General features: G+C 39.7%; 5 protein-coding genes, 3 long non-coding RNA genes and 1 other non-coding gene across 15 annotated transcripts; 8 read left to right on the forward strand and 1 right to left on the reverse strand.

The window, feature by feature from the left end:
• Window positions 1-851: 851 nt before the first annotated feature.
• GPATCH1 (G-patch domain containing 1) lies at window positions 852-29896 on the forward strand. Of its 4 annotated transcripts, none has more exons than XM_067540043.1 (20): window positions 852-1112; window positions 3840-3974; window positions 4332-4417; window positions 6131-6291; window positions 6635-6732; window positions 6899-6957; window positions 7326-7568; window positions 9097-9244; window positions 10504-10583; window positions 13183-13387; window positions 16955-17233; window positions 19264-19445; window positions 19727-19854; window positions 20269-20405; window positions 20778-20947; window positions 23237-23450; window positions 25000-25104; window positions 26414-26538; window positions 27310-27461; window positions 29398-29896. In XM_067540043.1, exons 1-20 carry the CDS (start codon window positions 1034-1036, stop codon window positions 29420-29422), a joined length of 2811 nt encoding a protein of 936 aa, XP_067396144.1. In that variant the 5' UTR covers window positions 852-1033; the 3' UTR covers window positions 29423-29896. The 4 variants fall into 4 exon arrangements, with proteins under 4 accessions (XP_067396144.1, XP_067396147.1, XP_067396146.1 ...); XM_067540044.1 differs by having other exon boundaries at window positions 854-1112; window positions 27313-27461; XM_067540046.1 differs by lacking the exon at window positions 6131-6291.
• Window positions 29897-32018: 2122 nt separating this feature from the next.
• On the forward strand, window positions 32019-64332 carry WDR88 (WD repeat domain 88). The gene is made up of 11 exons (XM_067540047.1): window positions 32019-32438; window positions 33829-33939; window positions 40435-40523; window positions 43855-43918; window positions 44453-44591; window positions 49358-49487; window positions 51725-51909; window positions 53516-53598; window positions 56075-56143; window positions 56585-56677; window positions 63112-64332. Exons 1-11 carry the CDS (start codon window positions 32331-32333, stop codon window positions 63247-63249), a joined length of 1209 nt encoding a protein of 402 aa, XP_067396148.1. The 5' UTR covers window positions 32019-32330; the 3' UTR covers window positions 63250-64332.
• Window positions 64333-65994: 1662 nt separating this feature from the next.
• TRNAT-AGU (transfer RNA threonine (anticodon AGU)) lies at window positions 65995-66068 on the forward strand. Its single transcript has one exon. It is a non-coding gene; the product is annotated as a tRNA-Thr (tRNA).
• A 412-nt stretch (window positions 66069-66480) lies between these two features.
• On the forward strand, window positions 66481-93821 carry LOC137147679 (uncharacterized). The gene is made up of 3 exons (XM_067539979.1): window positions 66481-66982; window positions 72930-73018; window positions 93597-93821. Exons 1-3 carry the CDS (start codon window positions 66481-66483, stop codon window positions 93621-93623), a joined length of 618 nt encoding a protein of 205 aa, XP_067396080.1. The 3' UTR covers window positions 93624-93821.
• Window positions 93822-102117: 8296 nt separating this feature from the next.
• LRP3 (LDL receptor related protein 3) lies at window positions 102118-132162 on the forward strand. Its single transcript, XM_067540048.1, has 7 exons — window positions 102118-102355; window positions 107447-107494; window positions 116085-116223; window positions 124787-124995; window positions 125288-126374; window positions 126840-126972; window positions 127848-132162. The coding sequence occupies exons 1-7, from the start codon at window positions 102118-102120 to the stop codon at window positions 128661-128663; spliced, it is 2670 nt and encodes an 889-aa protein (XP_067396149.1). The 3' UTR covers window positions 128664-132162.
• Window positions 132163-139492: 7330 nt separating this feature from the next.
• On the reverse strand, window positions 139493-167914 carry LOC137147718 (asc-type amino acid transporter 1-like). The gene is made up of 10 exons (XM_067540049.1): window positions 167780-167914; window positions 157805-157956; window positions 156540-156665; window positions 154939-155092; window positions 152653-152776; window positions 152454-152557; window positions 151184-151280; window positions 145476-145625; window positions 144862-145039; window positions 139493-143312 (listed from the first exon to the last, which is right to left on the reverse strand). The coding sequence occupies exons 2-10, from the start codon at window positions 157923-157925 to the stop codon at window positions 143185-143187; spliced, it is 1182 nt and encodes a 393-aa protein (XP_067396150.1). The 5' UTR covers window positions 157926-157956; window positions 167780-167914; the 3' UTR covers window positions 139493-143184.
• LOC137147720 (uncharacterized) lies at window positions 144899-152045 on the forward strand. 2 transcript variants are annotated; one of them, XR_010918306.1, is made up of 3 exons: window positions 144899-145012; window positions 150558-150656; window positions 151949-152045. It is a non-coding gene; the product is annotated as an uncharacterized lncRNA (long non-coding RNA). The 2 variants fall into 2 exon arrangements; XR_010918307.1 differs by lacking the exon at window positions 144899-145012 and adding an exon at window positions 148441-148569.
• LOC137147719 (uncharacterized) lies at window positions 159117-188360 on the forward strand. Of its 3 annotated transcripts, XR_010918303.1 has the most exons (5): window positions 159117-159262; window positions 172522-172637; window positions 182504-182675; window positions 185713-185860; window positions 187419-188360. It is a non-coding gene; the product is annotated as an uncharacterized lncRNA (long non-coding RNA). The 3 variants fall into 3 exon arrangements; XR_010918304.1 differs by lacking the exon at window positions 182504-182675; XR_010918305.1 differs by lacking the exons at window positions 182504-182675; window positions 185713-185860.
• Window positions 188361-257171: 68811 nt separating this feature from the next.
• On the forward strand, window positions 257172-276159 carry LOC137147723 (uncharacterized). The gene is made up of 3 exons (XR_010918312.1): window positions 257172-257186; window positions 264343-264429; window positions 276112-276159. It is a non-coding gene; the product is annotated as an uncharacterized lncRNA (long non-coding RNA).
• Window positions 276160-288358: the final 12199 nt, after the last annotated feature.

Here is a 288358-nt window from a genome sequence, read left to right on the forward strand (position 1 = left end):
GTGGGGTTTTGTTCTTTTTAAATACGGGTACATCTTATGCTTCCCGGGTAAAAAGGTCTGTAAAGCCAGAGCAACTAGCTCCTAGGATAGCTCACGTTGCTCTTGAGTGACCTCTTCTGGCCAGTAAGTGTGGCTCTAATTGTTACCCTGCCTAATCATCGTTAAACGGGGAAAGTACTGTGTGAGGATGAAGCTGAGTGTTGATTTAAACTGGAAACTAAATATGAAATCCTAAAGGAACCTCTCCCCGCTCCCTCACCACTCCAGTACAGGAATATGAAAGGGATCACGCACACCTGTCGTGTTATTTCCAAGTTTATTGTGATTTTGCAGTCCTTCATCCTGCAAACAGAGCTTGGGAGATAGTAATGGATCCCAAAATCGTATATGGGGACAATGAAACACTATCACAAGTTGCAACATATTGAGACATAACTGGCGAAATTCTACCTTGTTTCACCTGTCCATGGGCATGGAAACCAGTGGTTGCATGGTTGTAACTGAAAGCAGAACTTGGCCCCGTGCTATCTTGAGGCATGCGGTGGAAGCCCCCTTACCTGGGACTTTTAAAAGTAGATGGAGCCATACAACAGACAACATACTGCAGAGAGAAACCTGCCCTGGCAGATGGCATTGCCTACCAGGCCTTTTCCATGTCTAACTTCTAGGACCTTATGAACGATAGGCTTAAAATGATGAGGGTGCCCACCCGCCCCTTATTTTAGGCTGCATTGGAATGTATTAAACCTGATCCTACGTAACGTTTTAAACACTGCATTGAACGTTTCTGACGGGGAGCAGAAAGGTGAGCGTGAGAGAAAAACACACGGTACCGCCCACCGTCCCTCAGCACTCCAAGGGCTTATGGGGGAAAGAGGCAGAGCTGCAGCAGCCACCCGCAGAGCCGGGGCTGGCCGGGCCGCACGCTGACTTGCTCCACCCCACCCCCGCCGCGATGGGGGCGCCCGCCCAGCGCCCCGCCGCTCTCACGTGACACGGCCGTGCCCGGCCCAAGCACCGCCGCGGTCGGAAGATGGCGGACGTGGGGGCCAGCGACAGTGAAGAGGAGGAGCTGGCGGGCTATGGCACCGCGCTGGAGCCGCTGCTGGAGGGTAAGGGAGCTCGCCACGGGGGGCGGGGGCGCAGGTGCACCGACCGATCCCCCCCGGCTTGCGCGGAGGCGTCTGGCCCCGGTAACCTGCGGCGGGCGGGGCCGTGTCTCCCCGGAACGCTCTGCCCACATGGCGGAGGAGGGGAGCCGCCTTGAAGCCAGCCCCGGGGGGGGAGGGCAGCTAACAACCCCCCGGGTACCTGCACAGCCAGGCTGCGTTAGGGAGCGAGACGGGCCGGCTCCTCTCCCTGCTCGGCCCGCCGCCTGGTCTGCGGCTTCCTTCGCTCCCGCCCAGCTCTCCCCGGCCAGGAGCCAGCTTGCCCGGCGGTCGACGCCTTGCACAGTCCAGTAAACCCGGCCACGTCCATCCGCCTGGCCCGCGGGGCTCCCTGGTCGGGGAGAGACGGGGCCGGGTGGGCGAATGCTAATCAACCGACGCTGTTGTCCGCAGGGTTGAAGAAAGGTGGAGGCTAAGGAAGCTTGATGCAGCAGCTCCCAGTGCCCAGCTAACACAGGCCTTAGCTGACTATAGAGGGGAGGCGGTGGTACAGATGATAGGCTAAGAGCTGGCAAATTACAAAGGCAAGAAACTGGAGGAGACAGAGGGGATTCCCCTGTAATCTCTCGGTTACTGACATCTCAGGTGGTACTTGTTGCAATAGGAGGTCATCATTGTCAGACACGAGTGTGATTAAGGCCTGGTCTGTGCATGGCTTTCGTACCAGTTCAGTTATGGTTGTGATTTTGTTTACTGAAATAGTTATACTTGTACAATTCATAGTGTGAATACAGTTGTGCTGGTATTAAGATGCTCTATGCCAATATAACTTATTTATCTTCCTATACAGGAATAAGCTAGACCACTTGTACTGCTTTAATTATACCAGGGTAGTTAAAGCTGTACAAGTTGTGTGTGTAAACAAGGCCTAAGTTGACAGTATCTCTTTTAACAACACGTAACTGCTGGGCCAAGGTCTCAAATGACTGTGCTTAGATGGAACATCAAAAATCCTGGCACCATTTTTACATACTATAGAATGGAGGCTTCAGTTCTCAGTACATTCAGAATGTTTCAACAACCTGGATGTTCCAGCATTTCTGTAAGGCCTTGTTGGTGGTGGTCATTGGTGTTCAGAATTTTAAAAATAAAACTATATTATATTTATGAAAGTTGACCTTTTTCACTTCTATACTCAGATGACCAACAGCACTATGCATGGCTGATACAAGGCTTTTGCTATAAGAGAATTATATTTCTCATAAATGTTGGAATAGAACTGATTGTGGTAAATAACAAAAGCCTTCATTGTTTTCTATTTAGAAAGATAAAAGTAGGAAGCAATTAATCTTTGTAGAAGTTAATGTACAATAAAAACCCCTGTGGTTTGTAGTGCTTCTTACCCAAGGACAAAAGACAACATTGTTCATTTTAATCCTGTTTCCTATTGCCTTATAAGGTGTCAGGGTTGATAATTTTCCTGTTCTATCCAGTTTCATAAAGCTACCTTTAAGCTAGATGTCAATAGGCCTCCTACCATCAAAAGCACAGAGATTGCATATAACTAGGTGGGGGGGAGAAGGGGTTAATGCATGCATGTGTGCATGTACATGCATTGGCCACACATGAACGTTTAACCTGGCTTCATCCTTTGTATTATATATATAGAGTGTTATATTTCAGTAGTAAGTATTTGCCTAATTTAGGACTCGCACTCTTTCAAGGCCAGGGCAAGAGTTTTGGGGGCCTTAAAGGCAAGATCCTGCAAACACTTAACCGTGGGGCTTAGTACCCACTTTTGTGGGTAGTCAGCGGGCAGTAAGTGCTACTTACAACAATGTTTCAATTATCTGTCCCTGAAATGATAAATCTCTTGGAGAAATGACAGTATCTTAACATGTTTTTGCCAAGCCAATTATACTGTTGGTTTTCAGTAAATAATAATGGGTTTACACAAAAGGGAGATTACACTTCAAAAGTGCTTATTATACTTAACCCCTCTGTTCCTAAAGGTCGTCTTGTTTAAAATGTGATTTCACCACAGGCAGTTGTACAACATATTTCAAGGTCCATGATTCTGCAATAGATTGCACGTGGACAGACAACTGTACATGCACAGACTTCTCTTAGGGGTATGGTGTTATTGCAAGTGTTATCTTTTAGCAGTGTCATGTATTTGAGGTCCTGAGCACTTAAAGATGGTCCTGTCTTTTAAATATCCTGTTGACTGTTTGCAATGATAGTGTTGTTAGTTAACCTCTGTCTCGATTAAATTCAAAATTTGATAGTTGTATTCTGCCTCCCAAATTCCTAGAACTTCAGTTGGATATGAGATTAATAACACTTAGCACTTTCCATTTTCATAGTGTTTCACAAACAGTGTTTAGAGCACCTCCCTAAAGTATGTTAATAAGTATTATTCTTTCCATTTTACAAATTGGGACATTAAGGAGACAGATATGTTGCGATTTGCCCACAGCCATGGAAGGCAGTCAGTGTCGGAACTTAGGAATTCTTTATCAGCATTTTTATTCTCTTCCTCTTTATTAAGTTCATGTTTTAAATAGCAGCATAGAGTGTTTAAGTGCCCAGTTGAACTGCTGTCACTTTCCACTTCAGAGGTGTCTGCTATTCCCATGTGGAACAAATAGGGGCTGAGAGGAGTGGGGATTTGATTTTCTGTTCAGGTTAACTCACTTACCTGGTTTTTTTATATTTTTATAATTGTAGGTGAACGAATTAAGAAGCCAGTTCCTCTTCAAGAGCAGACTGTTAAAGATGAAAAGGGACGATATAAACGTTTTCATGGAGCATTTAGTGGTGGTTTCTCGGCTGGCTACTTCAACACTGTTGGTTCAAAGGAAGGTCAGAGATTGTTTGCGTCAGACTAGTTCACCTCATGGAGAAGAACTTCAGTAATACTTTATCAAAGTATAACACTACTAAAATTGTTTGTGGGAAAACAAATGTAAATTGGCATTATGTGATTTTTTCTGCTGATGTTTACTGTAAATAGTTATATTTCTCTGTTAAAATGAACATCTTTGCAGATGCTACCCTTTAAATGCTCTGCTTATGGATGCATTGCATTATGTTGGCATGCCCTTAATGTGTTTCTGATTAATATGTCAAAATGGTTAGGTATAACCTTTCTTTGCTGCATTCAAACATTATACTAAAGTTTCTTTATATACATTTCTTAAATATTTGCTTTCTTTAAAGGATGGGCACCTTCAACTTTTGTATCATCACGCCAGAAGAGAGCAGACAAAACAGTCCTTGGACCAGAAGACTTTATGGATGAGGAGGTAAGTTTACAGAAATAATACAAAAAGTTGTGGCATGACTATGGTCCTATGAAATTTATGGTCCATTTTGGTCAATTTCATGGTCATAGGATTTTTAAAATAGTCAATTTCACGGTTTCAGGTGTTTATATCTGAAATTTCATGGTGTTGTAACTGTAGGGGTCCCAGTCCAAAAAGGGGTCATGGGCAGGGGGAGTGTCACGGGATTGCCACCCTTACTTCTGTGCTACTGCTGGCAGGGCTACTACTGGGCGGCCAGAGACCAAGAGCTACTGGCCAGGCGCTCAGCTCTGAAGCCAGCACTGCCGCCAGCAGCAGAGAAGTGAGGATCACAGGGTTTTGGGGGGGATGTAATTGCTTTTGTGGGGGGCAGGGCCAGCCGTATGAGTGGGTGACTGCCCAGGTCTCATGGCCAGAGAGGCACCATGGTCCCTTCCCCCACGCCAGCCAGCTCAAGGCCCCTTTAATCCCAGAGCTCCAGGGCCCAGGACTGGGGCACCCCAGCCTGGGTCTCTTACTGTGCGCCAGGTTCCAGATGCTAGTCCCAGCCAGGCTGGGCAGGGATGATACATCCTCTTCCCCTGCAGGGGCGATTCCCATGACCAGGTCAGACCTGCCTCTGGGAACCTCCCCCAGCTTCAGGAAGCTCTGTGGCTGGGCTGCCTTCTCTGAGGCACAGTCATACTTCTGCACTTCCTTCAGAGCTAGGCTTCCAGCCAGCAGCTGCTGATCTTCCAGCAGTTGGGGGAGGTTCTCAGAGATGTGTCTGACCTGGTCCCGGGAGCAGCCCCTGCAGGTGAAGAGGAAGTCTTGTCCCTTCCTAGCCTGGGGGAGCAGCAGGAAGAGCCTGGCACACAGTAGGAACTTCCTTCTCCTACAATAGCAGCTTTCACGGGGAGATCAGATTGCACGGTTCATGATGATTTTTCACAGTCTTGAATTTGGTAGGGCCTTAGGCATGATAATACTTCAGATGTTTGGGCATCTTATCACTGTGTATATTGTTTCATGAATTTACATAGATATGGATAATGAAATCACTTTTACTGTAGATACTACTAAATAGAAATTTGAAAGAATTTTATTTTAAATTTTCATCAAAACTGATTTAATCTTGTCAGGGACAAATGTGTATTTGGTTGTGGTGGGTTCTTAACACGGAAATATCAGGATGTAAAACATGATCATCCCTAATTTTGAGGGCTGAAGGGTGTAGTTGGGAGCTCTTTCAGTACTTAAATGTCTGTAGGGAATTTAGTTAAATAAAATTGGGTTTTAAATAGTCTGAATAAAATGGTTTCATGTTCTATTTACTTTGTATGTATGATATAATTCTAACCCATTTTCTAATGGACCTTAGAATCCTCTAGATAGGACCTGGGGGGGAAATGGGAGGAGGGGAGGGGACAGGCGGAAAAAGCCTTACATAACAGAAAGCAAACAAAAGTTTCCAGCCTCCATCATAAAGAGGCACACACAAATAAAAATAAAGATTGTGATTTTGAAGGTGCTTAACGAGAGGTAGATGCCCAATTCCCACTGAATTTCAGTTAGAGTTGGACACCTAACACCCTTCAGCACCTTGTACACCCAGCCAAAATAAAAGGCATAAACCCCATGTTTTCCTTGGAAGATCATCTTCAGTGTTAGTCTATATCTGAAGAAAAGTTATTTCCATTTAGAATTTTTCCTCTTTGTGTGCGTGTTTTTTAGGATCTTAGTGAATATGGGATAGCGCCTAAAGAAATTACAACTACAGATGACTTTGCTTCCAGAACCAAAGATAAAATAAAAGAAAAAGCTAGGCAGATTGCAGGGGTAACTGCATCCATTCCAGGAGCCACTGCACTGGATGATTTAATAGCACCAGCAAAGTGAGTAGACATCATAACGCTCCTCCCAAATCTGTATTGGCAAGTAAAGGAATATCTGACTACTACGTTCAGTTCAACTTACTGCAAAATATATACAATTGCATTTTCAAAGGGGCATCTATCTGCCTTGTTTTACACATGCAAATTTGCACACAGTCATTTGCAGTTCCGCATGCAAGATACATATACAAATGATAATACATGAAGAATTGTGTATACAGAAAACTGCGCTATGAAAATTTGAGCCATACAATTATGAATTTTTTTATATCTTTCAGGAGTTTCACCATAAATACTTTAAAAGTAGGCTGTCAGCATAAATGTTTTCTTAATTTTCTCTTAGAATAACTATCGGTGTTGAATTGTTGCGAAAAATGGGCTGGAAAGAAGGACAAGGGGTTGGACCTCGAGTCAAGAGAAAGCCACGCAAACAAAAACCTGGTATATTCAATTAAGTTTTGAGTAGGAAATTATTTTCCATTAATCTTCCCTGTACTATTGAGAAGATCTTTTAAAAACCTTCTTTTATTTGATCTGGGGTTTTTTCATTAAGAGAAACTCATTGAAGAATTGTAACTTTTTAATATGGTGCTGTTATGCTTTACAGATCCTGAAGTAAAAATATATGGCTGTGCACTACCACCTGAAGGGTCTGAAGGATCTGAGGTATTGTGCAAATCTGACAGTTATATAACTAGAATATTAATATTTGCATTGGTGTTGTAGCCATGTTGGTCCCAGAACATTAGAGAGACAAAGTGGGTGGTGTAATATCTTTTATTGAACCAACTTGTTGGTGAAAGTGACAAGCTTTTGAGCTACACAGAGTTCTTCAGAATACTAATGTTTTTTTTAATGTAAACCTAGAACAGCTCCTTTCCTAGTCAGTCATATGCAGTGATATCAGTATGTATTTAGAGACCTCTTAAACTTTTTCAGAATTGGACTTCATCTTAACTAAATATTGTTGTGGGACTTACATTTTTATACTGCTGTACAGAGTTTAATGCTTATTTTTATGTACTTTGTATAAGGATGAAGAGGATGAATATCAACCAGAGAATGTGACATTTGCACCCAAAGATGTAATGCCTGTAGACTTGACTCCTAAAGAGAATGTCCATGGACTTGGTTACAAGGGTCTAGATCCCACCAAAGCATTGTTTGGGGTTTCAGGAGAACACCTCAGTCTTTTTAGTGATGGTTCTGAAAAGACAAGTAATCTCCTTGGTGATCTGAGGCATAGTAAAGGAAGAAAACTGGGTATCTCAGGCCAGGTAAAACTTTACTGTATGTACTATGTTGCAGTGTCAGTTACAGGAAATAAATGTTTGTCTTAACATTTCTCCCAAACAAAATTAAAACAAAAAGTTCTAAAGCAAGTTGAAAATACCATTTCTGTTGTTAAAAATAATACTTTGTGCTGCTCTGTTCCCTTCTCTCTGAGAGTGAACATGAATTAAATCTTACAATACCCGTGTGGTGTAGGATAGTAGTAGTATACTGTATTTGAGATGAGAAAACAAGCACAGAGAGGTAAAATGACTTGACCCAGCACAAATAAACAGGGTCAGCCTGAATCTTGAATTTAATATATATATTTATTGGTTGAAAGAGGTAAGAATTATTGGTTCCTATTATATATGACATTCCAATATTAATTTTGTGATTGAAATAAATTGTGGGGGAGAGGAATGAAACAAACTTATACTCTTTCCTTTTCTTTACATTGAAAGTACTCGTAAAACTGACATAATCTCTAAGGGCCAAATGCTGTGCTTCCTAGTCCATAGTCAGGCAACACTTCTGTTTGAAGTCAATGAGAATTTTTGCTGTAAATGTAGACTGTAAACTATTATTACAGTTTTATTCTATGTTTATCTCATTTAACACAAGCATTGCTTCACATTGATAAGATAGTGTCTTTTTTTTCCTGCTGTTCTGGCTGTCTGAGAAATAAAACGTAGATCAGTGATTTTTATTTTCTCCATGAGGCCTGATAAAGATGGACAATACTCAGAAATTGTAGAGTGATCACAAGACACTGTGTATAGTTTGAGACTGGGACTGGGAGGCAGGCTATCTTGTTTCTGTTCCCATTTCTACCACTGACTTGCTATGAAGCCATGGGCAAGTCCTTAAAGCTTCTATATGCCTTAATGAGTTTAATGTAATAATATGATGAGTGTGGTTTAAGTAAAAATGAAAGTGAACATTAAATTTCTCCAGTTGGAGTAAAATGAGCTTTTTGTGAAACAAAGGTATTTTATTTTTGGCCATTTCCTTCTAACACTAGGTTCTGTCAGCCACATCCAGTTACCCTTTAGCACTGAGCCCTGTGATTCATGTTTTCATACAGAAGAAACATTATCAAGTTATTCATTTTTTGGGAAAAAAGAAAAAAGGTCAGATATGGTTGTATTTAATCTTAAGGGCCTCCTGCCAGCATAATTATTTTCTTTCCTTAGAGCTCAGCTAGTACTATTTTTATTCAGATATCACGTTATATTGTTCAGTGTTATACAGGTACCTTGCCGGTTATAGGGCAAACATGCCTCTAATATAGTAGTTCCAGTCCCTCCCTTGCTGGAGGACATATTTGCTTTTTTGATCATTGATCTCCTATTTGAGAGGGTATAGTACTTGCTACATGAAAGCTATCAAACTGGTCCCAAACTTGTAATTTTAATTTCAGAGACAAAATATGGATGCTCAGGTGTATTCTAACACGTTACTTTTTCAAGACAAACTGCTATATTTTGACACTAGAATTCTAACCATTTTTATTTAAAATATTTTTTCTAGGCTTTTGGTGTAGGAGCTTTGGAAGAAGAAGACGAAGATATTTATGCTACTGAAACATTATCGAAATATGATACAGTTCTGAAAGATGAAGAACCTGGAGATGGGCTGTATGGGTGGACTGCACCTAAGCAGTATAAAAACAAGAAAGGTAAGAATTATAGATACAATTATACTGAAACTTCAGATCTATGTGAGAATACTAACCTCTATTTCCCAGTTATGTTCATTGATGCTTTCTAGCTCAGAGATTTGAACATTTCACTTAGTCTCCTCCATTACGTTACTAGTAGTTCAAAACCCGATTCAATGAACATTTCTGGTTTTTTCAGTTTAGTGTATTTATCTGAAAACATTTTTTTTTCTGTTGTAGGAAAAAGTAGTGAGTGAAAAGCAACTGTCACTATAAAAATACAGATGATATCAAAAGAACTTATTCCAAAGTTGTCAGTGGCCTAGGTATAAAATATTGCATGCAAAAAATGTTAAAAAAATAAAATTAAATTAAATTAAAGTTGCACAGACAAGCACTCAAAAGTTAGGAAATGCCAGGATGAAGATTGCCCACACAATAGATATGAAGCTACATTAGCATTAGACAGCTCTAAATTACCACCAAAGAGGACAGCTTTCTTTGTAGGAGAAAAATAATTACCACTAATAGTGGTAATAGATCACTGCTAATATTAGTGGTCACTGCTGAAAATCTCAGAAATATTGTGTGCTCTAAGTTGGTAGTTAGAACTAATAGTAGGCATTGGTAATGTACACAATAGTTTTAATGTCAGAAAAGATGCATGAATATTTAAGAATCCTTCAGTAATCTACTTGCGAATATATTTGTAAGTATATAAAATACTTACGAATGATTTTGCAGCCTGTACTAATATGGACTAATTTTGGGGACTCCAGTGGGGCTGCTCACATGAGTAAATGCTGTTGAATCAGGTTTATAGCCGTTTGCCTTTTATGCAAAGCAGCACTTGCTTAAGTACCGTCTTCAGATTTAATTTAAGATGCATGCATAAACTTCTGAATTTCTTTCAAAATGAGTGCTTGAATTTGGTTCCATCAATATACATAGTGTATAGCCAGTCACAGCTGTGGAGGCTTCCATAGATTCTGAATGAGATCATGCCTCAGCGCTAACTTTTTGACATTCTATTTGTATTACACAGTGCATAGTATTAGTTATTGCTGATAATTCATGAGTTGAGGAAAACTGTAAGGGTTTTTAATAAGGAATTTTAAAGAATCAGGACATACTAGTTTAAGAATGCTGTATTAGAAATTAGAATATTTTGAAGTTACTTAGTTAAAAAAATGTAAAGTTGAATATTCCTGTCTACTAAGTTAATTCTGTAGATGTTGGCTTTGAAAGTGCAGATTAATACTGTAATCATTTTATAGGAATGGAGAAAGAACTTAGATATATTGGCAAAATTCTGGATGGCTTTTCCTTGGCTTTTAAATCATCAGCTCCAAAAAAGGTAAGTAAAACATAATCAGCTTCTATACCAGATGCCTGGAGGATAGCTAATGTGACACCAAATTTTTAAAAAGGCTCCAGAGGTAATATTGGCAATTACAGGCTGGTAAGCCTAACTTGAGTAACAGGTAAATTGGTTGATGTTATAGTTAAAAATCAGAATTATCAGACATGTAGACCAACATGATTTGTTGGGGAAGAGTCAAATGGTTTTTGTAAAGTGAAATCATGCCTCTCCAATCTTCTAGAATTCTTTGAGAGGGGTGGTTAAGCATGTGGACAAGGGTGATCCAGTGGATAAAGTATACTTAAATTTTCAGAAAGCCTTTGACAAGATCTATCACCAAAGGCTCTTAAGCAAAGTAAGCTGTCATGTGATAAGAGAGACGGTCCTTTCCTGGAACAGTAACTGGTTTAAAAGATAGGAAACAATGGGTGGGAATAAAGGTCAATTTTCAGAATAGAGAGAAGTAATTAGTTAAGTCCAAAGCAGACTGCGAAGAGTTACAAAGGAATCTCACAAAGATGGGTGACTGGGCAACAAAATGGCAGCTGAAATACAATGTTGATAAATGCAAAGTAATGCACATTGGAAAACAATCCCAACTATACATATATAATGATGGGGTCTAAATTAACTGTTATTATTCAAGAAAGAGATCTTGGAGTCATTGTGGATAGTTTTCTGAAAACATCCACTCAGTGTGCAGTGGCAGTCAAAAAAACCCTAACATAATGTTAGGAGTCGTTAGGAAAGGGATAGCTAATAAGACAGAAAATACCATATTGCCTCTTTATAAATCCATGATTCAGCCTGAATACTGTGTACACATCTGGTCACCCCATCTCAAAAAAGATATATCAGAATTAGAAAAGGTACAGAAAAGGGCAACAAAAATGAGTAGGGATATGGAAATGGACATGAAGGGCGATTAAAAAGACTGGGACTTTCAGCTTGGAAAAGAGACGACTAAGAGGAGGGATATGATAAAGGTCTATAAAATCATGACTGGTGTAGAGAAAGTAAACAAGGAAGTGTTGTTTACTCATAACACAAGAACTAGGGGTGACCAAATGAAATGAATAGGCAGCAGGTGTAAAACGAACAAAAGGAAGTATTTCTTCACACAGTGCACAGTCAACCTGTGGAACTCCTTGCCAGAGGATGTTGTGAAGGCTAAGACTATAACAGGGTTCAAAAAAGAAACCCGTTCATGGAGAATGGGTCCATCAATGGCTATTAGCCCGATGGGCAGGGATTCCTGTTTGCCAGAAACTAGGAATGGGTGGCAGGATGGATCGTTGATGATTACCTGTTCTGTCATTCCCTCTGAACACCTACCATTGGCCACTGTTGGAAGACAGGATACTGGGGTAAATGGACCATTGGTCTGACTCAGTATGGCCTTTCTTATGTTCTTATGTTTTCTCTTAGTTAAAATAACTATTTTAATTTCACCGTCTTTACATGTTTAAACATAGACAATAAATAATCACTCCTGTCAATAATAATCAAATAATTTGCGAAGGAAAGAAGTAAGCATGCCTTATATAGATCCAAAGAGTTGTATGCAATTTGACAGAACTCCTTGGTTATTACTATATTCTAGTCATTCAGATTGTGTGTTGTAATAGGACTAAAAGTGTTGGTAAGCAACAAAGGCATCCTAAATATTTAAATGATAGGTTTTCAGGCTGATAATACAAACCTGAAGTTTGTCCATTCACTAGACGAAGTGAATGCGTCCAGAGCTGCTCACTGCTGTTTGGCAGCAGTTTGGAGAATTGGTTTGATTTGATTTGAGCATGAATAACATACATATTCTGCTTGTCTGTTGTTCAGACGTAATAATGTATTTTCTTAGTGACCAAGACCTCTCAAATTCACTCGTAGTGACAAATTTGTTTTAATCCTATTTTTAGGACTTCATTTTAAGTACAAGATGTATTGGTGTAAGTGTAGAGTGAGCTAAAATTCAGCCGTAATAGAGAATTTTGTGAGAGTATGAGGAAATAGGAAGAAAAATCCATTTAGTATACTGTTATTATAAGGAGGCATTGGGATATTCAGGATTATTCCTTTAAGAGATAGGGAGACTAAGGTATTTTAGAAGCTTAGGGGAAACTATTTTGGAAGTGCATGTAATTCCCATTTAAGGAAGGTGAATTCTTAAGCAATATCCAAAGTATTTTCTGGGGTGGGGGGGAAATCAGTACACACTACTTTTGCTAACTCATAGTAGAGTTCTTGATTTACAGTATAATTTTTATAAATTAACTATTCAGTAATTTTTTTCACGTTTCAAGTGTTTTATTACAATGCCATTTTATTTATTGATTCGGACTAATTTGATTCTGTCAACTTTGTTTGTTATATAGCTTGCTTTTCTGTTATTAAAGTACACAAGTTAAAATGACAGTGGTCAAAGGAGTGTATTGGTTGCGATGTCTTTTTCCGTAAGCCTGAGCAGTATACACTAGTAGTCTATATTAATATTAACTTTTGTATGCTGCCCGGTGGTTACAGTGAAGGGCATCTCATCTGTAAATAACAAATATGAAGCTGCATCTTTCACTGTTTTTTCTGTTTGTTTTGGAAGACTTATCTACCGCCTGACCTGCCAAGGGATTACAGACCTGTCCATTATTTTCGACCAGTGATAACAGCTAGAAACCAAAACCCCCTTTTACTGCAGGCATTAGTTGAATCAGCTGGGAAGCTCAAGAGTGATACTACACAGCAAAGCAGACACACATTGAATGCATCTCAGAGGAGGGAATTGTTAGGAGAGAGTGCTCTGAAAGGTATATGACAGTTTGTGACCATACTTTTTCTTGTTTCATCATAATTTAGGTTCACTTAACTGTGATTAGACTATTAAGTTAGCACAGATAATACTTATTTGTTTACAAACTTGAATGTTCACAATCTTGAATATCTATTTTATTAATAAATAAACGAACCCCTTATGTTAGCCAAAATATCTTTCATGTGATGGCCAATTTGAACCCTAAATGTCAATTACTAGGAATACCGTGTGTGTGTGTGTGTGTGTGTGTGTGTGTGTGTGTGTGTAAGATATTCCATTTTTTGCTTCCTTGTAAAGAAAGCCTTAATTTATTTATTTTATTTTAATTTTCTGCTTGTTTTTTTTTTTTTACTTTAGAAATTCAGATCTTATGTAGCCTAGAAGATTTTATAGCTCTCTAGTTACTAGTGATATTGTGACATCATAAGAGTGTAGAGAAAACAGCAAATAAGAGGGGAAGTAGATGTTAGTCATACGTTTTCAAACTTTGTGTTTTTGTTAACACCTGTTTAATGTCAATGAGTAAAGGATACTGGAGAAAGAACATCTTCACTGCCATTCCCTTCAATTAAGTTGTGAGGTCACAAATCTCATGCTCTGAGATACGATGTATTGATTTAAATTACTGATTTTATTCATGATTTAAATCAGCAAGTGGGTAACCTTTCTTTCCCAGGTATCTGCCTGGTGGATCTTGCTCACGTGCGCAGGGTCTAACTGATCGTCGTATTTGGTTGGGGTCAGGAAGGAATTTCCTCCCCGGGTCAAATTGGCAGAGACGTTGGGGGTGTTTTCCCTTTCCCTACAGCATGGGTCATGGGTCACTGGCAGGTTTAAACTAGTGTAAGTGGTGAATTTTTTGTAACTTGAAGTCTTTAAACCATGATTTGAGGACTTCAATAACTCAGTCAAAGGTTTAGGGGTCTATTTCAGGTGTGAGGTTCTGTGGCCTACAATGCACAGAAGGTCAGACTGGATGATCATGATGGTGACTTCGGGCCTTAAAGTCTGAGTTAAATAATCTATTTTAATCTTGTTTTGCATTTTTTTTTTGTTTGAGTTGTTACCCTAAAGAGAGGTTGATTCTCATTGGTTGGTAACCATTAAAACATGTTGATTTGCAACAAAATATAAGCTTTTTTGGTCCTTTTTGCTAACCAGGAGATGTGTGTGTATTTATTTAAGCAGGTATATAGTCTAACTTACATTTATCCAGATTTCTAATTTTTACATTTACCTTTTTTAGAAAATGGTGAATAATGCATTTCTTATTTATTAGATTGATTTTTTTACTTGTGATTTGTGTCAAGCTCTGTTTGAATAGAAATTCAATTTAAAAAGCATAAAACTAGTAGGCCTTATCACACCTAGTTTTATTCATAGAAAAAACAAGCTTTTCTGCTTTTTTCAACTCCAATGGTTTTTTTTTTTTTTTTTGGTTTTTTTTTTTTTAACTGAGTGAACTGGTCATTGAACTGAATTACAGTAGCTGAATAAACTGAGATGAAGATAGTATTATCTTTTTGCACACAGAGCAGGCTACTCTTGCCAGAAGCTGATTTAGCACTTGAACAATCTCTGGTTCCAGATGCTTAGCCAGTGACTTTACACCCGGGCAGTGGTTTGACTTTCTTTAAAACTTGGCAGCAAACATATACTGCTTAATATTTTTTATTTAATTTAAATTATTTTAATAGATTATAAATTTAGGCCTTAAAATAGGTTATTTCAAATTTAACTTTAAATAGGTTTATTTTTAAAAAATAAACTTGCATTGTATTTAAATAAAAAAAAATTCTAATTTGAATAAAAAACATATGATCTGATTTTTTTCTTTACATAATAGATTTTTATCTGTCCTGCTCTGAGACCCCCTCCTCTCCCTCCCGTAGATGAAGGGGCCCGAGAAAAACTTGGAAGGGTCAGACTTCACGTTTTGGAGTAAAAACCAAACAGAATGCCCCTTTTTTGTCTTTATCCTTTCAATCCTTTTTCCATACATCATAAATAAGCAAAATATGGCACAAGCCTAATTTAAAAAAATATTCATTGCAGGTCACTCAAAAGCTGAGGAGAAAATTAAGATGGTATGATGATAGCTATAATAATAATAGCTATTTTGTCGGCTCTTAAAGCATTCCACCTGTCAAAGCTCCATGGCATGCCTTAGCTTTCTGGCCCGTGAGAACCGGACATACCCTCAGAGCTAATAGTATTATTCTTTAACCAACAGGAATAATTGCTGTTGGGTAATATGACTGATTCCCTCCCTCTTTGCCCTTTCCCCCCAGACTGAGGATGACACTTCTATAGTGTCCCCAGCTGTTCTTCACTTGGGAAGCAAGTGACTGGGACCAGGAGTTGAACTTTACATGGCAGAGTTTGGCACTGAGGCCACTGAGCTAACCAAGCACAAATTTTATTTATAGCTGAAAACAATGTAATAGATTAAAATCATATGGGATTGTCCAAAATTTTCAAACTACTAATAAAACTATTAGATTGTGGTTCTTTTTTAAAAATATGGAACATATACATATGCCGTAAAAAATTTTACATGCCAGATTTCTACGAAGTCTGTATCTTTACACTATCAAATGTAGACATCCCTGGTTTTTTCAGTGACTTGTTTTTCATCATATGTATCCCTATATATCTATTAGTACAGAGATCTAGTGGAGCACAGTACATATGAATAAGAGTGAGACACTATCCTGCTCCTTTCATAAAAGATGCATCCACTCAAACAGGAATAGGTCCACCGAAGATGTAACTTGTAAAAGTGATGTTTGTGTGTCCTATACATTTTTTATACTATAACATAAATACCAAACACTGTAAAAATTGCAGTGAGGACCACTTCTGGTAAAAGAAATCTCTCTTTAAATGACCATTTAAAAACATTTCCTCAGGTTTTCCAGCAAAATTGTGACCTTTAAAATTAACAATTAACTAGACAATTGATTTTTGATGATTGCTTGAGAGGTATATGAATGCAGGAGTGTGCACAAGGGGCAGCAAACAGGGGCACTGCCTTGCCCAATAATCAGCAGAGTTCCTCCAAAGCCCTGAGGGCGAGATCACTGAACTCCTCTGGGGTCCCGGCATGGGGGCGCACAGAGCTCCTTTGGCCCCTAGGGCCCTGGCAGGGAGGGTGTGTGCTCCTCTGACCCCCAGGACCCCTTGGGGGGTTGGGGAGAGAGGCACAGAGCTTCGCAGGGCCCTAGTGGAGAGTGTGCATGCTCCTCTGCTCCACAGGGCCCTGATTGGAGATGGGTGGAGAACACAGCTTCTTCAGCCCCTGGGGCCCCGGTGGGAGGGTGCATGCTCTTCTGGTCCCAGAGCTCTGTTGGGGGCAGAGAATGTAACCCTCCAAAAGCATGGGAATTTAAATTCCTGCATACTCCCCTGTCTAAATATACATCCTGTAATTGACACATTTTTGTTTAGATAGGGAAATAATATATATGTAGTGTATTTTTTTATTCATGACAGTAGAGATAGTTACAAAGAGTTTTTTTCTTTTCTGTTTATCTCCTTGTTGCTTTTTTCCCATCCTCAGGTCCATCTCCTTCTGTTTTGGAGTATCTCTCAGGGAAAGACAGAGAGAGAATCAAAGAAGTAAAACAGGCAGCTGAACAACAAATGAAAACACAAACTTTGCCCCAGCAATCTCTGAATAGCTCCTCCTCCTCAGATGGTGCTCATTGCAAGTGGCAAGTGGTATTGGGAGGGCAGTTAGCCACCCCTGGTTCTAGTGACTTCAGACCATTTGCAAAAAATCCAGAAAAACAAAAAAGATATGAAGATTATGTAGAGAGTCTTAAACAAGAACAAAAAGGTAACTAGCAAATAGTCATGAACTTCTGCATTTTTTTCATTTGGAAAAAGTATTTCTACAGTTTTGATTAAGTGCTGCATTTTATGTTTGTTATAGGCTTGATTCCAGAATTCCACACATAGCGCTCTTCCTTCTATTTCCTTAGGCCATAATCTTGCAAAGTTTAGCCACATAAGTAATCCCATTGACTTCAGTGTTTAATTTAAGTGTTTGCGAGATTGGGTTTTTTTATAATACTCATTTTAATTTCTCTCATCTCCTCCTCATGTAGCTCATAACCTCACAAACCATGCTGTGGTCTTGCAGTCTTTTTTCTTATTGTTTCTCTCTTGTTTACCTTCTGGCTCTGTAACTTCAACCTGCTTTTAATACTCATCTCTCGTTTGTCAACAAGACACTATGTACTGTGGGTACAGTGAGACCATAGTAATTTTAATTTAGTCTATCACCAGAAAGTATCCTTCATTTCCTGCCCGCATGCAACAATTTCATGGTCCAGAATACCCATTGACATAAAATATGATGATTTTCAACAGATTATTTTTTGGGATGGGTACTTCCGCTGTGCTCTCCGTTTATCGTTGGCTTTAGCAGTTTATATCCAAGGCTCTCTGTTCCTCAGCGGCTGTGCAGTTCTTCAAGAAACTCAGCTAACCCACCTGTGCTTCTGGATTCTCCCCACTTCCCATCTGCAGACTGGACTTCAGCTCTGCTGGGCTTCATGGATCATGCAGGGAGCAGGCACTTTAATCCAATTGATTTGCATTTGGTGGGGAAAAATGGATGATGAGAGAGAGATCCCAACAAGGCAGGGAAACAGAAGACAAATGTCAGACACCTGGTTGCAGCCAAAGGGCAAATTCTGTGGCAAAAATGCTGATTTTTATGGCATCTTGGGAAAAAAAGCCATATCCCACATCTACAGAAACCACAGGGTCTCTGACTAAAATGAAGGAAAACTCAGAACCAGAAGTTGGTGCAATAAAAGAGATTATGTCACGCACCTGGTGTCTCTGAGATGAAGGAGGCAGTTCACACCTCTGAGTTATTATTTCAGGCTCTCTGAAGACTCAGGCAGCCACAGTATGTCAGGTACATTTTGGATTATATTTTCAAATTTTTCTCTGCAACCATCAGGACTAGAAACATTTTTTTAAATGGTAGCTGAGTTTCTGGAGTCTAATTCTGCAAAAAGGGAAGAAATGTATGGAAAATTCAGTGACCACCAAATTGCAGAAAAATTGCAGAAAACCTTGGGCCCCGTTTTTAATGAATTAAAAACAACTTTCCTCCACTCTCTCGGTCTCTTTTTTTTGTTTAGATTTTAACTGTAAATCAAAACATGTAATTACTTTGTTTTTTATCATGTTATTTCTGTTGCCTTTGACTGTTCTTTGACATTGAGTTCAGCTCTCAACTGCTGCACTCATTTGCTGAAACCTAAACTCTGCTACAGAGGGGCTGGGAGTAGCAGGAAGTCTAGAACTGATTCAGAAAAAATCAGAGTGGGAAATATTAGTTCAATTTTAAAATACAATAGGATAACCAATGGGAATTATATTTTATGAATTTTCATCCAGATTTGTGCTAGGAAGGAGTGTTGGAGTTGTGATATTTTGTTTAAAATATTTCTTTTCTGTGAAGCATTTCATATTTTGTATATTCCAGTGTGCTTTACAGAGCAGTGAGATAGGAGTCAGTGCAGTAATGGGCTAGGTAAATGAAGTAGCCATCATTCATTTGGCAAAGATTGTGATTGTCATTCTGGCACCATCTTGGGCAAACCTCCCTGGCTATTGAAGAATAATGGATTCAGCAAGATATATGGAGTTATCCATAATCTTTATGTCTGAAGTTTTTGGCACCTTTATATTCAACCACATATTCATCAAACCCTTGTGAGATGAGCTTGAGTTTTGGAATTCTTTGAAAGAATCATAAAATGAGTTAAACCCACATACAAGTAGTGTATTTTATATTTTAAAGTAACTTTTAAGGGCTGCTGAGCATTTCTGTCCTTTAACTTACAGTAGGTACACCAGAGAGCTGTTTAGATCCAGGTATGACAGAATGGGAGCAAAGAAGGGAACGAGAGGAATTTTACCATGCAGCAATGCTCTACAAATCTTCCAACTCAGTCCTGTCATCCAGGTTTATTCGGGCCAAGCAAGAAGATGATACTGACAAAGTGGAAGTTCCTCGAGACCAAGAGGTTTGTGCTGTTAATAATCTTGCATTTGTAATTACCTTTAAAACTAAAAATCCAATTTATTTAAAATGTCTTTGTAGAAAATAAATGTAGTAATGTTCTGTTGCCTTACATTTCTTTTGGTAAAGTTTAAGAAACCAAAAAGAAATATACAGTACTGCTCACATAGCAGTAAAGTATTTATCCTTTAAGTTCACTGAATGTTGACACTATTACCATTATAGCAGACATTTCAAGAAGTTGATTATCATCTAGGGTATATAATCAACATTTGAATTTTACAGAATGATATTGATGACAAAGAATCTGCAGTGAAGATGAAGATGTTTGGCAAGCTCACAAGAGATAAGTTTGAGTGGCACCCTGAAAAACTACTGTGTAAAAGATTTAATATTCCTGATCCCTACTCTGAGTAAGATGATTAATCAAATATCTTAACACTTTCAAAGCAATTTTTAAAATTGTTGCAAAATTTGTGTCATGTTTATGGAAAATGCTAGTTTGACATCTCTGGAGGCTGAAACCCTCTCTTTATCTTCAGAATAGATGCAACACAGGTAGAACAGCAGGCTAGCTTCCTTATGATATCTTGCCAATTTGCTTTTTACCTAAACAGGAAGGATCACCTTTATGGACTATCGCGTTAAAGATACTTTGAATGGAAATAGGTGGTGCATAGTGGATTCACCTTTGTTAGGGTTTGTATGTGTTAATAGCTGCTTCATGGGCTCTGCTTGTTTTGTGGATAATCTAAGACTTCATTTTCCAGTGTTGTCCATCCATCCCATCTTTAAAAATAATGATTGACAATTTCATTTTCCTCTAGTTCATCGATTGTTGGGTTACCCAAAGTGAAACGTGATAAGTATTCTGTATTCAATTTCTTAACTCTACCGGAGTCTACCACAACAACTGTAACTCAAACAACAAATGAAAAAATGCATCTGAATAACAATCCTAACAGTAAGTGGGTCAGCATTTTATTAGTGTAATCCCAGTAGTTAATGATTTTTAAAAAGGTTGATGTACTTGTCATGGAATGTGAAAATACCAAGATGCAGTTTCCTTATAAATAAAAGAAAATTGTTGAAAACTCAGTTAAAGCTACATCTATAGGGCCAGATCAGTTGAAATCAGTGGAGTTGTACTGATTTACACCAGCTGAGGATCTGGCCCATAGAGATCTTCTAGTTGTAAGATTTTTTTTTTTTTTAATATAGGCAATAACAATAAAGTAAGTACTAGTAGATGATTGACCTGACCATGAAATGCAGCAGTATTTAAACATTAAAGCTAATTAACCATGATGCTTGGGATCTTGTAACATTTTTTTAGAGCCAAAGAAACCATCAAGATGGGATGTATCTGACAAAGAGAAGAAGAAAAAGGATTCTATTAGTGAGTTCATAAGCCTTGCTAGATCAAAAGTTGATATTGAGCAGCAACCACCAGAACCAGTGACAGAAGAAGACAGAAGTAGAACAAATGAACCCCTTCCCAATAAGGTATAAGATCTCCAAAGGTTTGACATTTTCAGTAACATTCATGCTATTTCATATCGTTCTTCTCCTTGATGGTTTTTCTATAACGTTTTGAAATGCCTTTCTTTGTGCATGGAGAGAGTCAGTAGTAGCAACTCATGCCAAGTTAGAAAAGACATACCTGCACTTGGGGCCAAATTGTCCCCTCCACCTGTGGGAAAGAGATTCTTCTCCACAACATGTCCCCATGGAAGCTCATCTACCAGGCCTCTGTATATGCACTGGGTTGCAGGTCTGTGGCAGATCTAGCAATTCTGCAGCATCATACATTCACAAATGTATACTAGGGGAACTTCCGGACGTTGGCACTAACTTATTCAGGTTCCCATTCTAAGAGGTTAAGCTTCCATCCCTGTGAAAGATGGGCAGTGGCAGGGGGGCCCTGGTCACCACAGTTCCTGCAGCAGCATGTTGTCAAGGAGATGAGGAAACCAGGAGACAGTGTGAATGCGCTAGTTGACTATAAGTGGCCCTGTGTGGCTCTTGGAGCTCCCTGGGTTCTTTGGCCTGAATCTCCCTATTGTGGATGGTGGGAGGACAAACACCAATTTCGCCCCAGCCCAAACAGAACAATGGGAAAGAAACTTTGCAACAGTAAACTATTACATTTCTAATCCCCTACGTGGGGGACAATATTGTACAGTGATAAGAAATCTGGGATATTGCCATGACAGTATTATCACTGAAATGTTTTGCATTTTTACTCACATAATATTGCCCTAGAATTTCATATATAAAGCAAATAATTTTAAAATCAGTGGTGCTCAGCTTGTGGTCCATGTGCTGCTGGTGGTATGTAAAGAGTTGGCTGATCTCATAGTGTTGGCAGTCTTCTTGCTTTCAAGAAGAAAGCTAAATCGCATAAGCAAGTTGGTGTAGTTGCCAGAGGGATATGTGATGTTGAGTGGGAGGAAAGGTGATGACCACTTCTAGAAATTGGAGGGGAAGTGGTCCAAATGATGGGGGAAAAAAACAACCTTGCTTTCTATGCAGAAATGTATAGTTCAGATGAAGGAAAGCACTTGTTTGTCTAGTTCTTGCTGTTTTTACTGAAGAACCAAAAGAGTAATCTGATCTACATGAAATTCTGCATGCATGTAGATCTTGATATGAAGTAGGAAATGAATTTTTTTTGCTCTCTATAGCCAATAGTACTCAGTGTGATTCTATTACATGTGGGAACCAATTGTGGAGACCTTCTGTAGCTCCAACCATGAGAAATTATAGGGGTTAACAAAAACTGAGTAGTTGCCCTAAATAATGATTGCTCCTTCTGCTTGTGCCTTTTTAGCAGATATGTTGGTGGAAGCCATTTGAAAATTTGGCCTGAAGAGTGAAATTTGCTTGGGAGTTAAGAGCTATTGATTTTTTTAGTTTTGTAGGATAGTTTTTTATTTTGTTTGCATTAGCTACTATAGGTTGACTCTCACATTTGGCATTGTTTTTATTGTGGATGGACTTGGGGGGGGGGGGGTTAACGAAGCACATTTAGTAAGAGGGATTTACTCTTTTGAAAGTGTTTTGCAAGCCTCTTTTTGGTCTGTGTAAGGACTCTGGGGGAGCTAGGTTGCAGGCAGAGTGACAGTCTTTGTAATCCCTAAGTAGTGTACAGTAGTCTCTGTACTGTCTCTAGATTCTAGAACAAGTTGGTGCACTGGGGACAGAGACAACTCAGGGTGAGCAAAGGGAAACATGGGATTTGTGCTTAAAAGGATGTACGTCTTATAGCTCATAAACAGGGGGCACAAGGATAGTAAGTATTGTGCACAAGGGGGCACAAGGATAGTCTGTGATTGGCTGTAGAGGACTGTGATGCCTTCCACTACACCCATTGATTTCCCTGGACAAAGTCCACTTTTCTTTCCTTGTACAGGGATAGATGTATATTATTCTGAGGAAGATGATAGATTTGTTTATGGTGAACTTAAGCTAAAGAAAAAGCTGTCTATTGACTTAAAACCAAAAAGTGTTAGTATTTTATATTCTTTCAAGAGAGCTGTTGTGAACTGCATGAAAAAACGCAGGTTGCCGTGTTCTTTACTGGAAAGTGACTTGCAGTATCTGAGCTCTACTACTGTGTGTCAACAGTTGTCAAATTTATAGACTCCAGAGTTACTGTGAAATTTGTTAGTTTTAAAATCCTCAATGAAAATACCATCAGAAGTGTTGAAATATTTTGTTTAACTTAATGGAGAGACACTTTTTTCCTCTGTCAGTGTTTAAATCTTTTTCCTTTTGGGCACTGTTATGCAGGCAGTTAATGAAAGCACAGATCAGGGAGAAGAAGAAGAAAGCAGACCATCTATGGACTTATTTAAAGCCATCTTTGCCAGTTCCTCAGATGAAAAATCATCCTCATCTGAGGAAGATAGTGATGAAGAGGTGCATCAGCCAACCTCTGCCGTGCCAAACCCAGAAAGTACAGAGCATGCTAATCCAACAGATACCTCCTCGTGTGATATACAAGGTAATAGTTGATTGATCAGTTTCATGAAATTCTAGGAGTTTTATAAGAAATTAAAACATTGTGGGCCTGGTGGAATAGAGCTTTACTCCATTCTCACACTGGTGTAACTCCATTGTCTCAGTGGAGTAACACCTGTGTAAAACTGGAATAATGGAATGCTGAATCAAGCTCTCTCTATTTAAATATTATCTGCATAGCCATATGCCAAGGATAGTTTTCACAGATACACTGTCAAAGGCATTTGTTTACTAAACAGAGTGAGGGATAAGGACAAATCCCATATTTCTCTGTAAAGAAAGTCCCAAAGTTGGTGACTTCATACACCTTATTACATGTGTATGATATATAATAATGTATACCTATTTAATGATGAAATTTTGATAAGATTGGAAATAAGAATTTGCATTTTTTTAAATAGGAATTCCTTTTTGATATTTTGAAATTCTCACTTAATATAATATTGAAATAGATTTTTAAATAGTACAGTTGAATCTCAACAGTTTTCACTACTGGTCTACAGAGCAAATTAACTGGAGTGGGGGGGGGAAAGTAGTCTTATTCTATTATAGCAAGGTTTAATAGCAGAGTGTTATAGAAAGTTCTCATACTAAAACTGAAATTTACATACATAATAAAGTAACAATGTAACTGAGTAATGTAATAGTTTACTAGGAAATATAAAGATAACACTGTGTTTGTGTATTTTGACATTTTGGGATGTTGTATTTTTAATGTTGTAATTGGCATTTGTTTGCTTATTTGCCAACCAAAAAAAAAAGGCAATGTGCAGTGGATCTCCCAGTAATTAGTGCCAATTAGTCTAATTAGTGCAAATGGCACGTGGAGTAATAAGTTACTAAATAAAAACAAGCTAATGCCCCCATCCAAATGTAAAGTAGCCTTAATTTCATATAAAAGACCAATTTATACTTTTTTTTTTTAAATGTGGAAATGTTCCGAACTGCTAGGTCTAAAATCACCTTTTAAAATATTACCGTATCTTTGACAATGGAATTTTGCCTAATTCTTAAAAAGTTTGCAGGAGTAAGTGTGTTTTTTTGCCCTTAAATTATAGATTTTGTTAATATTTATGCTTGTGTTGCCTGCAATTTTTATTTTTAATTTTGATTTAAAAATCAATAGCACTGTGATTAAAATATATGGTGATCCCAGACAATACAACCAATCCTTGAAATGCACAGGAAGGTGCAAAAGGAAAAGGTGATCAACTTCTCTTTCTTGATAAAGATTTTTAAGAAGTTAAGAAGCTTTGTACAAAAAAAGCTTAAGAAATTACATATGTAATAAACTGAAGTCTTTTAAAAAGAATTTGTGTAAATATTGGAGGCTTCTGAGATCCCTTTAATAAGAAAAATGGGTTAGAATCACCTTCTTTGAAAAACTATGAAGTGCAAAACCTAAACAAGTGTGCAAAATTCATTAACTTGTCTTTATTTGATATTTTATTTTTAATGAAATATTTTCTCAGCTCTCTTGGGTATGGGAAGTACTTTTTCCTTTTAAGTTAAAACCGATGTTATTTTTCTAGAAAGTATGGCTGTTACAAATGAGCCTGACCTTTTGCCACCTCTTTTGGAGGAGTTGGATAAGGGAGAAGAATTTGGACCGAGGTTGCCTCCAGTTTTCTCTTCTAGTAAGTACTGAAGACTTTAAATTTAATACACTGAAAATGTATATAAGATGCAATTGGTTATGGGGAGCGTAAACAAAATATCTTCAGTTAGCTCATTTTCCACCTTCAAATCCCCTTCTCAAAACTCTCCTTTGTTGTGATTCCTACACAAATATGGTGTGCTGAGTCCACTGTCTATCATGCTGACCAATATTGTCTCATTTTTTCCTCGTAGTTCTGTGTCTCTGCCTTCATCTGTTGTCTCTTGTCTTATAATTAGATTGTAAGCACCTCAGGGCAGGGATCTTTTTGTTCTGTGTTTATACAGTGCTTAGCACAATGAGGTCCTGGCCTGTGAATAGGGTCCCTAGGTGCTACAGTAATGTAGATTATGATAATTTCATTTTTTAAAACTTTGTATTTCAGAGGGCAATTTATTGACTGGGATTTGATCTGCAATTAGGTAATATACAGAGATAGATATTCAAGTGAATATTACACTGGCTTAAAGCCTATAGTTGTTAAGCAACTGTCCCCATGCAAGTAGAAGGTATATCTGGTACAGAGAAATTATGGGTCAATAAGTATACATATCTATTAGAATGTATACATCCATATATTTAATCTGGGCTATGAATCACTAAAATTCAGAACTAGTGTGTAGTTATCTTTTCTCTACCCAGAATCAGACCTTATAGATCTTTGAGTAGGAGAATGTATGCAGTTGCTATGACCTATTAAATATTGAATAGATGGGTTTTTTGGTTTTTTTTAATCCTGTTTAATTAACCATGTTCAACAGATTTAGAGTTAATATCATGTCATTGTTACTTCATTTGTGGAAACTTTACACACAGGTTGAAGCTATTCTAAGTATTTTAATGGCAAATAATTTCAATTCACATCCAGGGTCCTTTCTTGGAAAGAAACTATGAGAGCACTGGGGTCCTTCATTTTTCCTTCCAGCTCCATATGTATATGTTAGTGACATTGTCAAATGTTTTGATCCTCTGTGTCTGTGCAGATACCCACTGATTTAATTGGGGCACTGCACAAACTCAAGAGTCAATGCTAGCAGATCCTGATGGAAAATTGGGGCCAAAAACTGGCATGTTTTGGGGTTTGGTTTTTTTTTATATCTGATTGCAAAAATATGTCTAAGGACTAGAGAAGTTAAAATTAATTCATCGAATTGAGTGTCCCAAATTGGTTATGCAGCTGTGGAAATCTCAGCCCAGTATTAGGGAATTTAAATTTTTGTGTAGTTTAGTATTGTGTTTTGCCTTTTATTTGGTAATGTTTATTTATCTATATTTGATTTGTGCTTTAGATACTACTCAGAAGCATGAGCCAGTACCACTAGCAAGTTCTCTTGAAGTCAATCAGAAAGAGAAACATAAAAAGAACAAAGAAAAACACAAGACTAAGAGAGAGCACAAACACAAAAAGGAAAAGGTGATCAACTTAGAATCAATTTATTCTTTCTTTGGACTGATTTCCTCAGTCAAGTGAAAACTGCCATGATATATACTGGATTATGCTGGATATATGCTGGAAAACAAATAGAATTGAGCTGCTTGGACATCTTCCCTTAGACTCCCTTAACACTTCTAGCTTAGAACAGAAGATACATTGGCTGAAGAGGATGATGCTTAAGGGACCAGAAGCATAGTGTGCTTAGAAACTGCATAATGCTGTAGAAAACCTTGATGCATTATAATTAAGTTTCTAAGGGTATGTTTATACTGACGGTGGCAAAGTCGCCACCACCAGATTGATCTTTCTGGATTGATTGAGTGGTCAGTGTAGACCCGCTCAATCGATCAGGAAGTTGACTGAGTAAATCACTGCGCAGTGCAGTGAAGATAGCGCGCAGAAGGGAAACACAGCTGTCGACAGGAGTTACGCAAGCTACTCTGCGTAGTTTGCATAACTCCCGTCAACTGCCACTGAATCCCCAGGTAAGTGTAGACCAGGGCTAAATATATGTTAATTTAATTTATTTGTTACTGGCCTCCCAGAGACCTTGTCTTGTATTACTTAAAGTTCACACAACTGAAAATGTGCAAGAACCGTTGTTACGGCTCTGCTCCAGTTAAATTTGGAATTTATACTGAAATATGTTTCCTGCTCTTTTTTTGGTGACCTTCTGTTGAAATTTGACCAACTCTCTTTGTAAAAATTAAGAAATACATGAATAGCAGACTCAGCTATTTCTTTTTTTAGCAGAAAAAGAAGCATAAGAAGCACAGGCACAAAGGCAAACACAAGAATAAAAAATCAGAGAAAAACAGTAGCTCAGACACTACTGATAGCAGTGACAGCCTTAGTGACATAGAGGAGATCACAGATTTATCACCCCAGGAACTTCTAAGAAGGTAAATACATAATTTACTGAAATCTTTGTAAATCTGGCAGCAATAATGGGTTTGATCCTCAGCTAGTGTAAGTTGCTGTAGTTCTCTGAAGTTAGTGGAACTGCACCAATTTAAAGCAGCTGTGGATCTGGTACAATAGCTCATTTTAGCTAATCAGGTCAGAAAAGATAATTTATCTGAGGCTTTTGGATCTAGATGTGCCAGATAAGAGCCAATTTTAAGATAAAGTGCTCCAGGGAAAAGAGCACTGAGCAGATAACTCTGCAAGCACTAGATAATGACAGTTAATTTGGACAAAACCTTGTCATTGTAAATTACTATAAATGGGAATAAATATTGAAAAGGTAAGAGGAACGCAAATGATGAGAAGTGTTGCTACTACATTTTTTCAGAGAACATAGTCAAGGTTAACAGTCTCAACATTTACCCATCCCCTGGTAACTGGAATATTTCATGATATGATTTTTAGTATCCAAAATAAATGCTTGTAAATCATTCACAACTGAATGACCCAGCTACAACAGACCCAGGGTGTTGGTTTTATTTTGGATCAGAGTCAGGGGTTGTCAATATCACACCCGTCTTTGCTTGCTGGTTCTGTTCTTGTGAGCTGGCAAGTTACTGAAGCTTAAGAGAATTCTCTGCTTGAATACAAGATTCCTGTGTAAGTCAATACCTCGCTGTCTCACAAATATGGAGCAGGCAGGCAGAACAGAGTAGACAATGAGAAACTGCTTCAATCAAGTGCGTGTTTGTTCAGCAAGCCAAAGTGAAGTTGGTAGGTCTAATTTTAGACTCTGTGCTCTTACATGTTTTATAAACCATAGACTTGAACAAACCAGTACTAATTCTATGGACAGTAGAAGTGGACACTGTGACTTCATTCTGCTTACAGAGTATGTTCCATACACATCTAAAAAACCACCAAATTAAACATAAGTAACTTCAGCTCCAAGCATACTCTGGGTTGAGGGATCGCTGCATCACATTCCAGTGAATCCCTCTGGCTGATTGAAGGAATGGCCTCGACATGCTCTGCAGAGTAACCATTTTCAGTCTTCCTTGGTGTAGGAAATTCATTAAGGCCCTACTTAACTTGAGATATTGCGGAAATTGCAGATTCCACAATATTAGGCTTCCACCACAGTTTTGACAGTTGGAGCCCAACCGTGCGTGGGACTGACGGTGGGAACCCTGGCCGCCTCAGGGCTGAGCGCAGGAGCTCCTGCTCTGAGCCCCCTGTTCCCACTCTCAGCCCCGGGCTCCTGTCCTCAGTCCCAGCTGGCTGACAGCGAGAACCCCCGTTCTCAGCCCCAGGTGGCTGACCGTGGAAAATCGTGGAAAGGTAGTAATGGACTGTATTCTTTGCAGTAATAAATAATGGACTTTACTGCAAATAATAAGGTCCATTATTACTTTTCTACAATTTTCCATGGCTTGTCTGCAGCTCAGCTTCAATTTTTTGACAGTTATCCCACAATTTCAAGGTCCTCATTATAGGACCTTAGTGGGACAAGGGAATACAAATAGGAGAACTTGGCATTCCAAATGACTCCTCTCATCCCTCCTTTGTTCATTTTAAAAAAAAAAAAAAGCAAACAAAAACATGAGCAATTTAAAAATTATTTCTAAAAATTATACTTTGTTTCTGTATAATATTTTCTCTTTCTTAAAAAAAAGTACTTTTTAAAGGGCTTCCAAACAAGTAGTTCAAAATTCAAAATTGGTTTTGCACACACAAACCAGTTTTTTTTGTGCAAACTGACATATTGGAGGCATTTAGAAGATTTATCCATCTTGCTTTATTAAAAGGGCAAAAACACATTATGGTTTAAATCAGATTGAAGTTTGAGAAACCTTTTAATTCTTGTTCAAGTGATTAAATGTTCCTGGTGTTGTGTATAACTATTCAATATGGCCTTTTTCCCCCCCCCAGGCTGAAACATCTTCCTGCAATTTGAAGCAGTAACTTGTTTTCTTCAATACTATATGACTTTTGGTCTGTAACTTTGATCTCCTCCATGATGGTAGATCAGTAGTGTATAGTTTAATGCACTGTAAATATTGTATTTATGTTAAATACATATATATAAATTTATTATTTCAAATGTTTGTTTTGTGATATTTTACTATTTTAAACCGTATGAAATGTGGAATGTTGGAAAGATCCTTACATTTTTTTTCAACTGCTGGCATGCATTATCAAAAGTAATAATTCAGACTCTACATTTAATTAATGTGAGAGCTATAGGCAGCAAGTGCACGTGTGTATGAGAGTAGGACTTCTCCCTCCCACCCTAATGTTTAACTTAAAAGCTAGATTTGAAATGGTGAGTTCTTGACTGTTTTGAGGAACCCATTGTAGTTTGGTTTGGGCTATATTTAATTAAAATCGGACTGTAGATATTTTAATAAATTGTATATTACAAATGGTATTTCTGGTGTGTTAAATCATTGTGTGAATGTTCTTTCTAATATTATAAACAAGAATGTAGATCAATTCTGAAAGCAATGAAGCCAGGAAGTTAAAAAGGCATAATTAGTATGAAAACGAGTCTCTCTCTCTCTCTCTCTCTCTCTCTCTCTCTCATATATATATATATATATAGATAGATAGATAGATAGATAGATATTCAGAACACAGAATTTTCCTGTATTTCTAAATGTGTTAATCTCCTTTCTGTCTTAAAATTGTATATTACCCTCACCATAGTATGGCTTCTTCAATAAATTAACTGTATGATGCACATTAAAAATAGCTTTAAAATACAGAATTATCTTGAACACTACCTAAAACATTTCATCCTCAGTACTGGCATTATTCTACATTCATGTTTATGTTTAACACAAACATTATGTTGATTGTGCTTGCTGGTTCAAAATGTTCTTGCTTGCTCTGAGACAGACCTATTCTGTATAGTACACTTAAAAGGAGGTTCAACTTTCATTAAAAAGGTGCAAAAATAAGTCTGTAAAATTGTATTTATGATGTGAACTATGAAATAATACTGAACTACATGACTGTCTGAACACCTTGAATGGAACAAGTTGTTAAAACAGATCACAAAAAGCTCACATTCCTTCATGGTTTATTATGAGATTAAAAGAATGTTCTTCATTTGCAATTGCTAACAAAAAAAACTAACAAAACCAAAATTGTAGGTGATAGCTTTTTATTGGGCTAGTTAAAAATAAAGTGAATTTTCAGCATTCATAGTCTCTTTAATAGGCCTTGGTATTTAGAGCAAGGTGGTATAGTGGTCTGGTGTTGATTTAGGTTTTGTAATTTAAATTTAGTGATTAAAAGGTAACTTTATAGAAACGAGGGAAAGTTAGTAACAAACATGGATTTGGAATTCTGTCAGGATTACAAGAACGAGAAAATGAAGCAGCAGAATAAAAAAAACCAACACTATAATGCAACAGGAAACTCTTAATTATAGTAAACAGATATTTTTGGTAAATTACTAGTTCAATAGTGTTATAAAAAATCAGTGCCTCAAGAACTGCATCTTTCAGAGGGGGAAAATGGTTCCTATAAAATCAGACACCAATTCTCAATTCTTTCCATTTAAAACAAAGATTTTACCTCACTGATTATTTAAAAAAATTAAAAATGCCATCAAGATAGTTGTTGCTTCTGTCTCTTTTGATTGACTAGTGTGACACACAACTGCTTGGATTAGTGTAATTTAACAGGATTAGATAAATATATATTTTTTTGCGGTTTCTTTACCTGTGCATTTGATAGTACTTCATATAGTCATTTTCTCTGAATAGTCTATTCCCCCCTTTATTCATGGGAGTCCCTTCATAGAGCAATAGAGAAGAAAAATATTTGTTAGGAAAATCTGATTGCCGTACTACAAAATTGGTAGGAAGATTTAGAAGCAAGTGTGGTATTTGAAACTTTTTAATGTCTTTAAATTTAACAAGATTTCAAATTAACAGTACCCCTTTAATTTACAAACATGTACTTCTAAAACAATTAGAAGAGTTGGGTATATAATGATTAAAGAAATTAAACAAGTTATTTTCACCACTGCAGTGGAGGTAGGGCAGAACACTAGTAAGAATGGAGTGACTTTTATCTAGAGCTAGAGGTTGCATTGAGGGTGTGACCCTGCTATTGAGAAATGAGACCAGGTGATGGTGTGATAAAAGGACATTGGCCTGAGTTTGGGATGTTATATGGCCTGTCTGAGGGGTGAAGCCTACTGAATTATACAGCTGTCCTAAGGGTATCCCACCAAAGCCTTTAGGAACCACACTCCATGTACATCAGCTATTGTGTCCATCTTCATCTAAAAATTCCCCACTTCCCATATTTATTTAGAAGTTATGTACAAGGATAGCACTTGTTAGCGCTTGCAGCTGTGAAGCCAGGGCCTGTAGTTACCAAGTGTCTTAAAGGTATGCAGCTAGCAAGCCCCCAGCTGTTTACGTGGGAGCCCTTCCCCCTGTAAGGTTTGACTTAAAAGCGAGACGCGAGGAGGGGGCTCCTGGCCGCTGTGGGGGTCCTTTTAGGGTTTGGTTTGGGTCTCTCCCCCCCCCACACACACAAAATGAGTTCTTGTGGCAGCAGCCTCCGGAGGCCGCGAGCCGGGGCAGATCCTGGCTGCACAGCGCTGCTTGCAGCGGGCGGTCGGGCAGCCTGCGACGCTGCTCTGCGGCCCGGGCTCTGGGCCCGCAGCCGCTGCTTGGGTTGGGATTCGGCATCTTGGGTAGGGACGCGGCCCGTGGTGTCCGGACGGCGGGTTGATTGCGTGGAGGGGAGGGCGCTGCGGTACCCGCTGCCGGCTTTGGCAGGGGCAGCGCGACCGTTAGGGGCTCCCGTGAGCGGCGGTTACCGGTTACCCTGGCAGGGAGATGGCCGGGGCCAGCGGCCGAGGGGACCCGCTCACCTTGGAGGAGCCTCCGCAGCCCAGGCCCTCCCAGCTGGAGAGCCGTTTGGGCGACCAGGACAGGCTAGCGCAGGTGGGGGCGGGGCTTACTGCCCGGGGGAAACGCGCTGCCCAGGCTGAGGGACGGGGGCCCGCCGCCCGGGGGTCTCAGTGGCCGGGAGGGTGTGAAGAGGTGGGAGCTGAAGGGGGCTCAGGGCCCAGGCTGGGGGCGAGTGAGGGTGAGAGCCAGGGGTGTCACAGCCTCAGTGCCTAGGGTGGGGTTGGTGAGAGCCGGGGGAGGCGGCTCTCAGTGTGTGGGAGTGAGAGCATCAGTGCCTGGGGCATTGTGGAGGGGGGTGAAATTTGGGGGGAGTCAATAGGAACACTCACTGGGATGAGCTGCAGGCTCTGGTTCCTATGAGCCAGTTGCCAGAGGCCACTAGTTATGGACAGCTGGGACTAGATGTTTTTTTCTTCCATTGCCTTCCCCTTCCCCTTCCCTCATGGAAAGTATTGCCATGCCAACCTAACCCCTCTTTGCTACTACCAGGCTGGCCTCTTCCCAGTGCCCATGTGCTCCTTTAATTCCCCTGAGCCACAGTGATGTATTTTTTATATTGCAAAACTTTGTTCATCCTCCTACCCAAAACACTAGATTGTGGTAATAGTTTTACTGCATATTTCATGATCGTTTCATTATAATTAATCTTATGTGTTGAGTGTTGTTAGTAACATACATATGCCATCTGTGAAGACTGGAGGGGAACATGTATCAATCTATACAGGAAAAGAAAGTAAAGCAGGAACAAGGAAGATGCAATGGACTAAAGCTTTTTAAAACACACAATTTATATATTTTTAATGGTTTAATGTATTCATTGCTCCTGAAAGCAGAGGACTGGAAGCTTCCACTGAGTTACTTTACATATATAATGAACCACAAATGTAATATTCATGACAAATCAAACAAACTCATTTAACCTTTTTGATTGTCAGTTCTGAAGAACAGATACTGAACAGTAATCAATACATTACCATATGTCTATGATAAAGCCACACAAAAATAAACACCTGTTCAATGAGGTTTGCAGTGACTCTGGATGAAAGGCATAGTCTAGGTCCTTAAAGTGGCTTTCTATAATAAGCTAAGGAGTAAACAGATACAATGGAGTCTTTCAAGCAACATAATGAAGAATCAAAGTAGATTTTTTGAAATTTAAAGATATAAATTTTGATTTGGATGAGAAGAGCATGGACAAACAGGAGGTGCTTTAAAATAAAAAAAGCCATGCTGTGATCTGCCAAATCAACTGCAATCTAATAACAGAGAAAGATGAGTTTGATTGCTCTCAAACAAATAGCAGGAACTAAAAATTCTAATCAGGTTATTACTTTCGTGCTCCCTCTTAAGGACTAACTTGTCAACAAGAAGGATTTATTATACAAGATAAAATGTATTTAATCTTTGTTCTGTTCATTTACAGATCCACTTTAAAATTTTGAGAGGACACTGTGATACTGTGAGCGCCTGTTGTTTCTGCTTTGAAGATACAAAAATTCTTTCATGCTCTTATGATAGAACAATGAAGCTCTGGGTATGTCATGAATCTAAAACAATGAATCCAACAACCACACCATAATAATGTCTAAACCAAGCAAGCAATGTCAAATAAGCATGAAGGTTGAGTGAGTCATCAATTGGCTGCCTAAACAGCTTTTTATTCAGTTTGTAAAATAAGGCACAGTTAAAATGGTATTGCTCCTATTCAGTACTTTTAACATATTCTTTGACATTCAGCAGCATGCCATGTGAATGTTCTTACACACTAGTGAGAGAGCTCTATTAAAATATTATATAAAATGTCAACTCTTTCTGGAAAAAAAAATTAATTTTGACTTTTTTCAATGGGCATGTCATCTTGTTCAGCTTTTATAGTGTTAATGAGATTATTTTTTTTCTAACTTTCATGTTTTTACCCATTACTTGAGTGAGTCTAGTCTCTGATTCAGTAAAGCACTTAAGTATATATGTAGATCCTATTTACTTAAATAGGACTTATATATGTATTTAAAATGCTTTGCTGAATAGCTGTGGACTTAAGCACATGCTTAAGAGTTTTGCTGGATCAGTGCCCTAGTTCTTTGAATAAAGTAATTCACAGCAATGGCTTGGTACACAATTATCAGTTTCTTTCGATCTGGAGGTCCATTTTGCTTACCATCACATTGCTTAATGTATATAGTCTTAGAGAGTAGTGGAAATCAAAGGTTGTGCACTGTAGGCAATAAATTTAATTATTAGCAAGGCCATAATGTTTTTTACACTTTTCATATGCTGCCTTTTGTTTGCAATAAAATTAAAAGCTGTCCTTTACTTTCTTTCTGCTCTGATGCGCTTGTCAAGTTTTATGAAGTTACCTAGAGTTTCCACAAAATTCCAATCATGTTGGTTACCGCAATGATGTGATGTGAAGCTTTTTAAATTCAGTCAGTGCTAAAAGATGCCCCAGATCCTTATTCTTATCCTATGTTCACATGGACATCCATCCAGCCAACCGCAAGTTTCTCTGCTTCAAAATAGGACACTCCCATTATCAGTTCCACGTCCTCCCCTTTAGGAAAGCTACTGCACCATGGGTATTCAAGAAAGTCTTTACAGTTGTGGCAGTGCACGTGCAATGCCTGGGTCACTCCCTGATCCCTTACCTAGATGACTGGCTATTGATGGCATCGTTGCATGAATGCCTGCTTGTGACTATCCAGACTTTACAAGACCTTTTTTCTGACTTTGGCATATGCATCAACAAAGACAAATCCCACCAAAAAGCTCACGTTTATTGGAGCCATGCTGGACTCTCGAGTGGCACAAGTGTTTCTCCCAGAGACCGTTATACTGCCACATAACCATCATTACATGGTTGCAACACCATCCATGCACACACATCCATCTGTGTCTCCCACTCCTTGGACACATGGCTGCTTCCACATTGGTCACCCCATATGCCCAACTCCATATGTGTTGCCTGCAACATTGGCTATGGACAGTGCACAACCTGCAGTAGGACCACCTGAACAAACAGGTTTCCCGCCCTCCATGAGTGCTATCCTCCCTGGCATGGTGTCATGACCCATCCAAAGTTCTGGTGGACATACTGTTCCACCAACCCAAATCAGACACGATCCTAGTAATGGACACGTCACTGGTGGGCTGGGACTCCCATGTACAGGGCCACACAGCACAAAGGCTGTGGTCCCCCAGAAAGGCGTAGATGCATATCAATATCCTAGAATTGAGAGTGGTCCTACGCGCCTGCCACGACCTTCTCTCTCTAATCCAGGGTAAGCATGTTCAACTCCTTACGGACAACATGTCAACAGTATTCTATGTGAACAAACAAATGTCTGCACAGTAGTAACATGGACCTCCATACATACATTCACAGCTCATTACGCTCTGGCTAACACTGCCTCCATCAATGCACCAGTAGGCAACACAGTCCTACAAATTTTGGCATCCACGGAGCCCTAGCCTCACCTCCATACTGATTACTGCTCTCTACACTTCCCATGATGGAATCCACATAAGAACCATCTCTCTCGAAAAAGGGGAGGTTACTTAATATAACTGATTGTTCTTCAAGATGTGTGGTCCTTATCTGGATTTCCAATCCTGCCCACCCATCCCCTCTGCTTAGGGCTTGATTCCTGTTAGTAAGAGGAAACTGAGGGGGCATTGACCTGTGATGTACCATGTGAACAACACGAGGCATGCATGTGGGTTGATGGACACTGCTTTCAACAGTTCTGGCGCATGGCGCGCACGCGCATCCACGATGGAATTCAGATAGGGACCCCACATCTCAAAGAACCATCAGGTACAGTAAGTAACCTCCCCTTCCTTATTTACTTTCTCCACACTGGTCATGATTTTATAGATCTTTATCATATCTCTCCTTAGTAGTCTATTTTCCAATGTGGAAAGTCCCAGTCTTTTCAATCTCTCCTCATATAGAAGCTGTTCCATACGCCTAATTATTTTTGTTGCCTTTTTCTGTACCAATTCCAATATATCTTTTTTGAGATGGGGTGACCAGATCTGTACGCAGTATTCAAAATGTGGGCATACCATGGATTTATAAAGAGGCTTTATGAAATTTTTTGTGTTATTATCTATCCCTTACCTAATGATTCCCAACATTCTGTTAGCTTTTTTGACTGCCACTGCACATTGAGTGGATGTTTTCTAAGAACTATCCACACTGACTCCATGATCTCTTTCTTGAGTGGTAATGGCTAATTTAGACCCCATCATTTTATATGTATAGTTGGGATTATGTTTTCCATTGTGCATTACTTTGCATTTATCAACATTGAATTTCATTTGCTATTTTGTTGTCCAATCACCCAGTTTTGTGAGATCCCTTTGTAACTCTTCACAGTCTGCTTTGGACTTAACTATCTTGAGTAATTTTATATCATCTGCAAATTTTGCCACCTTACTGTTTACCCCTTTTTCCAGATCATTTATGAATATGTTGAACCCCAGTTACATACCCCTGAGGGACACCACTATTTACTTCTCCATTCTGAAAATTGACCATTTATTCCTACCATTTGTTTCTTATCTTTTAACCAGTTACTGATTCAGGAGAGGACCTTCTAAATTATCCCATGACAGCTTACTTTGCTTAAGAGCCTTTGGTGAGGGATCTTGTCAAAGATTTTCTGAGAAATTTTCTAGTGAAAGATTGAGAATAGATGAAGAACAAAGCTTTGCTTGGGGTCAGCTCAAGCATCGCCATTGTTCAACATCTCCAGGGTATCCAAGAGACAGGGTTCATTCCTCTCATGAAACAACTGAAGAGCCCCTCCCTATTTTAAATTTTCAAGGCAGATAATAATGGACATGTTTAAGGAAATATTTGTCGGAGGCAAGACAGTAAATAAATATATACAGTCAAATATTCACAATTCAGTGTTGATAATGCCATCAAATTGTCAAAACCACATTATCACTCCTCATCCCATCACAGAACTGGAATTTGTAAAGTATACTTTTTTCTTTTTTAGTGAAAACTTATGGTATCAAACTTGCATGTCAAGAGATTTAAATCCAAACAGGAAAATAATACAGTAATTGTGGAATCTTTCTTAAGTAAACTAGATAGAGGGTGATACATGAACCTCTTCATTAAAAAGAGAATATAGCGTATTGATTATTTTTTTCCTGAGGTGTGGAATTAGTACTGTCTGATGTGATTTGCTTATCTGGGGCATATTTGTGTAAGAACTTTTTTATCCAGCACTTCCTGAGAGATTCTTTTTTGTCAGGAGCTATCTAAGAGAATCTGCCTGAATTTTGAGGGCTTCCTAATAGGCAACACATAGGAGAGACAATGGTTCATTTATCCGGATAACTTCCACTTTGTCAGGACAAATAACAGGATAACTTCTACTTTGTCCTGACAAATCTGATTCTCTCTTCTGTAGGAGTAGCTGGGTCAGTTAGGATTCATAAAAGACCATGTTTGGTCACAAAGAGCTACAGAAACTCAATTCTGCTTTGGAGTCTCTTTGTTTCTTTTGAAAGAGTAGGTATCAAATGTGTATCTGAGAAAGTGTTTGAAATTCTTTTTGTGAATGGAAAGTATCTCACTGGCAATGCACACATCTTTTGGAAAAAGACAAATTAATAAGGCACACAGTACAATTGGTATAGATAAGACTAGAAGGACAGTTTTGACTGCAAGGCTTTTCTTGATTCATAGAAAAACAGAACAAGATTGTAAGTTTAGATTTTTTGTTTGTTTGTTTGGTGAGCCTTAGAAAAAGACCTGATGGCTCTAATGTCTGCTATCGGAGCACTGAAAAATAAGAGAAAGAAAAAAATCAGAGTAAAATAAATTTACTTTCATTCAAATTCTGTGTATCATTCACAGCTGTTAATTTAGCAGAATAACTTCCAGCTGAACAACCCTGACAGGCAGCTGCTGCAGAGCCCCAGACTGTCCAGTGCACGTTGCAAAAGGAGTGAGTGATAGGGGGTTCACATGTAGCAAAGCTTCACTAAACAGCGCAGTAGCCTTTAAAGTGGCACATGTGCAAGTAAGGCAACTTACAGTGCCACACGCATGGCCTGATCCTAAAAACTCTTATTCAGGTACAATTATCCCATTGAAATGAGTGGAACTACTTATATAAAATAAAAGTTTACTCACATGAGTAAAAGAATGAAAATAAGTTGAGCTAGAGTTATCACTGCATTTCAGACTTTCTTTATTGTATTTGAAATGTGTTCAGATAGCATTGACTAAAACTCAATTACTATTATTCATATTACCCTATTGCCTAGGAGTGCTAGTCATGGACCAGGACCATTATGCTGGCTGAACCAAAGACAATCCCTGCCCCCAATGAGCTTATATCTAAATATAAGACAAGACACAACAGTGGTACAGGAGGGAAGTAAAAGGAAACATGAAGACCATTTTGGTCAGCATGATAGGTAGTGGTCTCAGCACACTAGTGGCCTAACTCTTGTTACGTTGAAGGGTTTTGACAGAGGATAATGAGATAAGCTTTACAGATGTTTATAGGGAACGCCTTCAAGCATGAAGGGCAGAATGGGAGAAATAACAAAGGTATTTATCTGAAAATATATCCAATGGGCAATGGAGGCTGATGTCATGGAGGGACTCAAGGCAGGTGTTGACATCTTGCTTGTGAGTAAGAGATGGTATGTAGGTTGGGGATAGGACATGAAGGACATTGAAAGTAGCTATATTTGATGCAATAAAGATATGGTTAAAGCAACAGGCTAAGAAAATGATCTTTGCAGCAGAATTCTGAATGGGTATGAGCAGGGCCAGACTGCATTTTTCAAGGACAGAGGGAAAAAAATGTTGCAGTAAGACAAATGCAAGAGGGTGAGAGCCTGAATAAATGTGTTAGCTGTTTGGATGAATAAGAAAGGCCATATCTTAAAGAAATTATGCAGAAAGAATCTGTATAGCTGGGATATGAGAACCTGATGAAATTGGAGGAGAAGAGCTCCAGACAGTGACTGTAACAGTGTGTTCAGTGAGTTTAGAGATGAAATGGAGATGGATGGCAGTTGGAGAGGCACGTGGGATCAAGGATGGGGTTTTTTTTCAGATAGAAGAGGCTAAAACATGGTTGCATTGTAAGGGGAAAGAGGCAGAGGGAAAGGGAGAGGTTAGGAGAAGAGAAGGCAGGGGATGGGAGTGTGTGTGCCCATGGAAGAGCCGGGGATGGGATGGCCTCACAAGAGGGATTAGAGGAGGAGAGCGATGAAAAACTTCTTTCTGTGACAGAGGCTATGTCTAGACTGATGATGGCAAATTTACCACCATCAGATCGATTTATCCGGATCAATTGAGTGGAAGTGTAGATCCGCTCCATCGACTCAGAAATTGACGCTATTGATCCACCTCCACCAGGTGGAGTAACACTGCGTTGACAGGAGGGCATTTTCCATTGGCGCAGTGAACTGAAGACACTGCGGTAAGTAGAAGTTAGGAAGTCATACATAGAGTAGCTTGTGTATCTCCCGTAGACTGCCACTGAATTTGACAGCAACTGTAGACATAGTCAGAGAGAAGGAGGAGAAAATTGCAGAAGGGGAAGAGAAAGTGAGCCAAGCAGAGGGGGGAAGTCAAGTTGTGTTTTGTCAATTTCCTCTGTGAAAAAAATTGTGAGTCACGGCTCCCATTGTGTTAGGCCCTGTACAAAAAGGCCCTGTTCTCTGCCTCAAAAAGCTTACATTCGAAATATAAGACAAAAGACAATAAGTGGATACAAACAGACAGTTGAGTAAAAGGACATAATGAGACAATATTGGTCAGCATAATAGGCGGCGGTCTCAGCACACCAGTATTGATGATTGATTTGTGGAACAGATGAAAGAGCTGTTTTTTTCAGGGATAAGGGTAGTAATCATTCTAATTCTCAGATCAGATGTTACAACTGAAACCAAGTTCACTGGTTTCACATCTTTTATATATTTCATTTTATCTTTTCAAAATCTTAGCAAACCACTTATTAATGAAGGTCCTTTGGATTTATTTAAGGATGTTGAAAAATGTGTTCCTATTCAAGTCTTTGAAGAAGAACATTCGGCTCCCATTTCTGAGTGCAGCTTGACTCCTGATAACAAAAGGTGATCTTTCATTTGTAGTTTATATATCAGTATAAATAGAGAGGAGAAAGTGGTATTGTTTAACTTCTGGTGTTATTTTTTTACAGCAAATGAAAAAACCCAGAACAAAACTCAGAACAAATAAACTGAATATTGTTCTGATTCTTCCATATAGATAGATTTGTTAGAGAGGAAATTAAATTAATTTTTTCTAAAGACTCCAAGATAGGTATGTTGAAGGTGATTTAACAAGCACAGATAAAAAAAATTGTTATGCTAATTAACTTATCTTTGACCATTTAATATTACTTTTATAATGCAGTAAAATGGATGATTGTTTTGGTGTAAACAGATGTGTTTTAAATTAGACTGAATTCTTGGAACATTATATTTAGTTCAGTAACATTTATAGAAATGACTATGATCATTACACTACATAGTTAAAGTTGCAATCCATTTATTTTAAGCTCGTAATAGGTCTCCTTTCTAAAACCCACAAAAAAGGCATCACCTCAAAACTGGTAGGTTAGATCTCGGAACAAGGTAGAATTTTTCTTCCAAATCTGCAGTGAATTGGACAAAAGGCTCCTAAATTATGAGAAGTAAAGATACAGACATTTACCAGAGGCCAAAAAGTCTTCTAATTGTTTTTGCCACATTGCAGCAAATTCCCCTGACAGAATGAAGGAGAGAAACTTAGGTATTTTCACTTAAGCGCTACAGTGGTGCAGCTGTATCTGTGCAGCTGTGCTGATGCAGCGTTTTAAGTGTAGACCTGCCCATAGTTTAGTTTACTGGTCTGACTAACACCTCGTGCCAGATTACTAGTTCCAGAATGATTTCAAAAGTTGTTAACTTGACTATGAACGTTGCTAGAGATCATTGGCTCTGGCATCTTACTGTAGCATGGCAGATAACTGCTAGAGACCTACTCTTTCATTTAAAAAAAAAGTTTCTCTTTCTTGCAGACACAGCCTCATAGTGTAATTTCTTTGTTAATATATAAATGTGGTTTTACACACATTATCTTCAACAGTATTTACCATTAGATTTTTTATTGGGGGACATCCCCCATGCTCTTTACTTTCCCAAAATAAGAATCCTGAGATGATATCTTCAGAGAATGGAACAGTACTTACTTTGTGATTCTGCTTCTCTGAAGAAGGAGTCTGTTTTATCTCTCAGGAGTTGACTTCACCCATACACACAGAGGCAGGGGAGGTTATTGTATTACTATGTAGTGTGAGATTTTATGGATCTCTTGCTTCCCGCTCTTGAAAGCCAACTGTCTGGAATGTTCTGGGGCCTATGAAATGGGAGCAAGCTCAATATGGGGGAAACCTAGAGCCAGCCTACAATCATAAATGTTAAGACCATGGAGAATTTCCTGAATGACTTCTGCTGGTGACACAAGGCCCAAGAGTGAGGACCCTGCAAGGTGTTATCTTCAGAGAAGCAGAATCATAAAGCAAATTTTCATTTGCAGTAATATTAACAAAGTGCAGCTTTCCTCACTATTCCCACTGCTAAACCCTTTCTCCATGTCTTGTCTCAATTGCCTTAAACTTCTCTTCTCAGGATTTTTTTGCTTTGCCCTATTCCAGTCTACATAAAGTGGATGAACACTCATTTTGCTTTCCTACTGTTTCAGTTATCTTCTACTCTTGAGTCCTTTCATTGACTTCCTGTCTTTTACTATAGTGAATTCAAGCATCTTTTCCTTACTTTAAAGATCCAACATAAACTCGCCCCTGCTGTCATGTCTTCTCTTTCCGCCTTGTTCTCTACGTTTTTTATCCTCTGCATTTCTTCCTTTTCCTCCCTCTTCTTTGCACCTTCATTCATGCTACCCCTACATTTGGAATAGTCTCATGTCTGCAAAGCTCCTGAAAATATAGATGCCTCCTTAAAACTCACTTGTTCCAGGAATTCTTCTGAACTTATTCTCACCAGCAACTTGTCCAGATGCACCTTGACACTTTCTATTTTAGGGCCCAATGCAATACACATTTAAGGAATGGGAATGGGAATCTTTCAGCTCTTCTTATTGACTCCTTAGGACACAGAACTTGTCTTGCTTAAATTGTAAGCTCTAGGTACTTGAAGAGACATGTAAATATATACTGCTCTATAAATTAATAATAATTTGTGAACTAGCCTAGGCTCATGGGTTTATTCTGACATTGGAATTTATATCTTCATAAAAGTACTCTCTTGTCTGTGTTGTTTATCACCATTCTATATCTTTGCAGTCAAACTGTTGTCCTTTTGTCTGGAGTTGCATCTTATCTAAAGTCCTTCCATGGACATTAATCACCACTGCAATTGTGGCATACACAAACATTGAATGTGTAGGTCAAGTAATGCTTCTAAGGGTACGATTCCTGGCATTGCTATCAGTCAAGCATAGTCTAGATAAATTCCAATCAAATTGGAAGTTTGACCAAAAAACTTTAAATAGTGAAAAAACTTTGGTCACCATACTTTAGATATGCTAAAGTGCCTTTTCCTGTTGTCTGAGTTGTTGAAGATTGCTTAACAAACAAGTAGAGTTTCATAGTAGAGTTTTCATAGAGTTTCTTAATGTAGAGAATCAATTTTCATGTTGAACTTGTATAAAATGATATTCAGTGACATTGCAATAAATTGGTCAAAAACTGAACAAATAGAAAGCCTTATGGTAGTAAAGAATAATTATCATGTTCTTTAACATTCAAAATAAATATATTTCAAATACGTGGGAATGTTTTAAGAGAAGTGTAGGAGAAAAAAATAATGTGAGCTCCCATTTAACAGAAACCTGCCATTTTCTAGTAAACTTTATTAACTTTATTATTGGCTTTGTTGTGTAATGTGGTTTTGTGTTTGTGCATAGTGGGGTCAATGGTGTTACACAGCAACATCAATTGGTGAAAATGTAAAAAACTGGCAAGTAGAACATTTCACATTCATAACAGCAAATGCACCATAATTGCTTTAAATCTATTCTAAAGTGATAATTAAATAACTTGTAATAGGATGAAATAAAAATGAGTAGGCTGTCTGCATTCCAAATTATATATAAAGCATTTTTACTGTTAATTTCTAGTAAGAAAAATTCCACCTTCTGTTTAAAATTTAACTAACTCATTTTTTGGCAATAGTTTTTGCAAAATTAGAAAAACAAAATCTATTTGTCTTAAATTATTAGGAATTTGGGAGAACAAATAATTTAAAAGAAAACTAAAGGTGTTGTTTGGGTTTTTCCCACAAAGACAACTTTTTATTGTTTCTACACTGAAAGCATTTTAAATCTGAGTTCTTTTTAATGGAAGTTTTGATTGTTGTTTTTGTTAATATGCTTTGTTTTTAGAGTGATAACATCATCATATGATAAAACTGTAAAGGCTTGGGATATGGAAACAGGAAAAATGCTTGTATGTATTGATTTTTAATGTGTTTAGCAGAAATTGATAATATTATCAAATTTTTAAAGATTTGAAGTAGTAGGTACAGTAAAAGTGGAATCCTCACATTAGGCAGCAATGTGGTCTAGTTGGAGTTGGTAGACTTGATTTCTAGGCCCAGCCTAGAAATGATTAACTGTGTGACCTAGGGAAGTCACTGTGTTGATGTATCTCAGTTGCCTCAGCTGTAAAATAGTATAAGAATGATTACCTACCTCTGAGGGCTATCTTGAGGTTTAATTCATTTCATATTTGTGGCCAATTTTAGGATCTCAGCTGGGAAGTACTATCTAATTTTAAATTTCCTGCTATGCAAAAATTTATGTGAATTTTTTAAAAATTGAAATACTGTAAACAGAGATCTATCAAACTTCATTAAAATACCAAAGAATGGCAAAAACTATTTCTCCTGAGCCTATTTACTGATTGTAGAAAAACTGAAAAGATAAAATCTCATACTATTCCCAAAGCATGACTTTTAAAACCATTTATTTTCTTCTTCAGTGGACTGTAGATCAAGAAGGCCTTGTAACTTCATGTAATATTTCTTGTGATGGTAAATACGTGGTATCTGGCCTGGACATGGAAAATGCTATATGTGTTACTGATGCAGTAAATGCCACAACGGTGGCATATGTCCAAAGTAAGACTTACAAACTTTACATTGTTTTGTTCAGTTCTTGAGTGTTACATCTGATGAGATAATTTTTGTATTACTTAAAGTCATACAAACCAAATTAATATTAAACTCAAGATCAGTTGGATTCAAATAATCTTTTGTGAGGTTGGGAAACAAACCAAGGTGTAAGGAAAGGGAAGCAGAATTTAAGACGACATATCACAAACATGCCCTCCACATGGCAGTAAAAATGGAACATCAGGATTCTTTTTCTTTTTATCCAATTACACTTTCTACAGCTTTGTCAATATGGATTCAAATTATTGTGTGCAAGAATCTTAACCATATGTGTTGGTTAGCATTCTGTCACTGATTCACTCTTCTTTTTCTCCTGTCTCTTTCCTTTCCTTCCCAAGTGTTTGTTTTCTGTAATAGACTCCTCAGTGGATTTTTAATTCTAGATTTTTCAGGATTAGTAGATTGGTGTTTGGTGTGAGTGCTGCATTTGAGATGCACTGATGATGGAATTTATCCCAGTTCAGTAGATCTGGTTAGGACTTTCTTCATTAATTAAGGCCCATGTATTCCCATGGGTCTGCACAAGCCCTATGCATTCTTTAAGTGGTGTAGAAGGGTTTGGATGGGCTCTGTACACTCTGAGTAAGTTGCATCCCAGTCTGGTGACATGAGTTAATATTTTCTTCCATTTTCTTCCCAAAACATCTATCATAATAGCAACAGGAACTGGAGGAAAATGGGATAAGAGGTAGATCAATGATAACATGGTGCATGAGTTCACTTGCGGACTCATGGATAAACATGTAAGACTGCAAAGCAATCATTGGAATTCAGTAACCAAGAAGTCTCATATGTTTTCTCTCCATATGTACATAAGCATTGTCTTTTCAAGTTAAATTAACTCCAATTGTTTGTTACAAATATCACCTTAGATTGTTAGTTTTTAACAATCTAATTTACTTTTCACAATTTATTCAGTTTTTCTTTTCAAAAATTTTTCTCTTTGGTCTGTAAAAAAATTGACTATTTAATTTCACTCTGGTTTATAGTCAGCTTCTGGTTTTCATCCATTGGCACAATAACGAATGTTTGGGTTGTGAATACTGTTAGGGCACGTTTATATGATTTAAAAGACTTTCAATGACTTTGTTTTTGTTTTAAAAGTCCATGGAAAAACTTCTATTTGTTTTAGACATTGTAAGAACTTTTTATAAAAATTATGTTGTGGACCAAAATTGGCCTGACAGTGGTTTTGATTTTTCAGCACAATTCCCCTTTTAAAGCAGTTTCAGCACTGAGACTGCAGTTCAGCAAAGCACATAAGCACATCTTTAACTTTAAGGACTTGATTCTGGGATGTGCTGAGCACCTTCAACTCCCAAAGAAGCCTGTGGGAATTGAGGATGCTCAGCATGTTGCAGAATCAAGCCCTAAATACCCAAGTAGTCTCATAAATTAAGTGTTAAGCATATATTTAAGTGCTTTGCTGAAATTGCTTGTTCTTAAAAATCAGAAGTACACTATAGCTGAATGTAATTTCAAGATGGACAACAGTTCCATTAGTAGCCAATTTTTTTCTGTCAGGCCAGAGTTGGTTTACATTGACTTTAATGGAACTACTTACATGCTTAAAGTTTAATCATGTACTTTGCTAGACCAGGGCCTGAAAGCTTAAAAATCAATGGAATGGTGAGTTAGTGACTTATTTTTAGAGTCATTAGTGAAAAACAAAAAATCTACAAAGCTACTGCTTCTTTGAATTTTAGATTTTATTTTAAGGCACAGTTTAAGGATATGTTTTAATAGTTATTGATCAAAAGACAACATAGCTGAGATAAAACTGAGAAAACTGAGGAAAACTTAATATATCCCATAACTTTTCCAATGCAGTGTATTGCTTTTGCTGGAATTATTGTTATTGTGTTCTTTCAACTGGGGACTTTCTTTGCTGTTGTAAGAAAGACCCTTCCATGAGCTTCTTTGTATAGAAACGGATGATACCATGGATAAAAAAAATCCCACACTGGATTTTGAGTTGTACCATGTACTTCAAATGTCCTTTAACTTTTTCTAGTTTATTATTTCTCATGCAAATTCTCATCCCATTGTTGAGACTATTGTAAATTAATTTTTAGATTAATATGACTTTGATCTATAAATTGAATATGATTTCAATATCTATAGATGTTAATTTGTTGATACAGGAAATATTTACAAGATGACCATTTCACTGTGTATCAGGAAGGTATCTCTCATGGCAGAATAGCTGACAACTAACACAACAAAAGCCAATGAGTCAGTATTTTCATAATAGAATTTCACTTTGATAATGTTGGTAGTATATATACATTTTATATTTGCTACCAATATAGAGTTTCAGAGGACTGCTTAATGAATCTTTCTATTATATGATATTTCAGTTTAATGTAATTACTTCTCCAGATCATTAAGGAGTGCATGTTGTCAAATCAAATCAGATAATGTCGGCAAGATTATGCTCACCATTTTACTTAAAATTGTCTTTTGTTTTAGATACAGGCTCTTAATCCTCCTCTCATGGAGTGATAGCACCACAACACCCTTTTTCCTGCTTGAAGAATAGGATAAGTGATTTATCCTATAGCTGCTGTCTGCTCTATTCCTCAGATTAGCTAGAAATCAGTGCCTAAGGAGCAAAGTGTTATGCCTTTGTGATGTTGGCCTGCAGGGGAGCCACTCTGAGATAGATTAAACGGGCAAAACTGCAAAGAATGGGGCAGCAGACCTCTCTAAATACTGGTGGTTTTTCTTCCATAAAATATACTAAGCAAGCAACAAACAGCTTCTGATCACTTCACTGGTCATTCAGAAGACTAAAACATAGTTTCCTTAAAACTATCCAGCTTTTGGCTAGCACCCAGACAGCCAAGTCAAATATGATGGGGATTACTGAAAATCTTTATCCATCATATTTAAAAAAAAACACATTACCAAACAGGTCAATGAATATTTCAGATCTTACCCAAATACATGCTTAAAGCCAATGTTTATTAAGTAAACTAATATTTATTTTAAAAAGGAGAGAGTATGGTTAAAAGATCATTATACCTACACAGATGAAAATAAAGTTGATAAATTAGTTTCAAAGTAGAGATGATAACTGAGTTGCAAATTTCTTAATTTGCAAAGTCTCTGGAAATTACCCAAACAGTTTGGGGGTCATCAGTTCTTGTTTAATGCTTCCCTGTTAGAAATGCAGTCCAGAGAAGTGAAGACTAAATAGTCCATGTACAGAGTGTATAATTTCTTCCACGATAAATAGCAGGGTGCACCAGAACAATCTCAGATCCCAATCTTGTGATCCAATCTTCCCCACTTGTGGCTATGAATTAACATCTCCTAATTTTATGCACAGTGGTAACTAGCTGCATTAGCATAAGGCAATCAGCGATTTACAACCATTCACAGATATTTACTACTTAAACGTCAAAGAGAAATAAAAACAATAGTATTGTTACATTCAAATTCCATCTAAATGTTAATATCTTTCTTTGATTTTCAACTAACAGAATATACTGACAGACAGGAACTATTTGGTTGCATTGATAATCACTAGCAAGATTATAGTTAATTACAGACATATATCTACTTCCAAACTCTTAACAATGCAAGATTTAACTTCAAAGTCTTAGCTATTTACAATGAATGGCCCTAATTTCCATTTGTATACCTTTAAACATGTCCTCAAAAGTTGATTTTGGGTTATTTCAAACTGCTAGGCGCAACCCTTCTTGGCCCAGTGTCACAGCTCTCCTCTAAAGAACTAGCATATCAATGTCATGACCTGCCAGGAGTTGCAAATTTGGATTGCCTGCATATAATCCAGTTTACTTCTTTCACATGCAATTAGCAAGAATGGCTCATCAGAGAGAGTAATCTCAAGTCATCAGTGACTATTTTGATGGGACATTCTTTTTATGATATTTTTAAAAATTGTTATAAATTACAATTAAAATCAGTTTGGAGTATGTGTCATGAAATAATATATTTTTTAAAGATGATGTTTGTGCAAGATTTTCACTCCTGAACACCAGCTCTCTAGTGTTAAATAGGAGGAACTATCTCCCCAAGTTCTTAAGATTTTTAAGACCAAAGGTTAGTGGTAACAGGTAGGGAATCCAAGCCACCACCTTCACAGGTATTTCATGCCCAAGGCTTGTTCACATTATTGTTATTGAACTTGTTCTTGCTGTCTGTGGAAGTTGTTCTTTTGGGATATTCCTAGAGCTGCTTATTTTCCAGGAATTAGAATCTTGGCTAGTAGATATCATTAGAGAAGAGGGAAATATTCTCTGAAGGTATCATTTCACATGATATTCTTATTCACTCTACCCACCCACCTCCTCTCAGAGCATGGAAGAGAATTTCTGGGGTAACACTTTTTCTTACACTTTGATATTTTATTGTTCTGCCTTTTGACAGATTATGTTTTCAAACATTTTGTTTTGTTATTGACTAATTTTTGTAGGAAAACCTTCATTTCCTCCTTAATCAGGAGTGGATGGTTTGAAGGGCAGTAAATTAGTTCAGGTATTGTGTACGACACCAATTTGGCAGGAAAGGGGGACTTGCACTCCTACCCACTGCCCTCAGGGACCAAAAAAACCCTCAAGAGTTTAGGGAGTTCTGCCTTTCTTGAAGTAGAGAGCTGAGACCCAGATGTGAGAATTCTGAGAAATAGCATCTTCAGGGAAACATGATAGATAATATTCTCATTTTGGTTTTTATTATAGATCATCACAGAAGCACAGTCACAAGATGTTGTTTTGATCCTGACAACGAGAGAGTGTCTTCGGTGTCATCTGATAAAACCATAAAGCTTTGGGATACTATATCACAATCCACAACTGTCACAATTGATGAGTAAGAAACAATAACATATCTACATTAGGCAAGGTTTATATATATATTTTTAAAAGTATTAATTAAATTTTTGTTACAACTTGTACTGGGAAAATGAACAATAATTATTTAACCAAACAGCATAATACATAGAAAGGTTGAATAATATACCATCTAAATACATAGAAAGATTAAATAACATGCTACATACAAGCTTCTTGCTATGAATGATAAATGAGGTGCATCTATTCATTGGTAAGCATTAACTAAAGCTAATCATCATAGTTTCTAGCTACTGAGATATAGAAGTTGGTAGTGGGGAAAGTAAACAGCATGTGGAATGTCTATAGAATTGGAAGCTAGTTGCTTGTGTTTCTCAGGACTATCAATACTGGATAACAACATTAACAAATGGGAAGATGAAAAATCACTTAGCATGATACAGGTCTCTAAAGGGACTGCAAACCAAAACACATACATATGTACAGGATATATCTACAGTTTTGGAGAAGGATAGGTCTTGATCTAAGTGTATAATAAGAGTGAAATTATCTGGAGAGAAAAGCCACAGCTGGTCAGTCACTAGCTAGAGTTGATGGCTTCAGAATCTAAAACTCAGGTATGAAATTTGTATATTCCTTGGAACCAAAAGGTCAAATCTTGAGAGGTTCAAACTGTCCGTTCATCATTCTAAGGTAAATAGATTGACTTTTGTGCACTGACTGGAGCCATTTCAGATGAGAACATAACACCTGAAATCCATTCTGATCATTGTGACTATAAAGTTCCTATAGCACTATTCTTAATATTAGGGTTTGCTCTGATACCCAGGTCACCTTGCTGTTGTTGAGTGTGTTGCTGCATTTCATTGATGTATATACACAGTGGTTCCCAACATTTTTGGCTCTAGGGCTACAGATATAATTTTTATTACTCTGAAGGGCCAACAGTCTCTGCCAGCAGTCTCATTCATCCCCCCTGCAGCCAGATGGAAGGAATTCAGCGAGGAGGCTTTCCCGTCCCCCTGGCTGCAGCAGGGAAACTACATGCATCCTGTAACCCCATGCATTCCACCTGGGTTCCTAGGCAGTGGCTCCCTTCTGCAGCCAGGGGGATGGGAGATCAGCCAGAGGGAGGGGAGCGCTGATCTCCTGTCCTCTTGTCTGCTGCAAGGAGACTGCACCGGTCTTTTAGCATTGCGGCAATGCACTCTGCCTGGGTCTTTAGGCAGTAGCTCCCTTCTACAGCCAGTGGATGGGGAGCAGCGGGCCACTTTGAAAGCCTCCCCGGGCCAATCTGGCCCCCGGGCCACAGGTTGGGAACCACTGATATAGCCTGATCCTGAGAGAAGCCTCCACAACTCCCGGTAAAGTCAATATTACATGAAAATCCTTATTTAAAGATAAAATAGTATCTGTGTAAGAAGGGAGTATGCAACAAATGGTGATATCAGATCAACTACTGAAAAACATTAACAATGGCTTAAACAAATTCAACAGTTCTGGTTTTAAATCATAAAAGCATTAATCTTAAATTGTCTGGATACAAAAAGTACCATTAAAGTTGCCCTTAAAAGGCTTAGGAAGTTGCTTAGAATGAGAGACTCAAATCTGGACCATTTTAATAATCCTTCTTTTAAATTACAATGAATACAGCATTGTTTCCTGCAGAGATGCTTGTAATCCCTTCCCCATTGCAGATAGCAGGAATTGCTAAAATCCTGCCAGGTTCTGGAACTTTGAGATTTCTTTCCTGAAGTGGCACCCCCTGTTCTCAAAACTGGAGTTTGTTGTAGAATTGATTTCTCTTTTTCTTTGAAACTAACTAAACATAATGAAATCATTATATAGTTTCATGACATGTAGAGAGAGAGATGGTACTGTTTACTTGAAGGCATCCATTGTTCACCCTTCAATATTTGGCTTTTAATTAAACTGGTGTGTAGTGTAATCATTGGAGGATTTTTTGTTACACTGTGTGATACTCTACTTAAAAATCAGTTAGTACTCGATCCTGTGAGATGTTGAACACTCTGACCTCACCAGAAAAGCACTTAAGCACATATTTGACCTTTGGCAAAGGAGCAGTTCCAGTAACTTTCACAGAACTGCTCGCATGCTTAAAGCTAAGAATGTGCTTAAGTGCTTCACTAGATGGGGCCAGAGTGCTCAGACCTTGCAAGATCAAGCCCTTACAGTATTCTAATAACTTTAAAAAATCACAGTATCCTGTTGCAGTTATTTTCATGTATGTTTCAGGGCACACACCAGTGTCATCTCAGACTGCTGCTTTACCATAGATGGTAATTACTTGTGCACAGCATCTTGGGACAAAACCTTAAAAATATGGGATATAAAAACAGGGGAGTTTCGTTGTCATGGACCTATTTTCTTGAACCAAGGTCATGCAGGTTCTGTTAGTTCCTGCGTTTTTAGCAAAGATGGTGAGTTATGTTAAATACCATTATACACATCTTTAAGTATAAACATGTAGAACATTTCAGATGAGTCACAGGGCTCACATGCCAACCATATAACTAATTCATTTCTCAGTTTCAAAATTAAACGTTTTTCATTCTGATTAAATGGCTACCCACATAATGTAGGTAAATTGGAATTGATGGTCTGTTCTGCTTTACTCAGACATCTGAAATGTACTGTACTGTAAAAAGATCATGACTGAGAGTATAGTAAACAAAATACTGAGACACCTCATGGACTGAATGCTTGCTATTATCCACCTAGTAATAGTTGTAAGGTACTCTGAACATGTAAAGCACTATATATAGTAAATGCTAAATATTATTGTTAAGCATATTGAATGAGAATGAGGATTTCACTGTGTATCTTTAGACAGTACCTACAGGAGTAAAGTTTCTGCATGGTTCAATCAACATTTTCCAGTAATGTGATATTTCAGAAACACCTCTTTATGGTATTTCGTAAGATGCAGTAATACAGCACTTTGACTACTCTGTATAAAATGGTTGATATTTAGATACTTTTGTCTCCCAGGTAATAACTATGTCCTGGACTAAATAATCTCTGAAGCTGAAGACTAAAGTGTTCATCTTCCCGTGGTATTGCTATTGCAGAGTTAAAGAAAACACCAACTTGTTATGTTGAAATTTCCTCTGACGTCTTTGCTGTGCTTGGCTACTACAAATCTTTATGCTCTGATTGGCTATTTCCTTCAGAATTTCCCATCTGTATACCCATAACAAACATGACCTTCTAAAATACTGACCCCTCTTCACATCGTGATCCCATCTAAACCCACTCAGTTCAGTGATTTGAATCCTAAACTACACACTTTGGAGAAAAAATTGTTCTGGAAATGAAGACATCCAAGGTGGTAGCACCAACTAGATTGACAGTAGCATACATAGGGATAATAGCTGACTTTCAGATAGGCCTCTGAACTTTAGTGTTTGGAAGTATCACCTTTGGTTCAAAATCTTTATTGTGGTTTATTCTGTTCAAAGCTAAGCTGATAGGGAGATAATTACAAGAAAGTTTATTGACATTTTCCCAACTATCTCTGCCCCATGATAGAAGAATACAGTGTATTATTTTGGAGTCAAAGAAATAGATTTACCTCAAGAAAGCTTTTGGAGAAACAAAACTCTGAGTGAATGAAGCCTATTTTAACCACTGGTTCTCAACTGCTGCAAGTACTAAACTTACCAGTAAAAGAAAAGCTACAGTAATTAATACATGTGGTTGTTTTGCTAGCAAAAGCTTAATTATTCTAAAGATAACTTTTGCTATTTTAATTTTCTAAAATAAAATGTCTCATCAAATTTCAAACTCATCAGCATTTTCTTTTACTTTTTTTTATAAGCTTGGTTGTATTTTTGATAACTGAATTTTATGCCCATGTTTGTACTCATTAAAAAACTCCAGGGACTTCCACTATCTTGCTAGAGCATGACTAATACCAGTGCATTATTTAAATTCAATTACCAGTCTGACTCAATTCTGGATAGAGTTTGTTAGTCTATATCAAAAAAGCAGAGAAATAATATCACATCTAATTTTGTATTTTAGCATCTCTTGTAGTGTCTGGAGCATATGACAAAACAATAGCTCTGTGGGATGCAGGAGCAGGATATAAAAAGCTTGCGTTAAAGGTACTAAATTTCTGTTTGCCCACCAGTTTAATGAGAAGGTATGAAAATGTACCGCTTGTATGAGTATTGTGTATCTCTTTACATTAACTGATGTATATATCTTTTTCTTTCTCTTCCGTTCCCCCCCCATTCTAACCCTTATAGACGTTGATAAGAACATGCAATGTATTATATGTGACTTTAATTTCCTGGGGACTACATAATCTTTTATAATGACTGGCCAGGCTATTTTCTTTGTGAATTCTGTTATTAACATACTACTAGATTTGGTGACATTAAGACTGGTCTGCTACCATGTGCTGTACATTGACTGCCAAAGAAACACACTAATTACCTATAGCAAGTGCAGAATACAGTAGCTGCACTTTTACTGTGGAAGGACAGAGAGATTCAGGGTATCTGTGCTCTGGTCACTGTAGTTGGTTGGCTGGCTGGTACAAGAACTGAGTTTAAGGTTTTATTTAAAATGGTTAGCTGTATCATTTTATCATATATATCATATTTATCATATAGCCTCAGCTATAGTGATTGTAACTTACAGGTGCCCTCCTTGTACTCAAGTTCCCATTTTGGAATTGTAAATGAGAAAAGATCAGTATTATAAATCTGAATAAAATTCTGGAGTCAAAAACTTCAGTGAAATACCTTCATTGCTGAAAAAGACATTTAGCTAAAATATTTATCTACAGAATTTTGTTTCTTCAGCACTACTTTATGTTAATCTCACTGGGAACTGACTCTTTGCTTTTAAAGAACTCACTCTGAACCTAGAATGTAAAATAAGAATTATCCTTGTTGCAAGTGACTGAGTGTGGAAGAGAGCTTGAGAGCACCAATCATCATCGTCACAAGGGTTCTTCTGATGTGGAAGTTACTGTCATGCTCTGGAGTATAATTCAATAAATCAGTCACTTCCAGTGTTATTTAGGTATCTGATATCCGTGTCCAATGCATGTAGGTTTTAAAACCTTTCAGTAGAACTATCAGTCTGTGAATTTAGAATATTAGTGGTATTGGTAGTAAGGTTATTCTTTTGTACCTTTGACTTATTTATAATCCCATATTTTCAAATTTGTGTGTGTCAGATGTGCTTATATTATTTACGTATGCAGGTACTACGACTGTATGCACAACAGCAGTAATTTTACATTTTTACATTTTGCATTACAAGTTTTGAAAAATTGGGCCATAATATGCATAATTTGGGCCATAATATTGTTTTGATGGAAGTTGGGTAAAACTTCTTTGAAGCTGGTGGGTGTGATAGCTGCCCTTCATTCAGAATAAATGTAAGGAGCAGTTAAGCTCCTTTTTGGAGTAAGAGAGCTGAAACAATAGGCGCACTACCCAAAAAAGGCTAGTCAGTAACTAAGCTATGTGGGCAGTGGGGTTTCTCTGGGTTTTGTTTGATGGAGATGTGTGCATTTGAGGGCAGAAGCAGACAGAGAGGAAGAAGCCAAAAAGCCAAGCGAACAGCAAGAGAAGCACTGGAAAGATGGCAGGGAGAGAAATAAAGAGGGGAAGCTTATTGGGTAGAGTGCAAGCTCATTGACAGGATTGTATCAAAGGAACAGCTGACTCTAAAATGGCAAATATGCCATATATCCTATTAAATACATCTTTGCCTTTCTCCCTGTATGTTAGAAAATGCTAATGGATTTGTTTTTGATAAACATGTATTAATGCACAATTCTCATATGTGAAGTTTGTCTATCAAAATGAAAAACATCCATTTTGAACTCTGTTTTCTCATTAAGTCCATTCATTTTTGAATAAACTCACTATGCCGGTTGTTTCTTCATTTTGGTTTTAGCTTATTTCTCTTCTTGTGGAAGCAGATCTAATGGTGCTGCCACAAATCTCCATGCATGTTCAGTAATCATCTGTGTAGCAACAAACAGGACTAGCTAAGCTCACCCAATGCAACTGCCTGCCTTCTGAATCATCTCCCTTCCCTTGAAGTGGGGAAAGGCTGGTGGCTGCCTCAAAGCTCTCCCCCTCGTTGTTATCTCACCCACATCTTCAAACTGCTCTACCGGTGTGAGTACTAGAAAACAACTCTTTCCCTGCCTTCTTTCCTCCCTCTCTCTCTCCCTCTCTCTCTATATATATTTATATTTGGCTAAATTATTTAAAAAATTAGAAAAAAAACCACACACACTCAAGGAGGACTTGAACCAAAATAACTATCACAGTAGCTACCAGCACTGCATCCAGCAGAACTACTAGTTGAGATGCTGCAGTTTCACTAACCATTGGAAAGGATAGAGGATCTAGCAGTGTCAGATGTATGCAGGAAATGATGAGCTTGATAGCAGATGCTGTTCTGCCCAGGGATGAATGAGCATACACAGAGATTGTGCTTATTGTAGAAAGGGCTGCCAGAATAGATTTATGGTGAAGACAGCTATTTTCTTTATTATAGGGTAATAAAGTTCTTACTTTTGGGTTACAATTACAATTTGCTTTGCTGCAGGGCCATGGAGACTGGGTGACGGATGTTGCAATTAGCAGCAACAAGAAATGGATCCTTTCTTCTTCAAAGGTAACAATTAACTTATAGATGTGGTGTAGGAAGCTAATTTAAAAACAGATTTCACTATGTGCTTCAATATTTATGTTAGAAAAATTGTACCTTAATGCAACAGTTGACCCAGACAATCTTTCAGTTGTAGTTTTATGATTACTTGAAAAGCAATTTCAGAAAATATTAAAAGGAATTTTATATGTAGGTGCACATTTTTGGTGTGACCCATAAATCCAATTTCTAAGATTACTAAAGAATATTTGTAGTGAGTAAAACATTTTTTTGTTTTCAAAGTAATGATAGTTTACAAAATATTGTCCTGGCTTACAAATAGAGTTATTTGTGCTTTCTGCAACTGATGAGGCTTTTATCCATTGGAAAAATACTGTATCTTGCTGTGGTGCTTGACCAGCGATAACATGTAAATACATGTCCTAACTGTTTCTTTCTTTCTTTTAGGATGCTACTTTGAGATTATGGAACATTGAAAAGGCTGATCATATTCCTGCAGCAATAGAAAGCAGAAAAACAAGAGGCTCAAAAATAGCTCAGGTAAGCGTTATGTGGAGTTATGGCTGATGGTTCTGCCTTTTTAGTCTCCAAGTTAAACCTCTGTTCAAAACCAAAATATGAACAGTTGAAGGGACATTGTCAAGATTCCTGGGTTCAAAAATTGATTTACCTTATTTTTCTCTTTTGTTTGCAAAATTCTTGTAATTATTTATTTTGTGAGTGGGGGAAGGAGAAGAGGAGGAATTTCAAAACAAATGCATCACTGCTTTTCTTTGTTTAAAAAAAGAATTTGGTAAGGAGGCAGAAATCCATGTGCAGATGACATTGTATTTTTAGAAACAATAGCAAACCAACTTAAATTCTTTTTAAATAAAAAAATCCTTTGGCTTCCCACACCTGATGCTTAGTAGAATAATTGGCTACATATTTAGCAGTACTGCTGGCCTCAGGCAATGGTATTCATGCACTCATGGACAGACATAAGTCAATATATACCAACTCTGAGGCTTTTATTTTCAAAACTCAGATTATATGCGTGACACTTCCTGGGGGCATCCAGGGTTGTGAGGTACTTTACTACCACCAACCCTTAGTGTGAGGAAGTCTTGTGTCTGTGTCTGCTATGGGTCAGTTTCCAATTCCACCAGCTGCTGACAACATAAGCACTTCTTTCCAAGCCTCTCTCTTTACAGGTTAATGATAGGTACACTCCAATCTCTGAGCACTCTGAGCATCCCCCTGGAGTGCCCAGTCCCTGATTCACAGTACAGTCATAGAATTCCTAAATCCTCTGCTCCCAAAGGAATAGTACACCCCAGCTTACCAGTTATCCCTTACATTACAGCTTCACTTAACACACAGCATTTAGATACGTTTATAGTAAAAAACAAGAAGTTTCTTTAACAAAAAACAGAGATTCAAGAAGAAGCAAACAGAATTAATGGAGACAAATGGGTCTTCTTCAAGTGCTGGTCCCTGTGTGTATTTCACATATGGGTATGCATGCACACTGTGTGTCTGAGATCAGAGATTTCTTGCAAGTAGTGTCTGTTGGTCTGCACCTGCGCAGTTCTCCTCGTGCTCCAAAGCAAGGGTATAAGTGGCGATGTGGACTGACACCTTTCCAGTTCCTTCTTACTGTCATATGGCCTGAGTTGGAATCCTCTGTGTCCACAGATTTCTCCATGCTTGGTGTTTCTTCAAACCTGTAAATATATTGTAAACCACTAGAGCACAGACAACCCAAATGGCATCTCTTTGAGAGGTGCCTATGCTGGACATCTATGGAGTGGCTACCTGGAGCTCCATCCATACATTCACAAAACATTATGCATTAGTTCAAGCCTCCTTTGCAGATGCAGCTGTTGGGACTGCAGTATTACAAGTATCTATACCAACTGCATCCTTGTACCCTCCCAATCCCCCTCCCCCCCGATTAAAAAGAAAATCAATCATCCACGTGTGTAATACACATAGGGAGTCAACGAAGAAATGGAAGTTCCAATGGACACTACTTCCTAGGAATCTCTGATATGAGGCGCATGGTACACATACATAAATCATAATATGCTTTCTACAGGTAAACCTAACTAACAAGCTATTTTCAGGTCTTGCAGAGTTTAACTTACTCCCAAAATCTTTCTCCCCATGCTTTACAGCCTCACTGGCTGTGACCCTTTATTCATAAGACATGCACACTGGCAGTTTGTCTCCTAGGTTAACGATGCTGAATACATTCCTATATGTCTAGATAAAGTCCAGCAATCATAGAATCTTAGAATCTTAGAATTGGAAGGGACCTTAGGAGGTCATCTAGTCCAACCCCCTTGCTCAAAGCAGGACTAACCTCAGCTAAATCATCCCAGCCAGGGCTTTGTCAAGCCTCAGCTTAAAAACCTCTAAAGATGGAGATTCCACCACCTCTCTAGGTAACCCTCCTAGTGAAAAACGTTTTCCTAATATCTAACCTAGACCTCCCACACTGCAACTTGAGACCATTGCTCCTTGTTCTGCCATCTACTGCCATAAGAACAGCCTAGCTCCATTCTCCTTGGAACCCCCTTTCAGGTAGTTAAATGCTGCTATCAAATCCCCCTCATTCTTCTCTTTTGCAGACTAGACAAACCTAGTTCCCTCAGCCTTTCCTCATAAGTCCTGTGCTCCAGCCTCCTAATCATTTTTGTTGCCCTCCGCTGGACTCTCTCCAACTTGTCCACATCCCTTTTGTAATGGGGAGCCCAAAACTGGACACAATACTCCAAATGCAGCCTCACCAATGCCGAACAGAGGGAAATAATCACTTCCCTTGATCTGCTAGCAATGCTCCTACTAATGCAGCCCAATATGCTATTAGCCTTCTTGGCAACCAGGGCACACTGTTGACTCATATCCAGCTTCTTATCCACTGTAACCCCCAAGTCCTATTCTGCAGAACTGCTGCCTAGCTCGTCGGTTCCCAGTCTGTAGTTGTGCATGGGATTCTTCTGTCCTAAGTGGAGGACTCTGCACTTGTCCTTGTTGAACCTCATCAGATTTCTTTTGGCCCAATCCTCCAATTTGTCTAGGTCCCTCTGTATCCTATTCCTACCTTACAGGGTATCTACCACTCCCCCTAGCTTAGTGTAATCTGCAAACTTGCTGAGGGTGCAATCTACCCCATCCTCCAGATCATTAATGAAGATGTTGAACAAAACTGGCCCCAGGACCGACCGCTGGGGGGCACTCTGCTTGTGACCGGCTGCCAGCTAGACATGGAGCCATTGATCACTGCCCATTGAGCCCTATGCTCTAGCCAGTTCTCTATCCATTTATAGACCATTCATCCAACCCATACTTCTTTAACTTGCTGATAAGAATACTGTGGGAGACCGTATCAAAAGCTTTGCTAAAGTCAAGATATATCGTGTCCACCGCTTTCCCCACATCCACAAATCCAGTCACCTCTTCATAGAAGGCAATCAGGTTGGTCAGGCATGACTTGCCCTTGGTGAATCCATGTTGACTGTTCCTGATCACCCTCCTCTCTTCCAAGTGTCTTAAAATGGATTCCTTGAGGACCTGTTCCATGATTTTTCCAGGGATTGAGGTGAGGCTGAGTGGTCTGTAGTTCCCTGGATCCTCTTTCTTCCCTTTCTTGAAGATGGGCACTATATTTGCCTTTTTCCAATCATCGGGGATCTCCCCCAATTGCCATAAGCTTTCAAAGATAATAGCCAATGGCTCTGAAATCACATCAGCTAACTCCCTCAGCACCCTAGGATGCATTGCATCTGGCCCCATGGACTTGTGTATGTTCAATCTTTCTAAATAGTCCTGGACTTGTTCCTTCAGCACTGAGGGATGTTCACCTCCTCCCTATTCTGTGCTGCCCAGTGCAGTAGTCCGGAGCTGACCTTGTCTGTGAAGACAGGCAAAAAAGGCATTGAGTACCTCAGCTTTCTCCACATCCTTTGTCACTAGGTTGCCTCTCCCATTCTGTAAGGGGCCCACACTTTCCCTAATCTTCCTCTTCTTGGTTACATACCTGCAGAAACCCTTCTTGTTCCCTTTCACGTCTCTTGCTAGCTGCAATTCCAATTGTGTTTTGGCTTTCCTGATTTCATTCCTGCATGTTCATGCAGTATTTTTAGAATCCTCCTTAGTCATCTGACCAAGCTTCCACTTCTTGTAAGCTTCTTTTTTGTGTTTAAGCTCATCAAAGACTTCTTTGTTAAGCCAAGCTGGGCGCCTACCATATTTGCTATTTTTTTCTGCACATCAGAATGGTTTGTTCCTGTGCCCTCAATAATGTTTCTTTAAAATACAGCCAACTCTCTTGGATTCCTTTCCCCCTCACATTAGCCTCCCAGGGGATCCTGCCTATCAGCTCCCTGAGGGAGTCAAAGTCTGTTTTTCTGAAGTCCATGGTCTGCATCCTGCTGTTCTCCTTTCTTCCTTTTGTCAGGATCCTGAACTCGACCATCTCATGGTCACTGCTGCCTAGGTTGCCACCCACTTCTACTCCCCCTACCAAATCTTCCCTGTTTGTGAGCAGCAAGTCAAGAGGAGCATGGCCCCTAGTTGGTTGCTCCGGGACTTGCACCAGGAAGTTGTCCACAACACTCTCCAAAAACTTCCTGGATTGTTTGTGCTCTGTTGTATTGCTCTTCCAGCAGATGTCAGGGTGATTGAAGTCCCCCATGAGAACCAGGTCCTGTGAACTGGAAACTTTCTCTAGTTGACTGAAGAAAGCCTCATCTACCTCATCCTCCTGGTCTGGTGATCTATAACAAACACCCACCATGACATGACCCGTACTGTTCTTGCTTCTAAGCTTAACCCAGAGACTATCAACTGGCTTATCTCCAATTTCATACTGGAGCTCAGAGCAATCATAGTGCTCTCTTACATACAGTGGAACTCCTCCACCCTTTTGCCCCTGCCTGTCCTTCCTGAACAGTTTATACCCATCCATGACAGTGCTCCAGTCGTGTGAGTTACCCCACCAAGTCTCGGTTATTCCAATCATATCATAGTTTCTTGACTGTGCCAGGACTTCCAATTCCTTCTGCTTGTTTCCCAGGCTTCTTGCGTTTGTGTATAGGCACTTGAGATAACTGGCCAATTGCCCTACTTTCTCAGTGCAATTCAGGAGGCCTCCCCTGTTGCACCCTCCTCCTTCTGCTTCCTCTTGGTGTCCCACTTCCCCACTTATAGCATTGTCTTTACTTATAAATCCCTCCTCCACCATTGCCAGCTGGTTGTTTTCTCCTGTAGGCTTCTTTCCTGTAGATTTTTAAAACTTTGAATAGGGCCTGGCTCAGTGTATAAATAGGCATCCATTTGTGAAGCATACAATACTCAATTTACATATAGCCAGGCTGAGAGGTAAATGTCTGTTATCTGATGTCTGAAAGGAACATGTTTGTCACCTGCTGGTGACCTGCTTTGACTCACAGATCTTAAGAACATAATTTCCAGTATAGATGCATAACTCCTTAAATATTATCCTTACATACATTTTACAGTGGTTATGATGCCAACTGGTGTGTTACTGGCTCTCAGTAGAGACCTCACATGCCCCCTTTTGTGAACTATTGCATAGCTATCAGACCCTGTAAATGCCTATACACCTTTTATGCACTTGCCAGTTGGCACCAAGGGGTTTCTGGGTCACACTGTTGTGTTATGTATTTTTGAAAAGTGGATTATGAAGTTGGAGTTAGCAAAGATTAACATTAATAAGCTCAGTTCCATAGAAAAGAGCTAGTTCCCATGCCCCCTACCAAATGTTTCTGAACATAGATTTGCCATTACTGGGGTCTTAAAAGTTATACTCTTCTGCTTGATTGCAGCAAATTATCAAAGTAAAAGAGGTATCAGAAAATAACATTTTTCAAATTTAATTTTTCATCTATTATTGTTTATATTGACATTTCTTGTTGAATTTCATGTTCTCAAAACCAGCAGGTACAGTTTTTCTAAAGTTTGAAATACATTTGTGACTGAAGTGAAAAATATTCCCTACATTCATTAAAATCACCAGTTGATGGAACGTTGTAAAGGTCTGTCCAAAAGAAAGAAGACAAGGAAGTTGTAGAAATGTTGGAAAGATATTGAAAAAGATATTAATCACTTAAAAAAAGAGAACACTTGCCTCATTCTGTTTTTTGTGAATAGTTTTATGCATAATGAATGGGGAAACAATGTTGTGTTGTCTTAGTTAGAAGCAGATTCAGCATTCATGAATACACCAGGATTGGATCCTGCTTCAATTGAAGTTAATGGCAAAATTCCCATTGACTTCAATGGGGCCAGGATTTCACACCAAGTGTTTGTAATTTGATTCTATTACATTAGAGGTGTTTTGGTTTAGTTGGTTGGTTATTATTATTTTTATATAGCTTCTTTAATCCAAAGCATAGGGTCAGGATAGCAAATGGATACTGTGATAAAACAAACAATAAAGAACAGCAAAACAAAACAAATTGAGAATTTGTGGCTCTTCCGTAAAAATAAAAAATAATGAGTTTACAAAAGAAGGAAGAGCTGTGAAATCACTACAAGAGGTTAAGAGGAGGGGGGAAAAGAGAAATTTTGATGACAATTCAGATTTAATTCCAATTAAGCAATTTGTTCTAAACCAAATGATACTAGGAGACGGAGCCCATCTTTATTTGTTTTGTAAAACCCATCACCTCCAGTGCTGTATAAACTAATAATAATAAATAATAAATTTGCTAAGGCAATATCACAAACCACAAAAAGATATTAGTAAATTTAGGAAAGCTTTCTACACAGTAACTGAATGGGCCTGATTTTCAAAAGTGTTGAGCACTCACTGCTCCATTTGAAGCTAATGAGAAATGCAAGTACTTAGCGCCTCTGAAAATCAGGCCTGTATATTTATAGTTGAACTTCAGTGGTGAAATGATTCATATATGATTAGCTAACGTATTCTTTTTGTTGTTGTCTTTTATGTTACTTTATATCAGTGTGAAGATTGTGAAAAACCTTTCTCACTCCTACAGTTCGATGACTCTGAAACCGTAACCAAGTGTGTATTCTGTCGACTGGCTTCTCCTTCGAGAAATATTTTGCCATTACCACCCACAGTATCTCCTGATCTCTAAATTCTTCCCAACAGTCTATATGTGCAAATACATTTGAGTTTTAAGCATATGCCTATATATATCTGTGATTATCAGTATATATTGTATGTATATATTGCATGTATAAACATTTAGAGCCAAGGACTTCTCCCAAACTTTTGTGCCATCTGTTAAAAAAAAATTTGCTGATTCATTGTACACTTGTGCAATAGACATACTGATTCTCACAGTGTAACGGATGACAGGATCAAGTCCTAAGATTTGAAATCTACTCATATTGTGTAAAAAGAAAATTACATCCATACCCTTTAAGTGAGCACACTTAATAAAGGTTATTATAACAAAGAAAATATATGACTATGTAAATTGCTGACAGTTGTTCTTAAATTGTGTAGAATAAAACCATCGTTTTTTTACTATGGAGTATACAGGAAATATGAAAAACATTTGCATCAATTGAAAATGCTAATGGGTTTTGAAATTTGAATGTGGAGTGCGGGTTTGGACCCTGAGCTTTTTATTACCTTGCTTCCAAAATCCCCTAAAAATATTTCTAGGAACTTTCAGTCCCAAGAATATATTATTATTTGTGTTTGACATGACATAAGGCAAACTAGTCCCGTATATTCAGGACCAAATCATGTGAGGTGCTGAGCACCCTCAACTCCAGCACCTCTCAGAATTGGCCCCTAAAAGACTATACCTCTTAACTAGCTATGTGATGATGTCAATTAATATGAGATCAGTGTTTCAAGATGTGGGAGCCTCATTCATCAATAACATGTTTCAGACAGATTATATTCTTTTAAGAGGGATTTATAAGGAGACAAAATATTTTGTACTTGGGTACGTAGCAGTGTGGAATGTAGTTAAGCTATGGAATAAATGGAAATCCATTATGGATATTTCTTTCTTTTTTAAACCATGTGAATCGTGTAACCTTGGTAGCTACAGTTGCACTTGAATCCAAGATTAAAAAAAAAAAGACTTTTTAAGAAATAGTATGTTTTATCCAGAATTACTGCTTTGAATAAAACATTAGGTGACAAGATGTAACATATCATAAGAGATTATTTTCTTTTTCCTCTTAATTAAATATCATTGGTTTGCAGTAAAAAGTTGGGGGGGGGGGGGAATGCAGTTTGGGTGGAGCTGGAATTATTTTTGCAGAATACATAAAATGTGCCTGTCTTATTGTTGGAGTAATTACCCTTAAATATGAATAATAATGCTGAACTAATTTCTGCATGTTTAAAAATAATGTTAGTTTAATTAAATAATATTCTTATAATATTTGAATTGGGAATGTCCTTTATTTGCTCTTCCTGTCTCTTTTAGCTGAAAAAATCCAAGCTCTAAAATTTTCCATTGAGGGAGTAAAACCAATTATTCTATAGAGGTTTTTTGTGTGTGCATTATGATAGTGTGTGTACACAAAAATCACTTTATGCATATGCACACAAATATATAATCTATGTGTGTATATTATGACTTACTATAATTGTCTAAAACAAAATTAAGTGAAAATGTTAGGGTCCTGATCCTCTATGGAGATCTGTTAGCATGGACTCTGTGCCATTGGGACTCTGCAAGAATGTGTGTTTAGGCAGTTTTGGAACATAAGCCTGCATAATTTTACATGCTTAAATATGTTTGCCCTGGCTGTCTTAACATTTAGTGTGCCAATGCCAAAGTGTATGCAGCTGTGCGCACACACACACTCTCTTGTGCATCTCAGTGAGGTTTATAGAGATATGTCTGTTACCTTCCTACACGTTTACAGCTGCTCTTCTGACTCTCTGGTGCCCTACCTATGCTGTCATAACCGTTGTGTAGTTGTAGCCTGCAGGGACAGAAGGGCTTTTTCTGTCTGTCAGAACACCAACTCCCCAAAGGACGGTAGCTAGGTCAATGGAAGCATTTTTCTGTCACCTGGCTGCATCTATGCTGGGCGTTAGGGTGGCATCGCTACATCATACCTCGGAACATTTCAAGTGGCCAGGGTGGGATGCAGTGCCAGTCAGGTTGCACCAGTCTGCCCCTTCCTTCAGCGATAGAGATGGAGTGCTAGCCAGTCCAAATTTGACTGGCGTTGACATGAAGCACATGGTGTCACAACACAGCTCAAAAGTGGCCCAGCTGGCCCGGCGATGAAGGGACAGGCAGCCCACGCTTGACTGGCACTGACACTGTGTGCCAGGTAGCAACGCTACTTGGTTTTGTGCGGTGTTGCAGGAGGCCGGGGGTGCAGGGTGAACTGCCCTCTGTCTCCTCTCTGTCTCTCCCACTGCCTGGTCCTGAAGGTGCGGAATGTTTCGCTTCAGCCAGGACAGTGGCTTGAGGGTGTGGGTCAAAGTGGGGCTGTCCAGCGATGACAGCGGTCTGGGTACAGTGCTCAGGCCGTGGATTTTTCACACTTAGCCCTGAATGCTCCAGCTAGGGTGACCTAAATTGTAAGTGCTCAACTGCCCTGGGCAGCCAGGGCAACGTGGCCCCCTCCCCCAGCTCTTCTGAGGGCTGGAGGGATGCCTCTGGCTGCGTGGCAGGGTAAGAGGGTCAGACTGAGAGTGCGCGGCGGGTAGCGCCCCCCCACTCTCTGAGTCGTGGGAGATGGGAGCGAAGCCCGGCTCCGCTAGGAATCGGGGCGTCTGTCACCTCACCTGCGGCCTAGCCCCAGCCGTGCGCCCACCTCCCTTTGTCCACTCAGAGCAGCAGTCCGGCTGTTGGAACGTGGATGGGACCGTCCCGCCGCCACCAAACATAGCCGGCGTCGTGGCTTAGTTGGTTAAAGCGCCTGTCTAGTAAACAGGAGATCCTGGGTTCGAATCCCAGCGATGCCTACCCGGGCTGAGCCCGCCTTTTACCCCCGCCCCGGTTATTTTTATCTCCACTGACTCCCGGCTGGTCCCCCAGGGCGGGGGCTCATAGCGGAACCGCGCTGCTGCCTGTGGCTCGGCTCAGCTGCCAGCAGGAGACGCCGCTAATGGCGCCGGGTCTCTTTGATCCCCTTCCGGAGCCAGGGAGCGCCCTGCCCTGCCCTGCCCGCAGCCATGATCGCAGGCTCCCGGCTCTGCCCTATCCCTGCGCCGCTTCCCAGCGCCCCGACAGTGCCTGGCCCCCGCCTGCTGTGCTGCAGTGTCCGTAGTGCCTGCCCCCTTCCTGCCCTGCCTCTCCTCTCCCCCAGGGCCTGCCCCCTTCCTGCCCCGCCTCCCCCCCCCCAGTGCCTGCCCCCAGTGCTGTGCTGCGGCAACCATGGTGTCTGGCACCCTGCCCTGCCCAGTGCCTGCTGTACCCATAGTGTCTGGCACCCTGCCCCTGTGTTGCCATGCCCCCGTTCCTGGGGTCCTGTCCTGCAACCTCCCCCCCATCCTTCCCTGCCTCCTCCTTGCCCTGCCCTCCAGGGCTCTCTGCACCGTTCTGCACCCACAGTGCTGGGCACCCTGCCCCGTCTGCTGCCTGCTTGACAGCCGTAATGCTGGGCAGGGGGCACCCGGCCCCTCAGGCTGCGCGCTCTGGTCTCACGGTGCTGCCCGGAGCCTGACCGCAAGGCGCAGGCGGGCAGCCCCAATACACGCAGTGAAGTCTTTCCCCAAGCTGCTGGGGCTGCTGCTTTTCCGGCTTCTCTCCTTGGGGTGGGCTCCAGGGAGTCCTCGTAAGGCTGATCACAGAAGGGAAGAGATCCAGTTGCTGGACACACACACGCAGCTGCTACCGGCAGAAGGGGAATCCTCCAGCTGCCAGCAGGCTCAAACTGGTAAGTAGCTTCTCTCTGGGAAGCTCTTGCCCCACCGCTAGCTCCATTCTTTTCACTGGAGAAGACGCATCCCCCAGCTCTGACTATCTAAAGTGGAGGTTGTTCAGGATGTACTTGTTTGTCCCAGGGACTTATTTTAACCACCCTGAGTACCAATAACCAAACTGTATCTCAAGAAGCTGCTAAATTTAGAGAGTGCGATGTGATACTTTCCCCCGTGTTTTTTATTTTAGCATATTAAATGTCGTGGATGTGTTTTATATGTCCTGAAGACAATACTTCGCTAATTGTTTGAACAAAGAGATACGAAGCTGCCCTTTTGATTGAAAGAGCAAGGTTCGTCTTCAGGACAGAAAGAAAAGTTACCTGTATACACTGCTTCCCAGATTGCCATTAACCAGGCAGGAAGTTGTCTACATGAGTTAACAGGCTCTTCTTTGTTTATTGCCATTTCCATAATTTCAAAGCCGCATGTGTTATTAAATACATCAACTTTGCATTATAGATAGTGATTGCTTTCTATTTATGGTGTATGTTATAGGTTATTTAGGGTCATTGCCAACCGGAGGATGATTAATAGCGGGGATTTAATAATATTTCAATATGGTGTTTTCTACTACGCAGTTTATTTAACAACAGATTTATAATGCCTATCACCTTTGTTCTTGGCCTGTGGAGCATTGAGTTGTCCCATGTCACTGGAATTGAAGTTATGCCAAGTAACTGGTTATTTTTATAATTTGAATAGTATCTTCTCATAGAAGACAATCAATGTTTGAGAATGTTTAAACAAGTGCTGTAGAGGTAACCAAAGTGTGCGTTAGTTTGAATCAAATTGAATGAACATCATATTTACTCTGAAGGCTCCCACTACCTACTCCACGTTTAATGTAAAATGAGTTGTGGTGGTGTATGTTTGGGCTGCTTACCTTCGGCTGGAGTTTTGTTGGCAATTTCAATTTTCTGTAACTGAATTTCAGGGTGCCTATTTCTTGCTGAGGTGAAAATGCTATCAAAGGCCTTTCAACAATTTTTTGAGATTTTCATTCACAGAAAGCCAGGGAAATTTACACCGTCAAACTCTCTGTTTTGGCTCTAAGCCTTCAATAGCTTCTTAGTTAGGGAGCAAACTTTTTCTTTCCTTCTCTCTTTTTTCTATAGTTGGTATTAATATTTGCTAAATGTATTATGGAAATATATTGACATCACTGAACAGTTTTGGAACTTTTTATTTAGCTTCCCCTACTGAAGGATTTCACAAATAAATCACTGTTTGTTCCCAATGTAAAGTGGTAACAAGTTGTCTGTACAGTTAATAATGCTGGATGCACTGGGGGGGAGGAAGTAACGTTTTAAATCTGAACTTTAAAAAATATATATAAAATTTAAGAGTCATATTCTGCACTCAGGTATACTATTTTATTGACTTCTGTAGTGGTATTCCAGACTTACACTAGAGTAAATGAGAGCAAAATTTGTCCCCAAATCTAAAGGCATAAGGCCTATTGAAGGCTGGTTTTGTCTCGCTCTGTTTTGAATAAAGTGTTTTATCAGTCTCTACCTTGTTGCTTGTATGGGGACATGTTTATTCAGGGTTCTTTTTTGCTAAATATGGTGCAGTCAATACACATATCCTGCAGCATGAAGAAATGTTGCACACAGGAAGAAATTTATGAACACTTGCGACATGAGCGTGAATCTGTTAGATAAGGTGCCAGTAATGTACACTTACAACATGTATTTAAATTGTCATATCAAAACCAATAATGAATATTCTTTTACAATTCTATTAGCCATCTTGGCAACAAGGGTACACTGTTGACTCATATTCTTGTCCACTGTAACTCCCAGGTGCTGCTTAGACAGTCGGTCCCCACTTGTAGCAGTGCATGGGATTCTTCCGTCCTAAGTGCAGGATTCTGCACTTAACCTGTTGAACTTCATCAGATTTCTTTTGGCCCAATCCTTCAATTTGTCTAGGACTAGGTCGCTCTGAATCTTGCCCCTATCTTCCAGAGTATCTACCACTTCCCCCAGCTTAGTGTCATCCACAAACTTGCTGAGTGTGTAATCCATCCCATCATCCAGATAATTTATGAAGATGTTGAACAAAACTGGTCCCAGGACTGATCCCTGGGGCATGCTGCTTGATACCAGCTGCCAACTAGACATTGATCCGTTGATCACCACTGTTGAGCCCAATGATCTAGCCAGCTGTCTATCCACCTTATAGTCCATTCATCCAACGCATACTTCTTTAACTTGCTGCCAAGAATACTGTGGAAAACTGCATAAATTTTTTTGCTAAAGTCAAGGAATATCATGTCCACTGCTTTCCCCACATCCACAGAACCAGTCATCTCATCATAGAAAGGAATCAGGTTGGTCAGGCATGACTTGCTCTTGGTGAATCCATGCTGACTGTTCCTGATCACCTTCCTCTCCTCCAAATGCTTCAAAATGGATTCCTTAATGACCTGCTCCATGATTTTTCTAGGAAATTCCTTGGTCTGTAGTTCCCCGGATCCTCCTTCCCTTTTTAAAAGATGGATACTATATTTGCCTTTTTCCAGTCATCCAGGGCCTCCCCTGATTTGCCATGAATTTTCAAAGATAATGGCCAATGGCTCTGCAATCACATCAGCCAACTCCTTCAGCATCTTCGGATGCATTGCATCTGGCCCCATGGACTTGCGCATGTCCAGCTTTTCTAAATAGTCCTTAACCTCTTCTTTTACCACTGAGGGCTGCTCATCTCCTCCCCATACTGTGCTGCCCAGTGCAGCAGTCTGGGAGCTGACCTTGTTTGTGAAGACCAAAGCAAAAAAAGCATTGGGTACTTCAGCTTTTTCCACATCAGGCTCTAGGTTGCTTCCTCCTTACAAAATGAAGGGGACCCACACTTTCCCTGACCACCTTCTTGTTGCTAACATACCTAGAGAAACCCTTCTTGTTATCAGCAGAGACCTAATTCATCTTGATTCCATAAGAATAGTTCTATTTTTTTAAATTTGGTTATCTAGAGTAATGAAGTTCAGCCTGCTGTAACAGATGTATAGAAAGTTCTGTTTAGTTATGTGAGAAAAAACTAAAATTTAAAACTGTATAAAGTGCTGATTCTCCTGGACTGAACCATGACACCGATTTCTTTCTATAGAAAGACTAACTTTAAATAAATACATAAGTGTTTTTCCATGTTTTAAATCTAGCCAATCAAGCAAACTGCTCTCTGTACATAAACTCCCATTGACTTCAAGTGAGAGAGGAGTCTTGTATGGGTGGGTGGGTCTATTTGTTAAATGTTATAAAGAAATTCCTGAAATAATCTGAAAGCTGCTTAGATATATTCAGTCTCTATCCTGCTGACAACATCAGTCTTTCTATATCCAATATATTTTCCAAGGTTTGCAACCACTCTGCTTTGAAAGGAGGAGTTAAGCATTTCCAGTTTGTAATATTTGAAGAAGAAGAAGAAGAAGTCAATCACTATTTCTTATTCACTTGTTTCAAACTTTTGTGCAACTTTTTGAGCATTTGAAACAAGTGCTCTCACATTTAATCTTAATGGTTTTTGTGTGCGCATGTGCATGAGCATGTTCTCTTTATATTTTTATATGGTTATTTGACTCCCAAGTCTCTGGGGCTTTTATTTATTTGGTTTTGGACCCTTCATCTTCCTCTCTCCTTCCCCAAACTCCTTTCTCTTTGGTTCCTCCTCCCTGCTGCACAGTCTAAAGAGTCTGGAGCAAGAAAAGGGACAGGGAACAATGAACAGAAAAGGATGAGAAAAGCAATGTTAATTTAAAAAATATCTGAATTCTGTGGTAGTACTAATTAACAACACTTTGGGGACTGCGGTAGCCTATTGAAGGCCATTTATATTTAACATAAGAGTGTAGTTACTGTTATGTATTCTGTGTCTTGCCTTATTGCTTAGGTTGCCGTAGCAACAGAGCTTAGCTTGTTGCCATAGTAATAGAGTTAGACTATTAGGGGATAGCTCAGCCAGTCCTGGCTGTTTTTTAGTGTAGTTCAAAAAATACTTTTCATGGGTGTGTTCCATCTGATTTTTCTGTGAATACAAGTACTCTGAATACAAGTACTGTTAAGGATTTAACATAACAGTTACAGATTTTAAACAGCATTAAAGTTTATATATTGTCTGCCAAGTAGCAGGTTGGAACAGCAGTCTCTCTATAAATATTTCCATTTTTGTTTTACAGGGACTGTAGTCAGGATGTAGAGAGCTTTCCCACCGCCAGCTATTGCAAAATCATGTCACTTAGAAAGGAATTGTACAGTTTATAAAATTATATTGCTCTAGGTTGCAGTATTGCACGTGGTGCTCATAGGGCAGTATACCCAGGCATTTAACTTATACTGCCAAGTACTATTATTTAAAAAGGATATAGGCAAGCAAGACCAGCTTAATTTTTCAACATACTGCTAGACAGGTGGTCTTGTCTAGTCACACAGTAGCCCTGGAAGTCAGGAGAGCTGTGTTCTAGTCCCAGGCTTGGTACTCGCATGCTATTTGACCCTGGGCATGTCACTTAATTCTCTGTAGTCCATTTTCTCCCTTGGTAAAACGACAATGATAATACTTATCTACTCACAGGGATGCTATGAGAGAGAGTTACTATTTTGTGAAGCACTTTGAGCTGCTGGATAAAAGCTGCTTTTGTAGTGCAAAGTATTATTCTTATTGATAGTACTAGTACTTGTAACAAAGGCCACATTTATAGCAGGTCTCTTCAATGGCATCAGCAAAATTCACAAATGCATTTGGCCTCTGCTTGGGTTAGGGGTCTGCCAACCTGGATCTGATTGCAGTATTGGAGTCTTTGTTTCCAAATGCAGCTTTTTGGAGGTTTAATTTAAAAGGTCCCTTGAAAATTTTCCTCGAAAGGTTTTTATTTTATGTAGTTTTCCATACATCACTGGAAGATGCTCTTTAAGCTTTGGAATCAACTTATATTTATATATCACAATGCACATACTACATATGTTACATTTAAATGTTTTGCAGGCTGGAATTTTTTCATTTTTGTGTCTCAAAATATTTCAAAGTTTTAAATGAAAGTGCTAGTGAAATATATTTGATATTGACAGGGGAGAAAAATATATAATATGTGTAGCATGTGACGGCATAACTAGAAGCTGCTTTTAAAATGTCTCAAGTCTTTTGAAAGCCCGTACACTGAAAGATGATTGTGGACACAATGGAAGAAAGACAAATGCCCAATTTCTTATGACAGTTTCCTAGAATGGTTGCAATTTTATTTAAATTGAACAAATGAATGCTTGGTTGAGAGCAGGTCATTCTTAAAAGTTAACTATTAGGGATGGTGAACCATCTAACCTTTCTCAACAACCATCTATGAGAGCGTCACACCGACTACTTGATCCATGTGTTTATGCATACCAAGGTGTAACTGGGCCCCACATTTGTACTGAGAGCTTTGACCCTCCTGCAGCCTCTACATGACACTCTATAAACAGGATGGTAAGAACAGGTAAATTCTGCAGTGAGACTTTTAACTGCACAGCATGGTAAATAAAGGCCAATTGCGTAACAGTAAGAAATATTATTTCTGGCCAAGATGGATACCTCAGAATATACAACATTCATATAAATATTTCTGGAATGATGATGAAGCATTAAGGTTATGTGCAGATAGAATATCCAAGAAATGTGAGTGCACAGAGATGAATAAATACACTCTTTTATTTTTTAAGCTGGAGGCTCGGATCTGTTTACCTTCAAAGACTTGATAGGATGAAGCAAGCTGGTATAATTGTGAAAGCAGTGACTGCTCAGGTCCTCTCTGTGGTCATTACACACAGGTAATGTGACCAGGTCTTCCTTTAACATTTGATAATTGTATTCTCCTGATCCTTATCTCTGGATTTTTACTTATTTTTTAAAAATTTGTATCTTGTCCAGGCAAGGACAGAGTATATCGGATGTGGATATGTGAACGGTATGCAATGCCCTGGATTGTTCACCTCCGTCGTTTGCAACTAAATTCCTCTGTAAGTAGTACCTAGCATATTGTAAAAATTAGCAAAGACACTTTCAGATTAGAAAACTTCCATTTTACATTGTAAGATGTATCATCTACGAGATAATGATTATTATCCTGTCACCTGCATGTAATTTGTTTTTATTTGTTTAGTAGTGAAAGCATTCCTTAAAGTTACAGCAACTTGGTCAAGCATACCTCTGGCATTAACCTATTTAATCTTTATTCATAAACTCATAGAACCAAAGTTTAAAAGAAAATGTTATAATGAACAACATATACATAATGCTTGCCATCTGGAACAGATAGGAGCATAATTTATTGGTTTTATAACGATTTTCAAAATTCATATGGGATGAATAAGTAAAATATCTTTTTTTTTAAAAAATAATCAGGAATAAAATTTGTGCCTGGGCTCATTAAATATCCATGACAATTTTGCAAGACTGAAATTAGTTTTTGCTCCAGCAATGGCTAGCTTCTGTAGATGGGAAAAGGAGAAGTAAACTGTTTTCATATATTATTTGTAATATAGACTGTAGATCAAATTCACCTTTGGTGTAATGGCATTGATTTTAGTGGCATTACACCAGGGATGGTTTTGTCCTAGTGATTATATATAATCCCTTCTGAGGTCTGAGGGGAAGCCAATGAAACTACACTAATTTATACCACCTGAGGATCTGGCCCTGTCATAGGTCAGCTGTGCCCAGTGCACCTTCCTGCAGCAGGCCTGCCTCAGTTTCCCTCCGAGTCCCCAGAAATAGCCCACAGAGTGTTCCCAAGTATAAATATAACCATTTATTACAGAAGTCCCATGCAGATACATCATAAGAATCCCACAACCATGATCCAAAATTCCCCAGTATCATTGCAAAAGTACATGCAACATACAACCCTGACATCTTCACCACATCCCAACTCTCCAGCGCAGCCCTCTCATTTCCTTGTACTAGGACAGACACCCCACTCCTTCCAACTCCACTCTTCGCAGTGGGAGCTCCCACAGCCTCCCTGCTAGGAGCATCCTTCATTCTCCCTGGTCATCTCACAGTTCCCCCGGGGCCAAATCTCCAGCCCTAGAGATGAGTAAGCTTCTCTGGCGCTCCCCTGCCTTCAGCCCTCTCCAGTCCTGGCTCGGGGAGAGCAGCAAGAAAACCCCTCTTGCTGCACTCATGCCCTCAGCCTTCTCCCAGGTCCCAAATATACAGTCTTGCAGCCAATTCCTACCTCTTCCCAAGGACAGCCAGCAGAGAGCTTTCTGCTCTCAGCAGCTTTCTCCAAAAATGACGACAGTGATGACTGTTACTGCTGCATTTGCTATGGCAGAGGGGAGCTGGACCGGCTTCATTTACAGGGACCAGCCCATCCTGTTACTGGCCTGGTATCTTAATAAAATGTAAGGGCTGAATTTTCAGAGGCCTCAACCTGGATTCTAATTTTGCTCCAACAATTAATTGCTGGCACAATCATTTGTCTAAATTCTATCTTTTATGCCCATATTTAGCATGCTGATTTGTGCCAGCAAAGGATATAGTGATCACTATTTAAAAAAGAATCATTTACTGTGGCATGATATTTGACTTTATTACAGCATTTACTACAATTACAAGAAGAAATAATGTAGTACATTTAACTTAGCTATTTTGAAATATGTTTATAGTGTATCTCTTTACTTAGATGGTGAAATTCAATCATTTTCATCCACCACTGATTTCTGTCAAGATTGTGGGTACAAAATTAATATTTGAGAATCTGGCCCCATGGGTTTCATAAAAGATGCTTCTGAAAAACCAGCAGTGAGGTGAGAGCTCATGTTGTGTAGCCTTTGCACAAAAAAATGTGGCCAGAGTTTTTGAAAACGTTCATCTACTGGGATTGCTCCAAAAGAGCTTCAGCTCCCAGATTGTAATATCTAATACATTTCCTCAGAAGATTTTTCAGTACTGAATACCATCTTGTCCTTTCAAACTTTATCCAAAGCTTACCCCAGTTGCATGGTGACTTCATGCATCTTGCTCAGTGAAGATGCCTGCAAGTGCATCCTCACTTGAACTTCCAATCATGGACCAGATCAAACTTGATTTTTCAGCTTTCTGCTTCTAGGAGTAGCAAAAAAGTGACACAGTTCCTGCAGACAGATCTGCACATTGGGGTCATCTTTGTCATACAGATGGCTGCCCAAGGAAGAAAAATCTTAGGGGAAGTCTAATGTTTAATGGTTATTTATTGTAGGAGTGATTGTAGACTGTAGGGGTGGATATTTTCTTGATTGCGTAGGAGAGCAAAGACCCTAGAGCTGACATTGCTGCACACTTATTGTTCACAAAGGTTTGGGTAAGAACATTTGATGCAGATATTGAGTGAAGTCTCTTTCCTTATAAACCCCAGTTTGTAAGACTGCTCTTTCGTATTCCCTGGCATGCCATTTTGTGAAGTATCACGCTGTGACAGGCATGTCCAGTTACACAGTGTCATATTTATATAATTTGATGTGATGTACATGTCATGAAAATATTTTCTGGAATGTAGTATGTCAACTCTGAACTTCAGAAGGGAAAAAATAATTTTTTGTAGACTGTAGTCTGCAGTTTAGTAAACAAGGCCTTTTTGCAATAACTGCTTCGGTGCCAACCTACAAAATAAGCTTCTGCTGCTTGTGAAAAGAATTGAAATGGTCGTTTGCTATTTGAATGTTAATGGGAATTATAAAAGTGACTTGTGGATGTGTTATAAGGTTTTCTGTGTATTGTCTTACAAAGTAAAGTAATAATATTAAAGTGTAGTTATGGATAGCAAAGTGACTGTAAAAATAGATATTTATTTTTCAGAATATCTGCTTCCTGTGTGCATTTAGTCATTATTAACATTCCAGAGACAAGTGGGTGCGGTATTTATTATCTTTTATTGGGCCAACTCCTGTTGCTGATTGAGGCAAGCTTTTGAGATACACTAAGCTCTTGTTCAGGTCTGGGAAAGATACTTAGGGCAGGGCTACATTTAAAATGCTGCATCAGCACAGCTGCACCAATGCACGGGCACCACTGCAGTGCTTACATGAAGATGCTCCTATCCCAACTGGAGAGCTTATCCCATTGGCATAATTAGTCCATCTCCCCAAGAGGCAGTAGCTCTGTCGATAGGAGAAGCTCCATTGTCAACATAGTGCTATCTGCACGGGAGGTTCAGTTGGTATAACTAGGTCACTCAGGGTGTGAAAAATCCACACCCCTGAGCGATAGAGTTATACTGATATAGGTCTGTACTGTAGCCCTGGCCTTAGAGTGTCAGACATAAATGCAAGGTGAAACAGATTGTTTAGCATAAGCAGTTAACACATATTCTAAGATGCCATTCAAGGTGAACACCTCTGGAGTCATAGGACAAAAAACATGGTTTAGAGGGTTACAGACTGTTATAATAACCCATAAATCCAGTGTCTTTATTAAGACCAAGATTTTTATTGTCTAGCAAAGTTATGAATTTAAGCTCCCTGGAATATCAGGATTCATAGAAACCATCCTCAAACTACTCACCACACAAAGGGCCAGTTTCCTTCAGAACACAACCGACTTTCTCCAGAAACTCCAGAACATTAACAGCCTCCTTCGGAACACCATCCTTGCCACTATGGATGTCACCTCCATATATACCAACTTCCCTCACAATGATGGCATTGCTGCCTGCCTCAGATATCTGCAAGAGTAAGACGATGCTCAACATTTAGATATCAATCCCAAATACATCGCCAAACTCATCCATTTCATCCTTACTCATAACAATTCTACATTCAACAACAAATACTTTGTCCAAACTATGGGATCCACCATGGGTATTTGGATGGTTCTCCGATATACCAGCCTCTTCATGGGCCACCTTGAGGAAGAATTTCTGGACAAATGGACCATGAAACCAGCTATATGCCTGAGATACAGTGATGATATTTTCATCCTCTGGATAGGCAACCTAAACTCCCTCATGGATTTTCACCTCAACTTCAACAACCACCACTCAGCCATGAGACTCCACTAGAACACTACTGCACCAGCATCAACTTCCTGGACATCATGATCAGCTTCAACAAGGAACCTTACATACAACTATATACAAGAAACCCCTGGATCACCACATTTACCTTCACAGATCCAATAACTACCCCAAATACACTAAGAAATCTGTTATCTACAGCCAGACACTCAACTATCATAGAATATAATTCGAGGAGAAAGTCCGAGATACACACCTTAACACATTTAAAACCAGCTTTACCAAACAAGGACGCTCCACCAGAGAAGTAGATTGCATCATGGAACAAGCTACCCAAATACCCTGAGAAAACTTGCTTCAATACAGGAAAAAATACCCTTTCACTGCACAGCTGTTGTGGTCATCTCCCATCCCATACTGAAACCCATATGCGGGGGGAGGGAGGGAGGGGGAAGGTATCATTAAACAGTTATAACCCATACTTGTTGGAGATCTCATCCTAAAAGAAATATTTCCTAAATCCCTTCTTCTGACCTTCAAACAATCCTCCAACTTCGCTAAGCTTATCAGAAGCAAGCTCCCCGCAGACCAGGACTCACCAACTCAAAGCGGCACCAGACCCTAACATAACAACAGATGCAAAACCTGCAGACATATCTACACTGCTATGATGATCAACGCTCCATCCCATAATGCACCTTTCAAGATTTCTGGGTCCTACACATACCTATCACAGTATGTAGTGTACCTCATCCAGTGCACTAAATGCCCCAATAATTATGTGGATAAAACCAGACAATCACTACATTCTCGAATGAACTTGCACAGAAAAGTGATAGAAGACAAAACTACCATATCACCTGTAGGAGAACACTTTTCACAAAACAGTCACTCCATATCTGACCTTTCTATCCTCATCCTCAAAGGAAACTTGCACAACACTTTCAAAAGAGCTTACGTTTATACCTTTGCTAGACACTAAAAATCTTGTTTTTAATAAAGGCTGGATTTGTGACTTATTACAGCAGTCTGTAACAACTTCCCCCATGCCCTTTTTTGTTCTGTGACTCCAGAGGTGTTAATGGGCCACTTCATGTTGAATGGTTTCTTAGACTATGTGTTAACTACTTATGCTAGGTGATCTATTCCTTCCACCTTGTATTTAGCTCTGACGCTTCACCTGAAGAAATGCTGGGTGTAGCTTGAAAGCTTGTCTCTCTCACCAAGAGAAGTTGGTCCAATAAAGCTATTACCTTATCCACTTTGTCTATCTAATATCCTGGGACCAGCATGAGTACAACACTGCAATTAACATTCTGGTAATTTACTATACCAAAAGTGTGCTGTATGTATAGGTTCCAAGGCCAGAAAGGACCATTATGATCATCTTGTCTGACTTCCTGTATCACACTGGCCATAGAACATCCCCAAAATCATTTTAGAGCAGATATTTTAGAAAAACATCCAATCTTGATTTAAAAATTGTCCAGTGATGGAGAATCCACTACAGCCCTCGGAAAATTGTTCCAAAGGTTAATTACTCTTCTACATCTTATTTCCAGTCTGAATTTGTCTTGCTTCAGCTTTCAGCCACTTGGTCTTGTTATACTTTTCTCTGCTAGATTGTAGAGCTCATTTTTAAATATTTGTTCCCCATATAAATACTTATAGAGTGTAATCAAGTCACCCCTTAACCTTCTCTTTTTAAAGCTAAAGAGATCGAGCTCTTTGAGTCTGTTATGATAAGGCCTGTTCTCTAATCCTTTAATAATTCTTTTGGCTGTTCTCTGAGCCCTGTCCAATTGATCAATGCTCTTCTTGAATTGTTGGCACCAGAACTGGACACAGTATCCCAGCAGTGGTTGCACCAGTGCCAAATGTAAAAATAAAATAACCTCTATACTCCTGCTTGAGATTTCTCTGTTTACGCATCCCAGGATCGCATTCATTCTTTTGGTTGAAGCATCACACTTGGAGCTCATGTTCAGCTGATTATCCACCACAACCCCCAATCTTTTTCAGATTTACTGCTTCCCAGGATAGAGTCTCTCATCCTATAAGTATAGAGCAAGATGTAGGGATGCAGAGTCCATGTTCCAAAGAGATTGCAATTTAAAAGACAAAAAACAGACTGGGGGACAGTGTGGGGATGGAGCTGGGGGGAGGAGGAGGCTTGAGCAGCTCACGTTCCTGGAGCCCTGGGCCTCTGCTGTTGCCCTGTTCCGCAGTAGAGCTGAGTGGAGGAAGTTATTTCCTTTTGTCGAGTATTTCAAAATTTGGTTTTGTTCCAGTTTGGAACGAAAACCAAGAATCTGAAAATTCTCGGGGATGGTGCTGTGGTCCCTGAGCTGCACAGCCTGGAATCTCCTGGACCCTCTGCCCCAGAGCAGTCCACCTGGTGGGCTACTCCAGAGCTGTGGACCTTGGAGGATCGGGCTGCCAAAGAGCCAGGTGGGCAAACGCATTTCAAACTCTGTTTATCTTGAATCATTTCTGAGAAGTGTTTGATTTTGACAAATCTACAAATTCCAATTAAAAAATGTCTTGTCACAATTTTTCTGACTAGCTCTGCCTGCCTGCAGTTCTGACTCCTCATACCTCCTTCGCTGTGAGCTGGACTCAAGTTCTTGCTCTGCATCGCCCCCTGCTGCCTGCCTGCATGGACCAGTGCTGTAATCCAGTTAATTACACATTACATATATGTAATTACACATACTGTAATCCAGTTAACACCCCTTGTGGAGAAAGCTGGAGAACAGTGGAGTTGCAGACAGGTCTTGGCAGGGCATGGAGACAGAAAAGAAAATGTTGGGTGCCTGGCTGCGGCAAAAGCCAGAAGGAAGGCTGAATTGAATTGTGGAGCCCTCAAGGCAATGACTGAAAGATGAAGGGGGAAGTTCACCTCTTAGAGCAATTTTTTGTAGTGTGAGACAGATGTCACTGCATCAGTTACACTCAGTTCATGTTTGCAAGGTTCTCTCCTTAAGGGCCAAAAATGTGTTTTTGTTTTGTCTTTTTCATGAAAGCTGAGCAACTGGAGCTCAGATCGCCCAACACTGATGCAATCCTCTCCTGATTTTACCATTCAGTAAAATGAGTAGTGAAGATATCCTGGTTTTACAGACCTTATACAGGTTAACTTCATCCTGTGAATATAGCACATTCCACAGAATTTGTTCCTTTCAATGGATACATTGGATACTTCGGGGATTTTGTTTTGTTGGATTATGAAATAGTTGCAGTTCCAGTTAATGTTATCTTAAATACATTTATATCTGTGTACAGTTATATACAAATAAATGGATTAATGCAGAGATATAATTTATATTCTTAGGCATATATACATATAGCATAATTGCCAATTTTTTGTTTTTGTGTAGCAGTAACAACAGGTTTGAACCCTGTGCAATCTTACATTACAGATAATTTGAGTTCTAAATGTGATTCAGTGTGAAGATGGACTTTGCAGTATGAAAAACATGTATATAATTATTTTATAAATTTGTTCAAGTATTTCTGTAAAAATATTACCTGATAAAGTTCTGTGTATGTAAGATCCTGTTTTTCATATTTAGGAGTGGTTTTAGAAAATTAGCTAGAGGAGTGGGTTTTATTAATATGTATGAGCTAAACTCTACAGTTTCGAAGGCCTTTTATTCCTACATGCTCCTTTCCTTTATAGTTAAAGGGACATCTGTTTGGGTCCTAATCTTTCTGTATGATTTGTTTTTTCCATTGGAAATTGAATATGTTTTTTGGATTACCTGTTAATGGGTTCCTCCTAGATCTGTGCATACAGCTTCCACCACTGTTAAAATGAGTTACAGAGATTGTGTTATATAGACCTATTGATCCTGCTGTGAGGTCCTCTTGGGTGGATGCCCAGACTTGGGCTCCATGTGGATGCAGGGGTTCATCTGCATAGATCTTATTGTATAATTGTGGCCTAAATATGGATATAATCTGTAGAGATATAGTACTGTAATGGATATGAATATATGCATATTCTGCAAATATGCTCATGGGGATTCCTATGTCACATGGCTACATAAAGTATGTGTGTGAACCTTACAAGGGGCAATGTGCAGACTACAATTTATTCAGCAACAAAAGAAAAACAAACAGTCCATCTCTGTTTTTACAGAGCTCAGAAGATAATGACTGAAGTATTAGGAAAAAGGAATCCACTTCCATTTCTTTTTGCAGTGGATGCTTTCTCTCCTTCAAACTGTATAATGGTATTTAGGTTGTGGTCAGGGTATACATGTATGGGGATGTCTGCAACACCAGTTGGGAAGATAATAGCGAATTGACCCAATTGAAATCAATGGCAAAACTCCCATTGACTATACTAGGACCAGGATTTTACTCAATAAAAATAAGATGGTAAAGAATTTGTATCATCATGGAGTAAGGGAAAGCTGAGTCAACAGAAACTGTGTGCATATATCACAGAATAGACTTTTGTCCATGTTATGAACTGTGCAGTGGCCCCAGGACAGCAAAATACATCCTATCTACTGTAGTATTCATAATTATCTTTTAGTTATACGGGACCAAGAACAATTAGACACTGCACAGTGCATAATAAAATATTAAGGGACAAATTTTCACTGTTTTGTGTGGAAGCTGTTGAATGCTGAGCTTTTTTGAAAATCTGGCCTAACATTTTTAATAGAACGAATAGTTCAAACTCCTATCCAAATTATAGCTCTTTCTGACATAAGGTTGGAGTACATACTGTTTCTGGATGCTTTTTGCATTTCTTAAACAGAATGTAGTTTTTCATATTAACTTTTCCCCTCTTTTTTCCCCTCATGAAAGTAATGTATAATGATAAAAATTGTGGTAAAAGCAAATAATTTATGAGAATTTACATTTTTAAATTCATTGTAATATTTCTCTCTGCATTTATGTATAGGAAATTCCTAGCACTAAAAATATATTATAAATGAGTGGTGTTAACTAACTGTTATTGATTTGGTTGAATTTCAGAAAAAATACTCATTATATAAATTATTCAATTAACTCTGCTTGTTTATTTGTCACATAAATTATTTGACAAAGGTTATTTGAGCAGATATGGAGCTGTTCAAATCCTGCAAAAATTTACTTTTCAAATATTCGATTTGACTAATTACAACAGCAAAGTTTGTCAAATAATGTATTGGACAAATAATATTGTGCCAGCTCTAGTTATAGCGGAGGGTCTCTTGCTATTTCCAGTACTACACTGTTTTCATCTGTCTGCTTTAACTTGTACGTCAACCTCAGCCAAAAACTAATTATTCAGTACAAATGCAAGTTTTTTCTTTTGCTCGCATGAGTTGTGCTGTTGTACTAAATCTTTTATGGCTGTTTGGATTGCTAAATTTCATGTAACAAAAGATGTACATTAATGTACTGCTGTAACTAGGCAAATATTCCCTACACAACGCACTGGAGTTCCATTATTTCCATAACTTTAAAGCAACAAAATCTCAGTTTAAGCAGCAACTTTCATTGCACTAGCTGAGTTCTAACATTTTGTTTTCTCCCTTCTTTTTAATAGTATGTCCTTTAAAATGTAAGACTAATAGGATCCTCAATCCTGATAATTGCACATGTGCCTGTGATGAAGGATCAGAACAGACTGTTCAGGTACAGCTTTATGGTTTATGTAAAATAGGATATATTCACAACCAGTCTTCATTACATAAGAGGCTATTCTCATTCTGTTGGCTGAGAAATAAAGGTTATCTAAGATGTTTCTTACAAACTCTTGCATTAAAGCTACAGTAAGGCTTGTAGCTCTTGGAAGAAAAAGATGTTCCTTTTCAAAAAGTGAGAATGAAGCTGTACTAGCTGATGCAGAATCTCAAGATGCTAAGACCTCTAGTCAGCCAAAATGGTACGTGGGTTTTTGGGGCTGTGAAGTGCCATGTATATTGACTACACAAAAGAATAATCTGTTCAGGGCAATAGTTAGCTCAGTGCAGTAGGTTAAAATGGCTGCCATGGAAGAAATCTCCCTCCTGTTTTAGTACATTGAGGATACAGTGAACTCAGCGTGCTTCACAGTATTATTCCCAGAAGGTCAATTGCCATATATACTGGTACTCAGGTTAGTTAGAGCCTGTGAAAGCGTAGTCTGGGAGGATGGTGGAACCTCTGTAGACCAGCATTTGAAGACTTACATTTCAACTGAATAGAACCCTAAGATGTTACGTTTTAGCATGTCTCTTAGTAAGATGCCAGTAAGACTCCTTATGTTTTAGTTAGATGTTGTGGGCCAAATTCTTATTTCCAGTTTTACACCAGTGGAAATGAGAGTAGAATTTAGCCATCTCTCTTAATACCATCTTGTAGACCTTCTGATTTGATAATTTCATTGTGATTTCTACATCAGAGACTCAGACTGATGATATGGTTGTGCCAGCTTCCATATCTCAGCATTCTGAGGGTCCTCAGAGCACCAAGTCTGTTTTTCTGCTCTATCTTGGCATTGCTGGCCTCATGCCCAATATTGATTGTGGCTAATTTGGCTGGAGAGCTGTTGGTAGGTACTGTGAAGCTGAAGTTGATCTAAACTCTGTATATATCTTCTCCACTGCTAGATACTTCAGGAAAAATATTGGCGAGAGACTAATATGATGAAAATTTTCTGCAAAGGATAGAGAAAATTATTCTTTGGCTTTATTATGAAAACACTAATAAATAGTTAATGTAGAGTTATATTGTTTTGTATATTGAAATGCTGTTAGCTTTTTTGCACCAAGATTTATGTATCACAAATTTTTTTTGCATACCTATTTTGTTTCCTGTGTACTATGGACATATTATAGAGGCTTGTGGGAACTCTAATGAGACCTTCAGTACAGGAATGCATCAAGTAAATTGTCCGTAAATACAGCCAGAATGATGCAGAGCTAAATGTGAGCACAGCAGTAAGTAACTGTGATTGTTTCCAATTGGGATTACCGTACTTTCAGCAAATCTATATATGTGAGATAAAATATTTAAAATTGTGTGGCAGTTAAATATTTGCCAGATTCTCATCTTTAAGGAGTAGGAAATCTCTGTGATTTATGTCCCTGAGCTTCCACTATTAAAGTCAGCAGGAGCTTGGCCGCTGGCTTCAATGAATGTAGGATCAAGCCCCAAATGAACTTACTCATGAAGTTCAAAAGTTGATTCTGATAAAGGAAATGAGAAGAATTAGTTGTAATTGCAACATCTTGAGCTACAGAAAGGGATCAATGTCATGTTGCTTATTGAAACAATAGCACTAAATGAAATCGCTTTAGACTTCTTTTTTCAAGTTAATATAATGCCCCTATTAGGGAGCTGAAAAGTCATCCTGGACTTCTGCATTTTTTTAAGAGGGTGGAAGGCAGTTATTTGATTTAGCTAATAAAGAGATCTGTAATTATCATAATATTCTCTCTACTTTCCAAAATTAACAAATACATCTTAATAGAAGAATACATTAGAATGTGCATACTGTCCTAAAACCATGTAAATTATACGCAGGCATACATTTGGTTCTTCTTTTTTGGCTACTCTTTTAAGGTGGTCTTTGAGTAATGGCAGAAGTTAGGAAAGCTAATTATAATAAATTTCCCAAAGCTGATTCTTGGTTGAGTTATCAACTGAAACAGCAAATTATGGTGAGTCTGTAAGTACTTCTGATGAAGTCAATACAAACATAAACATAAACTTTTTACTTGACCTATACATTTAACCACACTAAATCTTCACAGCACCTATTAAAAATGTGATAAGTGCCAGAACGTGTTGTCATGGGAAAATACGTTACAACAAAGGCTATTTGAGTACTGATCACTGTGAATGCATTTGCCAAGATGGGTAACCTGGGAATATCTGTGGTATGTACATGGCACAATAAAGAATTACATTACTCTAAAACTGTGCCACTCTCAAATCTCCATAAAGAGCAGAGTTCTTTTCAACTGGTTACTTTTCACATGGAATTTGGTCTCTGACTGCTGTTTCCTTCTACAGTCTTAATTTTGCCTTTATGAGAGAATTCTTAAAAATATATAAGTCTCCCTATACTCATTGGTGTTTGCTTTTGTTATTATTGCAGCTTGTTGCAGCTTTCCTCTTGTTTTTCTTTTGGAACATCTGTTGAGTTTTTTAATTCTTCTTCCAGTGCTTGCTCATGTCCATTCCACTATAGGTGAGTGTATGCCTCTGTGCACGGTTCCTGGAACTTTATTCCCCTTAGAAGATCCCGTAGGGCCAACTCCGGTGCCCCCTGGAGCCCCGCACACGTGCCGTGGTATATGAGGCACTGCCGACCCTACGCCCTCTCAGTTCCTTCTTTCCACTCGTGACGGTTGCTGGAACTAGCCTTGCTCTCAGCAAGTACTATTCCCCTTGTTTGAACTTGTTTGGTATTCTAAGTAGTTTAGTTAGTTAAGTAGTTGTTAAGAGTTGTTAAAAAGAGTAGTTACAGATAAGGCAAGTCCCTGCGAGGACTTAGAGCGGCTGGGCTATGCCCCGGTCACCAGGATTCAAGCCGTGTGCCTCCTGTGGGAAGGCTTTCCTGCAACCCCCATGACTGCTGCCTTAAGTGCTTGGGGGAGGCACATAAAAAGAAAAGAGCAAGACCTGCAGGGCTTTTAAACCAAGGACTCAGAAGGACTGAGAAATCCAGTTAAAAGCCTTGCTGATGGAGGCAGTGCTCCACCTGGCGTCCAAGCCGGCCCGCTTCTCCTTGGCACCAAGCATTGACTCGGCACCATGCAGCATCACCGCACAACATCGCCGGCACCGAAGAGGAAGAAGGCGCGCGCAGAGCACGGACACTCCCCTGCGCCGTCGGTACGGGCAGGATCGAGCACGGAGATGCACCAGACCCGGCCCGTTGAGTCTTCTCCGGAGCCTGCATCTCGGGTCAAGGAGCCACCCCCGACTCCTGGGAGTGGGAGAGTGCCCCTGCCAATGCCGTTGACACAGAAGGCTTTCCAGGCAGCAAGAGCCTTGTTGGCCTTGCCTACGCCACCTCCGCCTCCCCCCTCCGCTGAGGGAGACGGGGCCGGTATCACAGGGGAAACCTGCGTTGGGTCCCCCTGAAGGGTGGTGGAGATCCTCGGTATGGGGAGGAAGATCTCCCGCTGGAGGGCCACCAGGGGTAGAGCAGAGCTGCTCCCCCAATAGTGGCTCCAGGTCAGCGTTGTTGAGCCACCCTGTGTCGACTCAGGATGCGGAGTCTCCCTCTTGGCACTGACGTCAATCCCCAGGCAGCGCAGGCCAGGCAGCAGCACCGGTCGAGGTCTGCCAGGTGGCGCTCGGACAGCTCCCGTCCCAGTTCCCCGGCACCAAGGAGTTCGCCCGCACCGAGGCGGTGCAGAACCCGGTCGCCGTTGGAGGACCCAGCACCGAGGAGTTCGCCCGCACTAAGGCAGCACAGAACCCGGTCACCATCGGAGGACCCGGCACCGCGCAGTTCACAACATGGAACCCAGTTGCTGGAGTCTGGCTCGGCACCGAGGAGCTCAGAGCAGTGCCAACTTCGGTCACCGAAAGGGTCTGTACGGCCTCACGGCAAGTCATCAGTATTGAGATAATGCTCTGATATCTCTAGCTCTTTGGAGCGCACCTCCATTCATCAGCACCGTTCGCAGCAACGGAGGCAGTCCTAGTCATCCTCCAGGTCGGAGACGTCGAGAGGGCGGTACCCGGCATGGAAGGACGCCCGGGACTGAGGACGTGCATGGCACCGCCGGTCCAATGACTCAGGGTCTTTCAGGGGGGATAGCCATCGGGACAGCCGACATCCCCACAAAGCGTTACAGCTTGTGGCGCAGTCAGCCCTGGGTTGGCCCCTGGGTCAATGGCTGCAGCAATGGCCTTATTGGGCCCCATGGGGTATCCAGATGGGGCCGGGGCCCTTAATCCATCCTGTCATCGGGGGGGGGGGGGTGTCCGTGCCTCTGGCACAGGAGAGAGCCCATAGACACCACTCCTCAGACATGGTGGCTATGATCTTCCAGAAGTGGGGTGTTCCCCAACTGGACCTATTCGCATCGGCCAGGGTTGCAAGACTGGGTCGATTTCCGACGCGTTCCTTATTGTCTGGACGGGGACCCTCATATATGCGTTCCCACCCATTCTGCTTCTGCCCAAGGTCCTGCTGAAAATAAAGAGGGACAGTGCGAATGTTATACTCATCGCTCCAGCCTGGCCGAGACAGCACTGGTTCAGCATGCTGCTGGACCTTTTGACCTCCACCCCTGGAGCTCCCGAGGCGACATGACCTTCTCTCCCAGGATCATGGTCGCCTGTTGCACCCGGACCTGGACTCCCTACACCTCACAGCCTGGAGGCTTTGTGGCTGATGGAGGGAGAGAGAGCCTGCTCGGTGCAGGTCCAACAAGTACTGCTTGGCAGCAGGAAATCTTCCACACAGGTCATGTACCAGGCTAAGTAGAAACGGTTTACCTCTTGGGTGGAGTCCCAGGCATCCCGCCCAGCCTTTCGCCTGTACAGGTGATCCTGGAGTACCGGCTTCAGCTAAAGCTTCAGGGTCTGGCACCAGCCTCGCTGAAGGTTCACCTGGCGGCCATTTTGGCCTTCCATCAGCCGCTAGAGAGGAGATCCCTGTTCTCCCATCCCATGTCCGTCAGATTCCTCAAGGGGCTGGAGAGGCTTTATCCTTGACCTGGTGCCTCCCTGGGATCTCAACCTGGTCCTCTCGAGACTTATAGGGCCCCCCTTTGAGTCCATGGCTTCATGCCTTCTGCTCATGCTTTCATGGAAGGTAGCCTTCCTGGTGGCCATTACCTTAGCTAGGAGGGTCGTTCAGCAGGCAAGAGAGGATGCGGGATCCGGCAGAGCAGTGCTGAGGGAAGCTCACCAGTAACTCCTACCCACCTCCAAGGTATTGCTTGTTAGTCACTTATAGTGGAATAGACATGAGCAAGCACTCGAAGAAGAAAACAAGGTTACTTACCAGTAACTGATGTTCTTTGAGATGTGTTGCTCATGTCCATTCCACAACCCACCCCCGGTCCCTGCTGCTGGAGTTGGCAGAAAGAAGGGACTGAGGGGGCGTAGGGCCGGCAGTGCCTCATATACCGCACGAGCTCCAGGGGGCGCCTGAGCTAGCCCTATGGGATCTGCTAAGGGGAAAAAAGTTCCGGGAACCGTGCATGGAGGCATGCACTCACCTATAGTGGAATGGACATGAGCAACACATCTCGAAGAACATCAGTTACTGGTAAGTAATCCATGAGGTGAGAATCCTGCATGGATGATGTCTTTCGAGAAAGGAAAATTACCTATCTGTAATTCTGCTTCTCTGATGGTTATTATTTTGTAGGACTCTCTCTCTCTCCCCTGAACCTCTCCCCACACATTTTGTGAGGTGCTTGTTTTCCCCCACCTTATTTTTGATCATATTAGATTGTCTTTTCTTTCTGGGAGCTTTGCCTCCCACTTAATCTGGGGAAATCTCTGGAACGTTCTTATACATGGGGAAAGGGTGGCTTATAATGGCCAATAATGCATTCTACCACACTACAGTTGTACAGAAAGGTAAATAAATAAATGTAAACATTAGGGATACTGCTAGTCCTGTGCTAAGGAGCTAATGGACAGGAATGGGGATCTTGCAAGATGATACCTTCAGAAAAGCAAATGTACAAGGTCAGTAATTTTCCTTATCATCAACAACAACAGCATGCATGGGCGAAGACCCATCATTCAATGGCAAAGGCATCTTCCTCCTTGGCTTCACCCCCTTCCGTGTTAGGCAAATGTTTATTTTATCACCCCTGCCGAGGTTGCCATTCCTTCCACCTGATATGATGTTTATCTGATGATAACGTTGCTTTGCAGCATTGTAGTATATTGTACAGGCCTCAGAAAGTGATGAATAGCACCCGTGGCTTTCTGCAAACACATACGGTTGCTCTATTAATATGAAGTTGATCCTGCAGATCTCTGGACATGTGACAACCTGATACCCTCTGTTTCTAGAGGGGGAATATGTTCATTCACCTGACGTGAGCTATGCGTGTATTGTACCTGCTGGATAAATATTTTGCTCATTCAGAAGCTCTCTCGCTTGCCTTTTTCTGTGATTTTTTTTCCTCACATTTCTTACCTCATTCTTTGTTATTTGGATATTTTGCTCCATATATACAGCTAGCATCCGTAGCTCTGTTCAAAGTTAGAAAAGTATATTGGATTGATATGGTTCTCTTTAAGCAAAAAAAAAAAAAAAAAAAAAGTCATCTTTTCATGTTTTTAAGCTTCATTGAAATATTTCAACCAGCTTTGATTGTTCTGTAAATCTCTTACATTAGTTTTGTTCCACGGTTCATGCTTATCCAATGTTCCTATTTTCTCCAGTTCTTTTCAGTGATTTATTTTGATTTGGCATACAGGTTTGTCATAACTTTAGCCTACTGTATATTAATCATTAAGCTACTCATTCATCTTTTTCTTTATTATAGTCAGTCTCTGTCTCTCTCTCCTCCCTTATTCTGACATTAAGACAGTGTCATCTACGAATCTCAAATGATCCACTATTAGTCTGTTAGGGTCTTTCTCCCTTGTGCAACATGCAAAAATAGCCTCAGCAATGAAGAACTGAAGCATAATGATAAAGCCTGTTAGGGCAGATATCTCTTCTCTGTGTTTACACAGCACCTAGAATGATGTGGTCCCAATTCTTGACAGGGGCCTGTTATTGCTTACATAATATAAACATTTACTATTACTACTGATAATAAACGGTACAACCACCAAGAATGTCTGTTAGTGTGCATAGAAGAGGTGGTATTTTGTGATTCTTTCATCTATTCAAATGGGAAAGTGCAGAGGTGGTTGGGTTTATGTATCACTGCACTCCACCTCATCCTGGACATTTTAATGGTGATGCCTACAGCATGATGTGGCATTTGGCTATGAACCTCTGAAAATATGTTCTGATACTATAAGAACCCCAAACTCCCTACCATCATATGCCTTTTTATGGATTATTTTTGTTCAATTTATAAATTAATTGATTGATTATCAGGCTGATGGGACACTACATTAAGTCCTGCTTATATCCTGGGTGTTATATTGTCTTTACTGTGATCTTTCCTATATTATATATGTGTGAAAAAATTTCCCAGTATTTTGTGAAGAATTTTGTAAAGACTTGGCAAAAGGCCAGTGGGTCTGTGTATTCCTTGACATCCTCTCTTTTTTCCTCTGTGGAGCAGTGTCATAGAAGCATTGTTCCAGACTTCTGGACTTTTCTCTCTGCATATTAATAGTTTTGCACGTGTTTAGGAAATGAGCTATAATTTTCTCTGTTAAGAATCCAACTATCAATTTGCTATGAATATGGACTGAGAACAATCCAAAAACACAGAAAAACTGCAAAGGGACATGTTAATAGCATATACTTCATGGACATTTCTAGCCAAAAAGGGTACTCCTAAGAATAAAGCACAAGATTCTTTATAAAAAAAGAAAAATGGTCCAAAGGAGCTTTGCAGCTCAGAACACATCAATGGAATTTCTAAAAATATAGTATTTTAGTGGAATGTGAAAAAACAAAGAAAATTAAACCACAAAATCTGTGTTATACTATATCCATTCCAGTGGGCTTAGGCTAAATTGTATCTTGTTATTAGGACCAAATGCAACTGCAGTGTAAGTGTCTGGGCCAAATTCAATGAAGAAGTAAATGGTTGTGTAAGTGGTAATGTTAGTTATACTGATGTGGCATTGAAGGAGTATGCAAAATAACTTTATGTACATACCAGTGAGGGCCTGGAGTGGGTGTGGGTGGGAAGAACATAGTATATATTTATCCAGTATCCTCATTTTCTTGCAGAATTAATGATAGGATGCCAGGTAAAGCAGACTCTTCTTCAACTTACATTTGGGAACATAACACCGGAAGGTCTTGGGTCACGGAGTCCAGTCCCCTGCTATTACAGACAACCTCATAGAATCATAGAATATTAGAGTTGGAAGGGACCTCAGGAGGTCATCTAGTCCAACCCCCTGCTCAAAGCAGGACTAACCTCAGCTATATCATCCCAGCGAGGGCTTTGTCAAGCCTCAGCTTAAAAACCTCTAAAGATGGAGATTCCACCACCTCCCTAGGTAACCCATTCCAGTGCTTCACCACCCTCCTAGTGAAAAACTTTTTCCTAATGTCCAACCTAGACCTCCCCCACTGCAACTTGAGACCATTGCTCCTTGTTCTGTCATCTGCCACCACCAAGAACCGCCTAGCTCCATCCTCCCTGGAACCCCCTTTCAGGTAGTTAAAGGCTGCTATCAAATCTCCCCTCATTCTTCTCTTTTGCAAACTAAACAAGCCCAGTTTCCTTAGCCTCTCCTCATAAGTCCTGTGCTCCAGCCCCCTAATCATTTTTGTTGCCCTCCGCTGGACTCTCTCCAACATGTCTACATCCTTTTTGTAGTGGGGAGCCCAAAACTGGACACAATACTCTAAATGCGGCCTCACCAATGCCGAATAGAGGGGAATAATCATTTCCCGTGACCTGCTGGCAATGCTCCTACTAATGTAGCCCAATATGCTATTAGCCTTCTTGACAACCAGGACACACTGCTGACTCATATCCAGCTTTTTATCCACTGTTACCCCCAGGTCCTTTTCTGCAGAACTGCTGCCCAGCTCGTCGGTCCCCAGTCTATAGCTGTGCATGGGATTCTTCTGTCCTAAGTGGAGGACTCTGCACTTTTCTTTGTTGAACCTCATTAGATTTCTTTTGGCCCAATCCTCCAGTTTGTTTAGGTCCTTCTGTATCCTATCCCTACCTTCCAGGGTATCTACCACTCCCCCCAGCTTAGTGTCATCCGCAAACTTGCTGAGGTTGCAATCTACCCCATCTTCCAGATCATTAATGAAGATGTTGAACAAAACCAGCCCCAAGACCGACCGCTGGGGGGCACTCTGCTTGTGACCGGCTGCCAGCTAGACGTGGAGCCATTGATCACTGCCCGTTGAGCCCTATGCTCTAGCCAGTTCTCTATCCATTTATAGACCATTCATCCAACCTATACTTCTTTAACTTGCTGATAAGAATACTGTGAGAGACAGTATCAAAAGCTTTGCTAAAGTCAAGGTATATCACATCTACCGTCTTCCCTACATCCACAGAGCCAGTCACCTCATCATAGAAAGCAATCAGGTTGGTCAGGCATGACTTGCCCTTGGTGAATCCGTGTTGACTGTTCCTGATCACCTTCCTCTCTTCCAAGTGCCTTAAAATGGATTCCTTAAGGACCTGCTCCATGATTTTTCCAGGGATTGAAGTGAGGCTGAGTGGTCTGTAGTTCCCTGGATCCTCTTTCCTCCCTTTTTTGAAGATGGGCACCATATTTGCCTTTTTCCAGTCATCAGGGACCTCCCCCAATTGCCACGAGCTTTCAAAGATAATAGCCAATGGCTCTGAAATCACCTCAGCCAACTCCCTCAGCACCCTAGGATGCATTGCATCTGGCCCCATGGACTTGTGTATGTCCAATCCTTCTAAATAGTCCTGGACCTGTTCCTTCAGCACTGCGGGATGTTCGCCTCATTCCCATTCTGTGCCACCCAGTGAAGCAGTCTGGGAGCTGATCTTGTCTGTGAAGACAGAGGCAAAAAAGGCATTGAGTACCTCATCTTTCTCCACATCCTCTGTCACCAGGTTGCCTCCCTCATTCTCTAAGGGGCCCACACTTCCCCTAATCTTCCTCTTGTTGGCAACATACCTGTAGAAACCTTTCTTGTTCCCCTTCACGTCCCTTGCTAGCTGCAACTCCAATTGTGCTTTGGCCTTCCTGATTTCATTCCTGCATGTTTGAGCAGTATTTTTAGAATCCTCCCTAGTCATCTGACCAAGCTTCCACTTCTTGTAAGCTTCTTTTTTGTGTTTAAGTTCGCCAGATAATCTAATTTGTAAATGTACCAAGCTCTATCTTAAAACTAGTTAGGATGTTTGCCCGCACTACTTCTAGAGCAAGGCTGTTCCAGAACCTCACTCCTCTGACGGTTAGAAACCTCTTTCCAATTTCCAGCCTAAACTTATTTTTGGTCAGTTTATACTTGAACCATCTACAGCACCATTGTCAGAGGCAGGTTCAGCACTGACTTCAGTGGAAGTTGTGCCTACTTATACCAGATTAAGTTTGGCCCCCACATAGCACCAAATCAGTTTTAATTACTGAATTCTGGGTTGGTAAGACTTACACTGTTGTGCCCTCATTTACTGATCACTTATATATCACAGACTTCAATCTTTTCATAGAACTACCGGTGATATATAATGAGACAGGGTGGGTGAGGTAATATCATTTATTGAAGCTTTTGAGCTTACAAAGAGCTCTCAGTAAACTCTGAGCTTGTCTCTCTCACCAACAGAAGTTGGTCCAATAAAAAGATAATTACCTCCACCTGCTTCATCTCTCTAATATTGTTGACCAACACAGCTACAACACTGCATAAAGTTTAATCCCTTGACTCTGTAGGGTTGTTAAAAATCTTAATTATATATTTCTTTGCATTTTGGGGTATATTAAGTTTTATTTATTCCTGTTTGCAAGTAACATTTTTGATTCTCCCTTTTTTCTTATAGAATTGGAAGCTGGAAAGTTACGGCTGAACAACCTGATGATGAGACTTTCACGTGCTTTGATAGTGATTGAGCAAATAAAATATATTCCCCTTTCTTAAGGAACCATTTTAATGGGCATTTGCTGTGTTCATCCTGTGATCTGAAGATGAAAAGTTTGGTCCTGTTTCCAAACCTTGAGTTGCTTAGCCTGCCACTTACATTTTAAAATAAATCTATAGTAAGTCATATAGCTAGTGATTATTTGGCTATGCTTGTTGATGTGGGTAGTAGTGTCTATGACATCCTCTTGTTAACTTCTTTTCTGAATTAAAAGCAGGAAAACAGTAATGGATTCAGTGAGACCTAAGATCTGTGACATAAGTTATCCTTTTCTACTTGAATTTTTATTAAATATAGGGTAATTCTCCGATTAACCATGTTTTGGTTTTTTTTATTTTCTGATTTACAAGCAGATCAGAACTGCTACTTAGTCATTTCTAACTCTCATTAATTACAGATTTTATATGTCAAGGACCATAGAAAATCCTTCAGTGACTCCAGATAATAGAAAGAATAAACATTTACGTAGTTGAGGAATAAAAGGATGTATCATAAACTAAATTAAATTGTCCAAAGTCTGTTCACCATTAGATGTGGGGGAGGAGAGAGAATTAAAAATCAATATAGCATCTTAATAGATGAGGGTCACTTAATACTGTCATATTATGCTTTTCCAATATGTTGATAATAAAAACTAACACTTAACCATGCAATAAATCAATCCAAATATGTGGTTATTAAATGTTAAAGGTTGACAAGGGATCTAAGAGGTTCAGTGGGTTGAACTAGCTTTTCACCTCTAAGTCCAAGTAAAATTTATGATGGGGAGTTCATCCTATCTCTAAGTCACAGGACTACTCCATAACTTGGCATGATTGGCACAATGACACAAATAACTGGAATTGCAGCATGTAATGCAGGACAGGATTTATATCTATTGGCAGGGGGTGTTTATTGAAGCTTGCAAAACAATATGCATTATTCCTGGCATAAACCAGTGCTATTAGTCCCTACCTTTTCAAATGAATTTAGTGCTTGTAAAATATAAAAATGGGGAAAAAAGAGAAGAAATGAAGTACATTGTTTCTCTTTGCCTGCTATGAGGTGGATTTTTAATTTTTTTTTTACCCAGAATAGCTCCAGTACAGCAACTGTTCTTCAGTTAATTTTGGTCACTGTGTAATCTTGTGTAAATCTCTTCATCTGTTTTTGTCAGGATTAGAATCCGAGATTGTTTTGGTTCCTCACCAAACCATACTGCTGTACACACTTCAAAATGAGACAGTGAGGAAATGGAAAGGATTCTGATCTTCATTCACTGATATCAATCTGAAGTAACTCTACTGACTTCAGTTCAGTTACTCTTTACTAAAATCAGAATCTAGCACGGTGTACATAGGTAGTGGAGCAGGCTAGACAGGCCTTCAAGTGTATAAAGATTAGGTAAATCAGAAGCACTAAAAATTATATTGATTTATGCTGCCTGGGTAATAATTAATGAAGACAATTAACTTTTTCAAGCAATTGCCCTAAAGTAATTGCTAATTTAAATCTGGCCTGCTTAATATAAATTCTGGACTAGATTGAACATTCAGGATAACACAATGAAAAGATTTAGGAATAGCTTTTTAGTTTAGTTTCTTCATAAACATACAGATAAATTGCTGACCTTTCTGGTAATATTTCTCCATTAACTATATCATCTTGACGGAGTTGTTTGGCATACCTACCTGATCACATTTACTCTTTCCAACTGTTTCACTTGGTGAGTATGGATTACTACTGAGTTTCAACTCATTCTATCATTCATGGATAATTCAGTTCTTAAGCTAGGACGAGAATAATAACCTATAGTTTAGTAATGACCTTTGGATGATAGGTGGTGATAGGAATGGTGTGAAACTATTGGCTGCAGAGGGTTGTATAGAATTTGCTTTTTTTTTTTTTTTTTTAGGGACGGGGACTGGCTGTTACTAAACGTAAAACATTGTAGATTACAAGCAGATATTGTAGTAAGTGGGTGGTACATAAATGCCTGTAATAATGAGACGGACAACATACTGTGTGAGGTTGAGACAAATAGTGTTTACTTTATAAACTGTATTCTAACAAACTTGTCTTTAATACTTCTGAAGCGTTTAAAAGAGAGCAATCATGACTAAAACATAGGTTTTGTGCAGAACCCAACATTGTTAACTTTCCCTCAGACTGATTTAGCAAGACAGAGAGAGCAGTGCGTTGAAGAAGTTTGTGACAGCCAAAACTATGTACTTAGATTAGAAAAACCTTACCTGAATGAATCCCAAGAAAAAGAATTAAACAGCAGATGTTTAAGTACAATGAACAATAAAAACTAAATATAGATGGAACTGAAGTGGAGAATTTAATAAAACTATAAAGTAGTCAGACTATGAATGTGATTACTCACATGAACAGGATCAGTCCTGAAGTTATTGCTATAACTTTCATAATATATTGCTGGTAACCCTTAATCTGTTGCTTCAGCTCTGCTGTATTATTTTCTCTGACACCCTCACTTAAACTACTTTTGGAAGAAAATAACTTGCACTGTCAACTGTTCACACTCAAAAAAAAAAAAAGACGTAGTACCCACAAATTATTTTTGCATTATTATATATACATAAGTTATTTTTGTGATCAGAATCAGCGAGGGACCCATAAGCATGAAAATAAGTGAATGTCTGTGTTCAAAGCGGCAGAATTTTCAGTAGATTTATCTTTTCTCAGTAATGGTCTCTAACAACCTTGTCCACACTACGTGTTTTTAACTGTACAAGGAGAATATGATGGTTTAAAAGAAGTTAACATTTTGCAGCCACAATTCGACTTTAGACAACTGTTTTAGTGTCATGTTAAAGAATGGTATTCAAATCATTCTGGGGAGAAGACTGAACACGGTTCTGCTGAGCACAGTCCATGCAGTGCAGAGGCAATCTGAATTTGTCTCCAGAGAGTTTAAGTGGATGCTGTAACATGATAACGAAAATGGTTTGAATTCCAATTTTGCCCGTCCCCTTCCCCATGGAAGGTGGTGTTCTTCGAGTAGATGCAGATGTGTATTCCAAGTAGGTGTGTGTGTGCCCCATGTGCCAGAGATTTTTGCCTAGCAGTACCCATAAAGGGGTGGCATTCGTGCCTCAGGCCTGTAGCCCCTCCCCTGGTTATATGAGGCAGTGCCACCCTGACCGCCCTCAGTTCCTTCTCACTGCCCATCGGATGGAGTCAGAGCTCTGTGCAGTTGTTCCTTCACAACTTGCAGTTTATCTCTTAGCCTATTTTTTGTTGTACATATAGTTAATAGTTAAAAGTTGTAGTATCTAGTATAGTGGAAGTGGGAGTGCTCCCTGCTGATGCCCTTACTAGGGGCATTGCTCTTGGTGTGAAAGGACAATTCCCAACAGTGACACCCCCTACATAGTGCTTGCTCTGCCTTGACAAAGTCCACCTTGAGTGCAAAATACAGGCAAAGTAACTAATAAAGTAAAAGAGCTGCAGTAACAAGACGAAGAAAAACTGTCTTAAGAGAAACAAGTCCAAAGCTTCTCGCTGTTCTGCTGGTAAGCAAGGAGGGCAGCGGTGGAGGGAGAAGAAGATAAAAAAAGGCCTTGGAAAGAAAGGAGGCTGTGAATTAAGCCTGGAAATCAGTGTGAATTGTCTCAAATTATTTTTTATCTGAAGACAGTAATTGGCAATGACAACATTTGTTTGTTAAAGGCTATAAAAAGTAAACTCTTAAAGGGGTTCATTGCTAATACCTGCCTGACCATCTTGGAGCTGATCAATATGGGTCTAAGCACCCCAGATGTTTAGTCTATTTATAGGATACCCATCACATGCTTATAAATATTGTTACTATATTGGATGTAGTAGCTGTTTAGTGTTAGGCTGTTAGATATGTTTAGAGCAACTGCATAAAATGCCATTTGGCTTTTGGATTTAATGAAGGAAATTATGGTTACATTAATGTTGGGTGGTTTCCTATATTAATATTAATAATTTCAAATAGTATTAATAATTCCAACATGATTTATCATTATTATTTAAAAATGCACACAAATATGTACTTTAAAATATATTATAAATCATTCTAAATTGGCAGAGCATCCCAGTGTCCTCTGTGCTATGTAGTGAGGCCTTCTCACTTCTTTGATAGGCTTTTTTAGAATTTTGTTTGAGCAAAAAGTATTATGTTTTGCATCCTATGGATAATAGAAGTTTTACCTTAACTTTAATTTCTCTTGTCCCAAATAGGCAAGATATGATATTATAGATAAGACAAGAGAATCTAAATACATCCATTAAGATGTAGAATGATAGTATTTGTGAAATGTGAATTACAGTAACTGTAATGTCATCAAGGGGTTGCTAGCATAAAATGCAAGTGTGAAGCTCACGTAAGATATGGAGTCACCTAAAACCCAAAGATATTGTTATAAACTCATTTTATAATATTGATTTAAAAAAAAAAAAAGCAGGCATCTCACTCCAGCATATTTTTAATCTCTCTTACTATCCTTTTATTCAATCTCTTTGCTATTCCCTGTTGTTATCTGATCCCTTCCTCTCCATTAATTCATTTTACCCTTCCCTGCTGATCCCAGGCCACATCTCTTCTCAAAACTTTGTGCCAAGTGGCCTCATTTAAAACAAACTACAGTAGTAGGTTTTAGCTCAGTGCCACATAGTTTTAAGTCAAAAATGCCCATGGAGCGTTTTCAGTGTAGGTATATGTGAATGTTGTTTTTTTAAAATGGAGTGATGTGTTTAAATTACACTCATGAATTATGGGTAGGTGAAGATCATACTTTTGAATAATTAATATTTTTGTACAATATTTATGTATTATACATGAAGCATGTCAGCACAAAAAAATTAAATATTCTTCTCTCATAAATTCCTCTGACTCCGTTTTGACAGTATGGGCCAGACTTTCAGAATTGTGTGTGCATTTTTGCATAACATGCACACATAACATGCACAATTACCACGTAAGTGAAAATCAGGTATCAACATGTGGCCAGTTACACATCAAACAGACCATTTATGTGAGTAAATAGATAATTTGTGCATGCAGTCATGGTAATTGTGCATGCAATTCTGAAAAGTTGGCTGGTTCTCCACAGGTCCAATCAGATCCCTCCTTTTCAACGTTTCTAAATCCTCCAGTTATAGAAGTTTTAGCCTCATCTCTGAACAATTATTTACCTTTGAACTTGCCCTTGAACAGTGTTTGGCCTGCAATGAAATGGCAATTAAAAGTTTGCAGCAGCACAAAACTTTCAAATCATTATAAGACAAGAAGGTTGTTGTTTCAATTTTCTTTTACCATTCATAAGAATCATATTGCAGTCATATTGTCTGCATATACTACTAATAGATAGCATTTACAGTTAGCCAACGTCTCAGCATGACTTCAATATCTCATTCCCTGCTTAAGCAGTTTATTATCTTGTATATTCATCCTCATGAACATTATCCCTTACCCCTTAGATATATTCACTCTGCCAAATCTAATAGGTCAGCGAGAAAAGCTAACCCTAGATCCAAAGATAATGATAGAATAATGGAGTCTGAGGCTTTTATAACTGAATTGCACCTAATACAACTTAGATTGTAAACTCTTTGGGGGCAGGGATGGAGATCATGTGTGTTTGTATAGCATTGGTACAGTTGGTCCTTGATGATTGAGTAACAAATCTTAAATAGCAATAACTGTTCACTGAGAAATTATATTTTTAGTGGAAAATCTAGTACAATTGTGGGCGCTTTTCAGTATTTATGTTTGTTCTATAAGGTTAATAGTATAAGTAAACAAGCAGAAAAACAATGTTATATGGATCAATATCTAACATAGGGTAGAGCCAGTTTCAGCTGTGTTTTAAATAGGAATCTCACATGCTTTACAAGTCTGATAACACTCTAATGTAAAATAACTGGAGAATACAGAAATGCAACCATTTTTAGCCATTTTAGAGAAATTTACTTTTATAGATTGGGGCTTTCAATGCATACCTGTGATTTATGAGGGATGTTTTCTGCCCTGACTTGCATCCTAGCAACTGCAGTGTACATCAGAATTTGCATCAGTATTTTGAGTATTCTGCTGGTGACTAATAGCATACCTCCCAAAACCTACTGGCTCCAAATCCTAAATTTGTTTAGTTTCCAAATCATAATTAACTTAATCCTAATGGTCATTATTTCAAATCTTAACTGCTTAAGCAGATCTCAAGAGCAGGCCCAAAATATCTGCAAAGCAAGCAATTCTTGAAACAAAGTGGTAAATTGGGTCAGCTGGACTGGAAGAGTTTATCTTAGGTTCTCCTCCATGAAATCAGCTAGTTGTTAGGAGGTGCCATTGCTCGCAGTCTTTGCCAGCCTATAAAGTAGTTCTTCTCCAGGCACGAATCTGCCCTATGTCACATCTGCCTCCATGATGCATGTATATGCAAAAGCCACCAGCATGCCGTAATTAAAGTAGGGGGGAACACCCAGGGGATGTGACAAATATGGCAATTTCCTGCCATAATCTTAGGAGACCATACTGAATTAAATTTAAGTATCTTTGGGGCCCATTGTATTAAATGGATAGTTTATGTATGAGCTGGGATTATATGAAACCTCTAAATGGGGAAGATGTGAGATCGAGGGATTCAAAAGACTGTACTGAAATGTGCCAGACAAGTATGGACTTCTTAAGACAATTGAGTGTGAAGTGGATTTCCTAGGGATCCCATAGGGAGAGATTAATGCAAATTACTCAACATGGTTATGCAAAAGCACAGCCTTTTGAAACTATAGGTGAGGAGTCTTTGCTGATTACCTGTTCCTGAAGGCCAAGATCAAAGGCATGAGGTGTATAAAGAAATGGCTGCTCTGACCAGCCTGGGTTCTGGTTCTGACACTTATGAACATGCAACCACAGGAAAACCCAGATGTGGATTTTGAAGGACTGACACCTACCAGAGTCTGCAGTTGGAGCTGAGGTGCCTCTGCTAAGCTTTTTAGCATGAGTACAATCTCTTCTATTGTCTTTAATGTGTTTACTCTATAATGTTTTCACTTTAAGAGTAAAGCTGCTTATTTACAAAGTGCTGTTCGCTAATTTACAGCAGGCAAATGAACTGGACATAGTCTCTGGAAAGAAATCAAAGTGCAGATGCCAGCCTTTTAGCCAGTCTGGCTTGCTGGGAATATCATAATGCAAGCAGGGAACTATGCAGCCTTTAAAGATTTCCTGCTCAGGAGGGGGAGAAATGTGGGGCTCTGCCCAAGAAAGATGGCAACCTAGAGTGAGGGCTCTTGAAGGACCGTGAAGGGGGAATATACATGCAGTTGCTCTTTAGTGTGACAAGAAGTTTCCCCTCCTCTCCCTGGCCTGGAAGAGAAATCTTCGCCCCGCAGCTCCCCCTTTTCCTTGGCCTCTCCTATTTCCATCTACTTTAATTGCAACCCACAGGGATGACATGAGGCAGTGGGCTCTCAGGGGTAGGGACCATCTCTTACTCTGCATTTATACAGGGCCAAGTGCACTGGTGGCTTGTCTGAGTAAAGCCCCTGGCTGCTACAGTACACACGCTAAGGTCCTATTGAGAGGCAGGTTGCCTGAGAGCATCCTGTCTGCCAGCTGACTCCAGTGATCACTGAAGGGTGCACTGGAACAGCAAGAGTCCTCCTGCTTGGGAGTTAAATCAGTTCAGGAGCCCAGTCCCTGAGGGCTCAGTCCCCTATGTTTATGGGGATCCCCCAATCTCTGCACGCTCAGCTCCCTGTGTCTATGGGGGTCTCCCACTCTCTGCACGCTCAGCTCCCTCTGTCTATGGGGGTCTCCCACTCTCTGCACGCTCAGCTCCCTGTGTCTATGGGGGTCTCCCACTCTCTGCACGCTCAGCTCCCTGTGTCTATGGGGGTCTCCCACTTTCTGCACGCTCAGCCCCCTGTGTCTATGGGGTTCCCCCACTCTCTGTAGGCTCAACCCCTTGTGTCTATGGGGGTCTCCCACTCGCTGCAGGCTCAGCCCCCTGTGTCTATGGGGGTCTCCCACTCTCTGCACGCTCAGCCCCCTGTGTCTATGGGGGGTCCCCCACTCTCTGTAGGCTCAGCCCCCTGTGTCTATGGGGGGTCCCCCAATCTCTGCACTCAGTCCCCCGTGTCTATGGGAGGAGGCGGGTTTGCCCTCGGCCAGGGGGAGGGCTCGCTTGTCGCCCCAGCCGGACTCTGCTCCGGCTGCAGCTCCGGCTGCCCCTGAGGTGACTGCGTGGCCGCTGCCCGGGCCGGGAGCCGCCGCCACGGGGAGCTGAGGGGGCGGCCGCACGACTCCTCTCAGCCTCCGGCCCGGCAGCCGCAACGGCACAGCGAGCGCGTCACGTGGGCAGCGGCGGCGCTGCGCCGTGTCCCTTCCACCTGCCCGGAGCTGCGCGCGGCCCGGCCATGGGGCTGCGCCACGGGCCGGCAGGGCGGGATGCTCCAGCGCCTGCATCGCGCCCCCGGGCTGCAGGGGCGCCCCGGGGCTGCCGCGCTGCCGGCGCCCCGAGCTCGGCGTAGAGGGGAGGTGGACGCGGACGCGGAGAGCCCGGCCGGGGCCGCAGCGAATCCCCCCCAGGTGAAGGGCAGGCGGCGGCGGGGACCCGTCATGGAGAAGGTGGCGGCCGCGGAGCTCCGGCAGGGCGCGTTGGTGCCGCTCACCGCCATCTGCCTGGGTGAGTGCAGCACCCGCGAGCCGCCGCCGGCAGCGGGGGCGCCGGTACGGACTCGGGGCGGCTGCGGGACAGACAGACGCTGGAGGAATGCGGAGCGGGAGTGTGACTGACACAGGGACCCGCTGGGCACAACCGAATGGGCGCCCTGGGCACGGCCAAGCAGCCCTGTGGGCACCCTGGGTAGGGGCGGGCAGCCCTGTGGGCACCCTGGGCAAAGACGGATACGTGGGCATCTTGGCCATAGATGGGCACCTGGGGCACAGGCAGATAGCCGAATGGAAACCCTGGCACCCTGGACCCAGGCAGGCAGCCGGACGGGCACTCTGGGCTTGGACGGGCACCCTGCGCACTGGCAGGCAGCCTAGGGGTGTTCTGGGCACTGGCGGATACAGAGGCAGCTTGGGCCTGGGAGCACACCGGGCAGGGCTGGGCTCACAGGGCACAGGTAGACACATGGCCATGCATGCCTACTGGGCCTGGGTAGACATGGATGAATACCCTGGGCAGGGACAGACAGACAAGCTGGTCACAAATACACAGACTGGGCACAGCAGAAGCATATGTACAGTACTCTGCTTGTGCAAGGAGACTGCAGACTGAAATGGGATCAGCTCTGCCTGGTGTGGGGAATGACAATGTCTCCTAGTAATGTGCTTGGTTGGGCTAGGTAGGTCTAGGAGAGTGACTTTTGTGGCTGTACTTGTTCTCGATTGTGTTCTCTGTTTCTGCATAGATTGCTGTGAACTGGTTTCAGTTTTGCAGTAGCTGGAGGTTGTTTCTTGGAAGTTAGCAGTATAGTTACTGTGTAAGCAAGGTGGACAGTGGGGGCTCGTTTATGATTTACAAACAAGTCAGCATGGTTTCCCTTCACAGCGTTTTCTATTGTGTCTTCTATTCTTCACAGAAATGCCATCCCCAAGAAAAATGGAATATTCTTCCAAATATTACCAATGCTACTACCACCACATAAACACACACCACTTTTTATAAACCGCGTTAGGTGTTATTTATTTCAACATGCCTGTACATGTGCAAGCTTCTGAACAAAATACATATTATTTGATGGCTTAAAGGAAAAAGCTAATAATAAATCATAGTTCATGATACACTGTTGTAGTCAAACACACAGTGCAAAAATCTATGGATCTATCACAGTTTCTGTTTTAACCCTTTCTTCACAGTGGTTTATAGTGTCTCTGTAAAATAACTTACTATGAACTGAAACTTGGAGTATAAGGGGCACAGATGTTGAAGCGTGTCAAGAGAGATAAATATATAATCTATATAAAAATAAAATGTGTAGGGTTTTAACTGTGCAATTCTCCTTGACTTTGAAACCATGACTATAACCTTACATAATGCTTAGAAAGTTTATCCATATTTGGATAATTGCCTTCTTTTTCATAGTCCACACCTTGGTCTAACTCTCATGAGGCACCTTGGGCACCGTCAGAGGTTCCTACCTGACCACCACTTGGCTGGAGTTCTCAGCTGGTTGACATTTAATAGTGGTAGGATGAAAAATTAAATTTAACTTATTCTGCTATCATCTTCTGCGACCCTCTTTTCCAGAGCAACTGCTCTTACCTCTACTTCACAGCAAGTTTTAATTTATGGGCATACAGATGCAAAATACATATTGTTATCTGTTTCAGATGCTTTTGTGTATAGCTGCCTGCCAGTGCCCAAGGTATCTCTGTGTCCCTCAATGCCAGGGCACCCACAGGGCTGCCTGCTTGTGCCCAGGTAACTGACTGCACAGTCTGAACTGTTATGATACCTAGGTATCTTGGCAGATATTTTAACTATTATGGCCTATCAAAATAAAAAACACTCTGAAGAGTATCTTATTTGCTAATACAATAAACTAACATTGACTTCCAAGAATCCTTAATGGTAAATAATACTAATTGTAAAAATGCGTTGCAGAACCCCACCCAGGGTATGTACTCAGGCAGCTAGCTTGACCTGCCATCCATGCTCCCCTGGCCACACTACTATTTTTAATGCAGTAGCTGAAGTGGAGCTGGCAAGTGGATGTCTACTCCAGCTGGGTATCTCATGTCCCAGCTGCTGTGTAGACATACCCATGGTTACCACTTATAATGGATAACTTTAAATTAAATGATAATAGACTTCAGTAGAGAGTATTTTTGGTTTTGTACCAAAGGTGCAAAGATTATTGGTGTCAAAGCAGAAGTGGATGAGAGCTATTTTCCAACCCAAAGGCTTCATCCTGAAAGGCAGAGCTCAGTGTAATTTGCAGATGCACAGCACCTCACAAGACTAGCTCTAAATCACCAAAATGGACTGTACAATAAACTTACTGCATGCAGTCCAAGCCACTTACGGTGGACTAGCAAAACTGAGACTCCTTGTTTTTCCCAGCTCTCCTGTTTCATCTCATGATACCACCTACCTTTATATGTGCTATATTCCTTGCAGTTTATCTTCTGTACTCATAACTTTAAGGATTCCAGTATTGTGAAGAGACCAAAGGGCCAGTAGATAATTTGTTTCATAACTGTTATCATTGTGGGGCAGAATTTCTGTACACTAACTTACTGTTCTGTCACTAAGGGTCTGAGCTAAGTCTCTGAGGTCTGTCAGCTTTTTCCTGAAATTGGCATTGAGTCACTGCCCACCCAGTTGCAGGATATCTTCAACTTGTCATTAAATCTCCGCTTCTTTCCCAAACCAGCCTATGAGATTCTCTGTGCTTTGTAGACTAGTGTCCTTATGGAAACTTTTCTAGGAGAGAGAGTACATTTCATGAAAGACAGGGATGTGCTCTGACTGTGGAGACCAGGAAAATGTGAGCAAAGGGCTGTGTGATGTGGAGAGAAGAACTGATCAGTGGATGGCATTGGCGGTTTTGATTAGATAGGCATATGACTGAGTGAGGGCTAGATGGGCAGCGCCAGACTGAGTGGCGTATTGGAGCTGAGCATCAGTGAGCTTTATTAAAGTACTATAGTATTGCCCTAAGATATACTTATCAACATATCAGAGTAAGCTAATGCTGTGAAACTAATGAAATAATTACACAGCATTACATATGTTACTGTATGCTAATAACATAATAAAATTAATGCTATTAAAGTACTTTGAAGATAGTGTTAATAATGCTTATTAATTTGTGACAGAATAAAAAAACATCGTTACTCAGTTGCCCTGCTGCCTGCATGTTTTACTAAAGTATGCAATCCTTTATCCATTTAAAAATTACAGAAGATCATTTTATTGGTTCATTTTTTCACCCCCTCTGCCACCAACCTTCTCCTGACTGTGTTCATCGTAATATCACCAACTCAACAATTGCAGTTTAGTGTGATTAGTAATCTGGTAGGGCCACTTGCTATCTTCAGTTTTTAGGGATCTCTCCCTTGAGGTGGTGAGTGGTCAGCTGAGCTTAATGAGGTTCTATTTAGCTTTTGGACTTTTGATTACAAGGAAAAAAAGGGTTCCCATTACTACCGACAGTGGTGCTCTAATACTAGTGTGGATTCCTGTCCACAGATATCACCACTGTTTGCCACAGGGCACTGAACTGCTGTCATATTGGAGTAAGTTTCAGTCAGTGGTGACTAGAACTGTATTTGAACTGGCAACAAAGGGTATGTCTACATTGTATTTAGACACCTGCAGCTGGTCCAAGCCAGCTGATTTGGGCTCATGGGGCTCAGGCTGCAGGGCTGTTTCATTGCAGTGTAGACTTCTGGGCTTGGGTCCCACAACTTGGGCTGCAGCCTGAGCCCCAGAAGTCTACACTGCAACGAAACAGCCCCGTAGCCCAAACCCTGGTAGCCCAAGTCAACTGGCGTGGGCCAACTGCAGGTTTTTATTTGCAGTGTAGACATACCCCTCTAGAGGCCTATCTCATTCTCTGGACTATCCAGTCCCCTATGTTAAGTACTTAATATTTCTGTCATGCTAGTTTTAATTGTATTGTAAGCTCTTCTGAGAAAGGACCATCTTTTTATTCTGTGTTTGTACAGCGCCTAGCACAGTGTGGCCCTGATCCATGACTAGAGACCCCCCTATGTGCTGCTGCAGTACAAATAATAATTGGGGGCAGCATCCCAAGTGACTGTTGGAGCAGAAGGAAATCAGTTCTGATCTTCCTATTGTTGTTTTTATTACACTTTTGTCAACAAGACCTTCATTAAAAAAGCTTTATGATTTAAGTACATGGAAAATAAAACCAAAGTGGATGTTTATCAGGATATTGTTGAGGAAATTTTGAGAACTTTCTGATCATATCTAAGTTATTTTTAAGTATTTCTAATGCACCTGTCACCACAGCATCTAGGCACTGTACATGGATTATAGAAAACTGTCCAAAATGGTAGTCACGACTAGTGAAACGCCCTTATTCATGAGGCAGGTGTTGCATTAACTTCCTTGTCAGTCTGCTGCTGTATCCTTTGCTACATTGTTGGAGACAAAGTTCTTCACTCTTTCTGGTGCTGTATTCTGAAACATTTCCTCAATGAAGTGAGGACTTTGGAAAATGAAGATTTCTTGGAGAGTAATTTGCAGCCAGATGTTGGTGGAAGGTATCTCCATATCCTTCATAATTAGCACTTGTCTCTTTTTAAAAAAAAACTCTGTTTATTTACTTTGACTAAGTCAAGCTGGGAGTGTTGGCTTTTGCAGCTTCTTCTGGAGGGTGACATTTGTTGATAAGGAATAAACTTTGCTTTGCTCCGTAGGGCCAAACTTAAAAGAAATAATCATAATAATTAATTTCCAACATTGAAACAGGTAAAATGACCAATTGTTATGCATGTTTTAGTGTAATTGCTCTTCCTCCTCCCCCCAAAAACAACCTTCAGAAGATAACTTGAAGTAGACTGGCAATTGATTCTTTTTATAGCATAGTTGACAGACATTCAACTAACATTCTGTTTTCTGATAGCAGGAGAATAGCAAATTATGTGAACTGTCACCCTAGATAAGCAAAGTTCTTGTTGGAAGAATACAGCACATAATCAGTATCACTGCAAACGCTTAGAAAGAGTTAATTACTAACTGCCACGTCAAGCCAATGGAATCTGTAACGAATACTATCTTTTGTATCTTATACAGTCAATCTCTTCCTAACTGGGAAAATAGAAAGTGCTGTTACCTCATTAGGTAAGACACATTTCTCTTATTTCTTCTAAGCATTTGAGTTTCTTTCTCTTTTGATGATGATGTTGCCACTTTCCTCCCTGCAGATAAAGCTGTTGCTGAAACCGGATGGATTTTTAAAAAGTTTTAGAAGTTCCTCTGTTTAAAATTTTAAATGTCTACATGATTGTAACATTTGACCAAAATCAGTATCGCTGTCCTAGACAAAACTTTTAGCCTGAGGTTAAGTTTGCAAATACACATCAATATTTTCAGGGGAAAAAATTCTTAAACAGAGTCTGAGAAAGACAAAAAATGTATTTTATTGGACCAACTTCTAGTGGTGAAAGGCACAAGCTTTGGAGTTTCACAGAGCATTTCTTCAGGTCCGGGGAAGGTAATCAGAGCATTCAAGCTAAATATAAGATAGAACACCTTGTATTTAGCTTGAACGCTCCAGTGTCTCATCTTGTATGTAGCCTGAACACTCTGATCCACCAACAGAAGTTGGTCCCGTAAAAGATATTACTAACCCACCTTGTGTCTCATATTCTGGGACCAACGCAGCTACAACAACACTGCATTGAACAATGTTATGTTTTTGTAGAAAACAAAAATGTGGGAAGCCATGAAATTCAGGGGTGGGTGGGTGTACGTGAACGTGTACGTGTACATCCTCCCTCCTTACTCCAATACAGGAAGACATAGAAATGCTGAGTGGAGGACCCCTCAGCAACCTTAATTCTGCCCCTGTATCCCTGCCCCTGTATCCTGCAAGGTGGATATGTGTCTGACCAGAATCACAGCTAGTTGATAGGTTAAATCAGAGGTTCTCAAACGGGGGGTCAAGATCACTCAAAGGGTCACAAGATTATTATGAGGGGTTTGCAAGCTGTTAGCCCCGACACATGCTGCGGCTGGCAGCCCCATGCATGGCTGACAGCCAGAACCCTTCAGATATGGGTGGCGGGAGAGCAGCAGCTGCTGGCTGGGTGCTCTGTAGGCAGTGCCGCTCCCAGCAGCAGTACAGAGGTAAGGGTACTATGGCATAGGGCTGTAAGCGGCATGGCATGGGGATGTCGTCACTTTTTTGGGTTAAATCCTGTATACTTTGCCTGTTTGGTCAGGAATCTGGGTAGCTGTATACTTAGGTGTTTCACTTGTGGCTTCAGACCTACTGACCAGATCCACGTATTCACACAGCGTACTTTGTTTAACACTGATCCGGTGAGTCTCTTAATTTCCATGGAAGACTCCAGATTTCTGATACTTTCTCCTGGCCTCCTGAGCAGCTGTCTGAACCTCTTAGGGAACAGGGAGGCTTAATGGGAAATGAATATGACTGGAGAAACCTAATTGAGACCAAAGAGAATAGGAGTGTATGTGGGTGAAGCATTTTGCCTGAATTCTGATCATGAAGTGCACTGAGGGTAGAGAGCCTCCTGGTCATTGTCTGGAACCAAAATGGAAACAGCGACTATGGAGCTGCAGCTCCTGTGATCCCATCTGTTAAGCAGCTGGGCAGGTCTTAACAGCCGCCCCATAGGGAGACAGTCTCACCCTGCAGGAACCAACAGCCTCGGAGATCCTGCTGCCCAGGCATCTATATGAATATATAGATCTAGATGGGGTTGTTTTCCTGTGGGATAGGGACTACTAGTCACAGTTATAAACCCTCTCTCCCTCTTGACTCTCAGCCCAATGGAGGTTTAACAGGTGATGTAAGTGCTAAGTATTTATTTATTACTGGGAATGAGAAAAATTAGAGGACACTTGTGTTCAAAAGTTTAGTCATGAGCCCAGAGAGGTTCAGTTAGGTATTTTCAGCTTTGTTGCTTTATGCTTGAGATGCAAATAATAGTAATAATAATAATAATAATCTGATTATTAGTATCATTTTCTAGTCAATAGCAATATTACTACTTATATGTATTATTATGAGTAACACTCTGAGTCCTAATCAGGATCAGGGCCCCATTATGGGAGACATATTCAAACACATATATTGAAACACACACATATGTATATTTGTGTGTGTTTGAATATATGTGCATATATATATATATTCAAACACATATTCACTATTCAAACACTATTCAAATACATATAATCCCAGCTCAAAGACCTTATAATCAAATTTTAAATAAGACACAATAAACGAGTATGACAAACGCTAGGAAGAAAAGAGAAGGAAGGAGAATGAAGGTAACTGTAAGATAACATGGTAAGCTAGTTATTGCACACTTTGATGATTTCAAAACAGAACTGGGGCTTGGGAGTGCAGTTGCAACAGGAGAGTAATTGGTCTTGTGGATTAGTTTACATACCAGTCCAGTGGAAATGTGGGTGGTTTGCAAAATGATTTTTAAATGCTTTTGGAACAAATTTAGCTCTAGTCAATGTTCTGCCTGAATGATTCTTCAGCTTTTTTACTCTGTGTCCATACTCTGTTTGTGAGGTCACAAATTACTCCATTCAGAATTGCAGTGGCTGGCTCAGCTTTTCTTGTTGATTTCATTTAATTGAAAAGATCTTGGTCTGGCTGGCATTACCATTTAAAAAATGCTGTTTCTGGTTAGAAGCTGGAAGAGGTAGATGGGTTTCATTTCATGAAGAATGTTGAGATACTGAAACCCTTAAAGTTTCTGAGCTTGATTCAGTCTTGGGCTACTCTGTCTTCTGGCAGTGCAACAGGAATGGTGGAAAGTGAACCTAAAGGGGCACTGCAATGGAGTAAGTCACCTGCAACTTCTGCTGTGCTGGGGTTTGTTGGGATGGAAGAGTAGGCCAGTGCTGCTCTAAAGCTTATGACCCTGTTCTGTGTGTGTGTGTGGGGGGGAAGGGGGGAGTGAGTGTCATGGCCAGGTCCCTGGAGTATTTGAGGATTCATTCTCTTATCTGTTTTATGTTAAAACTGCCCTTCCATGGCTGAACCCCCAATGTAAGCCAGTTTTGCAGACACTCCTGCCTTCCCATGGGGTTGAATCTCTCTTCTGGTTCAGTTGCTTTTGCTGACCCAGGGGTTGCAGTTTGTGTCTTACCTCTGCGAATGTGGGTGGATTGATTCCTCCATCTGTCATGGCTATCACAAACACAAGGGGGAAATTGATAGGTACAGGGCCCCATGTATCGGAATCTTCCCCATGAATATTTGGTAGCAAGGAAAGCACTCTGACACAGTTTATCTGGCCAGCAGACCTTGTTTCTGTTTATATTACATTTGATCAGTAGTAAGAAACCACTAGGGATTTGATTTAATATTGCATACAGAGGGCATTATTAAGATGCATTTCTATTTGAGAAAAACTCTCTGAGCCTAGATCTCTCATGGCATGACTTGTGTAATGTATTTGTATACATTTTTAAAAAAGATATAAGAATATAAAAGATTAAGTATTGTTGTCCTAAATATTGATTTTGTTTTTAAATACAGCATTTCTGAAAATAATGTGCTGTTATCTAGGGCTTACCATTCTCTTTGATGTACTGTTCTGCTTGGCTAATCTTAAAGGCAGGAAATGTAGGCTGTTCTTGGCTTTTAACAAACTCTGTTCTCACCCTTGTTCAGAATTTATTTAAAAGATTGAGGAAAAACAGTTAATGAACAGTCAGTTTGAAACAGTCACCAGTAATGTTACTGAGAAGGCGTGCAGATTTGTCTAGAATTTTTTCTTTCTCCTTAGAGCTTTCCCTCTTCACTTACATGTTTTCGTAATTTGAAAATGCTTTTACATATTTTCCCTTAAGAAATAGTAATACTATTACACTAAAGTAAACTTTGAAAACCACAATAATGTATCCAGACTTCAGATGGTATGTTTTGACTTCAGCGAGCTTTGTAACAAGCCCTATAAAAATAATCATCAATAACCACCAAGTCTCCATCAATCTGTTCCTGAATCAGGGCCCGTTCCTGCAATACTTAAGCAAACACCTGTTATCATCAATGAACGTTTTGTCTTTGAATGGACTGTATAATTGGGTCTAAATTTACTGAGCTCACAATCCCTTCTAATTCATGATGTTTTAATTACGTAACTGAACAAGCGCCATATGAGGTGGCTCATTCTACCACTATGCTGTGGCACTCCTTTTCTCTTTACATGAGTATCACTCTTCCTCTCACTCTGTCTGCTTCCACTGCCTGCCCTTAACTCCCCAGTGGCTCCCTTTTAGGTTATCACTCTATCAGAGAAAGCACTGTGAGCTTAGTTTTGAACTGAACGCTATCTTAAAAACATTTGATGTGACTGAGATGACTTTTTTTCTTTGTTACCAACCTTTAAGGCTTTGCAAATGTAAAAAGGTACTGTGATTTAAGAAATATATATTTATTCATTTCTTTTAGCTAAAACGCTTTTTATAAAAGGTAAAAGCACAGTGGTTCAGATAGCAGACCTTTAACATCTCACCATGTATAAATAGCTCCCTACTATTGCACAATGCATAGTGGATAGGGAAGAAAGAGGAGGAGGCAACTGACTGGGAAGAAGATTTTTCTGTTGACACACAAATACCATGGTAATGAGCACTGATGGGAAAGGAGATAAAACATCAAAAGCACGTGCCAGTTAAATGAGATTTGAGTAAACACAATAGTCCTTCTTTCAGTTTGCCTTAATATGTTGGGGGTTCTCTAACTCTTGTCATTAATGAAAAAGATTTTTGTGGCAATAGGAAACAACAAAAGGATAACTTTGAACTTAAACAGTTGCCCGTTCAGATTAGGAATCTCAATAAGAGCAGCAAAGCCCAGAGTGTTCTTGCTCTTCCAGAGGAGGGAACCATTATAAGGTAATTAGCAGGAGTGAACGTTACTAGATGAATTGCCTAAATTGGCAAAGCTTCGTTTCTTTTATATCCATTTCTGCCCACATACATTTGCAAATTAATTCTTTAGTTAGCATTGTATATAACGGGTGGCCAAAGCGTGGCTTGCAGAGCCCCCTATACTTCCCCATTCTCCATCACATCCAGACTGGAGTGGGGAGTCAGGGCTTCTGTCCTGTGGCAGGGTGTTGGGGCTAGAGACTTCTGGCCAGCGGGGAAGAGGTCTCAGAGCTTCAGCAGGAGCATGGCTGAAGCCCCAGCAAGCACACTCTGCAGGGCAGCAGAGCGCCAGCAGGCGCACCTCAGCTATCGAACTTCTGAAGATTGCTGTATGCGGCTTGGCGGCTCAGTAAGTTAGGTCACCGCCGGTACATAGTTCTTTTAGGGTGTTACTGATAGCAGTGATGCAGAAAAAGTATTTCACACCTGAAAAACCTAAATCTCATGTTACATCAAATCTACTGCACGTATTTTTGAATATTGAAAAAGCTGAACTGTTTGAAGCAGCTTGTTACTCGGGGTCACTATAATAGGATCACTCTAAATACTGCTCCATCTTAAAATTATGAAAACTAACTATGCATGAAAATACAGTTTTTACTTGACCTTAAAAGCTCTGATTAATGGGTGAGAATTGTGACATCAGTTACTCAGAGTCACCAGTGTGTCTTTGTGACTCTTTCAAAATCAGGATTCAAATAAGTTTGCATGGCCAAGATTTCTATATCATATTGTTCTGTAGTCTTATGCACACAGTATCAGCAACAGTGTTAATACAAAACACAATAATTAGCATAAGGATGATTTGTATTGCTGTTGGTGGGAGCCTTAGGACAACAATGTATAACAGGTGGTTTTGGTTCTCTGCCACCTTCACTGTTCTTTTCTCATTGTGTTGAAGAGCCTTTTTCAGAAGGACATAATATTTATAAAGTTTTAGTTGCCGCAGTTAGAAGATTTAATCTTTGCAGGCTCATGTCTTGTGGTTTTAGATCTGCCCATGATGCATTTATTCAGTGATGACTGTGGAGGAGGAATACATTTAAAAGTCTAAGTACAGTCTGGAGCAGTATGTGTAGGGAGAGAACTTGAGAGCTGTGGTGGGAAAATCGTGTGGGTCTTATTTTCATTACAGTTGTTTCCACTTGTCAATATTCTGCCTATGAGCAGTCTGACTAGGAGGACACTTTGGGACCTCTTTATTTTTAGAAATGTGAGCAGCCAAGATTTTCTTGTTATAAAATTTATTTTGGAATTTTTATGTTGCAAAAATTGTAATTAAAAAACTATTAATGTAAGCTAGATGTTTTGGTGTGTTTGCTGTTTACAGGTTGGCAGTAAAGTTTTTATATCTTATGCTTCAGGTAAGCTATCTACATAATGGTTTTTATATTCATGTGACCTAAACATAAAGTACAATATGTAGTGCTTACTGCATATTAAACTGTATAGTATGAATTTAAAAGTAACATTTTTGTGCTGGTGGATTTCCAGCAATAATCTATAAGCCTATGATTTACAGCATGCTGATGGTATGTTTTGAATGTACGTGTGCACAAGGAAATCCGAGATTTGGGGCATCAATTTTCTCCTTGTAAACTTTTAGGCTATGAGAAATTAGGCTTCCATCAAAATGTAAAATATTCTGCTGTGAAGAGCAAATAATAAAATGTGTATTATTCTTGATTTAAAAATAGTTTTTGAAATATTTTCAGAACTAACAGAGAATGTTCAGAGTAACTATTAGATTTCACATAGTTTCCTCTCTTGTACTACACTGAGTATATTTTCCCATCAGAATAACTTTGGCCATTTGTTCTTGGAACATTTCACTTTCTTCTGCCATTGAATATTTGCAAATTAGACATATTTGCAGTTCCTGATTTAATTATTAACACTCCCATAGTGTTCTCCATATGAGGATCTGAAAGCGCTTTGAAAAATTGGGCTGTGTTTAGCATTCCTACTCCTGCACCTCTCAAAGAAACATCTGTCATTGACATTCGTAGTCCTTGCTCAGGATTCCACAGGAGTTTTGTGGGATAAGGATTGCTGAATAGGGCCCAGCAGCCCTTTACCTTTCATAGCATCCTATTGCATCCTGTTGGGGTAGATAAGTGTTATCACAGATTTTTACAGAAGAAAAAATTGAAGTGGGGTGATTGAGAACCTGATTTTCTAAAAGTTGAGGACACAAATCTTCTTGTAACTGTATGCCTGCACTAACTATGACAGCACGCAAATAGGTATTTGTGTGTGAAAATGGCCATTTAAATGTATGGTTGGCCATATTGCAAATGCAGTTGTGTATTCAACATAGCACATCTTTTTTTGTGTCTGTCTATTTGAAGGTCAAATACAAAAAGGTGTTCTTTGAGCTGTCAGTCACTCTTAACTCCTCTTGAAGTTATGAGAATTAAGGGTGCTACACACCTGACAGGATTGAATCTGGAGTGACTTGCCTGAAGTCACACAGGAAGTCTGGGGCAGACTCAGGAATAGAGCCCAGATCTCTTGATTTGGTGGGTTGACTACCAAATTAGCCTTTCCTCTTCCCTAGTTTCAAACAAACAAAACAAATCCAACCCTGAGTTAGATATCCTCATCCATTTTATCATTTATATATGTCTTTCCTTCTGCTGTTTCTTTTTTAAATATAGGGATAAAATATTCAAGAGATTTACAAAAACATCTGTCTTTTAAATTAACAATCCATGTCAGAGTTCTGAACCCAAACGTGCTAGTGAGTGAATGAAAATTAGAACATGCAATGGACCAGTCTAACTCAGTTGTGCAAACGGAGTGAAATAAAAATACGTTAAGCATGACTATAAAACATTTTCAGAAGAGCTTGGTTCCCTTATGGGCACCTAAATAAAATTGTTACTTTTGCAAAGGTGTCCAGAACCCGCCAGTTTCCGTCACTCAGGATAAATTAGGAGAAACTTCAGTGGAATCACACTTGTGTAAAATGATTTATATGGTAAGTGACATTAAAATCAGGCCTGAACTGTACAAAAATGTAGGTTTGCATTACAGACCTGCACTATTGATATCTGTCCTGAGTAAGTTTGAAAGAAAGAAAGAGACTAGTCAGCTGTAGTACATTATCCTGCATAAATATTCAAGGGACAGAAAAAATTCCACTGTGGGTATTCCTGGAAAGTGACTGGTCTGTTTGAACAGATGGTTTAAAGCAGAGATGTGCTTGAAGCAGTGTCCTGGATCTTAACACTCCCAGACTTTCGGAGTGTTTGAAATCAGGTTCTACTTTTGTGTCTTTCACGTCTTTCCTGTATCTGAGAGCTCTCTTTCTAAAAATTAAAACTCTTGAGGCTTGTGATTTGGTCAGGAGAACAAACAATTTTCCAGGAACTTACTTTTGAAAAGCAAGGTTCTAGATACTTCATATTGAGTATGGATCTCCTCCAATTGCTGAGTGGCATACCCAGTCTCTGGGAAAGCTGATAAGTATTTAAGAAAGCTTTCTGCATCATTATAGTCTCTTGGCAGATCTGTGCGGGATTATTGATTGTATCTTTTTGGCAGATTCATGCAGGGCTATTGATCCTATTTTGTGAGGTGTCTGCTCACCTGCATTTAAAGCAGAAAACCAGGTGTCTTATTAAAGATCAAGGTAGGAGAGAGACAACAATAAAAGGAAACAATCGTTGACTCTTAAGTTGTCTGTAATCATTAGAAATTGATGAAAGCTATTGTAGCTAATGTTTATTTTTGATTAGCTTAAACATTTAACAAAAAGGATTTTTTTCTTGGTTGACAGCTGCTTGCAGTGGAAAACTGGAACAGCACACAGAAAGACGTGGAGTCATTTATAGTCCTTCCTGGCCACTAAACTATCCTCCAGCCATAAACTGCAGCTGGTATATCCAAGGAGATCATGGAGATATGATAACAATTAGGTATGATTTATGATGTTCTGTTGAGATAACATATTGCTTTGCTGAAATGAAGCATAAGGGCTTATGCAATATTCTAATATGAAGTTGTGTCTAAAATAACTGTAAAAATCATAGAACTTTTGTGCTAAGAAAGTTGTGGTTGATGCTTGGTGAAATATACTTGCAGGTCGGGAGGACCGTCTCATTTAAAAGGTGTCACACAATCTGTTTAGGTATCTTAAGTAGTTATATGGCCCCATTAATGTAGTATCTGAGTGCTTCACAATCTTTTAGCCTATGGCTACTCTGCAGTTTAGGTTGATAGAATTTATGTCGCTCGGGTGTGATAATCCACCCCCCCTGAACAACGTAAATTACACTGACCTAAGCACTGGTGTGGGCAGCGCTATGTCACTGGAAGAAGCTCTGCTACATAGCTACAGCTGCTCATTGGGGGTGGATTAATTAGGTCAATGGGAGAGCTCTCTGCTCTGTAAACTCTGGCATAGCCATAGCCTTAATGTATTTATCCTTGCAGTACTGCTGTGAGGTAGGAAGGTACTATGATTTCCATTTGGTAGGTGGGCAACTGAGGCATAGAGAGACTAGTTTGATCACATCAGTTGAACAATCATTTTGTCCCTTTCACTACATTTTAATGGGAATGGGTGGAGGAGATGAGACTTGGATTTGGCTAGGGTTTGAGTGTAAGGTTGAATGAATGTTAGGACTCAAGTCTGAAGACAGCAAAATCTTGAGTTTTTCCTTAGAGACATCTGCTTGATGTCATTGAGATTGATCCATGGACAGCTCCTGGTTTTGGATTACTGTAGGGGGTATTTTAGATCCAGGTATGAGGCTACAAAACTACGTCTCATCTGACATTCATTGCTGGGAGAGTTTGGATTTCAGGTTGTTAATCAGGCTCATGTCTGATCTAAATACGTTGTCAGTAGTCACATAAGGCACGTAACGCAGAATTCAACATGGTATCCATGATTTTCCTGTTTACTCAGAGGGATGGTTAATAACATCTTGGAGATGACCAGTTAGAGTTCACATTGTTGGCAATAATGTAAACTATGTTGGTATATGGCAGTGGGAAACTGACTCCTTTACTAAGAAGTAACTAAGGCATAAACAACGCTTTAGTGGTCTGAAAGACATTGGAGGGGTGTATTATAACCTGGGAGCAGCAGCTTTGGTAAATCAGTGCTTAAAAGTGAGTAGCTCAGCTAAATTTTATTTTTATTTATGTATTTATATTTTGCCTCGTCTGCAATCTCTTGCAAGCACTCTGTCCCCGCACTTTATAAATACAGACACACACTTTAAGCACTGGGTATAAATACGGAAGGCCAGTTTTTCAAACAAGTCTTTTAAAGTAGTCCCACAGAATTTGCCAGCAACCTATTTATATGCTCTCTCTCTTACCATTTGCATATAAAAATACACATTAATGCAAAAACTGACTATTCTGCAATAAGTGACAGGGATGCAGGCATGATCATCAATGTTGTCGGTCCATTTTGTAAAGTCCCATTTGAAAATTAGGCTCATAGAGGAGTTTAAGATCCTTACAACAAAACAAAGAAAAAGAGCCTTTTCTGTATTAATGTCATACTGTATATAACTGATGGTTCAACAAGTCATCACTGCTCCATTATTGCCTGTTTAAATTAACATTTAGTAAAGCAAATATTTCCTATTATTTAACACTTTGGAAAATAAGCAATTACCATTAAAGAGTTAACACTGATGACATAATTTCAGCCCTTTCTGGGAAAGCACTCTTAAGAAAACAAATATATACACATATATATATATAAAATATGAAAAGGATACTTTGAACTCTAATATTGACTTACTGTTAGAGTGCTTAGTTTTCTGTGCTTATCACAGTATCCTTCTCAGACCAAGAACAGTTTATTTTTTGAAAAAAATCCATTTTTATTTTTTTTTGGTTTTTAATACTGCTGTCTTTGACACCATCTGCTGAGTCTTAGCTCAGCTGCTTAAAAGGACTGCAAACCTCTTCAACTGCAGATGCTTTACATTTAAGCAAATCTGCCGCAGATGGAATAATAGGAGGGTTCCTTCTTTCATTGTTTGAAATAGGAACTAATTATACAGTAATAAGCAAGCGAATGCATACCTGCCAAAATTTGAGATCCACAAATAGGTACGTACTTTCAAACTCCATTAAAATACGTTGGACTAGGAGAGTGTGCTTCTAAACAGAGACTGTTGGAAAGTATGAGGAAATGCACTAATGAAATTTTGGTGTACAGATGGCAGAAGAGTCTAAGGTAGGTTTATATGGAAGTGTTCATTAAAAAAATACTTGGCCAGATTCAGCCCTGATGTTACCATGAACAGCTCTGTTGCAGTCCACCTAGGCGTTATTTAATGAAAATCCTATTTTTTGTATTTTGTTAGGCCCCTAGAAGCTTTCAGTCTGACTTGGGGTCCCGATAATCAGTAACAAAGAATTTGAAGTAACGGGGAATGGAAGACTATGGAAATGATAGTAATATGTTTCCATAAACCACATATGTGCACAGCTACATGGTTTTGAGTTGTTGTTTTTATGTAAATAGCTAAGTGTTTGATTTTTTTGTCACTAGAGTAATCAGATGGGACTTAAACACACAGGGCCAATGTCTGTCCTAAGATTCACATACTCAATTTTCATTGAGGACAATGGAAGCCTTATGTGTATGTTCAAGGATCAGTTTGGTTCACTGATGACAGATGTGTTAGGATGTTTTGTTTAAATAGCTACTTTTCTGACTTAGAGTGACTGCAGTAATACTTTGCATCCTATACACATTTCATTTGAAGATCTCTAAGCACTTTACAACATTAATGCATACGACACCACTAGAAGGCTTACAATATTATCTTCATTATACATATGAGGAGACTGAGAAATAGGGAGGGTAAGTGGTTTGCTCAGAGTCACATAGCATTGTCATAGCAAAGTGGAGAAGAGAATCCAGGTGTTCAGATTTTGTTGCTCTAACCACTAGACATGTGCCCTCCCTAACATTGTCATAGAAAGATACTGAAGGAGTATACTGACGTCGCTTTTCTTGATTCAATAAGGTTTGGATTTTAGAAAGAAAAAATCCTGTGTGCTATATTATACCAGCTGTGTTTCCTTTGATCATCAGTTCTCACTGCCAGCAAGACAGCAGTATTACAAAATAGCATACTTGGGATACACCAAGAATCACTAAGGGATAAAATAGTTATGGTAAACAAAAGATTACTAAGAGATAAGTAGTTATAGTGAACAAAATTATTGCAATCTGTGCTAGTTTCTTCTAAACCTGTTATTCAGCAGCTTCCGATAAAACAATGTGCTGTTCTACATGTGGATGAAAGATATTGCCTTCCAAGGGCATTCCCTTTGAGCACTTTGTTTTCATAGTTTCCTTTCATATGTTTATATTGATTTTCCTCAACTGCTTTCTTTTTCATGCTTTCTCTTTTTCCTTCTCATAAGTTTCTTTTTCAGACTCAGGAGGGACAGGTTCAACAGTCAGAAAATATATTTGCTTTTTGCATATTCCTCTGTTTATTCTTTTTACTGATCACTTCCTAAGGAAGGTTCCTGAACAGGAACATGTTGTCAAAATCTAGGGATATGAGTGGATAGCTACTGGACATGGGTTTTCCAGCATTGCATTGCATCATTGCAGATTCAGGTAGCCAGTGCATTAGCAATTGTAATACATAAACAGCTTATTTTCCCATCATGTTTCTTCTCTGACCAGCTCCCTGCAGTTAAAAGATTTCTTTCTTAAAACAAAAGATCTACAAATTTTTGTTAGGAAAAAAAATAATTTGGTAACTACAAATATGATGACTGTCTAAGCCCACCTCAAGCAAAATATTTTCCTATGTCCTCTTTCATGATAGTGTATTGGCAAATATCTTGTAAGATCAGCTATTGAACTTTCTTATACAGTACATGCTCAGTAACAGATTTTATAAGTTTACAGCAGTGTGCTCTCTGGTATCTAAGATCAGGATCAAAGCCCTTTTGTTCAGCAGTTATTGTTATCTGATTGTTTTAATTAACAATGACATGGTAAGAGTATAAATGAAGTGCATTTAATTATACTGAAGTTACAGGAGTGAGAGGGAAGTCTCTTGCACATTCAGAATGGAATGATGACAGCTGATCTCCTGCTTTCTTAACTATCCTCCTTAACTACCTTGGACTATCTAACTTAATCTGGAGTGCATATCTTTTATCTGGTTTTGTTTCAGTGATCCAAGTCATCTGCTTTGTGAAAATTCAGCAAAGATTTTTTGAACTTCCTATTCATGCCATCTCAGTACAGGGAGCAGTTTGTAGAACTATGGCCTGCTCTTGCAAACATTTACTAATGTGAGTATTCCTCGAATAGCAGAGGGAGTGCTTCCTATCATCTATGTGAGGCAGGTAAACGTTACCCCCATTTTGCAAGGGGGACAGATTCTAGGAGAGTTTTAAGGCCTGATATTTCAGCAGGGCGGGACACCCACCATTCCCATTGACTTCAGTTGGAATTGCAGGTGCTAGCCTCAGCCTTGAAAAGCAGGCCCTTTGTGTCTTGCTTGAGGTTACAAAGCAAGTCAGTTGTTGAACTGGGAATAGACCTGAGTCTTCCTAAGTCCCAGGTCCTTGCCCTAAATGGTTAAACAGAATTTTTGTTAATAAGTCAATTAAGCCATCAGCTGTGTTCACAATCTGCCCTGGCTGAGAGAGTTTGGCAAACATGAGTGACTTCTCTCGCTTAAATGGTTGTTCTATTTTACATTGAGCCATTGTTTTGCTAATCTATCCATAATATTGATTCTGGATTTTTAATGGATTTTCAGGGCCAAGTTAGGTACTTAACTTTTTATTTCTTCTGTACCTCTTTTATCACAACTGTTGGACCTTTTGTGTGTTATTGGCCTCTTTTCATTTTTGTGATGGACTCCGTCTTTTATTTTCTTTCCTAGTTTTAAGAGTTTGGGTTTTTAATATTTTTATTGTGTAGTGTTCACACCTAAATCACTTCCAAAGGGATGTAGAGGATTCTTTATACATAATATTGTATAACTAAATTTTGGCTTTACACTGCCTCTTTAAGTCCAAGCAGTAAAAGATCCTTGGCTTCATAGATGGCATCTCTTTTTTAACTTACAGCAGTGAAAATGAATATTGATGTTAAGCTGGTTTAATGCAGTTCTTAGCAGTGACATGTGGATATTAGAAAGTTATTAGGAAAATATCATTATTGGCCATTACTGTTTTTTTGGAGCAATCTTACAGGCAGTATATGTTATACATTCAATTCTATAATTTTACAGTAAGCTGCCTGGACCCCTTCTGTGTATCAGAAGTAGTCTTTAGTGATATCGTATTGATGAAAAGAAACATCATATGCTTTACCTATTTCCTGCAGAATTCTAGGAAAACAAAAGTTATTGCTGTCTTTCTAGCAAGTCACATTAGAATTATTTTGGCCCTCGAAAATGGAATGTCCCCAGTATCTAGTGGGATAGTTTTTAATAGGCAGAACCTTGTAGTTTATGTAGAATTGATTTTAAAAGTTCAGCAGCAAAAACAGACATTTCAGAGAGAAAATTAACTGAAGTTGATATTTCTCGTTAAAGTATTTTTATTTCTCCCAGAAGATTCGTAGGTGTGACCCTTTCCTCCTGTCTTCCATTTGTTACCATCACCCATTCAACTGTTGGGCTGACCCTGGTGATAAAAGAATTTGCACTGTAATTTGAGAGAGTTCAGTTGAATAAAATATCTAGAATAGTAATGTCCATATCTTGTATTTCATAGGTGGCAGGATTAAAAAAATAAATGGACAATGGCAGCAGCAGAACATCAAATTACCAGTGGTGAAAGATGGGAAATAGTGGAGGTCTGGCAAATTATGTTCATTACTTAGGTAAAATAATTGGGTTATTTAATGCCAAATTAATGTGGCAGAAACTTCACATGCAAAAATACTTGCCTTTCTGATCGGTTTTCTAAGTAGTAAACCAGTTATGATCTGTACACAATATTTAATATCTAGTTGCAGATTACAACTTGAGACCTTATTCACACATGCCAGTTTTGTTGGTCTGAAATAAATCCACAATTAAATTAGGTGGAATCAAATTTACTTCTGTCCCAGCATGCAGACAGTTTAATTTGTCAGGAAGATTAAGGAAAATTAAGAAAAAATTATTTTTGGAGTGTAAATTCCCCAATCTCAGAAATATGCCTTTAAGGAATGACACATTTTACAGTTTGCAGGAGACTGTTCAAGGCACAAAATTACTTTCTTTTTACCTCTTTTTATTGCCAGCACAGGTAGGAGTTACATTCTTCTTATTTTATCTACTGTTTATATGATTTAATAATAAACTAAAACAAAATTTACATGTCCTATGGCAATTTGGTAACCTATGTTTATTCCACATTATTTTTTCCCAAACTGTAATTTGCTAGATGCTGATATTTGGGCTTTGAAGGTTTAGGTACATATTGCTGAAGGGGAAACTTAATACATTCTGCATCTGACCTTTTTATGTGCTGAGATTGCTGTTTCCAAGAGACATGCATCTTCATGGGCCCTTTGAAAGGATAGATACTCACAAATACGGTTTTGCCTCTGCTCCAGTATACTTATCCAATGATTTAAGAGGAGGAATGGTCTTGTGGCTAAGGATGGGGTGTGCAGTTGAAAAGCCTAGGTTCTATCCCTGCATCTGCATATGACTCACTGTGTGGCATTGGGGAAGATCATTTAACCTCGTTGCGTCTCAGCTTCTCTATCGGAAAAAAGAGGATAAAGATACTTTCCTAGTTTTCAGGATTGTGATAATTAACGGAAAGACTCGTTATTAGTAATGCACCTTGAGATGCTCACATGGAAACCACATTACAAGTATATGATGCTGTTAATTACAGGCCCTTGATATAACATAGCACTCTATCATCTGCAAAACCTAGACTTAGGGCAAGAGTAGGGTAAGTTGACAGTGAAGTGTAATTCTAGTTCTGACTCTTCTGATATTTTTCTTTGTGGATACCTTAAACATAGGGTGTCTGAAATGTCTTTATTTTAAATGACTAGAATTAGAAGTGTAAGGCAGGACTCAAGAAGGGCAAATTTTTGGGATCATCAAGATTTATTAAGGCCATTACTGGAGAATTATAATTAATCATAGAAATTAGAGATGGAAAAGACCTAATAAGTGATCTAGCTCATCTTTCTCAGCCACTGTAGGACGGTTCCCTTTTCAATATATCTTTCTAGTTGAGTATTTTATCCAGTTCTGACTAAGCATCCACTGCTTCGTTTGATGGACTGCTTCACAGTCTAATAAATTTCACTGGCCAGGAGATTTCTTGTTGTTCATCCTTAATGTTCTCTTTGCTAGTTTCATCCCAATACTTCTACATATATACAGTTTGTATCATTTTAAACAATTTCTTTCTTGCTTTTTCATATTTGCATGTCTATCTTTCATCATCGCTAGGAAGGCTCTGAAAGGGCATACAGGACAGAGATACATTTTAATTTACCTTTTACAAATATTCTGCATTCCCATCCTGGCAATAAAAATCTTTGGCACTACGTGGTTTGCTAAATCTGTTGGTTACAAGGATTTAATAGTATCACTGATATTGGAGAATGATGTATTTTTGGAATGTATCTTGCAAACTAGAGAGTGCCGGAGAACATCACAGAAGAAAAGGATCTGAAAAAGGTGAATTAAGCTATTTCTGTGCTGATTTGTTCTCTGTTGCCTAGATGGTTCTGGGGGCACGGCACACATATTACTAGACTTCTTTTAGCTTTGTGCTTTTAACCCCTTCTCCTTCCATTCTCTTCATGCCACGTCCTCTCTCTTGCTAATCATACATCCTTGTCATAGACCTTTTTTGGATATTGTATATGCATAAAAAAGGAATGATAATTGCAGTTTGAGACTCCTGGCTAGAGTGAATTCTTTAGTCTAGATTGCAGCTGCACTCTTCCCTGGTCCCAAAGAAAATGATTTTGCCTGTACACAGCTGAGGAGTTGATTGTTTTCCCCCTCCCCAATACCTTTGGGGTCCTTTGCAGAGCTTCCTATTGTTCTTTGTCCAAGAAGGGATTTATTTATTCATACTTTTTAAGGCCAGAAGGGATCATTGTGATCACCTAGTCTGACCTGCATAGCACAGGCTGTTACTTGTGGTTGAACAAAGCATTTCTTTTAGAAAGGCATTTAGTCTTGATTTAAAAACTTCAAGTGACAGAAAATCCATCCTTTTGCCCTGTTGGGGGGTTCTTTTGGCACAGTGTTCATTTCAGTTGAATTGTCAATAAACCTTCTATATTATTGGGTTTTTTTGTATATGGACCTTGAGCGTCTGATGTGGGTGTGTTTTCTAAACGGGAAAATAATGATAGCCTTGGTTGCCTGCATAGTCACTGCACTGTAAGTGTCTAACTTATTCCTTTCAGATATTTGGGATGAGAAAGGCTGTGTCCATAAATCCAGATTTTACTCTGTTTTTCATTTGTGTTTTCTTTGCTTCTTGCAGTTTTAAGAACTTTGACTTGGAGGACTCTCAGAAATGTGCAGTAGACTGGCTGATGATTGGCCCCTCTTCCAAGAGGGAGGATTACAGAGTGTGTGGATCCTCCATACCGCCCTCCTTCATCTCTGCACGAGATCATGTCTGGATATTTTTCCACTCAGATGCATTGAGTTCGGGACAGGCTCAGGGATTTCGCCTTTCCTACATCAGAGGTAAAATCTCAGTACAGTTTTAGTGAATTTTATTTGACTGCTCAGATATATTTTACCATCCCTATTATAAATCCTGAGACAAAAGTAGTTTCTCTTGACCAAAGCCTTCTGTAAATGCTGATGAGTCATTAGAAGTTTGTATACTTTCACCGTGTGGCTTTATTAGAGAATTCTTCTGGAGGAGAGCTGGATCAACAGATTCAACAGCTGCATGCTGGGATAAAATATTAGAACTAACACATGGTAACAGATGTTTCTAAAAGTTTTAATATTCATTTATTTTCTTTCACAGGAAAAATAGGCCAGACTATTTGCCAGTCTGATGAATTCCATTGTGTAAATGGCAAGTGCATTCCCAACACTTGGAAGTGTAATTCCATGGATGAGTGTGGGGATAACTCGGATGAGAGAAACTGTACCATCCCTCCAACAGAGCCTCAGTCTAGCATCTGTCCCTCAGGAACATTCCAATGTAGCATAGCCCATTCCACCAAGTGCTTGATAAATGAGTTGAGATGTAATTCAGTTAAAGACTGCATTGATGGTTCAGACGAAAATAACTGCCCTGATCTTTCATGTGGCAAAAGACTGGGTAATTTTTATGGGTCTTTCGCTTCCCCAGACTTATTCCGTGCAGATCACAGCCGAGCAGATCTTCGCTGCACGTGGTATGTGGACACACAAGATAATCGGCATGTCCTCTTGCAGCTTGATTTACAATTAGGGTACAATGACTATGTAAAGGTCTATGATGGAATTGGAGAGAGAGGTGATAAATTAATGCAAACTCTTTCATATCACAACAACAGGCACTCGGTGAGCATGGAGTCCTCAAAGGGTCAGCTCACCATTTCATATCATGCCAGATCAAAGAGTACTGGGCATGGATTCAATGCAACCTATCAGGTGAAAGGCTACTGCCTTCCATGGGAACACCCTTGTGGAAGCGATGAGGAGTGCTTCACAGATAAGCAGCATTGTGATGGTTGGTGGCACTGCCCAAATGGCAAAGATGAAGAGAACTGTCCAGCTTGCCAGAAAAATGAATACCCATGTGAAGGAAACAGTGGACTGTGTTATTCAGTACTTGACCGATGTAATAATCAGAAGAACTGCCCAGATGGCTCAGATGAAAAGAACTGCTTTACATGCCAGCCAGGAAACTTTCACTGTGGCACAAATCTGTGTATCTTTGAGACTTGGCGCTGTGACGGCCAAGAAGATTGCCAGGATGGAAGTGATGAACATAATTGTCTGGTTATAGTGCCCAGAAAAGTCATCACAGCGGCTCTGATTGGGAGTCTTGTGTGTGGCTTGCTGCTGGTGATAGCACTGGGTTGTGCATTTAAACTCTACTCACTAAGGACCAGAGAATACAGGTGAAAATCTTGTCTGTTCATAATGTCCTAACTTTACTAGGTGAGCCTTTTGTTTCAGTCACTTTAGGGGAAAGAATAAAATGTGCGTTCAAGTGAATTTTGAAACACACTGTAAAACTAAGCCAGGGTCCAGTGAAACTGATGGAATTTAAAAAAATGGCTACTGTGCTGTTTGTTTAGCAGTAAAAGCTCTGACCTAAATTTTGACAAGTGGCTTTTATACAGTCTCTTCCTCTATGTTTATAGAGGAATATGCCGTTATCCTATACTGTTAGTTCTTTTGCATATCTTAGTGGAGAGAAGGGTTTCAGTGAGTTACAGCAGGGTTACCTTTACTTCTGTTGCTCTGAAAACATCGATTTTAATGTGCTACTGCACAGCTGCCTGATGACACTAAACCTGTGGGAACTGGGACAGAAGACTGTTTTTTGTCTGTGTAATTTGCTCTGGTTCTGTTGGTTTCAGAGCATTTGAAACCCAGATGACTCGTCTTGAGGCAGAGTTTGTACGACGTGAGGCTCCACCTTCCTATGGGCAGCTTATTGCACAAGGACTTATCCCGCCAGTTGAAGATTTCCCTGTTTACAATGCATCACAAGTAAATGAAACTATCAAAAATTGGATAGACTGAATGAATCTGAAGCAACAGTAACAGTAACTTATGCTTTTGTCATGTATTTGACATTCCTGTGTACTGAAGAATTGCAGTTATATATTTTAATGCTTTGGTTAAGCTTTCTAGTTAAATGGGGACTCATGAATATGTTGAAAACTAAATGGATGAAAACCACCAAAAAAAAAGTTTTACACCAAAATAGCAATAAATAGATAAGTATCAAACTAAAGCAGAAAAGAGACCAGTATTTCAAGCTTGAAAGTGCAAAGGAATTTTCTTTGTATAGAAAATACAAAAAGGAGTGTGGGCATTTGTCTTCTGAAAAATTTTGGAGTTATTTTTATTAATAAATGCAAAGTCTATTTAAAAAAAACAGTCCTATTGTATTTTTGTACTTTCCCATATCTGCCTTCCTCTCAGTGTCAAATGCATTTCACTCCCCATTGTGATAACTTCATGACCTGACACAGCACTGGTAATTATGTGAGCAGAGGGGAGGTTTGAGACATCAACTGTCATCAACTCCTCCTGGCATTGCCTGTGAAACAGGATTCAGAGGACCAATAGTGTGGTCCAGTATGGGAAATTGTGCATCTAACTGTACTGAGTTGATTGCTGGGGAGGTTAAATGCAAGTGGTGAGAAAAAGTTCTGGAGGAAAGAAGTTTGATGCCGACTGAGCAATCTTTGGCTTGATATTTTTAAGCAGGAGTTTAAACTTAAACTGCAACCTTTCCATCCGAGTAGTATTCTTAGGAGTCAGATGGAGAATTTAGTGGGCAGGACAGTCTTAGATATTTGATAGTTGTTCTCCAGTGAAAGCGTCAAGAAATTACAGTTTCTTGATTCTATTTTTAGGCATCTGTGCTGCAGAACATCCGAACAGCAATGAGGAGACAGATGAGACGCCACTCATCGAGACGGAATTCATCTCGGAGGCGCTTGGGCAGACTCTGGAACAGACTGTTCCACAGGCCACGAGTGAGAGGGCAGATCCCACTCTTAACACCTGTGCACACTTCCCAAACAATGCTGGGTGATGGAATTATCCATCACACTGAAGGGAATATCCAGAATCCCCTACCTTCCCCTGAGGGACCTAATTCAGAGGCAGAGACCCATGGCCAGGCAAGCGGGCTACAAGAAGCTGGAAGTAACAGTTTGCAGCCAGAGACTGAAGCCACAGAGCCATCACCTGCTAATGTTTTATCTAATACTTGCATGGCTGCACATGCAGAGCCTGAGACTGCACACAGTGACAAATCTTCAGGTGCTGAGGAGACCTCCAGCACCGAGCTTAAACAAGCCAAGAAAGTGGATTCAGGAAAAGCTTTCAGAGATCCTTTGTCTGAAAGTGTTACAGAAACACTCCGTGGAGGGTCGGTATCCAGAAGGATTGTCGCAGAGAACAGTAATTTAAACAGGAGTCATCCGCTGAGTGAAGAGCCATGTAGATTACCCTTAAAAAAGTGGGAGTCCACTTACTCAGACAGCCCTATGAATGTTTGTATTCAGGTGGATGGACAACAGCGATGTTGCCCTCATTCCTATCGGGAAGAACCTTTGGGTATTCACGCGGCTTGTTGCCATTCTGTGGAAGTGCCAACACTAGAGTCCTCTACTCCCCTCTCAGAAATCAATACCAGTGACGATGAGTCATTACTAGTTTGCTAATGACACTTTGTTTTGGCCCTGTAGATTTTATAACTTTAAAATGTACATTACAGTGCACACTGATTAGAACTGACACATCCATGCTCTCTGCGTTGTCTGTTAGTACCAATGGGCATTTTTCCTACAGGGAGTAGAATACCTATGACAAGACTATGGGACAAATTTTGTCTTGGTTGATATCCCTGAAACTCCAGTGGGCCAATGTATGTGTTCAGAGGTTAAGATTGAGTGAGAATCTATTGTCGTAGTTGGAGAGTATTTCCATCCTCCTTTGTTCCTTCTGTGCATTTATTCACTTTCACTTTGCAATCAGGGAATTTGAGTTTGTTTTAAAGTCATTTACTATTGACATTAATGTGCTAGAGAGAAATCAGTTGGCAGTCTGTGTAGGCATCAGTCGCAGGGAATTATAAGTGTAAGTGTTCAGCTAGAAATATCAAACTGTTGTTTTTTTAGATTATTGGTTTTAATTAAAAAATGTTTACGGAGCCCCAAAATACATTTAGTAGAAAATAAAATCCCTATGGAGCCTCTTTCTCTTTTCTGAAAATTACTATCTTTTTCTCCACTCCCTTCAGAAGTGTATTGTTGGCCATAGATATCCAGAAGTGTCCATTACAGCCAAAGTTTCTGTATTCTGCATACAGAGAAGAATCAGGTTTATTATCCGCTATAACTTTATAATAACAAATTAGCCATGTTAACTATAACTGGAGTGCATTGAACCCCATTTGCAGCATCATATTTATCTTATCATATATTGTATCATATTCACAATGGTTTTGTTAAGTTTGGATTGGGTCCCCCCCCCTTCCCTTTTTTCAGTGTCTGAGAATCCTGCCATTTTAAGGCATTTTCTAGAGAGATACTGAGCACTTCCACCTCCCATTGGCTACAGTGGGAGTTGCTGAGCACTCGGTACCTTTCAGGATCAGGCTTTAAATTTGCATTTGGTGTAAATGCAGATGTCTTCAATCAGTTAGTGGATTTTTTTAATGGTATGCTTAATCTTTTATTGCTGGTGTTTTAGATCACCATTTTCAAAGCGGATAATGTGCAGGCTTTTAAGTACTTTGGGTAGACCCGGGTGCCTTTTGCTTTTTAAAATTTTATTAAAAAAGCAGATAAGCTTTTTAACTGTGAGACATGGCGATGTTGCCTAGACAGGAATTACTCACTACAGAACAATAAAAATTATCTGGTGAAATCCTGGCCCTGTTGAAGTGAAGAGGAGCTCTGCTGTTGACTCCAGTAGGGCCAGGATTCCACCTGCGGTTTAATGTACAATTTGTACTTTAATTTTCCTCTGATAAAGAAGCACATAATCTTAAAAAATACTGTCAGCATTCTTTTTTTTAAGAATGGAGAAAGTAAAATTAATGCTGCCACTCCTTTGTAGGGAAGCAGGTGCAGGATGGTGTGTATCTCAGTACTCTGAGACCTGTCTAATACTGTAGGACAGTTTCGGGTTAGGAAGTGAATATGAGCATAACTCTAGATTGTTCTGACAGAGTTGTTAATTGATTTTCTATTAAAACTACCTAGGAGTTAGTCCTTAGTATAACCTGGGCTGCACAATCCAAGTAGTCTCTAACTCCTGCAGATCCCTTGAATGTGATGGGAGTTGAGCCTGTCCAGTGAAGGGTGAATTGACACCTGAGCGTCAAGATGTTTAAACATTTTAATGGGCTCTATTCTGCCCTTGATCTTTCTGCAGAACTCCCAGTGGGAGTCCCCGTGAAGAAATGAGGTTAGGGCTAGGCCCATTGTGCTTTGGTTGGCTTTACCAAATCATAATGTGAAAGAACAGCTGTGACGTGCTTTATTTTTAATATGACACAAATTACTTTTATATTGTGTCTTCCAGAACCAGGAAGAAGCAGAAGATTTAAACTCATAATGAGAAGTAGACAAGGGTTTTGGTCAAAGTGCATACAAGTAAAGAATCAGACTTACATGAAATAAAAAATAAAATACTGTTTTGTCAGTTATTTCCTTCCATGTGTTTTTATGGTCAGAGGTCATTTAGCCAAACAAAAAGGTAGTTTTGAGAATATTTTACTTTCATAGCATTTGTAAGCATTTTAGATACATTCCACCTTTAAAAGGTCATGTACTGTAGTCATTAACCTGCCAGGGTTGTGTCCAAGGCTACAGTTTTTAGTGTCTCTTTTTGTCTAAAAGTAATTTTAAGTACATAGAATTGTATTTATAAGGTAGTAAACTTAGTTATAATTGGGTGGAAGATTACATTTCAGGGTTAATACTGTACAAACACAAAGAACCTTATAAATAAATGTATATTTAATTCTGTTACAGAACCATATTTCTTTCTATAATAAAATCATCTTGATCTACTATGCCTTAAATTATATTATCACTATTGTAATGTTCTTACAATTTAAGTTGAAATATGTACTTCAGAACATAACGATCTTTTGGTACAACAGTGCACAATTAGTAACACCATCCTTTAGCTTCAAAAGGATGTAACTTCAAATAATTTCTTAGTATCTCTTTCATACATATTTGTGTACTGTTGAAGATGCATTTTGATAACTAAATAATAATTTAGACAAATCAGTTTTTATTTCTTCCTGGTATATTTAAGCATCATAACTCCATTTACAAATATCTAGGAAACTGAAAAATTGAAGCTGTAATGAAGTTTACAAATATCATCCAGGAAATGTTCAGTTGACTCTTTATGGAAACTTATAGCCCTGCATAACTAAAATATATGGCCCTGTTGCTTTTTGAAAAGCACATATTTTTTTCGTAGTCTGCAATAAAGTGTGATTTTTTGTTTGTTTGTTATATTGCTTAAAGTGAAGAATCCCTAACTCTTGTTAACACTTTGCAGAAGAAATCCGTTGTGTTCTGTGAGTATTAAATGAGTTGTGCATTACAGTGTCATGGACTGGAGAGGCTTGATAAAAGATATGAGGTTTGCCTTTCTCTAGATCTAGTATTTTCCCAGCTTTTAAAGATATATTTTATTTTATTTAATCTTCTATGAAGATATCTTTTTTATTTGTTTTAATACAAATTGCATGTTCATAAAGGTTTTAAAATAGTTGGAAAAATTATGAGACAAAAATGTAAAGGAAAAATTAACAACTTTTTCTTTTGGTCCTTTTTGAGGGAAAATATCATCATGCTTCAATAAATATATAAACTGGAGTAAATAAGCCAATAAAATTGTTCAAATTCTTATTTTTATGTTAATCTCATTTTGTACTGCTTGGGATCTTTGAAGTTTTTGAATGAAAGGGGAAATATTTTAATGATTATTTTAACAATAATTTCTTTGATGTATTTAACTCTCTTTAACGAGTTCTTTAGCAGGAATGGTGCAAATATTAGAGAGAGAACTGAACCCCAAATGCTATTCATCTCTTTGTTGCTGTAAAACACTGAGAGTCAGAGTCTGAACTTTCTCACATCTGTCAGTTTGTACCACAGTCCTCTAAATGTAATTTTGTTGGGTGATTTTTGTTTAAATCTTGCCCTGCTGCAACATTTCATTTGCATTTGTCTTTATTCCGTGAAATATTTTAAAACATTACCATACTTTATCATACATATGCCTTAGTTTGAACATCTAGTGCCACATTGTCAATGGTACTTAAAAACGTACACCCACAATTCTGTGTGCTACCCAACATTTGCATTTGCAAATCCATTATTTGCACATACAAAATACTTACATTTGCAGTTACCCTTTTTGCTCATCTGTGTGCTTGCTTTAGTGTACAAATGCATTTAGTGTACACATGCATTTGTGTGTGTGCGTGTGTGTGTGTGTGGAGGCCCTCAAAAAGTTTTATATTCATTTCTTTGGAGGCACATCTGAAAATTTGTCTCTAATTGTTTACAGCAAAGTGTCAGCCACTCCTCTCAAGTGGGTGAAAATGCATCAGTATTGCTGTGTACAAATGATTTTAAAAGGCATACATTTACCCAGAATAACCCAGCATTAAGTCTGGTATAACTTGATCTAGGTCTTGTTCCATCTGAAAACAGCTTCTTTGGGCTCTGGGGTCTCTAAGCCTCTTTGTTCTTCACAACTGCAGGGGATACCCATAATTGTTTTGAGGAAAGTTCCCTCTCTCTGATCTTTGCTCATTTTTTCATAGTGGAGTCCTTGGCTCTACCCTACCTGATTTTCAATAGATAATAGTGGAGGACTCCCTTAAGAATCCTCAGTGCTGGAGGGGACCAACTGCCCAGATTCAAATGCTGTCACTGTTGTAAGGGGAATTGGATGGATTCTGTTGTCGTCAAAACTTTTCTATGGTCAAAAAGAGTGGGGTGAGCATGACTTGCCCCCTAGTAAATCCTTATGATTTTACAAATCCTAAAAGTAGTGGTTTACAATAAAATGCTGACACAGCTATAAGTACAGTGGCACAGACAGTGAGATTGTAACTAATATTGATGTGAGGTTAAAATTAATATAGCCCTACAGTGGAAATGGAAAAATTAAAAACCCCCTAAACACCACTCACTCATAGCAAAACTTACTGACAGCCTGTGCAGCAGAATATATGTGAAAGATGTGAGATCAAGGAGCCAGCTTAGAATGCCTGGCAAGGAAATTACTTTTTTTTTTTTGAAGAAGAGAGAAAATTCTGCCATTGCTGATCCAAGAGTTTTTTGGTCTCCATGTGAAACGAGATTTTAATTTCCCAAACAGCAATTGTTATTTTTAACCTGTTCAAATGGATAGGTGCCTGAAATAAAATATTGACTTTGTCCTCATGGCCTCAGTTTCACAGGTAGCAAAAGTAACCATAATATTTGTTTTATTAATCTACTGTTAACCTACCAAATTCTATTAAACCATCCTTCCCCCTCCACCAGGTTCTGGCTTTGGTGTTCTTGGCTGCAAGGATTAAATGGCCCCTAAGAAATTTGCAGTCTGATGTGAGTAAGTGAGAGGCTTATTTTTAACTACCATGTATTATGTCTTTCATACCTTATTAGCCCTTCTCTTCCAAGTTTATTTTCCTATTAAAGCTGTCTCCTTTCTTATGACATTAAAATAAATGGAACTGTGGTAATTTAACCTTTATTCCCTGGTCCTTCCATTGCCCCTTGAAATGAGACACCTTCATCTTCCCTTGTCCAAGTCAGTGGCCAAAGTGCAGAAGGAACAATTCATGAAGATTTGCTCAGTTAGCACCAGCAGCTGGTGGAGCTGTAAGATTGGTCACACTGCTGCAGTGGTTCCCTCCTGATGGAGTGTTGGCCTTTTATAAGCCATTCTCAAGAGTTCGGTGGTTCAGCAGCTCTCTCTGTTGCTAGTGAGAGGAGTCAGCCAGAGCTGGCAGTTCATTGCTGCTCCACTGTTGACCCTTGGTGCCTGTGCATGTACTGGGAACATGGAGTGTAGGATTGATAGACCTGCCCTTTCCACTGCTCCATCTCTGCCTCCTTGGGTGCACTGGTGTGTGTGGTCCAGCGTTTGATTTCAGTGACACACCCATATCCCCTACTTCAATAGCTACAAGGTATTTGGAGATTTGTCCTGCCTTATGTACACAGCATATTGATAATTGTCAAAGTAAATGACACAAGTGAGACACTTACATCAGGAATTCTTCCTGCAGCTGAAGTACAGGGTGGTATGTGGGATTGTTAAGGAACGAGGAGAGAAAGCAAATAAGGGAGAACTTTGCCTAATTAGGCCACTGGTATTTATGAGTCCATCAGATTAGTATGATGTATATTTCTAATATAACAAATTGAAAATCTTTGAACACACTAGTCAAAATCCTAAATTTCTGTAAAGGGACAGTCAAAACTGGCAAGCCCAAAACTAGACATGCTGTTTTCTTGTATATCTGCTGAGAAAAGATTACCTAATTACTTTGTTTTTCCTTTAATTGCTTCAATATTTCAAGTTTAAAAAGAATCCTAACAGCTCAACAAATAGCCCTACAGTAACACAGAGATATGTGTAGCTAGCGGCTGGCACAGCAGAGCTGGAAAGCAAACACATTTCATTTTCAAGGTCACAAAGAGCTATAAACAACACGGAGTGAAAAATTATTTGAAAAATACTTGACTGGGTACTCTGAAAAAATATTTCCGTTTTTGCTGAGCATAATTTATGGATCATGCTGCTTTGGGAGGCAGAATCAAAAGAAAGCCCCCAAAAAAAGAGAAAAGGTGTCGGCGGACGGTAGTGCTGTGGAGCTGGTAAACTCTCCCAACATTAACCTCAAGACAATGGAAAACCTGCTCCCTTTTTAAAATATAATTTTTTGGAAATACCAGAGTGGTAAATATTTACAAAGAAAATACAATGTCTGTGTTCACCACCATCTCAGAGCTGACTTCTTTCCTGCAAGCTAGTAGCATTTTAAAGCGAGAAGTATTCTGGAGAGCAGCTAGATGGCATGTTATATAGTGTGGGTTGTTTGTGTTAAATGATTTTCTCTGGTTAAATCCGCCGCACAGAATATACTATGGGCCAGTGTTGATCGTTAGGGGCCAAGTTGTGTCCCAAGGACATAGCTTTTACAATGGGATGGCAAGAGCATCCCAGCAAATGAATTGTGGCTCAAGTAGCCGCAATTCTCACCATATCTCTCCCCACCCCTAACACCAGGGACGTAGTAATTTGCTGCTGGCCTGTACTTAAACCCTGCCCCTCCTCCCTACACACCTGCTCACAATAGCTGGATAAGGGGAGGAAGGAGCCAGGGCTCTGTCCATTGCCCATCTTGCCAACCCATTTCCTGCCCATAACCTAGGAGAGGGGGGAGAAACAAAAAGCATCTCCTAGAACTGTGCAGCTGAACCCAAGATTTAGCTAGCCTGGGCATTTCCATGGGGAATGGGGAGGGCAGAGGCGAGGGGTGGTGGTGAAGTGTCTCATTTTTCTTTAAGCTGTGTAGCCCTGAATCTCTCCCTACGCTGTTTGCCAGCTGAAATGTCTGTCTGTCCTGGGTGTAAATGAGAATTTTTATTGGCACATCAGGTGTGAAAGAAAAACGCAGGGGACAAGTGCTAGAGAGGCTTCGCAGTATGTGGCACACGTTGCCAGGTGACGCTTAGCAACCTAGCATGGATAGCACTTTGCAATGCTGAGCATGCAGCATGGATGACGTTTGCATGTATTACCAGGAAGAGATTAGATAACAAGAAGGTAGTCCCTAAGCCAAATGCAACCCTGAAGTAACTGGGCGTGATTCCATTGCCTTCAGCAAAGCTACGCTCACAACAGGGCTGGATTTGACCTTGTAGTCTTAGCATTGTAAAATGTGTCAAATATTCAATGTGGAAGACAAAGTGGGGCACATGAAGTTTGGTCACCCTCAGCATTGTGATCAGAAGTTGAGGTAACAGGCACGGTTCAGTGATATAACCATACTTTAGAACCCATGTTTCTATTGGAAACAAATTAAAGCCATGTTTACAGAGTGTTCTCAACGGGGAGTTGTAATTTTGTTGTCAGATTTTTACATTCATAGCAAAATGAGTTGCTAACAAAAATGCTAGAATGTATATCCCCATGATTTATGGGAACAAATGCTGATTTTTACCTGCAAATTCAGCACTGAGGTGTCTATTCAGGAGGCGAGATTGCACTATGTGTAGGCACACTCATTAGTTCAGCTAGCTCACTAAAACTTGCGCTGTGGCTGCAGTGACACACGGCTAACCACCCAACTACAATCCTGCCCAGGCCTGTGTATGTGCTTGGATGGCTATTCCAGTTGGGATCATACCTACTGGGATGGTTCCCGGGTGGGTAAAAATTGATTAAAAAATCAATATTTTTAAAAAAATTTAAATTGGGTTCTTTTATTTAACTAAAACTATTTAAAATTAAATTTGAAATTGATAATCTATGTTAAGACCAAAATTTGTTTATTAAAATAATTTACACCAAATACAAAAAAATAGTATTAAGCTGTACATGTTGGCTGCCAATTTTCAAAAAAAATCAGACCACTGTATTGGTGGAAGTTACTGGCTATGCATCTGGAACCAGAGTTTGTTAAAGGGCTAAACAAGCTTTTGATAGCAGTAGCCTCTGCAGCAGGGTCTTCATTTCAGTTTAGTCAACTAATTCATTTACAGTTTAGAAACCAATTGCGAGCTGAAACGGTAGGAAAGCTTGCTTTCTCTTCCGGGCTATGAATAATAAAAATGTGGTATGAGAGGATGAGAGCTACTGGTTCTAAAATTTGGAAGGATATGATGATTGGAAGGAAACAAGCAATTCAATTAATTAACTACAGATACTTTCTTTGTTTAATAAGTCAGTTTTAAATGCAAAACATGTTTTGATACATGTTTTTTCTTATGTATACATCACTTTTAAGGTAGTTTTATTTAATGAAAATAAATGCTGTTTTTGCACATTTTAATTGAATTTGAATTTCCATCCAAATAGTGCTTGACACAAATAACAAATAAAAAAATGAATAAAAATTTTAAAAAATAAAAAAATAAGGCTCTGAATAAATGTAAGTTAAACTATATAATTGCTTAAAGATATGTGTATAGATATAGTGTATCCTCCTAGTGAACAATAAGAAGCACCACATTTAGTGTAAAGGCTATATTTAGTTGCAAGTATTATAATAGTTACCAAATAATTAAAATCAACTTTTCTTTAGGAAAGTAACTAAAAAGTACAAATGCAAAATATGATTAAAATCTGTGTTTTAAATCAAGATTTCCTGTGTGCTGATTTATAGCCTGGTTAAAATTGGTGTTTTAAATGCTTTGATTTAAATCAGTCCATCCTTAGATGGTGCACTGATCATCACTGATGAACTGACTTCCAGCCTTGACATGTTTAGTGCAGCTCGATCTGGCATGGTTCAGCAGAGACTCTCTGTGGGTTTACCAGGTAAAACTGCTGTTTCTAGATACCACAAAGGTCTTGCTTTGAGTCTCAGGTTTAGTAAAATGCAGGATGCATACACGGCAAGCCCAAGGCACCAGATGAGGACCTACTAAGTGATAAATGTCTGCTTTGAGCTGGCCACCAACTGAGAGACAAAACATCAGAGATTTTATAGATAGATCCTAAACCAAATGCAAGAAAATAAATTAGAAGTACGCTATCTTTGCTGTGTTCTGACAGCAGTTCAAAAACCTGCAGGCTTTTGATTCACCAAAGTTCATCAGCTCTGCTTAGCTTTAGTTTCTTGGTACAGGAAATCAGATTTATTTTTATACCGTGAAATACATTTACAGCAAAGGAAATGGCAATGAATAAGGACTAATTCTTATGCTCTAGAATTGCCAGGTCCCTTTGATGTCTCAGGTGAAGGACCCAGATGTCATTATGGAGGCCCCAACTGCAGCTCCAGTGTAAGTTTGTGTTGAGTTTTGCACTTAAATGTACATTTTAGCTTTGTTGATGAATTGTTGTTCATGTTCATTTGGTTAAGATATTTTGTAAATCCTTGAACTATCACCAGTTTGACTGGACTAATTTCAGCTTCACAGCAACTTGTTAATGCTTTTGTCAATCTGAGAACAGAGTGGTGTAAGCACAGTATCCTTCTGTGGCTCTCTTCACTTTACTCTGCTGAAGTAGTTGAGGATGCAAACGCTCATGATTTGTGTTTTAATTAGAACAAAATACAGCAAATTCCTTTGTCACATCCATCTTTTCGCTGGCTTCAAGGTTTCTCTTCTAGTTCATAAAACATTAAATACCCTTGTAACTTTGTACTTAATTTCCCTTCTCCTCCAATTGGATTTTCTGGATGCTGGATTGTTGGAAGTGCTAAAAACAGTGGCAGAAGCATTTTTTACAGGCATTATGGCCCTATAACTATCTGTCTTAAAGTGTAAGAGACTGTAAATCCATTTTAAAACTTCATTTGAAGCCCCATTTTTGACCCAACGTTTTCCACCAGAAATATTCTTAGTTGTATTTACTGGAGTTTAAGGCATCTGGGTTTTTTGTATGCAGGTGACTATAATAAAGGGTGACCAGATACCAAGTGTGAAAAATCGGACTGGGGTGGAGGCCTAATAGGCGCCTTTATAAGACAAAGCACCGAATATCGAGATTGTCCCTATAAAATTGGGACATCTAGTCACCCTACTGTAATACCTATCACATGAGCTTTTTTATTAAATAAATAGAAATGGGTCTATTTCTCAGCTCTGAACAACCCCATAACTTTGAGGTAGTTTGTCCAGCCCTAAAAAAACATTGCTATTGAGGTATAAAGGGTACATAATTTTCTCTCTGAATTCATGGCATTTCTTTTTGGGAACAGAAAAATTAATGCCCACCTTATCTGGATTTCTATGTCAAGTAAGGGAAAATTAATATATTGCCAACAAAGAGAATAATAATAATAATATGGTAGAGGAGGAATCTAGTAATGTTTCAAATAGGACAGCAAATATCTTGGGATTACAGGGGTCCTGAACACCACCACCTTCATATTTCAACCTCTCTTTTGGACACTATTCACTCTGTTCTATCAAATCTCAAGAGATTCCTGACGTGACTTTTTGTATCAAATTGGCTCCATTTCCCCTCCTTCCCCCTTCTATTTAAAATCACATGGTGGTAAAAGCTGGCTGCCTAGGCTGATAGTCTGCTTTACAATGATAACAAGAATGTTAAATTTGGACTAATAGGCCATTTTCTACCATTTTTAGGAATGCCACTACAGTGTTGAATATTCTAAGACAGAAAGAGAGAGACAGAAGTCTGAGTAATAGAAGTTTTGATGTAATTGCCTTCATTTATTTAAAAAGATATGAAGTCTAGCTTAAATCATTAGATCTTTATACTTTGGTGGAGCATGAAATTATCTTGTTGGTTGGGCATGTTGATTTTGACAGTTATATATTGTATAAATTAGAAACTAATTTTAATGAAAGTTTTAAAAAAATACATTTTTGTTGAGATTATTAATAGAGAAGCTATTTGTGATCACTAAGTACAGCATGCTGAAACAGCTTTAAAATGATGTGATTTATAGATTAAAGATGGACCAGACTAAAATCCTGAATCCAAAACATCTCTAAATTCAGCCTCCTGATTTTAAGTCCAGATGGTTCTCATTTTTAAAGTATGAAAATGTAGCACAATCAGGAACGATTTCAGGCAAAAAAAAATTAACAACTGTGAGGCAATTGGTCCTTTAATTCTGATTTTCATTTCCTTAAACAAACAATCAATCAATCTAAATGAAACCATGGCAGCCATTGCAATATATTCTTATTATTTTTGCCTTTCACATAACAGCATAGGCTTGTTGCTGAAGAATTCTCCAAAGCCTCAACTCCAGCCAACTTTCATATCTTCACTGTTGGGGGAAATAAACTATTCTTGATGCTAAATTCTATATACATTTGCTGACTTGCTAGTAACATTGGCAGGGGAAGGAATCTTTTCTGAAACTATGTCACAGAGCATGAATTATAATCTAAAGAACATCAGAATCTTGGTCATAAAAGCCTTGACAGACAAAGGTAAATCATGCATAAGCATGGTAAACCTGTATAAATTTGTTTTCTTCAACACAGCGATGTTGTATCTATCCTATGTCAAAAATGTGGCTTCATGTATGCAACTTTCATTTGCAAACCTACATATTCATAAGATTATTGAAATGTGGAATCTCTCTAGTATTTATATATGTATATACCCAACACACACTTTCTCTCTAGCTACATATATATTTTAATAATCTCATGATTAACCACTTCATACAAAGAGAGAAGTATATTGTGCTTCCTTTTTTAATATCTACTGACTGAAAAATCTGGATATATACCGTCTGGATGAATATATTTAAAAAAAAAATACATTCTGAATGCTAAATTCTATTGGAAGATGCTTTCCTTGAACTGGCCTCATAGTCTGAGTCTCAGGTTCAGTGTATTTATAGAGAGTAGTCCTATGGTACTTGACAAACTAAGAGACCAATTGAATCCTTAATTTTTGTACCAAGGCTTTTAACATACAGTAAATCATGATACATGCAAATTAAAATTAATATGGCTATCGTAAAAGTAGTATATGTGATCATCTATCTTTCTAAAAGTTGCAATAAAGTAGTAGCTATTGGAATACTGCTTAGAGTTATTCTGTGATTTTGCATTTTCAAAAGATTCTTTGGTATGAAATTGGTCACATTTTTACATTTGCAACCACCATAAATTTACCAAATAAGCCAACTGCTAGGACTCTAAAGATAACCATTTGTTACAGCTACAACATGCCAAGGCACCTTTTAATGGACATCTGGTGGTAGAATAATTAAGGACAGTTTCTTCATTGAACATGGATGAAATGTGGAGTTTGTCTTCAAAGGCAAGGTGAATTTTTGTGTGAGCACATTAGAAAAAAGAGAAATATAGAATTTGTTCCTCTCCCTCCCCCCCCCCATTTTCCATTGCAATGTATTTTAGAAACACAGTAGAGTTCTTTTGCTTCCCATTTAACAGTAGAACTGTATTAAGCTTAGCATAAATGTCTGGTTATTGTAATGTTTTTTGCTGTGTTGTTGTAGACGTGTTGGTCCCAGGATATTAGAGAGACAAGGTGGGTGAGGTAATATCTTTTATTGGACTACCTTCTGTTGGTGAAAGAGACAAGCTTTTGAGCTCTTAACCCCTTGAGTGATCTTTTAGAATAATTGTTAACTACTTTATGCTAAACAATTTGTTCCACTTTGTATTTAGTTGTGACACTGAGTATCTTTCCTAATGCCTTCTGTGCTGTCTATTCTTTTACTAAGGTCTTGCTTACATGAGAGTTTTACCAGTTATATCACTCAGAACTCCCTTGGGTGGCTACTGTGACTTTGGTTTAGCTTAAATCCTTTTCTAAGTAACAAGCTAAGCCAGCCTCTCTCCTCCAGCTTTTAATTCTGTGTGTCCACAGGGTGGGAAGGAGGAGGTTCTGGTCTAGCTCCGTCACTTTTAAATTCACACTTTAGTTTATGCTGAAACTTTCCTATGTAGACACGGCCTAAGGCCGTGTCTACACTTACCAGCTTACAGCGGCACAGCCTTACCACTACAGCTGTGCTACTGTAAGAGCGCTTGTGTAGCTGCATTGTGCCGACAGGAGAGCACCAACATAGCACTATGCACATGAGTGCTTTTGCTGGCAAAACTTGTCGTTTGGGGGGGTGTTTTCTCATTCCCCTGAGTGACAAAAGTTTTGCCAACATAGGTGCTAGTGCAGATATGACCTTAGATACAGACCCTGTCCTGGAAGCATCAGTGATTTGCCAATACTTGCTCTGTTAGCATTTGACGGTTAAAGTAGTACGTCAAATGTATAGAGGTAAAAATTGTGGTGCTTGAGGCTGTTTTTGTTTTACACAAATGTTGCTTGCAAGTCGCAATTCCTGTCTGAAGAAAAAGTACATGCTATAACAAGTGACTAACCAAGTTTCAAATCAGTTCAAATAATTTTTTTAAAGTTTGAAAGCATGTCTCTTTCGCCAAAAGAAGATGGTCCAATAAAAGACATTACCTCACTCACCTTTTTTCTGGTTATTGTAATAACAGAGCTATTCAGATTTCATAATACAAACCCCAATCCATTGTTTAAAAACTGCTTGAAGACTACAGTTACTTTGTATCATATCACAATTTCCATGGTTTCTTTACATAACTGAATGATGACAAAAATCATCAAATACAGTATAGAAGTTATACATTCATTGCTAACATTTTATTTGTAAATACCCTGGATAAGCTCTTAGGTTTGTCTTACACAGGAAAGAAAAACCCATGGCTGGCCTGTGCCAGCTGGGTTGGGCTCATGAGGCTGGAGCTGCGAGGCTGTTTCTTTGCTGTGTAGGCTTGTGAACTTGGCCTGGAGTCTGGGCTCTGGGATCCTGCACTGTGGGAAGGTCCCAGAACATGGGCTCCAGCCCAAGCCCAGAAGTTTACACAGCAATGAAACAGTCCCGTGAGCCTGAACCAACTGGCACAGGCCAGGTGCAGGTTTTTCTTTGGAGTGTGGACATCCCTTTGCTGTTCAGTCTAACAACAGTCAGTTTTAGTATCTAAACTTGCAAATGCATAGGTGTGTGTGTAACTTTGCTCTTGGGGGTAAAGTTATTCATGTGCGTAAGTGTTCGCACAATTGAGTTTTTTAGATTGTAACTTGAAAATTACCTAGGTCATGAAGGGCCTGATCCTGTGTCAGTGAAATCAATTGGAGTTCTATCACTGACTCCTACTCCCACTGGAGTAGGACCATTGACTTTCCCCAATGTATTTTCACTATTGCAGGGGGCCCCCATCTTGAAATTCCCAGATTCATCTGCTTTACTGAACTTCCTTGCTGACTGAAATACACTTTCAGAAAAAAATAACCAGCTCCTTATTTTACTTTTTTAGGAAAAGCTAAGAGCTAAGGACCGCTGTAAAGGTGTAGCTCATTTAATGGGCTTCTGTATCTGATTTCTAAAAACATGTTTCTTTTTTCAAGAAAAACCTTTTGCAAAAATCAACATGTAAACAATAAGCTACTTCTGTCTCATTGATTGCCTCATTATTTCTTCAAGGACTTTTCACTTCCTGGTAGCTGAGAATGAGTGAAAGATAGATCATCCTCTTCTGGAGCTTCCTCCTGAGGGTAGACGACGAAACACAACTTCTGTCCCCAGTATGTCATGGATTCTATGAAAAACACAAACTCACTTTATTAATGTGATGTTTATTTGAGTCCTCTCAATCTTCTGCGTGAGCACACATATATCCAACGTTCTGCTGTTTATTCAAGTCCAAGTACGGTGAGGTTTACCCAATCAAACCATATGATTGCACTTTTCCAGTGAAAATGATGAATTAACTTTTTTTCTAAGGTATAGACTTTTGGGAGTCAAAGGACCCTAAGGGAGTTAAGATTCACACTTCCCACTGACTTTCATAAGGTGGAAAGTTCCCACCCGTTCTAGACTTTTTTGGACATCCTAGCCTTAAAGCAAATTGATTTTTTAAAACATTAAAGACCTTGTTCAAGCTAAGATGTATGACCTCTGTGTAATTTATTGTCATGGGATCATTAGATCCTGTCTTATGCATGTAAAATGATTATCTAGCAATGTAGGAATTCTGGCTGTACATTGGGATGTATGTCAGCAATATGCTGGTACATTCAAAACCAGCACAGAAGTAGGGGGGGGAGTGGGATAGGCCTAAGGTCTGATTTGTCAAAGCACTTAAGTGTTAGTTTATTATTTATTTAGCACTTGAGCTTACTAAGACTACTTGCATGCTTAAAGGGACATTCCTGAATAAGTGCTTTGCTGGAAAAGCCATAATGAGCAAGCTGGCTGAACAGAGGTCAAAGAAGGGCAGAAAACATGCAAAGGGAGGAGAACTACAGTAACCTAAATGAACAAGTTGCAGTGTCAGAAACACAAACTTTGAAATTGTCTGTCTCTTTCCACAGCTGAATACTCATAGGCCAGCTGAATGGAGTATGTCTGAGTGGCTCCGCTTACATCTATGGGATCTAGTAGTAAACCCAGGCTATCCCTATTTGGATACCGTTATGAAACAATCATTTCAATATGGTTACTTTCCCCCAATGTACAAACTACTGAGACCCTTGCTAAATTCTAGAAAATGAAGATTTAATGAGAGCAATCATTTTGCACAAGGGATGTCAGCTTCTTTGCAGAAAAAAATGGGTAAACTCTCTAGTCTGTTGATTTTTATCTGTTTCTCCATTTGTATTTCACAGCCTGACCCCAGCATCCTTATTTCTGATTGAAAAATTAAGCACTGAAACTTCTGCACTTTGTAATCTTGCAGAGAAACCTAGTTCCTGCTGAACAGATGTAGGGTCTAAGAATCATCAGGGGTATCTTTATCAGTAGGCAGTTTTCCCACCCTCAGTTATAAATCTGATGATCTCTTGTGCTATCTTCACCACGTTTTCCTGCTTCTAGCTTTATATTGTGTATTGGCATGAAGGCAGCTCTCTTGCATGTGGTCAAGAAGCAAATAATTGGGGTAAAATCTAAATAGCTTGAGCAGCAACATCCTGCCCAGAGAGCTCTGCACAGCTGTGTAATTTTAATGGTAGTTTTGGTGAATGCCACACAGTCAGCTGGAACCGATTTGGGTTGGTGGAAATGAAGATCACAGAGGTTGAAACAAATTCCTACATGTTTGTGAACAAAAAGTGATGCTGAATTAATGAACTGTAATGTGCTCTTACCAGTTAGCCTATTTACACACTTTGGTTTATTTCTCCAGTACACTCCAAGAAAAAACACTGGCACTCCAGTTAATATGATAATTAGTCCAATTCCACAGACGACTGGCTCTGAATAGAAACTGAAGATCAGTAGAAATGCCCAAAATAGCAGGTAAGTGACTGGAACAAGGAGATTCACCTGAGAGGGGAAGGAAGAGAAGAGAAGTGTACAGAACTATAAGAGCATTCTGCAAGGTACACAAGGGAGAGGCAGTGAGGGCTAGTGGATGGGGCACTAGACTGTGAGTCACAAAATCTGGCCTCTGTTTCTAGCTCTGGCAAAACGCAGCTGTGAGACCTAAGACTTCACCTTCCTGTGTCTCTGTTTCCTCTCCCATCCTTTCTCTGTCTTGTCTTTTCAGACTATAACTACTACTGGGCAGGGGCCTGTCTCTTGCTGTGTGTCTGTACGGCATCTAGCATCACAGTAAATACCATCATAAACATAATAATTAATAATAAACAGTACTTCAATGTCTGATAAGGGATTTGAGGGATATACTGTGGTTGACACATCCTTTATATTGTTAATAGGAAGACCATAGAACTAATATATTTGGCTTAAATGTTTTCACCTTGATAGGTCTGAAGATTTTGGGTTTCTTCCACCGCAACACAATCAGGCCTATAATTGTCACTCCATAGCAGAGGTAGTTAATAAACGACACATAATTAATTAATGTGTACGTGTCTCCAACAAGCATGATGATAACAGTGGCCAAACACTAAACAAGAGAGAAGCACATTCTTATTTGAGTCTTCATGGGAAAAGCTTACTTAAAAGCAATAAAAACAATAACAACAAGCAATTAAGTTCCTTTTATTTACATCACATCAGGGTGTTGCTGTTGATGCCTGTGAGTCTGTTTACTGCATAAAAAAGGTGCCACAGAAACCCAGGATTGAATGAGGGCAATTCTGGAATTATTTTTCTTATGTTGAAGTCAGGCGTCTATAGATCTATTTATAAAAATGCATGGGGAATGTTCTCTGAAATGATGCTGCTAATCATGGTCATGAAATAATGACTGCATATTTGCAGAGCTTGCCTCACTAATAACATGAATAACTCTAACAAGCACTGGAAGCCCAATATTTAAAGGGACCTCAAACCAGCCTTTGCATGTGCAGAACTGCAAGTGCCAATTAAGCGGTTGTCTCTGAAAATGTTACTGTTGATTGGGTAATTGATTGATACTGGCATTGGGTAAATTTGATGACCCAGGTCAAACAATGAATAGAGGACATACCAGAAGTGGAAGGGAGTGGCCTTGATACCCCAAAGAGCTAATGTGGAGTGGAGTAAGAGATGGCTGGGGGGGTGTAATTCTCCCCTTTTTTCCTCCAAAATGACTATGCATATTTTAAGACCAAATGCTGGGTTCAATCCCACCATCTCGATGGCTGTGCAGGGTCTTGAATTGAAACTCCAGTAATGGTCTGCTGCATGTGTGTGAGGGGGAAATGGTGCAAGACAAGTGTGCAACCTGTGCACTGTAGACCACACCCATGGGGACTTCCAGATTAGCAAGCCAGAAGTTTTGGAGTAGCAATACAGGGAGTGTAGCTCATCAACCAGGTAGGCACCTATGACATCACTGCTCTCCTGGTCATCATGCTGGCTGAACTCCCAGCCCAACCCAGATACTCAGGCTGTTCACAACAGCCTTGGCTTAAGGCAGAATTTGTGACGCTCCATTCAGACAGCAGTAGAACATCTGCAATGAGCCATAGCTGAAGAATGATCAGCACCAATGTTAACTATGTACTATGTCAACAATGAACCATCTTTGAGAAAAGGCCTGATCAAGTAACATCTCCCAGTTGGCACGTTTTCAGGTTTTGCACTTCATAATGTGTAAGATCAGGTTGCACACAAGGGGAAGAAGGTGCTAATGAACAGTAAGATCAATGAACTGCAGAATGCTACAGGGTCTAAGACAGTGTGAGCTTTATTCTCACGGAGAAGCTTTCTGTAACTCACTAACTTCAACCCCCAAAATTCGCCCCCCTGAATTGAGGCTTGTTCTTGCTTCCTAATGAAGTCAATAGAGCTTTTAATCATGGACTTCAGGGGGCGCAGGCTTGGTCCTAAGTGCTGCAGGTGTAACTGCACTGGAGAACAGAGCATTTATTGCATATGCTTTTAATGGCTTCACTCTACCAATTTCTGTGATATGTTTTTAAAAGCTGCTTAACTTTATGACGGCTTCTGGCAAAATTCAAGTTGTCTGTTATGGGAAAGGATGGATTTCTTGTAGGCAATGTAGGTTAGTGCATTATTTTGTTCCAGGTGACCTGTATATACTATAAAGAATAAAAGCTTTAGCTTTTCTTTTCTTTTCTCCCAGCCAGTAGGTCACACTGAAAATGACCTAGATCATTAATCTTTTTTAGCATTACTACTGTTTAGAAACTGGCAAATGGCTGGTGGAAATTTCCAGGCATCAGCTTGCTTATCTGTACTTACTTGTTTGTGAATAACACTGAGTAATGTTAACAGAGCTGGCTTACTGTTTATGGGCCTGATCCTGAGAGGTCCTGAGTGCCTTCACCTCCCATTGACATCAGCAGGAGTTAAGGGTGTTTAGCAGATTGCAGAATGGGACCCTATACAGGTAATTATGCCTTGCTAAACTTAAGTTTTACAAACCTCTTTTGATCACACTTTTACCTGTATTAATCAAAACCCATATATATTCTGCAACAGTGCCATGTTTTAAAACTATAACAATCATTCATCCATTTGCAGTGTTATTGCCATACAAATTACCTAAAACTATAAAGTATCACCCTCTAAATTCCAGAATCTGAGAGATGTTGAGCACCTGCAGATCCCAAGATGGGATCCCAGAACCTCTCAGGATTTGGGTCTACATTATCGTGAGCCTCCTCTCTACTCAGATTCCTTTTTCCCATGACTAGCTGGTTTTATGGCAATGTTCCTGAGGTTGGGAGGACCTCATGTGCCACTGGCATCAGCAATAATCCTAGATACCCAAGTGTCTCACCTTCTGCACCTGCTAAGATGAGTCCCTAGGGGGATCTCGAGACCTTGGGGTGTCTCACCATAAAGCTGGTGATTTGAAAAGGTTTAGATTAGGACAGCATAATATTTCCTATCAATGTCATGTAGTACAGTACAACCTCAAAGATACAAACACCAGAGTTACACACTGACTGGTCAACCGAACACCCTGTGAAACTGCAAGTACTGTGAGCAATCAGGCAGCAGCGGAGTGGGGGGGGGGGGGGGAGTGGGAGAAGAAAGCAAATACTGTGCAGAGCAGAAACTGTCCAGGGTCTGCGCTGCTCCTGTACGCCACGGGTGCTGTTTCACCCCCTCCCACCTCACCTGGAGGGGAAAGCTGTTTTCACCCTTGACCCCCTCCTACCCCCCAGCCTGGGAAAGAAAGCTGCCCCAGCAGCTCATGCTGCAAGGAACTGAAGATTGCAGCCAAAGCCTGGCCTGGAGATGGAGTGGGAGTCAGCTGTGCTCTGGAGGAATTTTAAAGGGCCACAGCCTGTGTACCAAGGCGGCCCAAGCTTTGCCTGTGGCTGCACTCCTGGAGCCTCCCAGCACCTCTGGCAGTGCAAGGGGCAGAGGAGGGAAGAGCGCTGGCAGCCGGCTGGCACCAACCCCCTGCCACGTGCTGCCTCTGGAGCCTGGTGAGCAGTGCACTGAGCAGGGGGAGCTCTGGGGAGAGGCGGCTGAGGGCTGGGGCTTGTAGTGCCAAGGGTGCAGGGCAGGTCCCCCCCGTTCAACTCAAAGGCCAGGAACAGGACTAGGGCAGGGAGCTGCTTGCAAACCAGGCAGTGCTGCCAGGCGCCACCTTTGCAGAGATCTCTCCGAGCCCCAGCTGGGAGACGCTGACTGCACGGTACTGTACCATCATGTTTTGGTCAGAGTTACGAACAAGCTCCGTTCCCGAGGTGTTCATATCTTTGAGGTTCTACTGTCCCTCCATCTGCTGTGCTCTGGGTGCGCTCTTTCCCATGATTAGCTGGTTTTGTGGCAGAGCCCTTTAGACAGACAGGAGCTCAGGTGTAGGTGACACTAAGGCCCTCAGCTCTTGTGTTCACTATGTAGGGACAATTCCTGGGTTGTTCCGTATCCAGTATATTCCTCATCACATGACTGTTGCTGACTTTGTTGGCCCCATTTTCCCTTCAAATACTTTCTTGAGTCTTTAGAATGGAGATTGTTGCTTAATGCCAAAGGAACACAACTGATGACAATCATGCTGGACAACAGTGCCAGGCAAAATGCTTGGGAGAAATGTCAAAATGTATGACAGCATCTAGAATCATAGAATAATGGGGCTAGAAGGGACCGCAGGAGTCTTCTAGTCTAACCCCCTGCCAAGGTGTGGGATTCATTGTGTTTAAATCCAAGACAGATGGCTATCCAGCCTCCGTGTGGAAACCTCTAGTGAAGGAGTTTCCACGATCTGAATCTGTCTTGCCCTGCACAAAGCCCAGGTTAAATTACTAAGCCCTGCACCCTGATAAAACAGACTTTTAAATGGTTTGAATTCCATTCATTTAGCATGAATGTGCTCCTTGTTTAAACACCCAGTTTTGGAAAGGAACAGCAAAAACATGGTAATCTGCGACCTTAACTAGGTCTACCTTAATGCATGGGCTGTGATTAATTTAAAGAAAATCCTAATGCACTAATTAGGTTTGCCTACAGTCTGATATAATTTGCTATTGCGACTGGTTACAGTCTATTATTTTTATATTACTATTCATTAAGAAATTAATATTTCAGAGCAACACTTGGTACATCCTGAAATGCAAAAAAAAAGCCCTATCTCTGAATGATTCATTAATATGCGGGGTTGATTCTGTAATTTGCACAGTAATTTAAGGGAATGTTTTCTATAAACTGAGTAGCTGGCATTTATCTGATTTGCCAATTCTGCTCTGCACAGGGAGCTTGCTTACGCTCTGGCTATTTCACAAAGTGACAGTTACTGACACTCAGCACATTGTTTGAGCTGATTTATTTTTATGGACAATGGGGCTTTGCTTCATGTGCATCACTACAGCTCAGCTGCCCAATGGGAGTCCTTGTTGGAGCTGGCTCGTTTTATTTAGACTGCACGGATTGTGTAGTGTGGTTCAACCCGAAAAGATTCCCAGACACTGAGTTGGGGGGGCAGGCACTAACTCCAGGCCAGGGCACTGCCACGTTGTGGCTAAATCATGATTTTATGTAAACACAGACTATGCAGAAGGTTTACTGAGAAAAATATAGAGAGTGGTGTGCTGTCATAGCACGATTGCTATAGCTAGCCACACACTAGGGGAATAAGATAACGTACGGATGTCATGCACCCTGGCTGCACTGAAGTCCGTTGATTCCCACTGCAATGCAAAAGCCCCTCTTTGACTTCAATGGGGCCAAGAGATCAGCCAATGTTCCTGTGGGGGAATTTGCGCGCTAACCCCAGGCAGTTAGTGATTGAAGCCTGGGGAATGTAAAATAAAATATAACTGCACATGACAGTCTTACTACGGCCTTTGAGAATCCTTCTAAACTCTGGAAGGGAGTGGTCTGGATCCCCAAAGACATGATGTGTAGTGGAGTCAGAGAAAGTCTGGGGGTGATGGTGGTGATGATGTAATAATTCTCCCTTTTTTCCTACAAGATGACTGTGCATATTTTAAAAACCAAATGACGGGCTCAATCCCACCACCTTGGTAATAACTCAATCTGAGTAACAACTTGTGGAACTCACTGCTGTAAGGTAAGTATTCACTGTGTAAAAAAACAAACCAAGAAACAACCCCAAATCCTTCCTTTCTACATTTTAAAATGTGTAGCCTTTTAATGTCATTGGATGCCCCCCCTTGTTTTACCTCATGTGTTCAGCTGGCAAATGCTTCATTTGGGTCTCTTCTCTACTCACTTTCTTTACAGGGCCAAAGTAAAAAGACATCCTGATTTTCCAGGGGGCTCAAGTTATCACTGCACAGTATCAATGTATCATTGCATAAAGCATCTAGTTTTACTGAACAACTAGCATTTAGCCCTGTACCTGGTGCCCATTATGGCTATTAGCTTGGCAGCAAAGTCTAAACTAGCCCTGTGGAGTGGAATTAGCATTGACCGGGAGAGATTTTCTCCTGCAGTGAGCTGACAGAATCAGTAAAAGGGCTCACAATTTCTTAAATGAAGTATTTCAGTTTGCAAACAAAGATATTTCTAAATTGCACTTGTGTCTAAGCAGCTGAGACATTGTGAAAAAATAAAACAGAAAAAAATAAAACTTACACACACTAGCAGGGCAGGGATTGGGGTGCAGTGTTTAACGTGAATCATAGCAAGCAAGCTGGGCAAGTGACCTTCACGGGCTCCAGAAAAACATAACCTGGGAAGCAGAGTAGGAACATTCAGAGCACTATGTATACAGGAGTCATTCCAACATTTAACTGTATTGTTTCACCAGTCTTAACTGACCTGATCCAAAGCGTATGGGACTCTAGGAGTGGAAGGATGTTCCAGTGGTTAGGGACCTAGTCTGGTACTTGGGAGATGGAGGTTCAATTTCCTGTTCCACTACAGACTTCCTGTGTGCTCTTGGGAAAGTCACTTAGCTTCAGATCCTCAAAGGTATTTGGAAGTCAGGAGCCCAAATACCTTTGAGAAGGATGTGGGCCTTAATCTCTATCTGGCTCAGTTCCCTATCTGTATGATAGAACTAATAGAACTGCCCTACCTTAGATGGATGTTTTGAGGATAAATACATTAAAAACTATGGGCTCTCAGATACTATGATGATGGGAGCCATATAAATATCTAAGATAGAGCCTAAATCAACAGCTTTTCCGGTGACTAATGGGATCAGGCCCAGTATCTCTCAAGGTTTGATTTTTCTAAATATATAAACTGTTATGAATTGTTATATGTTTTTAAATGTCCTCAAGTTTGTCTGGTCTCATGACATTTTGAGAGCACTAATGCACGGGGCTTGGCAAAAGCACTAAACAACTGAATTATCTCTTTCCTGACTGACGTTTATATTTTATTTTCTTACAGAGCTCATACGTTTCTACTAAATTACAAATGTAAATAGACTATGGGCAAAATTCTGATTCCTGTTCCACCAGTATAAACTTCCCTTCAAATAAATGGGTTTATTCTGGATTTATGTCCATGTCACTGAGAACAGAATTTGGCCCTGTAACCCTTGTTTCTTAAATCTACTTTTTGAGCTAAGCTTGTAGCTACTGAAACTTCACTGTTGTAAAATTTCATAGCCTTCATATTTAGATAGTGTTTGACTCTTAGTACAATTCATTCCATCACCGCTCCATACATTTCCAGTTGCTCATTAGAGCTCTTTTGCAGGAGATCCTGCTATTCAATATTATATCTGCTGACTGAAATGGAACAATTCATAATTGAATGCATATAATACGTTCAATGCTGAGATCAAGTTCTATAACACACAAAATGTCTAGCTAGCATTGTTGTAGCAAATTAAATAAAAACATTCCATCCCCAAATTAGATAATGTTCAGAAAATTGCACTCCATCTAACCTTGATGAGGTAAAAAGGTATCCATTTATTCCTCCAAATGTAGATAGGGCCACTGAGACTGGCATAACCCAGGAAAAATAGCCCAGTAACTTTTCACCAAATGTCTAAAGCAACAGAAGGCAGAGAAACTGAAATATACTGCACAGCACAGAACTGAAATTAAAGTGCATTTTAGACATCTGTGGAATGGTTTACTTACTACAGCCACAGCATTGGAGGACAAGAGCTCTTGGGGTGACATGGCAGTGAAATATGCAACGTTGGTGAATGCATACACAAATGTCACCAATGGGATGGATATGAATATGGCACGAGGTAGGTTCCTAATAGGAGAATTAGGAGGTTTGATAAGAATTTGCAATGACATATATCTGGATCATAACACCCTACCCCTTCTCTCTCTCCCCCATGACAACTTTGGGGAAGTTTACATCCAGCTTTTTGCCTTAATGCCCTATTGCTACATAGAACAAAACAAGAGAAACACCACTCTTTCCTCTCCCCAGACCTCGCTCATATCTGTACACCTCTGCGTAGCTTGACATATTGCTGTTTTGAGAATAGTAGAACCATTACAGGACTTCATGTATGTGTAGATTATAAATCCATATAACACAGGATATCACCACAGATCTGAAGACCATCAAACAGAATTTACAACATGGCTGTGATGGAGATACCAAAAGCTTCTTTTTCATAAAAAATTCATGTACATTTTCTATGTTGTGTAAGCTATTAGTGTGATGACTAATAATGTTTCTGGAAGTTTAATTTAGTTTATATGAGGCTCCGTTTTATAGAAATGATGTCATGGAAAGTAATGAACTTGCCTTTTTCTCTCAGCCTTAGCTATTCATTGAGAAACTTAGCCAAGTGACAGAAGCATTCTATAGACCCAGAGAGCTGTTTAGAGCGGATGCTCCACTCAGATGAGTGTGTTAACGATAGCTCTGATATTTAGCTTTGTCAGATTAGCAAAAAGATTAATAAATAGTTTTTACCGGTGCAGTTTTGCAAGAATTTGGTGTAGGCATGAGGTTGGGTTTTTTTCTTTTCCTTAATGGAAATAGCTTTTTATTTTGTATTTCTCCTGCAAAAACTGCAGAACCGACAAAATTCTGTTGCAAAGCTTTCAGAGAGTTGTAACTGGCATCTCTGCACTCTATTGATAACCCATCAGGTTAAACTATGTGCCAAACTCTTTCTTTTTCTGTAGCTACAGCCACTACAAAACACAAGCGGAATTAATTTTCTTCTTAAACTTGTACATTTGAAAGCAGTGTCCAATTCCTGTTGGCAAACACTACATTAACTCTTTCCCCTGTTTCTTTTTTGCTTAGTTGAGACCACACTAGCGTTACTGAGGTCAAAACTTTTCATAATTCAGCTAGGAAATTCTGGAAACTTGTGAAAATGTTTATGGTTGCTTGAAAGAGAACCATACCTGCCTCCTTTCCCCCTTAAATCCTTTAAAGTTTTATAAACATGCATAACTTTATGTCCATGAACATCTTACTACTTATGTAGGTAAAGTTAAGCATATAGATAAGTCTTTGCAGGATTGCAGCTGTAGTTTGTTTCCATTTGGAACGTGTAATATCTGAAATTCTACCTTGCTTAGTTGTGAGGTAGGGCATGTGTGCTGAACATCCAAAAGACCCAAGAGCTGTCATGTGAATTCATCGTTCAATTTTTTCATTTCAGAAATTCTGAAACATTTGATCTTTTGCTTCCTCTTGGTGGAAATCACGCTCCCACTGGCTTTTCAAACATAATGAGGATAACTCATTTCAAAGCACTATCAGCACCAAACCTGATGCCAATCACCCTTAGAGAACTTTCTTCCTATAGCCAGCAGCCAATATCCACACTGCACATACCAGTGGAGAAGGCAGGTTCAGAACTGTTTCATAAATGGAGTGGGGTGGAGGGGAAGGAGAATAATGTAAAAAGACACCTTAATTTCTTCTTCAGGTGTTCCCTTTAGGGAAAACGTTGTCTGAAGAACCAAGACCACAGACAATATGTTTTGGTATTAAATTGATAGATTAGATATAAAAGAAACATACACATAAAATACAATGTAATTTTAGTGAGGCATCCCATCAATGGTTTAGATTAATATATAAATAATAAGTAGTTACGTTTAGTCCCATTAACATATAAGCAATAGGTAGTTATGTTTATGATTAGTCCCATTAATATAGATTAATAAGCAATAGGTAGTTCAATGTCAGTGTTACACCTATATGATATCTTCATTCAGTAAATGCTATGTGTAACTTGATGGGCCAAATACATTCATAATTTCAGCACCTTCATTTCTTTAACTTGCCCCTTATGAGATCCAAAAAGGCAGGAGATAATCTTAGTTACATTTAATTCAGATATGGACAGATATTTAGTGATGTCAGTCCTGCTGCAGAACTGACCCCCATCGTCTTTACCTCAAAAGTATCTGGGTCATATGGAAACAAATACTTGCCTGCGGGGATCAACTAATTCTTCTGTTACATAATTCAAGAAGTTCCACCCACTGAATGCAAATGACCCTTGAAGAAAAGCTAATGCTAAATGCCCCACAGAGGGAGACCTCCAAAAATTGAATGCATTGCTTGGTGTCAGTTCTTCATAGTTTCCTATAGACAGAACATAAGCAAGAAGTTAAGTCAGAAGTGTAAAATATTTTGATGTTGATTGGTGGAAGTGTCACCTATCAGGGGAACCAGGACATAAGAAAAATATTATTTTCAAGAGAATTGTAAATTTCCTAGAATTGTGTCCATTCAATTTTATATTATGTTTGCTAATATTAGACTGTGCTTCACTGGTTTGTACCCTGAGAACTGGGAAAAATTAACATCAAACTTCTAGTGCTTCCTTTAGATTCTCATAGAAAACTGTCCTGGGGCACAGCCTTGATGGTGTAAGTTGTCATACCTGTATTGAAGTAGCTGCCACAAAACCCTGTGTGATCTTCACTGATTTCAATAGAACTGTGACAATTTATACTAGCTCAGTATTGGTGTCTGATGCCCTAAACTCCCATCTCTTCTGAATGGAGTCAGTGTCTCTGCTACAGGAATTCAGTGTTCTTCAATAACATTCACTCTACTCAGAAGAAAACGTCAGCAGGGCAGATGGAATTTTTCAGGCTGGGGGGCTCTTTTTTATCTGGAAAGTGGTACCCTCATATACATAATTTTTTAACCACTCTTCCTGTTTTGTTGTAAATACTGTATTTCTGTCCTCTCTATATGACTCATTACACACACCCTGAAAACATCATCATCCCTTGTGTCCTGTGCTTTTCATTATGGGGTTGAATCAGTAAGCTCCACAAGCACTTGTCTACCTTTAAGGATGTGAATAGTCCCATTGCTTCCAGGGGAACTGGAACTACTCGTATACTTAAAGTAAGGCAACTGCTTGCATTGCCTGTTGAATTGGCACCTATATTTCTTAGGATTATTGCACATAGAGTTCATCAAAAGCAATTTAAAATCTGAGGAACAAAATGTCATTGATTAAAATTGAACTATAAATCTACTCAGTGAGATATTTCTCAATATTTCAGTTCAGTGCTTTACTTTATTGAAAACAATAATTTTCTTTGACAGAGAAACCTGAATAAGGATGATACATCTTATTTCTGTACTATGTTGCTTGTTTGATAATTACTTATCATGCTATGTTATGGAGAATACTTCCCTTGTGATTGCAGTCGTAGTTGGAAGGAATCCTGTAGTTTCAATTAATAGCAATTAACATAAATTATTTTCAATTTAGTCACATATTTATGACCACCTTACCCAGTGGTGTCTCTGCTAGGTCCTGCTTGAAATCTGTCATCCCACAGATCAAGTAACTTCACCAGCTACCTGTTTGTCCAGTTTCTTTCAAAGACAAATACTTGCTAATTGTAGCAAAGCATTCTATCAGCAGTGCACATGAAATAAGTCCTCAGAATTTTTCCCCTGCCTGCTAAGAACTAGAAAACAATGGGATGTGTGCAATAGGATTTCCAAAAAGAACTGAATTTCACCAACAGTACAGTACCAATGTTTAGGCTGCCTCAGTGAGTACCTTTAAAGATCTGTATGAGGCCCATAGTAATGATAAGAGCCAGGGCTAACAGTTTTCCTGCTGTAAATATATCCTGGATGCGAGTTGCCCATCGAACGCTGGAGCTGTTCACCCAGGTCAGGAGTACTAGAGAGCAGAAAACTGAAATCAGTGGAAGAAAATTTTGTATATTTCAGAACATTCATCAAGAAACATAGACTGCTGGTTTCCTACCAGCAGACCAGATGGAATTCTAGGTTGGGCTTGGATGGGTCTGAGAAGAAGGATTAACTCCACTCTAGAAAACTGCCAGCTTCAGAGGGGAGTTTGTCTCAGAGTAGGGGCTCCCCAGCTCTATCCCTGATGCCCCATCAATACTTAAGAAGTCCTAATTGTGTGGAGAGACGTCTGTGGACTGAGGGCATGCCTACACTACAAAATTAAGTCAACCTAACTTACGTTGGCATACAGCTGCTGCAGTAATTGCATTGCTTGTGCGTGTCTACACTTTGCTTCTTGTGTCAGCAGTGTGTGTCCTCACCAGGAGCGCTTGCACCGATTGAGCTGTCAGTGTGGAGCGTTGTGGGATGGCTTCTGAAAGCCAGCAACTGTCGATGGAAGCAACGTAGTGTCTACATTGATACTGTGTTGACCTAACTATATTGACATTGAATCTACACCACTCGTGGAGGTGGAGTTATTAAGTTGGTGCAGCGGGCAAGTTACATCGGTGGGAGTGAAATTTTACAATAGACACTTGGATGTAAGCTGCTTTGCGTTGACCTAAGGGAAGTGGAGAGTCGCTCCATCCCTTTTCACTCTGATTTGCTCCCCTCTGGGCTCTTAGTATTTAATTAAGAACTAGTGGCATTGGTTTTGTACACACACACATAAAGGAATTGCAAACTGCTAACCCATTTCCTGAGTTAGCAACAGTGGCTTAAATATGGTAAAAGTGTCTGGTCCAGGCCTGGGGCAGATGTGTGGAAAGCGCAGAGAAAAATGGAATCCTTTCCCACAAGCCATAGAAAAGCTAAGAATCCTCTGGCGTTGCCTATGGCCTGTCCCCTGTGTGCTGCTATGAGGAGCCTTAGCACGCTATATAGCACCTCCCCATCTCCAGCCTCCACCCATCACAGTGGAACTGCCTTGGTCTTGCTGCAAAGGGGATTTCAGTGACCAGTGGGGGATGGGGATGGATTTGCCCCAAAGAGAATATTAACCCTCTTTGATGTAAACATGACCTACATTTTATATGAGCATAAAGAACATTAGTAAATACTCACATAAACACACCATGGAGAGGACCCTGGAGGCATTATAAGGTGGGATACAATTAGGGAACACCGGTTGTAGAACATAGTTTGAAAATGTCAGTGCGATAACAGCCAGGCTGGTAGGGTACATGATAAGCACTGCACTCCATAGCAGCAAAAAACTGAAATCACAGGAAAAACAATTGGTGCAGCTGTTACGCTAGTAAGAATCATTTGACTGAACAACAGTTTCATAATCTGATGACTATCTTTATAGGCCCTTCAGAATTAGGTAGTTATTTTTCTAAATCCCACAATCACTTTTCTGATCTCCCCCCAACCTTTCTTTATTCTTATCTTCCCAGCTTAATCTGTTTTTTTCATTTAAATTTGATGTGATGTGGCACACAGTTTAAACATACACACAACAACAAGGGGTAGAGACATACTGTCAGCATATTGAGTTAGTTTTGCATGCCACACTGAGTATCATCAATGGATTAAATGATGGCCCTGGAATGGAAAAAGATGTGTCTAGCACTACATGTCACCACACTGTTTTTTAATCTTAAAGTGTCTTGAGCGAAGGAGCATTGTCTAATGGCTAGAGCAGATGATCTGAGCTATATTCCTGGGTAGGCCACTGACTCTGACTTGTGGCAAGTTTCTGCATGCCCATTATTTATAGGCACTTCTGTTTTTGGTAGCCCAACCAGAGACACATAGGACCTGAATAAGAGTGACTGAGCTTCCCAGCTTCTATTGACTTTCATGGTAGCTGAAATGGGTTGCCCAAAATTAGTGAATACTTTTGAAAATGTAGGCCTTTACATTTCTCAGTTTCTCTCTCTGCGGAAGAGGATTAAAAATAGCTGCCTCACAAAGGTGGACAAAGGAGTAGTTGATGTTTATAAAATGCTCTGAGATCACTAGATAAAAAGATGTAGATAAAGAAAAAGTATTCTTTATGATTTGCTTGTCTCTGACCAAGATATTTTGATGTCCAGTGGGCTTCCTTCTTGCAGGAAGAGAACCTTCAGGCTTCACTGCTGAACACTTCAGAGGTGACTCCTTTGGTCAGACTGAGCCCCACAAACTGAACTACCAGAACTTTCTACATGTTCAGTGGTTTTTACTTTAAGAAAAAAAAGCATTCTTCTTGACTTAAAATACAATTTTTTCTATCAATTGAATGGGTACTCTGTGGTAAGATGTAATCAATTGAAGAAGATGAGATGCTGCTACTTCTTTTCAATCTATAGAGTAGTGGAATGCACAACACAAAAACAATTGTTTTCCAGGCACCTTTTCTTGGTTATTTTCTAGTTCATACTAAGGCTGCCTCCTACAGGGTTGCTCTCTTATAGGCTCTGCTTTCCCAGCATGCCTTTCTGTAGCTTGCCCTTTAAATTTGGCAGAGCCAAGCCACTCCACCCCTAAAGGAGCCATTTTGTAACTCACTTGCTGCCCTTTCTTTACTTGGAATTGGTAAGTGCTCTTCATTTCTAGTATGTTAGTTTTCTCATTTTTGGTCTGGAGGAGTATGGTATGTTCTCACACTTCCTTTTTCTTATAAATCACCATATCATTAACTGTGCAAATCAGCTGGCACATGGAAAGAATAGGTTACATTCCCAAATGACATTTGTTTTAAATCTTCCTCTCCTCCCCCCAGCATTTTTCTCTCTTTACTTTCTTTGAGTGGTGCTTGCCCTCCATTTCTTACAATTTTCATCACTTTAAAGGGGCTACCTCAGACAAGTTCTTTCCCACTGTTTATTACTATTATTTGTATTAACCTAGTGCCTCTAAGAGCTCCAGTCATGGATCAGGACCCCCTTGTGTTAGGCACTGTATAAACCCAGAATTTTACATAATAATTGCCATCCTGTGGCTCTGTGAATGAGCACAACACCAGGGGTTTATCTGTGCTGTTGGTAGTTGTCTTTGGGATGTGAATTTTACTTAGTTATAATTCATTTTAAAGTGGAATTTACGTCCTTTTGGATTCTCTCAAAAGGAATTTATTTGGATTATAATGTTAGAGCCTGAGGGTTAAATAATCAAAGATTAATCAAATATAAAGATTGAAATAATCATTTGGTGACAATGCTGTTCTCTGATAATGCTGATTCACCTGATTGTTTTCCTCATCAAATGAAAATGCCTCTTTCCCCTCAAATCAGCCTCTGCTTATGTGTATGCAATTTTGATGGGTGTGCACTGGTGTGAACGTGCTGTAACACTGACACCTGTGTGTGCAAGGATTGGAGTGGTTGTGGGTAAAACTCATGGGTTTTCCCATCATCTTCATGTAAATGCAGCAAAGTCTACAGAGTGGTGTGTGCTGGTGAAAATGCATATGCCCATTGGAAGCATGAATTTGAAAATCAGGTCCTAAAAGCAATATTTCAGTCAACATCAGCACTCACTTGTACATTGCAATATTAAGCATATTAAAACTGGTATTTGGTACTATGAATTTTACTGGGAATGTGAATAATTCAGTAGAGAAATCTGACAATCAATTTGTTTCACTTGGAATGAAATACTTGCTGGTTTGATAAAACCAATTAAGTTAAATGCAGACTTGCCAGAGGATTATGAAGCCAAACTGTGAAACAGGGAGTTCAAAGCAGAGATCAAATAATGATGAAAGGATGGTACAATTATGGTTTAGGCATATTTTAACCTTAACTTTGCTGTTATTCTCAGGTGTTTTAATTAAATCCTGGTCTTGAGTAAAAGATATTAATACCTGAGCCCAAATTGGTATTTGTTAAAAGGGGTTGAATTTGTTCCTATTAAGCTTGGGGGAAATAATGCATAGATGGCTATCCAACATGATGAATCTCCATTGTAACATTTGGTTCTAAACTAGGACATGGGTGGGAGAATATGATTTACATAACAGAAAGAGAACTGTTTTGAGTAAACTAAGACCTGGTCTACACTTAAAAGTTACGTTTACATAGGTACGGTGCTCAGGGGCATGAAACATTCACCATCCTGAGTATGTTCTTTAAGAGGGCCGGCCTAACCCCCAGTATAGAGATAGCTAGGTTGATAGAAAAATTCTTCCGTTGACCTACCTACCACAGCATAGGGAGGTGGATCACCAACAGTGATGGAAAACCCCTTTGGCATCTGCACTATGGCACTACAATGGCATAGCTGCAGTGCAATAGCTATGCCCCGGCAGCACCCATTGTGTACACATGGCCTAAAATTAACTTGGGTTGAAGCCAGGCAGGACTGAAATCTCTTTTGGACACAATTGTTTAAATGTCTGTATTGTCAGTGGAATACATAACCTGTTAAATTAAGATGCAATACAAATGGTTAAAGCTGCAGTGTTTCATCTTATTAACAGTTCTAGTCATGAAGGTATCTTACAAGGGGATTTTAACCAAAGTTGATAATCCAAAATGTTCAGTTTTGAAATAAGAAATGGCAGTTATGTCATGTACTCAGTTAATTGTCCCAACAGTTTGAATGGAAAGTCAGGAAGACATTCTCCTGAGACTTGACTTGTGTGTCTGAGAATGTCAGGAAACCAGAAGCTGGAGCCTTATCTGATAAATCGTTGTGCTTGCTCTGTAATTCACTACTGGTGGAATCTGAGAGGTTAAAATCATTCTTGCCTCACCAAAGCTGAGAAGGAGTCAGGCCTTTTAGAAAAAGAGATTTAGACAGTTTAAAATAAGAACTAGGGCCCCAATCCTGAAAGATATTTAAGTGCCTAACTCCCACTGAAATCAATGGGTGTAATGTGCCTAAATACCTTTGATGATGTGCCTAGGAGCAGCCTACCATAAAAATGCCAGTCAAAATGTTTTCTTTATGTAGGCATCATGGCCTGGTGTCAGAAATTCTCAAATCCTAATCCCATCTTTGTCATTGAGTCTGAGGCCTAGAACAAATTGCAGCCTCTGTGTGCCTCATTTCCCCCATCTGTGGGATAATACATGCCTACCAGCCTCCTTCTCATACTCTGAGAAACAACTTGTTAATGTTTGTGAAATGCTTTGAAAATGTGAAGTGCTATAGAAGTGCTAAGTATTACATTTATGGCTCTTAATTTGTCAGCATCCGTGATAGTTCTTGCTTGGTCACTCTCTAGAGCAATGGTTCCCAACCTTTTTGGCTCGAGGGCCACAAATATGACTTTTACAACCCTGAAGGACCACCAGTCTCCACCAGCAGCCCCCTCTCCCCTCACTGCAGCCAGAGGGAAGGACTTCAGTGAGGAGGACCTCCCATCCCCCTGGCTGCAGCAGGGAAACCCTGTGCTCTGCCTGAGTCTCTAGGCAGCGGCTCCCTTCTGTTGCCAGGGGGATGGAGGATCTGTGCTCCCCTCCCTCTGGCTCCAGCAGGGAACCCAGCACCTAGGGACCCACGCGGAGTACTTTGCTCTGCTCCCTGCTACAGCCAGGCGGAGGAGAGCGTTGATCTCCTGTCCCCTTGGCTGCAGCAAAGAGCCTGCACTGGCACAATGTTCACGTAGGTACTTAGGCAATGGCTCCTGTCTGCAGCCAATGGGAGGAGAGTCATGGGCCATTCTGAAAGACTCCGTGGGCCATGGGTTGGGAACCACTGCTCTAGAGTGTCCACTCCACCCCCTGCTCTGCCCCCCGCCTACCTCTGCCCTCATTTTTTCTCCGCCCTCAGCCTGGTTCTGTCCTAATTCCCTCTCTCTGCCCCCCTGCTGGAGTTCCACTCCACCCCTAGCTGGGCTCTGCCTTCATTCCCTGTCTGCCCCAGGCCTGCTCCATCTGTAGCCCCAGCTCCTCCTCCATCCCCAGTTCCACCCCCAGCTCCGCCTTCAACCCAGGCTCTGCTGGGGAAGCCTTGGCTGTGCAGTCATGGAGGGAGGGTGAGGACAGATTCTGTTACTGGTAAGTGGGGAGCACCACTGTTCTAAAGACTCTCTACGGCTAGAAAGAGATGAACAGTGGATACTGTTTAAATGAAAACCTTACTAGATACTTGTAATTTCAAATGCTTTTTAACTGTTTTTCTTTCTTTTGTTGAATCTTTAATAAAACGATGAAAAGGGCTTTTAATGGTGTTTGCCATAGTACCAAGCAGTCTGAGGTCTCTGTATGCTAAATCCTGAACCTTGTTTAAAACTGTTTAATGTTGGATAGTTTCAACATCATGTTAACACCTTTGGACCCATATATTCCATAGGAAGTAATGCAACATTCCCCACAACTGTCTGCAGCCATTGTAATGTCTGCATGCTCCAGCACGAGCAAGGGGGGCCAGGCTAGCATGAGAGGGGGCCTGGATTCAGGTTTCCAGTGGGAAGAAATTCCCAAACAAGAAAAAAAAAAAAAGAAAAAGAAAAAAAGAGACAAAATTAAAGTTGTAAACAGACCAATAATTTACAGCAAAATTATTAAATAACAAATGTTTGAAAGGCAAGACATTCAGAGTTGTAGTTGGCACTGGTGCCTTAACTGAATATTTATTACCTCAAATTTAGTTATTTTGAAATAAAACATTCTGAATTTCTGACTTTCCAATTATTTTTTTGCTAATTACAGCGTTCTGACAATACTGTAAATGGATGGTCCATTTACAGTGTAACATACCTCTTCATTTGTGACCATACACTGAATTTTCATAGCCTTTGTAGTATGATGAGTAGAACTTGAGAAAGAGGATCAGGTTTCAGGAGTGTTCTAGTTCAATGTGGAAGCAGGGGGCTCAAGCTGAGTCCATACTGGCTCTCAAACTTTAGAGCATCATCATGTACCAGAATTTGTTCAGCATACATAGTAACAATTTTCCCTCCAACTCTGCCTTCCTTATTGCTAAGGAAAAAACCTTCTTTGTTTTAAACCAGACAATGACTTGATGGTAATTTATAAGGCATCAATTACAATGCTGTCTCTGAGCTGCTGGCTTTCAAGGATTCTTCATATGCCTTGAAATCTCTGTATACCTGGAATCTTTTCCCTCTTTAGGTCCCAACTATTCTGGGACTGATTATTTTCTCTAGTATGGCAAGTACAGTGTAGCATGTAATGCTGGCTTGAGAAATACCTAACTTGTTGGCATTTACAAGGTTTGTTTTAAATTGGGTTGTAAGCATGGTTTAATTGTATAATATTTTTTACTGATACCTGTCTCCTTGGTTCCCTCTGAGTTCTCTGGGAAATTAGATTATGACTTCGAGAGGAGCAGAGGTAGGCCAACACCGAGCACTATGGAATATCCCACATTATTCAGAGACTTTGAAAGGCATCACAGGCAGATGCTTATTGAAAGTCAGTGGCTGTCAGGTGCCTAACTCTGCTTTGTGCCTTTAAAAATCTCCTATATCTTTATAGATTTTGCCCCAGGTGAAATGATTTTATTTAAAAAAAATGTGGCCATCCATATAGCATCTGTTAGGAAGCATGGTCTGATACTTAGAACTGGGACACTGGGAAACAAGAACTCCTGGATCCTGCATTGATGACTTGAGTCTTGAAAATTAGTGCAGTGACACTACTTAATGTACGCCAGCTGTGGGTATGGCCTCGGTGTGTGTTTTGGCAAGTCACTTAACCACTGTTCCTCAATTTCCCTGCTTGTGAAATTGCTATAATATTTGCCTCTCTTGCATGGGGTTTAGAGACTTTGAAAAGTGCTGTGGGAAACTCAGGTGGAAAGCTTTACAAATATTCCAGGTATTGTTGTTGTTTTCTACTTCCCAACTCAGTTCAATCTTGTCTTAGAAGGCTTCTTAGCTGCCAGAGACCATCAAACATGATGTTGGTTTGTTCTTGTTAGGTAACCAATAGAGAAATTACAATGAGAATTCACAAGTCTGAAGCCAGAGATGCAGCTATCCTTTAAATGCTTATTAATATTCCTTCAACTTCTTTTAATTTCATTAAGCTAATTAACCATAAGAAACAAAAAGCACTACTACTATATCAGAAACCAGAACTTTTGACTTCACTATTAAGTTTTTCTGTCCTGTTCTATTCTATCACTTTCATCACCATGGTATTTGGGTGCCTGAATATTTTAATTTTTTAATAACTTTTTATTCATGCATTCACAGTCAATCAAGATATCCGTATATACAGATGTGGAAACTAGTGGATAGAATATAAATAATTATTTTTTGGGTATTAGATAATTTTTTTCTCTCTCACATGCACAATACAAAAAAAAAAAAAAAAAAAAAAAAAAAAAAAAAAATCTATAAGGCGTGTGGCGTAAAGAAAGAGAAGGAAATAAATGTCAAAGTCCAAATAGACCCATTACATGCCACTGGCTATGACAGAAAAATAAAACTCCCAGACAAGAGAACCTGCAAGATGTAGGTTTATCATTATGCAGACGTCTTAGCACACAATCTGGCAAGCTGTTAAACTTTGGGTACTAAATTTGATTCTTTTGGCCCTAGAGTGGATAAATTAGAGGAGAAAACGGACTTGCAGAGGATAGCGGGAGTGGGTTTTTTGTTTTTGTTTTTAAAGGAAGATAAAATGCAGGTTTCCCAACCTGCTTTGTTCATCTCTACTGGCCTGGGTGGTTACTGATGGAAGTGGAAAATTGAAAATACTTGAGAATGTTCCCCAGAGTTGTAAACTTGGGTGCTTGTCTTAGTGAAGAGGCAGAATGGTATAATCCCTGTGATACCTTTACTGGAAACCCTCTCTGTGGGGGGAAAAAAGCTCTTTCCTTGCTGAGGATAAAAGCTTTCTGAATTTATTTTAAACTAACACTTAACCAGAAAAAGTACCCAAAGACTCCGCAGTTAAAAAAACCTCTGTCATACTCTCATGACATCCTTTGGTTCTCTCAGGAGCACAGTCATTCTGGAGACAGAGAATTTCTGGAGACAGATAAATTATTTTTTATCAGGAGATAAGTTTAAACCTCTCCTGATATTTCTGGGCCAGTGTAGACCTAAAGAAGAAAGCTGCTGCCATTTTGATTAGGAACTAAATCAGGTTTTATTCTTCAGTTTTTGATTAGGGTTTTTCCTCTTACTTTAGAAGACAAAATTTACTGATACTGTGAAATTGTGGTGGTGAATACTGACTTTCTAGGTTACCTTAAATGAGGAGTCTGAGACACTCATATAATAGAAAATTGAATTGTCTGTAGTATCTTATGCTTTTACCTTCATTTCAAGGAGTAGCCATGATTAGGAAAACTGCTGACAGCAATATTGCTGTCCATGGGAAAAAGCAGGTGGCAATGTGGAAGCAAATGGAACTTTGTCTGAACATCCTATGCTTGTAACAGCATCCCTGAGCTCAACTGGTTTGGCTGTTTTTACTACAAAAAGGATGTGATCATAACTTGAGTTGGCTAATGAAGACAAAGCAGTTAGTAGTTTTCTTTAAGGTAAACCTTGGGAGTACCTCCATAGTCTTTGATTTGACCTACTATCTCAAGTGAAAACAACAAACTGCTTTGTCTTCCCTAGGATTTTACCATGAGTTAGGTAACTTGAAAAAAGAATACTTCCCTCCCCCCTAGGGAAAACAACTCTGAATACGTGGAACCATCTTACTTTCTATTCCTGGGTGGAAGAATTCAAAGTAAACTCTGCTGGTTAAAACTTATGTTCTCCATTCCTTATTTTGAGTTATTTCCATGAGGGCATAATAGGCCACTTAGTTCTTAAGAGACTAGTAGCCTGGTTGTTTAACCTTTTCAGTCCTGAATTCTTTGGTGCTATATGCAAAGGGCGTCACATGAGTGGCTAATAGGTATTGAGGGATTTTAATAAAGTGATGGTTCATCTCAGGAACCTATGCTCTCCCAGAAATTTGTTTAGTGGCCTGAATCCTCTGATCAGCATCTGAAGGATATACCTTGTAATTTTTTACATTTGCTGTAGCTGGCTGTACACAGAAACAAATTGGTGGAAGTATGGAAAAACAGGACTGTAATCTGACAAGCATGAGCAAAGATATAGTCCAAGAGGAATATTTCACAATGTCTGCTTGCATTATAGGCTTGGGCCTCAGCGTCTTTAGCACAACAGTTAGCTAAAATGAGAGACTATTTTTGTTTAATACTAAAATACTAATTATTTAATACTAAATAATAAAAAAGTCATTGCCCACCCCACTCCTCTGTCATTTAAGTTTGCACTGAGTGTGTTTATTCTTCACATATAAAACAGCAATAGATAAAACACCCATTTTGTTTATGAAATTGCCAAGGAATCCAGAAGAGGTAGAAGCATCTAAAATAGAGGTTTTTAAAAACTTATGTTTAATATGCAGTAAAAATTAATATAAACTTATAGCTTCTTATTCCTCTTCCTGTCCTTTATCACATTATTCCACTCACAGTTATTCAGGGACAGACATGGAGTGCAAGTATCTTACCTTCTACAATTTTTCACAATATCATGGTGAAGCGATCTGTACACTTCTGTGATATGAACCACAGTGGTGCAAGCGAAGGACCAAATCCTGAAGTGCTTCTCTAGAAAAATTCTAATTTGGCCCATAAGTGATTTACTGTATCCTATTGTACAAAGGTGAAATCACATCACAGAAGTAGGAGTATGTTCTCTTACTCTGATAATTCGGGATGGGCTTGGGCTATGAAGTCTAGCTCCAATCCAAATTTCCCCATATCTAAGACTGCTCAGAGTCAGGGTACTCATTCAGACCTATCTTCAGCAGTGATATCTATATATTTCTGAGCAAGAATGTAAATACCATATGGTATAGTTTGCAACACTGTACTTTCACATCATCAGTTTTATTTAATTGGTGGAGGTTAGCCAGAGTTTCTTTCACTGAGCTGAACTAAAATAACCAGAAGGTAAACATAGATACAGGATAGTATTCTTTGCAAAAAATCAGAATAACTTTAATAAAAGTTTCTTATAGACAAATAGATTCTTTAATTGCAACTTCAGTATAAGGGAAAATTGAACTTTCCCACTAAATATTTAATATAAAAATGTTTTCAAAGCACCTCATAAACATCATAACAAACAAAGCATTAAATGGATGCAATACTTACCCAGCTAACCCACCAAAAATTTCTGTGACATAGGAATAATCCCCTCCTGATTTCGGGATAGCAACTCCTAGCTCAGCGTAACATAAAGATCCAAGGACAGCAATCCCTCCTCCAAGCACCCAAACAACGAGAGCTAGTCCCACTGACCCAGAGTGTTCCAGAACTCCTTTTGGTGAAATAAAGATTCCAGAACCAATAATGTTACCTGGAATAAACAAAAGATTGGTGGGGTGTTAGAGGAAGGAGAAAGATGCAAGTTCCTTTCCATTGCTCTTCTAAAGTTTGATTGCATTTATGTTTGATTAAACCTTAGAGAAAACGTTGCAACTTAACAAAAATCAAATAAAATGGAGAGCATTAGGTTTGCTGAAGCCGTTTGTGGGAAGGTGGTGAATATCTGTTTTTACTAAAGCACTGCAATTATACACACACATAAACAGCTTGTAAAGCTGCTCCTCCACACCTGCACTGCCCCCCAATTATTATAATTAAAGGATTCAGGAATTTATTCACAATAAAGAGTATTTCATCTCCTTCTAAGAGGAGTCTAAGTAATACAAGGTACATCTACAAGATGTATCGGAGACTAAATAATACATGGTGTATCTACAATGTGGTGACCAATCAGAGGCTGTCATTTGGGGCTCTGGCCAAAGGAACAAATGAATTTAAACTCACATTATTGATTGTATTTGAACAAAATCCCTAAAAAGACTGAAGTCCTTGAAGTCCATTAAAGTCTTGATATTTGTTTTGCTCAAGTGTCCATAGATTCTATGGGAATAAGTAATATTGTGTGAACAATATATAGGACAGCATGAACTTTGTAGTACTGATGATTGGTACATGAGCTGAAGTAACACTAGCGTTACAAAGTGAACACTGGATTGTTGCCAAATTTTTCTTTCCCGTGGAGCCTGTGTATTCTCATTGAACTCAATGGAAATTCTGCAGTTGTCTTCATTGGGTGAAGGATCAAGCCCACAGGGATCAGTCTTTCTCAGGGGTTAGCCATAACAGGAGATATTTGGGGTTTTCAGTGCAATATCCATATCCTGGCAGTCTCGAGTATATGTTTTTTTCCAATCTCTAAACATCTATGAAGAAAATAGGGAAACTGCCAATAATATTCTATAAAGAAGCTTTTCTCCTCTTTGTGTGCTCACAAGTTGGCTAACTTTGAGCTACAGTTGTTGAAGTGCATTTCCTATTAATGCAATCACTAAAAATCCTGGATATCAACAGTTAATACAATATTGACATCTGGACCAACCACACTTCATATGATTGTCCACCCAAATGTCATCAGATCCAGATTCGCTCTTTCTTGCCTTCTGCACAACAAACACCCTTTCATTTCCAGCATATAAACACACCCAATGCACACTTCCCATTCTTCAAATCATGGTAGCATGCATACCCTTAACTCTTATCTTAATTTTCTTTAGGTAGAATTAACATAGATTTTCTTTGCATCGGTCTTCATTGCAGAGGATGTGGGGGAGATATCCACATCAGAGCTATCCTTTTTGGGTGACAAATTTGAAGCACTATAATTCACTGATGTGTCAATATAAGAGGTTTTAGAACACATTGCTACATTAAACAGTAATAAATCATCAGGACCAGATGGTATTCATCCAAGAGTTCTGAAGGAGCTCAAATATAAAATTGTAAAACTATTAACTGTAGTATGTAACATGTTGCTGAAACAAGCCTCTGTAGCAGATGCCTGAAATGTAGTTAATATAATGCTGATTTTGAAAAAAGGGATCCAGAGGTGATACTTGCAATTACAGGCCAGTAAGCCTATCTTCAGTACTGGGCAAATTGGTAGAAACTGTAGTAAGAAACAGAATTATCAGACATATAAATAAATATACTATGTTGGGGAAGAGTCAACATGGCTTTTTTAAAGGGAAGTCACCCCTTACCAATCTAAGAATTCTTTGAGGGTGTCAACAAGCATGTGGACAAGGGTGATCCAGTTGATATAGTGTACTTGGATTTTCAGAAAACCTTTGACAAGGTCCCTCACCAAAGGAAACTAAACAGAGGTAGGATAAAAGGAATGTCCTCTTCTGGATCAGTAACTGCTTAAAAAATAGGAAACAAAGGGTAGGAATAAATGGTCAGTTTTCACAATGGAAAGAGGTAAACAGGGGAGTCCCCCAAGGATCTTTACCAGGACCTGTGCTGTTCAACATTTCATTAATGATCTGAAAAAAGGGACTGATCAGGGAAGTGGCAAAGTCTGCAGATGATACAAAATTACTCAAGATAATTAAGTCCAAAGCTGACTAAGAAGAGTTACAAAGGGATCTCACAAAACTGGGTGACTGAATATCATCTGCCATTTTGTTGCCCAAATTATGCATATTGGAAATAATAATCCCAGCTACATGTATATAGTGATGGGTTCTAAATTAACTGTTACCACCCAAAGACGAGATTTTGGGTCACTGTGTATAGTTCTCTGGAAACTTCAGGTCAATGTGCATCAGCAGTTTAAAAAAAACAAAAAAAAGGCTAACAGAATGTTAGAAGCTATTACAAATAGGATAGAAAGTAAGAATACTGGCACAGTTGCCAGTACCAGAGCTTCTGGGAGAGTGTACAGAACAGGGTAGTTGGAGAGATCCACCCTGGCTTTCCCTCCTGGCTTCTGGTAGTCACAGGTTTAGGGTCATCCTGGGCATGGGGTTGCAGCCATTGATGGACCTTCCCTCCATGAATTTATCCAGTTCTCTTTGAACCCAGTTATACTTTTGGCTATCACAACATTCCATGGCAATAGCTTGGTATTTCACAACAACACAAGGAGTCACTATTTCTCCAGTGGATGGCCCTGGAGGGGTGTCCTGCACCTGTGGACTGTAGCCGATGTGCTGAGCAGGGCTTTCCTGCTGCAGAGTCTAGAAGGTTCCAACTCCTCACATATCAACCAGCCTAATCCCCCAGATGTCAGGCCACAGATAGAGTTGCTAGCACACAGAGTTGCTATAGTGCGTTGTCATGGTAAATCCGTGAAACAAAACCAAACCAGTTTCACATCAACATAACAGACAACTCATCCAGCTGCATCCTCAGAACAACATACTTTACATAAGGACAATGGAATTGAGAGGGGTTTTTTATTGTTTTGAGATGGGTGGCTTGGGCATTCATAACAATGAATTTAGCAAGTGGGGGTCTTTTACACCAGCCCTGCCAACATGTTCACTCACATAGGACAGAGCTGCTTTATTGTTACTTTGTGTTAAAATAGTAGAGCACTTCCAAGCCTGCAGCTGAACCAAGTCAAAACACTATGCCACAAAATCTTCATTTTGGTGTCATGTGGGTTCAGCTGAGATTGTATTTTATATATGCCTGCAATTGCACACACACGCACAATCATGAGACATGGATTTAAAAAAGAACACAATATTGGTCACATTTTAAGTGTCTTTCCATAACAAGGGGCAGAAACTTATTTTTTTTCTTTAAATGAAAGCTGAGATTCATGTGTAATAACTTTGTCTCCAGGAACTGTAGCTTTTATAAAAACACTAAATATCAAGAAAGTTTTGATAAAATCATGAGTTGGCAATACTGTTAAAATATGGTTATTAAATCTGCTGTGGAACCACGATCTCTCAGATTCTGAAGATTTTGCTAGTGTATTGTTATAGGAACTCCGTGAGTAACTTCTGCAGTTGGCTGTCTTCTATCTTGTAACAACACTGAATCTCTTCTTAAATATTTCCCCCGAATGACACCATTTTTTATAGTAGAAAGTACTAGGCTGCTTTACATTGGTGATTAATTGCACGTACAAATTGTAAGTGTCACTATCCTCTGAGGATGCATTAAAGTGCAACATTATCAGGATGAGGTAATCTCATGGTATTAATCTCATTAAAAAGTGACAAAATCCAAGGAAGAAGCAGACTCGGAATTTGATCCTATTTGTATTCAGGAAGGAATTGTGTATGTATGCGCATGCGCGAGTGTGCAAAGAAACAGATTAAAGATTGATTACAGAGTGCTGTTTAAGATTTCCCTTTGGATTTACAACCTAATACAAATTTCAATGGCTTATAAAACTGAATAATATCTTTTAAAATCAAATGATCCCTCCCCTGCCCCAAAAAGCAAAAAAAGTGCTGCTGTATCTCAAAATATTTTGTTTAAATTGTTTATAGAGTTAAATAAATATTTATCACATAAGCATATAGATATATTCAAAATAGAATTTTCATCACCATTTTGAAATATCTAAATGCTGGATTGAATCATACACAAAAGGTATTTCTATTAGATCTAGATTAGAATGACTGAAAAATAGGATATTATGGAGAAATCTGGTTAACATGAAGTTTGTGGCAGAGTAGCCTTCTGGCTGACACTTGAGATCAGGACAGTGAAAGTCTAATTAACATTCAAAATAACCTTCTCAAAGGGAGACAGTCACCTTGGGTAGAATGCTAAACTAGGCTGAGAGAACCTGATGTGTCAAACTGGAACAAGAACAGCTATGGAAATAAACAGTCTTCTAAACAAATGATGTGCTGATAGGGTCAGTGCATTCTTTTTGAGCACTGTAGATTACATAAGAAAAAACTGGAACAATAAAACTGAATGCATAGAAATGGGTAGTCTCAGGAAAATGCAAAAACATACAGTGGGTATTGTGCCAGAAATATGTGTATGACCAGATGCAGAACTTGAGTAAACTCCATTATCCCCTGTTTTGACAGGAAAAAAGGGGCTGTGTGGCTGGCATGGCAAGGCAGGCTATTCACATCTTTATATCAGAGTAACTGAGAGTATAACAGGCACCCAAAGAAAGGAGGGACGCTTCACTGGTACAGAGGTAGGTGACAGAGTTCACATCTACACTACAAACTTGGTCAACACAAGTTATGTTGGCATAACGCTGCCGCAGTTAGTATGTTGCTTATGCACGCGCATACCTAGTCTCCTTGCGTCAGCGCTGCGTGTGCTTTACTGGCCGTGCATGTGCCAACGCACGGTATGGTGCACCATGGGTAGGTATCCCAGTGTGCAAGGCCAGTGCACTGCCTTTTGGGAAGTTTTGCCAATGCATCATGGGGTAGAGACGCGTTGCGCAGGGGTGACTGAGAGCAAGGGGTCTACTTCCCAGTGTGCAACTCTCTCCACTGCATAATGTCATCTTTATCCCACAATCTTCATATCTCTTCAAAATCCCACGAACCTGGGTTGCCCTCCTCGCTGGCTGCCATCTCTGATAGAAGCGTGAACTATTGTCATAAATGTTGCAAGTAGCCTGGGGCATCGCATGGGCAGGGCATGGGCTGTGCTGCTGCCTGATGGCGTGAAGCCCAGCTGGCGCAGGAGGTCCAGCTGGGCCCTGCTCCTGCTCTGCTCCCTCCCTTGAGATCTCTCCCTTCCTGCCGCTCTTGCCTCTTCACCCTCTCCCCCACCTGCCACTCATGCCTCTTAGGGGAGAGGATGAAGAGGCATAAGCAGTGGGTGGGGGAGGGGGCCGAGCAGGAACGGGGCCTGCCTGGACCCCCGGTGCTGGCTGGGATTTGCACCACCCTGCAGGGAAGGTCAGCGCCTTTTGCTTTCTGGGGCGCAGCACATGCCCCATTCACGCCGGGCCCATGCTGTGTTTCCTGAGGTGCTGGAGGCCTGTCCTGGGCCAGCTACCCCCAGCAGCATGTGGAAGCTGGGGGTGGAGCATGGGTGGGGCGGAGAGGTGGAGGAGCTGGTTGGGGAGGCTTAGCCTCCCCCAGCCTATGATACCCACCACCCATGAGTGATGGCTGAATGCACTTCTGGTAGACTGACAGGACGCTGGCTTGTTTGCTCACAAGATTTGATCTCAGTGAAAAAAATCCCAATAGTTCTAGCTGCCTGTTGTGTCCTGGCTAATATCTGTGAAGCAAAAGGGGAAAAGTTGCTGCTGGGGTGGAGGGCAGAGGTGGAGCATCTATCTGCTAAATTTGAACAGACAGATACAAGAGCTATTAGAAGAGTACAATGTGGAGCTATGTGGCTCAGAAAAGCTTTGAAAAAGCATTTTAACAGTGAGCCACAGTAATATTTTGGGTGCATTGTGCTCTACTGGCCCTTCTGCTTTGAGGCCTGTTAGGAACTGTGTGATGCTTGTTGTACATCTATGAATATAACACTGTCAATGCACCTATTAATTTTGCAGGGCTCGCTGTACATTTATGATCATTACACTGTTTGTCACTACTCCTGTGAGTTTGTGTAACACTGTATAGTAACAAGTGGGTGCTTTCAGAACTATTAGGCACTCTGCAGCATATGCTGTGAACTAATAAAGATGAATTATTTTCCAAATAATAGAATTTTATTCCATAACAAACCAGTGCAAAGAAAAATCAGTGCAATTTAAAAGCGAATACATTAAAAAACTTAATAAATGAATGGAACAGAACTTAACAAGGGGAAAGAATATGCATGTCCATTTTACCTACATGTACAACAACTGTGACTTTCACTGATCGGTGTATGTGAAGCTGTGGATGTTCTCAATGTCCCCTGAGAGTGGAGTGGTAGAGATGTGGCCTCTGATACCATGTGGAATGCTGGGGTATGTGTGTGTTTGTGTGTGTGTGTATGTGCGTGCGTGTGTAGTGTAGTTCTGTAATGGAGTTCTCCAGGGACTGCAGAGGGAGGTGAGCTCATGATTGTTGAATATGTAGGTCCACAAGAGTCTACAGCATCTGTGTTTGCTGCCAGAGAAGCCCCATTATGTCCTGGTGCATCTCCCTCTCTGACCCCTTGGCCTTTCTCCTGTCTTCTCCTGTCTTTTCCAGGCTGTCTGCATTCAATGTTCACCCTCCGGACCGTTTGCTTGAAGTCTGATGCAGCACTGGCTTGCAGCGTTTCATTGATGATGTCTTCCCGGGTCCTTTTCTTTCTCTTCCTTATCTGGCTCAGAGGTTCCATGTGTGTGGAGGGGGAACCACTCAAGGCTGCAATGGCAGCAACTACAGACAAAACACACAGAGCTACCAGGTCAATATAGATAGCCACAGTGGAAAGCGAAAGTTAAGATTCAGAACTCCCTTCCCTTGCTCCCCTAAAGTTTTAAACAAGACATGCTTAGTGACACTTCTGCTTCAGAGTGCTTGTGCGTGGCACCACTCACAACACCAGTCTTGGTGAGCATGGCCTCCCAGGGGTGCAGGAAAGGAGGATAGGGCAGTGGCACCGAATACCAGCACCGTTTTCCACAGATGGGGGTGATTTTAGCTGGTATCTCACTCCTGAGGGTAACAAAAGCACAGAGAGCACAGCTGCTCCTGGCGTCCCGAAGTCGCCTGAGCTCATGTGCTGCTACACTGCGTACTGCAATGGCGCTGGCTAAAGTTATTGCTGACTGGCATGGGGAAGTGTCCTAGAAATAAGGTTGCTATCCCTGGAAACCTTTGGGAGATGATTGCAGAGCTCCTCCATGAATGTTTCATTTAGATCTCTCAGAAGGATTCAAGGGACATCTCTGTTTACATAAACATCTGCTCTGCATGCTCCCCCCCCCTTTGCCTAACTCTGGAGGGGAATGAAAAGCACCTCTTCTAGTACAAATACATTAAAGAAAAGTCATTAGCTCTGTCCTGTTATTTTGGGGGCACCATCAGTATATCATTGTAATGTGAAGTATAATTACAAACTTACCCGAGGTTTCTTCCCTTGCACTGTACTCCCCTGAGCTTGACTGTTGGGGATTGACTGGACTGCTGTGGAATCTCAAACAGGTCCTGGCTCATGGAATAGCCGGACTCCAGGTCACATGTCTCCCATCCTCCTCGACCACCTCCTTGTCCCCATTGTTCATGCCACGGGACTGTGACTTGAGCTCATCAGAGGTATCCACTGTGGTCTGCACAGTGGTGGTGAGGTCTCCACTGAGTGTGCAGATTTTTGTAAAAGCAGCAGGTCTGCGGCTTGACACCAGATCAACTGTTTGCCTCCCTGGCCTGCTGATATGCCTGCCACAGTTCCTTCGCTTTCATGAGGCACTGCTGCTGGTCCCTGTCATACCCCTTCTCCTGCATCCCCCATGCAATCTGCTTGTAGATGTCCACATTTCTACAGCCGTTCTGTAGCTGTGCTTGCACAACCTCTTCTCCTCGCAGGTTCAGGAGACCCAACATCTCTTGTCTACTCTAAGCTGGAGTAGTTGGCATGGTCAACTGGGCAGTTGCACACAACCATGGACAGCTGCTAGATGTGCTTGCCAAAGGCATTTCAAAAGTTCACGGGGCTTTAAAGGGGAGGTCTTCCAGTCTCTGTGACCCCTTGGCAGTGGCGTTCACAATTGTGACCAGAGCGGTTGTGGCGGCCATTGTTGGCAGCTGCAGGAGGACTCCAGGATTGACATAAGTAATGCAGTGTCTAAACTCGCATGGTGTTGACCTTAGTACGTTGACCATGGCTCAAGGCTGCTTGGAGAAGTGGTGTTCCTATGTCGCCGTAGCAGGGCGCTTACATCGGTGGGAAACACATGCACAACTAGGTCGATGCAAAGCAGCTTTTGTTGACCTAATTTTGTAGTGTAGACCAGGCCTGAGATGTCACACTGCTAATGGACTCCAGGGACTGAGAGGCAGCCTGGCAAGTTGCACAGAATATAATCTTTGCCTAAAACCATAGCAACTAGTCTGTGGCTTTATACCAAATTCTTTTTATTTATTTATTATTTTCTCTTGATTTTTCTAATACGCATTGCTTTATTTGAGATACCCCAAATAACAACAGAAAGTATCCCCTCTGGACCATTCTTGGAGACAAGGAAAATGAATTTCTGTTCCCTCTAGATACAGAGAATGGGGGCAAGAGGACTTTGCCCAAGGCAGAAGGTAAAAGGCTATACCATTCCTAAAAGGTGTTGTATGGATGTTGGCTGTGGTGGTCAGTAAGGGCATGGGAAAAGCTGAGTGGCCCAAAGAAGTGCGAGGAATGGGGCTCAAAGTTACAATCTGACTCTCCATTTCAGTTTCTCCATTGGTAGAAGGAGCTGTCCACAAGAGCTGCCATTTTACAGAGCATCTGAGGACGCAGAGTAGGACTTGAAAACATTGGAATTCAGAATGTTTTAACTTTGCTCTAAAGCCATCTATGATGGTTTTATAAAAAAGAAAACCTTTTGTTTTGAAAGAACTGGTAAAACAATTAAAACAAAACAGAACTTGCGTTACCGCTACTTTCAAATTATTGATCTTCAATACACTCTAAAGGGAAAGCAGATGCTTCCAGCTTTACCAGGCGTCAGCAAATCAACGCTGTGTAATAACTGCTTGTTTTAATTTTATTTAAGACAATTGTTTTGTATATGGTTTACTCTACATTGAATTAGTTGCAGTTCATTTATGCTAGTTTATCTTTTAAATGCTTGAGTTTTCCTTCAAAAGATTATGGCCTCAATGCTGCAGCTGTCTTAATGGAAGTTTTGTCTGCATAAGAACTGTAGGTTTTGGCCCTTTATTAAGCTTGCTACGTAAAAGATAAAATCTTGTGCAACAGGCTCCAAGTTCAAGCAGGGTTTGCTATGTTTTGTACTGAGGAGTTTTTCTCCATGCTGGCAAGGGAAAGGTGGCCTCAGCCTGTGAAGGAGTCACAACTCTGGAAATGTGTTTGAGGTAGGGTGACAAGAGCTGAAGCACAAAGCACAAACTGCCGCAAGCAGGCATGGAGTCAGCGAAGTCAATTGATTAAACCAGGCTGCATTTAGCCCCAATATCCCTGAACACTTTAAAAAAGCTGTTTACAAGTAGCAAACATTCCACAGACGGAGGCCATCCTGGAGACAAATTCTAATGGCAGGTTTCTAACTGGACCCATACAGTTCTAAAACTTTGCTCTTCTCTCTTCCTTTAGAAGATGACATTCTTTACCATAGTGATTGCATCCGTCTTTGCCTGGCAAGCACAGTAATTTTTCCGTGCCTCTGCTAAAGCAGAAAAAACCTGCCTGCCTTCTGCTCACTTGTTTCTGCAGCAGCATCAGGTATGTCATTAAGAGTCGACAGTATCAAAGTTGCTGACAAATTCATCCAACAATAGACCTGGGACAATCTGAGGGTTGTCATACCAGCCATACAATTCTGATCGAATACTGAAGAATCCTCAGTATCTAAATGGACATTGAGATCTGAAACCATGATCAGGCTTGGTGACACTAGCACCACTATAGTGAGCTTGGATCTCCAAGTTGTGGTGGGACAACTAATACCAGCCTTGCTCTATCCCCAACCTCAGACTCTCAGACTAGGTGGATACACTGAACTCAGTGTAGCAAACTCTAGCTTTCAGTTTGGAGATCCAGAAATATAATCACAACCCCTGCAGAACATTAGGGTTTTACTGTATCTGTCTTGTGTATTCATGGGCAACAGAAATAAGCAGTTGTAGTGCAAGATGCAGGGTGCAAGATGTCAGTCAGTCCCAGTCCTGAAAAGTCACAGCCAGAGACTGTGCATGACTTGCACACCAGGAATATCATCAGGGAATAATGAGGTGTGGCCAGGGTATTTAAGCCAGTTCATGAAAGCATTTAAGCATATGCTTAAGTGCTGTTCTTTTTTGGGAAGGGCTGACTGCAGAATCAGGGCTCCAAATGTAGTCATGGTCGCTTTCTGCAGACAGCTTCACAATGCAGTTCTAGAAGGAAGATTCTGTGTAAGAGAGAAGATCCTGGGTTTTTCTTTCCTTAGACTATTTACAGTCTGAGTATAGCTAAATGTTATACTGCAAAAGCAGCATTAGGACTGATGTGTTTCTCAATACCTTTGCAGTGATTGGAACTTTCCACTTAAATACTAGAGGATATATCTCAAATCAGTTATTTTTCTTCTTAATTGCCAGCCCTGCAAATTCCACCTGAGATCTGAAAATCAATCTGTTTCTCCAGGCGTTTGCATCATCATTTAGTAATAATGACTCTACCATTAAACTTAGCTGACAATGTTGCTGATCCATGAGATTGATTAGAATCGAGCTTACTCTCATAGAGATGCATTGTCTCTGCATGGCTAATAGCATAAAACACTTGTTTTTGTCAGTAAAATTAGTAGATGGGGCAGAAAGACACACAAAGAGCAGATTTGTTGAGTAATAGTGTGATTTTTAGTCCTTTTTCTCACCATGACTATTTTTTAAGAGCAACTTCATAAAAATGACTGAGGAGTGCAGGTGATATCAAAACCAGATTACATTAAAATAACAGTAAAATTAAATATTATATATAGCCCTTCTTCAGATGAAATAGCACAGGACATTTTAATCTTTGATTCAGAATGAACTGGCTACAATTTGTACTGGATGAATAGGTCTTGATGTAAGTGAGTCATACAAAACATCATTTATAGCATTAATGGATTTGTTCTGGGTCTCCCTTCCTGTGAAGCTACACAGTTGGAACTGGGTGTGGTAAAATCCGTATAGAAGATATATAAAGATCATGATGTATTGTTACACTTTGTACATACACTTCAAAATTTAGGTTTTATTTATTTCTTTTCTTTTTGGAGGATCATTTTGATCCTAATGTATAACACCTTTCGCTCAAATATTAAGGTGTGTTATGGTTTAATCTGCCTATTCAGATTGGGATGATATTCTTATTTGATGCCCTTATGTTAAAAAACTATATGAATCATCAAAATACAAAATAATATGTAAATGTATCCCCTGGCTCCAACAATAGGCTCCTCTCTCTGCTCAGCAGTACTCTCATAGCTCAAGGTTGCTGCTATTTTCAGCAGCAGAAGGGATGGGCTATCATCCATCAGCTGACTAGCACTTATATTCATTCTGTTCAGCAAACTGATTATATGAGCTTCCAGTCCCTGGCTTATTGTCATCTTTTCATTGCACTAGCTAATTTGGAGATGATAAAATGCAAACCCTGCCTCGTGCCCCAAAATTAAAAAGAGAAAAATGAGAGAAAAATGGAAAAATCTTAAAGATTTTGTGCAAAGGAAGGTGAAAGTTAGGGACACTTCTTTTGGAATTGTGAATTAATTCATGTATTTTGTACTGAATTCAAATCCTTCTGATGAAAGGCTTGAGTTCTCTTTATCATTGTGGCTTTCATCTTGACTAGGGGAAATTAAGTTAATTTACCACCCAGCTTTCCTTACTCACTAATCTAATGCAACAGATAGCCCGGCTGTGGGGCTGGAAGAAGTGGGAGATAAAAAAGGGGTAAGCATTAGTATCAACAGTTGGCAAGCAGCACGGTCAAACTATGAAGTAACACATCGAAGAAAAGGAAAGAGAGGCAGATGTCAGTGTGGTCTAATGGTAGGGACAAGGAGCTGGCCCCTGGTACTATGGAAATAAACACAATATAAATTCCTGAATAGCAAAATAATTAGGAGACCTGGTTTCTATTCTAGACTCTGCCATGTGACCTTGGATGTGGTACTGAACCTCTGTGTACCTCAGTTTTCCATCTCTAAAGCAGGGACAATACTAACCTTTCCAAAGTCCTTGAGGTCATCTGGTAAAGGCATTAAATAAGTACAGAGTATCAATATTCTTATTCTTCTCCTCCCAAACTTGAAAGGTGGTGGGCAAGAGTGGTATACAACAGCATTTGCCTGATCCTTTCTATAAATTCAAAATCCTTCGTTACTGACGAGTCCCTCTTTCTACCTAGTAGTTTCCTGATTGCCAATAAAGCTTTCTTTCACAATCAGGCAGCTGTTATATTAATCAAAGGTGCTATGGATATAGTCAGTTAATCGTGTTTTATCCATTTCCATGGAAATAGTTTTCATGTCTTTATGAAAAAGTAAAGCTCTCTGGGTCTAAATACCCGAGAAAGCAGGAGAAGCGAATGAATGGGCAGCATTCTGAATATTCTTTAAGTACTGTCATTTGTAAGCTGTATCAGTTAAATTAAGTAACCAGATTTACATCTGTTAGAATCCTTGGTGTCCTTCATGTCTGGAAATGTCTTGAAGCAAAATTCTCCTTGGAGTCTCACGGTGGATCTCTCCATGTTCTGCTCTTGCTACAAGTGCAAAACTCCTATTGACATCAATGTGAGTTCAGAGCATATAGTTGAGGTCTGTCATGAAGACCTGAGAAGATAGTTTTGCCTTGCTGCACATGAAAGATATTTAGAACCAGATATGCTGGATACATCAGCTTTAGCCAAAGAAACATTAGATCTCATACATCTTCTAGTAAGAGGTGGCGGAATCCTTAGAACATAAACTAGAAATAAAATGCATCCTCACTAAGCAGATTTCAGTATTGCCAACTTCAAGAGATCAAAAATCATGAGCTTGGCCAAAAATCATGAGATTAAAAAAAAAATCAAATCATGTTTTTAGTCTGTCTTTTGACTTTATAATTCCCTTCTATTCCTCTGCCAATGTGTATGAGAATTGCAATCTTTGAAAAGTCAACCTTTAATACACACAAAAATGCATGCCTCTCCCTGGCTGCTCAGATGAAGATGTCACTTACCATCTCCTCAACCCTAGGTAGGGGAGCATCCTCCATTTCCCAGCAGCAAGATTTCTTTACCTGTCACTGCCCTGGTGCTTGTCCTTTGACTGGATCCCAGCAGCACCACTTCTTTGGGTCCCCCTTCTCCTGTGTCCTGCTTCCCCTGGACCATCTGTCTGCTATAGGGCCATACATGAAAGCAGGGCAGGTCTGTGCTCTTAGCTGTGAGGCTCTCGCATGGAGCTTCCCTCTCATGCTCAGCCCTGAAAACTGTGGGATCGGAGGTGTTTCTCTCATCATGACAGCTCCTCTTACAGGCACCACAGTCACGTGACTTGCAATTAATTTGTGAGAGTTTGGCGACACTGCCGCAGGCTGCTTGGAGGGGACTCCCCCAAATCACCACTACTCACAGGCTAGGGAGCTGTCATCCAATCCCCTCTATGTCCCATCACATTACTGTCTTCTGCACCCCCCTCAGCCACCTTTCTGCCCCCATGTTCCCTGCACCCCTAAATCTGCCTCCTGCTCCTCCTCAGTGCTTGCTCCCCCTCACTCTTCCCATTCAACTTTCACAGTGTCTCTCTGGCTCCACACAGTCCCTGTGTCCTGTCTACTCCACTGAACCATAGGACGGCAGTCATTTTGTCTGAAGGTCTGGCTTCAATCTCATTGAAAATACTGGGAGACAGCAGCTGACTTTATTAAGGACAGCCTCACTTACACATTCAGATAGACAGTAGGGAAATGGCAGCCATCTTGCTCGCTTTAGCTCCAGTAACAGTAGTAGCAGAAGGTGGCCATTTTGAATAAGGGAAAAATTTGTGAGTTGGTACCTTTCATCATCATGTTTTCATGAGACAGGTTAAAAACACCCCCAAACTGCTAAAGTCTCGATAAAATCATGTGAGTTGACAATACTGAGATTTGGTAATTGTTCAGAGCTTTGATCTATAAATCACTAGTTCAAAACCAGCCTTGGTCAGCAGTGAGTGTAAATAACTTCAAATCTGCTTGTTCAGTGAACTCCTCTATAGATGTGGCCTTTCCACAACAAGAGGTACATTGGCAAGGCAGTGTGGGGAGATTTGTGTTGTCATTCTCATTAATGTACCTATATTATGGATAATTTGCTTCAGTTCTACTAGCTCTGCCACTGCTCATGTACTAAATTAACTTTATGCTTTAATTTTCTCTATGGTATTCTCTCCTGTGAACATATGAGTTCCTTCTTTCTTCTTGTAATGTCTTGCTGCAGATCAGTGACCTGCTGAGAGGCTCTCTGTTCTTTCATTGCCATGGCTGGAGTCTGTGCTGAGGAGCTGCCACTATGATCCTGGCAGAGGACAAGACTTGACTTTGCAGTGTCTTGAGGCATTGATCATAGTTTGTAAAGAAACTGCAGAAGCAGGAATGCAGAATGATATGTGGTACATACACACTTGCTTGAAAATCTTTTCATGACTATACAAGCTCTATTTACTGGGAAAGATGGTCAGAATAGTTTCTTAGTAGGCTAATGAAGGAGCCTCTATGATCAACTCTGGTGGCCACAGAAAACTGGCCCTGAAGTAAAAGAGTACAATCTTACATTTCCTATGCAGTCAAAATTCCCATGTACTGAGCCCAGTAGGCAGTAGCGTATTTCCAAAAGATGGGTACTTGGGCAGAATTGGTATATATGTGTTTGCACTGTGTATTCCATGCAAATTTGTGATTTCAGATACTCCGTGAACTGAATCATCCATCTGCAAAGAGCAGAGGACAGATAAAAGCCAATCTAAATTGTTCCAGTAGTAACAGCAATGGAGAAACTGGGCAGCTGTACTGTGCCAAGAGAAGAGTGTGAACCAGTTAAATAAGTTAGATTTAGTCTCCACCTACTGGCACAAGAGTATAACCCAACAGTTCATATTAGTACAGCAGAGTAAAATAAATGTTTTTTGTAATAATTATCAGGCCTGCGGCCAAATTCTGCTGTTACATTGCAGCGAATCTGGAGCACCTTATGAAATGACCCTGGATATACACTAGTGTACCCGAGAACAGAATTTTACCCATTGCTTTGTTTGCGTAAGTGAAATACATGAATGAAAATGTGTACATTCAAAGAAGTGACATTTGTAAGTGAAGCATGCAATGGCAAGGCAACTTTTTGTGTTCTCTGATTGATATTATGGACCCAATTCTGCATTCCCTTATACTTTCATTAACTTCAGTAAGAAGTCCTTCTGAAATTCCTCCAAATGACTAAAGCCCTTCTGCATTATGTAAAGAGAGGGAAACATATAGGCATTTGTTTCTAGAGGATTCAGATCCTGCAGTTTGGCTCACCACTGAAATCATAATCATCTCTTTGTGAAATGATGAGCATTTCAGCTGCAATCAATGATGATGTCAAAAACAGGATTATAACGTCAAGTGAGGAACAAGCAACAGGAGCAGATGGACTAAGAAAAAATGATGCTCTTTTTTGCAACTAGTAAAAAAAAAAAAAAAGTATAGAAGAGGAACACAAAGTAAAATGTAGCAGTTCTGCAAATTAAATGTTTATCAAAGTTTTCTACATGATAGAAGCATCCCTTGAAAAAACACTTGTGGCACACATAAGCCTTGAAAAGGGATCCTGTAATAGCACAGTTCTGTAGAATGAAAACTTCTTTCTGTTCTACTCATTTGTGAAATTTAGTTCAGAGCTGTCCAATGTATCTTTTACAACGTCTATAATTTCATTTTTCTTGCCTTATCCACAATAACTGAATGAAGGAAGGTGAGGGAGAGGTGGAATTGGCAGCCATGCATGTTTGATGTTAATGAAAAGGTTTGTTGTTCCTAATAATTTAGAGAAATAGACCCATACATTGTTCAAGAACAGTTCATTCATGGGAAAATCTGACCCCTGTAGTACTGCCAAAGTCATTGAGACCTTGGGTGATCTACTCAGAATTTCTAGTCACACAAATTCCTTCAGTCTCTGGGGTCCTATAGCTCCTGCACACAATGACTCCAAGATGTGTTACTGTCCTGGAGAGGAGAAAACATGTAACTGTTTTTTAACTATTTCCTCCTTTTTTCACACTGCTTTGCATACTCATTACGGCTAACTCCAACCACTCAAAAATCATCTGTCAGGCCCCTGCTCTCCCTTAAAATAATGAGATTTTAAAAATAATAAATGTTAGGTTCTTTTTACTTGCCTTTTGGTTTTTGAGCCTTTAGGGTTCATATTTTCAAGATTTTCTCTGCAACCATGAAACACACTTTTTTCTTTTTTTAAATAAAAACTCAGATTCTCATAGAATAATAATATTGACTCAGGAACAGAGGCTTTAAGAAAAATATCATATTGCAAGACTCAAGATAAAATCATGAGAGTTGGCAGCACTGCATATTGTTACCAGACTGAGATGAGAATCAAATGACAGGAGAGAGACAGAAAATAGCCTATAATGTAGGGAGGTGTGTCAGATTTTATTTTTAAGTATTTTAACGAACACTTTATGAGCCAAAGAAGCCTGGACTAAATGATGGAGTCTAAGTGAGATTACACTAGGGTTGTTATTTAAATTAGTCATTATGAAAGTAGAGAGAAAGAATGGACTGGAAGCACTGAGAGGAACACAACACTTACTTTGGCAACAGGTATTACTTTAGAATACCTCTGTTATGAACATAGATGCTACCAAATACATTAAGAAAACCATTTTAGGAACCTGTTGCTCAGAATAGGGAGGATCTACAGAAGCGTTCTGGAAGGAAAACACAGGAGGACAGCATGTATGATGTTGTTTAAGTTGCAGTAGCACCTAGGATTGGGATCCCCATTAGGTCCCGCTGCAGAGAGAACGCAAAATGAATCAGTTGGTACAATATATATTACAAATGTAAGTTTTCTATAAAGATCTGAGTTCAGATCTGTGTATTAGTAAACCATATAAATAACTTAAATGGACAAGCCAACTGCAAACCAATTAAATTTGCTAATGACACAGAACTCTGAGTGGGTTGGTGAAAACAAAGCAACTATTATATAAGCAGCAGATCTGCCTTGCAACAGGGCAGTGAACTATGTGTTTCACAGTTCAGAGCTTGAGGGACTAATTGAGAAGGGATAATTACCTATTTCTTACAAAAGATCAAATGTATTCTTGCTTGATGGATATCATTTCATGGGCCTAGTAGGGAATGCCCCAAAACCAATGATAAATTGGTGTGTTAACATTTTGAATGTTCTACTGTAAGTTGTGCAGATGGAACTTGTTAACTTACACGTTTGTTACTAACTACTTCATTTACGGATTGTGAAACCTTATTTTTTTTATTATTTATTTGTATTAGAGTAGCTTGAAGAAGCCCCATCCAAGATCAGGGTCCCCCAACAGGCTTGGCACACACCTGAAGCCCTAGCATTAGTCCTAACACGCACCTAGGTCTTCCCCTGAAGAATTTGTCTGCTTTTCTATTTAGAATGTAATGCGGAAAGAGAAACAGGAAAAGAGAAGTGAACTGACTTGCCAAAAGCCACACAGCAAGTTGGTGGCAGAGCCAGAAATAGAATGCAGATCTCCTGAATCCCGGTGAAGTGCCGAAACCACTGGACCACCCTGCCTCTCTAGTATGATCTTAGATTTCATTAGTAGAAGGAAAATAATCTTCTTTAACAGAAGTTCCCTTACAACAGAGCAAATTGTTTTAGATCAGCTGCTTGAGGTTATTCCTCTTTTTTGCCATCTGCTGGCTACTATATATTTCAAATTAGGTAAACTGAAGTTTATTTTAAAAGTCAGTTGCTGAGCTCAGAAATCTTTAAATCCTGATTTGAGGACTTCAATAATTCAGTCATAGGTTAGGGGGTCTATTACAGGAGTGGGTGGGTGAGGTTCTGTGGCCTGCGTTGTGCAGGACGTCAGACTAGATGATCATAATGGTCCATTCTGACCTTAAAGTCTGAATTTATGTTGCCATCATCTATTAGTGAATCCAAGACATGATGCACCCATAAAAACAGCCAAGAAGTAAGCTAGTGAGCATAGTTTATAATGTTGGTTCTATTAGCAATTTCATCAAAGAATAGGATAGTTGAATAAGTTGGTAGCACCAAAACCTGTTGTCTTGTTTAAACTTTTATGTGATTTAATCAGTGTTAAGTTTTAAGTGTACTAAGATTGTCTCCATATCTTCTTTCTGAAGAAAATACACAGATGCAGCATCAGAACGTACTCTTCCAAATAGGATATCCACTTGACTCAGCATGAATGCTGAGTGGTGGTCATTTAGGGTCTGATCCAGCACTCAGTTCCCACTGAGTTCACTGGGAATTGAGGATGCTCATAACCATGAACACTTGCAGGTCAGGGACTTTACTTCTTGGCTGGTTCATGTCTGGGCCATGTCCTGGACTCAGTATTTCAAGAGTCTATAACATAGACTGGTCTCTTCTGTAACTATGAACAGTAAAGTTAAAAGGCCATGATTTAGAAAAGCACTTAAGCACAGGAACTCGATAGGACTTAAGTTCTGTGACTCTTTGCAGCACATATTAAAAAACTGTGATTTTAATTATTAACCAATCTAAATCATTAACCAACCAAGATGCTCGGCTCTTTTGGGTAATGTTGATTGCTAGTTTGGCTCCTGAACCACTGAGGTATGAGTATCACTGGCTTAGAATTTCGTTCAGATTTAAGTTTCTTTGCTCTTAAAATAGGGTACCTAAAATACAGCATGAAGAATTGACTGAAGATGTAAAAACATACAGAACTAAATCTATACAAAATAAAGGCAGAAAAAAAGTAATAAGTAATCAACCAGTTAATTTCATATCTGACTCAAAAGTGCATGAGTGGAAAATAAAGTATGGCTTTTCTATTAATGAGATTATGAAAAAAATTATGATACAAAATAGTTTAAAAAGTAATAAATGATACTTTCATGTCCACTGGAGATTGGTATTTAAAGAATGAAATGATCTTAGAATCTGACTTCAGTTCAAATATTTGTTAAAATTCTTAGCAAGTAACAACATGACCAGTCATTATGAACTATAATTCCAACATTCCAACTGGATTTTACTAGGTTAAGCATTTATAATCTGATTATGCTATGCCCAACTTTAAAGATTTTTTAAATTAGGCTATTTGAAATACTGACGTTCATTCTTTAATGTTTTACAGGTTTATAAAGAAGATATTTGGCTTTTCAGAACAAAAATAAAAATCTGATCAGTTGAGGATTTCAGAAACCTGCTTTTGCTGATGGTGGATGATGATCAAAACAAATAATTAGATCAAAAGTTTGGAAAAGCAGGTCAAGACTTCAGCCATACCTATAATAATATTGCATGATGCAGCTGTACAAGAAAATTTTAAATTACTTGTTCAGATATTTTAATCAGATTATTACCTTGTTTATGCCAGGTACTTTAGTTTTTATTAATATTTCATAATTGTGGACATTTGAAGAAGTTCAGGATTTATAGTACAGTATTTATCGCACCATCCCTTTGTCAATGCAACAAGTAGATTATTTATAAAAGAATTTCAAGCCTCAGTTTTCCTGGTAAATCCTGGTAAAAAGAGCCTTTTGGAAATGCCAGTCACTAATAGCACAAAGGTGTATGGTCAAATCTTAGACAATTCCTGTTTGAGACTCTTTTAGCAAGAAGAGATGCTAAGGTTCAAAGTTACACACATTTAAAATAGCTGACTCTCCTTGAATTGAAATGCTGCTCTCATTGAAATTAATGGCAAAACTCCCATTGACCTCAGAGGGGAGAAGGACACAAGACTATATCCATTTCCTTCAACAATGTCCATTATTCTTTCTAGCAAACGGGTAGATCACACCTGGAGACGGTTTCCTCCTAAACATATAGATGCTAATTTAGAGAAAAATAGATTTCAGAAACAGGAAAAGGCCATTCAGGCCCAAGTCCTGTCCTTTTGAATGTACCTTACAATTTGGGAAGATGGAATGAGATGATTTTTTTCACATATAACAATAAAAAGGTGACAAAATAAAAGTGGTGGGATTTAAATATAAAATAATTTAATACAAATATTGTGTATGAACCAAATTATGTCTGTCTTCACTTCTGTCCTTAAAACCAACACTACCATTCTCCTCTACCCACACCACAGCCTCTTATCCCACCACTTTCCCGTCCCTCAGTGCTGTTTACAACTCCAACCAACTGAAAATATGGACGAGTCTACAAAAATGACATTCCTCCTTCCAGCTTCTCTGCCTGGCCCCGGTGCCTCCACCTCTCCTATTCTCTGCCCCTCTCTAGCTAGGGAGCAGTCATGCAGCATACTGGTGCCAGCACAGGCTGTTGGGGAGGAAGAAGCACCAGATGTTGTATTGTTTGCTCTCCTCTTCATGGGGAGCTATGGAGAGGGGGCAAAGATCTCACTTCTTGGCTGGCCCCTTCCCCACTGCAGCAAAGCTGGGAGCAGGAGAAAGAGGGTGTGAGTGAAAAGGGGAATGAGGGGCAGAGTTACTGAAGGGCAGTGAGTGCAAAGGGGAAAAATGCAACAAGTGTGAGGTAAGGCAGGGCCAGGGGAAACAGCGGGTCAGGGGGACGTCAGAGGAAACAGTGAGTGTGAGGGAAAGTGGGTCTGAGAAAATGCAGCACACTCAGTGTGAAGGAAGCAGGGGGTGGTCAGGGAAATGAAATGTGTGAGAGCAGTTGGGGCTATGGTTGGGAAACAGCACAGTGACTGTGAGTGAAGGGTGTCTGGGGAGGGGTCTAAATTACTTAGATTGTAAACTCTAGGACAGGTATTCTCTCTCTCTTATATGTTGGTCTGGTGCCTGGCCTCTAGGCACTATTGCAATGTTTCTTTTACATCTAATAATCAATAAGTGTGAGACAGGAGCAAGGGAACCAGTAAAGTGGCGGAACCAGTCAGTTATTTAAAAAATGGAGAGAGGGAAAAAGACAGGGAGATATTAATGGAAAAAACTGCAACAATTTGAAATTTATGGAGAATTTAATGTGAGAGAAAACATGGACAATAAAAAGGCTGACGAACAGACACACCAAACTTGGAAGAAAAAATGAAGGATGGAAAGGGGAAGAGGGAAGAGAACAGCATGGATGGAGACTTGGTAAAATATTTAGTTTACTTTCTATAAGGTCTACTTCATTCAGTATTTTGAATCTAGGATTGAATGTCATACTGTTTACAATAAAACTGTTATGAGTTGGGTAAACCTTCTTATTAACAGGTCAAGCGTAACCACCGACTTACCTTCAGGATAAATATAAAGAAGCCCATTGTAAAGAAGTGGCTGAAATAGCAGTAGCCCCAAAACACACGTGAAAAATCTTGGTTTCTCTTCAGATCATATAAATCTTTGAGTAGAAGCTGATCTATGTAATCTAATGGGTTTCAATTATAGGGGAACTGTGTTTCCTTGAATTTGGACTGGTTGAACAGTTTTTGTGTCTGAGGGATACAGCACAAGGAGAGAGAGAGACAAACAGCCAGAAAGCCAAGCAGACAGTAACAGAAGTGATGGTCATGTGGCTTGGAGAGAGCGTTAAGAGAGCTTTTTGGGCACAAACTGCTGGCTGGAAAGGCAGGCCTGGAACGGTGAGCAGAAGAATTGACTTCTGCTGTTTGATTCCTGTTGTGTTCGAGGAACAGGACTTCATGTATAATCTTTGTTAAAAAAAACCAAGATTGCATCAAAGAAATAGTCTCTTCTGACATTAGAGTCTAGCATGATCATCTAGTTTGATCTCCTATATATTGCAGGCCACAAAACCTCAGCCATCTACTCCTGTAATAGACCCATAATCTCTGGCTGAGTTACTGAAGTTTATTTAAAGATTTCAAGTTACAGAGAATCTTCCATTTATATTAGTTTAAATCTAAATACCTGACTCCCACCAATTTCTCCTCCTAAGTTTAACAACCCACAATACCCAAATTTTTATCTAATAACTTGGGTCAAAAGGGGGTAACACAACCAACAACCCCCTGTTGAAATATGTTTTGGCTTATGGTCTACAATGATTTGACAGCTCAGACCTGAAACTTTGGAAGTGATCTACCACTCTCATTTTCATTGGTCTGGAGATCTAGCTAATAGTTAAAGGGTATAAAGGGAGACTACTCACCCCTAGCACCCGTGAGAGGTGATTGCCACCCCAAAGAGGGCAGGGAGGGGGGGCAGGGCCATGGCCAGCAGACCTGGCTGGGCACAGAAAAAACAGCGTGTTCTGTAACTCTCCACACCTTGGAATGCTGAGATTGTCTAGTTCTGCACCATCCCCAGTGCAGGTCTGTATATGTCAGGAACAATTGAGCCCATTATATTTTTTTTCTTTGCTCCTGCAAATAATTGTCTATAAAAGCTGGTACAAAATTGTAGGCTGGGTTGAAAACCTTTTGAAGACCCTTTCAGTCTTTTGCAGTCCTCTTCTTGCTAAATGTCCCACAACCACCTGTACTGAAGTTAAATTAGAATCTTCCATCATCCAGCGCATGTCATCTTTTCCTCATCCAAAGCTGCCCTCTTCAGGCTCCAGAATGCATAACTTTAATTTTTACACAAATATATAGATGTGAATCTGTTAAGTTAGTTACTTGGCAACAAATATAAGAAACTATGAACTAACAACATGTTAACTTTTGTACAAATTTATGGAAAATACATAAAAATAATGTTAGTCATGTCACAAACAGATAAAAGTCAGAGCATTAAAAGTTAAGGCAACAGCCTATCTTAAGAGTCACGGAAGTGTGGGCAGAAGGTCAGCCTTAACCTTGCATTTTTATGGGTCTTATTAGGTTGGTCTGCTGTAAAATTTTTGTTTCTAAATTTCTAAAGTGAGTTAAAACCAAACTTTCATGGAAAATTCCTTTATGTATCCTGTCCTCGAGACTCTAGAAGCTTTCTGTTTTCTCTTTATCTTTATTTCATATTTTAAATACATACAGTAAAATACAGTAAACAGATTAACTGTGAGGCAACAATTTGATAGAAATAATAACAAACGAATGCTTCTCACATGTGAAGACCCTTATTCATGGCAATTTCGGTACTGGTGTATCTGAGACAATTGTCAGTTGGGATTAAACAGAGAGAATGGTGACCAACTAAAATTGTGAAAATCCATGACCAGAATTTCTAGAACAGCTTGGCTCCTATTTAAGCAACAAAGTAAGAGGCTAATCGCAAAAGAATTCAGCACAATGCTACAATAAAACTGTCACTTGAAAAAGGCTCTTCATAAATATGTCACTTTAGAGAACAATTGGATTCAGGGGTTATTTTCCTTCAATGCTTTTGAGCAGCGAAAACTTTTAACAGTGAAGAGCTCTTTCTTTAAGTAAAAACTTGTTACAAGTAAAGCAACCCATAAAGAGAAACATACACATACAAGTATAACATGTCTTTGCAGCATCCTAGATCTCTCAAGGTGGGTACTCAAAGTTGGGTGACTGATTTTGGAAATGCTTGACTTTGCTTTGTACTTCATTTTCCTCATCTATAAAATAGAGAGAATTATCTTTACTGACCTTAAAGGAAAGCTATGCAGATTAAATAGTTAATGCTTGCAAAATACCCTGAAAATGAAAGTGCGAGATCAAAGTTAATTATTATTAGGTTTGTTAAAAAGTCTACGTATGACAAGAGAAGACTGGACCCCATAACTGTTAATAACTAGAACAGATTGTATTTATCCCTCTAGTTCTCAACTATACTGTGCAACCTAAATACAGTACAACCTATTCACAAGCAACTTCAGTGAAATGTGATGGCTAAACTGATTTCAGTTATGTGGGTAATAAAGGATTAACTCTCTTCATACGCAGCTGTTTTAATTTAATTTAGGGCCTGATCCTGTGAGGCGCTGGCAACCTCAATTCTCATTGACTTCAATGGGATTTGAGGGAGCTCAGCACTTTTAAGACTGGGCCCCTAATCTTTTGTTGGGAACGTAAGAACTATAGCAGGAGACATTCCATCTGTATGTTCTTACAGTATGTACAAGATTTTGATACCTTTGTATTATTCAGTTTAAATCTTAATGTGTTGCTAGGTAACTAGCCATGTCCACAATGAACAAACATCTAGATATTTTGTCCTCCTGGTCTATGACAGAGTTGTACCTTCCACTAACAAATTGTCTTATTATAACAGCACCTGCTAGTACTTTCATAATAACAAGATGGTCAGATTTTTATTCATTATTTTAATTCTAGCATGAAAATAAAAAGTTCATTCCAAGCTGAAATCTTGGCATTTAAGGGGACAGCTCAGAAGCAGATATTTCTTTAATCTATTTTAAAAAATATCAGTCTGGTTATTTTAATTTACTTTAATCCAAAACAAAATATTTATAAATTTAGCTGCTTTCTGCTCTCTTGTAGAGAGGATAACTTCTGTTTTAGAGATAATTTCTTTTTGTAAATAATTAGTTTTCTTTATGAGAAAATTGCCTTTTGATTTTCAAAAGAAATATTAAGGTGTCTGAGATGTTGAAGTTTAAAAACATTTACTAGAGTTCAGGTTCAGCAACCATGTTCGAAGAGGACCTTACTACCCTCAGTATTGTGGATCTGTTGGTGGTGGTGGTAATATTTTTTATTTTCATTCTTTCATTTTGCTGTTTACATCTGATTGATATTTATGACACTTAATTAGATATGCATTATCGTGTCTCTCGTATCAAGTCAAGGCCACAGTTAGAAGTAGACATTCTTTGCATTATTCTTTATGAGCTTTCACAAAAGAGCACATATGCTTAAATTTGTTTGATTTCATTTCATAGATATCTGGGATGCCTACACAATTTAAAAACAGCAGTAAAACAAGACTGGGCCTCAGATGCCCAGGAAATAAACTAGTCTGTCAAAACAAACAATATGAGCAGAAAACAAAACAAAACAAAACTTGAGAGGAAGAACTGCTGAAATGGGAGGAAAAACAGTCCAAGATACAATGGTCTAAACTGAAAGGTTTTCCAACCAAGCTCCCAAGACAGGTATAATGGAATTCTACAGCCATATTCACAAAGGGAGTTCCACTCCCACATTTTCATTCTTCCTGTTGCACTCCTTGTTTATCTCTAACAAAAACTGATCATTTGGGCTGTCTGTGAAAAGAGAAGCATTTTCACAGTATGAAAGTATATAATTAAAAGCAGTGAAGCCTTTTTTACTCTTTATAAATTATGCAGGACTTAGCCGGACAAAAAATACATTAGGTGACGTTCCGTCTCCATTTAAGTCAATGGAAAACTAGCCATCATATTTTTCTTTTTGATACATGTGACAGGAAGATCCTATATAGGAACTGTGCTAGGCTCAGTTGTTAATGTAAGGTTTTAAGATTCAGACTAATAACTGCTGAGTTATATCGGCAGCTATGACCAGTTGTTTCCAATGTTTCGGAATGTCTTTTTAGGCCAGAGGGAACTTGAGAGCGTAGGACAGAGGAGAACCTTAGGAATAGCCAAACACAGAAGAAAATTTAAATAAATTAGCCAAATCTTGGGAAGGATGTGAATTTGGACACTCAATCAGGATCTCTATGCTCTGTTGAGGATTCTGTCTATTTACATTTAATACATGAAGTGAGATTCACATACACCCTCTGCACAAAGAGAAAAAAATGGAAGAATCCTTGAAATGGAGGGTGCAATGACAGCTAAAGCAGCAGCAAACTCAGACTACAGTTCACCAAAAGCAACAAGCACAGTCTTTAGAAACAAGATCCAGCACAGGTTTCAGTCTAACAATCCTAGTTGCAATTTATGAAAGTGCAACAAGCCCAGTTTGCAGTCCAACAGGCGCAGCAGCAACAGTTCCTGCATCAGCATGCTCAAACTACAGCCCACTAGCAACAACAGTTCACAGACTAGCTGCGTCAGAGTCTCATTAACCAAATTGCACTGCCCAGGCTGCCAGTAAGTCTGGTTTAACCAAAGGCTTTTGAGGAGGTAGCCACCCACTGCAGTTTAGTGTGAGAAGCATTTCTGGGCTATATGTTTGGGCCCCTTTTTTGACATATGGGAGTCTGGCTGAGGATGCAACCACAGATTATGAGCCATGAAGGCCACTATTCAGGCCTGTTTGGTGAAGTCTGAGGTAAAGTACAGGTTTTGAGGAGAGCACTTTTCCTCAGGGATGTGGCCACACGTCTTCCCTTGGTGCTTGATAACCTGGGTCTCATAGGCTGAAGCCTTCCCCGAGAACTAGTGGACGTTATTTATATTAGTGGAGCAGTACTTGGGAAGTCTGCCTGAGAGGTGTACACTTGGGTGCACTGATTATCTGGATATGGACCACCATGACCATAATCACAACTTATAACAGAAGAACAGTCAGTTGGACAGAAGAGAAAGCTGCCACGGAGAAGAGAAATGGTTTTGAGACTCCAAGGTAGGAAACAAAATTGCAAAAGCACTTACCTAGAATCCTGTGCGGATCCACTACCTTAGCACATTGTCTGCTTCCAAAAGTGGCAGCCTGTGACATAAAAAAATGCCTTGCCCCTTTATAGAGTTGACTACACCATATATTACCCTGGGGATATCAGCAGCCTAAGGCCTCAGCGGTCATGGCTCCCGTGCTAGTTGTGTTGGAATGGTATCTGGCCTCATTGGTGACCAGACATTAGTGAATGAGTGGGGGCAGCAAACCCAATTAAGATGACTTGTGTCTATGTGTGATCATGTATACCTCCCTTGACTGTCATCCCCTTTGAGTTAGGGGATAGGGATGTACTGCTCATTATCGTGGTATGTTGTCCTGGGGAGAGACGGGAACATTTTCCTGCCATTTTGGGCTCCAGAGGGGTTCATGAACCTTGCTCATGGTTACAGCAAAGGTAACCACACATGCAGTTAGGAGCACGGGTCATCTTGAAGCAATATGAGACTTTGGGAACTGAGTCCCAAATGGGTTGCATAAGAGAAAACAAATCTGGGTCTTGCTGAATGAGGTGATAAGGAAGAAATTACTAACAGGAAGAGGGGAAGACTTAGAGAAAAGGTAGGGACTTAATCTACTTGTAATGAGTTCTGCAATAGTAAGCCATGTATGAAGTTCATGAAGCATTTATTTCCAACCTACTATAAGAGTTATAGATACTATGCACTTCTGACATTATCTTGCCACCATTCCATGATGTCAGGACCACACTCCTAGATACCTGGCTTGACCTAAAAAATGAATTGATGAAATAAACTGAAAAGTATTTAATTCTTTAATGCAAATTATATGTGGTCTAAAATGTAATAGTTTGGAGGTAAAAACAAATCAGTCAGCACAAAGATAACTGTTTTTAGGTGAGGGATAGTTGTCTAGAGATATAAAGAATACGCAACTAAACTCTGAACAGCTAAAAGTGGGTGTTAATCTTCTTTGTAAAATCACCATATAAAATTAATGTGCAAGAAATGTGTAACCGCAAACCTAAATGTAGGATTAAATATATGTTGGCATATATCGCTGTTTTCAAAACCCACTGCACAGATTACAAATCTTTAGAAATAAAATAACTGTTTTTCACAAAACTGATGGACAAAATAACAGCAAAAAGATATAAGACGTAGGAACAAAAAAAGACCATTCAGCCCAGTGTGCTTGTCCTTTGTAAAACAAATCGCCTATTGAGACAATAAAAGTTCTGCCCATATATCCAAAGGAGAAAAGTAAATTTACAAAAATTCCTAACCTACAAACACAATAAATTGCGTATTATGGCTGAAATTCTGTCCTTCCATCATGTCAGCATGTCTAAATATTGATTGAAGGGGTCCAGAAAAGAGGGCCAACTTTCTTGCCTTACTTACACAAGAATGAGTGGCATTGGCTCCAGAGAGAATGTGCCATTATTCACATATCTTTGCTAGACTTAACTTTTTCAGTAGCCCAGATCAATTAGAGGTCTCATTTAATGTGCATTATCACTGTTTTCATTATATTTTGTATTCCAATATCTTGAGCCAATGTAGTGTTTAAAGAGGGTGTTTCAGCCTTACCTCAGTTTCTTGGATTTTGTATGTTTCAATAAGATCCTTACATTATTTAAACATAGTTTGTTGTGGTTTATTATATTAAGATGTTTGGCCTGATCTAGATTATGCTGCTTCACATTAGGGATGAAAAGGCTATTGTTCTTTGCAGCAGAATGATTGCTACTCATCCAGATCGTTGACCTATTTCTTCAAGTCATAAGTATGCTTTCTGAAGTTCTACTGCCTTCAATAATACTTTACAATGCCATGTTTTACACTGCTATTTTGAAACACTTTTATTTGACATGTAATTTTTAAAAGATTTTTAAGGACCAATTGAAAGTAAGTGAAAATTAAAAAAAAAGTGACTATGAACTCAGTTTTCAGATGCTTTTTCAATAACACTTTCTCTAGGCTCCTACACAAGCTTAAATTAATAAGGACCAATTCAGCCCAAGTGTAACTCCATTCAGTACAAAGCTGACGGGGAGTTGCAAACACTTTGGAAGATAGAACTAAAATTCTAAGACAACTTGATAAATTGGAGAACAGGACTATAGACGACAAAACGAAATTCAACAAAGACAAATGTAAAGTGCTACACATAGGGAAGAAAAACTAAATGTACAAATACAGAATGGGGGATAACTGGCTTAGCTGTAGCACTGCCGAGAAGGATCTGGAAATTGTTGGGGATCGTAACCTCAACGAGAGTCATCAATGTTGCAAAAAAAAAAAAAGCAAACGCAATTTTGGATTGCATTAACAGAGGTACATGTAAGTGACGGGAGGTGATAGTACCGCTCTACTTGGCGCTGGTTAGGACTCAGCTGAAGTACTTTGTCCAATTTTGGTCACCGCTGTATAAAAAGGATGTAGAGAAACTGGAAAGGATCCACAGGTGAGTGACAAAAATGATCAAAGGGATGGAATGCAAGCCATATGAGCAAAGGCTGAAGGAACTGGGTATGTTTAGTTTGGAAAAGAGGAGTTTAGGGGCAGGGGGGTCATGATAGCAATCTTCAAATATCTGAAAGGCTTCTATAAGAAAAATGGAGAAAAATTGTTCTCTCTTGCCACAGAGGGCAGGACAAGAGGCAATGGGTTCAAAATATAGCATAGCAGATTTAGATTAAATCTCAGGAAAAGCTTCCTCACTGTAAGAACAGCAGAACAATGGTACAAACTGTTTAGGGAACTTGTGGAATCTTCTTCACTGGAGGTTTCAAAAAGAGGCTGGATAGGCATCTGTCTTTAGACACAACAAATCCTGCATCTTGGCAGGTGGTTAGACTATATGACCCTTGCAGTCCCTTCTAACACTATGGTTCTATGATTTAATGGAGTTGAATCTCCTGAGGACTGAATTCAGACAATATACTTTCCATCATTTGCCTTGCAGTGGTCTTTTGTAAAATGTGCATCTCCTGAACCAAAGGGATTATGGACCAAATTCAGGCCTGGTGTGAGCAGACAAAACGACCAGTGATGTTAACAGGAGTTTGCACCTGTTTACACTAAAGCTAAATTTGGCCACTAACTATGAAGGCAGGAAAATGCTAGATGGCAGTTACTGAAGATGATTTTCTTCCCCTTGAAGAATGCAGATTGTGGTGAAGGAGGGAGTTATCAATTTTTATAACTATCCTATTTACCTCAGTTGATCAGTTTGATATTATCCTCCGATTGCCAAAAATTGTCAAAGGAGGCTTTGGGGGAAGCAAACAAAAAATGAAACAATGACTGTGTCCCACAATGCCAACTGACAGAGGACCCACCATACTGTAACTCATTTCCTTTAACACACTGTTGTTGTATGTGTCTAAAACCGTGGTCCCCAAACTGAATGTTCGGAAGGGGGGGGGGCGATGGGGCCCAGGACAGCCCCCAAGTGGGATGGGGAAGGAGTGCCATCCAGCCTCTCTCTATCCCTAGCTCTGTTCCACCCCCACCCCAAGCCATGGACCCCAGCTCCCGGCCCCACTCCTGGCCCCATTCCCAGCCCTGCTCCTGCCCACGGCCATGCTCCCAGCCCCGGCCCCCTGGCGGGGGAGGTGTTGAACCAGGTAAGGTGGGGGGGCCAGACCAAAAAAGTTTGGGGACCACTGATCTAAAAGGTGTCATGTAAGGTATCATATGTAAACTGATGATGTATACACTGGTTGTATTCAAAGAGTTACATATGTGTGCTGGAAATATGTACTTAAAATGTTTTTGGGGAAGCAGTGTGTACACTCAGCCTGCTCTAGACAAAGGAATATGTACTTACCAGTCTGACTGGTTTGATTACAGGCAGAGCACAATGAAAGCACATTTATGTATAAGGTAAACAAAGCCATCCTGCTAACAAGCAGAGAAGGAAGACAGTTTAGTGATTGCACGAGGGAACAGAATCTGCACCACAGGAAATCCTCCTGACTCTTGAGGCAAAGGCAATGGACTTTGGGTAACATAAGGGGAACAAAAAGACATTTTAGTTGACCATCACTTAGGGGACGTAGCAAACACCTATTCTGAGCACTACACTACCTGGAAAGGCTAGAGATTGTTGTGACTAGTGTGTTGCCTTCCTGCTTATTGCTCCCTGATTCTTGTTCCTGTTTGTTTCCTGGTTCCTGCTCCCTGAATTCTGTTCCTGTGTGTACACATAGTGTTGGTGTGCGCAGTTACTCAGGGCCTGCTACTACAGACCCATCTTTTGAACTGTTATGATTTGCTCAGACTGTTGCCGACTTAACTGGTTCATGGTTACTACATGTTTTGATTGACGACCCACCAGCATGTTTTGCTTTGATTTCCTTGTGATTTGGGATACGTGTAACCATTCTTGTCTCTTTTTCTCTTATTTAGTATCACTTAAATTTCTGTTCTTTATTAATAAGCTTACTTTTGTGTTATTACAAAACCAAGTCAGTGCCGTGCATTAACGTGAAGTGTGTGTCTTCTGCTATTCTAGCAGGTTGTTTGTGTGCTCTGCCTCTTTGGAGGCAGCTACCTTAATAATTTCTGTGAGTGTCACAGTGAGAGGGCTTGGATGCTGTAGAGAGATGTCTTTGGGGGAACTAGGGAATTGCTACCTGCAAGGCGAGGTTTAGCTTGCAGAATCTTGGAGAGTTTGTTGGTGGAGCAGATAGGCTGGTGTGGCAGAGAGCTGACACATAGTCTAATTGCCAGCAAAGCTCACTCTTGCTAAGTGTAATAAAGTCAGGCCAGAGGGCCTCAAAAAGGCATACCAGGACCAGAGTGTGAGCCCTAGAATGCCAAAAACCCTTTCTCCTGCAAGCAGGGGAGAGAGTATTGCAGGGCAATTAGAGACACCTGGACCCAATGAAGGGCTAGTCCAGGTGTACTTAAACCCTGCCTTCCCTAGCAGGAGGGGGGAAGCACAGGAGAAGGAAGCTGCCAGAAGGCTTGTGGCAGCTGGAGGAGAAGCTTCCCCCAGGCTAGGAGATGGTGCTTCTCTGCAGCCCGAGGAGCAGAGAGGGGGAAACCCTTGGCCCCAGCTGGCAGGAGGAGCCCCAGCAAGGTACCTCCCTGGGGAGACGGGGTGATCGGTGACTCCCTGGCCCACTACAAGGGGCAGAAGCGTGGGACCCACTAGGGGGAAGCCGGCTGTTTGCCACATAAGGCAGTGGGGTAACTCAGTGGCTTACAGCTCTGAATGTCCAGAGCAGAACATCACAATGACACACATAAGGGAACAATGCAGGGAAATATTAAATGAGGAATTATGGGAGAATGTCCCTGCCTGGCTCCAACCAGGCTGGCAAGATTTACTTTTCCCAGGGCTGCGATGCTAAGAGGATGCCAAAACCTTAAAGATGCTGACATAGAGAAGATGGTGACTGAGTGGGTTGTCAGCAGCTGTCCAGGAGCAGCCTCTGATAAAGAGACGCATAGAGGACTTGCTGCAGTAGGGCAGTCTGCTTCTTTCAGTCCCTGGTGGAGGTAACTGGGCTGAATGGAACATACCAAAGATTGCAAGGAAAGATTACGATTTAGGAAAGGGGAAGTATTGTTGTTTTTACCCTTTGCTCTGCATGCTATGTATATCTGGTTGAATAAATAAAGCTTTGCTTTGAAGAAGCTGTTTTTTAAGTCCCTTTAAGCAGGCACAGTCACAGGCTCCTGGAGGAAAGGGTTTTTAACGGTGCCAAATACAGTTGGGCCTGTCATGTTTACAGTTGGGAAATGGGGACTACCCACCCGGAGGTCCATTTCCAGAGTGGTTGAATAAAATGGGTCCACTCTTGAGGGAGGTGAAGGAAGCCAGGAATGTCACCTGATAAGTGCACTCAATACAGGCAAAAAGGGGTCTAAGGTACGTCTTGAGTGCACTTCTCAGGTGACATTCCTGACTTCCTTCATCTCTCTCAAGTGAAACACAATGAAACCCCCATCTCCAGCAGACACTGTTACATAAAATAGATAAGAAAGATGAATAGATCTGTTTATTACATTTAGTGATCAGAATGTAGATTCAATAATGGTGAGCGACCTCTAGTAATGGAAATTTTCCATAGTGAACGAAAGTTGCCACATCTTCTTGGCACAGGAAAGAGAGCTGATTACTTTGGTAGATTAGATTTGCTTGGCTGCGGTCCCTTTTTAGCAGGGCTTTGCCCTTCCTAGCCTGGCAGTGATAGTCTGATGAGCTGTAGTGTCAAATCGGTGTTGTTTGTATAACTTTAAACTAAATTTGGTTTTATTCTTTTTGTTTTCCTATTTCCCTCACATTGTGAATCTCAACATGTATTTTATTTAGGAACTACTTCAGCTCTTTCCTTAACTCCTGCGGGTTTCCTGTGATGATGATTTTATTAATTTATCAATTTTATCAATGCTTTATTATCATATGTCCAAATTATTTTCAACTAAGCTTTTCATTTTGGGTCTCAATTTAGCAATTATTTTGATTGTATGCTCCTATTATTAATGTTTTCATCAACTTTGCCATTGCATGACTTTAACCACTATGCTGTTAGCCTAAAACCAATCCAGAAGAACAGGGAATAAAGGTTTGTACCATCTGATTGTTATTTTTGTGTCTGTACATTGTCTAGGCCCTTAATCACATGCTTAAATCTATGCCTGTTCAGGACAGCACTTAAGTATGGGCTTAAAGTTAAGTTTGTGTTTACATGCTGTCCTGAAGGGGGAGATGTTTTCCTGAATGACAGCCCTACTGGACAGGTGTCCACATCACATAGCTGCTACCATAGTTAGTGTTAAGTGGAAATCTCAGCAGAGTGGGGGCATGAACTGAATGAGCAGGAGCTTCTTACTCCTAGGAGTAGCTCCTCCAGTCAGTGATGCTGGAACAGTTTTTATAGTGGGGGTGCTGAGAGCCATTGAATCAACCTGTAAACCCTATACATGATGGAAACCACTTCAAGCCAGGAGGGTGTGGCAGCACTTTTAGTTCTAGCACATCTGCCTCCAGTTCAGAGGTGAATGCAGGACAGGGTTGGAAAGTTTTAATTTCTATTGTCTTTACAGTACCTTTCTGAGGGTGGCCAAAGGACCACCTGGACCTTTCATAAGCACAAAATTCATTTAAAAAATGAACAAAGCCACCTCAAAACTTTGCCCTTGTACAAGCCACCTCAAAACTTTGCCCTTGTACAAATTCATCTGATTGATTCTTTTTTTAGAACTGTAAAAGATTCAGTCTGGTCACTGCGATCTCACTTTGCCACTGTAAATAATTCTACTTCCTTTATTTTCACAGAGGTTTAAATAGTTGAGGTGTTTTGTCATCTGGTTGATTCAGTCCATATCCTCTCTGACTGCTCAAAAATGTAACTTTTCCAGGGTATGGTGAACCAATTAGAGTACTCCTGATCAATGACTTATATAGCAGTGATGATGACCCCATGAATTTCTACATTAATCTAAATGTAGAACTCTGTACTCCATTTACCTTTTTTGATCTTGTACTTTATTTTCAAGCTCGTTCACCATCACATATCTGTAGTCTTGAATAACTTACTTCTTATGTTCAACAATAATAAAGGGTAAATTTTCAAAGCCACAAACGGCTGTAAGGTACCCAACTGCCATTGAAAGTCAATGAGAGTGGGATGCTTTACTTATATTTATGTCTTTGAAATTCTCCCCAAAATGTTTTGCTCTGATTCTTGAAACACTGAGAGACTTTTATTGGTGGAACAGCTTCCATTTATTGCTACTGTAGGTTTTTGCATTTTTAGAATTTTTTAAATGAATGCATCTAGGAATCTGAACACTGGATACTAGTCCTAAAGTAGAACTTAGTGACCTATAGTTTTTTAAAAGTGTAGGCCAAATTCAGGTCCCATTCATTAAGGCATAGACTTATTAATTCTGAGTAGTGCTAATGTGGTCCCAAATTCTGACCCTAAGTACAGCCTCATTAGAGTCCTTCATACAAAATTATTTCCTTGTGCAGAAATAATCAATAGAGGATGTGGAATGGCCAAGTCAGTTACCATATGCAATAAATGGGGGTAGACATGTCCTGTGCCTACCAAAGATCACTCCATTCGTTATGGGGAACTCAAACTGGAACATAACTATATTCAGTGATAGTGCTGCCTATTCTTAGGTATACAGCATTAATACTGTATAATACGTCAATCCATGCAGGAAATCTGTGTCTGGGTGAAATCGGAAGTATTCTGACTTGTAGTCTAGTGGATGCTGAGTGAATTCTCAAGCTGATGTGTTTGGCCTCTGATGGAAGGAAGAGAGGAGGATGCTCACTCTGTTATTGCCAGCCAGATTAACGACTTGTACTGGGAACAATTTTGTAGATAACCACTTGCCTAATTTAAGTACAAGGTTCAGTCCTGTAATACTGACAGGCAAAACTCCAATGGAGGTCAATGGCTGGGGCACTTGAGGACTAAGTCAATAATGAATAAAGCGGGAGGCTGGTAAGCTAAAAAAACTAATTTACTAGGTTTCTTTAGATTTGCAGGAGAGCAAGATTTGTGTATTTTTAGTATTCTGCCAGTCACAATAATGGAAGAGGCAGGCAGGCATGGAAGAAAGATGTTGAGACGTGCACTTGACTCTGTTCTTGGTGGTGGGGCACCCAGTAGAGAAGCTGCAACTCTTTCTTTGGAGGACTGATGGATTTTTTGGGGGGAACAAAATGAGAAATAATATTGTTAGGGTAGGTTAAATTTTGGGCATTTCAGCCTTGACAAATATCCTGTAACTTTATGATGCCTGCCACCAGGATAGGAAAGAAATCATAGCAACTAGGAGAAAAAAGCAAAGCAAAGCAAAACAAGAACAATGCATGCTTAAAATGAAAAGTTTGGGGAGGGAAATTAAAATAAAAGGCAGCCTCTACCAAACCAGCCCTGCTGCTTGTGAGGCTGCCAAAGCAAAAAAACCAACAGACTTTCCTAACAGAAAAGGCTACGTTATGTTAGAAGGAAATGAGTTGCAAGGCATAGGAAAAGGGAACACGAGTGGAGATTTATGGAATTGCTGAAAGCAGACACTGTACTGACAGATCAGTAGCAACACATTACCAAAGGATGCTACCTTTGTTTTCTTGTCTATCCATGAAAAAGAGGAAACCACTGTTCTAAAGTATCCAAATTTCTGATAATCTATGCAAGACACCTTAAGTATGGAGATTTCCAGTCGATTTTGGGACATTCATAATAGAAAACTCATCATTTTAGCTCTCTCATTCCAGTGGTTGCATTCTGCACAGCTGGAAGTTGTCACGTGTAGGGAAGGACAGAAAAAAATAATCCTGTATGTAACCTCTGCCAACTAATAAACTGGAAACAGAGTTGTAGTAGAAATGCTGAAGACTTTCCCTTAAACATCAAGAATAATCCAAACAAGTCTTTGAATCTCTAAAAAGTTCATAATTAAGATCGCAAGATTGAATTCCATTGTATCCTGTTCCTCTCCCACAAAAGCATATGAAAATGACTTGGTACTGTCTACATTATTATTTTTTTATTGTTGTGGTTCTTGCTCTTTGTACAGTACAGGGGTCACTTTGCATGCTGCATTCTCCTGGATGGAAATCAATTGTGGCAGGAAGGCACAAGGATAGACAAACAAAATTGTTTCTGTGTACTGCAAGACTCAATTAGGAAAATTGAATGTTAAATTATTTTGTTTTTCCTTTTTGCTGCCAGGAATCCCTAATTAGAGATTTTTTTCCCGTCTTCTTCTTTCTCTCTCTATGTAACCCACTTTAGATTGAAGAGGTGAGCTTCTAACTCAGAGAACTTGCAGGACTTCTATGGCACATTACCAAGCTTAAGTTGAACTGTGCCATGTTTCAACTTGCTAGTGGAGTTGAAAATTTTTTTCCACTCCTTAAATATTTACCTTAAATGATCCTAATATATAACTGCATGCTGGTAAGTATCTCTATGGCAAGATTTTACCACCACCAGAGTGGTGGTACACAAATATATAAATCACTCAAAATCACTCCAAACTTTGGGTGGGGCACCTCTAGATTTCTTTTTCTTCCTCAGAGTACCTCTAATTTTTCCCACAGACATCAAACTCTTCCTTTTACTCTTGGTTATAAGACAGAAAATCACCACACTCACACTGGATATTATATAATTCCAAATCATGTCTACGTCCCAGCTATTCTTTGTAGTAAGTCTGGATAATTAGTGTTCAATAGGTATGAATCTGGGTCTGAGCTATAACTCAGGATTTCATTGAAAGACTTTTTTTTTTTTTTTGCAAAAACCTGATAAATCAGTAGCAGTTTGTGGCGATTTGCTAGTAAGAAAGAAATATCATGAATTATAGAAATCTCACTGCCTATTCATGTTTAATCATAATATGTTGTTTGTAATTCAACAACATTTTGTACTTTATTCGCCTCTGAAACTATAGTCCAAAAATAGAACCGACTCTTAGTCGTGAAGAAACGGTCTTTGTATTGCTCAGGTATATACTCATTCTGAAGTTTAGAAAAATGGTGCAAGATTATTTTTCTGTATCCTGAGTGTGGCATGTAAAACATTCAGATGGGAGGGGCTTCAGCAAGTAAGTTGGTTTTAGTGCCTTTTTTTCTTTTCATGAATCATCTATTTACTTTTTAAACTCCTTTAATTTTTTTTTCTGATGAGAAAAGTGAATATGAAAACCATTTTCAGTTCCATGCATTTTCCGTTTGTTCTTTTTATTATAAATTTAGGTGCGTTAGATGCCTATTTCTGCCTTTTTAAAATAGCCTTTAGGATTTAAGGTGCGCTAAGATAACAAACAGATTTACATTTGCTGGGAGAGTAAGGTGCCAGGTGCAGGTGGAGTTACCTGTAGATAGGCAAAGGAGGGGAAAATTCCCAATTTAGTCACATGTAATTTAATCATTCCATTTAACTTGATGCCTTCCTACAAGCACCACCCTTAAAAGTGATACTTCTGGGAGTGACGTCATAGCATTCAGACAGCAGGCTGCCATTTGGGAGGGAAAAGTCAAGTAAACAATATATTTTATTTAAAAAAGGTTTTAGATTAATTTAAAGGAGAAGTGCAAGCGCTGGACAGTGAAAGTGTCTATTTATTCACAGAAGAAAAATGGCATGTGCAGTAGAAGAGTAAATTTTGTCATGCTGCCCAACTAATATGCCTCAATACTGAGCTGGAGGGGGAGTATCTTCAGGTGAGATGGTATTTCAGTCCCTCAGCTCATGCAGTCTTTGATCTCTCTGCTGAGTTTACAAAAAAGTGGCTGACTAATGTCAATTGTGGTGTGTGATGAGGACGTATGTATTCAGGAAAACACATTCCCTGCCAGGCACTGAAAAATCATCTGATTTTGTTCACTCTTATTCTGCTATGTCTTGAATTGGTGACTTCCATATAAAAGATTCTTGTATCAAACTTACCTGTGAATTAATAGGTACTTCTGAACATATCTGGAGGTACCCAAAGTCTCTTGAACCAGGTAAACTTATGAACCACGATAATCAGTAAAACAGGGAATATGTTGAATTTTAGGTAGATATGACATCATGATCCAATGTCTTGTTTTTGTAAACAGTGTAATATAAAGAGACAGATTTACAAAATTAGCTACATGCAACTGCTAGTGCAAAAATCTGAGTGCAGCTCTGCATCTAATTTCTTTGTGCAATTAACACAAGTAGATTAACTGCATGGCAGTATGATTTATTAGATGCTTGCTATCATTTAGACATAATTATCCAATTTACATTGCAAATTACATGTGCATTTGCAGGCACATTTGCAAGTTAGGTTTAAAGGGTGTGTCTAAACTGCAATCATGAGGTGTAATTACCAGCTGTGTAGATTTACTGGTGATAACTTTACTCTAGCTAGCTCAGGTACCAGAACAACAGCAGTACAAGCGTCCGGGTGAGCTACCCGTCCGAGAATTACCCAGGGGTCTGGGCATGTTTGTACAGCCTGTGCTACCATGGTGTCACTGCTCCAGTACCTGAGCTAGCTAGATTAAAGCTAGCTCAGGTATGTCTATGCAAGTTGCAATCACACACTGTCATTGCTGTGTAGACGTATCCTGTGTCACATTAATTATGTTGTAATTTCTAATTCTTGTTCTGAATTCTTGTCTTTCTAACAATGGCATGTGGTAGAAATTACCTAGGGTCAAGTCCGAGGCTCCTTACTTTGTTTGCTTTTACTCAGGGCTGGTTCACACTGACCGCGCGATTCAGTGGCAGTCGACAGGAGTTACGCAAACTACGCAGAGTAGTTTGCGTAACTGACATCGACTGCTCAGCTTCCCTTCTGCACGCTGTTCACACTGCGCTGAGCTGATGGGAACAGCATTCCCGTCGACTCAGCACTACGCTACTTGAGGGGGTGGACTTACTTAGTCGATTTCCTGATCAATTGAGCAGGTCTCACTGACCGCTCAATCGATCCTGAAAGATTGATCTGGCGGCGGCGATTTTGCCACCATCAGTGTAAATGTAGCCTCAGTGTGCACTCAAGCAACAGTCCAACTGAAGTCACATACCTGGAAATGTGGTCTTCTAGATGAAATTACTATAATGTGGGAGCACAACTGGTTGAAAAACCATACTCAGAGTAGTTACAAATGGTTTGCTATCAAACTTGGAGGAAACATGTAGTGGGGTCTCACAAGGGTCTGTCCTGGGTCTGGTACTGTTTAGAATTTTTATCAGTGACCTGGATGATGAAGTGGAGAATACACATATAAAATTTGCAAATGACACCAAATGGGGAGGGGTTGCAAGCACTTTGGAGGATAGGATTAGAATTCAAAAAGACCTTGATAAGTTGGAGAACTGGTCTGAAATCAACAAGATGAAATGCAATAAAGACAAGTGAAAAGTATGGCACTTAGGAAGGAAAAACCAGATGCACAACTATAAAATGGGAAATATCTGGCTAGGCAGTAGAACTGCAGAAAAGGATTTGGGGGCCATAACAGATTGTCAATAGAATATGACGAAATAATGTGTTCTGGAAAAGGCACATGTTGTTCTGGAGTTAATTAACAGCAGTTTTGGGATCTGAGAGGTAAGACACAGGAGGTAACTGTTTCACTCTACTTGGCACTAGTGGTACTGGCCTCAGCTGGCGGGAAGGGTCTAGGTTTGGTCACCGCATTTCAGGAAAGATGTGGCCAAACTGGAGAGAGTCCAAACGAGAGCAACAAAAATAACAAAATATTTAGAAAAACTATGAGGAAAGATTAAAAAAAACTAGACATGTTTAGGCTTCAGAAAAGAAGATGAAGGGGGACCTGATAACAGTTTTCAAATATGTTAAGAGCTGTTGTATATAAAGAGGATGGTGATCAGTTGCTCTCCATGTCCACTGAAGGTAGGACAAGACATAATGGGCTTAATCTTCAACAAGGGAAATTTATGTTAGATATTAGGAAAAGCTTTCTAATGATAAGGATAGTTAAGTACTGGAATACTCAGGGGAGCTGTGGAATCCCCATCACTGGAGATTTTAAAGAATTGGTTAGACAAACACCTATCAGCGATGGTCTAGGTATACTTGGTCCTGTGAGCATGGGGGATGACGTCTTGAGGTACTTTCCAGCCCTACATTTCTATGATTCTATGTAAAGCATAAATAAATATCACTGAATTAACATTTTTGGATTTAGATGTCTGTTTACCAACTTGGTGTTTGAACAATTATGCAACAGTTGTAAAAAATACTTAAATGATAGAAACACATGAGTAATTACTTTTAAAATTGTATTCATTTAATCTAGGTGAGTATTGGTGAACCTTAAATTACAGTATTGCTGAGTATGTTAACAGGCTCTTAATAGCTGAAACCCAGACGAGGTCTTCTTTTGTGACTGTATTTAAAACAGAGACACCAGGTAGGATTATCTTACAGAAGCTCTCAGGCAAATTCCAAAATTCTGCAGTAGAGATGAACTGCCAGAAAAGTTTGTAACCACTACCAAACACAGCATGCAGCTCTGTAGACATTAAGAAATGGTCTCATTTTGGATTAGAAAAGAGAGTTTGTATTTAGAGTCTGCATTTACAACAGGATACCCCATAAAGGTGTACTTTACCACAACCTGACTCAGCCTTTTGGGCTGTCGTCTTCGAGCATTAGTTTGTCTGAATGCAAATGTTTTAAAAAAGTTAGACATATTATGAAGACTATTCCTGCGTCACATCAGAAAGTTATGCCAGTGAGGGAAGACAGAAATCTATCCACTGGTATGAAGTGGTTGGGATATAGGCCTTTATATTCATGCCTCAACTTAATACATAATTATAGATATAAGCAACTATTCATAGGGGTTTCTTCATATTTATTTATGATACACTTGAAATAGAATTTCTCTGAGACAGCACAGGCTAGAGGTTTTAAAATATTGACATAGTGCGGATCATATCTTGTGGGCCACCTCCTTTCCTATTTATGATTACATAACATCCTTGAGGTGTCGATAAAATTGCTTACATGGAAAAGTAAAAGAAAAGTATTGCATATCTGACTGTCTTGTAATGCAATTTGGCTGATAGAAAGAAGGTGACGAGGCAAAAGCTGCTCAAGACAAATTGTCAGTCTAGGCAAAACTTGAGTGTACCACTCTCTCACCACCTCCTACTCCTGAGAAGAGAGGTTCTCAACCAGCGGGGCGGGCACCTACAGGGGAGCACTGGACTTTTGAGGGGGGACTTGTTGAGCCTTCTCGTGGTTCTATGGTTATGGCAAAATTGTGTATGGGGGCAAACACCAGGTCGCATCACCACTCGATCAGGTTGGCCTAGCTGCCTCTCCATCATGACAGGGGGGCAGCCATACCAAATGTGAGTAAGTGGTGTTGCAACCTGCTGCACAGGGTTGCAGTGCAACTCAGGATTGGTTCTGCTGCCTTAGGCAGAGGGCTGGTCTACACTTACCTGGAGATTTGGCGGCAGTCGATGGGAGTTACACAAACTACGCAGAGTTGCTTGCGTAACTCACGTCGACTGCTCTGCTTCCCTTCTGCGCACTGTCTACACTGCACTGTGCAGCGCTACACTACTTGAGGGGGTGGTTTACCAGCGTCGACTTCCTGATCGATTGAGTGGATCTACACTGACCGCTCAATCGATCCAGAAAGGTTGATCTGGCGGTGGCGAATTTGCTGCCGTCAGTATAGACTCAGCCAGAGTCAGTCGCCCTAGGAATCTGCAGAGTTTGCCTATAGCTAGAGTGGGCCCTGTGAAGAGGCAAAAACTTCTGACTTAAGTATCTCTACATACCACTGCCTTCTATGGGATGGAATTGGAATTGATCACCTGTAGGGCACAGGCCTTCTATTAATAATAGCAAATCAAGATTCTCCTTTAACTCAAGTAGCAGAAACCTGAACTTTATCAGAAATGAGTTCTCTTGCAGCTGTGAAGTTTCAAGAGGCCCTGGTGTGCCACGTACTGACAAATACAAAATCTTGAGAGGCCATGGATCTGCTACAGTATTCTCCAGTACAGCAGATAATGACTCTTACAGATATGAAAGAAAGATCATCCAACACGACAAAGTCACCAAATTGGCACTCTGCTTTACCATCAATTCACTATGCTAAGGAACACTCAGATAGCAAAAGGAAAACCAAAAAATTAGTTTTATTTCTAATTACAAATGTAGTAGTCATGCTTTATTTGAAACAAGCAGAAGTAGCAACCACAGACTTGTTCATCGCATATGTATATTGTCTTGTTCATGATACTTTTCAAATAACACCCATTCATCTTCACCTTCTTACTGTATGTTTTTGGTTTGAATTATTGAAAAGACAAAATCTTTTAGGGTGGTGATCTATAATCAGCTATAATGAGGTGTTTGTAAGATTTCTCACTGAAACCCTCACACTTTATCAGTTTTAAATTTTATCAGCTTACATTTTGGCGTAATGAGTACATGTTAACAGTGTATATTCAAATAATTTTACTTAATAAATTTAGGACAAAATTATTTTCTACTGCATTTTCTGTATCTAAAGTACTTTTATTAGTTAAATCTTGTATATTTATCATATAATATAGAGGCAACAATCAAGAATGTTGTATGCAAAATAAGAAGTTCGCCTATCCCTTGACTCATGTGCAGAATGAGTGGAGATATATGCTCCTGAGGTGAAATCCTGCCCTATTGAAATCAGTAACATTTTTGCCATAGACTTCAATGGGGGATGGGATTTCATTGGTGATGTTTAAACACTTGAAAAATGTTACTGAGACTCACTTTTTCAGAAGAAACAAATCCAAGATAATGGCCAGAATGGGGTGTGCCATCACCTCAAAATTTTGGTGCTGTGGTTGCAGTTAGTTTTTCCCAGCATTCGCTAATCCGGAAAAGATCTTCCCAACATTAATGTGAGTTAGGTTCTGTTGCACAGCAAATTTGCAGGAAAGGTTGATGATGCTACTTCAGGACTATGGAAAAATTGGTTGTTCTGTTCAGAGAGTCTTAAAACAGATATTTTCATACATAAGTCACTCAATAATAACTTTGGAGGTGACTTTGGAAAGTTTTTATGATTTCAAGTGCCATTAGACTGTGGAATTTAAAGGACTGATTGTAATGTTATATGCATAGGCATTTGCTGCCCCATACCATGTAAAAAATCACTAATGTTATTACTCAGAGCTGTGCATTAGTAGTGATTTCAAGATAGTGGCAATGCATACCCATATGTATGATATTCAAAACAAGTCCAGCACATGGGATTCTAGGATATTTTGGATGTTTTTACCATACCATGGAATAAAATGCAGCAGAATTCTCAGGATCTTTCTGTTGGTAAAGGCCATTAAATCCAATATGGATAAAAATCTATGATTAAAAATTTAAAAAAAAAAATTAAATTGGAATTTTTATTTAAATTAAATACAGGTTTTTAAAAAAATAAAAACTTATTTGAAGTTGAAACATAAGTTAAGGCCTAAACTTATTATAGTCAATTCAAATAATTTAAATTAATATGAAAGATAGTATTGAGCAGTATGTTTGCTGTCAAGTTTTAAAGAAAGTCAAACCACTGAACTGGTGAAAGTCACTGGCTAAGCACCTGGAACCAGAATTTGTTAAAGTGCTTAAACCTGATTTTGACAGGAGTAGCCTCTTCTGCAGGTGCAACGAGAATATTTTCTTCATTTCAGTTCATTCAGATCTTAGAAACCAGCTGGGAGTTGAAAAAAGCAGGAAAGCTCATTTTCCTTTTCCAATCTATAAATAAAAACTAGGTGTTGGAGGATGAGATCTACTAGTTCTAAAAATTAGAAGGACACGGTGACCAGAAACAATCAGTTCAATTCATTAACTACAGATAATTCCTTTGTTTAATAAATCAGTTTTAATGCAAAACATGTTTTGATAAACTATTTGATAAACTTTCTCCCCCCATATTTATCCAGCACTATTAAGGTAGCTTTATTTAATAATAAAAAAAATTAAATGCCATTTTTGTGCATTTTAATTGAATTTGAATTTCTATCCAAACAGAGCTTGATACAAATCACAATTTAAAAAATTAATCACCTAGTAAATGAGAAATGCATCATTTACCATTTTCTAATATAATAAAAAATGTAAAAATTAAGGATATAAATAAATGTACGTTAAGCTACAAAATTGCTTAAATAAATGTTCATAGATGTACTGGATCTTCTTGGTTAGCAAAAAGAAACACTAAATTTAGTGTAACGGCTATATTTAGTTGCACATCAACATGTTTTAATGGTTACCAACTAATGAGAATCATTACATTTTTTAGGAAAGTTGACTAAAAAGTAAAAATACAAAATGGAATTAAAATAAAAAATCCTGCTTGCTGATTTTAAATCATGATTGAAACTGGTTATTTAAATCCCTTTGATTTAAATTAATCCATCCTGAACTAACCTAATGTCTAAAGTGCTTGATAGAGTTGGTGCTTATCACAAACCTTAATATTTTGGAGTGTTTCAAATAAAAAATTAGCATATTTGATTTACCAGACATTTAGGAAAGTAAAGGTTAATATATTTTATTTATGATCCTTGGCTTATTTTGGAATTTAGAAATAATAGTTGCAGTAGATTTTTTTGTTATTAGGCAAAAATTTAAATTTAGATTGTTAATAAACATGTTTACTGGTAAAGATTTTCTTTTTATTTATAATATTTGGGGCCTGGTTTTCAATGGGCCTCCTTTAACTGGCTATGTGTACATCTATTGTTGCATAAAAAAGGGTATTTGCATATGCTATTAGCCAGTTTGTGTATTCAAAGGTAGGTGTTTGTGCATGTAACATTTGTATCTTGGAGTTAATTGACAGAATTGCCCATACTGGTCGTGTGTGTGTGTGTTTACTTATATTGGTTAGGTGGGCTTTTTTGGTTTCCATTTTTTATTTTGTATAACAGTTGTATGGCAGTTGTGTTTTCAGGAATGTAATATCATATCTGTTTTACATACTTTGGCACTGTGGATGGTTGGGTAGGGAAGGCAGAAAGCAGATCTTACTTTTTAATGAAAGACATTTTCAGCATTTGTAGCTTGATAAAAAAAATATTCTTCCAAACTTTAGACTTATAGAATATGTAAAACTAGTATTGAAAGTCCTGGCAAAGCTATACTAGAGTTTGTATAAGAAACCGGAATACTGTGGTGAAATACAGTTGTTTATATAAGCCTTAGTCTTCACCTCCAATACAATGATACACATCACTATATTGGGAATCAGCTGCCATGCTTGGAAGTTAGCATAGGCCAGGACAGAATTCTCAAATTCCAGTATTTTTCAGTACTGTAATATAAAGCTGGATTGTTATCTGCCAAAATCTGTGTGAAGATGTCCCTTTTTTCTGTGTGGAAGTAGGGGTGTGATCTTTGGCTCTGTCTTTCCCCCCATCATCCTGCAGCCATCCCACAATCCCCTGAGATCTCCTTGAGGTTTGGAATCTGGAGGAGAAGAAGGAGTAGAAGGGGACTGATGGGCTAAAATCATCTATGGCAATCAATAAGATGTCCTCTGTAAAAACCAGGAAGCTGTGGAGCTGCCTAATGCAGTGAAACCTCTTTAAGTGGGGGGTTTGAAGGATAGTGGGGAGGCAGGGTCCAGGCGATCAGGAGCGAACACAGAGACTCTAGCAAATCTCTTGAAATCCAGGGAGATTTCACAGGATCTGTGTGTATTGGGGGCTGCTCATTTCCCCCTGCTCATTACTGAATTAAGTTACATCTGTGTTGCACCAGTGTAGTGGATCATCAGTAGGGGCTGCACTGGTGTAATTACATTGATGTAGTTACATTAGTGCAATTTTTTAAAGTTTAATTTTTAATATAGAAAAGCCCAAACTCTCCCCAATAATTGAGCCACTGCATGCAAAACTCTTTGCAACATGACAACTCCCTTCTGTCTTTTAAACAGTTTTCTTAATTATATTGACAGCAGTTATGTCAATTAGTTATATAACAATTATTATCTCAAGTCAATTAAACAAATAATAGGCTCAGTTCTGCCAAAGAGCAAGGATAATCCACCCAGGTTGTACAACCACAGTGACTACTTTGTATCCTCATGGGGGTAGGTGGGGGACTCCTGTCCTTCCCAGGGGCTGTCTGACTTGACTGAGCTCAATTGCCTGCTTGACAGTTGGATCCTTGTGGATGAGGTCAGGGAAGGTATTGAGCATGTATAGCTCACCTCCCTGGCCTCTTAGCGTGGGGCAGATTCCTGCCCTGCTGAGGATGGGGGGAGGGGGGGGCACAGCTCAAAGATATCTCTCCGACAGCTCTGAAACACAAATCAGACGAGGTGACATGAAGAGAACCCATTAGAATCACAGCACCCCCATGGCGAGTCCAAGAACAAAAACCCTCCACTTTCATTATTTTTTTAAAAAATCCTAATGATTTCTAAGCCAATCTCATGATTTTGGGGCCTTTACTCATGACTTTTGAGACTTAAGTTTGGCAACCTGGAAATTACATCACACAATAGAAAGTAATTAAACATTGTCTTAGTCCCTCTCTCTCCTCGCTGCTGGATTTGCTGCAGCCCTAAGACACTAGTTTCTGTGCATATCTTCAGCCCCGGAGGGAGAGTCGGAGTGTCCGAGTGGGGAGGAGGACTTCACTTACATTAGTTCTTTGTCCCTGAGCAGTGTCACAGCTCACACTTGTGGCCTACTTTATCTTCCTCCGCCACTTACATACCAGGCCAATTGCTCCCAGCACACTTTTGACCCGATGAGCAGGTAATTCATATAGCTTTCAGGTAGCTACACTGCCTGTACAGCTGTGTAAAATGCTGCACAACTGGTCCAATAAATAACATGCATGCATATGTCATCTTTCATCCAAAAGGAACCCCAAACGCTTCACCAAGATTAACAGAAGGATGTTAACATAGGACCAAATTGTAACCTTAAATCTGCCCTGAGTGAGGGGTGCTATATAGCTGCATCACTCCAGGAGCAGACTGGAGAATTAACTGAGACTCCGAGTCACAATTCCTCCCATACTTTATCTTTGTTCTGGGAGGCGTGTGTGAGTCTCTGCACCTGGAAGTCTACTCTGTTTGACAAACTGGGGGTGGATCTAGGGCTCCTCTCACTCGCCCCTCCAGCCCTCCCCATTTACGTTCCTAGTGAAAAATACTGCCAAATGCCCCCCATCTCTGATGTGGCTAAGTCAAAATCTGAGCAGGAACAAACAAGGAATCAAGGATGAGGGCGGAGCTTACTCCCCTGTGTGGATAACTAAGGGCTATATCTAACTAGTCCAATGAGACTACTTGTTGATTAAGGCCCATGGTGATCATGTCACTCACCGTTGACACACAACCACCTATGAGGTGAACACAGCAGAGTTTTAACAGTTCATAGAAATGCTAACACAACAGTTTAAGGCATGAAGTGAATAAGAATAGTATATCCAAATGAAAATGATTCGGGAATTTAACTAAGCACACTATAATTACCCAAACTGGCATTTGGCCAGCACACCAGGTCAAATGGCGCAGCTCTTGCAAAAAGATCTCTAATACCCTTTATGATCTTGCCACAAGACCTTTAATGACTACAGGCGGTCAAGATGTAAGTTTTACAACTCATCCAAAAGACAGCTGTTATAAATTCATTTCCATTTGTTGGCATTGGGCCTTTGATGTTGCATCTGAAAATACTTTGAATCAAATTGTTAAAAGTTTGGATTACTTTAAAACAGGTAAAATAAGAGCTCTTCTTATTGTGTTCTTAGGTCGAGGTCACTCGTGAGTGAAGATGGTTAGTTTAATGTAGCACTGCACAGATTATGTCTAGAAAGATAAAGGGCCCAATCTTAAAGCCATAGCATGAGCAGTTTCAGTGACTTACTGATACAAGCAAAGGTTGCAGGATCAGGTGCTAGGATTCCATGGAATTTTGTGAGCATGCAATATCAATTGGGATTTCACACGGTTAGAGGGGTGTAAGACTGGATGATTGTATGAATGGTAGATACTTAAGAAATCAATATAGTCAGCTTAAATTTCTAAAACGTATAATCAAAATAACTTAATACAAAATTCATATAACAATAATGATCTACTGGAAAAGTAGTAGACATATTCTTAATTTTAGTGCAACCACAATACTCGTGTTCAGCAAGATGTCAAAGTTACTAGGATAAGAAAGGCAATGCAAATAGTTTAGATTCAGACCGGATTGGTTTCAGTAGTTTATAATTCAAAAGGAAATGTTAACACAGTAATTACTTAACTTTTAGCTATGTTGTTAATCATTCTAATTGTTGGTTTTGCCTGTAGAAATAAAATGAATTGGTTCCTTTTCAAGCATAGTGTTAATCATAAAGGAAGGTGGATTGGAATGGATTGTAGACTTTTGGAGCAGGTCACTGTCCTGTAGCCTTGTGCATATTGTTAACATATACTGTAAAGTGTAAGACGGCAGAACTCTGAAATCAGGTACTAATTAGCACTTTTCCAACACTTTTCATGTGGTATTGGAAAAATCCGATTTGGTATCATCACTTAATACAGTTTTATTAAGAGACGAGTGACACCTGTAGTACAACAGATGACTTAATGTATTGAGGTTCTTATCTATTGACTTAGGGTCTTGTGAATAATAGAGTTTTATTTGTAAACCAATTATATTTTGGCATTTCAGTTTTAGACAATGATTTGTAATAGGCTTTAAATCAAAAGTAGTTAAAATCTGTTTTGGATGCCAGATGCATTAGCTGGTATCTCTAGATCTTTATGTGGACTTCTGTTTCCTTTCTTTAAGATAACAGAGAATTTGGGTTTGGTGTGTACCGTCCTAAGCAGTGTGAAAGATTATGTATCTCCTGTAGTTCAGAAACGTATATCTGCAGCTCTCCTTGCTTATGGTGACACTTTATGCGTGCTGCCTTTTCAGAGAGAACTTTAGGGCATTGTAGACTTTGGCACCAGGCTGTGTTCTGCCACGTTATTGGATGCTATAGCTTATTGCACCACCCTCAAGGAAACCATTGTAAATTAAATAACACATGTCTAGGGGGTTTATCTACTGGTTTGAAATAAAGGCAGCCCATAACAAAGTTGTTATGCCTAGGGATTTTCATTGCACGGGACGGAAAAGTAAGTGTTACACATTCACAAATGAATGCCTCTGAAATGCCTTGGATTGGTTCATCTTCCTTCTGTCTCTCTAATCAATAGTGACTCTCGGCGAATATTAATTCCCTGCTCCCACACTTCGTACGCCGGACCCGAGCTCCGGGCACGAATCTCTCCCTGCAGGGTACAACGAGGAAGCCCTGAGCTCTGCAGGCGGCTTACCCGGGGCGCCCGCAGCCCCGCTAGCTGCTCGCCGGCCGCCTGGTCCAGGTTACCACCCTTCACACAACCGAGACCGCCCGCGTTCAGCCCGGCAGCCTGCGCGGGGTCCCGGCCGGGCCCGGGCACGCAGGGGTGCCCGCTTCTCGCTGCAGCTGAAAAGTTTCTCGGAGCGCGCCGGGCTCGCTTACCGATGATGATGGCACAGGCGCTGACCAGCCCGATCTCCTTCTTCAGCGTCACCCGCTCCGAGCTGCGGCGCCTGGCGGCGCTGGGCGGCGGCGGGGCCGGGGCCGGGGCGGCGGGGCCGGGCGGCTGGGCTGCGATGCTCTTCCGGAGGCTCTGGTGCTGATCCCCGCCTGCCATCTCCCGCCGGCCAGTCGCGCGCGGCCCGCCGGGGACTCCCTGCCGCTCTGCCCCGCTCAGCCGGAGAGCCGCTGGAGAGCTCTCTCGCCACTGGCCGGCGCATGCGCTGCCCGGCCTGGAGGAATGAGGACTCGGGCTGGCGGGGCGCCCCCTGGGGCTCTGCTTGGGGGCCATTGGGGAGCCGCCCCCCACCCCGCGCAGCGCAGCCTGGGAGGCTCCAGGCAACCATCGGCCGGGCTTGCGGGTCTGCACCTTGCGCCTCTTTCTGCACCTGCTCCAACTCCAGCTGCGGCTGCTTCCCCAGTCCTGGGCCCTCGGCAAAAGCCGCATGGGGGTAGCGGAGCAGCACAAGGGAGGGGAGTGGGGATTGAGGCGCCGGTCAGGGGCGCAGGGGGGGGCTGCAGGAGCCGATGCGAGTTGGGTAAACATCCCGAGTGGCTCGACGGTTCTGATCGGGACTTGAAATACTGGGACGGAAAACGTCCACAATGCCCGGAGCGCGCCCCGCTGTCTCTGTGGGCTGGAAGAGCTTCCCCGTCACTGCGATGAAGTGTCACGCATCTAGACAATCTCGGGGGTGGTCACTCTGCAAGGGATTTGTCCTGCTCCTGAGGCTGGGGATGCTGTGGTCTGTTCCCAGGACGGTTTCATACAGCAAGATACAGATTTTGGTCCAAGGACCTTTTTGTTCTACAGTATATCAGCAAATTGCCCAAGACATAAGAGGTCTCTAACTTCTAAGTGTCTTTCAAATCAGAGTTTGATTTCAAATTTTTCTTTAAACATTTTTTGTTTGTTGGATGGTTGGTTTAGGCTTATTTTTCCCCTCTAATAGTGCTTATTAATGTCAACAATTTTCTTATTGATGTTAATAACTATAGAAGTACTTGACCAGTTCCTTCAAAGTTTTTGCAAAAATAAATAAACATAATTTATTCTGCAAATGTACAATGTTATAACATGATTTTAGGTTTATTTTTGTATAGTTGTCTTCTGCCACAATCTTACCTTAATAAATGATGTAAGTATAAATGAGTGGTCTGGTGATGGAGCAATTCCCAGGAGAGATCATCTATGATGATGGATGACCTTCCTCCTCTGTTCACTGCCAGGGGGAAGTTATCCATCACTGATGCCATGTCCTGAAATGAAGCCTGATTGGGAGGGGTCCAATACATTAGTGGGGGATAGTTCAAAATGCGGCTTTCTTTGTGTTTATATTATCTTGCTTAAAAATGGAAAGTTAGTATTAACACTCTTGAGCTCCGTGCATGAATCCTATTGGCTTGAGATGGCATCTCAGATTATGAGTGATCTACTTTGTGAAGTAGATGGACCGTTCTTTACAATAAGCTACGCTGACTTCTTGGAAGGTACGAAAGAGGACTTGGCGTCAACTAAAGTGGCATACAGTCCAAAAACTGCAGCTGGGCATGATGCATTGGCAAAGCAATTACAACCCGGACCTCCCCATTGTTTCCAAAGGTCTTTGAGGGTGGGCTTCATGCATCCCGCAAAATATTTCCCAATTTCCCCAACAGCCAACACAGGCCCATCATCACCCATGTCGGCATCGAAATCCCCATGATTTTGTTGAAACTGTGGAACCCGAGCAAAGCCAATTGGGACTGCTATAGGGAAGCTGTTGAAAAAGCGGTGAGCCGAATCCTTACAACACCAGAGCATTATCACCGGTTCATTAGCCTCCTTACTGCTGCTGCTGAGAAGAGTATCCCCCGGGGCTTCCAGGAAGAATACACTCCCTGCTGGACGAAAGAGACCCAAGACCTGCGATAGCAATACAGCCATTCAGGCAGCCCACAGGTTGTGAAGGCCCTGTTTGAGTTTCTAGACTCAGCCAGATGCCAGCAGTGGATTAGGTGTGTTGAAGGTCTAAACTTCATACACTCTAGTCACCATGCCTGTGCCTTACTATGAAGTTTCAGAGCCGCTAATCCGACGGAATATTGGACCTCAAAAGTCTGGCCCAATTCTTTAACCTCCAAATTGGTGGAAGCACAAAAGGCCCGCTCGACAAAAACAGTAAGCAAGAGATCCATCATCAACTACGTTGGACAATGACCTCAGTCCCTCCACAAGCCCCCATTGCCATCAGAACCAATGAAGTGAAAGAGAGTTTAGCCACAATGAAGAAAGGGAAGGCGGCTGGTGGAGATGGTATTCCCTTGGAATTTCTTCATCAATTAGTCCCAGGGAACTCCAATGGCTAGTGAAACTGTACACCAGAAATATGGAATCCGGATGTATCCCAAAAGCCTGGTGGGAGGCAATAGTCATTGCCATACTCCAACTGGGCAAGCAGACAGATAACTCTGGAAGTTATAGGTGATATCACTCCTGTGTACTACCTACAAACTCCTGGAATGTATCATCCTCTGGAGAATCAGTCCCCTTGTCAAGTTAGTGATCCCCAAAGAACAAGCGGGATTCTGGCCTAAATTCAGTTGTTACAAGCAATTTCTGGCCCTTATGATGTACATTGAGGCTGGATTCCAGAGAAAATCTAAAAGCAGCGCAGACCTGTCATCAGCCTATGATGTGGTCTGGATTAAAGGCTTGATGCTGACGCATGCAAGAATCATCCACTGCCAAAAAACACTCTGCCTCCTATAGGCGATGACAAGCAATAGGCAGCTACATGTCCACTTGGACAACTAAGTCAGTTTGCCCAGTTCCTCAAAAAGGACTGCTGCAAGGTTCAGTACTCATGCTGATGCTTTTCAGTGTTTACACGAGCGACAGGCCTCCAATGAAGTCATGCAAATTTGCATATGCAGATAATCTTGTCCTGGCAATGCAAGCAGCCACCTTCAGTGGCACTGAATCCACCTTCAACGGGAACCAAAACACCAAGGAGGAATATTTCCAGTAATGGCCAAATCCTCACAAAACAACGGTCATTGCATTCCATCTTGATAACAGGAATGCTAAGTGCACCCTGAAAGTGATTTCTGCGGCAACGCTGTGTGACACGACCCCACTCTGACCTATCTCGGAGTAAAGCTGGATTGCACTCTAACCTTTCATGACCATCTGAAGAAGGTAGTTGTCAAGATGAAGACACCGGTCAACCTGGTCCAGAAACTAGCAAGCAAGCAAGCTTGGGGGGGCATCAGCATCAGTGCTACAGACATCAGCGATGGCCATTGTGTTTGAACCATAAGTAGCCATACTCGACTTGTTGATGGCCAACTGAACACTGCAATGCGGTGCATCACTGGAACCCTCAAGTCAACCCCAACATGTTGGCTGTCAGTGCTATTGCACATTGCTCCCCCATCCATTCGCTGTGACGCCGCAACTCTTTGGGAATTCCAGAGGATCATGGAAAACAAATGTCTTCCCATCCACCAGGACCTTAACAAACGTCCCTCACCACTTCTTGAAGTCACGTAAGCCCTTTTGGATCCACTCGTTTAACCTTCAACAATGTAACTTCAATCCTGATAAAGCTTGGAAAGCTGAATGGAGTTTACAAGAAGGTACAAATAAACACCTCATAAAATACCCGACACAGAAGATCCCAGGCTTTGATCTCCTATGAAACTTATGGGCTACCCCAAAGCGCAGCCACACAAACTAACGCAGATGTGCATACTTGCTGCACAAATGGAAAATTAAAGACTCTCCAGTATGCGAGTGTGGTCACCTAGAACAGATCATGGAACATATAACAACTCAATGCCCGATTCACAAATACAAAGGAGGCATCACAGCAATACCCTTTGCTACTTCAGATGCAATTATTTTGCTTAACCATTTGAATTTAAAATTATAGCTGTTGCTCTACATTTACATCAGCCATGCAAAGAAGATTGGTATCAGTGGCAGAAGAAACAAAGAATTCAGACTGTAACACAGCTGTGAAGCATGACAGGAAGTTTTTGTGTTCAAGTAGATCTGATTTTTCTTGAATTTTACACTGTAAAGTTGGTTTGACAAATGAGAAATCATTTTAAGTAGTCAGTGGACTATTCCTACTGAGAGCAATAGAGTAATTGTAAATGATTTTACTTTTTAAAGCAGTTTTATTCTGCTGCTATCATACATGGAAGACATTATATTGATTTTCAAAGGTCATGTTTTATTCTCAAATTGATCTATCATTCTGGATTTGTAGTTTCTGAATGAATTGCTACAGTAAGTACTGTTAAAATGTAACCTGAGTATCTCTGTTTACTGAACTATTATTTTTTAATAGCCAAGATTTTTACAAACACAATTTCCCATTGAAATATGTAGATGATTAGTACTATCCTTATTTTACAGATGGGAAAACTTAAGAATAGAGATTAAGCTCCCAGATATTAAAAGGTAGCTTCCTATTTTGGTTGCCTAACCGATAGCGTTGGATGCCTAACCGATGCTTTCCAGAGATGCTGAACACGTGCACCTGCCAATGATTGCAGTTGAAGTGGTGATTGCTCAGCCCTCTGAATATCAGACCATAAGCATCTACAGTTGGTCAGCAAAAATTAGAGGGCACTTTTTGAATATTTGGGTGAAGTGACTTGCTCACGGCCCTATAGGAAATCAGTAGCCAAAATGGAATTAGAAGTAAGAAGTTCCTGGCTCCCAGTCCTGTGCACAGATGACTAGACAAAGCCTTAGTGACAAACTTACCCTCTTCTACACCATAGTCTCTTTCCAAATGAGGAGAGTGTTTAAAAAAGACTGAACTACATACAGCTAAGAAAGGAAAATAAAAGTCTAAAACTCACTGGAACCAAGTTTAGCAGTTGAGGGATGGATGGTACTGTGAGTTATGGAAGATACTTCACACAACAGCAAGGACAAAAGTCCTCTGAAGTTGAGCCACACATTGTTTGAAGGAAAACAACAAATTTAAGATTAGTAAATTACTGAGCCTTCTTGCTTTTAAAAGTGTTTTCAATATAATTTTTATTTTAAAACACATTCCAGGTGCCAATTTCAAGTAAAACTCATTAGACCAATATTGATTGATAAATAGGTTATTGTTAAATGACGTTCGGTGGGACTTGGGCTCCTGAGTTACTTTGAGTATATGGACATTGGAAAAAAAGAGCTATGGCGGCAAGTCTCAGAGCTCGGATCAACTAACTTGGGCTCGTGCTAAGGGGCTAAAATTAGCAATGTAGATATTTGGGCTCCAGTTGCAGCCTGGGCTCTCAAACCCACCCATCACTGGGATTCAGAGCCTGGAGCCCAGAAGTCTACACTGCTATGTTTAGCTCCATAGAGCGAGCACCACAGACCCTAGTCAGCTGATCCAGACGCTGAACTTGCTGCCGTGGGTCTTTTTCTGAAGTGTCAACAAGCCCTTAGGCTCTTTCAAAAAATGTATTCTTTACCTTAACGTTTCTAGGATATTTGAATAGATCGTGTTACATTGCATCACACAAAGCAATAATGCTTTTAAATGATTTTGTATCATCTGTATTTAGACTGAAATAAATGAAGCTGTCCTGGCACTGGGGAAATTGATAGACATGACAGTTTGTTAATTACAAGACTAATTGTGACTAATTGGATATATTTCTAGCAAAGAATAAAAATAATGGAGGGTGATATTTTCAAAAGTTTCTAAAAGACTTTTCGAAATTTTGCCCATAATTCCTTTTGTATTTAATGGGTCTGCTCATCTGACCAACAGGTCTCTCTAATAAACCATTTTTTCCATGGAGTTAAGGTATTTCAAGAACCTAATGAAATGTAAGATCAATTAGCCTTCAAGAACAAATAAAAAATTGATTAAATGCATAGTTGCTTAAAAAGATGATACGTTGCTCAGTCTGTAGCATGATAAAATAATATTTCTTTAAGATACTGTTTCAATGGTACCTCACATCAGTCAGGTAGGAAGGTAGGTAGGTAGATTGAATGGGGATAAATATTAGAGAAATTGTGGTGAAAAAGGAGATATATATATATATGGTGGACATGTTTAGTCATTACAGATTATTGAGATGCAATTTGTGACCAAATCTCACACATTGGTATTTATTACCAAATTATCCTTTGGTAATCTTTCTGTGGCTTCCTCATAGAAATGGTTACACAAAAGGAAATTAAGAATTAATCTCTCATCTGCTGGTAGGTGCTAGGCTACTTGATAGCCTGTCAGTGAAAAAGCAAAAATAGTTCAACTATCGGAGGGTGTTGTTATGGAAAAACTGACATACCCATTATGTAGCTAGCAAAAAAGGAGGAAAAGCTTAGATATTTGGTTCAGTATTTTATTCAATACTCAGACAAAGAACATTCACCTGCAAAAAAAAACCCAACACAACTGTCCATTTTAAAAAATATTAACATTTGATTGACATAATTGGTCTGTCAAATATGTGTAATCAGAGACTTCACTCAATTTAATAAAATCAATAGAAATGACGTGTCATGGCTGTTGTAATGATGCTCACTCTGTAATACGGTAAAGAGAGATCTGACGACTATTTTATTGTATAATGTTTCTTTAAATAAAAGTTCACTGTTGTAATGACTATTGTTTTGTTTCTGATATTTAGATGACCAGGATTTGTAAACCTGTTCAAACTTCCTAAACAAACAAACAAGTGAGCAAACACAGACACACACTCACACACAAATAAATAATTAAAGCAAAACAACGAACAAAGAAAATACATTGCATTCAGTTTCTTCTTTTGCTGTGGTAGAATTTTGGGTTTACTTTGACACATGTTTATAATATTCTTTGTGGTTTTGTGTAGTAGATAAAAATCTGGTTCAGCACTCTTGTGCTGATTACTGTGGAACAGTGCACTGCCTGGTTAAAAAGTGAATATTTTAAACTCTATGGAGTCAGATGAACTTCTCCAGAGCTGGTTTGCAAAAGCACCACAAATGCGTGTTCTATATTGTGGTCAGTTCATGGATGTATTATGTATATTGTGGTCAGATCATGGATGTTACCAGATGTATATTCATAAATGTGTGAATCTCACCCTCTGATCTATAGGCTTTGCCCCAGAATCCCACTTCACGGTGTTCATCATGCTGCGTGGATTTTATTTACTTTTTATGTTCAGGTATTTTATTAGTAATAAGAAACCCAAGGTAACGGAAAAAATAGCACTGCCCCAGGGGGACTTTCTAGGTGAACAATAAACAGTTAGCTGGAACAGAAGGAGAAATTCAACAGCAGTCTAAACTTCCTCACTGTTTCCCCTACCAGTTCAGTATGTACTGTATGTAAAACAAGAAGCATGACAGAATAGAACTCTGCATGAGAGAGCCCCGGCGTCACAGTACCTATTGAAGCACAGGGGATGGGTGGGTGTGGGCCTGCCCATCACTAAAGGCCATCACTGTGTCTGCCCTACAGAAGACTTGAAGGAGTTAAGGTGAGCAGGTGGACCAATTAACTCCCCAGGCTGCTCCTGAGGGAGGAGCTAGGGAGCAGGGACTGATTAATCCCAGGTTCTGCTGGACAGAACAGGAGGGGCCTGTGTGAAGCCCAGGAGCTGAGAGCAGCTGGGGGCTGCACTGAAGTAGTCTGCAGTCTCTCTCTGGGAGAAGGAAGGCATGTTTGGGGCTATAGAGGTAGATAGCCTACAGTTATTCCCTGGGAGGAGAGAGCTTCGGCTTGCAAACCCAGAGAAGGAGGAGAGCCAGAAAGGCTCAGGGGAAAGGCAACAAGGTATGGGATAGGGCAGACCTTGGCTGCTGATGAGTGGGCCCCTGAACTGGAACTGGAATAGAGAGTGGTCCTGTGTTCCCCTAACAGCCACTGGGGAAGTGGTGTGGACGAGATAGTAGAGAGTGGACTGCTTGGGACAGTTCTCCTTGGAAGACTTTGATAGCCCGGAAGGGGGAGGACCATAGTGACCTGGATGGAAGTGTCACCTGGTGGACAGGTGTCAAGGGAGTTCATGGACCACATCAGAAACATGCCTGTGCTCACAGCTCCGTGAAGGAGCCACCAGCTAATACCCCAGTGGGCTGAGAGACCAGAGTGGAATGCAGATTGGCCCATCAGGGTAACTTGCCTTTCTTGAGTGGTAAGAAGCTGCTGTTTAATGCCACGCTCTGGGACCTCTCCATTAAGCAAAAGGTACAAGCACACGGTCTACACACCAGGCATATCAACAAAGCCTCAAAGTCAATGGTGTTAAAGGCTGCTAAAATTTAAAAGAGTCAACATGGACATCTGGGCTCTCAACATCACCATAAGGTCTCGTACCAAGGAGACCTGCAGAGTTTCCATATCATACCCCACCTGCAAACCAGACTGACAGGGTGCAGGGATCCTAAGTGGAACTGCTTTGCTCAGACCACCTCAGTCACTAGACACGGGACAGTAATTGTCTAGACTGGCACCACCGAGAGAGAGGTTTTTGAGCCAGGGCACAACAACTGCTCATTTGAGAGAAGCTGGCACCCTACTTTGGGGAATCACAATAGGGATGTGCAACTTCTGCTCTGCACTCCTGCTGCCAGGCACAAAGCTTTCTGGTGGGCACTTTATGTGCGGTACCTGACAGAACTTAGTCTATGATTGAAGGCAATAAGCTTCTAAGTTTAGCTTAATTAGTAAGTAGGGTCAGTATTATAATAGGGCAGGCAACTCTAACAGCGCTAAAGTGGACTATCACACGCTTGTTTTAGAAGGCTGAGCTAAGAGCTACTATTACCTCTATGAAAAGGCTAGTTTTAGAACTTAAACTTGTGTCTTGAAACTATTTTATTCTGTTAACTACAATAAGAAACAAGAATGATTTTTGTCTAAATCCATTTTAGAATATTCATTAAGTGTGTCTTTTGTCTGAGTATTCATAAACAGAGATTTCCCCTTCCAAATTTTAGGAACATTTTCATCAGCTCTGAAGGAGCAGGCAGGTGGCAGATCTGACACAAGCTTTTGATATGTACAGATCCATAGTGAAATATAAGAGTTGAAACAGCAGTGGGCCAGAAAACCTGTTGTAAAAGGCAGCAGTGACAAAGGATTACCCACGCTAGCTGCCAAAAAAATGTTCTTTTTTTTTTAGGCTGAGTGCCTGCCTGTTTCACTGTGTTTTCTGCATTAGGATGAAGCATTTTTTGGTTACTTTTTAAATTTAGGTTGAATGTTATCTAGCGCTTAATATAATTATGAAAAAATGTAATTCAAAAGGCATGTATATTTCTAATTAATAGTTGTCTAACATAATTCTCAGGAGCAAAGACTTCTTTTAGATTGCCTGGGATCTGAACATACTGTATCTACTTGAATGACGAAACGTTAGTAAGCAAAAAAGCCAAAGTTCTTTGCAGGAAGGCAATTGCTGCATAGCAACTGCACAGAGAGGATGCAATCAAGCTTGCATGTGTTCTCCTTTCTTGCTATTTTTGTCCTGATTTTATCAATGCTTTGAATGTACAGGAAATATGAAAGTTGTTGGTAACAGTTATTTCATTGTTCCATTTATTGGTACTTCTGATATTAAAAAAACCCAAACAAATTAGTTTAATTATTGTACTTTAAGAAGAATATTTAGATTGAATTAAACTCGTCACGTGATGGAATTGTGCCATAAGGTTTTAATATAGATATGAACACAAAATGTAAAAAATATGTTTGAGATGTCTGCAAGGACAGAGGTAAGATATTTAGAGGGCTATTTTCAAGGTCAGTAGGCCCCAGATTTGACCTGTTCCCCTCCCCCAATATTTATTTGCAAATTCTCTTTAGTTTTTTTTCTCTCCAAACAAATGCTTCACTGCTGTTTATTAATATTTTGTTTTGATATGAGTTTTCCAGAATCCATGAGCAAACTACAAAAACAAACTAGGGTGTGTGCCTGTTGGAGGAAAAAATATTTGGTAAGGAAACATAATTCAGTTTCAAATTACAGGGAGCATTATAAGCAAAAGTGAGGAAATAATTATTTTGTAATGATGAAAATTTCGTAGCAGTATACTTTTCAGCAAAACAGCAGTCTTGTTGACTGAGCAATAGATAATTTGAGAGCCAGTTTGATTCATGTCCTGAAGTCAATCTTAACATGGTTAATGTTATCATTTTTATCTTGACTACTTATTGAGAGTGAAATTTGTCATGGCAAGAAGGTTTTTTGTAAGGCTGGTCACACAGTTAAGCCACATGGAAAGGCACAGCTAGAACTGGCTGTGCAGGCATGCCCTCTGCAAACCCTGCACAACATGCAAGTCAGATTGGCTGGTACCAGAGAGAATGTCTACTCTGCAACTAGACACCCTTGTCTGTCCCGTGCCAGCAGACATGGGCTGGCTGGCCTTGGACTAAGGGGTTATTTAATTGCAATGTAGAGTTTGGTCTCCAGCTGCGGCCCAAGCTCTGGGACCCTTCCACCTCACAGGGTCTTACACCCTTTGCTCCAGCCCAAGCCTGAATGTCTACACTGCAATTAAACATCCAGCACGGGGATGGCCACAGGTGGCACGGACCAGCCGCAGGTGTCTAGCTGCAGTATAGGCATACCCAGAGAGGCCAACACATAGAGGACATTTGGAGGGGACAATATGAAGCCTTTTTCCTTAAAATAAAATTCTTGAGGACTTAAATAGTTGCCAACTTTCACAATTTACAAGTATCAAAATATTTTTGGTCTTTTTTTTGGTCAATCCTCAGCTCCAGGAGTCATGTTTTTACATGAGAATCTCAGCAATCATTTAAAAAAAGAGATTTTAGCCTTTGTGGTTGCAGAGAAAAGTTTGAACACGAACCCAATGGCTCAAAATAGCGGAAAGCAAATAAAAAGAACTCAACATTTTATTTTAAAATGTCACATTTTTAAAGCCAAATTCCTAGTTGAGTTCTTGATGTTGATAATACTGAGTAAAAGTAGATTAAAAAAATTGATTTGCAACCATGGCTTCCTTAGAGTGGATGGATCTCTTTCGATGTTTGGAAAAACTACGTATTTACACTTAGACCATGATGCCACTTAAAATGTCAGCATTTGCCAAAAGTTATTATACACGGATGAGGGCATAGTATAGTTTTCCTGTATGTTTAGGAAATAATTGTGTGATGTCTGCTGGCAAATGCACAGATGCTGGTATTTATTATTCCCCCGACTGCATCTCAGTACCTACCATAATATTTCTAAAACTGTAAGGGGCAAATTATGCTCTGGCACTGCCCAGTCAGTGTGGTGAAAATGTGCAGAAAAACCGGTATGTCTTTTAAGAACCTTTACTTTGTCGCAATGGCTACAAGATACTTGACAACGGTTAGGCCTCTGATGCGCTGAGACCACAGCCTGTCATGCTGGCCAATATGTCCTTTTGTTTTCTAGTACTCCGTCTGTGTCTGGCAGGGTCCATCCCTTTTTTCTGTGTTTGTAGAGTGCCGAGTGCTATGACTGTGGCTCATAGACATTACAGTCATACAAACAATACATAAAAGAGAGGAAAAATGTTACTACAGGCCCTAGATATGTTGGAGGGAATAATCTCCCAGTGGTGTGGGCTGGGCTACAATGACCTAATAGAAAACAGAGATGGAAAAAATCTGTGATTTATATGAATATTAAAGCTGACAAACTAAAATCAAAAGTCAAGAAACGTTAAAGTTCTCCATAGTAGCATACCTCATTGTTTTTATCATTAATGTGATCTTCATTAGTGTACTGAAGAAATCTTATCAAAGAGCAACCAGGGCAGAGCTTCAAAAAGCTGCCAGAATTACCTGGACACCTACGTAGGGAAATTCCAGAGACAACCAGGAACTTAATAGTTCTTAAACCTTGTTTTATGCAGCAGCCTTTTCATCTTTAAATTTTGGTGATCCAAATATTTGCTGTCATTTTTGTAAATAAGCAATGTATATTCAGCAAGTGTGCTGAATTAGGACACACAAGCGTCTGCAAAAGATCTTCAGATTTCTGAACTGCCAGCCTTAACAATTGTGATCGGGAGGGCCAAAGGTGCAGATTTTAATGCCTATTTATCTCCTGATACTCTTAAGAAAATGGACGATAAGGAAGTCAGATTAAAAGGAACTCCTGTTTGGGCATATGGATTGACCTTTTAGGGCCAAATTTTCAAAACAGCTGGACTCCTATTTAAGCACCTATGTAATGGCCAGATTTTCAGCGGTGCTCAGTTTATTGGAACCTGAGCTCTCCTGAAAAATCTGTCCATAAACGTCACAATGGGAACTGCTGAGTGCTAATCGGTTCTGAAAATTTGGCTCTTGTTTAGGTGCCTAAATGGGGAACTGAGTCTTTTGATAATCTGATCCTCATTGCTGGTGCACATGAAACTCTGGCCCTGACATCTTCTGAAATTTCTAGTCCAGAGATAGAATAAGATGAGGCAGCTCCAAATGATGTGGTTAAAATCCATGCATTTTGTATCTCTGATGGGAGATACATTCACTTGGAAGGGGAGTAATTTTTGAGGGGATCAAGTGAACTCACCTGTAGTATAATTTAGCAAATCCGCATGTGGTGCGTGTAGTATGCTAATATACTAGTATTAGAGCAGAGCTTATCCAGTGCATTCTTTCATTCAACATTTGTATCTAAGGTCCATTTTATTTTTTTAATAATTCTCTTTGGGTGAACACCCTGCTGCCCTGAACACATTATGCTGCATTGTGTTTAAAGTAAAAAATAAATGAAATAATTAAGCTGATGTTGCAATGAATTTCGCTTTGTGGTATGATTATGATTTATGGTTGTGTCTTGTCTTAATATACTAGATCAGGATAGTATTAAATTGATTAAATTCTTGTTTGCAAATTTTACATGGTTTAAGTTTATTGTCCTGTAATAATTTTTACTGGGTCACAGATTCAGACATCTTCAGGTAGCTGAGGCTTTTTTAAGGTCATATGGGACTATGGAATTGAAGGTCTATGAGTAACAAAAGATTGAGTGTCATTCTTCTGTGAATTTTTTTTTAATTTTCCCCAAAGAGATGGGAGAGAGAAATGTATGTATATTTGTCTGTATTATAAAATGTATATATTGGTTTGTATTATTTAGTATCTTCAGGGACTGCATAAAGCAAATCCCAGCTGCATTAATGATAGATGAGAGAGCATCTTAAGAAGAGTGAATATATTGATTTAATGCTAATTTGACAAATTTTCAAGATGCCTGGGCGGATTTCCTGGAACGTAATAAAAATCTAAGTACAGAAGGGGAAAGGGGAGATCATTCATTTGTTCTTTTCTCATTCTAACTTTCATTTTCTACTCTTCATCTGTCTTCATCCCTTGGGCCTGATTATTTTCATTATGAGGTTAAAGGCTAGTGTGAAATAAGTAAATAAATGTGAGAAATTGTCATTAAGAGCATAGGAATAAGAAACGTGGATCCCAAGATGTTCATGGGTCATAATAACTGGCTGAGTGCAGTGAAGCCCTACACGCAACCTGATAGATTTCCTCTTTCTCTAACTTTTGACCGCCACATCTGATCAATTACATCATTTCAGGGAATGTTGTAGATGTCAAGGGGCAGAACCCTACTGATTTTCATGAAAACAGAAAAATGGAAGGGGCAAATGAGGGACACATGTAGCCCCTTGCACCTGCTTAGCAGAGCCATCTATTTCACCCACCTCTGTATTTGTCTATAGATCAAAGAACTGGTTGATGGCAGCCAATAACATGTTCTAGCATAACAACTCCCCCATCTCAGCCCATCCTCCCAATACAGTTTAAAATTATGATACCTTGACTGACTTATCTCCCAGACAAGAGAAATCAGAATGGTGGGGGGAATGGGGATGTGCGTACACAGAGCCTCTGGCTATGTGGAAGAATGGGGGATCCTGGTATGGAAGGAGGGTAAAATGAGGGGCACCCAGAGCTCCAAGCATAAGGGGAGAATGAAGGAACTTGGCATGGAGAAAGGAAGGAATGGGGGCATACTGAACCCCTGGTGGTGCGGGAGGAATATGGCTTGAGGGAATGGGGGACACAAAGTGCTCCTGCCATGGTGAGGAATGGGGGAACCACACAGATCCCCTGGCATTGAGGTGGGAGAATGGGGGACAATGATACTGGGGAGGAAGGCATAGGGGACACACTGAGCCCTTGGTTTATGGTGAAGGGGGGAATTGTCAGCGATCCCTCGAGTTTAGGATGATCTCTTTCACAAGTTTTATTTTATATGGGTCCTTTGGTGACTGAGGAGTCCAATCCTTGAGCTGCAGACTTGTTGGCAGATGTTGCAGGTGGTGTTGGAAGGCAGGGTTGGGCCTTGATTGCTGCATGACAATTGTCTGTCCTTTCTTTTCTGGTGTTTTTCTGCAACCAGGGTGAGGCCATTTTCCTCAAAAATGGTTGTTCCTTCTCTGACAAGTCTTTGCCAGTTAGCCCTATATTGGGTGACCGTCTCCCAGTGTGTGGTGTCAATGCTACAAATATTGATTTTTGTCTTGAGGATGTATTTTGAAGCATTTCTTTTGGCCTCCCTGTTTCCCTTCTCCTTTGGTGTGTTGGGCGTACAGCAATTGTTTTGGTAGGCATGCATCAGGCATGCGCACTCTGTGCCTGCTCCACCTCAGCTGGTGCTGGATAATCAGGGCCTCAATACTGAGGATATTGGCCTTTGTGAGGATACTGACGTTAGTACAGTGATCCTCCCACTTTATGTTGAGGATCTTCCAGAGAAAGTGCTAGTGATGGCGTTCCAGCTTTTTCAAGTGTTTTCTATAGGTCACCCAAGTCTCACAGCTGTAGAGGAGAGTGGGGATTACCGCCACTTTATAAACGAAAAGTCTAGTGTGTGTTCTGATATCGGGTTGTTGAACATCCAATGGGACAGTTTGCTAAAGGCAAGGCTGGCACAGCGGATTCTGTGCTGAATCTCGACGTTTAAGTTTGCCCTCTGTGAAAGATGGCTACCAAAGTAGGCAAAGTGTTCTACATTTTCCAGTTCCTCTCTGGCAGTGTAGATCTTCCTTGCTGGGCCTGATGATTAACTGGAAGCAGGCTGATGGAGAACTTTTGTTTTACTGATATTCAGGGTTAGCCCTAAGCTTTTGTAAGCTTCTGAGAAGCAGTTGAGGGCTGTTTGTAGATCCTCCTTTGAATGTGCAATTACAGCACAATCATCTGTGTACTGGAGTTCGGTTATTGTTGATGTTATTTTTGTTCTAGCACGGAGGTCAGAGAATGTAAAGAGGTTTCTGTCAGTCCGATATTGGATGTCAATGCCCTGTGGCACACGGTTTTGAATTAGTGTTTTCATAGCTGCTGGAAAAATGGAGAAGAGAGTGGGTGCCAATACACAACTTTGCTTTACACCAGTTCGAATGGCAAAGGGCTCAGAGTTAGGGCTCAGAACGGGAGGCACACAAAGCCCCTGTCATGGGAAAGAAGGGGGAAATAGAGGGGTATACGGAGCCACTTGCATGGGGGAAGAGGGGATACACACAGACCTTGATGTGAAGGAGGAGGTGAGGGGATCTGAAGGGAGTCCTTGAAATAGAGGGGGCTGGGGAGAGTGACACATGTGGAGCAGGGGGACTGGAGGCATGCAAGGAGCCCCTTGTGACATTCCTCAGGGTACAGCCTAGACTGCTGAACTGCTATGTCCCCTTAACTCTCTACCCTTTTACACTGCTTTACTGCCAGAACAGCCACTCCTGGAATGCTCATGTACAGCCACTAACATGTAAAATCACTCCCAGATGTATATATGAATAAATGCTGTTCCAGCTATCCATGAATATATACGGGGGGGCACCTGCATTTTCCTATCCCCAGCCTTGCACCCCAAGAAATGTGCATCTTGTACTGTCTAGCACACTATTGAACAATGCAAGCTCATAGATAGTCTGACATTGCAACAAAAGGTAATGTTTATGCACCAGCCTTTATCATCTCAAGAAGAGAATTCCACTAGTGCAAGAACTGAGTAATACAGCCACAGGATATCGTATGAGACCCCCTCTGTAAGCCCCAGTGCAGGGCACATGAGGACGTAGGCTGGAAGAGAGCTCTTGAGTCACTGAGTCCATTCCTCTGCTTTCACAGGCAATCCTACCATATAATCCCATTCATACATTAGTCAAGCTCTATTTTAAACTAACTAGGTTGTTGGCCCTCACTACTCTTACTGCAAAACTGTTCCAGAACCTCACTCCTCTGATAGTTAGAAACCTTCTGATTTCCAGCCTAAATGTCTTTGTTGGCAGTTTATACACATTTGTGCTTGTGCCACAGTTGTGCTTTAGCTTAAATAGCCCTTTTCCCTTTCTGCTGTTTATTCTCCCCCTCCCCCAAGTATTTATAGACATATTCCCTCTCTGCCTTTCTTATGCTAGAGTAAACAAGCAAAGTTCCTTTAGTAGGATAGGCCCTCCATTCCCCTGATCATCCTGGTAGTCCTCTCTGTAGCAATATTAAATCATTTTTCTTGAGCATGGATGACCAGACTTGTATACAATATCCCAGATGAGGTTTTACCAGTGCCTTGTGCAATGGCATTAATACTTCCCTATCTCTACGGGAAATACCTTGCTTGATACATCCTAAGACCACATTTACCCTTTTCACCAACAGCATCACATTGATGGCTTAGTCATTCTACAATCAATGAATACACCAAGAACTTTCTCTTCCTCTGTGATAGCCAACTGTTTAGCCCCATGTGAGAGCAGAAATTCTTGTTATTAGTCCCTATATGCATGAATTTGCATTTTGTACTATTAAATTTCATCCAATTTCTATTACTCCCATCCTCAGCATCATCCCAGAACACACGCTAAGACAGCGAGGGGACAGGGCTGTAGTAAATGGTAATTCTGGGTAACATTGGTACCCACAGAAACAGCTTATTTTGAGCCATCATAATTGTGGCTCCCTAGGGCTGCCTAGGTGAAGCAGAGCTAGTTTTTGGAACCTGTAGTAGCCTGGAACAGGGTGGATGCAAAAGAGGGATAAACCCATGTTACCTATTGCCTGACCCGCTGGACTGCAGCTATAAAGAAGGTTTGTATGCACTGGGAATTTGACCAGAATGAACATTGCAGAATGAGCTATTCCACAGTAGTTATTCCAGAATAGTTCCTTGTAGTTATTCACGTGAACTCTATTTGGAATGAATGTCATTTTATTCCAGAATAATTAGTTGGCTTTGTGGATTTTAAAATGTTCAATTTAATTTTTTTTATTTATTAACAGAGCTAATAAATTGTTACAGAAACATTTTTGCAGTGCTAACTTTACAATTCTGCCACAAGTAGGTTTGGTGTATGTGCAAGTTTTTATATGAATTCTGCCTTGATGGGTCAGCTTTTCTAATACTAGCCTTTCCAAAACTTTTGAGTCTCAGTCAATTGATTTAGGGGAGTCTCATCACTCCCAACAACTTGCGATTGTGATTCTTGCTGCAGCTAACAACTGGATAAATTAGTTCCTTGCAACCCTTTTAAAGCACAGATTTTATGGTAAAATTCAACAGAAACACTAACCCAGAAACACTGGGTTATCTGACAGCTGGCAAACTGTCATCTCCTTAATGGAGTTCCCAATCTCTTTCCAAAATGTCCTAATTTTTGAACGAGTCCAGTTTATGTGCAGACATCCATCAATTTCATTATACTCTCTCCAGCATTTCCTTGTCCCTGCACCATAGGTACATTTAACTAAACTTTGCATTTTTAATTGAAATAACTTCAAAAGATTTTTTTTTCCAATTGGTTGATCATAGATCATAAAATAAAAATATTCCGCTAATGATTTCTTTGTTTCTCAGATTCCAAAAAACTTTTGGCCATTGAAACCTATATCTATACTTATGGTATAGACCTATTTAAAAATTAAAAAAAATATGAAAAGCAAACCAATATGAATCAAAGCACCATCTCTATACATGTACATATCATTCTTTGGTAGGCCCAGTAGATGGCGCTCTCATTCTATAACTCACAGCTGCACTTTTGAAGTTGAAATGGTCACAGTTCTACTCTGTGATCATTTTAAATAATACTTTTTTGGAGTTCAGTTCCTTAGATGGAAACTAAATTTATTATAGCTGTGAAAAATGTTCATGGTGAAGAGAGTAGAGCCTTTTTTAATTCAATGCAATGTTTAAGTATAGAAAATTGAATTGTAGGGCTGATATTCTTATAGATTATGGATTTTTAAAAATCTAAAAATCCTTCTGTGTTTCTGTGTGTTTCTGTGATGCAATGTGGGAGAGACAGGATCTTATTTTGTGATAATGACTGGAATCAGTGCTACAGATATGGCTATAATGTTGGTTATGCTATATCCCTGCTTTTCAATACGTGAAGAAACAAGGTGAGAATAAGTAGGACGATACTGTCACTGTTTTGGGACATCCTGTCTTGTGTTTTACTGATTCAAATATTGACAATCCCAGGGCATGAAGTTTGTTGGAATTGCAAGCTCTTGCAAGTACATCAGGTCATTCCTCCACTCCCGCTCTTTCACTGCTCCAGGATACAGGATCCTGACGCCTGGAACACACAGACAGCAACATTTTGTTACTTTCAGTACTCTGCCTATTCACAAGACAGAGAGAGATGGAGTATAGTAATACATACACAGTCACACACGTGTGTATATGCCCAGCTTCACAGAACCCTTCCTCATCCTCAGCTAGCTGAGGAACTGGAATTTTAAAAATCTTGAAGCCCCCTTTATAGAGCTGCTATTTCTTTCAGTATCAGGTGGACATTTAAAATCTGTTAACCTTGAGTTGTTCTCTGTGCCTCAGTTGTTCCATTTGTAATACAAGGATAATGATACTTGCTTTCCTTTGTAAAGTGCCTTGAGATCTGTGAGTGAAAAACTCTAGGTATTATTGTTAGTATTATTTCTGTTAGTAGTATTATTGGTGGGCTTTTCTAGTTGCATCTCTTTGCTAAAATAAATGAGGACATGCATATTTATATCATACGTGGTTACCCACTGACAACAGACTCATTGGCAGGGAGATTGTTGTTTGCTGCATCCTCCCAAGCTTCTACTTGCATATTGCTTTTTTTTTTTTTTTGGTGGAAAGGGTTGGGTTCTTGAGGTGTTTTCTGACTAAATTCAGGATGTGGGTCAGTATGGTTAGATTTACTGGGTGAGTCTGTCTGTCGGGTTAACAAGCATAAGAGGGTAGAAGGCCCAAAGGCAGCAAGAGAGCAACTTACACAAAAAAGAGTGCAAGGGGAGATGCTGGAAACCAGCTTGATTCTTGTGGCATTTCTAGAACAACTTATAAATATACAATGCGAATTTGCTGGAAAGTATAAATACAGCAAGGCAAATGGGCTCCCCTCCATTTGGGCTAATCTTCATCCTTTCGAAGCATCACTCAAAAAGTCTCAAAAAGATGCAGGTGGAAGCCGGGTGCTAGCATTCATTTGCTACCTGTGTGTCATGAATAAGGAAACACAAAAAGAATTTGTAAGCTAAATGAATCTCCACTGCTATAACAGTGATGCAAGGACTAATTTTTAGAGCTAACCTTCAGTAAACTTCATTGACATCCTCAGCCCTTTCTCTTGTTCTCTCTCTCTATCTCACCTGCCTTCCCAGTAGTACCCTGGGTCCTTCCCACCTCACAGGGTCCTAGAGCCTCCATCCCAAGTCCAAATGTCTACACCACAATTAAACAGCCTGTTAGCCCAAGCCCCAGTTAGCTGGCATGGGCCAGCTGCGGATCTTTAATTACAGTGTAGACATACCCCAAGTCTGCACACAACAGACACATCTTGCTTCAAGGTGTCTTAGCCTCCTGCATGTCCCTGACAATGCCTTTCCTGACTACTCTCTCCCCAGCTACCCTCTCCACAGTGCTTGTTGCCCATTTCTGCCTCTGATGTGTGCGATGTCTGCTGCCACTCCTCTGCTGATGAATTGTCTTCCTTGACTGTGCACATCTGCTTACACCCAGCCTAACTCCTCTTTGCTGGCTCCTGATCTGACACTCAAGTTGGAAGGTGAATCATTTAGGAAAGAAACTCAAATGTAGGGGATTATTTCCACCAGGTGCATTTCCATCAGGACTGGAGAGAGGCGGGAAGAGGAGCAGACTGGCTTTCTCTTCAGATAAGAGGCTTAGTCTCATTTTGCCCCAACAGCTTCCTTGCCCTGGGTTAATGCTCCTCTGTGTTACATACCTGCCAGACAGCTAGAACACCCAGAGTTAAACAGCAAATTGCACAATGTTCCCAGGGTTACACTGCCCATAAATGAGAGAACTAATGTAATACTTGACAAGGAAGAATATATGTTGGGGAAACAATCTCATGATAAGAACTGGAATTTTGGTTAACCCTCTGCAAACACAGGTGATTGGAAAGGGTGTTATAAACAAATCAAAGGCCATATAGCACTCTCCTACTGCTTCCTCCTCTCCTCTCTTGCCCTGCACTCCAAAAGAAAGTTTCACCTTGGAGTGCAAAAGAGAAGAACAACGAGAGCCCCATGGCACCTGCTCTAGTAGCAGTAAAGCACTAGCAGCAAGGCAGGCCAGCATAACGTGTAGTAGAACATAGTGACAACTTGGGGCATGCATCATCTCCTCACACGGGAGCAGCCTTTCCCTTGCCACTCGTGTGCTTTAAGTTAAGCATGTTCTTGGGGCCACAGTCAGTCTGTTTTCTCCTAAGAACGGTTTCATGCTGAAAAGTCTCTGGGTATTGAATAAGATCTTGTATTTTATCAGGAACAGCAAAGTGTTGACAACTCAGACAAACTGCTATTTTTCTATCTGAGTTGTGGACTATTCAAACCAGACTCAAGGTAAATTTTCAGGGCTACAGGCCTAATCAAAGAACTCCACTTAGTTTGGCCATTGCTGAGTGCCTCACTTCCTTGGCAGAATCAGAATGTCTCCACTGATCTACAGACCTCTTCTGCGCCTTTAACTTACGTGTTGATGGATGAGTCTGAACAGGAAAAGTAGCAAAGATAATTGAGTTAAAAATTGGGTTCTCTCAGCAGAACAACTCTGTGTATATGCACAGAGACAAGGGATTTAAAAAAAAGTGGGCTGGCCAAACACGGAATCAAACAATTGCATGCTGGATAAGTATCTTTGCCACTGCTGGATCTACCTGCAATACCTACTTATCCCACTTAGATCCTGTCACTCATTGCAGTGAGTACATGATACATGAGCCTGTCACAGCCTATCTTCTTCAAGAAGTCCAGCCTCCTCACCTCCAAACCCCATGTTTAAATACACTGTCTGGGCTGAGAAATATTTATTTTGGCTGCTTACAGCTACTAAGCAGTACACATTTCCTCTCCAGCTTGTCTGTAGATACATTGTTTTGTTTCCTTCTACATATAAATATGCACTGCCTATTTCTTGCCAGTGGACCAGATCCTGAAGTCTTTACTCACTTTCTGCTTTGTTCTTATTTGGACAAACTTCTCATTGACATCAAGAGAGGTTTTGCCTGATTAAAGGATTAGTAAAATCTGAGAAAAGATGTTAGGATCTCGCCCATTCTAGTGGCTCAAACACATTTACTGTAAAAAGCTCTTTCTTATGACTCAGCCCTTTGAATCCACACCCTGAGTCACATATTAAAATAAAACTGTGGGAAATAATAAAACTCAGTTATATGAAGGTGATATTTTATTAGGAGAGTTCTTAAAGGCTTGATTTATTACAATTTGCAGACCAAGTCATCAGCACTTGTTGTTCATTACTTTTAAAAAATCATTTGTTTTGTTCCAACTGCCTTTAATGTGAAGTGAAAGGAATCCCACCAGTTAGCCCTCATTACACATCTTCATGGAGGCTAGATAGAGCTGTTGATGGAAATTATACAGTCCCCATTAATGTAGAACCAACGTACATCACACTTCTTAACGTCTTTGTCTTTGCAACAGCCCTGTGAAGTAGGGAAGTATCATTATCCCCATTTTACAGATGGAGAACTGAGACACAGATCCTCAAAAGTATTTAGGCATCTAAATCCCAAAGGTTCTGGGCCAGAGAGGTGAAGTCACTCCCCAAGTTCACATAGGAAGCTTGGCAGAGCAGGGAATTGAATCAAGGTGTCCTAAATCCTAGGGTAATGCCCTAATCACTGGGCAATCCTTCCTATCTGGTGATACAGGCATGAGATAACACCAGGGGCTTTCTTCATACAAACTTCTAAATAATGTACATATTATATATCGTCCATAAATATATCTCCAGTAAAGGAAGAGTAGTCATGTTAAAAGTGTGTGTGTGAAAAAGGGAGAGATGGAAAACAAGAGTTGATTTTTTAAAAACACAGATTGCTATCCTCTGAAAAATGAATTTGCCCATAGGCAAGGATGACAAAATGATCTGCAAGCCCACAGGCTAACAATGTGGCGGTGCATTGCTTTTCATTGGAAGTCAGTGAAATAAAGGTTTTGTACACTGGCTCATGTTTGATAAATACATTTTTCTTTAAAGTGCTTGTGAAAAGTTGACAGCTGCAGTACCTGAACTTTTCTATTTACCCACTGACCAAGCTAGCAACTGTGCAAACTTCACCACGCAGCTCCACCATATATCACAAGCCTCCACTGGAGGCGTAAACTCGTTAGCCAGCTCCCTGTCACCTGAACTCACGTGGGAGGCAGGTGATTAGTCGCAGCTGGGGCTGGGCACAGCTCCCCTTGTGGCAGGAACATTATTCCTCTAACTGGTGAGTGGGTAGCCCAGTCTCCATTCCATGCCAGTCCTTGGTCTCCCGCTGAAACCGCAAATAAAGGTACCAGTTATAAAGATGATCGTGATGTGGGCCTCTGATCTTCTAGAACTAAGCAAGCACCAAATTCATTTTGCTTAGACTACCCAAAAGCATGCTGAGGATAATGACTGCTGCCAGTCGTTAGCAACCTGGGATAGATTTTGAGTGGTGACCTAGAGATGACAGACTTCAGCTTCTTAGACCATTGCTAACCTCCTGAGACACACTCCTTTTTGCCATAAATCCTTTTTATAAGGAAGAGATACCTGTGTCTGTTTCTGCAGCATGTGTTCACTAATTCTGCATCAGAAATAGGCTAAATGTTCCCTGACTGTTCATTCACAAATCATTTAAATTGCATTCTCATGGTTTATGGAATGTCCAGTCTGACATATATTATTCTCTGTTTAATATAGTATATAGGTTCAAAAATATGGCATGTCCATTTGATCTCTGAGGATGGCTCATATTTTTAAATGATTTTTACCTGTCAAGTCATTAAATCACCATCCATTTTCTGCTTCACTGCTAGGAAATAAATAGGAGCTTGTGTCAGTGTAATGAAAAGACCAACAGACCAAAAAACTGGCTCTTGAAAGATACAATAGATCAACAGGATAGCCCATGTGGAGCAAATGACTGGAAATTCAAGACTCTTCTGAAAAACATTATATGCAATGGCTGATACCTCTGAGACCAGCTGTGCAGTTCCTGCAGCATTTTACTCACTATTTCCTGGAATGCACACCACCGTCCAAGCCTAATCTCCACAGAATGCCCATGGAAATGAAAAGCAGTGGTAGATGGAGATGGGGTGGGTGAAGAACATGCCTGTCCATGTTACAAAGCTTTAAAAAGGCTCCCACTCTACCAATTTAGCATAGATTCTGCGTGTTCTTGATCAATGGATTTGCAGTGTACCAGTACAAATTTCTTTAGTTGCAGGTACACTTAACTAACTGTGATGCACTGAAAAAATGGACCCCTTTCAGTAGTCCATTATTTTCACTTCTATCTTTCGGGTGATGAAGTATTATTGTACTGAGATATAATATTAAGACCAAGATGTTGGCTGCATGCCTGAGTCAGGCTCTTATGCTCTTTGTTTCTGTGGTTTATCTGCGCTTCTGCATTTCTAAAAAGAAGCGTACTTCAAAGGGAACTATACTGTAGCTTTGAATCAGAAAGTTTGCCCACAGTGTAGCTGCCCCATGGTTCTTGGTTTTGCAGGTACTCAGTCTTGGTCATGAACACCTGGCTACTAACATTTTGCATGTTATGGGTGAGTGAATTACTTGTGAAGGGTTGGGTAGAACAAGTGGGAATTTCTGTTTCTTTAAATCTATAAAAATAACTGAGAGGTGTAATGCACAATAAAGCTGCCACATTAACACGCACTGTGCTGCCTTCTCATTGTTTTGATACGCAGCAGTAGTTTTATAGCTGTCTCAGAAGGTGTTATGAGCTTTGTTTCAACAGGAATAATACTCCATATCCAAATTTTGCTTCATTTTTATATGGTTTCAGAAAACTAAAATTAAGCATAGTGGCATTTGTATTTACCCTACTCTTCACAATTACAAGGAAGGTGCAGGAATAATGAGAGTTGGCTTCATTTAATAGTAAAGATTCAGAAATGCTCAGCCTTTGGTTTTTTCCCTATGAGAGAACTAAGAACCAGAGCTCAAGTTTAAAGTGCATGAGCACAGACTCTTTCCTTCCCATTCCTTTGCCCTCTTTGTCCATTCCCTCTTTCTTCAACCACCCCGTCTTTCTTTTCTCTCCATTGACTAATTCTCTTCATGCATTTCATACCCCACTTTCATTATAATCTCCACTCTACCACTCACCTTCTCTTCTCTCTTTCCTACCCCATCCCAGTTTCCTTTCCCTAGGGCTGTTGCTGTGTCTACACAAAAGTGGGAGGGGAAGAGAAGGGGACAGGAGGAAGGATCAGTCCTGCAGTCCCTTCCTCATACCCGCCCCAAGGACCAGAAGCCCTCCCCCAGCCAAACTGGAGACACTGGAAGTGGCCAAAAGAAGGGGAGCCCTGGCTGCTTTCTTTCCTTCCTCCCCTCTGAAACTGGTGGTAGCAGCAGCAATGACTGGGGGGAAAAGGGAAGCATTGGAGCCTGGTAGTGAGAAGCTCTCTTGTGTAGCAGGCTCTGATCTGGGCATGTTGCCTGTCTGCAGGGTGACGGGCCTAGAAGAAATGGTAGTCCAACCTGCCTTGGGTACTAGGAAAAAATATTGCTGAGCATTGTTAAGGGGAGACAGCAAATCGAATGGCAGATAGAAAATGAGTGGCCTTATCTGACAATTTTACAGCATTTGCAGCGTGAAGGATGAAAGCTTTTGTACAGTCCTAGATTCTTTGGGTAGATGTTGGAGCCCCTTTGGAGAGAGAGTTTCATGTTTGACATTTGAAATGAACCTCAGTTCCTCCTGTGCATTCATTAATGGCTTATACACTGTTGTATTCTGTGTTCTGTTCTGCTAAACCGTAAGAGTGGACTTGCATAGCATCCATTGACTGCTTGGGAGCTTACCATCATGTACTAGCTCCAAGTGAGACTGCTCACCGTGGATCTGCTACGTGCAAACCTATTCAGCCAAAATTCAGCTGGCTCATGGTAGCTTGTTGCGTCTTTACTGTGGGATCTCCAGAGGTATGCTGTGAGGTGCTGGATTCTCTATGATAATGCCCCAATCTTTGGTGTCTTCGGCGGAGACAGTTCTAGAGAATGGGGTCTCCGTGATGGTGCCTCTCTCTTCCCCTGCACATTAGTTTGCTCAGTTCAAAATGGCAAAGAAACATTTGTTTATTTTGCTTATTTAGCCAATAGGAGCAGAGGAGGACCATTATCAGGATATCCTTGGCTTTAATTCCTGCTAACTACTTACCACCCTATTTGAGGCACATGCACCTTCCTTTGCCAGTCTGGAATCTCATGTTGGTCACTCTTATTGTAGGGCTCAGTCTTTCAAGGCAGTGCTCAACACCTGGGAGAATCAAATGCCTATAACATATGGGTGTAAGTTCCAATAGGCAGTTAGCATAACACTGTAAGTATGTTAACCGTTTTCCTTGGGAGAAGGACTGTATCTTCCTCTGTTTTGTATATTTTATATATCGCCCCACATGCTGCTAGTGCTTCACAAGTAAAAGAAATAATATTAAGTTATGTTCCTTAGGCAGTAAGTCTCTTCTGAGATATGCCCTTCATATGATTGATCTGAGTGTTTGAAGGAGAGCCACCTAAATGCAATGTCATCTGCAAAGTCATTCTCCAGCGTACTCGTTCCATATATGGAAAATGTGTGTGTACATCCAAGGACAGAATTTTGCCTTAAGTAGGCAAACTAAGATGGTGGAAAAGGTTTAGATCTGCTTATACACACTGCTAAGGAAAATGTGGTTAGTTTAACAGAGGCTCAACCAATTACTATGTTTTTAAAATATTGCTTGGGTAAATTATAGAAATTATTACAGCAACTTTGAACTTGCTGGTTTCCACTGCTTTCAAACCTTCTACCATGAGAAGGAATGGCTGCCTCATTTGCTTAGGACAAATTCAGACTACATTGAACAAAATGCTAGCAAACGTGTGCCGTAGGAGCTTGACAGAGAGCAGACAAAATAACCTAAAGCCTCTTAACCATCTCTAATTCATATGATTTTATACACGAGCTGTTAATTTTGATCTTATTCTGCACCGTCAGACTGCATGTCTTACTGAGAAGTGTCATTAAAACTGCAGCCCACCTAAGAGAGAAACTAGGCCTGAATGGAGATATTGAAACAGTGAGAGAGGTCTAAAATCTGTTTTGAAAATTCCCTTGTAATATAGATATTCTTACTTAGTAAATACTTTCCAGTTTATTAATATATAATAAATATATCACTCCAATGTAAAAGGGGACTTGATACTGCACTGATGGGCGTTTTACCAGGAACTCTGATACTACGATGATGGGGATGTATAAGAACCTTAATGGGTAGACTGATTGGGCTAAGAGGGCCAGATTATTATCCTAGCTATGCTCCTGTGAAAATAGAGGTGCATGAGGCTGCCCCCTTCCTTCCCTGTGTTGGCTACCTGTGTCATGAGTAGCAGCATGGGGAAAGAACAGATATCTGGCACATGTAAGGGGACACTTCATTCTCCCTTATTCTCCTGTGTAGGAGTGTAGCCAGGGTCACAAACTGGCCATGAGAATTCAGTTGCTCAGTCGCTCTAGGTTCTTATTAAGGGTATCTTTAAACATAGCAACAAAAAATCTTACCTCAGGAAATAGGGCTCATTCCAATATTCTTTGCTCATTGACTTCGTTGGGATATTTGGACATAGAGGGTAGGTAGAATTGGGCCCAATATGTTATTTTTTTTCTTCAAACTTCCTGTCTCAAACCTGTAATTTGACCCTTTCTAGTTTAGACCATAATTCTGCAAATGTGTTTTAAAAAGTAATTCCCATTTGTTAACCTCTGTCAAACACGACATCAGTTGGCAAGTGTACATCAGCACACTGTAGTGGGAAAGCCTGACTTTTATATACACCTAGTTGCTTCACATAACCCCAGCAACTTTAAAAGCACATGCAGATAAAGTAAGCTTATAGGAAAGCTGGTTTTGCACTTTGAGTGCTGCCAGGACTTGAAGGTTTCTGAAGAAATGAAACACTGTGGAGTTTCAAAAGCCTATGTCCAAAAATATTTTCAAGTTATGAATGTTGTAAAATATTCTTAAGATTTTAAACTCATCAAGTTTCTTTGAATTCACTATTTTAATGTCTGGGCTGTCTCACCCCTTTTGAACCAGACATATTCATAATTGGGAATGATTCCTTTTTGCATGACAGCAACACCTCAAATGGAATATTATGCATATAAAAAGTTGTTAAATGCTCAGAAACATTCCATTAAAGAACTATAATTGACTGGGATTTTAGAATATGATTTGGCTAAAAGTATTTTGAATTTTTTTTTAAACTTTAGACAATAATTGAAACTGCTTGCAAAGCAATAAATGCTAATTAAGGGCCAGGTACCGCAGACATAGTGCTTACTGCCATGGAAAGTCAGAGGGACTAGGCAGAATCAGGCCCCAAGTATCATTCTTTGGTTTCAGCATGAGCTGTGTGTGAATAGGTGTATGCTGTGTGATGGGAAGGTTGCTGTAGTAATTATTCATTAGTTTTAAATAATAGGATAATTATAAAGGTAAAATTATACGTACCCCTATACACCCTCTTTTTGTTAGCTTTTCCACTTTTAAGACTGTCTATCGCACCCTGCTTTGTGTTGTAAAACAGTGCACTCCCCTTTTTGTGCTCAGTTGCGTTGTTGCTGCTTGCCTGCTCCTTGCAAGAGCGATTGTGTAGACAGAGGTGAAAAGGTCATATAAATCTGGGAGGTATGAACCTTTCACCTACTGGGATAATGAAAGCAACCGTGGTTCCTTTTTGCATGGTGGAATTGTGATTGTGTCCTCCTTGAATGTTTTTCAATTCTCTTATGCTCAAATCCTTCCTGTGGCTCTCCTGGTGTATAAGGCACCCAGCCCAGCAGAGGTGAATTGACTTGCTTTACGCAGGCAGAGTTTAAATAAAAAGTATTTCTGGCAAATTACTGAAGGTGCAATAAGGCTCGGATCATGCAATCAGACTCCCATGGGTGGATTGGGACCTAAATATTGAAATTTGTATTGACAGTCACTGAACATGACTACATTTCTACACCCCCAGCAGCTCTATTGGTTTTAGAGGAGTTTGCAAGCGCGTGAGTGCAGAATTAGGTCTAAAATGGCTTGTGTAGGCAAGTCTTGTTTCCGGGGCTGACTTCTCTTGAATGTACAAAATCTCATGGGAGTTGCAAGATGGAGCATTTTCACCATCAGGTAAAATAAATCTATATTTATTGCAAAAAAGAATCTTCCACATACTCACTGGATTTTAAAAAAATATATAATCATAACCCTATAAAGGGGAAGAAGTGGCTACAGTAGAAGTGTTCAGGCAGTTTGGACTGGGAGACTCTTCACTTCCAAAGCACTCTTCAAGCGTGCTACTGCTTACATCTTTGCTCTCATGTCCTCCTACATACCCTCATGTTCCTTGTCCTCCTATGAGCTTTCCTCATAGACTCTAAGGTCAGAAGGGACCAACATGATTATCTAGTCTGACCTCCTGCACAACGCAGGCCACAGAACCTCACCCACCCACTCCTGTAACAAACCTCTAACCTATGACTGAGTTTTTAAAGTCCTCAAATCATGGTTTAAAGACTTTATGGCACAGAGAATCCACCAGCAAGTGAGCCTTCTCCCTGTGGCTGCTCCCTTTTTCTCTTTCACCCACTCCCAAGTTTATGCCTTCTTTCACTCAACCCCTGTAAGTTTGGAACAACTTCTAATGTTTGCCAGAAATCCTCTTCTCCTTCAGAAAAATCCTAAAGTCCAACTATTCCATGACACATTTCAGCAATAATGGCCTCATGCCATGCTATTTTTGTTGTGTACGGAATTATACTGTATTGTGCCCCGGCCATTCACACTTCTAGACTGTAAAAGCTGCGGAGCAGGGACTTGTTGCTTGACACAGCTTGCCTATTGTATGATGCTAAATGGAACTGCTGCACTTTGGCTGCAATTCAGTGCTGTACTTAGGCACACATGTAAATTAGAAGACAATGGGACTGCTTAGAGTTCAAAGTTATGCATGTACTTGAGTACCTTGTTGAATCAGGTAAGAATCTGGAATCTATACAAGTAAGAAATTACCATAGAAATCATAGAATCATAGACTCGTAGGACTGGAAGGGACCTTGAGAGGTCTTCTAGTCCAGTCTCCTGCACTCAAAGCAGGACTAAGTATTATCTAGACCATTCCTGACAGGTGTTTGTCCAACCTGCTCTTAAAAATCTGCAATGACGGAGATTCCACAATCTCTGTAGGCAATTTATTCCAGTGCTTAACTATCCTGACAGTTAGGAAGTTTTTCCTAATGTCCAGACTAAACCAGCCTTGCTGGAATTTAGGCCCATTGCTGCTTGTCCTGTCCTCAGAGGTTAAGGAAAACAATGTTTCTCTTTTCTCCTTGTAACAACCTTTTATGTACTTGAAAACGGTTATCACATCCCCCTCAGTCTTCTCTTCTCCAGAGTAAACAAACCCAATTTTTTCAATCTTCCCTCATAGGTCCTGTTTTTTAGACCTTTAATCATTTTTGTTGCTCTTTTCTGGACTTTCTCTAATTTGTCCACATCTTTCCTGAAACGTGGCACCCAGAACTGGACACAGTGCTCTAGTTGAGGCCTAATCAGTGTGGAGCAGAGTGGAAGAATTACTTTCTGTGTCTTGCTTACAGCACTCCTGCTAATGCATCCCGGCATGAGGTTTGCTTTTTTTGCAATAGTGTTACACTGTTGACTCTCATTTAGCTTGTGAACCACTATGACCCCCGGATCCCTTTCTGCACTACTCCTTCCTAGGCAGTCATTTCCCATTTTGTATGTGTGCAATTGATTGTTCCTTCCTAAGTGGAGTACTTTGCATTTCTCCTTATTGAATTTCATCCTATTTACTTCAGACCATTTCTCCAGTTTATCAAGATCATTTTGAATTTTAATCCTATCCTCCAAAGCACTTGTAACACCTCCCCCCCCCCCAGCTTGGTATCATCTGAAAACTTTATAGGTGTGCTCTCTATTCCATTATCTAAATCGATGAAAATATTGAACAGAACTGGACCCAGAATTGATCCCTGCAGGACCCCACTCAGTATGCCCTTCCAACTTGACGGTACCACCGATAACTACTCTCTGGGAATGATTTTCCAACCAGTTATGCACCCACCTTATAGTAGCTCCATTTAGGTTGTAAATTTGATTTAATAAAACTAATAGTTTGTTTTTCAATAGCGCCATTTGTCTGAGGATTTTCTCAAGTTTTAAGCTCTTTCCAGCAGAGACTGTGCCTGTGTCTGTTTATACAGTACCTAGCACAGTGAGGCCCCAATCTTGATCAGAGCCTATGGCTTCTACTGTCATACAATATTAAATAATTTAAAATGAGTTGGGCCCCACAGCACCCCTGTGAGGTATGTAGCAGTTTTTACCCCAATTTACAGATGGAACAACTATAGTCACAGAACTATCCACCAAGTTTGGGTGCTGAGCTTTAGATATGTAGGCCTGATTTTCATAAGTGAAAATTAGATCCTAGATGTCTCAAACTCAAAGCTAGCAAACACTTGAAAATGGAGGCCCATGTCACACTGGTCAAAAGTTTGCCTTATTTCTTATAGGACATGAGAGCCAGGAACACAGCCAATGTATTAGGACTTTCGGTTCTGTGTCTTAACCACAAGCCCAATGTCATGCCATTACTTCAAAGTTGAGTTGCTATATTGAAAGGAACACCATGGGCTCCATGGGGCGAAGCTCTTCACCTATTTTCTCACCTATAACTTTTCACCTATTTTCATGTCCATTCCCTTTCATTTTGAAAACTCTTGAGCATAAAGAAAAGACTCTGTATTCTTTGATTTCACTGAGCTACATTTGTCAGAGAAATGAAGATTGTCTAAATGAAGTGAAAAGTAAGATTTTCCATTTACAGAAGGGAGCTTGAAAGTTCATGTTTCCTGTGTTGTAAATGTGGGTGATTAAGAAGGTTGTTCTCTTCTTTCTTTTAGTGGCATCAGTGCACAGAAATTGAAGTTATTGTGTCAGTTTTTAGAAGGAAGTGAATAAAACCTAAAATTAGAGACTCTTTGAAAAATCAAAGATTATAAAAGCAGGACTCTAATAAAACATGTCAGTTTATTAGGCAGGATTATCTCTGTCATACAATTGTTCAGGTGTTACAAGCTCAGACAGCAAGCAAACATTCTTTCTCATCTTTAGAGACTGGTATCTTATCCTTTTCACTTTGGTTTCCTATAGTAGCATAATATTATAGTTTCAGCTAAATGCTTTTCATTTTCAACAGTATTACTATATGGAGACTGGACAAAATTGCAAAACATTTTAAACAAGAAAACTGGTGCTAGAATAAAAAAGGAGGAAGGTTTTACTGCTAAATTAGGAACTGGGAGGTCATATGAAAGACAGTTTTCCTGAGGAAGAAGACTGGTAAATATGAAGCAAGAAGTTTTGCTAGAAATGCTATTGCAATATATCAGTGTACAATACATGTTATGTAAAATGCAACATTCTTTCAGCTATCACTTTTATCTGTATACGGAATGTACTCTATCATCAAATGGTAGATGCATAGAGTTGAGATTATGGACTCTATTGTGGGCATTATGTGGGGTTCCACACCAGCAGTGTATTTGGTATAGTCACTTCTGAAGCCTATCAGCTATTTTAGGTCTGTTTGGTCTCTAAGGCACTTAGAGGAATATACAGGAATCAGCATCACATTTTGTGCCTATGTTGTGTTCAGCGTAGATAATAATGATTCATTTTCAACCATATGAGATGAATGAAGCAAGGGTTGTTATAAATGCCTTAATGTTTAGTCATAAAGCATTTAGGGGATACCTTAGGTATGAAAGGCACTTTTATCAAATCAAATTCTATGCTGCTCTAATTCTTTAATATTTCACAAAATAGGTTAGACTTTTAAAAATACACTCAGTGAAAATCAACATTTACTCCAAAATCTAACAGCCTCATGTCCTGTTAATTTTTAATCTACTTTTTGCACATTTTGAGCTAGTATCATGTCTGTCCCAGAATATGTTTAGACTCTTTTCTGGACAATTCAAATCACCTGCTTTTAACTAAAAAGTCCATAAACCCATATTAACTAGTTGATATCCGGTCCCAAAGAGATTTTTCTTTAAAAAACAAACCAAACCTTCTATTGCTTGTGTAGGGTATTTGGGAGATGCATCAGTTCTGATAGTGACCATCAAAACAAAATATACTCAATGGAAAAGAAAAGTCAGCATGGATTCCAGTACCTTTGCATACTTACAAATACTTAGTCCAATGCTGGACTTACTGTGAGGCAGTTTCGCTCATTAATACAATGTGAAAATTAGAGATGCATTATCCTACTTACTAATTCATCTCCCCAGTCAAATTCAACATAAATAAATTATAATAGAAATGTCTGAATTCTACTAAGGACTTAATCCTGCACTTTTTACATGTTTCAGTTCCCTTCCATAAGCACTATTCATTATCATGGGTGGGGACCATAGGTTGATCTTGCCAGTGTATGGATAGTTATTATTATCATCACATCTTTATTCTGGTTATATCATGGTTTAATTCTCTCCATACAGCCAGATCCAAACTGTGTTAAGCAACTGAGTCACTGTCAGTTTCATCGTTTCAGCAGGATCAACAGGAATAGGACTGCAGAAATTTGACTTTTCTTTGTAATTAGTAATATTCTAGCACATATACAACCATCCCACCCCAAAACATATTTGCCTCTACCTTGCCTATATGCAAATGAGACTGAGGTCACAGATCAAATCGAATACCTTAATGCAAATTTAGGGAAAATGACATTTTGAATAATCTTTTCCCTAAATTTGACGAGGAGCTGAAATCTTGCTTTTCTTATGCTTAGAATGACCAGTTTATATACACAAGGCATTGTCTTCAGCCTCTGCAGTTACTCGATCTATACCTTTCCTCTTTTCCATCCTTCTCTAGTAGCCCTCTGGTTCTTCCTTCTGCCCTTAGTGCTAAGTTTAAAAACTAAAGAATTGACCTTGTGCATATTAAAATACAGTTATTTTAAAAGTACATAATTTAACAATTAATTATTTCGGTTAGAAAAATCTATATTTTGCTATTACAGATATCTTTAAAACATTACTGGTTTAAGAAAATACATCATGTGGGGATGTGCTTGGCCTTGGTTTCCATTGGTAATTCCTGTCCTCACAGTGCAGGTTTATACATGCTCATGCTACATTTGTTTGAGTGTGAGATGTGGAGTGGGGGTATGGAGAGAAATGGCATCTGTAGAACCTGAGAGAAATAGTCAGAAATTCCAACAATTCTGTTTGCTATTCAGCCCCACTATTTCAGAATACATTAATCTTCCTTTTGTCTCATCTCTTGTTCTACTATAGTAGAAAACTAGGTAGGCAGTGTAGTTTTAATGGTTAGAGTAGAGAACTGGAATCCAACCATCTTGGTTCCTTTACCTGACTCCACCAACGATACATGACATCACTGGACGATCACCAACGATACTGGACAATCACATAACTTCTCTTTACTTAGTTTACTGCTTTGTAAAATGAATATAACAACATAGGTTGTCATGAAGTTAAATTAATTTAAGTCTTTAAAGCACTCTGATATTCTCAGCTGAAAGGTGGTATGCAAGTGCAAAGCATAATTACTATACTGGGTCTGTATTCTTTTGATGCATTCTTCTTCTTGTATTAACATGTTTTAAAAACAAATATTTATTGGTTTTGAATTGTTTGTGTGGAGTAAAGTCAATCCTCTGTGAGTACAGTAAGTAATTACACAAATATAGACACTGAAGTATGATTTTATTTGAGAATGTTAATGTATTTAAATATTTTTGCTGTTAGTTACTAGATTGTTTCCAATGTTTGGTTATTTTGCTACTTTTATATAATACACCTTGAATCACCCTCTTATTGATGGGATGAATTAGAGGGTGGATGGATTCTCATCGCTTCTTTTTAACTTTTAGAAAAGCTACCAACCAATGATAGGCTGCAATGCCATAGTTGGCAGCCCCGATTAACTAGACACAACGGACCCAGATAACATTACAAAGCAATTCTTTCAACAAATTGCCCTTGGAATCAGCGCTTCATGCGTTCTTAGTGTGTTGCATTGTTCACTCTTTACCAGTCTCATCAGGAGGTGTTTATACCTAGTACTTTGATCAGTAGACCACAGCTGGTGTCTCCATCTCTGTCTGAAATCTTGCAGTCCTGGTGAAAGCTGAGATGTCAGTGGATAACACACAATACTTTGAAACATACCGTTTCATTGGATCAAAAATTGTGTTGCTTTCAGATGGAATAACCACTACATGGGAAATAAAAATAGGTGATTGTAGAAGGAAACTTTGTGTTCCAAGGACATAATCATTCAGAAAGTGTTGAGTTATAAACTGTGCTTGTACTTTAACATGGATTTCAGCATGTGATTGGGCTTTTCCTGTAGCTGAGCATTCATAAGACTTAAATAGAAAGGCACTATTAACAAATAAGATCCGCTCACTCTGGGATAATAAACTTCTTTCAATAAGGTTACTGTTTTATAGGCAGGAGGGACACAATTCTTATGCTTGTCCTCACTTGGCATATACTATAAAGTGTGTCCATGCAAATATTTTAACACACAAGCCTGTTGTGTTGATTTTGATGGAATGAGGAGGCCCACAGACTCAGTCTTCTTAAATCAAGACCACATAATGTGACAAAGCAGAGACTTGTCTTTTCTTTGAAAACTTGCCTGAGTAGGTATCTTCATATTCTGAGGCAGCCTACCACACAGAAAAAAACCCAGAGAGGGCGAATGAGTAATTTTAATACGTTTTTCCACCTTCATGCAGTAGTTGTCTTGACTAAGATAGGCCAAACAACCCCACACAGATATATAAAACCATGTATTTCTTAAAAGTTTAGATTAATTAGCATGGAAACTCAGGGTGAATAGCCAAATGTAAAATTCGAGCTGGATATTACCTAGCATACATCTTGTCTCTGGCTTACCCAGAAATCTATGAATTTGTAGGATAAGATGCCCAGGGAGAAGTGCATGGATGGCTATAAGGCCCATTGGCTCAAGGAATATTGTTAGCGAGACCTGAGATGTCGCCGAAAACATTGATACCTATAGTGTTCTGTCAGAAGAGATGAGGTAGGAATCCATTGTGATGAATGCACAGTTCTTCATTAAGGCATTTCTTTTTAGCTGCCTAGCTTCCAGACTGCTTAACACAGCGTATGGTGCCTAGCATTACTGCACGGGGACTCAGGTCTAAAATAAATAGTCATAGAATGGACTGATGACCGCTTGGACAAAGTCTAAATTAAGACTGCTGGAGTCTAAATAATGATGCTGCCACCACACTGACCAGACAAAAATCTGCTGTCCTGTACATCTCTGCTGCCTTGTAAGAAATCAGTAATCATTGATATGAATCTAGCTGACCCTGTGACAGACAGAATTCTAGGTCGAAGAGGCTGATAACTACAAGAGTCTGAGTATTACACATTTATAAATGTTTATGATTTAAAGTCAGTCATTGGGAGATATATGAAATGAAAAGATCAGAGAAAGACAGTATGCTTTGCTGGTTTTGCCTTTCAGGATCAAAAGGGGAAAAGGAGGACTATGTCACTTTACAGGTAATTAAGGAATGATCAGAAAGTAAGGAACAGTTGGTCACTCTAAAATTGGCTTTGCGGATGATAGATTAAGTGCATCTGATATAATTCTGGATAACCTTCCATATGTGGCATTGTAGAGACCTGCCTTGATGCTAGTTAGAGTGATAGGGAAACCATGCAGGTGCACTGCTGCACTGCTGTAAGTGTAGACAAGCCCTCTGTATTGGTTCAAAAGCTGCTGTCTCTCACCAACTGAACTGGGTAGATACCACCTCACCCACCTGGTCTCTCTAATGGCTTGGGCCAACATGTCTACAATAACACTGCATACAACTTTTTTTTTTTTTTTTTGGATTAGAGATATATTTGCAGAGTAAGGCTAGAAAAATTCCTTCTCTAAACTACCTGTTATTTGCTCTACAGGTTTAGTAACTTCTTCATGAAGAAATATATTTTCCCTTCCTCATATATGCTTGAGATTTGTATGACTATTTAAATATATTAGACCGTGCTATTGACTTCAGTCCAAGTCTTTCAAGACTGTGTGCATGTGCGTTCACACATGCAAAACTGCATAAATAAATCAAAGGAGAATTCTGGGCTTACTGCAGTCAGGTGAAGCATTGTGTTTGTGGAGGAAAAAAGTCTCCACCCTTTCATTTTTGGTAGAAATCCTGTGGAACCGGCCAAAACAAGTTACTGCTGCCCAGATAATTTGCAGAGTGGGTGTGCCGGCTGTGGAACTATCTTCCACCAATATACAGATATGTCAGAGGCAGAGTCAGAGTGTACATTTTTATCCGTTTAGAGCAATACTGTTGTAAAGAAAACTCAAATAAGGAAATTACCTGTTATTACCACTAGATGGCAATTAAAACACATCAGATAAAGCTAGCTGGTAAAACAGCCCACAGTTCTTTTAAACCATGCAACTTTCTTCAAAGGGCTTAAAAACCAGGCTTTTTGAGTGCAGCTTTGTTTATCTATATTTTCCTTAGCGTAAAACACACAGTAATTTCCATATGATAGGAAAAAATGTTGTTAAAGCTAAACTAAATTGTGGACTGCACATTTAGATTCAGGCATGTCTTGGAAATTTTGGGTTTGGAAAAGGCTGTGTTTGAACCCTCCCCGCCCCTTGGGCCGAAGGAGTATAATGTCAGCAGCAGGTAGGAGAGCTTTTGGCAAGGTGGCGTATTGGAGCTGGGCTGCCAGGAAGTTAGAAGGGGCATTTAGGGTCTGATTCAAAGCCCATTCACTTTGATAGGAGTCTTTCAGTTTTGTGCATGCTTCCTGGTAAATTTACCAAATAAATCAGTGGTTCCCAACCTTTTTTGACTTGAGGGCCACAAATATCATTTTTATAACCCTGTCTATAACAGTCTATCAACTCATAAAAAAAATTGATGTATACATACACTATTAAGGACTACAAATCACTACATATTTAAAGTAAACATTTTGATGCCATTGTGCTCATTTTTACATTTTACACATGCTGTGAGTAAATCTGTAGGTCGGACACTCACAGACAAAGAACTAGTGTAGATGAGTGATTGTCACTACACACTGAAGGACATGGTTTGGCAGCTAAGTGCTGGCCAAACCGTAAAGCACTGATTTTTAGAGTCCTGCCCCTCCTCAAACATGGTAGGTCCCGGCTGCTCCGCCAGCAGCACCCCCCTCCTACCCTACTGCAGCCAGACAGAAGGAGTTCGAGAAGAAGGCTGCCTCCTTACTGATCTCCTGTCCCCTGGCTGCAGCAGGGAAACTGCACGTATCCTGTAGCCCCGTGTGCTCCAACTGGGTTCCTAGGCACTGACTCCCTTCTGCAGCTAAGGGGAGGGGAAATTAGTGCATCCCTCCCTCTGGCTTCAGCAGGGACAGCAGCACCTAGGGATCCAGGCAGAGCGCTTTGCTGTGCTCCCTGCTACTGGCAGGGGGAGGGGAGCGCTGATCTCTCATCCCCTTGGCTGTAGCAAAGAGCCTGCACTGGTCTTGTAGCCCCACAGCAACGTGCTCTGTCTGAGTCCTTAGGTGGTGGCTCCCTTCTGCAGCCAGCGGGAGGAGAGCCACGGGCCACTTTGAAAGACCCCGCGGGCCACTTTTGGCCTCTGGGCCACAGGTTGGTAACCACTGAAATAGATTGTCCTTTTTAGTACATTACTTTACATATTTTACATCATCTATTGCAATCGGTCCATGTTTGCGCACATGTATGTGTGCTTATGTTACTCACTGTGAAGATATGCTCTAGATAGATAGTGCATCGTGAAATACAGAAAGGCTGTGTGATGCAAGTGAAATGGAATTTCCCCACTTTGTGTTTTAAACAAATTATTCTTCATGTGTATGCTATGGAGTGTGCTTACTTTTGAATAGAGTAAAAGGTGGGGGGGGGGGGGGGGCACATTTTCTGCTGATTTATAAACCTTACAGTTCCACTGCAGTCCAAATTAATTGCAGAATAGCATCCATTGTACTCTTCTGCATACACAGGTCCCTTAATCACAGCAAGTTCTGGATTTGTGAGATTTACAGCTAGCAAAATTCAGGGAACAGTTAAAATGGAGTTAATTCTTTTGTTTCCTCCTTAAAATTGCTGTAGTATAAGCTACCATCTTCTCAGAGATTGACTAATATAAAACACATACCAGTCAAATACAGGATCTGATTTTGCATTAGACTCAAGCAGAAATTCCCTGTAGTTTCAATGAGAATTTTGCCTGTGTGAGGACCACTGTGTTGAAACCATTGCGAGTGCACATGTGAGGAAAACACTAGTTCCTACAAAGTACCTATACATTGTTAGCCTTATTTATAAATAAATAAAATAAATAAATAAAAGATTAATGGAAAAGGCCTCTCTGATTACACCATTACTTTATGCTTATTTGAGCAACTTTAAAAAGATAAGGAAATATGAGTTTCAGTCTGTGCCTGGTGCCACTGAGAATTTGAAACTCCCCTTTGTTACAGAGGTACCTGCTAGAACCACTGTAGAACAGGAGTTGGCATTAAATAGCTTTTTTTTTTAAACAGACATGATACTTTTGGTTTAAATAACCTAATTTTTTTTTAAATTGCAAAATGGCCAGGTAAAATTAATGAACAGATAATTAATGCTGTAAAGTGACCATTATGTATTATATACAGAGTAGCTTTTTCATAGTGTTTTTCAGTTTGATCATCTGAACTAACATCCTATCCTATCCCTAAAAGGCTTGATTTACATTTGCAGGACAGTCAGCTGAAGCTCTGAAGGAACAATGAAATTCCTTGTTAGTACTGAGTAGTATAACGGTTAGTATCTGGTTTCTTTTCTAATTTGCCTCATCCCACCGCCTTCTAGCCAAAGTCTTAATATGTGCTAGAGACAGGGACTTTCATTCTAGGATTGGGATTCCCCACATTTAACCTTTCAGTTCTCTCATCCTATAATTGAAACTCCTGCTGTGCCATCTTCTTTTCAGTTTGCTGGGCAGTACGAAGGATTTGATTTGATTAATTTGTAATGGGCATGTAAGACCCCTTTTGATGTGCGCACTTTGCGAGTTAAGGAGGAACTGTGGGTTTGTGTCTTCTGACACAAGTTTTCAGACTTGGGTGTCTAAAGTTAGGCAATTAAATCCATATGGAAGCACCTAAATACAAGTTGTCTGTTTTTGGAGGTGTGAGTACGCACTCACTTCAGTAGTTATTGTTGCTCACCACACTTTTATTTAGATGCTTAAATACAGATTTCAGATATCTAACTGAAGGCACGCAAAGTTTGGCCAAATGAGATTGTTAATGGGGGCAAAATGATAGCAAAAAAACATCCCTAATGCTAAAATGGTTTTACATTGTAGGTAAAAGGCAGGGAAATCTTTGTTTCCAGAAAATTTCCAAGTTGATTCTTATGTATATAGGCTACACTATTAAATTGCTTCAACTGAAGTAGAATGTGCACTGGGCTCAGAATAGCCTGCCATTAGATTGGTTGTGAGAAGGGTGATTTTTCGCTAGGCTTTGAGTGGCTTGGTAAGACAGTGGTAGATTCCAAGAAAGAGCTGCATGGTTGTCCAATTTATCTTAGATATAATATGAAAATAAACTCCAGAAAGAAGACAGTGCAGTCAGTATATATGATTGCCAGTACTTTGAAAGAAGCACACGTTTGATTGCCGCATTACAGCATGTTCCTGTTGCTCTACTAGTGGTTAAGAATAAATCAGAAAGAATTTCTGGGAGAGTATGAATGGATTAAAACACTGAGATACAGAAATGAAGTGTGCAAATAGTTTAGTACATGTTTTCTTTAACCTGAATGAGGTGCTACAAATAAAATGGGAAAGATTTCATTTTGCTGGCAAAGGGAGACTTGACTAAAGTGAAGGCCTTGCAGAGTAGCATGAGAAAAACTAGACGACGCTTGGTCAGTGACAGACAGTATGCTGATTCAGGGTCTAGCTCTCTGATTGATTTTGCTGCGTTTGTTGGGAATCACTTCATTGCCATCAGTGGAACTGAGGCATTCAGGCCCTTCATTAGACTTTGAGTTCTGGCTCTATTCTGCATTAAAGTATCCCTCTGCTGCCAGAGGGAGTTGTAAGAACCATGCAGCAGCATTCCCTCTGACTAGAGATCATGATGCCAGATTGCTGCTGGGTGCCTACCCTGTCTCCTCACATAGACAACCCACAGTTCCGCCTTCTTCAGCAATTCCAGTTGAATGACTGACTGGAAGGAGCGTGGTCCAATGAATGAGTTATGGAATTGGTGAGTATGAGAAGACCTGAGCTTGACTACCAGCTCTGCCTCTGACCTGCCATGTGTCTGCCTCCTCCTCTGTAAAATAAGGCTGATTATTCTTTACTGCTTCTTTGAAGCACTTTGAGATCTATGGGTAAAAAGGTGCTATATAACTGTTCAGCAATTCCTATTATTTCTTGTGGGCTTGCTTCACTTCAGGTACAAGTTCCAAAAGTGCTTCCAAAAATTCAGGACACCCAGACCGTCCAACAGATTTGAAGCCCACTTCAGCCCGAGATGAGTCGTAGGGTATCAGAAGAAGCAATGTTATAACAGTATAGCAGAGCTATAGCATTTCAGTGCTGAAATGATAGTGTGAGAAGTTGGCTGAACTGCGAGGATTGCCATGGATTATCACACAGCTGAAACAAATGAAATTACCATTAAAATTAATAAACACTGGATACATTTTGTTGTGCCGCTGGTACTTCCTTACTTAACTTGAACTACATGTGTTCTTGCTTAGTGATCGTAAGGGACAATATCCTCATTCAGGAGTCGGTCAGAAAGTTACCTCTGTGATTACTTGGCATTGTACTGGCAGCTGAACCCACGTATAGTGCATGTTTTACATAAAATACAGTAGAATGGAAGTGCCAGACTGATTCAGTACATTGCAACGTGCATACTGCAATACAGGTTCTAATAAATGTCTGCTTCTAGTGAAGTTATTCTGTTCAGAAAAATCAAAAAACCCCAAACAATAATTTTACTGTAAAAGGATTCCACTTTATAGAATAGCATGAAGATGTGAACAACTAACCTCATCTTCTGCTTATTTAACCACAAATATATGAGTAGTCTTTGTTGACTGTCAGCGGTTTGTTGTTTTTGCTGACATGGGCTATCCCAAATGTCCACACAATCTAGACGTGTTTTGAGTGTTTGGTTAGTTTAACGTTAAATCATTTATGTCCATGTTACTTTTTACAAGGCAGCCAGTAAATAAGCATAAATAGTGTGAGCTCTTATCATTGTATAAATCTCTAAAACCCAGACAAGATTGCATCAAAACAAGATTCATTGATCAGTGTTTGTAAGATGAGCAATTTTTTAAAATGTAGTGTACACAAGTCTCCCATTCAGCCTTGTCGTGTTACACATACGCCTTCTTTGTTGTCCTCCTTCCAGAAGGATGGTCTATTTAATGAGAGAAAATAAAAAAAGACATTTATCTTTACTTGGAAGCATAAGAAAATGACAAGTCTATGCATTTCCATTTATTATGAATAGTGGAAAGAAACTAGTGCTGGTTTAGTATCTTGAGACTCTACCCTAGCAATTTTCAAAAAATCATCCACCAGAGGTCGTTACCATTAGTTCTGCTGCACTGGTGATAGCAAACAGCGGGAGAGCTAGTGTAGACACCAAACCACCTGAACCCTAGATGATGATGATGATGATAAGCTGATGCTTGAGCACAGTCTACGCTACCACTATCAGTGGTGGAGCTGAATTGTTGGTCCTGAAAAAGAGTAGACACGGCCCATTGGGCTCTTTGCCAGCCTCTGTACCTTTGAAACTTCATGTCAGATCAGTCTTAAAAGTCCTGATATCAGTGAAGTAGCTCTTGAAAAATGCTATAATATCAGCACTCTTCACTGCATCCTGATTAGTACTCCTTTCCTCTTTCCATGAAGCATTTCTGTCACATCTGGCATGGCACAAACCTCTAGGCACAAAGTAACAAATGGTTTGATAACATTCCCCTTCCAAACCAGACTAATGAGTCCCAGCTGATCTCACGTGCTGATCCTCTTTTGCCCACAGTATGGTACAAAGGAGTAGCTACACATCCAGTCAGGATGACTTGCTTGAAGAGTCCCTCAGTTCTCTACTTGTCTCTTAATTACAAACATTTATTTTGGACCCTACTTGCTGCAAATTTAGCAAACCCCTTATCTCTGCCAGCTATGATCCTGACAATTGATGCATCAAGCTCTTTTTAATGTATTCACCAGTGCCAGTGCCACTGAATACATTGGGATAGCCTCTTCATTCATTTTACTGTCTTCTTAGTCCTTTAACATAGTTCAATCTTTTCCACTAAGTTCACAAACTGCTGGCAGCAATCAAAATCTTTATCATAACTAGGTCTCCATAGAGTAGCTGGAATTTATCAGAACTAGGTCTCTATAGTTTAGCTCTATAGTTACTTCTTCTTGGCATCTACTACCAGCAACTTGAGAAGAGGAAGTGTGTCAGCAGTTTGGTTTTTACCTTTTGAGACTTGGCTACTTTTAAAGGTGATACTAACTGAGCGTTACTAAGGCATTTTTCATATTTTTTAAATACCCGTGTTCCCCTTTCATGATAAATTCTTGGAAGTTTGATTTGATTTTTACAGTGAGGGAACACATTTTTAAAAAATAGTGGATAATTAGTACATACAAAAATGAATGTTTCTGCATCTGAATTGCTTATGCAAAACTGGTGCCACCATAGCATATCGGGTAACTGTACACATCAAGGAGTACTTTGTTCATGCAAGCAGACCTTTGCTTATGCAAATACCCTATTTGCCCAGGCCAGTGCATTTTTTGCCTGCATAGGACATTCTCCAATGTTTGAAAGTTTTGCCCGAAGTGTTTTACTGTAAGTTTTAAATGCTTTTTTGGGGTAGAAGAACGGAAAGAAATGAGTTGCTCCAGTGAAAGTAATTTACAAGGAAAAGACAAATTTTAAGTCCTGGGGCAAAATATGAGAATTCATGGATATGTGACAGGAAAATTATGGGGAAGCATGTGCATCTTCCTTCCCCATCCATGGAATCTGCCTCCATCCAAGACAAGTAGAACACAAGCATCCTGTGGAGGATATGAACCCTGCCAGAGCCAGAATTGACCTGTGGCCTGTGCCCATAGTATGCAGACCTGATGGGAGACCCTCAGCTGGTGTAAACTGTCATAGCTCCATTGACTTCAGTGACTCCCAGATGCTCAGCCCATTTGTGTCTCCTCCACCCTAGCCCCTGACTCCTTTCTTACCTGTACTATCTCCTCCAGACCCTTCCCCACTAGATAGACAACCTGACTGGACTTCCCCATCAGCCGCATAATTCATTTGCAAAGTGTTCTCTGATTTAGAAAAGGAGAAAGTCATGGCAAGTTTGTAACAATTGCTCTGTTGTGGAAAAAGGGGGGAGGAAATCTGGCTTTTCATGACTTCTGTGATAATGTGACTCATGTGAGGCCTTATTTCAATCAAATGATTGATATTTTTAGAAACATTAATTAGTTAGTATCTGATCTTGCAAATTCTTAATCATATATGATCAGTCCTCACTCATGCCAGTAGTACCATTGTGAATACATTATCTGTGAGTAAGCAGTATGGAAGAAATTCACTCCAGTGCAGAGGTGTGGCACTTAAAGCTCATGTAAACCCTGTTTGGAGAGCTGAAATGGGACTTCATTTCATATGCAGCGATGCATAGGAATTGCCTGGACCTTCTGTCCAGGAGGAGTAAAGATTGGAGGGACTGGGCCCAACATAATAAGTACAATTTATTATATTATTATTGCTTTGTGAATATATTTCCAGGCTTTTCAGCAGAGAGACTGGAGCTGCAAAGTTCTCATCCAAACTTCCTCTAAGTTATAGGATGTCAGATCCACATTTTCTGATTTGGGCCTGTTTCAAAAGGCCACTATACCTAGTATTGTGTTTGCAGGCTACACTGCAAACTGTCAGAAGAATTTGTATCATGGTCCTTTCATGAGCTGGCTAAAGAGATGTTGTTTTCAATAGTAAAAGGAACATAATCACTCTTTATAGGTAAGATATGTTATTGGCACTATGGCGATTCACATCAGTACAATTTAAAGTAAGTTGTCTGGCTGAATTTATTATCTAGCTGCCAAGAACGGAAGTGAGAGAGAAGAGCCAGTGAGAATTATTGGACTCTGTGCTTCAAACTTACATCATATAAACATTTATAACATGTCTTTTATTTTCAATTGACTACTCAGACAGTGTTTTCTTTGTTGCTTTTTAGCTGGCAGACATTGTTTGATGCCACTTCTTGGCCTACCTGTGAAGGCTCGGAGGGGCAAAAGACCCAGAGGATGAAACCCTTAAGTGCATCATATCTGGAACACATGCACAAAGAGTGCTCATTGTAGTCTCGTCCTCAGGAGGCTCCCAATAACAGCTAGCTACCTGGTTTTAAAGACTTCCTTATGCCCCTGCTATCACTGCTGACTTACACTGACTGATGGTCCCACCTTGCTTTTTCAGCATATAATGATGAATCAATAATCATGCACAAGAGAGCTACACAGCTGATCTTTCTATTTCTACTGTCAGTCTCACAGGAAAGATGAAGCCTAGTGGCAGAAAGATGTACTTTTAAAATTTTGTCTTCGTTTATCAAAAGGAATCTCAATTCTAAGTATAAAATCTTTCACTGAAGAATGATCACTGCATATTTTCGTAGCCACGGCCCCATCTGTTAACTTGGGACAGAAAGCAAAGTCTCTGTGTAAAAACCTAACTTCTGTGCTGGCGTAGGGTCATACAAATCGCCTTACTTCCACAGTGTGAGAGCGCTTTGGAGAAAGTCTTTTAAACTGAAGTTAAGAATCAAACCCTTCCTAAATCAGATAAATTATTTATTGATTTTAATGCATGTTTTAGCCTTGTCACAAGAAATGCAACTTGAAGTGAGGGGGAGAAGAATGTGAATTCTTTGTACCGTTTGCAGATTACTGATAATGCTAGTTAGCCGACCTACCGCACTGAGTGAGTGAGTTCCATGTGTTTTTCTCAACATATTCTGTGGTTCATAGGTATGCAACTGTTAAGCTATAGTCATAGCTTATGATCATATGTACTGGGGGTGCACACCCCCTGGCCTGATGTGGTTTCCATTATATACAGGATTTACAGTTTGGTTTAATGGCTCTCAGCACCCCCACATTAAAAATTGTTCCAGCACCTCTGCTTATAATACGTGTGTTTTTTTTTTTCAGAAACCCCTAGTTAATGCTCCTCACTGACCCTTTTGTAATGTACAACTTTTGCTCACACCCCATAAGTAAGGGAGTCTTCACTGAAAGAACCTATCAAAAAAAGAAATCTGGGAGCATTTCCAAGATAAGGCTTGTATAACAGAGAATTCTGGCAGTTTTTCATTTGGCACAAATTTATTATTTCAAACTGGCTTGGTCTTTGGACTATAATAAACAGTAATTTGCATCTAACAAATCACTTTTAATACCCTTGACCCTGACAATGTACATCTACTTTGGGCTTTATGGAAAAAACCCTAACCCAAAAGACAGTGGGGCACAAACTAATGTAATACTCTGTAACTATGCTTCCCCTTTAAGTTACAGTATTTCTATTGAAACATGACAGGTCAGACCTATGTTTTAAAAGAGACATCTAGTACCTTCAACTGTTCCATATATTTGAAGTTTTGTATAGGACAGTCTTTACTTTCACATCCACACTGTTTAATTTATGTGAGCAGAAAGGCCTCTGAATCTTTAAGAATTTAAGCAGGTATAGTACCACAAAAGTCCGATTGTATTTAAATAGCGGTTGTAAGCCACCCTCAAGGACTCACTTTAATAATAAAGAAAAAAGGTCTATTTTAGGGTTTTTAGTAAAACAGATCAATAATAAAATCTCTATTCTTACCTGTTGCCTTTCTCTTTAGGAGACAGGGAGGTGAGGATGGTGATCAAGCCTTGTCAAGTAACAATGAAACTCTGAGGCCTGCATAGATCTTGTGAATTCTCCTGAGGTAATTTCAATTCCCTTTCACAGTTTAAAACTAGTTTCTTCGGGAGCTTTAAGTGTTTATTTCACTTTATGCTTGCTTGTAAATCAACTTATTCCAGGATTTGAGTTACCTTGTCAATATTGATAGGACACTGCTCTAAGCTCTAGTTTATTATAATCAGGGGGTTTGTAAAGAAATCTAGCTATTGCTGTGATTATTTGTATTACAAAAAGAAATAGATCTCTCCATTAAGAAAAAAGAAATTGATTCTGATTTGTGAAATATTTTCTTTAGCAGACTTGCACTTTCACATAAGTTAAATCTACAATTTCTCCTAATATTTGTACTGACTTTCAGCACTCTGTGAAATTAAGCTTCTTAGCTTCTATTGTTGTTGTCACCATGCAGACATTTGGTGCTCAATGAATATCATTTGAGTCTAGTATTTTTGGCTTCTCCAGCTTTTTTAAAATGAGACCTTGATCCCTCTTAGGATGTTGCTTTTCATTTCAGACGTTTGGGAGACTTTACACTTTTTCTGTCTTGCTCTATTGATACATTTCTTTTTCCATCTCTGGGCTTTTGGGGGGCTTGGTTTTTCCTATAAGAATAACTTTTTATAACTTTATATGTGTAAAAATTAGTATCTCTCTATATCTTTAATATGAACTTTTTCTTATGTTTCATTTGGTTCTTGTTCCAAAAAACCAGTATTATTATGTTTTTTAAAGATGATAAGGCAAGAATGCCTGGATGGTATACAGATAAGTGCTTTCATGAGAAATTAACAATAAAATTAGAAAGCAGAGATTGGGATAGTGCAAGCTAATGAAGACCCATTTATAGGGTTTACACCAATGGATGCTGTCATGTTGGAGATCAACATGGTCTCCATGTCTCTTCTAAAAGCATACTTCAAGAATAACATATTGTAGCCTTCAAGAGTTTAAAGTGCAATATGCTATTCGGTTATATATGAGATATGTGCTAAATCCTACTTGCCTTACACGTGCAAACTCTCCGATTGAAACTAATGACACTGCTCCAATTAGTAAGGTGAGCAGAATTTGGCCCAGAGTTCATACATTTTATGTAAATTTACAGTGCTATGTATATGATGTTCAATAATCCAAATACAAACAGACAGCTGGTCATTTTGTGTACTTTCAGGTTAGTCATACACAGAAAATAAATTAGATTTATGTTTCAGCTGCTGCGGTGAAGTCAATGAAACATTTTTGCTGTGCAAAAATTAGCTTCTTTTGAACCGTTAGCAAAAAATGGGCCAGATGTTCAGACTAAAATACCAGTTATCCGATTTTCTTGTGTAAAGTTAATCTCGTCTTACATTTCAACCATGCTGTGTTATGTGAGGTTACGTTGGAGCACAACATGAAGGGATGTGGCATGCCATATTGTCAGCACTACAATGGAACAGTTTATATCTGAACGTGGAAGCACATTTTCAGATCTGTTGCCAGGACGATAGATACATTTTATGTTTCAATGGTAAAATCAACCAGTTTCACGAGCAGTGATGTTCAAGAACAAATAACACTGGCTGGGGCCAATGCCATGTCTTTCCTAAAAATGCAGCCAGTGTATTGATGAATATTTTGTGAAGTGCTCCGTAGTCCTGTGACGAAAGGCAACAGAGTGTACCAAGGTGTTAGGAGGAGGAACTAGTAGTGCTTGTGCATCACTTTGAATGTATAAAGTGCTATATAAGAATGATACAAAATATTATTCATTACATGCTGCTTTTGCCCTTGGCCTTCCTCACTCCATCCCCTCCCTCATATTTGCTGCCCTGTCTAATTTTAAGTGTAGGTAATCAGAGATTTTAAGGCCAGAAGGGACCACTGTGCTCATTTAATTTGGCCTGAATTGCAAAGGCCATAAACTTGCACCAAATGATTCCTGCATGAAGACCATAACTTCTAGGCTAGCTGGATCAGACCTTTTAAAAAGACATCCAATCTTGATTTAAAGACTTCAAGTGACAGCAAGACTACCACATCCTTAGATAATTTGATCCAGTGGCTAATTACTTACACTTAAAATTTTGCACCTTATTTTTTGTCTGAATTTATCTGATTTTGGCTTCCTGCCACAGGATTTTATTATGCCTTTGTCTGCTAAATTAAAGAGACCTTTACTATCAGAAATCTTCTCCCTATATAGGTACTTAGAGACTGTGTTCAAGTCACCTCTTGGTCTTCTCTTGGATAAACTAAATATATTGAGCCTCTTTAGTCTCTAATTGCAAGGCAGGTTTTTCAGGCCTCAAATCATTTTTGTGTAGCTCTTTTCTGAACCTCTTCCAATTTTTAAAGCATGGACACCAGAACTGGATACAGTATTCCAATAATGATCTCACTAATGCTGTGTATAGTGGTAATACCACCTCTCTACTTCAATTTTCTGTGCCGGTGTTTGGGGAGTATAGTTGTTGGCTCCCTCACGAGCATGGGACAAAGCCAGAGCCAATTTAATGGGGAGGTCTCCTTCTTGGGAAGTACTGTTGGAGTTATAGGGGGAAGGGCTGAGAGAGGCCATGATATTAATAATAAACTCTGTGAAATATTAACGCTAGAAATATTTCACTTAATTGTATTTAAATATATGAGGCAAATTTTGCCAGTGGTTTAAAAGGCACTCAAAATGAGAACAAGTGGCTGGTGCAAGAGTCAGCTCGTTCCTACCAGGAGCAGGAATAATATACATTGTGTGCGCGAGGTTAGGTCCTGTTGCTGAGAACAGGCGGTGTCTGAGCTGACCTATGGACCATGCCCCCAATCCTGTCCATATTCCCCACTGGCCCACAGTTTTTCTGGAATGCACATAGGCCAAACCATCAAGCAGAATCTGGCTTGGAGTTTTCAAGCTGTAAAATAAATGATACTAAAAAATGATTTTCCATTGTACTTTGAAGCTCTGCTATTTGTGAATGGGCACATGCTTCTCTCTTTCTCTCTCTCTCTCTCACTTGTTTCTGAAGTTTGAACAATGAAAGTGGATACTTGCGCAGCACTGCAAAACAATAATTGATGATATTGTGCAACACTAAACTTTTCTTTGAAATGACAGTTTTGTTTTCTAATCCTTTGTCTGAAACAAACATGTACATTAGCTTTTCCTGTATTGTAGCAAGTATTCAGTGGTTTGTTGCAGGAACATCTGTAACAGTCTAGTATTTGCACGTCATATTTTTTGTCTAGAATGGTTTGTCACTGCTAACTTGGGTCATTTGACTTCAACTGCTATTTACAGTTAAAAAGAGAAATTTTAACACTGACATTTACTTAAAATATGAACAATAATCTACATTACTAGAAGAATAGCTATTTCACTGCATTTGACTATATACCAGCTGCTGGTAATTTGACAATAAACGTATAGTTTTTCTTCTAGTGACTGAGATTGGTATTACCAATTTGTTGAGGGTTTACTACAAATAAATGTCCTCAGTAAGCAAAGACATGAATGAACAATTATTCCTAAATTCAGTCACTGAAATGTTGTACTATAGGTATAAATTCAAATTAATAAATTTCATTCAAATTTTAAAAATAGCAAACTCTGTTCCAGTGAAAAACTAGATTTAGGCCAGTTTTGCTTCAATATGGATAGCAGAAGTCAGTAATAATCATAAGTAACTAAACTAGAACTGGCTGAAAAATGAAAAACTAGTTTAATGAAAAATGTTGAAGTTATTTTTCTTTAGAAGTATTTCAAATTAGTGTACTTCACATTTTTTTTAAATTCATGAATTTTTTAGAAATTTTTAATGAAAACATCAAAAATGTAATATTTTTATACAAACGTTGAATATTATTAAAAGTTACTAATTTTCATGAAAAATCTCAATAATTTGTTGTGAAAGCATTACTTTATATGGAAAAAGGCTATTTTTCAATGAAAAAGCTTTACTTAAAAAAAAAAAAATTCCAACCATAAGTGAAAGAACTCCTTACTTTACTAATGAACTGTAATACAGATGCAACTTTTACATCTACCACACCTTTTTTGTGTTTAAGTTGGATGAAAATTTCATTTTTAGCTGGTAAGACATTTGAAGTATACCAATAAATCTTAACAGGTTAAAACACATATTTCTCAATCTGTTTGAACTCTGCTCTGGTACACAAAAAACAATGAATTCTATTCTGCTGAATAATTATTCTATTCTAACTATGAACTCCTCTGTTCTCTTCAAGTTAAATCAAGTTAAAAGTAAAGACATTAGGATTTTAGCGGCCATGTTAACTTGACCACATTGTGCACCTTATTAATATGATGGTATACATTTGTTAATCTAAACAGTAATATATTCAGTCACATATTTCACCATAAAACCAGTAGATAATATTGCATATGTGCAGTGTGACCAAGATAACACTTACAAAGTGCATCAGGGTTCTGTATCCAGAAAAAAAGAATGAAAGAAAGGTTATAGTATCACCGGAAGTGATTATTGCCCTGTTAGTATCTCACACTATAGCTATAGCAACCCTTGTGTCAAGGGAGAAGGGAGCAGCTGCAGTTCTGCCTGGCCTTTACACTGATCACGTAAGGGGCAAGGAGCCATGTTACCCCTTCCTCTCTATTGCTTTCCCACATCAGAGCCAAGCAGTTATTCTGTACCGGGTCTCTCACAGTTCTACAAGCAGGAAAAACTGCAGCATTAGCCTCTCAGGGTCACTTTTCGGCCCAGTTCTTTCAGCACTAAATACCCCCAAAGCTGCATGTAGAATGTGCAGTGGTTAAACTGGGAAAGCTCATTGCCCAGTAATGGTTTTGCTACTGTGTACCTGAGGGTTCACAGATCAAGCTGAGTAGCTGAACTCATTTTTGTGTCTAATGTAGTCACCCTGAATAAGGAATCAACTTCAAGTGAAAATTGAAAACCAAGAGCAGGAAATGTCTTTTTATCTCTAATATTTTTCTCTGATATAAAGTTCCATTACTGAGGAAAAGGGAGGAATCTGGATGCTTTCATCTCATGGACAACTGGTTGATGCATGAGAGTTACTTAAATAGAACAACCTGGAGCTAGGCCACCTTTGATTTTTTTTAAAAAATAGTTTATAGCAGCAAAAAGGAAGCTCTCTGTTTTTTAAGACCTGTTAGGAGTAATGGTCATTTAAAACAAAACACAATGACATTTTTTATGAAAACAACCTAGATCAGCATAACATATTTTAAAACTTACTCAGTACATGAAAAATAAACTTGCCATGTTTGTGAGAACCCAGTTACAAGCAGATTATAAATGTATGGTTTCAGCACAACATGTATGAAGCTTCTGTGTGTTCCCCTAAAATCCAACTCCATTGGAAGGGGGTGGGGGTGGGGAATCTTGTAAATATTTATCTCTAATACAATAAAACCATAAATGCAATAGTAACAGTGGGCAGTGTTGCCAGCTCACAAAGTATCAAAGCCAGATTTCAAGTTACAATTAAAAGAAACAATGTGCCTAGAGGTGCTTTCCTTACTGTCATTATTGCAATGCCAACAATTAAACATGGGGGCTTTGAAGTGACAGTTACATGAGAATATGATTTCCTGTTCCTAGTCCCAGCACACTCAAATCTCCAATATACTGAAGTTGAGATTAATGTGCTCTAGTTACCACTTTATTCACCCCCAGTTAGTCAGACAAATAAACTTAAATTAAATTTGATTTCATTGAGTAACCAGAAAGACATCTGTAGGTGCTTATATCCTTTGGCAATCATACCTTTTGTGTGCCAGCATACAGTTCTCTTCTTCCCTTAACACTTAAAATAATGATATTTTTAACACTTATGGACAAATAAAATCTGTATGTCTGTGACCATCAAAGAGTTAAAGTAGAATGTGCCACATCCCAACATGTCTTAGTTAAGGCAAGAATGCAGCACTATTAACATAATGTACTGTATGATTCTAGAAACTATAATATTTACCAGATCATGTCAGATTGGCTTTGATCAAGCATAGGAGCTGAACAGTTAGCACACCATTGGATGGACATAATTCAGTTAATAAAATAGGCACATCCATTTAAAAAAAAATGGATAGGTGATTAAAAATTAGAACTGCCCAAATGATTCATTTTGAATAATAATTGCTACAAATGATTTTTGTAGTAGTAAACCATTCACAAATCACTACTGTTATCTGTGCATTATTTGTAAGTGTAAGCCAGTTAGTTTAGTGGAATAGATTTCAGTCTATGGTTTATGGGTGAACAGTGTATGAGCCTGTATATTTTTGTGTGTCTAGACTATAATATGAGTGAGAGAGAGAGAGTCTGTGTGAGAGTCTATATATACAGTATATAGTTAGAGAGAATACTGGCTGGAGGGGATGAGTACAAAGGTTTTACGGGTGTTCACGTGGGGCTATCTGCATAACTCACTCATGCCTTCACCAGTCATAAGAATATATGCTTTTCCCATACTCATGCTGATAAAATCTTTATCAATCCATGCTATTCAATAATCACTCTATCTACATACTGTGTAATATATATACAGACAGAGATGTAGAAAACAATGCATTGAAAAGGATTAAGAAATGACATAATTTATTGTAATTTATTAGTCTGATTATGCTTTTGAACACCTTTAATTCACTGAAAGCTCTTATGTGGACATATATAAAATCTTAACCTCTAGAAATGAAGAAAATTCTTCGATTGCCTCACCCTTTGAATACATCTTCAGAAGATCTTTCTAATTGTATATACACTGCTAATGTGGATATAATGAAAATCATGAAACCTGGGCCAGACTCCAGTTACATTGTATAAAAGTGTAGAGTGAAAAGGAAATGAGCTAATAGGCACTATTCATGGAAATTGATGCCAACATTGTCCACTGTGGTCTGGATTAATCAAAGGGATAACAGCTTTTTTTCATTAGTAGTATGCTAATAAATAAATAACATTCTTATTTAGCTACTTTAACATTGTCAACAGCTAGACCCAGTGATAAGTTTGGATTTTCTCTGTTTATAGAAACCTGGTTCCTCAGCAGATAACAGTACAATTCAATATTTATGGGGTGCTGGTTTTCTGTAAATACAGAAAACTGGAGATTATTTCTAGAATGGTTCATTAAATGTACACATGAATAAGGAGACATCACTGAAAATATGAAATCTGTTCTACTATCATCTTGATGTTTTAATAACTATGCACTTAGTGTGAAAAAGAGACTTAAGTGGTGCACTGACCTTGTGTTGGCCCTCTGAATGGAAGTGAATGCCATGTGTAAATAGTACCATTGAGTTCAGTAGGCCTACTCAAATGCGTAATGTCACATGTATAAGTATTAAATCAGGACCCATTTTTCATAAAGTTACTCCCATAACTTAGTCTTTAGAGGTTCAGGATCTTATTTCATAGCAGGAAAACCTTCCATTTTTGTAGTAATTGGCAAATATGCCATTATATTTTTTTATTATTTGTTATACAGCGATGGAAGGCTGGAAAAGAGTTTTTGTGAGTGTCTGAGTTCCTGTTGAACTGATCACATTAATGCTGCTGAGATTTAATTGTATTTTTAAAGATGTGTTAGGGCATCTTGGTTAGCTGTCTTTTTAATTATATAAATCTAAATAAATACAATAAGTGATGACAGAATGCTTGGACTTTTATAGTAGAAAGAAAATGACATAGCACTTGTTCTACAATCTGGACAAGTGATACAGATCAGACACATAATTAACCAGTGGGCCATAAGTGTTTTGGCTTTTGTTTTTAAATATAACATCCTTCTTTGGTGGATTGTTTTTGAAAAGTTTGTGAATGAAGTGAGTTCTGAGGAATGATTTTAATGAATGGCTGATTAGCACATGAGGGCCAGGGAGATTGTTCCACGCATAATGGGCAGCATGGAAGAGGCAAGGAGATGTATACAAATGGTTGGGTTGGCTAGGAGGTTTGTATATTATTTCATAGGAATCTAGTATGAATATTTTCTGGAGTCATTCTGGTTTAAATGTTTGCAGGTCATTTCAGCATTTTGTTCTCTCATGTTAGACAAATGCTAGCATCCCATTATGTTAACTCTTTGTGGGTCTTTCAGATGAGAATCAAGCTCCTGTCTGCTTTATATGGATGCCAAAGATTCTGTGACCCTTTCCATGATTATAGGGGGTTGTCTTAGTGTTTTGGACCCAAAGTTCCATTCCCCAACTGCTGAGTAGTATTCTGTGTGACAGCTGATTGCTGTCTTTGTGTGCTAGAGTGATAGCCATTTCACACATTGCTGTAAGTGTAAGGTTTTAAAGCACTTTGATATGAAAGGCACCACGTAAATATAAAAGATTAATAATTAAGATTACTATTAATGTGTTAATTTACAGGAATTGTATGCATTACTGAGCACCACAGGAATCCCAATATCAGGCCATCTGTCTGACTAATCTAGCCTTTTTTAAAGATACAGGTTAATTATGAGATTCACAAACACAACACGGGGCAATTATCACAAGATAATGCAATGCTATTAACATGTTTAAAGCAAATTTTTAGGCTTATGGCTCATTTAACCATGAAATGAGCCAACACAATTAGCCATGAAAACCCAACACAAACCTCACATCTTGTGACAAGTTTGTGGTCTTCAATCACTATACTCTGTGTTGTGTGTGTGTGTGTGTGTATATATTAGAGAGAGAGAGAGAGTGTGTGTGTGTGTGTGTGTGTGAGAGAGAGAGAGAGAGAGAGTACGTGGAGATCCTGTTGCCTGAGCCACCAGAATCAATGTTACGAACAGGTTAAGTGGTTGTGTTTTTTGTGCAAGTAGCAGTGGAGTGGGGAGGAGATCCAAGAACATAACTTGGTAGCCATATTTGTTTAGGATATGGAGTGTCCTTAGCTTTGCAGGCCACAATACAAGAAAGCACTCAAATACATGCTTAACTCTAAGGGTATTCTCAAATCCCATTGCCTTCAGTGGGACATACACCCCTTTCCTAAACTGGGGCCCCAAAGAAGTTCATCATCAATGCATTGAGTTTTAGGCAAGCATTGGCAGACCCAGCTGATTTGGACTGAAATGGAGGAGGGACTGAACAGAAGTGATGCCAAAGGGGAAAAAACCTGATTTTTCTGGCAGTTTTGAATCCCACATGTAGGTGGGAGATGAGAGATAAGGAGAGGGAGTGGTAGAAATCAAGTAGATGCTCCTACTCCAGTAATTTATTTGAAAAAATAATGTGTCATGCAGTTTGGATGGCTATCGTGCCAAAAGAAATAGGGCAGAGTCATCTCTTCTCTTCTTCCTTCTTTGTCTCCCGTATTTTTTCTTGTTTAGGTTTCTTATCTTTGAGCTAGGCTTCCTTGTGCAGCTGCCCCTTGCTGATGCCTGAATTTTCCTGTCTTATTGCCAAGAGGCCACTGTTTCTTGGCTTTCTCTGGCACTTCTGCTGTGAGAATGTTCTTGCTTCTCTTATGTGTCTCTCCATTCTTCCCTCTCCTGTCCATGTTCTCTCTTCCCACTTGCCCTGCTGCCTTGCCTCTGTTCTCTTTTGCTGTCTCTCTGTACTCCACCTCCCTTGTCTATTTATCATTCCATTTGCAACTCTCAGTTGCCTGGTCTTCATTACTCTGCTCAGTTACTGTCAAGTGGCTCCACTAGGCACAGAGCCACCTACAGGGGAAAATGAAGAACTACAGTTCTTCCTTCTCAAAGAAGAATCAGTGTCATTGGAAGGATGTCCTGTATTCTGGAGGACTGGCACCCCTCGCTTTTAATATTATGTGCTCAGATTGCTTATCCTAACTCTGGGTCTAGCATATCATAGTAAAGAGTGCTTTCTGTGTTGTCAGCATAACAGATGTTCACACACGCACAATTAACAATAATATTTAGATTAAAGTTTTACAAAAGCAAGAAAATTCAGAGCTAAAGTTGTGTCCACAACTTATCCTTGTGTGCCCAAACATTACAGCTTCTGTGTTATGTAAGGTCACGCTGGTTTGACTGTGCACTCCATGTATCTTGTGATGTTGCAATGATTGAAAAGTGTATTTAAAGTGCCTAAAAATAACTTTTAAAATACACAGTCCCTCTTCTCCCAGCTCATTCATTACACATAACCAAGAAATGTGTGGATAATGGAGGTCGTTCTGGGTTACTGTGCTTTAAGGTTACTTACTGTGTGTAAGGTTACTTACAAGTGCTGCAGTTGTGAATGACCATGTTATTTAAAAATGGTGTGCAAAATTGGTGTGAAAAATTAAACCGAGACTTTTAAATTGTTTTCAGAATGATTGTGCCTTTAAAACTAGCCCTGTACTGGGGTTTGAAGATCTATGTTAAAACACTTATGGGGTTTAGGTTTAAAAGGGTTTTTGCTGAAACATCTCTATTTTCAGCTCATAATTACTAATGTGTTCTTGTAAGAGTATTAGAAGCAAATCAAGCTTCTTAAAATGATCTCCTCCACAACTCCTTGAATGATCAGCAGTTAACAGTAGTGGGCAAATTAAATCAGGAATCATACTGCAGATCTGCTAATAGGGTGCTGCTAATGGATCTTGCAGTGACAACTTAATATAGCCCTCCTCCAAAAGGTAAAACCTACAGAACGACCTTCTGCCACAAAAATTGTAACCAATTTGTTCCTTAGATTGTATGCTCCTGCAGGCAGAGTTGTCTTTTTGTTTTGTACACTACCTAGCACTGCACAGTTTGTACAGTGCCTAACACAAAGAGGCCCTAGTTCATGACTTGGGCTCCTAGGCAGTGTCACAATACAAATAATAAACAACATTTAAGAATTTGGTTAGGAGTCTCTTGTCTGTCAAATTCAATCTGTCCAGAGCTGGACGGTGAATTCCATTGAATAATACTGAGTTGCTTTTTTTTTTTTTTTTTTTTAAAGACACTGTGTTCCCACAGACAGCACAGGAGATCTTTCTGCATGCCATATGCACCGGTACATTTTTTTTTTTCAAATCTCAAATGAAACACTGCTAAAGATTTGAGCATAAATATGTTTATTTATGCCATTAGATTTGATACATTATACAAAACTTCACTTCTCCAAAGAATCCATTGGGTTAAAAGCCATAAAACAAATCTATAAATAAGCACAATCTTTGATGGAAAACAGATTTTAGGTTTATCTGCTTCATGGTAACAATATTTTGTCATCCTTACATCTTTAAGATGCACACTACATAAATCATTGATTTCTCTTCAATAGGATAATCAATGGAAAAACTATAGATATAAAACCCCAAAACAAAAACACATATAGAAGGAGTTGCTCTAGGCTTCATCTGCTGTCTCTCTTATTTGTTGCAAATCTAAACTGGCGACAGAAAAAATGATTTATCACTGTGATATTGCAAAGAATGAAAGGGATGGATTATCTACTTGCCTTGTCAATGAATTGTGAATATTATGCAGATGACTACTCTGAAGTCAACATCTGTAAACCTAAAAAGCTCTCTGAAAGCTGTTAGGTGTTGCTAGGTTCTGTTAGAAAGCATTTCCCCTCTAATCTGGAATTCTACCACAGGACTGACAAATAAAATGGTTTTATGTCAGCTTTAAAAAAAAAATCTTCATCAAGACTCATGATCAGCTAAATAGTTTTTAATTTAATAGAACCATTAAAATGTGGAAGTAGATTATATGATTTTATAGAAATTGCTCCACTCCTTAAATCAGGCTCAAATCCCTCTTTCCACAGGAAAAAAGTCCTAAAAAGAGAAAAATATCCTAGTGACTCTGCAGATGTGAACTCCTCTCAGGGGCAAGGAGTATCTGTTGAAGACAGGGAAACAAAGCCGAAAGATCGCTGGGTGTTGGGGTATCAGTGAGGAAAGAAAGTCTGCCTGCACCGCTTCCTAGGTCCACGTTCTTTGCATGGTTCAGGGGCTGATCAGCAACCATGCTGACATCAGCTTCCACTCCATGGCTGAGTACCACCTTCCTCACCAACAGAGTAGAAGTCATGATGAGGGAATTAAAGCTGCAAGCTGAACCATCTTTGTTCCTCTGCTTCCAAACCTTGTTTGCCCATGGAAGGAAGTCGGATTTACCCCTTAATTATTTTTTTTAAATGGAAGCTGTAAGTAATGTGTGTAATTTTCTCATTAGTATGTTTAATATATAGAGAAGTGTACTTTTAATAAGCCTGGTCTTGCTAAAGTCTCTTAGGCCTGATCCTGAGGGGAGCTGAGTATCTCTCACTTCCACTGACTATAATGGAAGCTGCAGGTGCTCAGTGCTTTCGGGATCAGGCCCCACATGGAGGACTTCCCATGGATATGAGACTGGTGCAATGGCTGAGTTGCAAGATCAGGCCCAATATGTACAGTACAGAATGGAGACACTGGCTAAGCATCTGCTCATTTCTCTTCCTATTGCTTAGCCTTTATCAGCATCTGTGATCTCCTTCGTGAAAAGTGAAAAAGGATTAGAAGAGGCATCACATTCCTCACAACGAGGAGACACAGATTCTTGGAAGGATGTCCTCATCACCATAGTGCTGCAGTAGGCCAGCTGATAATCCTCCTCCAGACTTGTTCCATTTCTTAGTAAAAGAAAATAGTTTTTATATAACAGTACACCTAGACCTACATCAGAATCCAACTGAAAGCAGATTTTAACTGACCGAATCCTGCGAGATGCTGAGCATTTGCAACCTTCACTGCAGTCAGTGGTAGTGTCGACGTTTCAGCAGATGCTTTTGTGGGCTTCGTGCAACAGGCGTGCAGCCACATGCAGCATGCATGACATTTTAGACCCGGAGGTGTGGTCCAGGGAAAGGTAGGGGACACTTTTTCAGCCACCTTTGCAACATCTAGATTTGGATGTAACTCGCAGCACAAATAAATGTATGGCAGCCTCCTCAAGAAGTGTATGGGCTGCGTCACATTCCAGAATCTCCATAGAGGCATGTGCTATGCAGATGTCCTCATCCACCCCCTAAACTGAGCTTGCAAGGAGAGCAGCATAGGTCTGCTAATGACAAACCTACACTGCCTGTGCCCCTGGCCATTTGTGGTGTCTGTCAGTATATGCTTCTGAGTTGCGAACAGGGGACAACACCTTCCCCTTGGAGCTGAGAGAGAGAACTTCCTGTCTCTATTCCAGTTCAACATTTTAAATAAAATTATTTTGTATTTATTTTTTTATTATTTTTTTATGAAGAGGAATAAATAAGAGAAATCTCTTCCTGAAGTTGGGCTATCCCAAACAGTACCACTATCTAATCTGCAATCATGGTGAGATCTGTGATCTTATATTGTTTAATTATTTTGTTGCAATGAGGCATTTCATCAAAGTTTGGCTCTGGTGTCAATTCTTGCGATACGTATCTATGTCTATTTGTTTAGGTCTCTCAGATTTTGTTTTTGATTGCTGGTGGAAGCAAAGAGTGCATCTTAGTTCTATTCAGGGAGTGGTTTAGCTTGTGTGTCTGAAGAATAATCACAAGACAAATGTCTAAAAACAATAAAACTTGAAAGAGGAAGTTTAAACCACTTCCCAGTTGAGAGTCCACAATTGTGCTGATTCACATCTGTGCAGAATGATAGCTTTTCACTCAGTAGTTCTTGGATCGCCAAGATTATATTCACAGAGGAATCCAACAGGACCCTCCTGGACATACAGCACAGGAATCAAACATAAATTCTTTAACTATAATTATCTTTTCAAGTTTCATCTTAAATTTCAGCCATTAGCTTCCTTTCTTGCCATAGTCTTTGTACAAATATCCTTGTGTTATTCAAGGATGCTTGGGTCGAAAAACCACAGTTCCGGATGCACCACAGTCTCTGAAAGGACGTATTGGCACTCACAAAGATACTGAGCATAACTTTGAAATTCACCCCATACAGTATATGAATGTTTAACTGAAATAATCAGTTATTCAGGTAGAATAAATGCCAGCATGAAGATATATAAGGACATTTAATTTAGTGTTCAGGATTTGATCAGTCCGAAAGTAATTGGTCAATTGACTGGTCAAATATTGTCAAATAATGTCAAAAGTAGTAAAATATTTTAAACCATTAATTTATTAGATCAGAAACAACAGTAATAAAAAAGAGTAAGACCTTATGGTCTCCACTAGGCTTAGCCTGAGATATATACTTGTGCCTCATTACAAAAAACAAGTTACTTAACTAAGTTATTTTAACGAAAAACAACAAAATACATTTCTAAAAAAATGCAGTCAAAAAGGTAGGCCTGTGGCAGGGCATTCGTTCTGGAATATTGGACAATATTTGACTGAGATCAAAAAATAGGCAGTCAATTGACATTATTTCACTGGTCAGTTGACCAGCTTGCCAAGCCTAACTTTATTTACAAGTTCTCAAAACCAAGGCCTGCCTAAAGGCAGCTGCTGGACAACCGTTGCCATTTTAGCCTAAGGGAAAAGGCAACAAAGAGAAAGTTCAAAGTTTATCGTTATATAATGAAAATAGCCTTTGGTGGGACAAGATATAACCTACTTAAAAAAGGAACATCTGACATTCTCACTGTCCAGTTCCATAATATTGAAGAAAAGCAGAAAAAGCCATTATAAATCCACCATCGTCACAGAGAACTTGATATCATGTAAATTTTTAGAATAAATATTTATTGGTATATAATATTGAGATAATTTGGATGGAGAGATGCAGTCTATACAGCCCAATCTTGTTCCCATTGATACGATCAATGGAAAAAACCCCACTGACTTCAGGGGGAACCATTATTGGGCCAATGCTGAAACATAGGGAGCCAAATCTTTCCCTGGCTGTGCAATGAGTGGTAGGGAAACACCGTCTAATGCACCTCTGTCTACTGGGTATGGTAGGAGGCCAAGCTGGTGGCTTAAAGTGGAGGTTGAGTTGTTAAGAACAGTTCGGTGCTCTTCAGAGCAGGATGAAGTGCACCCCCAGCCAATCCTTCTGCTGAGAGACACGTAGGTGTAAATTACTTAGAAGGCTAGAATTTTTGCAGAGGGGAGGCTCCCGATATCTTCTTCCATCCCTTGAACACTTGTGTAAGAGAAGGTAGGATTTAGGGCTCAGTCCTCCATTCCTTTCTCAGAGAGAGAGAGATTCTTGACCCCCCATATAAGGCCTAGTTAAAGAAACTTTCAATGAAGAACCAGCAAATGTGCTATAGGCGGGGGAACAGAATTCTCCCTCCTTCAACCTTAGGTCATGGGCACCTGTTTAGTTAGTTCACAGTTACTAGTACAGCTCATAGGTATAATAATAGCCGCAGTGTGGCAAGTACCCCTTAAGCAGGGGTTGTGGCCAGTGACCCATTGAAGTTTGCGGGGCCGTCCCAGGACATTCCCTCGACATCCCCACAATCTTCTTATGAGTTCAAGCAGAGTGGGCTGCCACAGAGCTCAGCTCCCAGGCAGACAGAACTGTGATGTCCCTGTTTTCTGGCCTCCTTATACAGTAGGACCAGGATGGTTCTGCTGCTGTTGGGGCCTTCCATGTACTTTGAGAGGACCTGGGGATTTCACCCTACGCGTATACAACTGGGTTAGTTTTAACCCAACAAGCAAATAGCATAAAACTTCGAGCAAACTGCACTGCCTATCATGAAAATTTTAGCTTTTGTTTAACAATTCATTGGCTTGTGGCTGAAATTCAGGGCTCATTTTAGCAAGGGATGTGTAAAATCACCAATTTGAATTCAGATAGTTGGGTCTTTCCCGATGTGCATGGTTATATCGTTTGTCATCATCTGAGAATTACAATTGCTGAGGTTTTTTTATAACTTTTCTGATTTATTCAAAATGTTTTGTGGACTGAAACAAGGCCCTAACTGTTTTTTCATCCGCTTTCTTTATGTCTAAATTTGATTCTTTTAAATGCTGCTCTACTTCTACAGAAACATTTATGGGCCAGATTTTCAAATAGTCACTTATACAACTGTGTGTGCACTTTTTGGTATGCCTGACTGGCAGATAAATATCTCAATATGTGTGTAAGTCAGGGTTTGGGCATGCCCCTTCGCTATACTCAAGTTTGAACCCTGATTTGCACACTGAGATATTCGTTTGCATTTTTGCATACGCCTGCTTTTAAAAAATGACCCTGTATTTTGTTACAAAACAAGTTTCACTTATAAAGTTGGTCAAAATGGAAAAAAAATATTTAACTCAACTTATTTTAGATGAAAAATGGCCATTTTTTTCAAAATGAAAATTTTTTTGGAGAATCTTTTAAAAAAAATTCTGATTTTTCAATTAAAAAATCCTCAAGTTTTTTCATGTTTTGCTTTGTTTTGCTTTTCCCATTTTGCCCCTGGAAAAAGTGTATGTATGTGAGAGAGAGGGGGAAGAAAACACAACAGCGAAAAATTACCACTGCCTTTTTTGTCTCAAAATTCCAATATATTTTTATTTTTCGTTAAAACATTTTTGACCAGATATAATCTAATCTGTGTGGCTCAAATGCTTTCACAAAATTGCTTAAATGTAGCTTTGTAGTCAAGTCTGACTGCTACTCACACAGTAATAGTACATCTCTGCAATTATTTAAAACGTCTAATGACAGAAAGATGGGACTTTGCGTAGTCATTTCTAAAAAACAAACAAACAAAAAAACCCAGATTTGAAAATCATTGTATCAGTTACCATAGGGACTAGAAACAAAAATATTGGCAATGAAACTGTTGAGGGAGTTTACGGGAAGAGCTGAATATAATGGACGTGCCTTTCTTTCTTTTCTAGCTATTCCAAAAGCCAAGTGTAAAAATACATGTTTTATGACTGGAAAAAAGCAACAATTTTTTTTCTTATTTTAAGTTTGCTCAAGTTATTTGACTAGAAGTGGTTCAACTATAGGTTACTATAGGAACTTGAGAATTTGTGCCGCTGTTACTTTTCTGTAGATTTTCTTGTTCTGTATCAATAAGAAATTATTGTAAATCTCCAGATGTGTACTATTACAATCCTGGAACATGATGCAAGCTTGCAACTCCAGGACCCAGTAACGGGAGTGAAAAACAGGTTATATTGTTAGTTTTTTCTGTGCATACAGGAGTAACTATCAGTGACTAAAAATGCCAGATTATATAATAATATGGCATAAACAGAGGCAACTGTAAGGTACCAACTTTTTGAAAACTGAGATTTGGAAATATTAACTGTATAAAAGTTTAACAGGAATGGAGAGAGCCAACAAAATTTCTGGCATGTGAGATTCATCCTGACACGGAAATGATAGAATTAACATGAGTCCTGGGAGAGGTTCTGCACTCATAGTTCTACTACTTCTGCTGTTACAGTGATTCCTTTACTGCTGTGGTTCTCAGCCTGCGGCCCAGTCAGCACACAGCTGCGGACCATGTGATGTCCTCAGGGCCATATAGGTAGTTTTGGATGCGGCCCATAACAGTAAGTAGGTTGAGAACCACTGCTTTACAGATACTAGTTTTGAAGGAACGCTAGTAAAATTGAATGTGAGTTTTATAATAATTTGAGTCTTTCCTCGTGTCTCAAAATACATGCATACACAGAGAGCTGCAAACATCTGAAAGATGTTAGTCATGTTGCTAAATGCACGACTGGAAGGCCCTCAGATACTACGGTGATGAGTGCATTATAAGAACTTACAGAGACTGGAATAGATAATGTGTATTGATCATAATAATTATTAATAATATTGTAATATTTAAACAGCTCCATTCATCTGAGAATTTGAAAACCGTGCTTCTGTTCTCAGCGCAACCTAGCAGCTTAAGCAGCAGCAGGACACCCCATCGAAGACCTTTTGAAGGTCTGGACTGCAGTTCCTTTATCTGCATCCCTCCAATAGAAGATGAGGGAAGGGGCCACAAGAGCCCAGGAGACATAGGGTGTTAAGCCTCGAGAACCTCCGTGAAGGCTGTAGGCAATGTTAATAGGGAGCAGACTTTCTTGGCTAGTGGAAAGGAGGATACATGGAGGTTGGCTAGGGCTTGACAGCCGGATTTCAAAGTCCTAGTCAAAACTATTGTATGGCCCTACTTCTGACTCTCCTGCTGTAAGCACTAGCCAGCTAATTACTAAGGCTTTTATAAAGTGCTTTTGTGATCCTCAAATTAGATGTCCTATGCTGATGTGCACTGATTAAAGAATTCTGCATTTCACTTGCTCATTGGAAAATACTGCTGCTCTTCAGTGTATGATGTTTTGTCATTTTATATAGAGAACGTTTCTCATAACATGTCCTGCCTAATGCTAGCATTAGCTGACTAACCCTAGCCAGTAATTTGTGCTGCATTAGAACAAAATACCCTGTTTTATGAGATTCTTTATATATAGTATCCTGGAAATAATATCTGGAATATACTGTAGATTTTATTGTCAGTGAAATTTTATGTTGGGATCTTTATTACTAGAGAAGTAATTTTTTAAATTAAATAGTAAGGTATTATTTTGTCCATAAAATACTTTAGGTAGCTGCAGTGGTGTAAGAAGATTTTTTATTGTTTACGTTTCTTGTGTTTTAGTGCGTTTTAGCACGCATAAAAGCTACCAGAGTGACAGCACTGGAAACTGAGGTGCTCTGCTTATCTATAGAGCAGGACAGACCAGATAGACAGCAACACCAGAACCACACACATTCCTTCAGTGCCTCACCCTCAATTCAGGGGGATCATATCTAAAAGTCAAAAAGTAATACAGTTTACATACCCAGTCAGTCCTTCGTTTGTCTGCTGAAACAGCCAAAAAGAGTGTGAACTGGTGATGGTTTTGTGGCATAGAAACCTGTCCAATAGGAACTGGACTGAGACCCCCAACCCATAGGTTAACAACTTTTGTTAATTAACTTAGCTGGATTTCAACTAGTGGCCTAAAAGAACCCTTCCTTTGTAGGTGTTTGTACAGCACCAAGTACACCCATAGTTCTGTGTGTGTGTGTGTGTGTAAATGTGATCATATTAATTTAAAGACTAGTGCTCTGGAGTTTCTCTTACTTATAATGCAGCTGCTGTGATATGGTAGCAGATAATCTCTCCTTCAAAAATCCCCCAGTATCACAGATTCCAAATTTTAAAAAGACCTCTTAAAATGCCACTAAGTGCATCCTTCTGGGGACGGATTTTTTTGCAGTGAAAGCACAGAGCTGGGAACTGGGAAACCTATATTCTATTCCTAGCTTTTCCTGTCTGATTTTGGACAACTCGCTTAACCTCTGTGAACCTCACTGCACTTAACCATTCTGTGCCTCAGTCTCCCCAGCTGTAAAACACGGATAACAAGACCCACATGTGTGCTGTGAAGCTCAGTTCACTGATTCTTGTAGAGATATTTTAGATCCTCATACTATAGAACTATAGAATTGTTTTTCAAAAAGACTGAATTCTGCAATTACTAAAGCCTGCAGCTAGGCATGCAAAGTATTGTGTGTGCATTTTCATATTGCCCAGGTAAAATACTTAGGGATTGCATAGTACTTTTGCTGTTTAATTTGGCCCATAGTGATGGGAAAACCACAAATGTCTGGTTCAGATGAGCACACAGACATTTGTATCTCAGATGTATCTGGATATTCTGAACTTCTGTGGTCTGCAAAACTGAGTTTGAGATCTCTGAAGAATAGTGTCTCAGGTGAGATTTCTGATGCTTCCTATTTCCACGTGGGTCTGGAAATTCTGTGAGAACAGGCTTGCAGTATTGCAGCTTTTATGCAAAGAAGGTTAAGTAAGCATGTTGGAACCCCTAGAAAGGTTATTTATTACTGACTATCCCACATGCCTAGAAAATGCTTAGATGCACAACTTAGACTGTGAGGACCTAGTCTGGCTGTCCTTACTCACTTCCTATTCAGGTCAAATTCCCCATAGACTACAATGGGATTTTTGCTTGCATAAGGACTGACGGACAGAATGGTTGTTAGAGGTCACTGTGTGCAGTGACACTGGTGTGGGTACCGGGAATCAGTCAGGAGGTTCGCACTTCCTGTGTTCATACATTTGTGTTCAGTGGGGAATTCCTGCACCCAGGCTGTAGAGTGCTTTAGCAGCTGTTTCATTACTTTCAGAAGTGAGGATTTTTTTCATTCCTAGGCTCCGTGTCCATGGACCTTCCCAGCGCATAGTCCATGTACTCAGGCTGTGTGCTGGGACCATGATTTGCCCTTGGCTGAGGCCTGCAGGCTTGTGGTAGAAAAAAGAAAAGTGTAAGAAGAACTGATACATTATTACAAACTAGCAAGGTACATATGGATAAACACATTATTTTATTTGCCTTTACAGACTCAGTCCAGAAGAGGGAGCTAACTTTCTAGCCATCATTCAGTGCCACAGCCAGCATGCGGCTCTGGAGGTCTCTTTGCAGCTATCTCCATATCCCCATGCCTGACTGGTCAGGCTGATTATTCGCATATTTTGTCCCTGAAGGAGAGTCATCCTGGAGCACCAAACCACCCTTTCTAAACATTGGTTACCTCTGTTCAACACAGTGAATATAATTACATGGCATGTTTGTCTGAGTGAGACAGTGATATGGATTTTAGTGTTGATGGCAGCTGAAAGTAAATGTTCAGATTTCCACAATCTCCTGCCTTGTGCAACCTTCCATAGACCTTCACACACGGATTTCACTTTTGTCAGCTGTGGCCACAAAACTGAAATGAGGCTGGACATAGAAGTCCCTTGTGTTGAAATAAATTAAGAAGGTGGACACAGCATATGTGAAAGGAGCACAAAAAGAAAGAAATGTGTTGGGCTTTGTATGGGTGCTCAATGGGGGAGAGTGCAAGGATCCTTTTCCCACCTTCTGTGCTGGGGAAAAGCTCCAGTGGGCCTGAGTGCACTGCCTTCTCCTGGGTGAAAAGGGGCTGGAAGTGTGGAGCTGAGACATTGCTCCCTCTTCCACAGAAGGGAGCATGCTGCAATGGTGGGGCAGCTGCAGCACTGCTAGGGAAGCCCCTAGATTCAGAAGCAATTACAGCTGGGTCAGCTGTACGGCCCACTCCTGCAATTTTACCATGATTCTCATGTTTTTTGTGTCTTTCTTAAGGCCCCAAGTTTCTGGGGATAAATATAGCAAGAGGAATAGAATTCTCCCTATGAACTCTGCCTGCAGCTTGTTCCCTTTACTCCCTCCAGAAATCTCCAAGGGCATAATCTAGACCTAAGCATTAACAGTTGGCATCCAGGACAGAAATGCATTTTCACTATATAATGACTTTAATACACAGACAATCAGAACATACAAAATAAAAAAATGGAGTCTTCCAATCTACCAGACATTAAAAACGAGCAGAACAGGAAGCTCCAGTGATGGGGAAAGAATTTTTTAGCCCACAAAGATTGTTTTAAACATTAGTTTCATAATACAGCATTCCTGAAGTTAGTGAATGAGAGGAAGCAAAGGCTGAGAGAGATTTTCCATCTCAATTTTTGGAGAGAAATTGGATCAACTGTAATAAGGAGACAGCAAACACTGCTGGGTTTGTGATATCTGTCAGGGGTGCGAGTGTGTGTGTTGAACACACAACTAGGAGTTCTTTTAGATGAGAAAGTAATATTTTAATAATGAGGGAGGGGCATGATCAAGACTGCATGAGATAGTCTGCAACTATGATACAGTGTTTTGGGCATGAAATACACTCCAGATTCTCAGCAAATACCTTGGATTATTTTTAGCATTCCTCTTGACAATTATGCACTTGCAGAATGACCCTTAAAGCTTAGTGGAAATTAGTTTAACAAACAATTTATTGGACAAATTAGGCCCCTTTCTCTGTTAATTATCCATGAGGAGACAGCTTTTTACTGCTTTATTTATTTGACATTATTTGATGAATAGTTTCTGCAAACATATTTCAACCTCAAGAACTATTTGTCATGAGTATTACTTCGAATATTTGCTATTTTTAATTCACTATTCACACTGTGGGATAGGTCAAATAAGTCATGTGGCATTATTTTGTTCCCTGACTGGATGTCTCCCAAACCTACCACTTTCAAGATGGCTAGGCAAACAAGTATGGATGTGGATATATACTTGCACAAATGTTCATTTGATTTCAGTGGAGTTACACCGGCTTAAACTAGTGTGACGGAGTGAAGAATCAGGCTGATTATGAATATAACATGTTGTGCACAATTACTGGTATTACACATGCGATGGCAGCTGTTGCATGTGCATATTATGCATACCAATTATTTTACATGCCATAAAACTTAGGCCCTGAATTTGAATGTCTTACATTACAATTGTTTTATGACACAAATCTGGTTTTGTGTTTTTTAACGTCTATATTACGATTTGTTTAAATATATGTTAAGGTCTTCCAGATGCCTTTTGGTTTGGTGTTTTTTTCAAGTAATAAATACAAATATTTTCAATATCCTGGCTATAAACAACTATGTAATACTAGGAAGTCCTCAGTGCCAGAGTTATTGGCACTTACTCATTTGAGTAAGGGCAACAGAATCTAGCCCAGAGTTTTATTTGTGCCTTTGCCCTCTACCACCTTACAACTAGGGCTGGCCGGAAAACAAGAATGCTGTTTTTGTGAAAAATTGTGAGGGTGTCTCTCCGTTTCTCCCTCTCTCCTTTACCAGAAACTCCATCCTGGGTCTCTAAAGCCTTCCTGATATAAGTTTAGATAAACTGAAAAGTTTTGATTCTAACAAATTGGCATTTTCTAATGAAAAAATGATTTTTTTGGAAAATTCCTGACCAGTGCTACTCACCACACTCTTAGGTGTGTGTTTTGAAAATGTGTCCCTTAATGCTGTAACATACAGGTAGAGAGTTAACAAGGTTTTCGTTCCAAACCTTTCTGGCTCTGTCCCTGAGCATAAATTACTTTAACTTCAGGTAGTTTGCCGACCATGTCACATAACATGAGGCTGAGCTGACATTTTTTTCAATGATCAAAGATTGGTACAGCTGGCCCTTTAAATTAGGTAATAAGATTCCAGACACCAGTTATGGTAAAAATGCATGATTTTCATCCTTATTATCTCTGTTATTTAAAGCTTTCAGAAAACCACTAACCTTAACTCCTACACTCAAACAAGCACACACTAGCACATAGAGTTAAGCCAACTTTTTAACTCCTAGTCATTAAGGATGTCAAAACATTCTGATATATGATATAAACTCATAATGACTGGATTTTGTTTTTATTAATATATGGGTTAGGCTGTGAAAGGTGGGATATTTTTTAAAAAAGGCTGTCAGTCTTTGGACACAGTTTGATTTGGTGGTTTAACACTGTAACATTTTAAAGGGCTTGTTAAATCCTAGTCAGAGCATATTAGGCACTGGCATTTTTAAGTACATAATAAGATTTAAACATTGTAATGGCATATTAAGCTGTAACTTCAAAACAAATGCACTCACTTTGTTATCATATTTTCCTGTGATCTTTATAAACATATTCTAAAGAATAATTGATGATTTCTAGACCTATGCAAAAATGTTTATGGGGATCTTTTCTTCCTGTGAAGTACTTCAACTGAAAATTTTTTTGTTTGAAAGTTTTCATTTTTTTTTCAGTAAAAAAGTTTAAATAAATTGATTTTTTTGTTTTGTTGTTGGTTGTTGGCCATGGGATTTTTCTTTTTACAATGTAATGTATGTACAGCCCATTATGTTTTCTAAGCACTTTATGAACACTGATGCTTGCAGCACCCTGATTTTGAGGAATCCTATCTCCACTTTACAGGTGGGAAAATCAAGACAGAGTGGTGCAGTGACTTGCACAAATCCATGTTTGTAAGTCACAGAGATTCTGTCTGTTATTCCCATGCTCATTCCAGACAACACTGCCTCTAAAACCAGGAGCCTTCCCAGAACATGCTGCTTCCTGGAATTAATATCATATTTCTGTTTGTACAGCACCTAGCACAATAAGGCCCTGCTCCTAACTGGGGCTTCACAGTGCTATTGTAAAAATATAAATATTGATAATATTAATCAGTTATATAAATTCAACATCTTATTGAACACTAAGGCCTTGCCTTCT

The sequence above is a fragment of the Emydura macquarii genome, unplaced genomic scaffold, assembly GCF_026122565.2.
Source record: "Emydura macquarii macquarii isolate MOO-44397 ecotype Brisbane River unplaced genomic scaffold, CSIRO-AGI_Emac_v2 contig_561, whole genome shotgun sequence".
Classification (NCBI taxonomy): Eukaryota; Metazoa; Chordata; order Testudines; family Chelidae; genus Emydura; species Emydura macquarii.

Excerpts from the sequence above, each read along its gene's own strand:
- GPATCH1 (XM_067540043.1), top strand. The coding sequence starts at position 1,034 with ATGGCGGACGTGGGGGCCAGCGACAGTGAAGAGGAGGAGCTGGCGGGC. Across the intron at positions 9,245-10,503 it reads GCAGTATAAAAACAAGAAAG|GAATGGAGAAAGAACTTAGA; the intron begins GTAAGAATTATA and ends ATCATTTTATAG. Across the intron at positions 13,388-16,954 it reads AGGAGAGAGTGCTCTGAAAG|GTCCATCTCCTTCTGTTTTG; the intron begins GTATATGACAGT and ends TCCCATCCTCAG.
- WDR88 (XM_067540047.1), top strand. The coding sequence starts at position 32,331 with ATGGCCGGGGCCAGCGGCCGAGGGGACCCGCTCACCTTGGAGGAGCCT. Across the intron at positions 32,439-33,828 it reads ACCAGGACAGGCTAGCGCAG|ATCCACTTTAAAATTTTGAG; the intron begins GTGGGGGCGGGG and ends GTTCATTTACAG. Across the intron at positions 40,524-43,854 it reads TTGACTCCTGATAACAAAAG|AGTGATAACATCATCATATG; the intron begins GTGATCTTTCAT and ends CTTTGTTTTTAG.
- LRP3 (XM_067540048.1), top strand. The coding sequence starts at position 102,118 with ATGCTCCAGCGCCTGCATCGCGCCCCCGGGCTGCAGGGGCGCCCCGGG. Across the intron at positions 102,356-107,446 it reads GCTCACCGCCATCTGCCTGG|TCAATCTCTTCCTAACTGGG; the intron begins GTGAGTGCAGCA and ends TATCTTATACAG. Across the intron at positions 116,224-124,786 it reads GGAGATATGATAACAATTAG|TTTTAAGAACTTTGACTTGG; the intron begins GTATGATTTATG and ends TGCTTCTTGCAG.
- LOC137147718 (XM_067540049.1), bottom strand. The coding sequence starts at position 157,925 with ATGTACCCTACCAGCCTGGCTGTTATCGCACTGACATTTTCAAACTAT. Across the intron at positions 145,626-151,183 it reads TCCCTGCCCTGCTAGTGTGT|TGTTTGGCCACTGTTATCAT; the intron begins GTAAGTTTTATT and ends TCTCTTGTTTAG. Across the intron at positions 143,313-144,861 it reads GTGTGTAAATAGGCTAACTG|AATCCATGACATACTGGGGA; the intron begins GTAAGAGCACAT and ends TGTTTTTCATAG.
- LOC137147679 (XM_067539979.1), top strand. The coding sequence starts at position 66,481 with ATGGTGTCTGGCACCCTGCCCTGCCCAGTGCCTGCTGTACCCATAGTG. Across the intron at positions 66,983-72,929 it reads CTGCCAGCAGGCTCAAACTG|GCAAGGACAGAGTATATCGG; the intron begins GTAAGTAGCTTC and ends TATCTTGTCCAG. Across the intron at positions 73,019-93,596 it reads GTTTGCAACTAAATTCCTCT|AATTGGAAGCTGGAAAGTTA; the intron begins GTAAGTAGTACC and ends TTTTTCTTATAG.